The sequence below is a fragment of the Myxocyprinus asiaticus genome, chromosome 13 (assembly GCF_019703515.2).
Source record: "Myxocyprinus asiaticus isolate MX2 ecotype Aquarium Trade chromosome 13, UBuf_Myxa_2, whole genome shotgun sequence".
Taxonomy (NCBI): domain Eukaryota; kingdom Metazoa; phylum Chordata; class Actinopteri; order Cypriniformes; family Catostomidae; genus Myxocyprinus; species Myxocyprinus asiaticus.
Window position 1 is genome coordinate 36,241,785 of NC_059356.1, and position 284,871 is coordinate 36,526,655.

At 38.6% G+C, this 284,871-nt stretch overlaps 16 protein-coding genes across 44 annotated transcripts in view; 10 read left to right on the forward strand and 6 right to left on the reverse strand.

The window, feature by feature from the left end:
- Positions 1 to 12,974, reverse strand: part of znf652 (zinc finger protein 652) — a 36,544-nt gene extending 23,570 nt beyond the window's left edge. Inside the window, exons 1-2 of one of the 5 annotated variants that reach the window (XM_051715334.1) lie at positions 12,561 to 12,974; positions 6,411 to 6,507 (exon numbers count right to left, since the gene is read on the reverse strand). The gene's annotated coding sequence lies outside the window, so the exon portion shown is untranslated. The other 4 variants (XM_051715335.1, XM_051715333.1, XM_051715336.1 and 1 more) reach the window with 4 other exon arrangements.
- Positions 12,975 to 16,871: 3,897 nt separating this feature from the next.
- On the reverse strand, positions 16,872 to 22,182 carry LOC127450897 (prohibitin 1-like). Its single transcript, XM_051715356.1, has 7 exons — positions 22,044 to 22,182; positions 21,358 to 21,460; positions 20,903 to 21,064; positions 19,696 to 19,838; positions 19,415 to 19,531; positions 19,214 to 19,309; positions 16,872 to 17,679 (listed from the first exon to the last, which is right to left on the reverse strand). The coding sequence occupies exons 2-7, from the start codon at positions 21,440 to 21,442 to the stop codon at positions 17,467 to 17,469; spliced, it is 816 nt and encodes a 271-aa protein (XP_051571316.1). The 5' UTR covers positions 21,443 to 21,460; positions 22,044 to 22,182; the 3' UTR covers positions 16,872 to 17,466.
- Positions 22,183 to 24,828: 2,646 nt separating this feature from the next.
- Positions 24,829 to 52,315, forward strand: mvp (major vault protein). The gene is made up of 17 exons (XM_051715332.1): positions 24,829 to 24,986; positions 27,232 to 27,396; positions 28,108 to 28,303; positions 29,563 to 29,686; positions 30,189 to 30,320; positions 30,501 to 30,595; positions 31,006 to 31,242; positions 31,788 to 31,913; positions 33,804 to 33,998; positions 34,760 to 34,995; positions 39,302 to 39,499; positions 42,084 to 42,228; positions 45,246 to 45,457; positions 46,814 to 46,930; positions 50,262 to 50,388; positions 50,582 to 50,770; positions 51,740 to 52,315. The coding sequence occupies exons 2-17, from the start codon at positions 27,233 to 27,235 to the stop codon at positions 51,866 to 51,868; spliced, it is 2,622 nt and encodes an 873-aa protein (XP_051571292.1). The 5' UTR covers positions 24,829 to 24,986; position 27,232; the 3' UTR covers positions 51,869 to 52,315.
- Positions 52,316 to 58,457: 6,142 nt separating this feature from the next.
- Positions 58,458 to 69,793, forward strand: LOC127450898 (proline-rich transmembrane protein 2). Its single transcript, XM_051715357.1, has 5 exons — positions 58,458 to 58,663; positions 60,327 to 60,687; positions 64,360 to 64,655; positions 65,547 to 65,679; positions 66,500 to 69,793. Exons 2-5 carry the CDS (start codon positions 60,423 to 60,425, stop codon positions 66,514 to 66,516), a joined length of 711 nt encoding a protein of 236 aa, XP_051571317.1. The 5' UTR covers positions 58,458 to 58,663; positions 60,327 to 60,422; the 3' UTR covers positions 66,517 to 69,793.
- Positions 69,794 to 74,771: 4,978 nt separating this feature from the next.
- On the forward strand, positions 74,772 to 80,681 carry LOC127450893 (zinc finger protein 705F-like). Of its 3 annotated transcripts, none has more exons than XM_051715348.1 (3): positions 74,772 to 75,049; positions 76,291 to 76,413; positions 76,820 to 80,681. In XM_051715348.1, exons 1-3 carry the CDS (start codon positions 74,860 to 74,862, stop codon positions 77,587 to 77,589), a joined length of 1,083 nt encoding a protein of 360 aa, XP_051571308.1. In that variant the 5' UTR covers positions 74,772 to 74,859; the 3' UTR covers positions 77,590 to 80,681. The 3 variants fall into 3 exon arrangements, with proteins under 3 accessions (XP_051571308.1, XP_051571309.1, XP_051571311.1); XM_051715349.1 differs by having other exon boundaries at positions 76,381 to 76,413; XM_051715351.1 differs by lacking the exon at positions 76,291 to 76,413.
- Positions 80,682 to 80,794: 113 nt separating this feature from the next.
- On the forward strand, positions 80,795 to 85,056 carry LOC127450889 (uncharacterized). The gene is made up of 2 exons (XM_051715339.1): positions 80,795 to 81,893; positions 82,000 to 85,056. The coding sequence occupies exons 1-2, from the start codon at positions 81,443 to 81,445 to the stop codon at positions 83,352 to 83,354; spliced, it is 1,806 nt and encodes a 601-aa protein (XP_051571299.1). The 5' UTR covers positions 80,795 to 81,442; the 3' UTR covers positions 83,355 to 85,056.
- A 5,845-nt stretch (positions 85,057 to 90,901) lies between these two features.
- Positions 90,902 to 111,983, forward strand: LOC127450884 (uncharacterized). Of its 2 annotated transcripts, XM_051715328.1 has the most exons (15): positions 90,902 to 91,625; positions 95,986 to 96,497; positions 96,708 to 97,076; positions 100,745 to 100,825; positions 100,983 to 101,225; positions 102,086 to 102,571; positions 103,130 to 103,327; positions 103,784 to 103,969; positions 104,407 to 105,816; positions 106,379 to 107,707; positions 107,924 to 108,688; positions 110,044 to 110,179; positions 110,543 to 110,640; positions 110,724 to 110,811; positions 111,845 to 111,983. In XM_051715328.1, the coding sequence occupies exons 1-15, from the start codon at positions 91,436 to 91,438 to the stop codon at positions 111,904 to 111,906; spliced, it is 6,153 nt and encodes a 2,050-aa protein (XP_051571288.1). In that variant the 5' UTR covers positions 90,902 to 91,435; the 3' UTR covers positions 111,907 to 111,983. The 2 variants fall into 2 exon arrangements, with proteins under 2 accessions (XP_051571288.1, XP_051571289.1); XM_051715329.1 differs by lacking the exon at positions 106,379 to 107,707.
- A 613-nt stretch (positions 111,984 to 112,596) lies between these two features.
- On the forward strand, positions 112,597 to 118,074 carry LOC127450895 (uncharacterized). 2 transcript variants are annotated; one of them, XM_051715353.1, is made up of 3 exons: positions 112,597 to 112,732; positions 113,010 to 113,220; positions 117,262 to 118,074. In XM_051715353.1, the coding sequence occupies exons 2-3, from the start codon at positions 113,031 to 113,033 to the stop codon at positions 117,975 to 117,977; spliced, it is 906 nt and encodes a 301-aa protein (XP_051571313.1). In that variant the 5' UTR covers positions 112,597 to 112,732; positions 113,010 to 113,030; the 3' UTR covers positions 117,978 to 118,074. The 2 variants fall into 2 exon arrangements, with proteins under 2 accessions (XP_051571313.1, XP_051571314.1); XM_051715354.1 differs by lacking the exons at positions 112,597 to 112,732; positions 113,010 to 113,220 and adding an exon at positions 113,248 to 114,476.
- Positions 118,075 to 120,166: 2,092 nt separating this feature from the next.
- LOC127450890 (zinc finger protein 62 homolog) lies at positions 120,167 to 157,598 on the forward strand. Of its 8 annotated transcripts, none has more exons than XR_007899038.1 (4): positions 120,167 to 120,714; positions 124,560 to 124,669; positions 137,771 to 139,240; positions 157,314 to 157,598. XR_007899038.1 is itself a non-coding variant. In XM_051715342.1 (3 exons), the coding sequence occupies exons 1-3, from the start codon at positions 120,489 to 120,491 to the stop codon at positions 137,960 to 137,962; spliced, it is 528 nt and encodes a 175-aa protein (XP_051571302.1). In that variant the 5' UTR covers positions 120,167 to 120,488; the 3' UTR covers positions 137,963 to 139,680. The 8 variants fall into 8 exon arrangements, 6 of the variants coding, with proteins under 6 accessions (XP_051571302.1, XP_051571303.1, XP_051571304.1 ...); XR_007899037.1 differs by lacking the exon at positions 157,314 to 157,598 and adding an exon at positions 139,468 to 139,680 and having other exon boundaries at positions 137,771 to 139,304; XM_051715342.1 differs by lacking the exon at positions 157,314 to 157,598 and having other exon boundaries at positions 137,771 to 139,680.
- LOC127450892 (double C2-like domain-containing protein alpha) lies at positions 126,085 to 181,963 on the reverse strand. Of its 2 annotated transcripts, XM_051715346.1 has the most exons (12): positions 178,340 to 181,963; positions 176,266 to 176,969; positions 166,315 to 166,631; positions 162,803 to 162,882; positions 162,536 to 162,610; positions 161,722 to 161,831; positions 160,765 to 160,891; positions 158,294 to 158,353; positions 141,067 to 141,251; positions 133,066 to 133,147; positions 132,084 to 132,180; positions 126,085 to 129,629 (listed from the first exon to the last, which is right to left on the reverse strand). In XM_051715346.1, the coding sequence occupies exons 3-12, from the start codon at positions 166,625 to 166,627 to the stop codon at positions 129,493 to 129,495; spliced, it is 1,266 nt and encodes a 421-aa protein (XP_051571306.1). In that variant the 5' UTR covers positions 166,628 to 166,631; positions 176,266 to 176,969; positions 178,340 to 181,963; the 3' UTR covers positions 126,085 to 129,492. The 2 variants fall into 2 exon arrangements, with proteins under 2 accessions (XP_051571306.1, XP_051571307.1); XM_051715347.1 differs by lacking the exons at positions 176,266 to 176,969; positions 178,340 to 181,963 and adding an exon at positions 172,036 to 172,179.
- Positions 181,964 to 187,115: 5,152 nt separating this feature from the next.
- Positions 187,116 to 189,220, reverse strand: nupr1b (nuclear protein 1b). The gene is made up of 3 exons (XM_051715124.1): positions 188,932 to 189,220; positions 188,647 to 188,784; positions 187,116 to 187,771 (listed from the first exon to the last, which is right to left on the reverse strand). The coding sequence occupies exons 1-2, from the start codon at positions 189,029 to 189,031 to the stop codon at positions 188,657 to 188,659; spliced, it is 228 nt and encodes a 75-aa protein (XP_051571084.1). The 5' UTR covers positions 189,032 to 189,220; the 3' UTR covers positions 187,116 to 187,771; positions 188,647 to 188,656.
- Positions 189,221 to 193,358: 4,138 nt separating this feature from the next.
- LOC127450856 (SAGA-associated factor 29) lies at positions 193,359 to 203,341 on the forward strand. Of its 2 annotated transcripts, none has more exons than XM_051715274.1 (10): positions 193,359 to 193,502; positions 193,858 to 193,937; positions 194,048 to 194,123; positions 198,402 to 198,474; positions 198,819 to 198,883; positions 198,964 to 199,093; positions 199,233 to 199,379; positions 199,471 to 199,506; positions 199,619 to 199,781; positions 202,254 to 203,338. In XM_051715274.1, exons 2-10 carry the CDS (start codon positions 193,863 to 193,865, stop codon positions 202,368 to 202,370), a joined length of 882 nt encoding a protein of 293 aa, XP_051571234.1. In that variant the 5' UTR covers positions 193,359 to 193,502; positions 193,858 to 193,862; the 3' UTR covers positions 202,371 to 203,338. The 2 variants fall into 2 exon arrangements, with proteins under 2 accessions (XP_051571234.1, XP_051571236.1); XM_051715276.1 differs by lacking the exon at positions 193,359 to 193,502 and adding an exon at positions 194,625 to 194,851 and having other exon boundaries at positions 193,876 to 193,937; positions 202,254 to 203,341.
- Positions 203,342 to 209,011: 5,670 nt separating this feature from the next.
- Positions 209,012 to 223,204, forward strand: LOC127450770 (protein spinster homolog 1-like). Of its 4 annotated transcripts, none has more exons than XM_051715112.1 (13): positions 209,012 to 209,238; positions 212,267 to 212,540; positions 215,979 to 216,044; positions 216,177 to 216,313; positions 216,813 to 216,964; positions 217,648 to 217,714; positions 217,837 to 217,979; positions 218,419 to 218,571; positions 219,760 to 219,949; positions 220,160 to 220,225; positions 221,183 to 221,281; positions 221,387 to 221,555; positions 222,178 to 223,204. In XM_051715112.1, exons 2-13 carry the CDS (start codon positions 212,333 to 212,335, stop codon positions 222,246 to 222,248), a joined length of 1,521 nt encoding a protein of 506 aa, XP_051571072.1. In that variant the 5' UTR covers positions 209,012 to 209,238; positions 212,267 to 212,332; the 3' UTR covers positions 222,249 to 223,204. The 4 variants fall into 4 exon arrangements, with proteins under 4 accessions (XP_051571072.1, XP_051571071.1, XP_051571073.1 ...); XM_051715111.1 differs by having other exon boundaries at positions 212,328 to 212,540; XM_051715113.1 differs by having other exon boundaries at positions 212,331 to 212,540.
- Positions 223,205 to 223,264: 60 nt separating this feature from the next.
- Positions 223,265 to 240,272, forward strand: LOC127449764 (uncharacterized). 8 transcript variants are annotated; one of them, XM_051713294.1, is made up of 15 exons: positions 225,946 to 226,469; positions 226,693 to 226,742; positions 227,661 to 227,739; positions 229,064 to 229,168; positions 229,605 to 229,653; positions 230,351 to 230,385; positions 230,519 to 230,573; positions 230,647 to 230,705; positions 230,815 to 230,847; positions 231,058 to 231,109; positions 231,344 to 231,411; positions 234,633 to 234,680; positions 234,764 to 234,820; positions 239,263 to 239,332; positions 239,467 to 240,269. In XM_051713294.1, exons 4-14 carry the CDS (start codon positions 229,066 to 229,068, stop codon positions 239,325 to 239,327), a joined length of 624 nt encoding a protein of 207 aa, XP_051569254.1. In that variant the 5' UTR covers positions 225,946 to 226,469; positions 226,693 to 226,742; positions 227,661 to 227,739; positions 229,064 to 229,065; the 3' UTR covers positions 239,328 to 239,332; positions 239,467 to 240,269. The 8 variants fall into 8 exon arrangements, with proteins under 8 accessions (XP_051569258.1, XP_051569259.1, XP_051569257.1 ...); XM_051713292.1 differs by lacking the exon at positions 227,661 to 227,739 and having other exon boundaries at positions 225,944 to 226,469; positions 239,467 to 240,272; XM_051713297.1 differs by lacking the exons at positions 227,661 to 227,739; positions 234,633 to 234,680 and having other exon boundaries at positions 225,929 to 226,469; positions 239,467 to 240,192.
- Positions 240,273 to 240,297: 25 nt separating this feature from the next.
- LOC127449756 (ataxin-2-like protein) lies at positions 240,298 to 263,382 on the reverse strand. Of its 2 annotated transcripts, XM_051713281.1 has the most exons (24): positions 263,072 to 263,382; positions 262,761 to 262,858; positions 261,156 to 261,195; positions 260,904 to 260,960; positions 260,645 to 260,716; positions 259,839 to 260,016; positions 259,616 to 259,737; positions 259,401 to 259,492; positions 257,847 to 258,080; positions 257,321 to 257,676; positions 257,154 to 257,240; positions 256,643 to 256,774; positions 256,475 to 256,543; positions 256,310 to 256,365; positions 254,722 to 255,086; positions 253,788 to 253,857; positions 253,550 to 253,696; positions 252,000 to 252,063; positions 250,257 to 250,417; positions 246,898 to 247,027; positions 246,614 to 246,723; positions 246,202 to 246,366; positions 243,006 to 243,177; positions 240,298 to 240,751 (listed from the first exon to the last, which is right to left on the reverse strand). In XM_051713281.1, the coding sequence occupies exons 1-24, from the start codon at positions 263,090 to 263,092 to the stop codon at positions 240,696 to 240,698; spliced, it is 3,054 nt and encodes a 1,017-aa protein (XP_051569241.1). In that variant the 5' UTR covers positions 263,093 to 263,382; the 3' UTR covers positions 240,298 to 240,695. The 2 variants fall into 2 exon arrangements, with proteins under 2 accessions (XP_051569241.1, XP_051569242.1); XM_051713282.1 differs by lacking the exons at positions 262,761 to 262,858; positions 263,072 to 263,382 and adding an exon at positions 262,311 to 262,422.
- Positions 263,383 to 266,296: 2,914 nt separating this feature from the next.
- LOC127449760 (SH2B adapter protein 1-like) lies at positions 266,297 to 281,457 on the reverse strand. Its single transcript, XM_051713286.1, has 10 exons — positions 281,134 to 281,457; positions 278,044 to 280,126; positions 277,471 to 277,572; positions 277,277 to 277,368; positions 277,044 to 277,129; positions 271,560 to 271,712; positions 269,821 to 270,032; positions 269,457 to 269,631; positions 268,012 to 268,102; positions 266,297 to 266,467 (listed from the first exon to the last, which is right to left on the reverse strand). Exons 2-10 carry the CDS (start codon positions 279,706 to 279,708, stop codon positions 266,446 to 266,448), a joined length of 2,598 nt encoding a protein of 865 aa, XP_051569246.1. The 5' UTR covers positions 279,709 to 280,126; positions 281,134 to 281,457; the 3' UTR covers positions 266,297 to 266,445.
- Positions 281,458 to 284,871: the final 3,414 nt, after the last annotated feature.

The following is a 284,871-nucleotide window of genomic DNA, read 5'->3' on the forward strand; positions in this document are numbered from 1 at the left end:
GCCAGGACTGTGTACAAATACTAGATATTTTTTTCAGCCCACCCACAGAACGGACAGCTAGCAGACTGTGAGGAGGTATTTGCAGAATTTGACAAAAAGTGTACTGGATTAGAATTACTGAGGGCACCTTTAAGCTGCCCATTTTCTAGAGTCAATACGGCAGTTATTCTGACTCGCTGCACAGTGAGCACGAATAAAGAGACTGCAAATGGGCATAAAAACTAATTAAACAACAATTGAACATGCAAATACAAATCTGAGTACACGTGATGTATCATGAGTCGTGATAATCAGACGGTGTGTGGAGCGATAGAGACTGTTTGAGCGATCATGAGCACTATTAGCTTCTCCTCCTTTAACATGAGCGCTCTTGGTGTCAATCAAACAAGCACGCTCTCCAGGTGCTCTCAATATTATAAAGGTAAATTAGTGCCTAAATGATTTGCATGCGCAGGGTGAGATTTGTGAAAGTGTAAATCAAATTGCAAGCGAAATTTGTTTTGCATGCGCACAGAACCTTTTATAAAAGGTATAAATCAAGTTGCAAGCATAGGAAAAAAATGATTAGCAATACTTTTTTTTTTTAATCCCCTTGTTCCCCCAATTTGGAATGCCCAATTCCCACTACTTAGTAGGTCCTCATGGTGGCGAGGTTACTCGCCTCAATCCGGGTGGCGGAGGACAAGTCTCAGTTGCATACACTTCTGAGACAGTCAAAATGTGCATCTTATTACGTGGCTCGTTGTGCATGACACTGTGGAGACTCCGCACGTGGAGGCTCATGCTAATCTCTGCAATCCGCGCACAATTTACCACACGCCCCTTTGAGCGCGAGCACCACTCATCGCGACCTCGTGGAGGTTACCCCATGTGACTCTACCCTCCCTAGTATGTAAGCTCGTTGGTAAGGTCACGCGTCATGTGGAGGAGGAGGCAGGAAACACATAATTGTTTACATTGGATTTTTTTTTTATTATTATTTGGAAAAAATGTTTTATTTTATTTTATATTGTTTTGAAATTGTTTTGGTCTGTTTTGGTTTGTGAACGGCTCTTGGTCTGTGCTCTGTGCAAGCTTCTCTTGTAAACAATGACGCGCTTCCTGACTCCTCCTCCACATGACCTTACCAATGACCTTACGTCATCCCTCTCATGAGCGAGCATCACAGAGATGTACGGAAGCGAAAAATATACAAGTATTGATTTGTTTCCCAAAATAATCAATCGTTTGCGTTCAGGAGAACTTTATTTGTCGACTTGAGTCGTGTGGATTATTTTGATGCACCCTAAATATGCATTTTGGACTGTCAAAAAATGGAGGACATTCACTTGCATTGTTTGGAGGAGGAGGCCTGAACTGAAATCCTAAAATCTTAAATTCTGTTTTGATGAAGAAAGAAACTCTGATACATCTTGGATGGCCTGAGGGTGAGTAAATTATCAGCAAATTTTCATTTTTGGGTGAACTATTCCTTTAATGATTTGCATAAATTTAATTTGTTTGTTGCGAATCTGTAATTTCATATTAACACAAAGTAAAATTGGTCTGTATTTTTCTGACTTCCCCCTCACGCTTGCAAAACTCTTTTCAGAGAGAAATTCGTGCCAAAAGTGTGAGTGCAACAAAAGGGAAGAGTAAGGGAACAGTGTATATTGGATTATTTCAGGAAAATATTTAGGCCTATGCCACAAACACAAGTCATTAACACATTTTCAGTAGTTTTACACATACAGAATGATTCTATGCAGTCAATCCATTTTGCTGTTCATGACACCCTTTTTTTGCTTGCGTATCGCTGATTGCACATTTGCAATGTTTTTGACCATGTTTAGGCACAAAAACAATGCCAAAGATGTAAGTGTGAAAAAATGAAGTCAGAAGAATACAGACCACATTTACTTTGTTTTAATATGAAATTACAGATTCACAACACATTAATTACACTTATGCAAAGCATTAAAGTTTTGCTAATATTTTTTCTTACACTTGCACACAGAACATTTTGTAAAGGTGTAAATCAAGTTGCATGCAATTTATTTTTACGCTTGCAATTTAATTTATACTTTCATAAATTTAACTCTGCACAACTTATTTCATTTACGCTTTTACAAATCTCACCCTGAGCATGCAAATCATTTTGGCACTATTTTACCTTCATACAATATCTCATCAGTCACTCAACAGCACTATTCCCAATTTAATTGAGGATCCCAATTTAAATCAGACTGATGTTGGTCGCAGTGTCACTAATAACAGATATAACATTTAACCTTAAATAACGGCACGCGTCTTCACGCATTTGCTTAATAATTAGTGATTTGTATTGCAACAAATGCCAAAGGCAGTAAACAGATCATAAATACTAATGATTCCTCACTGGAGCAGTTTTGGAGCTAGTAATAGACAACTTTCTTATTTTTGAACATATCTCTGCTGTGTGTGATGCCCTCTTGGTTTTCACTGGTTGCCAGTATGTCACAATGATCTTTGATATTGACAACAGAACTATTCATAACTGTTAGCAATTAACAATGAATGTAATTTTACTGTGTGGGGCATAAACATAACTGCAGAATATAACTAGCAAAACTAGCAAAAGTGTGGCTAAGGGCCTTATATATATATATATATATATATATATATATATATATATATATATATATATATATATATATATATATATTTTTTTTTTTTTTTAAATTGGTATCGTACCATCTTAGTGTTAAAAAAAAAAAAATCAGTGATCGGTATTGGCCTAAAATTTCCTGATCAGTGCACCACTAATTAATTTAACGGTTGGAGTCGTATCAATGACGTTTATGCTGATGGAGAAATCTCCATTCGCTTGCATTTTAAGGAGCTTCTGAGCAAAGATATTTTTCTGTTTTTCTTCAAATATGTTCCAGTGAAGAATACACACCTGGGATATCATGAGGGTGAGTAAATGATGAGAGAATTTTCATTTTTGGGTGAGCTATCCCTTTAGGTTGTTGATATTAACGGTGACTGAAAAGTGAACTGTATACGTTAAAACGTTATATCCTTTCTCGTGACTTTGCATTTCTGTGTAACTGGTCTAACGGTTTCTTTTTTCCATTTACATCATTCAAACTCTGCTTTGAATCGATAGTAGTTCACCCAAACAAAATTAAAATTTTGTCTTCACTCACCTTCACGTTGTTCCAAACTACTTTGATTTTCTTTCGTCCACTGAACACAAAAATATATGTTAAGCAGAATGTTAGCCATTGTCGCCATAGACTTTCATTGAATCTTTCTTTTTTCCATACTATGAAAGTGAATGGTGACTGAGGCTAAAATTCTGCCCAACATCTCCTTTTTGTGTTCCACACAAGAGGCAAAGTGGTATTAGAACAACATGAGGGAAAGTAAATAGTGACAATTCAAATGTTTGGGTAAACTATCCCTAGGGGTGGGAACTTATGACAAGAAGTCCTGGCTGTCTTTTGTTTACAGAGACATAATGGTGAAAAACAAGGAATAATGTGTTGTAAAACGTCTTTGGGAATACCGTACAACGACGTTTAAACGCAGAGCTGCATTTAAAGCATGGAGCATTGTAACCTTGCATGTTAACTACGGAGTTTAATTGCACCACAATTCGCAATACGCAGCAACTTAAACATGTAGCACAGTAGCAGAGTGTTTGTCTGTATCAGGTAGTTCTTCTGTAGTGACAGTTACACGACTGAAACGGCCACACACGCCCATAAACCTACCCACACAAATAAACCAAACACACAAACACCTACACACGTAAACACATACCCACACAAAAACAGCCATGCACACACACCTCCACCTTTCTTCCTGTGCGCATTGGCACTTTCTGAGAATTGGAAAGTGCAGTGTACATGACCACATCATAGTGCATAACAGGTCACATCTCAGAGTGTGTGTGTGTGTGTGTGTGTGTGCGTGTGTCGGAGTTACAGAAAAGTAGCCGGGAAAGTAATCACACCTCATTTTATATTACATTGCTTGTGCATTTCAGACACTGTTCTGGCACAATATGCACAACGAGTGTCATGTAAATAAATATGGTTGCATTCTTCAGCTCTGACACCCAGGTTTGTACAAACCAATGTTCAGCAGAAACATACCATTGGTGGAACTCTGTGTGCACGATAAAATTGGGTCAAAAAATTACATTAAATGTGAAACTGACACTTCAAATACCAAATGATGCTGTACCTCCAAATTAGAAAAGTTAATACAGCTCTGATATGTCATAAATTGAGTGCACAATCTTTGCACCCATCGGAAGGATGCTTGATATGCAGTTACTCAAGCTGCTCAATGGGTGCTGCAACACAGCGTCTACCGACACATTTGAGGAGGAAATGAAGTAAATAGCTCTAGTTTATTTAGAGATGTACACATCAAGGTGCATATGTTTGCACCTTCAAATTGTCTGTGTGCAATGACTTGTTGGCCTAGAGCTTCAGTGCCCTTGTGCATTACGGAAGAATAAGAGCAGAGAGCATGATATTTCTCGACATGTGAAAGAGTGAAGACGATGTCAATGATTTAATTTTCCTCAGCTGAAGTTTCACAATGCCTCAGTCAGCACCTCTCATCAAGAGCGAGTAGGAGGATGATAACGCTGGTGACTAATCCTGGGTTTCCTCGCACTTAAAAAGTAAGCTGCTTTGATGTGGGTGACAATCACAGAATCAAAATATCTATGACCAAGGAAATTATTCACCTTTAATATAAACAATGCTATAAATCAGTACTGTTTCAAATTAGATAATTTGCCTATACCTTGCTCTGTGTGTGAAATAAAATGTCTCTTGTTTGGAATTACTTAGAATTGGGAGACAATGACAGCAGAGTTGCAATTTGTAAATTTTGCATGGCTAGGATTTCACAAAGAGGAAAAGTGCTATATGTAATATTTTTACTGTACTAAATCATAAAATGACCATAATATGTCATTAGAGAATTAGGAAACATGCTAAGTTGAAATACTGGCTTCTCTGATAACAATGCTACAGCCAGTATATTCGACTTTTAAGTTTCTATTCCGGGTGGGAATTTCTGTTTATGTTTTGGCCTGTGTGATCCCGCCCACTGCCCGCTCACCAATAGTATTTCCACACCACTGGGTTGCCAGATTTGAACAAGTTCGCAGGCAAACAACACTGCATGCCGCAGCCATGGAAGCCAGCAAACGAACTGGATCAGAGATAACAGATTCCATCCGACCTAAAAAGCCTCGCCATCTGTCTTAAAACCACCACGACCAGAGGCGTAGTAAAACAAGGATAAATACTGGAGATGCCTCTGGAAGATGGAGACAGCTTAAAGCCCAGAAATACTTTAAAACGGATGCTGAGTTGGCTAATTTTCTCCTTAACAGGTAAGCATTGAGCGTCACCTAAAATTAGCCATTTAATTTATTTCGGCTACTAGTAGGGATGGACATATTGAGTAAATTCAACATTTGAGTACTCGCAGTCATACTCTGGGTTTCATGTGCAGCCTGGTTTCAAGGAAGCGAGACACAGCCGGTGAAGTGATCCTGACTAATGCGGCAAAGCGGACAGACAATGGCTGTTTACTACCTTGGCAACAACCAGCGTGACAGAAAAATACGACAGAAACAACAAGCATGACTCAAAATTGACTCAATTTACAAATGCAATTACTCTATACGTTTAATGAATACTGACGTCCAATTCGAGTAACGTTACTCATGCCAATCCCTAGCTACTTGCTACAGTTTTTTCTATTTAATCTAATGTAAACCTTACAAACCTTACAAGAGTTTATTGTATTTTGTGACTGAATCAATGAATGTGGTGAAATGTCGCTAGCGTTAAGATTGCTAGGTAGATATTTTAGTTCAACGTTGTACAATTTTCTGTGTACATAGTTTGATTATGGCATATTCTTTTTAGCTATGAGGGTTCAAGCACCTCCACCCCTAGCAAGAGGGACTAGAAGAGGCATCACTTGATGGCCCTGGCACTGTCCAGTATTGGATGTCTATCAAGTGGAACACTTTCAGACCGGTCAGTATCTGAATCGATATTCATTTTCAACCCCCATTGTGAAGTGTATATCCTAATATGAATACACAAGTATGTAGCTGAAACTAAGGAAGTTGATGTAATGCAATTTAAATACAGTTTGTATTACTCGTGGCCTACATTTGCACAAATCCAATTTGATGTTGTTAAATAGTAAAATATTTTCAGTTTTGCTCGTTCCTGTTGCGTCCTCATTCTGGCAACCCGCATGAGCTCCGAGTCTGGGGCGGGGCAGACAACTCTCCAATATTTTGAATTTGGACTGCAGTACCCATTTCTAACGCTTGCTGTCAATCTTACATATAGCACCTTTAACTACTACACTATAACACAACTACTTTAAATACTCACCTTAAAGCTTGACGACACAAGGGAAATTAGTTTGTTAAAGCTAAACTGGAAGCTGCTTCAGCTAAAAATGGACGAACTTCCTCATTCAGAATAGGACCTAAGAACATAAAAAAAGACATTTTACCAATTTAATGCAAGTCTGATATGAGGCTCCTCACAATTAGGTTAATGTGGGTTAAGAATGTTAATGCAAGTTAATAATGTGAGTATTGATGCTGACTACCACCCCTGGAGTCGCGAGTTCGAATCCAGGGTGTGCTGAGTGACTCCAGCCAGGTCTCCTAAGCAACCAAATTGGCCCGATTACTAGGGAGGGTAGAGTCAAATGGGGTAACCTTCTTGTGGTCGCGATTAAATGGTTCTCGCTCTCAATGGGGTGCATGGTAAGTTGCGCATGGATCGCGAAGAGTAGCATGGGCCTCCACATGCAGCGAGTCTCCGTGGTGTCACGCACAGCGAGCCACGTGACAAAATGCGCGGACTGATCATCTCAGAAGCGGATGCAACTGAGACTTGTCCTCCGTCACCCGGATTGAGGTGAGTAATCGCACCACCACGAGGACCTAGTAAGTAGAGGGAATTGGGCATTCCAATTTGGGGAGAAAAGGGGATAAATCTTTTTTTTCAAAAAATCAATAAAAAGAAGCAGCATAATTAAGATACCTACAGTACCTTTTGGAACAGCCCTCGCGTCTGGAGCGCACCTATATTGTCTTAAAATGCTGCCTCTGGAGGACGCATACTAGGTTTTGGAACAGACCCTACACCTCCTTCAAAATAACTTTGTGTTCCGCAGAAGAAAGTCATACAAGTTTGAGACGTCATAAGGTTGAGTAAATCATGAAAGAATGATCATTTTTGGACAAACAATAAGACTTAGAATTTTCTACCAGGAGAGCACGAAAAAAAAAGATATACTTTAATAGAAGGAGCAACCTGATCATATTTAAGGACAAAATTATCATAGAATAGCATAAACTCTTTTAACATGGTCCAGAAAGCAATCCTCTATACAATCACCCAAAACATCCAAGCAACCACTCAGAACACTGTAGTAACCACATTGCAAATCTCTAACATTGTGGCTTAGAATTCTGCATGGACCACTGACATTTTCTTCATAAAATGTAAAAACCTATTTGAATATAAAATTTGCATCAGTTTTTACGATGTACTTGTTCTGCGATAGCAGAGAAACTCTGTTGTCTTGTGTTCTACCATTTTTTTTCTGCACCCTCTCACCATCATATTTAACTTCTATGTCTCTTTTAGGTATTGTGCTCTTCATCTCTTCCTGTCTCCATTTCTGAATTGTTAGCCTCGTGATGAACTCTAGACAACATCTCATTAATTAATCAATCAAGACAGGTCAACCATGACAGAGTTCTGAGAATCTACAATCTGACTTTCACTCAAAAAGTGAGCACTTCCTTGAAGGGCTTCCAAGTTCTTTGAGTGCTGTTATGCAACTGTTTTAACCACAAGCAAGCTGAGTGAGTCTATTCCCTTAAACTAACCCACCAACCCATAGCTTTTAAGATCAGGCTCATTGTACAGATGACATGAATGGCACAGCGAGAGCGTGGAAAGATTGTCAGGGTGGATGGCCAATGGGTGACACCTAGAAGGAACGGTTCACCAAAAATTTAAATTCTCTCATCATTTACTCACCCTCATGACATCCCAGATGTGGATGAGTTTCTTTTTTTCAGCAGAACACAAACAATGATGTTTAGAAGAATATCTCAGCTCTGAAGGTCCACAGAGCAAGTGAATGGTGACCAAAATTCTGAAGCTCCAAAAAGCACAAAAAGGCAGCATAAAAGCAATCCATAAATCTCCAGTGGTTTCATCCATGTTTTCTGAAGCGATCAAATTGGTTTTGGGTGAGAACAGACCAAAATATAACTAATATTTCTCTATAAATCTTAACATTAGCAATCTCCTTGGCGATCATGATTTCAAGCTCGATTACACTTCCTATAGGGCCATCTAGTGCTCTGCGCATGACAAGCACTAGGAAGTGTAATCAAGCTTAAAATCATCATTGTGCCTAGACAATGCAAGGAAAAGGTGTACAGTAAAAAAGGAGTTATATTTTGGTCTATTCTCACCCAAAAACATTTAGAAGACACAGATTAAACCACTGGAGTCATTTGGATTACTTTTATGCTGCCTTTTAGGGATGTAAATCGGATGTTTCATCACGATACTATCTTATATCGATTCTCTTGGCCTGCGATCTGATATTTGCCAATACTTCAAAGTCTGCCTCGATACGATTCTGATTTGATTCAATTCAGGGCCCTGCGATCAATATTATATGCCTATTTTACACAATCAATTAAAAAAAAATATGCCCTCAAACGCAACCAAAATATATTTTTAATATTTTAGAGCGCTCTGAAAAGTACAAATTTAGTATCCACATTGGGACATCCACAACAAAATAAGGTGCATTTTGATTATTTGATTTCACTAATATATGGCTTGAATATTTGATTCACACATATGGGTGCACCTGAAATGCCCCTTTTTTCTGATTGGTCAACCTGCACCGTCGTCTTCCTCAATGCTGTGAGACAGAATAAAAGTTCTCTGCTGTTTAATTGTTCAGATTAATTCGTCTCAGTTAATATTACATTTTTTTTTTTTTCTTTTTCTTTTTCTCCCAATTTGGAATGCCCAATTCCCAATGTGCTTATAAGTCCTCGTGGTTGTGTAGTGATTCGCCTCAGTCTGGGTGGCGGAGGACGAATCCCAGTTGCCTCTGCATCTGAGACCGTCAACCCGTGCATCTTATCACGTAGCTTGTTCAGCGCGCTGCCACGGAGACATAGCGCGTGTGGAGGCTTCACACCATCCACCACGGCAACCACGCTAAACTCACCACGTGCCCCACCGAGAACGAACCACATTATAGCGACCACGAGGAGGTTACCCCATGTGACTCTATCCTCCCTAGCAACCGGGCCAATTTGGTTGCTTAGGAGACCTGGCTGGAGTCACTCAGCACGCCCTGGGATTCGAACTAGCGAACTCCAGGGGTGGTAGCCAGCGTCTTTTACCACTGAGCTACCCAGGCCCCTAATATTACATTCTTAACCATTTGTTCTCCAAAACTCGCCACATTTATTGCAGCTGAGCTATCTCTCTCATCAAGTAGTAAGAAACAGTGCCTACACACAACCATAAAATGTTCACTGAATGCAGACAGGGTTTTGTCTTCATGTGATTCAACATTAGGACAATCATTACCACGTGAAACAATTGATAAGAACGACACACACACACATTATTTAGATGTATATCAAGATTAATCCATCGCTCTATATGCCAAATGTACTCTCACAGTTATCCTTCTTGTTTTATTCATTTATAAGAGGTACCATGCAGTGCAGCTGATCAATTGGGCACTGGTGGTCCAGACTACACTGGAAAATCTGCTGGCATTCGCAGTTAGGGTGACCCAGACGTCACTTTAAAACCGGGGACAGTCCCTATTTTACAAGTCATGTACTGCGTCACGGTGGACTTAGTCGGGACACCTTTTGTCCTAATACTGTAATTAGTCTAAAGGAAGCTATAGTTTGATTGCTTTAAATAAGCGTTTTAAATTGACATCAGTATTTCATGCATTTTTGAAATAAGAAATCAAAGAGTATTGAAAGAATCTGTTTATTTACATTTGTACATATTGCAGTGCAATGAACAAAGCAAGATGCGGTTCAAGGAATATACAGACTTAACGTAGGGTGCATCCAAGACAGATGAGCATTCATGCCAGTGAATTATAACAGCTACAACAGTAAATAACAAATGATAAACAACAACAACAATAATAACAAATAATAACAACAAATAAATTGGAAGATATAATTGCATTTAATATTTTATATAAGACAATATGTATTTACATGGCAGCGAAGAGTACTAATTTCAAACTCAGATCATTCCGACATCCATGTTTTTGAATGGGAATATGGGTGGCCTTTACCTACTGGTTCGCTCTCGGTGGGGCATGTGGCGAGTTGTGCGTGGATGCCGCGGAGAATAGCATGAAGCCTCCACATGCGCTATGTCTCCGCAGTAACGCGCTTAACAAGCCACGTGATAAAATGTACGGATTGACGGTCTCAGACGCGGAGGTAACTGAGATTCATCCTCCACCACCCGGATTGAGGCAAGTCACTATGCCACCACGAGGACTTAGAGAGCATTGGGAATCGAGCATTCCAAATTGGGGAGAGAAATAATCATATAAATAAATAAAATATTAACTGAGACTAATTCATCTGAACAATTAAACAGCAGAGAACTTTTATTCTGTCTCACAGCATTGAGGAAGACGACGGTGCAGGTTGACCAATCAGAAGAAAGGGGCGCTTCAGCTCCACCCATATGTGTGAATCAAATATTCAAAACGCACAGTGTCCCGTGGCTATTTTTCCAATTTCCTATTTTTAACTTGAGCATTAAATCAAAATGACGAAAAACAAGTAATTATTTGTTTTTTAATATTGGTTTTGTAAATGAATAAAGAAATAAGTCGTTTTTGTTTTTCCGCTTTCGAATTCCTAAATGAATATGAAATGAACAAATGATACATGGATTCCAGTGTTTTTGATCTCCAATAAAGCTCAATATATGTAAAGACACCCGTCCTGATGTAAAAACAAAATGCTCCAAGAAGAGGAGTGATCGAAGCCCAGTTTTAATGTAAAATCCTCAAAAAGACAATAACTTGGCGATGGTGCCATAATTGTATTAAGTATCTTTTTTCTGAATGATCAGTTTCTCAGAATGATTTGCACCACAGCAGCCTGATGATGAAGTCATTTTTCCTGATTCCAAATCATTTTCAAACTAGATGAACAATTCCAAAACTGATTGAATACTATGTGAACTTCACTTTTCCATAACACATTAATGCTTCTAATGCGATTCCAATGTGGTCTGGGGTGTCAACTCTATCGTGAATCGAGACCATAAGAAGAAAGTTACTGAGACTTCTGACCAGCTTGAGAACTGGATAAAAGGTAACTTTGCAAAACTGGGAACTGGGTAAAAGGAAAGCTGGAGAAATCTCACAAATAAATCCCTATTCAAAAATGCCTCCAAGGCATATGCCTCATGTGGTGGCCCACAAATGCGTCACGACTGTTCCAGTCGACGTTAACCAGACAAAAAGACCATAAACGTAAAACTAACTAACTGCAAAATGCCTTCATCCCATCTCAGAAAATCAGCGCTAGCAGCTCGAGCTAACCCCGCTTTAGCAACGCTGCAGTTTGAGAAGGGCCTAGCGCGCACATCCACAACACACCTCCAAACTCCATCACCTCCACTCCAAAAATAAGAAAAATACTGATATACAGCACAGTTGGACCACCCCATAACGTCTCAATTGTTAGGAGAGCAGCAAAGGGGGTGCAGCAACTCAATGGCAAAGAGTAACTTTTTTAGGAAAGCGACGCAAAGAAAGGGTTAAACAGACGAAAACATTGGTTGGTCGGGACGAAAGGCGTGCAGGCCGTTCTGCTAGCAGAGCTAATAGCCCGAGTGAATGCACATACGGTTGCGTGCCATGGACTCTAGCTGCTGCAGGACGGGCTTTTGCAAAATTGTTTAATGCAATTGAAAAAGACCCTTCGGATGACTTTTTTGTTGTGCTTTTGACACCCCCAAAATTAGGCGACAATACACTTCCTTAACCCCGTGGCTCATCGCAAGCTAACATCTTCATCGTGGACGACTTTCAAATTTTTTTTTCACCCCCAAAACCGCCCAGATTTATACTGCTACAGAGATTTCTCTGATTCGTATTTGCATGCCACTTTGCCTGCATGCATTCTGCGAACTGTTACTTGCAGTGGAGTCCTCACGCGTTTGTATGCAAAAGAGAATTAGGTAGGAAAGCAATAACACTTGGTCGATCCCTCGTTCCTAACAAAAACCTGGCATTGCATTTCGACCGGTGAATATAACTCGTGTGATGCACGGCTTGACTCGATGGCAACACCATACCTTCACAGATGTTCGACTGAGGATTTCTTTTGTTTCTTTGCATGCGGTGAACAACTGTCATCGTTGTAAATAAACTCAAAAGCAGATATTAACTTGCAGCGAGCTCTTCGTTGGAGTACTCACCCGAGACACGAGCGCCCTCTCCCTCATTCCGTGCACCTCCAGTTGTGTGGGAATCGGATAAAATACACGTCTACACAATTCTTGCTTGAGACAAAGTGCTCCTTGGCGGGTGCCGTGAGTGTTTGTGAACAGTTTCCTATCGCGTGCATGAGCAGACATTCGCTAGCTATCATTAATTCCTTCGATTTGCGACTAGACAGTCCGAGCCCGCCGTCTTTACCGTTTACAAGCCATTGCTACGTGGCTGGCCGAGGTCTCGCGCATCTACCCGCCTCCGAGTTCATCCGAGGCGCTCGAGCCGCCGCTGTCTGCACTGGTTGAAGCGCGCGTGGCGTTCTTCCCGTACTCAAAGAGCGAGACAAGACAGCGTTCAGTGCGCGCGCCCGTCTTCCTCCCTGCGTAAAACCACCTTGAAAAAAAGTGACTACTACACTTGATGGACCACTTGTCAAGTGAGATGCAGCTCAGCTGCCAGTTCAAGATTATGAGTGCATCAAACATTTGTTACTTTATCGGCAGATTATTCCAAGCCTATTGTGAACTGAAAGTAGTCAAGAGAGATAAATATGAAGAAGCAAAATGAAAGGTGTGAGTGAAAAGTAATTTTTGTTTTACTATAAATCTCCACTTTCACATTTTTCTTCTTTTGTTTTTGGCAGTTCACATTCTTCGTGCATATCGCCACCTACTGGGCAGGAGAATTTATAGTAAAAAAGGACTCATTCTGGTTTCAATGCAAGTTAAAGGAATAGTTCACCCAATTCTCTCATTATTCACTTACCCTGATGCCATCCCAGATGTGTATGACCGTCTTTCTTCAGCAGAACACAAATAAAGATTTTTAGAAAAAGATAGAGCTCTGTCAGTTCCTTATAATGCAAGTAAACAGTTGCCAGCATTTTGACGGTCCAAAAGTCACATTCAGGCAGCATAAAAGTAATCCACACAACTCCAGTCGATCAATGAATGTCTTCTGAAGCAAATCGATCAGTTTATCTAAGAAACAAGTCGATAATTAAAATGTTTTTAACTTTAAATCGGCACTTCCGTCCAGGGCTCTGACACTGTTTAAAATGGCCGAACTCTTGCGTGACGTTCGTTCTTCTGTTGTAAAGTAAATTAAGTGGTGCTTCCGAATTCTCACGTGAACTCGCGCTTATGTCATGCGACAGCTACATGATGCATCAACTGCTGGCAGGAAGCTCTTTTAAAAGTTAATGTTTTAATTATAATTTTTATTTATTTTTTTACACAAACATATCGATTTGCTTCAGAAGACATTCATTGATCGACTGGAGTTGTGTGGATTACTTTTATGCTGCCTAAATGTGACTTTTGGACCATCAAAATGCTGGCACCCGTGTACTTGCATTATAAGGACCTGACAGAGCTCTATCTTTTTCTAAAAAATCTTTATTTGTGTTCTGCTGAAGAAAGACAGTCATACACATCTGGGATGGCATCAAGATGAATAAATAATGAGAGAATTTTCCTTTTTGGGTGAACTATTCCTTTAAGTTCAATCGATAGCATTTGTGACAATGATGATTACCACAAAAAATCATTTTGAGTCACTTCTTTAAAAACAGCAAAAATGGAGGTTACAGTGAGGCACTTACAATGGAAGTGAATGGGAATTTTTTTTGGAGGGTTTAAATGCAGAAATGTGATGCTTATAATTTTATACATTAATTCTTAAGTATTGTATTGAAAATTATTTGATTGGTAAAGTTCGATTGGTTTAAATCAGTGTTTTAGGGTTACCGCATTATGTCATCATGGCAATGGAGTTACAAAATTTGACATAACTTTACAAAGAAAAGGTTAGTAAGTGATTTTGTAAAACTAAAATCATGTTAACACACAAATTGTTTACGTCTTGTGGTTATACTTTTAAAACATCAGTATTTTAATATTTATGTATTGGCTTCATTCACTTTCACTGTAAATGCCTCACTGTAACCCAGATTATTATTATTATTAAGAAAAGAAGGGACGAGTAGAAATATTTTTGTTGTTGTTGTTGTAATCAACATTATGCCACAAATGCTGTTGAGTTTAACTTGTATTTAATCTGAATATTCCATTAAATATTGATCTGTTTCTCATCCACACCTATCATATCATTTCAGAAGACATGGATTTAACTACTGGAGTTTTATAGATTAATTGTATGCTGTCTTTATGTGCTTTTTGGAGCTTTAACTTTTTGGTCACCATTAACTTGCATTGAATGGACCAAAAAAGCTGAGATATTTTTCTGAAAATCTTCATTTGTGTTCAGCAAAATAAAAAAAGTCATATGCATCGGAGAAGGCATGTGGGTGAGTAAATGATGAGAGAATTTTCATTTTTGGGTGAACTGTCCCTTTATGTTGGCAAGCTTATTTGCTGTGGTTATGTAGTTTGGCAGGGTGAGGACTGCACCTGCCCAGTGATGACATATGATGGCTCAGCTAAACACTTGAAATTATCTCCTTTCCTCATCTGCTTTCCTTCCATAGCGATGATTGTCAAACAGAGCAGCTGCTGGTATATTTTCTATCGCTAAGATGATATGGAGCTAAAGTACTGAGATAGTAGGTGTCCGCACAGTCATGCCATCATAGTATTGACATCAAATAGTTATGCCAAGACCTACAATGGGTTAAAATGGCACCCATCATCTAATATAGTGTCTTCTGGCTCATACTAAACTAAGTTTATAGCAGTTGAAATGTTTACAAAAAATGTGTGACGTTTAATTCCACTTAACAGTTATTCAAACACCAAGTCATTTGGCACATGTACTAGATACACTTTTTTTCTTATATTTCCTGAAAGGTGCCCACAAAAGAGTGATGTGTTTTGAGTGCTAGTGAAAAACAGGAAAGAGACATTGATGTCCTGTGTTTGAAGACTAAAACAGTAAATATATTATTTCCTACACTTGTTTATACTGCAGAAATATTTCAAGTCTAGATCCCAGATAGCAAAGAGTTTTTAGTTGTAGAGGTCAGTATCAGGCATCAAACGCTGAATCAAAAAATTCTTGAACAAAATAGTAATTCTTGTAAATATTATTTCAAAGAGGTTAAAATTGCAAAACATACAGTATATTTCCAAGAAAGTACCATGGGGAGATTACACTGATTCTTACTTTCCTGTTTGAAACCAAAAGCTTTTTTACACTTGCGCACAAGCATCTCCCTGAAAATGTTTCAGAATGTTAGTCCAGGAAAACAGGGAGCAAGAAATGGAAATAAAATGACAAAGACGAAGGGACAGGAAAATTTAAAATGTTTCAAAAATGTGCTCCATAAAACTCCATAAGGGAAACAGTTCTCACATAAGGGTGGTTCACTGTAAATGAGAGAACTGGAGTAGATGTGAAAGGCATCCAGCATGCAGATACCAAGAGTAAACATTTGATGGATTACACTGGATTTAGCCGAACAACAGATAAATGACCAACAATCGAAAAACAGTATTGAAAAGAAAACCATAATGACTATCCTCAAAACTCTGAAATACTGTTTCCTGACATGAATATTTCCATTTATTGATTTGAGATATGATCTAGTGTTCGAGTATGATTTCAGGAATATGCATTAATGCCCTCTAGTGGACACTAAAAGGTGCGATCCAGGCCTGACCAGTGAGGGGGAAATATGGGTCTACAGCATTAACCTAAGAATGACAGACACTTTTGCGTTTTATGTTCTTAACCCTGTTTTTTTTTTTTTTTTTCAAAATGAGAAACTGTTGAGAGATCCATATAAGACAAGTTCTAAAAAATAGATCTCTCACAACAGGGGAAAAAAAAATAAAATACAGGCTCTAGATTTTAAAGGTGCACTCTAATATTTTCCCTATTAAAAAAGTTTTACACCTAAAGAGATGAATTGTAATTTGAAACGTATGTATAAAATTATGATCACTCACATAAGATGGGGACTCTAGTCATATCAGTAACCTTATAAAAGCTGTTTCATTCTACATGGGGCAGGGGTGCCCTCATGGGGGCTGCCATTTTAGAATCACATGACCAGCCGAATACTACTCGCTTAATCTCAGTAACCATCTTGTTATTGGACACTTTCACTCTTGGATTAAATTAATCACAGCTGATTGTGAATAGTGAACTTCTACAATGGAATCTGTAACTGAAAACTATTGATTTTGAACGATGCTGCATCAACACCACTAGGTGTCACTAAGTCCAAGATGACACGAATAAAAAGTTACCGAGTGCACCTTTAATGCAGAATAAGAAAAATGACAATGTTGACAATTTCCATTTCCATTAAAAATAAGACACATACATCTGTATTGTGGTTTCATATAAATGCATAATTGTTTATTGATTATTTATCAATTTAGCCACTTGTGGAATGCAAGGGCGTTCCTTCTGCCACAAACAATAACAAAACACATTCAAACCAAAAAGCAACACAGCCGGTCCTGCAGAACCAGAGAGTGGGACTAATCTTTTAACCATCCAGCACCACAGCACACAGACAGATAGATGCAGACTGTGTGTGTCACTTATTACATTTTTTATTATTTTGGTTTAGATCAATTTCTGTGTAAAGAGAAATCGGCCTAAAATACTCCAATACGACAAAACGTTTCAAAACATCTCCAGATTTAAATATATGTCTTCAGAACATTTACATACACATACTCGTTCCCCTTCTCTACCCTTTCCAATTGCTGAAAACTCCTAGTGGCAGTCCATACTTTCAAGATGAGAGAAAGAGAACGCTTGGGCTAAAAGAGAGCAAAACACAAGATATTTTTGTCTCTTTAAAGTTTGCCTATAGCCTGATTACAAAGTTTCATGGGTTCTGTATAGACATAACCTCTTCCAAAGCAGCCAAACTAAGAACAGAAGTGAAGTGAGTGTGTGTGTCTAGTTTCCCTATCACTGTGGTAACTGCAGGAGTGTGCCCTGTCCAGACGGGAGGTAAGTGACGTTGCGAGAGCGGCTGAGCTGGAAGGCGATGTCCTCAGCTGCCTCCAACTTTCTCAGCTCCACCAGGCCATCACCAGCCACTGCCAGAGAATCAGCGATCAACAGAGCAGCCTGGGAGTCTCCTTCCGCTGAAATAATGGTTGCCTGCTTCTGTTGCTCGGCCTAAGAGAGAGAAAAACAGAAAATTGTGCATTGACTGTTGCTTATTAAAAACCCAGTTTAAACCCATAAAGATTGTAAAATACAATGTTAATACATTTTCTATACACATACACCAATCAGCCACAACATTAAAACCACCTGCCAAATATTGTGTAGGTCCCCCTCATGCCGCCAAAACAGCGCCAGCAGTTACAGAAACACTCAAACCAGCCCATCTGGCACCAACAATCATCCATGTGATTATCTAATCAGCCAATCGTGTGGCAGCAGTGCATAAAATCATGCAGATACAGGTCAGGAGCTTCAGTTAATGTTCACATCAACCATTAGAATGGGGAAAAAATGTGATTTCAGTGATTTTGACCGTGGCATGATTGTTGGTGCCAGAAGGGCTGGTTTGAGTATTTCTGTAACTGCTGATCCCCTGGGATTTTCATGCACAACATTCTCTAGAATTTACTCCGAATGGTGCCAAAAACAAAAAACATCCAGTGAGCGGCAGTTCTGCGGATGGAAATGCCTTGTTGATGAGAGAGGTCAACAGAGAATGGCCAGACTGGTTCAAACTGACAAAGTCTACAGTAACTCAGATAACCGCTCTGTAAAGTTGTGGTGAGAAGAATATAATCTCAGAATGCTATTCTGAGATGCGGGTTGGCGCTGTTTTGGCGGCACAAGGAGGACCTACACAATATTAGGCAGGTGGTTTTAATGTTGTGGCTGATCGGTGTATAGGCCTGATGTGCAACTATGTAGTTTGAGACAGACAGCTAATTCCCATTCAGTCAGTTAAGACCAGTCAACATGAACACACTACCACAGTGTAGTAAGCAAGCTGCATTTTCCAAGAACATGTCATGCAATTTTTTGTTGAATTACTCTTCAAAAGGAATCAGATCTACTCGAATACTCTTATATGCCCATTTGCTGTTGTTTTATATACTGCTTCACACATCTGCTCAAAGTAAGGTATGCCTATCATCATTCTTTTGTCTATTCTGTCCTTTACTATTATTTTATACACCAATCTTTGCAGTAGTATCAGTGACATCATAAATTACAATGACAGAGTGTAATCGGTGCATATTATGGCCATGTATTGCATCTTAATACAATAGCGCCATGAATTCAAAAGGTAAACAAAACAAATATATCTTCATATATTTTCCTTTAAAACATCAAGTTGTTAAAACAGCTGATTTTACTAATCTCGTGTGAATGAGGCATGAAGTCATTGATAGAAAATTTCAATGTCATATTAGTTGATGTTTTTCATGTAGTCTTGGGCATCCTCATATTTAAATGTACCTCTAAATGACTACCACAGCGGTGTGGCTGGTGTCTGAATGTTCTCAAAAAGTATGTCATTGCGCAGCGGTTTCGAACTTCTTTTTACCTCTGAACAAAGAAGCACTTCACTGTAAGTGTGCCCAGGCCTTTAAGGCTATTGGCTAACATAAATGCCCTTTAATATGTCCCGCCACAACTTCCGGTTAGTTAATGAAAAGCACTCATCATCCTGAGGCTCTCTTACCTTCTCTACGACAAATCTGGCTCTCTCAGCCTCCTGCTGTGCAACCTGCTTCATCTCAACAGCCTCTGTGAACTCCTTGCCAAATGTCAGATGTGTCTGAAGAGAAAAAGATGTAAGGGTAAGACACTGGAGTGGACAGAGGCCAAGAAAGAGAAATATATATATATATATATATATATATATAAAGAGAGAGATTTTTACCAGGGAGACGTCATCCAGAATAAGGCCAAAGGTGGACGCTCTTTCCACCAGATCCTCACTGACCTGCCTAGACACCAGCTCTCTTTGAGTAATGAGCTCGCCTGCATCAAAACGGGCCTGTGGAAATTCACACATGCACTTACATATTTTCTACTTTTTTTTTTTTTAAAAAACATCAATGTCTCCTTGACAACTGATGTTTCATTGTGTTGTGGATTTTTTTTTAAACCAAAAGCTTCCAGGTATGCAAGAATCTCATCTTAATGCAATGTGGTACTCACCACTACAGCTTTCAACACCTCAGTGGTGATGGAGGGCAGCACTCTCTCATCATAGTCCTCTCCAATGCTGGTGAAAATCCTTGGCAGCTGTGTAGCAACTGGCCGGAACAGGATTCTCAGGGTGATGTTCACATTCTGTAAATCTGAGAGAGACAAAAGACAGATCATTATAATTATTTTAAAAATCAAAGATAGTGGAAATAAATTTTTTTTTTTTTTTTTTTGTGGTGGGGGGGGGGGGGGGAATAGCAGGAAAAGCCCACTTTTGCACGTCTTGCGCAACATTTTAAGTAGGCCTGTCCCCGCACATTCCGTGTTCATAGAGCGAAATCCCCACATTTTTTCCGTGCAGCGTAGACTGTTTAACGCGCAGACTGTTTAACGCGCATGCGCTCTCGTAAAGGGACAGAGTGCTAGTTTTATTCCCACTGTAAAAAAAAAAATTCTCTCATTAATTCACCTTTAGAGATGAAGCGCCGAATGAGACGTAATAAACTTTGTTAAACCCTGATTATACACATGCCTGGAAATCACCAGCTGCTCAGTATCCAAAATGTAAGTATACATTTAATTAGGTAATGTTTCAAAACTTAAACATTAATTCGACATGATTATGCCGTTTGATATGAAAACAAGCAAAACCGCTATTAGGTTATTATTATCAGAGCTGTTCAGCTGCAGGTTGAAGATGAATATGTAAAACAGTCTACTTCATTTCATCCTCATAAAACACCCGCTACGTCTCATTTCTGGACCGTACATGTACTTTTGTTTTTGTGCTTTGTATATCAGTCAGTGTTGGTCTTGTTTGGGTTGTCTGATCTCATATTTATATCCACATTCTTAATTAATAGATTAGGCATATCTACCTACTGTATATTACACAGTCACAACAAATTTAGTAGAAAGTCTCCTCTCTCAGGGATTCATATATTTATTACATTCAGCCAATAATCAAATCTTTAACTCAGTGACTAAATCTTTGATCCTGTGTGTGAAAACACTATACATGGCCAAAAGTTGCATAACAGCATGACTAAACGGGTGACCAAAAACACAGTCTCCTCCACAGCTGGGGCCAGTGAAAATTTTGGCGGGGCCAGTAAAAATATGAAGCACTGGCCCAACTGGGCCAGTACAAAAAATCCTTAGCATTGAGCCCTGTGTATGTAAACTTTTGACTTCAACTGTATATGGCATGATGTACCTTTGCTACCAGTGATGACAGGCACGTTGCGTGGACGGGACCTGCAGTCAAAAATAAATGGTTTCTGCACCCAGGGAATAAGGAAGTGTGTGCCCTCGCCAACAACTACATCTTGGACACCTCGGAAGCGGTCGAAGATGACAGCCCTGTGACCTGCATCAACTGCAATGCACAAACCCAGAGTTCAGCAGTTACATCAGGAACATCAGCAGTCATCACATTCATTTTTAATTGAAACCTGACAAAGAACATTATGTAAATAATTTGAGGTCGACCGAAAAAACTATCGACATAGATTATTGCTGATAACCGATAATTCCAAAAAGCTACTATTGGCATCGATTAATCTGAAGAAAAAAAAAAGATACATTGATCTACATCTATAAATCACATTTACTTATAGGGAAAAGTTATTCAGTAGTAAGTAAATAAGTTGCATAAGGAGCATGACTTACCGTTAAATAGAGCAGAGTTAACTACACCTCCTCCAATGGCCAAGGCCAATCCCAATTTTCCAATTGACTCAAAGAGTTTCGCCATGGCAACAATGTGACCGTCCTGATGAGAAAGGCATATTCCTGTTAACTGCATTATCATGGAGCATCCCTTATGCATATAAATTCAGATGTGGGCATTGTGCGTAACAGGCCATTTACACTCCTCAATGTGTTTAGAACATCACTAGTTCTCAGATGTAGCACTGGCTGAGCATTTGCAATACCCTTTAACAATCCAAACATTCCGGCCCTGTTCTGACTTTATCCTTGACACTATTGCCATGACGAATGAGAACGAGGGTCTCTAGACCAGGCATGGTCACCAACAAAGCATTGGAAAGGAAAAATTACAATTATGAAATCACATCGCTTTCCTAATAAAATAGATACTATTAATGCAATGACTAATGTTAGAAACATAAACTAAGATAAGTAAATCTACTGTAGTGAAGTTTCATTACCTACCTTGCTACACGCTAATGTTGCAACTGACATGTAACCATGTTCTGTTGTTAACTTTGACAATTATCATACTTGTTCCCATTCTAATACGACAAATTGTGACTATTGGTGTTAAGTAAGTACAGTTAAAAACATTAAGTAAATACAAAATAGCGTAAATTTCTCACAACGTGATTACTCACCAACTGCGTTGATCAGTGACCTCCACCGGAGCCTGCGTAAGAAACACATGAACAGGAGGCATCTGAGCATGTGCAGAATATTGAACATAGACTTCTCTGATTGGACACAGTGACGCGGAAGAGAACGCCCCCAATGAGTATGGATCATTTTCATTGGTTTATTTCTGTCAACGCTTTAGAACGGGAGGGCGGGTTTAAGTTATCCCAAGACCATGTTCATGATATGCATTACAGATGAATTGATGTTTTTTTAAGACAGTGATAACTGAGGGATCACAGATCATGCGCATTCAGAAGTGGTCTTCGTCTTGCCTTTTATGCACCGAGATCTGACCAGATTCCTTGAATCTTTTAACTATATTGTGCACTGTAGAGGGTGAAATGCCCAAAATCCTTCCAATTTATCTTTGGGGAACATTGTTCTCAAAGTGCTGGATTATTTGCTGAAGCATCTAAAAAAAAAAAATCAAATCAAATCACTTTATTGTCACACAGCCATATACACAATCATATACACCATATACACATCTATTGGCAAACTGACAAGTCTCGAATGATCCTTGCTCTTGAAGGACTAGGCTGTTTTTGGAGGCTTCTTATATACTATGACACGACTGCATAACCTGTTTAACATCTCCTGTTTCACATTGTCTTGTTATTTTAACTCGTCAAATTGTTATTAGTCTTAAATTGCACATTTCAACTTTTTTGGAGCGTGTTGCAATCATCTGATTTGAAATGACTGTACATAAAAATAAAAATAAATAAATAAATAAATAAATTCACAAGGTAAAACATCATATAATGTGTAGTTGTAGTGCTTTCAATATAGCAAAGGGTGAATATAATTTAAAAATCACTCCTTTTTGTTTTTATTAGCATTTTTCATACTGTCCCAACTTTTTCGGGATTGGGGTTGTATTTTGATAGTAATATTGAACATGAAACATGGAATATTATAAATGTATCACTAATTTAGGGACATTTTTTATTCATAAATGTAAATAGTCATCACATAAACCAAATCTGAACACTCCAAAATAGAAATAGGTCATAATTTTAATATATTAACAGCAGTCAAAATAAATAATTATAAAAAATATTATTATATATCTTTATAATGATTATTTATATAATTAACAGCCTTCTATACCTATGTACAACTGGAACAGTTGATATACCCTTTTTGAAAGTTTTTTTTATTTTTATTTTTTATTGAAATTTTCAGCTTTTTTTCTAAATGAGACTGTTCTGCTGTCATGGTGTACTTATAACAGCAATAAATTAATTAATTTAAAAATAAAGAAAATAAGGTTTGGGGCAGGGTTTGAACTAAACTCTACAGAAGGGTGCAAGGTGGAGAGTAACTTTGAATTAAGTTATTTTGTATTTGTTTGTGGTTTTAAATACGACTGTTGCAAATCATACAATGTCAGATAATCTGTTGCACGTGAAAACATAAAAAAACACGCCATCCAGAGGGAAGTCCAAGTTACAGCGAATTGACCTAAATATCACATACCACAGAGACCTCAGACCCCGATCCGCTACTAGTTTACCATATCCTTCTTTAAAAACAGGAAACTGTTTTTTTGTTTGTTTGTTTGTTTTTTGTTTTGTTTTTAATCGAGAAAGCGGTAGACTGAAAAATCTTGCCACAAAACGTTTTTTCAAAACAAGAAGATTTTTTTTTAAACGGTCCTATTTAAATGGTAATCTAACTTTAAGTGATTGTAAAAGCTAAATGATTTTAATTAGTTGATTAAATAAATTAGGCACTATATATTATTGTTACAACACGATCTATGAAAAGCTAAATCACTACACCCAAGTACAGTAAACCACGCGATACTCCCACTCCGGGAAGTCAGAGATCTTCTATAATTGCAACAGCCTTTCCGTTTTAACCATAGGAAAGAGCGTAACGGTCAACTAGTGTGTTACGACAGTAAGTCACCGTTTGCGGATACCATACAAAAGAATGTGGAGAGCCGTAAACTAACACCGACCTGTCGTAAAATTGACTGTGACTTCTCTTATCACGTTTTCCTGAACGCAGAAGTGTACCACGATTCGCTTGTTTTAAATTTCCGGTTCCCAGTGTTTCCACTCGCATCAGCATATATTATTAGCGTGTCATGGGATGTTTAAAGTGTTACGTTTGTAAAAATTGTCAAAAAACAAAACATGTGGCTGTATAGTGCTGATACTTCACAGAGTCGGGGTGACCATTTTTTATTGAGAGTACCTCACTTGAGCATTTACATGTCAAGAAGTCCGATGTTAGTTATGTTAATATCATTAACTACTTTAAGTGGTTAGGATAGCCAAGAACTGCACAAGTTGACTTTGAAATTCATTTTTACTCCAAATAACATTTAAATGGTTGTTGTTCTCCGTCTGAATTGTTCGTTTTGGTAGTTTTTACATTGCATCTCGAGACCGGAAACAGAAAACAGGCTATTAGAATCCTCATGGTGCCGCTCAGCGGTTGCTCAGGAAAACTGTGAATAAAACAGCAATTTTATTGTAGTAAACTCCACACACATAGTTCATTCCAATAAAGGATTGTTTAGTGTAAAACATGTTGAAGATTAGCGGATAGGCAGACAATTCATTAACTGACAAGCTGTTTCCTCATAAAAGCGGGTTATTCAGCACACTGAAGCATCTCCTTCACAGACACCCATAAAATAAACAAAAACGGCCTCTTGTCTCCTCGCCAGTGAATGTCTATGGGACCACCGCGTTATGCACTTTGTTGCTAACATTGTAGGTTCATTTGTAGAAGGGCTCTGCGGAAGGTCCCACTTTTACCCAGAAGGACACACCTACCAACTGAAGTTATCGTAAAGCAGCGTAGAGCATTTATACATCGGTCTTAAACTCCTTCTTCGGGTCCGTCTTCTGATAGGCAGCAGTAAAACTTATTCCACCAAAAATGTAAGTCAGGCTCTCATTTGTTTTGCTGAACTGTATTTTGAAGAACAGACGTCATAACTTCATGTATTAATTTTATGCACTTTTGGACAGATTAAGTTGTATATCATGGAAGGTGCCGTGGTCTTTCTGGTTTCGATTGAACTCAAATAGTCAGTTTAACGAGCATATGATCTTATTTATGATCGTCACAAAATCAGATAAATACAGAAAAAAAAACAAAAAAAAAAAAACAATAGTGCGACTTAATTGATCACACGATGATACTGTTATATCGTGGTACTAACGATTCAGTCGTCATGCAATATTTTCGTTTTTATCACCTTTGAAATACATCTTAATTTTAATGCAATTCTTTTATTTCCGTATTAATATACAAGCTATACGATTGGTCCATCTTGAACGGACCCCGCCCCTTAAACTGACGTCACAGAATGCGGAATATCTGATCGATTTGTTTGAACTTTATGACAAATCGTACAGTCGCGCGATTTATCGCAAACACAAAATCACCAAATTCACCGTCTAAAGCTTCTGCAGCACCACAAGCTTTAGACGGTGAATTTGGTGATTTTGTGTTTGCGATAAATCTCCTTTTTATGAAATATTTATTGTATAGTTTTAAAGAGCGCACGACTTGGCACAATCTGATACCATTTACACTTCACCAACTTTTATTTTGGCTGACCTACTAATGGCCATGCTTTACTGAGAACTGTTTAATGTTACAGTGGGATATGTAGAGATTGTGAATAATGTGAAACATGCATGTCGTCCTTAAGGGTGTGTGTGTGTGTGTGTATACAGATTTTACTATACAGTATTTGTGAGTGCCACGTTTTTGAAAATGTGCTCACTAATATAGACAAACTTATTGAAAACCCACTACTAAGGGCATTTTAGGTGTTCCTCACTAGTAAAAAAAGTTCATAAATCAGCCAAATTATGTTTAGCATTAAATCTACTGATGTGCACAGGTCTCTGTGAGGGTTAGGGAATAGAAAATATCATTAGCTTGCTATTAAATCAATGGAAGTCTATGAAATGTCCTCACTTATGTAGTGAAACAAACCTGTGTGTGTGAAGAGTTTTGATTGACATGGATTTTTCTTGTTTTAAATTCCAAGCACTCATTTAGACATGATGAATTCAAGGATTTATCTGCCAATTTTATCCACAATCTGATAAAAAAAAAAAAAAAAAGAACTTTGCATGTCACCTGGCTCCTAGTTACATTATCATGCATTTGCCCTAAGAGATAATGTTAACAAGCTGAGGTGTGTATGCTCATAAAACCTAACCTTGCTGATCTTTGTCATCCTAGACCTCCCTTAAAAGCTACTTTTATATTGTTGTCCATTCATTCATTAATAGAAACTGATATAGGCAGCTAAAGCTTTAAGTAATATTCTGGGTTCAATACAAGTTAAGCTTTTATGGCATAACGTTGATTTCCTTGTCCTTCCTTCTAAAAAAAAAAACATCTGTGTTACAGTGATGCAATTACAATGTAAGTGAATGGGGCCAATCCGTAAACATTACAATACGCTCTGTTTCAAAATTATAGCCACAGGACACAAACAACATGCATGTTAACATGATTTTAGTGTGATAAAATTGCTTACTAGCCTTTTCTGTATGAAGTTATAGCTTTCCAATTTCACAACTTCGTTGCCATGACGACCTAACGCCATAAACCCTAAAACCTCAGTAAAAACGACAATTTAAACAACTTAATAGCTCAAATAATACACAGAAGAATTCATGTAAGTGCTTTAATAAAATTAAAGCATTACATTTATGCGTTTAAACACTCCAAAATTTGTCCCCATTCACTTCCATTTTAATTCCATTTTTTTAAAGAAAAGGAGGGATGAGTCAATTATTTTTTTTATGGTAAATCAACATTATGCCACACATGGTTTAAACTCTGAATATTCCTTTAAAATTTATAACATCACAGTGAATGGAAGCTGTCATAAACATTATCACACAGGTATATCACTATATTTTTGCATGCGATTCTCCCATAGCATTAGGAATCAAAGCTGATTATCTTGGCAACCAACATGTTTGCCGATAGCGTATCTAGAGTATATGTGAGTAAGCAAGGGTGTTCATGTAAAGACAATCCTAGAACATGCTTTATTATGCAAAGTGTTTGACTTTGTTTTTAGTGTGTTAGTTGTAAGACTGTTTGCGCTAACTTTTGCTTGATCACTAACTTGTACATATTTCCAAATTCAAGTATGTTAAGGAACCCCACATTAAGGAATATGAATGCTGATGAACTGCTCAGTGGATCAATCATTAGGATCCCACCCCACCACTACATCCATGTCTTGGATCAGAACACCAACATCGCACGTGTGGAGATCGGCCCCCTAACCTACATCCGCCAGGACAATGAGAGGTAACTTGGAAAGCTGCAGAATGGCTATTGTACAGTAGTTCTTGAAGTGCAGATCCCATTAGTATTAGTTTCTTTGGTACTGTCAACCTAATTCCATAAACAGCAGGTGCTGATTTTATCTCTTTATTTTACTTTCTGAACTTTCTGAAGTTGAAAGAAGTAGTGGAATTACTGGATAATTATATTTAGGTCTTTTATATATTTGACTCATTACTAGCATGTCCAATTTTAAACTGGGAGGGTGCTGCAGAGATAAGTTGTGTGTAATCAAGTCTAACACAGCCCACTTGGCCTAGAATCCAAACAACAGCTGAACATATGATCACATTTATTAATAGTGTCCAGCTCAATATTTTAGTTTCTAAGATTTTTTTTAGATCTGTTTTTTTTAGTTTGCTATTTAATTAACACATCTCGATTCTTGTATTACATTAGGAACTACTAACAATGATCAAACTTTCATGTGTGACCACAGGAGTGTTTGTTGAGGGTGGGATTGGGAGGGGAGGGGTGGTAGTGGGGGTTATATATTGATTCTGTGTATATATGTTTTGCTTTTCTTTGTTTGATGTGTGAATCAATATATAAATAAAAAAATGTTAATCATAACAATGATCAAACTTTGTCAGCTCAAAGTATGTGCACTGATATTATGTGATTGTTAAATATGCTTATATCCCTTAATTGTTCCCCCCTCTTTTTCTCTACCAGGGTTCTCTTTGCCCCAGTGCGCATGATCATGGTGCCACCCCGGCACTACTGTGTTGTGCTCAACCCTGTTGCTCGTGACAATGAAGGCCAGGTACAGTTTGATGCATCTGGTCAAGCCAAGCTACGACATGCTGACCTGGAGATCCGTCTGACTCAGGATCCATTCCCTCTCTACCCTGGAGAAGAGATTCAAAAAGTATGAAGTTCCTCATGTTGCCTCTTTTAAAGGGATAGTTCACCCAAAAATGAAAATTCTGTCATGATTTACTCACCCTCATGGCATCCCAGATGTGTATGACTTTCTTTCTTCTGCAGAACACAAATGAAGATTTTTAGAAGAATATCTCAGCTCTGTAGGTCCTCACAATGCAAGTGAATGGTGACCAAAATTTTGAAGCTCCAAAATCCACATAAATGGAGCATAAAAGTAATCCATATTGGTTTAATCCATATAGATTATGATAGGTGTGGGTGAGAAACAGATCAGTATTTAAGTAATTTTTTGTCATAAATTCTCCACCCTGCCCAGTAGGGGGCAATATGCATGATGAATGTGAATCACCAAAAACAGAAGGAAAAACTGAAAGTGAAGGAAAAAGGTTTTAAATATTGACCTTTTTCTCACCCACACCTATCATATTGCTTCTGAAGATATGGATTTAACCACCAGAGTCACCTGGAGTACTTTTATGTTGCCCTTATGTGGATTTTGGAGCTTCAAAATTTTGGCACCCATTCACTTGCATTGTATGGACCTACAGAGATGAGATGTTCTTCTAAAAAATCATAATTTGAGTTCAGCACATGAGAGAAAGTCAGTTTTGTGTGAACTAACCCTTTGTGAAATATGTTGCTTTTCAGTTTGTGGCTAAAGGACTCAGACTTGTGGGGAGTGTCAACACATTGTGCTTTCTTTAAGGCATCTCACACCTGTGTACCGTACCTTTGATTCTTTTTCCATCAGCTCACATAGCACTTACATAACGTTAAGCACCATTAATATTCATTATAATATTAGAGATGGGTCACAATGGTCAGTCGACTACTTTATCTAGATTTGTTTCATTCCTGTTTTTTAGTTTGGGCCAAGAAACATGTCTTCGTCTGTTGCGTCGCATCTCATGTTGTTGCATTTTATCATGAGTGTGCCGCCACTTTATGACGATGTAAATTTATAAATAGTTTTAACTTTTAAAAAAATGCATCTCAAGACCCCTGCATTTTGTTTAAATCCATCTAGCCGTTTTTTTTTACGTAAAAACGTGTCCCATCGGGGTCTGGGGAAACCATTCTAGTTATACTTGTCTTGTTTAAGACTGATTTGTCGACTAGTCATTTAGGCAACCCGCTGACTAATCAATTTTGGAAATATGTAGGTTTGCACATCCTAATAATGATTATCAACTACTATGTTCTTTTTATTACGCATTAAGTCTCTCTCTCTTTCTCTCACAGGACGTGACACCACTGCAGATTGTGTACCCCGATACAGCCCTGCGTCTGCAGGCCCTGCTGGACTTTGAAGAGAAAGGAGGAGAAAAGAGAGTTGCAGGAGACGAGTGGCTGTTTGAGGGTCCAGGTACCACTCCAAAACAACCACAATCCATTTCCCCTGCTTAAAGCAAATGGCAGTATAAAATGATGATAACTATGAAAGGGAAATTATAGATTTCCCATGGGTAAACTGTGAAGAGAAGAATGATCTTTGTTGTTTTTTCAGTTTCAGTTTCACACATAGGATGTGTGAAGGCCAAACAAATAATAAAAAGAGAAGTCACCCCTTCACATGTTTCGCATAGTATTATTGCTATGAAGTTGTTAACCAGTTATGAAAGTGGAAGTTGTTATTCGGCATAGTTCTTGGTTATTATGACATAACTAAATTATGCAAGAGGCATTCTTATGGGTTACAGATTAAAATTAAGATGGGAAAAATGTAAATAAAAGAGACTGTCCATCTAAAAGCATAATGCATTGCATCCAGCATACTGCATCATCTGTATGTTCATTATGACATGCCATCTTATGTTATGCCAACATGTGTTAGACCTCTAACCTGGTGAGCTTCATACATCTGGCAGGAACGTACATTCCCAAGAAGGAGGTGGCAGTGCTTGAAGTCATTAAGGCTACAGTGATCAGAGAGAACCAGGCCATTCGCCTCAGAGCCCGTAAAGAGGGTCTGGACCGAAGTGGCGTCCGCAGAGTTACTGGTGCGATAGACACAGACACACACTTACTCATGCACATACACACTAACAACACACACACTTAAACACTGACATACACGCAAATTCTATGTCTGTTATTAACACACAAATGTGAATACTTGGTGTTTTGAATGCACACTCTGAAACACATGGCAGAAAATTGTGGGTATGTGTGTGTATCAGGTGAGGAATGGCAGGTGAGTAAGGTGGGAGCTTACCTGCCTGGAGCTCATGAAGAGGTCGTGGACATTGTCAACGCTTTCATCCTCACGGACAAGGTACCCTCCCTCCATCTCCGTACCTGTCGCTTTCTCTTTCTGTATCCTGCTCCATTTTTCTCTGTAGTTCCCAGCCATATATCCTGTCCCAGATAATCTCAACTTGTTATTTCCTAAAGGGATAGCTCACCCTAAAATGAAAATTCTTTTGCCATTTTGTCATGTTCCACGAAAGAAAGAAAGCAGGTCATACAGGTTTGGAATAACAAGAGGGTAATGATAATGTACTTTACATTTTTTTGGTGAACTATCCCTTTAAGTGGACAAGCAACATGGGATCAGGGGTAATTGGTTCAGTGGAAAGGTTAATATGTTAATTATGGATGCAAGTTCTTGATGAATGGCGTCATCGCTTAAGGGAACACTTTGAATGCAAGCTTAATCATGAAAGGCTTTTTGTGATTTCTTAGAAAGCCTTGCATGTGCGAGCTATTCGGCCATTCCGTGATGCTGGGGGCCGGGACCGCCACACTGGGGAAGAGTGGCTGGTGACCGTGGCAGACAGAGAAGCCCATATACCCTCTGTTTCAGAGGAGGTTGTCGGGGTGGTCGATGTGACGACTCTAAACAGCAGGCAGTACTGTGTGATTCTGGACCCTGTTGGGGTTGATGGAAAACCTCAGCTTGGACAGAAGAGAGTGGTGAAGGTGAATGAATGAATCCTTTTCTGACTTAAAATACTGGACAATTACAGAGTTTAATCCATAATTTTGAGCATGAGGGTGCTGAAATCCCTTTTTTAGACTGAATGCTACTAAAATAGATGCAGATTAAACCTCCAGTTTTCATTAAAACTTTATTCTGTTTAGCAAATTTTAGGTTAATAGTTGGCCTCTTGTGTATGCTGTGCAGTAAAATACAGTGAGTATGCGTTTCATGTCATAGCTGTTACTGTTAGGTGTATTTTAGCATATACTGTATGGAATGCTGTTTTATTAAACAATCAGCATCCAGGACGGAAACAATTTTTTTTATAATTCTCGCTGAAACAACTGTATTTTTAGAGCACCTTGTACATACGTTTAGGTTCCTAACTAAAGAACCAATGCAATTCATGAATTTTTCTGAAGTAAAAAATTTGAAAAATGTATACTTAAAATTTAAATGTTGAAATTCAAATTGGACCTGCATTGACCATGGCAAACTCTTTACCCTAATGATTTCTCTCTCTCTCTCTTTCCTCCTCTTACAGGGTGAGCGTTCGTTTTTCCTCAGGCCAGGTGAGCATTTGGAGAAAGGCATTCAGGATGTGTACGTGCTGTCTGAAGAGGAGGGGCTTGTGTTGCGTGCCGTGGAGGCCTTCATTGACACTGAGGGGGTACCTGACATGCATTATATATTTCTTCTTCTTTTAATTACCTAAATTAATTAATAATTAAATAGTAAATTAACTGAATGAGCAGGTGTATGTTTGTGGCATATGCAGGTTCATTGTGCTGCACATTATGCTCTTCTCATGCATTAGGAACGAGTAGAGAGCTCTGATTCATTCATATAGTATGCAAACAAAATGCAAAGTGTGGAGGAGAGAAAGAAAGAGGTTGAGAATGAGTGCAGACCAAAAAAAATGTAAGGTAAAGTGGAAGGGTGGAGACTAATTCCATGAACAAAGATTGTGAAACAAAAGAAGACAAACAGAGAGTGGGTGGACTGTATTTACCTAGGTCTACACAGAGATGACCTGTTCTGCAGGATGCTGGCTTTGGCTGTTTGCACCCATGGCCTATTATGACCCATCCCCAGAAACAAACCCACATACAGCATGACAGAAATGTTTGCATTTATCTTATGGTTTAGATAATAATAAAGGAATCGACGAGATCATCCACTCATCCTTACTGTGTTGGGCTTGTATTTAGGTGCTTTCAAAGCAGTTGGAACTGAAATTTATACATATAGTGGGGATCAAAAGTCTGAGACCGCACTGAAAATCTGGGATTTAAAATCTAATTTAAACTTGGAAATAAAGTTAAAATGTTAGGTGTTTGAAAGAAATGTTATGCCATAAAGTAATATGTAATATTTAAGATTCTGCACTATTTCATGGTCAGTACTAAAATAAGCAAATTTGTGACATTGACCAAGTAAACACCTTTGTTCAAAAGGTCAGATTTCCTTGTTTCCGTTGAAGCACAAGACACTTTTTTGGAACATTCTCAAATCATGATGTGATAACATGGATCATTAGTTTTGCATAAACTTGGAGCAAGCATGGAGTGCATGCTGTCATTAAAGGAAAAGGGGGCCATACCAAATATTAAGAAATTCATATTAAAGGTGCATGCAGTACTTTTTTCCCTATTAAAAAAGTTTTACACCTAAAGAGATTAATTGTAACTTGAAACATATGTATAAAATTCTGATCACTCACATGAGGACTCTAGTCATATCAGTGACTTTATAAAAGCTGTTTTATTCTACATGGGGCAGGGGCGCCCTCATGGGGGCTGCCATTTTAGAATCACATGACTAGCTGAATACTACTCGCTTAATCTCATTAACCGTCTTGTTATTGGACACTTTCACTCTTGGATTAAATTAATCATGACTGACTGTGCACAGTGAACTTCTACAATGGAATCTGTAACTGAAAAATATTGATTTTGAATGATGCTGCATCAACACCACTAGGTGTCACTAAGTCCAAGATGACACGAGCAAAAAGTTACTGAGTGCACCTTTAATTGTTCACATCAACTTTTCACTCAATTTGTTATGCTAATAATATAATTTGTAATGTACAATTGAAAATGAAAATAAATAATAAAAAAAAAAAAAAAAAAGAAAAGAATTGAACAATGCAAAATAGAAGCATTTTCACATGTGGTTTCAGACTTTTGTACCCCATTGAATATAATGTGTGTAAACCGCAAGCTGAATGTGCAGGGAATATAGTCTTGCACAATTTAAATGAGATTGTCTGAAGGTTGCATCACTCCCTTCATTGACTCATTCCCTTATTCCCATTCCTGTTATAAATACTTTATTTCCCATCTCCATTGTTTTATAATGTTTTTTTAATAAATGTGATTTTAATACTTTGCACACCCTTGCTTTTGTCTTGTCATTGAACATTGCCTCACACCCACACACACAGTCTCAAAGTATGCCTTGTGTGCTGCCATGTCCGTCCCACCCTACGCTAATGTTTGTCATTGTTACTCCTCCCTGCTTTCTTTCTCCCCACCTCTTCCCGTCACCGCTTCAGCAAGAAGAGGAAGATGAGGAAGAAGAAAGCCGCACCAAAAAGCGAGGGACCCAGCGTCGTCCAGGTGATCGCTGGATGCTGCGTGGGCCGATCGAATACGTGCCACCTGTCACTGTGGAGGTGTTGCTTAGACAACAGGCTATCCCGCTGGATGAGAATGAAGGAATTTACGTCCGTGACATCAAAACTGGAAAGGCAAGATCTTCAAGATTGCTCAAGCAAATTCATTCTTTACATTTATAAAGATTTTCTGGGTCTCAATTGAGTTTTTAAACCCTTTCAAGAATAGTTATATGGGGAAATTGTTTATTGACGAATACGCCTGAGACCATGGAGTTCAGTTACAGTTTATTCTTATATTTCTGTTTAGTACATTCAACAAAGGTTTATAACCCAGCAAGCTGAGCCAAAAATAACCCAGCATGTATTCTGTCCTATAGGTTATTTGGGACTGGGTTCACAAATAACCCAGCAATGGTCATTTTTAACCCAGCATTTTTAGAGTGTATGCAACAGATAAGGCAATCTCAGTTTCTTACCTAATAATTTTGCATATAGAATATTGCCCCTTAATGAAAAAGTTAATTTCTGCACATGGAATATTTGGCCATTTTGAGATTATCGGCTAATGCTAATGCCAACTTGCCCTGTTAAAAGTAGTGGTAGTTTCCCTTGTGACCGTTCCAACAGCCTTGTCAATGTTTTTTAGTAAATTTAGTTTAATATTAAAATATAAATTGAAAAAAAAAAAAAAAAAAGTACTTTATGTGCATCTCATTTGCTAACATTAGGCCACCCTGTGCTCTGGTTATCATAATGATATCTAAAACCCATACTGATACCCATATCGGTTTACCACTACTCTTGTAATTTATCTTTAGGCCTTATCCTAAACAACATTAAAATTAGACTGTTAAATCTTTAAAAAAAAAAATTGTGTCATGTGTGATTCTTAGGTGCGTGCTGTGATTGGCCAGACCTACATGTTAACGCAGGATGAGGAGTTGTGGGAAAAGGAGCTTCCAACCAATGTGGAGTCTCTTCTAAGTCAAGCCCGTGACCCACTGGCTGACCGCTCCAACCGATCAATGAGCTTTGGGCAAGCTGAGCGAGATAAAACCAGAGTGGTGTCCTTTCGTGTCCCACACAATGCGACCGTGCAGGTGTACGACTACAGAGAGAAAAAGGCCAGGTAATGATTGATGCTTGCTTGGGTTACTGTCATATATAGTAAGTCTTAACCAATGGTACTTAAAGACCCCATGAAATGGCTTTATCAGTCTTCTTTCCTGTGTTGATAAATTTCCTATTGAATCAGGAAGGGACATATTGAAGGACTTGTTCTTTTTTTTTAATTTATTTTTTTAAAGCCAATAGCCTTTAGTTTGATTGAATTAATTACATAATACGCTGATTAGTTAATCAAATTATTTGCATATATATTTGCTGAAAAAGGCTCCAAAATACAAAGATTCAATATAAAATGATTAAATATTTATATTTAAATAATTCTAAATATAACATATATTATGAATATAATAACTCAGACAATTAAAATGAATTATATTGTTGTGGCAGACGAGTAAAGCATTGATAAGACAATACAAAAAGTGGCTTTAGAAGGAAATATATTGTTTATTTCCATATTATTGAACATAAGCCTATCATTGGCCCACAGTCCACAGCAATCTATTTTGCAATTGAATTCATCAATCTGTCTGAGATAGACTTAGTATGAGGGCTTTTTTTTTTTTTAAATGTGCACATTTCAGACGGACGCTTTTAGAGCGCTTTGGTTGCGTTAACACAGCGTTTTTAGGTCGTTGTGCCAAGTTAAACATAGTTTGAAACTTAGAAACATGCGTCTCGAGACCCCTTCTTTCTGAATTGTGCTCCGTCCAGCTGTGTTTGAACGCACTCTCATCTTGTGCAATTGCTAGTGTAGGTGTTACTATACGCTGTTACGTCAGTGAGGGCCCTTACTCCAAGGTACAGGGTTGAGGTTTTTCCCTCAGAGCCAAATTACCATCCAGGCTTGAATAAGATCCATAGATTGGGGATCTCATCTGTGGAAGTCACTTTCTGTGATAAAAAAATGTTCATGTTCATTTTGCTGTTCAATTTCCTTTTATATTGTTCAATGTTCTGTTGTTATTTTATAATACGGGGGAAATGCAAGTACAGTTTTGTTAATGTATACATAAGTGTTAAAAGGTATTGCATAGTACATAAGAGAACTAGAATTTTGTCAAAATTAAGAAAAGATAAGGTTCAGGTAGCATTTCTACAGGAGATCCATCTAGATCAGACGGAACACTCTAAATTGGCCCAAAAGGGTTTTAAATATGTATTTTCATCATCACATGTTTCTGGTAGGAGAAGTGGAATGGCTATTTTAATATCAAATAAGGTTAGGTATGACCACCAGACTGAAATGAAAGATAAAGAAGGGCGTTACATTTTAATCAAAGTATAAATTGAAGGGGCTCCAGTTACATATCTCAATGTATACATTTTTTATAAGAAATTATACACAGAAAATGCATCCAGACTAGAAATAGATATCAAGGCATTCCTAGTTTCTTTAAACTTACCTAAAGTAACAGAGGAACAAAATGAAAGTTTATTAAAGGATATAACCTCACAAGAACTGCTGACAGAGAGAGCCAGATTAAAATCAAACAAATCACCAGGCACAGACGGGTTTACGGCGGAGTAGTATAAGAAATTCAAGGAACAGCTTGTTCCTATCCTTCTTCCTGCCTGTAACACTGCACTTCATGGAAAGGATTCCTATTTCTTGGAATGTGGTGATTATCTCCCCTATTCCAAAGGAAGTAAAAGACAAGCTAGAATGTGGTTCTTATAGGCCTATTTCGGTCCTGAATGTTGATTATAATTTATATACAGTAATACTTACTATGAGAATAGAGAAAATACTTCTAGAATTCGTTTATAATGATCAGACAGTGTTCATTTGGCAAGGACAGATGCAGGACAATGTCAGACGCACACTACATGTAATGAAACACATTCAAGGGAGTAACATACCAGCAATGATTGTGAGTCTGGACGCCGAAAAAGCCTTTGATTCTGTCAGGTGGTCATACCTATATAGAGTCTTAGAACAATTTGGTTTCCATAAAAACACTCTTAAAGCCATACAGTTATTATATTCACGTCCACAAGCAAGAATCAAAGTGAATGGTAGTCTGTCTAATTTTTTTTAACTTGGAAAGAGGCACGAGACAGGGGTGCCCTCTTTCTCCCCTTCTTTTTGCACTTTACAGTATATTGAACCCCTGGGTCAATGGATACGCCAAAGTCACGATATTAGGGGGATAGAGATGGGTGAGGAAGAACATAAAGTAGCATTATTCGCAGATAATGATTTGATATATCTTAGAGACTCTGCAATATAATTTATAAACCTTATGTCAACACTAGATACATTTGGTACTTTATCAGGATACAGACTAAATGTGCAAAAAACACAAGTTATAAAGCTACAGTTTTATCCCCCCAGAAGAAAAAAGTGCAAAAGATAAGATTAATTATAGTAAAACGTTAATAAAATATTTGGGAATATACCTGCCAAAAGATACTAGTACGTTGTTTGATGTAAATTATAGACCCCTAAATAGCAAACTATGAGCAGATATTTGGAGGTGGAGTGTTATCCCTTTTTTAAATTTAGGGAAGAGAGTAGACATTATTAAAATAAATATGCTCCCTAGGCTCTTATACTTATTCCAGTCACTCCCAGTAAAAATCTCAGAAGAACAATTTAGAGACTGGGACAAATGGATTATAAGATTTATCTGGCAAGGCAAAAAACCGAGAGTTTGGTACAGAACACTTCAGATACCTAAAGAAAAGGGGGGTTTGGCCCTCCCAGCTCTTAAAGATTATTATATAGTTGCCCAGTTAAGATCCATAGTTTGCTGGTATAATCCAGGGTATAAAGCTAGATGGAAACAGATTGAATGTTCGCTTTTTTGCTGAAGTACCGACTCAAGCAGTAACTGCAGATTAAAATTGATTAAGAATTTATCTTTAGAAACATAGGCAACAGTAATTAAAATGTGTAAATTAAAAGATGCTCTAAAAATATTGAGGTGGTGTGCATATGATACGGATTTTACTCCAAATATGTTGGACGAAGCCTTTAAGAATTGGATTAAGAAAGGAGTTACATCATATTATTCTATTACGAACAATAATATTCTCTTAACTTTCCAGGAATTTAAGAATCAATTTGGGTTGGGTAATCACGACTTGTTCAGATATTTTCAAATAAGACATTACTTTAACTCAGCTGTAAATAAGGAGAGGAGTTAGGCACAAAATGATCTAGTGAAGATATTCTTGTCTGCTTATAAGGCTTCTACAATTAGTAAAGTAATTTCTAAATTTTATCATTGTCTTCAAAATAATAGTTCAGAATCTACCTCCTATGTCAAAACAAAATGGGAGAAGGAAGGAAATACAATTAAAACAGAAGAGGTTTGGATAAATACGTGAAAACTTCCCACCAGTGGAAATTATTTGCCTGGAAAAACGTAATTCTATTTTTTTTGTTACTCCAGTGCAACAGAGGTACAGTGAAAAAGGATCTCAGTGTTGGAGACAATGTAACTCCGAAGTAGCAGATCATCATCATATATTCTGTGCATGTCCAGTTATTCACCTATTTTGGAAAGACATCTATTGGACATTAGAGGCTATATTAAAGATTAACATTCCATTCCAATTTAATGTGTTATATTTTGGAAACTTGGATTTCCATGAGACTAATGCTACATTCCTATGGAAAATACTCCTGGTAGCAAAAAAGCTATTACTTGTAATGGCTTCAACATACTTCACCCACTATAGATGACTGGAAGGCAATTGTAACTGAGATATATAGGATGGGAATCCTTACCTTTTCTTTAAAAGTTAAAAAACAAAAGGGGCTATTTTTGTGGAGAAGATGGAGGGAATTTGTGGACTCAGAGAATTAGTAATTATATAACAGATGTCATCACAAATTGTTGTTGTAAAGTAAACATTGTAACTGTGCAAATGTGCTATTACACTGTACTGTACCCTGTTGTAAAATGATTTTTTGTTGTAATTATTTTATTTATTTTTTTAGTTGGGTTCAATAGGTATTACACAGTTTTTGTGAAATTTATAGGAAGACATCTTGACTTGAATGTATCCAAACTTTGCACTGCATTTTTGACTCCTATATATATATATATAAAAAAAAAAAACGTCAGCCCTAGTTTTTTCATATCTGACTTTATTTATTTATTTTTTTATTATTCTGCTTATGTAAAGTAGGCAATGATTACAGTTATGAGTTTAAAAACTTGTTTATATAAAATTATACTTCAAATGGAATTTCCTGATTTGCAAATTGTAAATCACCCTTTACTTAAATTTCCTCCCTATTCTCTCTCTCTCTCTCTCTCTCTCTCTCTCTCTCTTTCTTTCTGTTTCTCTCACAGGGTGGTGTTTGGACCTGAAATGGTGATGCTGGGTCCTGATGAGCAGTTTACAGTTCTGTCTCTTTCTGGAGACAAACCCAAACGTCCTAATGTCATCAAAACCATTTGTCTCCTGCTTGGCCCAGACTTTTGCACTGACATCATCACCATAGAGACAGCCGACCATGCCCGATTGCAGCTTCAGCTCTCTTACAACTGGTATGATATGTGTGTGTTTGTGTGTGTATAAGCCCTATTTAGAAGTGTCTATTGTGTAAAAATAAAGTGGAACGGTATCAGAAAGTAATGCCTCTGTGCTGGACAGTGTAGTAGAGATTAAAGGAATGTTCCGGGTTCAAAACAAGTTAAGGTCAATCGACAGCATTTGTGGCATAATGTTGATTACCACAAAATTAATTTTGACTCGTCCCTCCTTTCCTTTAAAAAAAGCAAAAACCTGAGTTACAGTGAGGCACTTACAATGGAAGAGAATAGAGGCCAATTTTTGAATGTTAAAATACACACTGTTTCAATGTATAGCTACAGGACATAAAGGATATGTGTGTAAACTCAAATAATACATGAGTTTTAACAGAAGAATTAATGCAAGCACTTTTATAAAATTATAAGCTTCACATTTCTGTGTTTAAACCCTCCCAAAATTATCACCATTCACTTCCATTGTAAGTGCCTCACTGTAAGTGTAGTATTGTCCCAAATGGAACAATTTTTTTACTATACGGAAGCATTCGCCGTTTAACAGCTGACGGAAGTGACGTTTCAAACCCAAGCGTTGTGTTGCCGCTAGCTTTAGCGCTATCCACCCTCAATTCAACACTTATATATCAATAATTTACATATTCACACAGCATGGTATGATGGTAAAGCATTTAACTCACTTTTGTAAGGTGCTGTCTTCACAGAAGTTTCACTAGTTGTCATATACTCCATTATTTACAATTGTTTTGCCAAATCACCATCGCAGCCTGTAACTCCGCCCCTTCCACGATGTACGGCAAGCTGCATGCGCTGAGTGCACAAAGTGTCCAACATTCCACACTCAGTTTTGTTGGTTGAAAAAGTGCATCATCTGGGTACTCGTAATACACTTCTTTTTGTTGCATTTTCACTGTAAACATACTACTTGCACTACTTACACTTCAAAATGACATAAAATGCACCTTAGAATACAAAATATTCTTAAAGGAATATTCCGGGTTCAATAAAAGTTAAGCTCAATTGACAGCATTTGTGGCATATTGTTGATTACCACAAAAATTTATTTAAACTCATCCCTCCTTTTCTTGAACAAAAAAGCAGAAATCGAGGTTCCAGTGAGACACTTACAATGGAAGTGAATGTGGACAATTTTTGAACGTTAAAATACTCACTTTTTCAAAAGTATAGCTATAAGACATAAAGGATATACTCCGATCAGCCACAACATTAAAACCACCTGCCTAATATTGTGTAGGTCCCCCTCGTGCCACCAAAACAGCGCCAACCCGCATCTCAGAATAGCATTCTAAGATGATTTTCTTCTCATCACAGTTGTGCAGAGCGGTTATCTGAGTTAATGTAGACTTTATCAGTTCGAACCAGTCTGGCCATTCTCTGTTGACCTCTCTCATCAACAACTATTTAAATCTGCAGAACTGCCGCTCACTGGATGTTTTTTGTTTTTGGCATCATTCTGAGTAAATTCTAGAGACTGTTGTGTGTGAAAATCCCAGGAGATCAGCAGTTACAGAAATACACAAACCAGCCCGTCTGCCACCAGCAATCATGCCATGGTCAAAATCACTGAGATCACATTTTTTCCACATTCTAATGGTTGATGTGAACATTAACTGAAGCTCCTGACCCATATATGCATGATTTTATGCACTGCACTGCTGCCACACGATTGGCGATTGGATGATTGTTGGTGCCAGATGGGCTGGTTTGAGTATTTCTGTAACTGCTGATCTCCTGGGATTTTCACACACAACAGTCTCTAGAATTTACTCCGAATGGTGCCAAAAACAAAAAAACATCCAGTGAGCGGCAGTTCTATGGACGGAAACACCTTGTTGATGAGAGAGGTCAACAGAGAATGGCCAGACTGGTTCGAACTGACAAAGTCTACAGTAACTCAGATAACCGCTCTGTACATTTGTGATGAGAAGAAAATCATCTCAGAATGCTATTCTGAGATGCAGGTTGGCGCTGTTTTAGCGGCACGAGATGGACCTACACAATATTAGGCAGGTGGTTTTAATGTTGTGTCTGATTATACATGTAAACATGATTTTATTGTGATAGCATTGCTTACTAACCTTTTTTGTATAAAGTTATAGCCAGTTTTACAACTTCGTTACCATGACGATGTAATGTCAACAAACCCTAAAATGACATGTAAAAAATTATGATTTAAACAACGCTACAGCTCAAATAATACACAAGTTTTAACAGAAGAATTCATGTTAATGCTTTTATAAAATTATAAGCTTTACATTTCTGCCTTTAAACCCTCCAAAAATTGTCCCCATTCACTTCCATTGTAAGTGTCTCACTGTAACCTTGATTTTTGCTTTATTTTTTTTTTTTAAAGAAAAGGAGGGACGAGTTGAAATTAATTGTGGTAATCAACATTATGCCACAAATGCTGTCGATTGAGCTTAATTTGTATTGAACCCGGAACACTTCTTTAACTTTTTTCTTAAGTTAGAAAATAAGAAAGTGGTATTTAGGAAGAATTTACTTTTTTAAGAACGTTCCTTGAATCCGGCCCCTGGACTAGACTTCACTTTCTCTGTTTCAGGCACTTTGACATCAAACGGCCTGCTGAAGAGGCCAATGCTGCTGCTCTGTTCTCAGTGCCAGACTTTGTGGGTGATGCATGCAAGGCCATCGCTTCCAAAATCAGAGGAGCTGTTGCCTCAGTGCAGTTTGATGACTTCCACAAGGTACATGACACCACTTTTTTTTTTTTTTTACTTTAATGTTCTGATACTTATTTCTTACAGGTTTATTGTGATGAACTTTGACCATGATTACAAGTGTGGCAATGAGTCAATCAGTCACAGTTAAACCTTATCAAGTTGCTCAAGATTGCTTTTCCATATGCCTGTTTATCAATATTTGTTGCACAAAGCTTAACCCTGTAAGTTGCTGTGAAAAGTGAAATATAATATATCAAGAGACCAAATATACCAAAACATCAAGACCTTTCAGCTGGCACAATTGATTACTTTTTGGAAACATAATAACATAAAACACTGTTACAATACAGTGGTAATGATCACATGTGTTAATACCATAACAGCAGGATTTTGTGGTTTTTAATTCATTGCTAGGTAGTAGGTACATTTTATGGCCTTTGTTGCCCTCATTCAGATTTTTGTCAATAATGATGGCACCAGTATTCTCATATGCCTTCCAAGCCTCAGGGTTGATCAGAAGAAACATGGCTTTGATCTGTGATCCACATCCTTCTTTCAAGTGCCACAAATCTTTATTAAGATCAACGTCAACCTTTATGAACAATTTAGCATGAAGGTTAGACTAGATCCCGGGGGTTAGTGGAAACATCCAGAGCAGTGAGAGCTCTGCTCATATCAGTTGAGCACCGATACCAGAGGAAAACATAGTTTCCACCAGCAGCACGGTTGATGTCTTCATGCATATGAGTGTAGCCCAGCTCAAATAGGTACTTGTCAGTGGAGAAGTCAAGATTTGCTGCGATCTCACAGATGTAGCTTGGCTGCACTCTCTTCACCCAAGGTAAATGTATTTACCTCGTGCCCTGCAGTTCAGATCACAGCCCAGCCTCTCCCAGCCATCTGTGAGAAGAGAAGGTTCCTGTTTTGCATCAGTAGTTTCCTCTAGATTCACAATGGGAATGTCATATTCAGTGCTGCCATGGAAGTACCACAGAAAGATGTAATCTCCACCAACTCCTTTATTGAGATCTCTGTCAACCTGTTCATTCCCAGATGCAGCCAGGCCTGTTTTCATGTCGTTGTTGAAGGAAAACTGGATCCTGGTCACAGGTTTCATGCCAGCCTCTTTCTTGTACCAAAGAAGAATGCGTTATTACTGGCAACTTCATTGATATTTGAATTTATGAGCTGATAGCCTTAAGCTCGACGCATGTCCTCCTCGTCTGTGTTGATGGATACACTGAGCTTTGTTATTGGCTGTCCAGATGTCATAGTGGTTTGTTCAAATGTGATTGGCACTGAGAAAATGCTTTTAAAATTCTGCAAAACAAAACGACATGAAAGATTATTATTTAAAAAAATTAAGGTTCATATTGCAGCAGTCTCACAAAAAAATCAATGTAAATCAATAATGATATTGACGAAATCGCATATGAACACAAAGTGTTCCAAACTGTTGCAAATGGTGACTAGATTTTAAATATCGTCACAATTATTTATTTATTTTTTGTCGCATTTGTGACCATTTTAGTCGCAGTCTGGAGTAGAGGTTGACCGATCGTGGATTTTGCTGATACCGATAACCAAGGTTGTTGAATGGGCCGATAACCGATTAATTGGCTGATAGTTTTAAAAACTGATTTATAGAATTAGAAAAAAAAAAATCTAAGTCTTTCCTTACTATGATGGGCACAGACACAGAGGCTACAAGACTCCAAAATGAATAAAATCCCAGCAGTTTATTGTGCAACCAAAATCCCAATAATAACCAGAACAATGAAGATAGGACTTTTAACTATAAACAAGCCTGGAATACACTTGTTTTGAAATGACGGAGACGTGGCTCTGTTACAATCCTCTATATTTAAGTATTCACCAAATTAAGCTTGTTATAGCCTAAATTCACTAGATTAAAACTACTGGCAACTATCGGCATAGAGTTTTGCAGATGACGGATAGATTCAAAAAGCAACTTTCTGCACCGATTAATCGGTAAAACCGATATATCGGTTTACCTCCAGTCTGGAGCACTGAGATAATAATTCCTGTACTGTAAATAGGAAAAATGAAATAATTTCCCCATAGACTTTCACCAGAAGAGTACACAACCTACCTGAAAATGCGGGACCGGCAGTACTATGTTGCAAAAGACACTGCTGTTTGGCGGCTTTGCCGTTAATGCTGCTTTATAGTGGTTCCATAAAAAGCATGGAAAGGTTGCAGACTCTACTTCTGTGTTACGGTGCTGTGGCAGTTAGAATGTGAAACCAAAAGTGAAACCATATGGTTTTACATTTGAAAGTAACGCACATCCTTTCTTAATGGCACACATGGCAGAATGTGATGATATACCATATGTTTCTCTTAGACAACATGAAGCTCTCAAGATTGTTTTAAACACAACAAGTACACGGTTTCTTTAAGTCTTATGCAAGTATGTAAACGTGACTAGAAAAACATGACAAATATGCAATGTAAGTGTGGCCTTTAATATATACTAAGTAAACTGGTGATGGCAATGATGATGCCAGGTTTAGTGGATGATCAGACAGGTTTATTGTAGAAGATCAGGAGCATCAGTCACACGTCAGAACGTGCTGTCTTGCACTGCAGTCATCAAGTCTAAACTAAAGGAGGCATACATTGTATTTTATAGGCATTCAGTGAGCAGTCCTTATCCATACTGGCCTTACATACAGGGGTAAAACAAAGGTGAGAAAATGTACCCCGGACTGTAAGCTCAAATAAACCTAATCTAGATAAATAGTATCTCCAAAGGGCTTGATGCCCACCTGGTCCCGAAAACTAGAGACAGGTCAGCATTCACGCACAGTTTGATTCTTATCAAGAATGAACTAAGAAACAGGCATCATTTATCTGTGCTCATCCTGAATGCTAGATTGTATATCACTGTAGTTTTTTTTTTCATGTGATGTAATGTGAAAAACAGCAGACAACCTGATCTTATAGCGACACTTAAATTTGCAATCCCACACTGCCTTTAATATGCCCCTAAACATGTGTGCCTATTTCTCTAAAAGAACTCCAACAGGATCATCTGTTCAGCTGTCTTTGGTTTTGATGAGAAGATGGCAATGAGGTCCAGCCTGCGTTTCGCTCAGAACGGGTTAATTATCAGCAGCGTGGACATTCAGTCTGTGGAGCCGGTGGACCAGCGGACCCGTGACGCCCTGCAAAAGAGCGTGCAACTAGCCATTGAAATCACTACCAATTCACAGGAGGCTACGGCACGGTAGGAACTAGGGATGCACCGATTGATCGGCCACCCATCGCAATCGGCCGATCTTTGTCTTAAAGGGTCATGAAACACAACAACTTGTTTTTCTAGATGTGAACAGATTTGAATGTTGCATATTTTGTAAGACAATGATATTAATAATTAATTTTAATTTAAAGGGGAAAGTGGTTAATTTTGGGATTTTTTTGGGGCCATTTTCTTCTTCCTGGTTTGAAATCACCATTGAGAAAATGTCACATGGATGTGACGTGCATGTGTTAGATTTAATCTAGATGTGTACATCATTGGTTTCTCTCAATTTTATACATGAGATGAGCGCTTTCTCAGATCGTCAGAGGAGTTGGTCATGAAAATGACATTGCATGATCTGTAGCGGCTTCATTTAAAAAAAAAAAACATAAACCGCCGAGGGGCTAAGCAAGGAGATAGAGTTTGATGACTCATCAGTAAACGGTTCAAAAGTACTTGCGTTTTGAGTTTTACTAAAGAAGATTCCAAGAGCAAACATTGATGAAATTGTAGACACAAGTATGAGTATGTGTTTGTATGATGTAAACATTATCAAATAATTAATGACATTTAGACTCTCAACAAAAAATACGTGCTCCAAACTCACCCCCTCCCTCCAGTGTGCACATACCCGCATAGGTGTTTTAATCCCAACGCGTTGCCCCTTCCGGTCACATGACACTTGACATTTAAAGAGACATGAAACAATTAGCTTTAACATGGTTCCCACATGATCCAATATAGGGATGTACACTTTGTGATCGACCGATCTTCATCTTAAATCCTTGAACGTGCCTAAAATCAGTTAATTGGTTCAGTATCGGCTGATCACCGTGTTAAAATAATGGTGATCGGGTTCGGATTCAGATTTCCTGATCAGTGCACCACTAGTAGGAAGCCAACATTTCATCTGTTTTTCTGATGTAAATGTTTAACCTTTAAAGAAATAGTTCATCCAAAAATGAATATTCTGTCATTTACTCACCCTCATTTCGTTCCAAACCCATAAAGAGAAATTACACACAAAAGGAGAAATTTTGACAAATCTTTATGCTTTTTTCCCCATACATCATAGCGACCATGTCTGTCAAGACCAAAAAAAAAAAACCACCATAAAAAGTAGTCCATACGACTCAAGTCTCCTAAAGCCATACTATGTATAAGGAACATACAGACATTTTATGCTGTTATTCACTTAATTTTACCAAACACTGAACCCTGAAATCTCACTTGTGATCGTGTTCAGATTAAAAAATGATGGATTGACTAAGCAAAACTCCTTTCTTTTTTCACCATGTATTTGTCCCTCGTACCCTTTAACACTCATACTCTTTCTCTCAGACACGAGGCAGAGCGTCTTGAGCAGGAGGCTCGGGGCCATCTGGAGAGGCAGAAGATCACAGATCAAGCTGAGGCAGAGAAGGCGAGAAAGGAGCTGCTGGAGCTGGAGGCCCAGAGGTGAGTTCACTGCAAAGGCTAATGCCAAAGCACAGTGCAAAGCAAGCATCAAACCTCAGGTCTGCAAAATCTTAAGTCCCGTTCACACCGCCAGTGACATTGTTGCTTGATATCGCTAGTCCCTGTACTGTATGTCACTAGTAGACGTTCCTAATGCTTTCATGCTAATGCAGGGGTGCTCACACTTCTATGGAATGAGATTTACTTTTTCAGAATGTTATTATAGTAAAATCTACCTTGCAAAATGTAAATAAAGGCTTCATTGTAAGCAGCGTTGTCACGATACTAAAATTTCAGTAGTTGGTACCAATACCAGTGAAATTGTATGATTCTCGATACCAATTTCGGTACTACAACAAAAACTAATACTAAGTTCTAGGGCTGTCGATTTAACACGTTCATTAAAAGTACAGATTTTCCTACCATACAAGCAATTCAAGCTTGACGTACATCTGTTTTTACGAGCTGTGTCAAAAGGTGGCAGCGCTCCTCAACAAACATTACAATCTGTGCAGCCACAGAATGAGAACCGTTTACTTACACAGCATCCTAAAAATGCGGCGTTTATGACGCTGAATACCAGTGAGACGCTCCAAATGCATCTGTCTGAAGCACACATGCACATAGAGCAACAATAAAAATAGCCTAAACGAAAAGCAAGAAATCCACTTTAACTTCTCCTCCATCTTGTCTGCAGTCAACTACAGTATCTCACAGGAGAGTGAGCTTCACTGACATCACTCTCATTGGTTGTCACTCCTGAATGTCACTCGTCATTTGCATAAAGTTTTTTTTTTCTCCTCAATTTTGTAGGGCTTTACTGGTTGTTTAGATCAGTGTTACTATCAGAAATAATTAATAATTATTTCTGTAGTTATTAATTAATATTTAAAATAATCAATTGAATCTAACTCTTTAAATCCTCATATGGGGCTCCAGTAAATGTAGTGTGTTACGTTTAGGAGCAAGTTTGGTTATTAGCAATAATTAATAATTATCAAAGATAATTATTAATTATTAAAATCAATAGAACATTGATGAGAATCAATGTTAGCTTTTTTAATCCTTTAAAATCAACAATTATCAAAGATAATCGTTAATTGTTAACATCGATGAAACATTAATTAAAATTAACACTAGCTTATTGATCATTCAAATTCAACAACCATCAAAGATAATTATCAGTTATCAAAAATCAATAGAATATTAATAAGGATTAACATTGACGGGGCACCACCCTGGAATCAGGGACTAATAAACAGATAGTAAAACAGTCTTAATATTAGATTGTTTTCTTAGGAAAATCGACATCCGAAGAATATCGATTTTCGGGGAAAAAACAATGAATGAAGGTTTGAATCCGAGCACTGTCATCCCGTCAGCATGACACAGGTGTATGCAAAACAAACCAAAACATTTCTCTTTGTAATATAACAAAGTTTATTTATGCAGTAATATCAATTAATAATTAATACAATGCAGTCAATAAACTTCCGACTTACAACTACAAACTAAACAGTGATATGATTAGATATGGAAATCAAAATAATTCTATAACACATAAGGTGTGTGTGTGTGGGTATGGGTGTGTGGTTAGTACGAGAGAGAGAGAGATGACGGCCCTACAGCCGATTTTGCGATCGTGGGAGAGAAAACAGCTGTTAGTTCATCGCTCAGAGACGTGGTGGACGGCTCGTAAACAGTCCCGCGTTATTTGACTCTTTAATGGATGAACTCAGTTGCTGTCTCACCTGCGATGGCAAAATTGCACAACAGTCCAATTTGGTTGGACCACAATACAGCAAAACAAATTCGTGATAATTAATACCCTGAGTATTAATAATGAGCGGACATGGCTGTCCGTAAAATGTACAAGCAAAAAAACACAAGAAACACAAGAATAACATACTATAATATTCTATCTCTGCCCAGACGTAAACCTCTTACTTGAATCGCATGAGGACACAGGTAGAATGTGTGTTCATCCGTCCTTTAACTCTGACCCGGTTCCTTGAGGCTCGGGTGATGACGCGAGGCCGTTTCTGCGCGCTGTCGGCGGGCGGTACGGCTGTTGATTCTCGGCGGGCTGGCGGAGAACTCAGAAATGTTGACTTGATTGAAGATGGAAGAGAAATCTTTAATCTCTTCACTTCTGTAGGCAAACGGATGAAGATGCGAATTGCTCGGCGGTCTCCTTCGGATCCGTTAGAGTGTTCAGTTGAACACAGAGTAATCTCAACTCGTCCAGCGAGATGGAGATTGTATGGCCACAGTTTCAAGTCGGACATTACTTCCTTGTGCCACGAGTTTGCACCTGAGAGCAGCGATAAACTACGTCTATATTCGGTGAACAAAGTCGCTAGAAGCAAATCCTGAAAGCATTTCAGAGGTATTTCTACTCCTGATGATGTCATGTTTGAGGGACGTTCTGTTGTGTGCCTCATCCAATAGGAGTTGAGAGTTCAATCCTTTAGTGAGCAAGGCTTCATGGGATTTACAGTCTGTTTTGGACTCCCTTTGTTTGATTTTGGTGCGATTTTTATCAGTAAGATTTACGACTTGGAATGTGGGGGCTTGAGTTAGGTTTTTACGACTGTGTTAGGCCTGCCTTTGTCCTCTATCTGAATACATGAGGCCCAACAATTTGGAATGCCCAATTCCCAATTTGTTCTAGGTCCTCGTGGTGGCGCAGTGACTTGCCTTAATCCGGGTGGCGGAGGACGAATCTCAGTTGCTTCCGCGTCTGAGACAGTCAATCCGCACATCTTATCACGTGGCTTGTTGAGCGCGTTACCGCGGAGACCTAGCACATGTGGAGGCTTCACACTATTCTCCGCGGTATCCACGCACCCCACCGAGAGCGAGAACCACATTATAGCGACCACGAGGTGGTTAACCCAACGTGACTCTACCCACCTTAGCAACCGGGCCAATTGGTTGCTTAGGAAGCCTGACTAGAGTCACTCAGCACGCCCTGGATTCGAACTTGCGACTCCAGGTGTGGTAGTCTGCGTCTTTACTTGCTGAGCTACCCAGGCCCCAATTTGCATAAAGTTAAACTTTATTCAATCTTGTCTTGTCTCTCATCACATCCAAATCTTGTCACCAGACATTGTTGTCACTCGTGTCACCGGAATTCGCTTTACTCGCTTTGGAAATAAATGAGATCATGTCTCTTTGTCGCTGGTGGTGTGAACGGGGCTTTATACCTTTGATAAACCTGACAACGTGGGAGTCCAGCGTAACCCTGGTTTTGCACTATATTAAACATCTTCTGCACATTTAATATTTTAGGGTCAATTATCCAATAATCAATAATTGTGTGTCTCAGTGCTGCAGTGGAGAGCACAGGAGCAGCAAAGGCTGAGGCACAATCCAGAGCTGAAGCAGCTCGAATACAGGGAGAGGCGGCTGTCGAAGAGGCCAAACTCAAAGCAGAGGCTCAGAAAATAGAGGCTGTATGTCATCTGTTCCACTTTGATATGCTAGTTGTCATCTTTACCCACTTCTTCCATGTTTTTTAACATTGTGCTTTTTAGCTGTAGTCAGTCCTAAGACCAGTCTTTAGGCCTATTCACACCAAATGTGAAACATAAATGTGAAACAAATCAACAATTGACTCACTTATTATCCTTCCACTTTGTGTGTCAGGATGCTGAGCTGGCCCGCCTGGCTAAGGCACGTGAGCAGGAGCTGGCCTTTAAGAAGAATATGGACCGATTGGAGGTGGAGAAACAGCAGAAGCTGGTAGAGATTGAAAGCTTGCGCTTTAGTAAGCTGGTGGAGAGTCTGGGCACTGAAACCCTGAAGGAAATGGCTCGAGCTGGGCCTGAGCTACAGGTAAATTTGGTCCTCATGTCAGTCCATGAAAACTATTTGGATATCAATGGGGATTCAAGTCAGATCCTCTTTAAACCTGGAATTATCATTAACATTTTTGTTAAATATGTAAAAAATTTGTCCCGGGCCAACTCCAAATGTAGTTTTGGTCATCTTGGGTGAATTTACACCTGGCTTTTGATCAAATGCGATTGTGATGTAATCATGAAAAATGAATCTGAATGCAAAATGTAAAGGGGGCCTAAGTTAACTCACAAGAGCATTAGGATAGCAAATTGTAATTTTTCTTTGGAAACTTCAGATCAAAGAAGAATTGTTATACTTCTGATGTGCAAACAGATTCTGTCATTGCTATACACCGATCAGCCACAATATTAAAGCCACCTGTCTAATACTGTGTAGGTCCCCCTCGTGCCACCAAAACAGCCCCAACACACATCTCAGAATAGCATTCTGATATGATATTCTTCTTACCACAATTGTACAGAGTGTTTATGTCAGTTCGAACCAGTCTGGCCATTCTCTGTTGACCTCTCTCATCAACAAGGCTTTTCCTTCCACAGAACTGCCTCCCACTGGATGTTTTTGTTTTGTTTTTTGGCACCATTCTGAGTAAATTCTAGAGACTGTTGTGTGTGAAAATCCCAGGAGATCAGCAGTTACAGAAATACTCAAACAAGCCCATCTGGCACCAACAATCATGCCACGGTCAAAATCACTGAGATCACATTTTTTCCCCATTCTGATGGTTGATGTGAACATTAACTGAAGCTCCTGGTCCGTATTTGCATGATTTTATGCACTGCACTGCTGCCACACGATTGACTGATTAGATAATAGCATGGATGATTGTTGGTGCCAGACGGGCTAGTTTGAGTATTTCTGTGACTGCTGATCTCCTTTTATCAGTAGGATAAAAATAACAAATAACAATTTATCTCACATACTGTATCCCGTTCCTTCATTTAGGTGAAGCTCTTGCAGTCTTTGGGTCTGAAGTCTACTCTTATCACAGATGGATCCTCCCCAATTAATCTCTTTGCTACTGCCAATGGCTTTCTGGGGGCTCTACAGGGCAAACAAGACCAAAATGAATAAAGAATTTTAAAAAAGAGGAGAGCGGTTGAGAGGCCTTATACTACATGATATGCATAAATGAAACTGTGACGTTATACTCCACGTTATCATTCCCATTAGCTATTGCAATAAAGCCATGAAAATGCAGCATAGCAGAACCCCACTGGCTTGTGTGGGTCATATGAGTCAACCCTTGCAACATTGTAATTGGTTACTTTTTTAGTTACTAACATGTGTGCTTTCTCAAAAAACTTTGTGTTAAAGTGAATGGGTCAAATATATTGAGATTGAAGGGATAAATGTGCCTAGAGTGCATTTGTTTTTTTTGAGTGCCTAGATTTTAGTTGAACCCAAATAGCTTTCCTGAATATGTTTTTCTTTATTACGCCATTTTCAACAATTAAATGATTTAAGTGTCTATAAATACCTGCTCAAATATCAAATAAAACCATGTTCCCAACTTTATAACTGTTTATCCTGTTGATTTGTGTCTGAGCAGCAGTAGCTATTGGGGTGAAAGGTGGTAATGATTCTAGGGGCCCAAAGGTCCAGAGGGGCCCGCAACAAATTCGAAACTGTATTTTTTGAATAGGCAAGTGGCCCAAAGTAATATACAGTCAGGGGTCCCAGAATTCCTTAATACGGCTGTGCTGAGCAGTTAAACGAATAACCATTTTCCTTTAAATATGAATTTTGGCGTGATGTGCGTGTGTAACCCATTGATAATCTCTCAGCATTTGTTAAAGGAATATTCCAAGTTTAATACAAGTTAAGCTCAAACAACAGCATTTGTGGCATAATGTTGATTACCACAAAAATTAATTTCAACTTGTCTCTCCTTTAAAAAATATCAAGGAGCTCTAAAATACACTGCCTGGCCAAAAAAAAAAGAAAAAAAAGTAGCTGCTTGGATTTAAATAAGCAGATACTTGAGAGCCTATGATTGGATCATTATTGCATTGATTAATATGTTTCAGCCGGCAACAATTCTTTTAACCCTAACTGATGCAGTGTGTAGCTTCTCATCTCTTAAACAACAATGTCAGATGACATATCCAATGGTCGTGGAAAAGATGTTACTGTGTTTCATAATGGGCAAATTACTGGCCTGCATCAAGCAAAGAAAACAACTAAGGAGATTGCTGAAATCACTGGAATTGGGTTAAGAACTGTCCAACACATTATTAAAACCTGGAAGGATAGTGGTGAACCATCAGCTCCACGGAAGAAATGTGGTCGGAAAAAAATCTTGAATGATCATGATTGTGATCACTAAAACGCTTGGTGAAGTCACATCGTAAAAACACCACACAATGCGACGAGAACTTACAGGATTGGGACTAAACAGCTGTGTGGCCACAAGAAAGCCACTTGTTAGTGATACTAATTGGAAAAAAACAACTTCAGTTTGCTAGGGAGCATAAAGATTGGACTGTGGAGCAATGGAAAAAGGTCATGTGGTCTGATGAGTCCAGATTTACCCTATTCCATAGCAATGGGTGCATCAGGGTAAGAAGGGAAGTGCATGAAGCGATGCACCTGTCATGCATAGTGCCCACTGTACAAGCCTCTGGAGACAGTGTTATGATCTGGGGTTGCTTCAATTGGTCAGGTCTTGGCTCAGCAGCGTTATGCGGCAATACAATGAAGTCAGCTGACTACCTGAATGACCAGGTTATCCCATCAATGCATTTTTCCTTCCGTGACGGCACTGCAAATTCCAGTATGACAATGCCAAGATTCATCGGGCTCAAATTGTGAAAGAGTGATTCAGGGAGCACAAGGAATCATTTTCACACATGAATTGGCCACCACAGAGTCCTGACCTTAACCCCATTGAAATTCTTTGGGATGTGCTGGAGAAGACTTTACTGAGTGGTTCGACTCTCCCGTCATCAATACAAGATCTCGGCCAAAAATTTATGCAACTCTGGATGGAAATAAATATTGTGACATTGCATAAGGTTGTCGAAACAATGCCATGGCGAATACGCACCATAATCAAAGCAAAAGTTGGTTCAACAAAATATTAGAATATGCAACTTTTTGGCCAGTGTAGAATCATCATGGCACCACCCAGTGGTTGCTCAGGAAAACTGTTTATACCTACTTGAAATGGGGCGACACAAGCATGTGATTTCAGTGTTTGGCGCTGCCACCTGAAGGCAGACGCATTGATATGGGTTTAATCCAGGTGATATGGGAAATGGGTCAAAAGCTAAAAGTAGTTTTCGTTTTACTGATTCTTTTTCACTTATTAATTATGGTTTGCTAATAAGTAATAATGTACTTGGTAAAAATATTTATATCTCGTACAATGAGAAGTTTAAAGGTGCTGTAAGTGATTTTTTTCATGGAAAAGTTTGCAAAAATGTTTTCCTACTCCCTTAAAGATATGAATCAAATAAAAGTCCTGAGATATTTCACCGGTCTCTGTGACAGGTGTAGACTTTGTAAGCAGAAAACAAAAATGTATCCGCAGACCACAGACATTGACACTTTTCACTTGTCAATCATTTTGCTTGTTCTCATTTGAAGCGTATCATTGAGACTTTGATTCATAATGTTTGTCAGTTGAGGGCGCTATTGTGCCACTGTTGAATTTGACAGCCAAAGGAGCAAACAATGTTGCTCTTTTGCTCGGTTTTGATCTCAAAATTATCTTTGATGAGCTGGGTTTTGGAATGAGGGGGCGTGGCTAATTCAACAGCCCAGTCACTTGAAAGCTTCAGAACACTAAAATCACTAACAGCACCTTTAATTGTGATTTGGCTAATGGCGTTCTGAAATAGGCCTACTACGTAAATAAAATAATGCAAAATTTGTGTTTTTTGCAGTAGGCCGTTAGAATAATTTGTGGGTGAAGATGACTGCAGAACTGGATCTCATCATAAGGAGCCAGCCGATTGAAAAAAGTTTTAACAAAGGTGCCGCCTCACTTCTCACTCATCATGTAAAATTTGTGTCCTGTCAAACCCTTCTGAGCTCCAGAGCTTTCTCTCCACAAGCAACCCACACACAAGAGAGAGAGAGAGAGAGAGAGAAATATGTGTCTGAATTCCTTAGTGCAATTAGCTCCAAAGAAATGTCCAAACTAATCAATATATTTCAAATAACACAGTTTATGGCTAACAAGACTGATGTAAATTCCGCAGTACAACAAATAAATGATATTTATCAAAGGTGCTTATTCAAAGCAAACCTACTCCGTACAAACAAGAAAATTAAGCTAAAAACTGGGGATTGAAATTTGGTCTGATAAAGAATTTAAAATTAAAAGAAAACTACTCAGACAGCTCTCCAACCAAAAACACAGAGAGCCACACAAAGCTGAAACCAGACAAAATGATTGTGAAGCACTCAGGGATTATAAAAATACAGTACGCCACAAAAAGCAACAACACCTAAACCACACTCTTAATGAAATTGAAGACTCAATTAATGATAATCAGTTCTGGGAAAAATGGAACAGTCTGAATAAACAACACAGCCGGGTCATAGCCATACAAAACGGAGAATTACGGAAAGGCTATTTTAAAAACTTATTCAAAGACTTTTCTCCAGAAAATCTCACACCTGACCAGAAAAACATGCAAAATAAGCTGAGTCAATTGGAATCTACAATAAAAAAAATAACCAAAACCCTTTAGACTCTCAGATTAGCAGAGAAGAATTGACAGATGCACTTAAGAAACTAAAACCCGGAAAGGCATGTGGTTTAGATAACATTAGAACAGAAATGTTGAAGCACAGCCCTGCAGTAATGCAGGAGGCCTTTTTAAAACTGTTCAATCTGGTTCTGCAAACTAGCTATTTTCCTGATACCTGGAGTATGGGCTTAATACACCCATTATGTAAGAGTGAAGACAAATTTGACCCCAATAACTACCGAGGCATTTGTGTAAATAGTAATCTGGGGAAGACTTTCTATTGTATCCTGAACACCCAGATACTTCCTTACCAAGCACAATGTCTTGAGTAAGAGTCAGATTGGATTCCTACCAAACCACCGCACCACAGACCACATTCACATGCTACACACTATAGTCAACCAGAACGTTCATCAAGTCAAGTCATTTTTATTTGTATAGTGCCTTTCACAACACACATCGTTTCAAAGCAGCTTTACAGAAAATCATGCATTAACAGAAAATGAAACTGTAATATCTATAATGTCTTAGAGTCATCATTGTGTAGTTTGATAAACTACGATTGTGAACTGTGTTTAAAAATAAGTAATTAAAAAATAATTTTATTTATAACCCCAGTGAGCAAGCAGAAGGCGACTGTGGCAAGGAACACAAAACTCCATAAGATGTTGGTTAATGGAGAAAGATAACCTTGGGACAAACTAGGCTCACTGTGGGGGCCAGTTCCCCTCTGGCTAACATCATGAATATAATGCCAATATTACTTATGTATAGTGCAAGTCATGGTTTAAAATTATTAAACTAAGTAAGTGTTAAGGGTCAGTGTTTAAACAAAGATGAAGGGTTTTGTTGGCAATTAATTGATAGTCTATGCATTCCATTATAAGAGTGTAGTCCATCATTAGACCGAGGTGATGCAGGCAGAGATCAGTTAGGTGCATCGCAGTTCAACCAGCTGGTAATTTCAGTGAGGTCTATCCTAAGTCCAAGATTCAGGCAATGGCATATGAAGCATCCCATGTCTGATGGTTGGAGTTCATCAAAAAAGCAAAGGCAAAATTTATGCATGTTTTTTTTATTTAAAAAAAGCATTTGATTCCATTTGGCGTGATGGTCTATATTACAAAATTCTACAATCCAGCACTGGGGTTTAAATGTACGACACTATCAAATCTATGTATTTGGACAACAGGTGCAGAGTTAAAATTGGCAATGAAAGAACAGAAATCTTCACTCAAGGGCATGGAGTGAGACAGGGCTGCAGATTGAGTCCAACTCTGTGCTACTGGAACAGTCTGCAATACCCGGTCTTACTCTAAATAATCTAGAAGTTAAATTTCTTCTCTATGCAGATGATCTGGTGCTGCTGTGAGCTACTGCACAAGGGCAACAGTGGCACCTGGACCTGCTGAAGAACTACTGTCAGAACTGGGCCCTGACAGTCAATTTGAAAAAAAAAAAAAAAACTAAAGTATGATCTTCCAGAAAAAAGCTAGATTACAAGAAACCAGATACACATTCACTCTGGGAAACACCGCAATAGAACACACCCTACACCACGACTACTTCAGTCCAAAAATCAGTGCTTCAGTGGGTTTTGGTCTGGCAGTGAATGCACTAAAAGAGAAAACTAGAAGAGCATTCTATGCTATTAAGGGCAAATTTACCCAAATAGACATTCCTGTTACAATTTGGTATAAAATCTTTGATAGTATTAATATGCCTATTGCTCTGTACAGATGTGAGGTTTGGGGTCCACACTGTCTGGCAGATTACTCTAGATGGGACAAACACCCCACTGAATTCCTGCATGCAGAATTCTGTAGAAACATTCTAAGAGTTCAGAGAAGAACACCTACTAATGCATGCCAGGCCGAGCTAGGCAGATACCCCCTAATTATACATATTGAAAAATGATCCTTCAAATTTTGGGCACACCTAATTCAAGTTCCCCTAACACACTGCAACATGAAGCCCTTAAAACCCAAGAGCTGAAACCTAAAACCAGTCCCATTTGTCAGCTGGCTCTGAAACTCACAAACCCACTAACAACAAACAAACACCAGTTTCAGACCAGCACTGCTGAACAAAACCAAATCAGAATAAACCAAATCATAAAAGAAAGCAGAAATTCATATTTGGACCATTGGGAAAATGAAAGTAAAAACCAAAGCAAATTGGAGTGTTATCGGGCCCTGAACAGAACGTATAATCTGGCAGAATATCTCCACACTGTAAGAGATCCAAAACAGAGACGGATCCTCACCAAATACAGGCTCAGTGATCACAGTCTGGCCATAGAAAATGGCAGACACAGACAAACATGGCTTCCAAAGGAAGAAAGATTCTGTGCTCACTGGTGAGGTCGAGACAGAGACACACTTTCTCCTTCACTGTGAGAAATGTTCAGAGGTGAGAGAGAAATACTTTGACAAACTCTCCAACCTCATGCCACAGTTTTCCAGTTCAGCAGAAACAGATCAAATGCAGGTGTTACTGGGGGAGGACAATCATGCATCAGTTGCAGCTAAATTCATTTTTGAGCTGCACACCCTCAGAAACCAATCACTGCCTTAATGTACTTCAGTCAGTATTTTATTATTATTATTATTATTTTATGTTCATAATGTCTTGTTAAATGCTTATTTTATTTTATATTGTATAGTGTATATTGTTATTATAGTTTTCATTGTATTTTATTCATTACCTGGCACCTTATTTTAATTCTGTTTTTATTGTTATTTGTTGCTGTTTTATTATTATTATTATTATTTGTCTTGTCATTATCTGTTTTGTGTATTAATGCTTTGGCAAAATTGTATGTAAACACAATCATGCAAATAAAGTACTTTAAATTGAACTGAGAGAGAGAGAGAGAGAGAGAGAGAGAGAGAGAGAGAGAGAGAGAGAGAGAGAGAGAGAGAGTCGGGAGCGCGCGCACAGGTTCTCACGCAGTGAAGCAGAACAGACTCAGAAACGAGAAACGCAGTGGAACATCTGCTAACAGATCACTGCACGTTTATGTGCTGATATAGGTTAGCGGTGTATGGTAGGGTAAAGCAAGACTTTTTACATCTTAATTGTGTAGCATCCTATGCGGAATGTCCACCGTTTATTTGAATTCAAAATGAAAAAGATATTTGCTGTCATCTTCCAGTAGATTAAGGTGGGTTCACTTGCAATCTTGCGTGTTGCTGTAGATTATTAGGAACATTTTGGTCCTCGCGCATCAGCCGAACCATCGTGTGTCGGGTGCTGTGGGTGTGTCACTTCTATTGCTGCTGTATTCTGTGTGTGTGTGTGTGTGCATCTCAGTGTGCACCGTATAACCATTATTCTCATTAAATTATTGCCATTTGGCACTCATACAGAGGAAGCGTGGGTGCGTGTCCCGTGTGACTCTGTTATATGCTTATATCTTGGTTGGTACCTCTGTCAATCTCAAAAGGGTGAGACGGATGAAATGGAAAAGTCATTTATTTGAGACTGATTGATAATGCTATTGATTTGAGACTGATTGGTAATGCTATTGATCTGAGACTGATTGGTAATGCTATTGATTTGAGACTGATTGATAATGCTATTGATTTGAGCCTTATGTTAAACGTTGTATGGTGCACGAGACTATTGAAGTGTTCATTAAGCATGTTAAAATGTATCTGTCATAAATCACACACTCAAAATAAGCAGAGGTGTTTTAGTTACAGATATGGGTGTGCCATTTGATGCTCTTTGTTTTTTCACAGATTGATTTTACTACTGATACTGAGATATCTGATGTCCATGTGCATTTTCAAATGAAGCATATTGTCATGGACTTGACGCACCCCCCCCCCCCCCCCCCCCACACACACACACACACACACAAAATCCCCCCTCCTGAAGGAGTCTTTAAACATGTTAACCAATTGGTTTATATTAAAAGGGTGTTTATAATAATACCCCTAGTTTTCATACAGTGCGTCAAAATGATTTTCATGGATTTTCAAGAAGTTTCCATGATATCGATATATGTAATAGTATAATAATGTAAAAGCAATGTAAAAGATAATGTTAATGTTCATTGTGATTTATATTTCCTAAGAAAGCTTGTTTTTATTCAATGTGATTTACAGTATACTAATTACAGTGGCAGTCCTGGAGCAACATGATGTAAAACACACACAAAGCGAAATTAGGATTAAAATGTAGTTCCATTTACAAAACAAGTAGTATCATAAAGAATATCTATATATCAATATCTAGGAGGATGAGGACAGCAGGAGCCAAACAATGGTTATGGTGGCTATATCCTGTCCTGTGTTTATTTCTGTCCCTGCAATGTCTCAGGACCAATTCCTAGATAAAATTCAGCCAGGTGGACAGGAGCAGATTGAGATGACAATGTTGCAAAGTCCAAAAACCTGCCACAGGTTACAGCTCACTTTGAAAGGAAGCCCTTTTTAGGTAAAGAAGGGAGTGAATGAATAGATGGAGTTCAGTGAGCTAGTGTTAATGTTTACATCATTCTCTCCGAATGCTTTCATACCATATCAGCTTACAAGAAAGTGTTCTTAAGCAGGTAGACAAGAATTCAAGTTGAGTTTTAAGATAAAACTGAAGTACCAATAAAAATGGCTACAGTCCAATACACCAGCAGTACTAGGTACTTGTCAAGTGTTTAGGCAACTCTAATATTTGAAAGAGTGTAACCATTTAGTAAGATTTCCAGAATGTAGTTTTAACATAACATAATTTGCAAATGACATTTGCTCAGTGATGTATGTGTGCCAAGGCATTATAAAATGTAGATTATGTCTTAAATGTTTTTGTTTATTTTTACTCAACAGTTCTCAGTGATTTAGAAACCCAACGTTTTTAAGGACACAAAAGTGTGATTTTGAGCACACATAAGTTGTGTATCCCTGGAATTCAGCGTCTTGGGCATGGCTTTGAACACTGATGCCAGCGTTCCCACTGCTGCCACTGGTGCAGAAGAAGAAGAACAGCAACAGCAACAACCAGAGCCAGGGACCAATCAACAACCAGGCATAGAGTCTGACCACACCCTAAACTCCTCTCAGCCAGTTAAGAATGAGCAACAAGATCCACCCCCCACCACAACACCCACTCCTGCCTTAGACCCTGTCCCACCACAGGAAGCCCCACCTAGAGATCACCTGACAGTCATTGATGAGAAGATGGAAACAAGTAAAAAAAACTATTTAAAAGTGATTTTTTTTTGTACCTTTCATATACTGCCTCATATTTAGGTCCACACAGAATCTGCACCTAAAGAAAGTTCTGCAGATTTCTTCAGAATTTGAAAGGCCATGAATTAAAATTTATCACGAAGTTCTACACATCCCTCGCCCCTTTCATGTTGTTAATTAAATACTTTGGTTAGTTTCAGCAACCAATAAGAGTGTAGTACTTTGAGCTCTGTTTAACGTATTTTACGATGTTTAAATTCTGTAGGTTTCACCCCAAAATCAGCATAAAGAGCAGATTTTGTCTTGGCCTGCTCATATTTAAAAAGACCCCATGAAATCAAAATGGGAGAACTTTAGTCAATGTCTGTTAGCTTTAAGCATATATATATATATATATATATATATATATATATATATATATATATATATATATATATATATGTATGCCAGTGCTCTTTTAAAAGTTGACTAAATTAATTACATACATACATTTAAAACTTACAGGGGCAAATTCGTTGAACGGTTGCGCCACATTTGCATGTGGCATTTTTCAGTACAAAAACCTGCAACTTCCACCAACCATTCACCCACAATCTAGTTTAAGCAGGCGCAATCAGCGCTAAAATTGTGCTCTGTCTTGATTATTTAAATTAAGTCACTGTCATTCCTTTTTGCTCAGACACACCCCCTTTCTAGATAAATTAGGCTTATAGATTGCGCTTCATCAGAGACTATTTTGCAGAGATGGGCCACTTCTATTAAAATGAATGGGAGAAATTGGAACGCCCGCTGGTCAACGGATGTAGAAGGGAATTCCCGCCCTACAGGTAAAAGAGCCAATCAACTTTTAGACACAGTCATCGGCTGTCAATCAACTTGAGAACGCGCATGCTCATTAGCTATATAAGCTGGGAAAATTCAGGTTTTTAAGCGTAATCTGAGGTAAAGAAGCACAATTTATGATACCAATGTTGTCATATTTTACTGCTGATTTGAAATATGTTCTTTAATCGTAATCTTGACCAACCGTTCTAGAGATTTTGGAATGAAGAATGTAGAAGAGTGTTATAACCTGCCATATATCCATATGCCAGGTGTAATCAAGAACACTTTTGGCATGTTAAAGAGATGATTCAGGTGTCTGGATCACATTAGTCAGTGATTCTGTTCAGTCCTGACAAAGTGTGTCAAATAACAGTGGTCTGCTGCATCCTTTGCTATATAGCACTTAGAATTGTCCTGAAAGAGCGGAATTGCACCTGCAAATTGCGTTCAGCAGGGATTTTGTGGGCCGTTGCCTGATCGGCATAATTCCTTGTATCTAAACCATTGGCTGTTTAACAAAATGGGAGGAGCCTTTCCTTTTGTCCCACCCCAAATTCCTGTCAATAGGAAATACATCAGCACAGGAAAGAAAGTTGCTCTCTTTTGTGATTAACATTTTTTTATTGATTCATACAGTAAACAAAGAAAAGCAAAACATATATATACACAGAATCAACATTTAACCCCCATTATTACCCCTCTCCCTCCCAATCACACATGAGCATACAAACACACACACACACACACACACACACACACATATATATATATAATAATCATACACATTTATAACTACACCTCTCTCTCCACTGACCCTCCCCGAGAGCCCCTCCAGAATGCCAAATAGTTGCCCCATTTCCCAACAAACGAATCCAAGTTCCCCAGTCTTTTAGATGACACTTCCTCGAAATCCACCACCCTCCCCATCTCCGTACACCACTCCTGAGATGGGGGTGCTCCAGCCGACTTCCATCCCCTTAAAACAATTTGTCTGGTGATCATAACATTGGTCAGGACCCAAATTTCCATGTGTTTATTCCCTATATTGATGACCGCCCCATCACCTAAAATACAGACCCTGTGGCAAAATTACATTTGAGTGCCCAATATGTCACACACAAAACTCAGAAACTTCAACCAAAATTCTTGGATCTTAACACACCACCAAAAAACATGGGTTGTGTCTCCATCTTCTGATTGACATCACCAGCAGGTGGGTGTGTCTTTAAGACCAAGCCTATACAATCTAGAGGGGGTCCAATAGTGTCGATATAAAATCTTAAATTTCAAAAGGCACACCCTTGCATCTCTAGATGCAGACTTGACGTTTTTTAGAATACTAGCCCACACTTCCTCCTCCAATACCAGTTTTAAATCTTTCTCCCATAATCTCTTGAGAGAAGTTGAAGCTCCGTCCCCCAGACTCTGAAATAGCAGTGAGTAATACACTGATGCCTCATGACCTTTTCCAAAAGCAGTAATCACCTCTCCCAGAGTACCTGCTGCTTTAGGGGGGTGTATGCTACTCCCAAAAATAGTACAGAGCAGGTGGTGCAGCTGTAAATACCTAAAGAATTGAGACCCCAAAATGGGGATCCCAAAATGTTGAACCATATTTTCAAAGGATCTCAACACTCCACTCTCATATAGGTCACCGAGTGTATTAACCCCCCTCACAATCCACTCTGACCAGCAGAAAGGGGACTTATTAAAACATAATTTCGGGTTCAGCCATATGCTCGAGGCAACATTTAAATAAATGTCCGAATTAAACACTCTGGACACTTTTGTCCATACCGAGTGCAAAAGCGAGATAACGGGGTGTAACTTAACTTCTACGATTAGTTTGTTAAAGGCTTTGCAATGGCGAAATAGGGGCAAAAAACTCCTGTTCAGTACAAAACCAGGGAGGGGCTCTCTCAGGTGGAAGCGACCAATGAGCCAAATATCTGAGACCGAATGCATAATAATAAAACAAAATCTTGGGTAAGCCTAGCCCACCTTTGTCAATCAGCCTATGCAACTTACTGAAATGTAATCTGGGTTGTTTACCATTCCAAATGAAGGACTTCGCTATGCTATCAGATTGCTTGAAATAAGAGAGGGGGACATCTATAGGGAGAGACTGTAGCGGGTAGTTGAATTTTGGAATACAGAAAATTGCTCTCTTTAAGGCATTTCATGGGGTCTTCATTTATAACTTCAGTCACACTGTGATGTACAAACCATCCCTTCTGTCCTTGAGTGAAAAATTAGCGCTCAGCGCCTTTTTTCTCAATTGCCCTGACTGTTAATCTTAGACCAGGTGTCAGACTGACATACAATATGATTTAGAGCCTCACTCTACTTTCCCTACATTATCATCCCAGCTTTCATCCCCTCCCCCACTCTCTGTTTTTCTCAACAAGTAGATGAGTCGGATGCTGTTAACCCCCTACCAATAAAAACTGAATCTGAGATTTAGGTACTGCTACGAACATGGAAGAACAGAGGCCATAGACACAGACAGAAATAAAAGGGATAATCAGAAGCATCATGCCCATTGCCACCTCAGAGTTTGAGCCCAGTGGATTTTGAATGCAACTTCCACAAAAGTATTTGTACCTTTTATAATTAAATTAAGTTAAAAAGTTGAGTTAATTATGTTAAAACAGATAAAAAAAATAGATGCATGATGTCACTGGATGTAATGAATGTTTGTTGTAACTGATGTAGTCCTATGAATTACTGTATTAACCAGTCAACAATGTCTCACTTTCTAACATCTCAGTTACCCTGTCTCTTTCTCTCTCTCTCTCTCTCTCTCTCTCTCTCTCTCTCTCTCTCTCTCTCGCCATCAAATCAGGTAATGGTGTTTGCTCTGCTCCTGTCGACAGTTCTCCGCTAGCTTCCTCTCCTCCTCGCCAGCAGCATGCCAAGCCTAACCACGGGCATGCTAATGGACGTGCTAGGCTGAACAGTCGCTCTGGGTCAGTGAGTCAAGTGGGGTCACCTCGACCATCGCTCACCAGAAAGCCCAGCGCAGCCACTGATGAAGGAGGAGATGGCTCCAAACCCAACGATTATCTAATATGGGCTATTCTGGCCTGCCTCTGCCCTGTCTGGCCAATCAACATTGTCGGCTTGACCTTCTCAGTGATGGTGTGTGTGCTTGTGTGTGTTGGGGTGGGCATCGGGATACAATTTCTGTTGAGTAAGGAGGGATTGTGATTTCACTTGTATTTGTCTTGCTGATGTATCCTTTGTGTATGCAAGGTATAGTGCCAATGTTTTTGAACATTATTACAATTTAAAGCAATCCTAAATAGCTACCGAGTGTTCACACATACAGCGATTTTATCATTGAAGGTCGCAGAGTTCCTACCTAACGGGCTGCACAACTGGCCACAGTATTTGAAAATCTTGTCACAAATGGGATGTATTAAAAACGAACATGTAATTCCGTTTTGATAACGAATCAGTTTTCTTGCTGCAAAATTTTTTTTTTTTGTGGAAATTGTTTGTATATTAACTGCACTTATGATAAACCATATCTTGAACAAGATTAACAAATATTAACGCATGAATCAAACTTAGAATTTAGAATGCCAACAATGCCAAGAGTAACATTTTACTTAAATTTGTTGCATCACTGGCATGCCTATGTCACATTGCCAATGATACATTTCCATCATGGTATTGCGAAATCAGGATTAGAATGGAATGACTGAGCAAGTGACTATTATTAAGTCACCACCTCACTACAGGCGTTCCGCTAGCACGGTTCTCGGTCCTGAGTACGGTTAGCTAACCGTGCTGTGAAAGGCAGCCCGGGAACGGTTTGTAATCATACTATCTCATTCTGTGCTCAAGTGGAAATGTTACTGGAACTGTTACTGTCTGTGCTCAGAACTGTTCGCCCTGTTCAGTCACTGCAAATCACTGTTTCTGTGAACGCCCCTTTACGCTTTCATTTTACTCTTTTCCTTCCCTATCAGTGTTTATCTCCATATCTTGTTCTCTATTTCATTTAACCTCTCCTTTCCCTCTCAGTCTCGTAACAGTCTACAGCAGGGGAATGTGGATGGTGCCCGCCGTCTTGGGCGGAATGCAAAGATCCTGTCAATCGTGTCATTGGTGGGTGGGATTATCATCATTATTGTTACCATTGTCATCAACTGGGGTGGTGAGTATCCTTCCCTTGAGTCCAGAGCATGTGAAATTGAATGCAAGGTTAAAGCTGACTTTGCGATTTTTGGTCAGTGTCAGACTGAAGGTTAGGTTTAGTGTGCGGATTTGAATTAGATCTGATTACAAGTGAATATGGTGAGATAATCAAAAGCAAGAGATTTCAGTATGTACTCAAACATTTTTCATCAAATTCTTCCATTTTATCTGAGCTATGTTATACATACTGTATTAATTATATAGCTCTATTCTCTTAATCTATGTAAACAGTTGTCTCATTTGTTTCTATATTTATGTCTCTATATTTATTTAAATATGTTTTTTATTTTTTAAGAATTTTAGGAGAAACATCTGAGACAACATTGATATTTGTTGAGAAACATTAATGACAACTCTATTAAAACTCCTGAGGTTAAAGTGCAACCTCTTAGTGTAACATTTTCCTCTGGGAAGTGTAGTCTGGGAAATTATATAAGTGAGGTTGAGATTCTGAATCCTGTTTCAACACTAGCTAGATAATAGAGGTAACCTGCTTTAAACAAAATTTTTAAAGTATTGCATGTTGAAAGTCTGTTTTGAGATCTAATTTCTTGTCAGTTCTGGATTTAAAATAAATGTGAAAATGTTGGTAGACCTCCAGTAGAGTGTTTTGTTTTATTTTGTCGTTATTTGTTGTAGGCTTTAGCGTTTAGTCTTGAGAGACTGCGTGAATGTGTGCCTTTTAGCATTTGAATTGTTGTATTCCAACATGTTCTTTGAAGCAAGTGCTTTGTTTCAAACAAGTTCACTATACTTCAACACCTCTCCTTCTCTTTCAGTAATTCTTAAGACCTGACGGTCGTCATGATCAAGGAGAATTCACAACTTACCTTCACAATTATCAACCAATCCATGATGACCATTTTGTTCCTCCATGTGTCATATGTTACTATACATCGCCTGAGCTCCTGAATGCTTTTTCATTTGTTTTATACTCAGTCTCAAGACTCTGAAGCTGGACATTACCTTTATCTTCTATCATGCCAGAACTATCAGAAACAAGATGGACTATTTGAATGCCTGGGATCACGACTGAAGTGGCAAGGCGTGCATGTGTGTGTGTGGTTTTTTTTCACACAAAGGACTCATCATTGTAGATGATGTGAGTGAGGAGACAACAAGAATGATCTAATTTCATTAGTCACGTACCCTTTGAGGATGAGGAGGAAAAGAATAAAAGCGAATGAAGGAGATGGACAGGGTAAAATTTTTTGAAAACTTCATTGATGATTTCCTTCTTAGCCAAGAATGTACAAGATCAGATTAATACCCCTGTGTTCTTAAAGGTGTAAATCCATAAAGAAGTGCAGGTTAACACACCAATAAGCAAAAATGCTGTGTATCGGAGACTCCTACAGAGAGAGGGAGGGAGAGATGAAAACAAAGTGGGAGGGGCCGAAGCTAAGCCGCAGTCTTTTGTTTTACACAACTCGAGGGATAGAGAGAGAGAGTTAGGGCAGGAGGGGGGCTGGCTTCTGATGAAAAGATACCCCAGAGATGGGGAGATGGAGGGAATGCAGTAGTTTTGAGAGGCATCTGAGCTGGTTCTGATTGGCTGATTGGCTGTATGAGGAGGCCAATATTGTATTGCTTTCCAGCATGGGCTCCCTTTTTCTTCACAGCTACAGTTTCCTTAGCAAGTTCATTTAAGACTACTTATTTAAAATGATGTTTTAGCAGTATGTGACCACATTTGAGTGCAAAATTTTGATTAGACTGTTTTGACTGTCAGTCATGTTTTATACCGTAATGTTTACAACAAATCAGAAGTAGTGATCTACACATTCAGCGAAAACAACAGGACATTTTGACGATGATGAATCGTTTTACACAGCCAAAATTGTTTGTTTGCTTAGCAGAACGATTGCATGAATCATTCCTAATCAGGCTGCACTGACTGTGCCAAAATTCAGACTCTGCCAAGAGTCCATAGGAAAGCTCTTTTCCAGCTTAGGTGGGTATGTGTGTGACAGAGACAGTAAATGAGAATACGAATGTGTGTATTTTTGTTAGACTGATCTCATGGAATTATTATTATTATTATTATTTTTGCTAAATTATTTTACGTGGTCCCTTACAGGTATTGCGGCAGATTAAGGGTGAAATGTCTGTGTTAAATTTCCTACCAAACAGACTAATTTTTTAAGGGTAACGCTCTGAATTTTAAATCAACAAAACCGACCTCCCTATCCTAAACCTTAACCTAACTGATAGTGTCATTAAAAGCAAATGTGACATGAAAAACAGATGAGGCTTTTAAGGTCAATGCTCTATAGAGTTTTAAAACAACAAAACTGACCTCCCTACCCGAAACCTTCAACCTAAACCATACAGAGAGTGCCATAAATAGCAAATGTGAGACTAAAAACAATAGCTGAAAAAAACATGTCATTTTGTGGTGCTTTAATGACACTTTCGGCTTACATGTGGACTTGCTTTCTCTTCAGGAATCGTACCCCAGTCCTTTGCATCAGTTGAGCTACTGTGCGATTTGTGGATGAACAAGCTTATAAATGTAGTTTGTAATGTAATGCAAACATTAAAATGTATCGCCTTACAAGTCATGCACTATAGTTAAAGTGTTTAAATGTCATAAGAGAGCACTGTGTGAGGAACAGAGCAAAAAGTAAGTGTTTATGAACTCGTTTTACTCACGATTTGTGGGAAAAGAAATAAAAGTTGTTGTTTTAGCGCCTCTGTTGTTAATTTCCCCAGGAAACTGCTGAGGTACTGTGCATATAACGAGCCACATAAAAATTATTTTACAAAAATGCAGGTGTAGTAACATTGTTCTATGAGAGCAGGTTGCTTTTTGTGGAAGGCACATTTGGCATTGTTTTTTTTGTTTTTGTTTACAGATAACATCTCAAATTCCCTATTTCTCTAATTTTCATGCCTTCGTGTTGCTTGCATATGTGAGGTTTCTCAGTTTTAGTGATGTTTTACTGATGTGCAGCTTTTTTACCTTTTAAACTCATCGATTTAGGCATTCTGCAACTATCTGAAGTCAAGTATTCTTTTTTTTTTTTTTTTTGAAAGGTAAAACCTTTGGTCTGTAGCACTTTGTAAATGTTCAGTATCTAAAGCAACTAATTCAGTATATTGTTAAGCACGCTAACTCAGGTTGGGCAGTAAGGCGCCCCCATTTTTGGGCTTGTAGTGGGTTTGGCTTGTGTGAAAGGAAGGGTTAAAATTGTCTTTTTGATACATTTCAGTTCTGCTCACTCCACGACCCCAACATTCAAACATGAATGACTGTAGCATGCACATTTTATCAGCTTTGATACAAACTGTATGCAGTCAATGAATGCCAGCTTGACTTTTCATTCTATTGAATTGTTCTGCTCAGCTATTTACATTTAACCTGCTTACACTGCTGAAATGGATGATTGTTTATACGTATATATATGTATATATATGTGTATGTACAAATTTGTACTGCTTCCTACTGCATCTGCTAATCTCTTCGATGGACATGAACAGTGTTCGAAATGCAAATCTTGACTGTTTACACTACAGTGCTTTCACACATTTTATCACATTTAAGTCTTTTTATTGGTATGTATTTTTAAACATTGTTTTGTATATTCCATTTGTGTTTTGCTAGTTTGTTTCTTAAGACTTTGACCTTAGTCGCATGTTTACATACTGATTATAGAATTCCAATTCTGCACAATATAATGCTATAAAATAATATTTCAAAGACTCCAGCCGAATCCAGTTCTCTGGGTTAAAAGTTCTATATACCTTTTTGTGTTTATAAAATATACCCTCAAATCCAATACCATTTTGGTGAAAGCACCTGTGCTAGTCAAGACTTTTCCTCTGTGAACTCAATTGTCTTCTTGAGATTTGATATAAGAAGCATTATGATAACTCTTCTTGCTAATGTAATCCTGATTTTGTGCAGATCTGCCTGTGCATGCCTCAATTAATTGTTTGGAGCAACAATATGTGATGTACACTCTATCTGAAGCGAGGCGTTTGATAGATCTCACAGTATTGATCCTTATTCTGCTCTGTACTGATACTGATTATGCATTACTGTGACCAATGAATAAATGGTCTCACATTATGCCACTCCTGTGTGTTTGTACTCTGTGAATATAAACACTGATTTGTGGATGCATCTCTTATCGTTACACATCTCATCTCACTTACTCAGTGAGATCCTCCCTTATTGGAAATTCTTTCCCACTCTCTGCTGTTTCCTTGTTCCCTCTACCGCATATGTCTCCAGGACGTTACAGTTTCCAGGGCAACGGTTGTTAGGCGAGGAGGACAGTGAGGGACTGGGGGGTGCAGCAGGAAATGGAGAAAGAGAATGTGTGCTCAGACTTCACTGGTGTATTTAAAAAATCTATCTCATTTGAATTTTATAGTGGCATGAATTATTAAAAGGTTCTGGTGGAGTGGAGACAGTGAAAAAAAAGTGTGAGTCAGGTTAATGGGAGCTGAGGTTTTGAAATGGAGAGAGAAAAGGGATTTTTTTTGACAGAGGAGGGAGATGAGGGGAAGGGGTGGGCTGATCAAATATATGCTCTCTGAAAAAAAAAAAAAGAATGGCTATGGATGAGCAACACAGACAATAATAACGTATAAGGACAAGTTGGTTTAGCATGAGTACTTGTCATATGATCATATAATAATGTCTTGATAGTGACCATAGTCAGAGGCATAGCTTTAGGTTGGGATAGTAGGGACATATCCCTACCCACTTTCAGAAAATTGGAAATGTTGTGACCAACATTTGGGCAATTGTACCACATGGAAAATACTTTAAAGGGATAGTTCACCCCAAAATGAAAATTCTCTCATTATATACTCACCCTCATGATATCCCAGGCGTGTAAGATTTTCTTTCTTCTGCAGAACACATTTGAAGAAAAATATCTTAGCTCAGTAGGTCCTTAAAATGCAAGTGGATGGTGATTTAAATTTTGTAGCTCCAAAAATCAAAGGCAGTATGTATAAATGTCATTCATACGGCTCCAGCGGTTAAATTAATGTCTTCAATGCATACCACTGCTGACCGAAACATGATTTAGAGTTTAAAAAAGTACTTAAATATTTATATATATATAACTTTCAAACCAAACCTACGCCCTTGACCATAATAAGAAGATCAGGTTATCCTACACATGAAACCTGGATCATGATCCAGTTAGACAGGTAGGGAGGTTGGGACATGGGCAGCAGCTTTAAAAACAAAGGCAATAAAGATAGCTCTGAAGTCAGATTGACACAAAGTATAAAAAAGAAAGATATTTCTGCAACAAAAACTTAATTGTTTTGGAAGACGGATCTTGTTCAGCTATCAGTCATAACACAGCTGCTGTTCAGGATACATTAGTTTGGCCAAATCTGAAAACCTCCCTTTAAGGACATACTCAGATAAATAAATAAAGTAGTTTTGCAGCAGGTGCACGTTATGTTTTTATTTTAATGTTTGAATGAGGCACCAAACTGAAGAAACAAATTATTTAATTGTATGTGGTGTGATTAACTGTAAAAAGCTGGAATCAGAAGGCAGTTCAGTGGAGTCTGATCAGTGTTGGGTGTAATCTGATTACAAAGTAAATGAAACTATATTCTAAAGCCAATTTTTTATTGTCTTATGCTTTACTCATCTGCCACAATAGTGTAATGCATTTCATTATTTGAATTATATTTATAATATATATTGAAATATAATAATTTAACCATTATATATTAATTCATTGTTATTTGGGGGGGGGGGGGGGGGTCCCTGCAAATAATTACATATGCGATTAATTATGATTAATTATGATTAATTAATTAATAATGATAAATTAATCAGCATGTCATGTAATAAATTCACTTAAAAATTATTAGAATACATTTAAAACATAAATTACATTAATATGTACATCTGTTTGCATTTATGTTATAGCTGAAGGGCATGTGACCCCTAACAATTCAATGAACAAGGAGAATATATAGTACAGACTTTACTTTGAATTTGTTGTGTGGAACAGAAAGTAGAAAGTTACTTAAAAGTAATTAGTAATGTGATTACTTTTCGAATTAAGGTATCAGTAAAGTAATCAGACTAGAATTTTAAATAAGTAATTAAGTGAGTCTGATGTACTGGAATGACAGCTGTCATTTTCTGTTTAGTCAAAACTACAATCTGAAGTTGTGAAGGATGCAGTGAGAAAGTTGGATGGGTGTGATGGCAATGATGGTGACATTTTATTATGATGCATCTTCCATAAATACCTTTACAACTTCTTATTCTATTCTATTCATATGTTGTATAATCTGTCATAAATGGCATGGAATAGATGTGAAAAAAACTCAACATATCCGTTTTACCCTAAACCTACACATTTTGGCAAAATTGATGCCTACTGTTAACAGATGATTAACTGAGCAATAATGCTTTAAATTAACCCTTTTAATTAGATAAATGCCTCATTCATATTATCTAGTTCCTGCTACACCTCTACCACGTGGATGGATAGAAAAGAGTGAGAACAATGAAGGTGAAATGTCACAAAGAAAACAACAGAGACCAGAAGTAGTGGAGACAGTGAGACAGAGAGCACACTTCACCTTGTAGGATTTAATTAGCCTATACATTCTAATCAAATCACATGATTGCTAAAGTGGAAGAGTTGTATCTCTGTCTGACTGGCAAGCTTTAGACCTCTTGATTGACTGTGATGTTAGTAGAAGCTGAGAACTTGGCCCTACTGAACTCTGTTTTACAGTTAGTGTCTACTGCAACTAAAGGTTTTGCTAAATTGTTGTTGGCACTCGAACAACCAGAGTGTGTCAGATTCCATGACTTTCAAACCTGAAAAAGACTGCAGTGTTGTCAGATGTCATTGTGAAATTCTTGACCTCTGGAATAAAGACAGAAATGGCAGAGACCTCAGATGTCTTCTCTTGTATGCCAGTATGGACAACACTCAGATATGAACAAATTTGATAAGGGCCACTGTACTAAAGAGCTTAACTAATATCTGGGAGGAAAAGGTGTAACTGCATGCAGTGAATAAACTAAGCCATTAAATGGATGGAATCCTCAGTTCGTCTGAGACAAATGAAGGCTGCATGTAATAGGTCTTAAACTAATGTGATGCTCGAAGCCTTCACTCAGTGTTTCAAGAGCTATACTGTTCTTGGAAATGTTTGTTTTGTGATTTATTTTTTGCTGTCATCATGCATTGCAGATATTGATGTATACAAGCCAAATGGAATAATTTGTCACTGTCACTCTGGGTAATCCGTATGTCAGTCTGCGCAAGCTGGGGGTGGTAAGAGGTATTTTATGCTGAAGTTACTTATTATGTTTTTAATATTTATCGTATTACACATGAAACATGAAAAATTACATTTTTTATGTGATTTTGGAGAAGGGATTTTGATCCAGCACGGTATGTGCTGTACTGCCTTAGTGCCTTACATACAGTACATGCATACAACATTGCCTCCCAACGATCCTCAGAACATGCATTTTTATTACTCCTAAATGGCATCATTCACTTTTCTCTTGAAGTCAATTCACATAGAAGAGTTTATACATTAATTTAAGCATTCTTTTGATTGGTGTTAATGTTAATTGAGGGGTATACTGTGTCTGGAAACTTGAGTTTGATTGTCAGGGGAAAAAATAGACTTGACTTCCAAATTAAAGACTCATGAACAAAGTCAGGTTTACAGGAAGAAATACTTTCTGTTAAAGGAATAATTCACCACCAAACAGAGATGTTTAGAAGAATATCTCAGCTCTGTAGGTCCTCACAGTACAAGTGAATGGTGACCAAAACTTTGAAGCTCCAAAAAGCTGATAAAGGCAGCATAAATATAATCCATATGACTCCAGTGGTTTAATCAATGTCTTCTGAAGTGATCAAATCAGTTTTGGGTGAGAACAGACCAAAATATAACTCCTTTTTCACTATAAATCCTGACATCAGCAGTCTCCTTGGTGATCAAGATTTCAAGCTCGATTACACTTCCTAGCACCATCTAGCACTCTGTGCATTCATCAGGCATCAAGTCATGATTGTTCCTAGAGACTGCAATGACAAGATGTTCAGTGAAAAATGAGTTACATTTTGGTCTGTTCTTCTCACACAAAACTGATTGTATCACTTCTGAAGATATGGATTAAATCACTTGGGTCTTATAGATTACTTTTAAACTGCCTTTATCTACTTTTTGGAGCTTCAAAGTTCTGGCCACAATTCACTTGCATTGTAAGGACCAACAGAGCTGAGATATTCTTCTAAAAATCTTCATTTGTATTCAGCAGTAGAAAGAAAGTCATACACATCTAGTATGGCATGAGGGTGAGTAAATGATGAGATAACTTTTATTTTTGGGTGAACTATCCCTTTAACACTAAATTTGCCCAGGAAAGGGTGCAACGAGTTTCTTGTGCTCTCTGCCTCGCTATATTTACCGTATACATTTACATGTTTAAATAAGGATCACAGAACTAGTCAAATGAGAAAGACTGTGGCATGAACATGAAAGATTCTGGCTTAATGGTATCTAGCTTTATCAGACATTTGAAGTATCAAGCCAAGTAGTCCAGTCAGGTAATCTTGCTATGAAAACAGATGGTTAGCAAACCTTTTAGTGAGACCCACCAAACTCATAACAGTCCCCTAACGTTAGTGTATGGTTGCTGGGGAATGTTTTAATGTTGTTGCTTGATTTGTAAAGGTGTTACAGCAGTGTAACAATCCATGAATGCTTGGCTTGCAAAACTTTGCACACTAATCTGACTGAAATTGTGGTATAACAGTCAGTTGCTGATCCTACATATATCTCAAAACACAAACTGATTGAATAATGACAATAATCGTCCCTCAGAGATATTCTGTAAAACTAACATGAATTAGATTAGCCTGCTATTGGAAAACTATTACCAAAGCGATTGGAGACTTGACCTACTTGGGCCTGTAGACTAGAGACCTCACTAACTGTAGGTCTCAAGTCAAGAGATTGTCTACTTGTCCATCAGTACAGGAGGTGGCGCTAGTGCGCTGGTTCAGTGTGCGATCCCTCATAGAACAAGAACATTAACCAGTGTAGTGTGTTGTTTGCACTCGTGCGTTTTATCGAAACGGATTTGTTTTCCTTGCAAACTTTGGTAAAAATGTCAAAACTGGATATTTTACATTCTAAATTGGCGAAGCGTATGTCAGTTGTCATTCGGGATATTTTAGAGGAGGTGGGAGCGACGGTGAAGGATTATCAGGAGGAAACTGCCCGCGTGCGAACAGAAAACGCAAAGCTCAAACAACAGCTAAAAAATGTGTTGAGCAGGACAGAGACACATCTCAACGGTAAATTCCTACTTAAACACCTATACTGTTTACTGTACTGTCTATTGGTGTTTTAGGCGATATTTGAGTTTATTTTCCCAACCAGAGAAGAACTGAGACAGAAGTGCACAGTTACTTTGAAATTTAGGCTTCCTGTTTCACTGCACTGGTCTATCCAACAATTAAAAGCATTCAACAATATCTTAATTCTGACATAGGAAGAAAGAGTACAGTTGCATCAGTGAGAGATGGAGAGAGGCCCATTAAAAGAGTAAAATAGGGAAATTGCCCACTTAATCAGTTTTCAACCATTTTATTTAATAGCTTTACCGAAAATAATATTAAGACGTGTTAGTTATTAAGCTATGTTTTCAATTATGTACATTTACGAAATTAAACAATTAGTTGCCTGCCATTATTTATACGTAGATTTTTTTATTTTAGCAGGGCATGGGAAATATTTTAACATTTATAAGGACATTTTGCGTTTGATTATATGCTTTTTTTTTATATATATATATATATGTTTTTATTGTATTTTTTGCTAGATGATAATAAAATTAAACAAATGAGGTTATAAAACTGTATTTAGACATATCCCTAAATTTTGATAACGGTTACAAGAAAAAAAAAAAGCCTATAACTCGAACAGACCTCTTAAAGTGGACAAACAACATTTTCTGAAGGCAGGATAAGCATTAGCACTTCTTTCCACTAACTTACGTATTTTTTGGTGAAAAATAACAAAAGATTTTACCTCCCTTTTGAGATTTTTAAGGTTCAGTTTCTATGGAAATTGCCAGATATTGCCCAGATATTTAGTCCAAAGTTAATCAAAGCTGGGAATAAAGGGTTTGTTCGTCCAAAAATGCCAATTCTCTCATCATTTACTCACCCTCATGCCATCCCAGATGTGTATGACTTTCTTTCTTCAGCTGAACACAAACAAAGATTTAAAAAAAAAAATAAAAAAAAATCTCAGCTCTGTAGGTCCTCACAATGCAAGTGAATGGTGGCCAGAACTTTGAATATTTCAAAGTAAATATGAATTCCTCTACCTGCCTTTTATGTGGCGATTTGCACAAAGAATGTGAATCACCAAAGACAAAATAGAAGAATATGAATTGAAAGTGGAGATTTATAGTAAAAAAGGGCTTAAATGTTGATCTGTTTCTCACCCACACCTGTTATATTCCTTCTGAAGACATGGATTCAACCACTGGAGTCATATGAATTTTATGCTGCCTTTATGTGCTTTTCAGAGCTTCAAAGTTCTGGTCACCATTCACTTGCATTGAACGGACAGACAGAGCTGAGATATTCTTCTAAAAATCTTCATTTGTGTTCTGCAGAAGAAAGTCATACACGTCTGGGATGGCACGAGGGTGAGTAAATGATGACAGTTCACTAAAAAATTAAAAATCTATCCCTTTAAAATGTTCTGTTATTAATTTTCCATTTCACATTTACTGTATGACATCAAGCACTGTACCAAAAAGGTACTTTTGAATGGGATAAATTTAAAGGAATAGTGTGTTCTTCTATTCCTTTAAGCCATTGCAAATATTTTGATGAGCACCATCCTAGTTCGAGAGTAGACTAACAAGATTATTAAGAGATTACATACTTGTACAGAATGCAAAATGCATACATTTTAATTAGACAGGAATACACACTGAGTACAACCACTCACAACTTCTTTTAACACCACAAATACTAGAAATTATACTAATTATTATTTGTAGTTACATCAAAGTCTGTAATTCATAATATCTTATTTTCTTCATCCAGTACAAGTCCACCATGTCTCTCAGGATAGTCCTGATGAAGTCTCACCTACAGAGTTCCCAGCATGTGGGTTTGGGTCCCAAATGGAATCAGAAGACCAAGAGGCTCAGCAAACAGAGACCTATAGCCAGAGTCAAGATTCATCTAGCGAAGAGAAGCCATGCTTGCAAGATCTGATTGCAGTCTGCAAGACAGAGGCAGAGGAAATGGAGTTAATGACCCTACCCACTGTGGGAACAGAAAAAATTAAGATGGAGCCAGAAGACACTATCGTCACAATAACATCAGTAACTACTAAGTGCAACGACTCCGAAACCAATCACCAGCTAAGGACAGCCTATAATGCTTCAACCACGTCGAGGAAAACACGAGGAAGGCAGTTGTATTATGCACGACACCCCAAACCTAAGAAGGTTGCAGCAAAAAGGGCAAAAGATGATGGGTATTATACATGTAGCATATGTGGAAGGCATTTAAAGGACTTGGAAAAGCTGCAGTTGCACATGAAAATGCATGAAAAATCCTACAGCTGTCATTTGTGTGGCAGGGACTTTTTAAAGTTTGACTATCTTCGGATGCACATGCGCACACACACAGGAGAGCGGCCTTACCGTTGCAAGTGGTGCTCAAAGACCTTCAGCCAGAGTGGCAACACAAGAAGACATGAGCGCACATGCCAGAGATCCACTAAAGTAAAAACAGTGCAAACAATAGAAGAGGCTTCCCTGTTCCAGATAATAGACAAGGTTGACACTGGTTCCAACACTCTTTGACTGAAGAGTTTTTAATACTTTTTCATGACTTTTCCAGTCATTTGTGATTACTGGATAAGGATTCTCACTAATCATGTCTGGGGAGGATTTCCAATTATGTTAGGTACTGATCCATGGGATTATTAGCTTTAAATGAGTATACACATTAGTGTACAAATGTATCCAGTAAGCCAAAAAAATAGTAAATAGAATCGCATGTAGCTCAGTGGACCATTCTGCTTTTCCCATTGCCCTTACTACAGGGCCATCCGATAGTGATCGCGGGCCCAGTTGCACTGCCCTAATGACAACCCTGCCTAACCATTTGAAGACCATTTTGTGGTAATAATGCATATTTACTACAGACATTTTTCAACTTGAGTGTACAATTTACAGCTAAATGGCTTAAGGTAAAATGTGCTGATTTAACCCTGAGAGACCCAAGCATTGATGTTCTTGACATATTACTTTTTTTCACCCTTAAACATGTTTTTAGGAAGCCAATGATTATAAAAAACAAGGTTTATGCATGTTTTGCATTGGGGAGTAATATGGAAAAACATAGCAAAATTGCATCACTGGGCATTTAGGGTTGCTAGATTTCACAACTGTTTTTTTAATACAGAAAGTTAAACTTTTCAGTTCACAACACAATTCAACACACAAATGTATATGACATTTTTTTTATTACAACTTGTAAAGGTAAACTCATAAACAGTTAATAACTTTAAATATTTAAAATCTTTAAAACAGTATTCTTTGCAAAAGGTAATCTGAATATTCTTAAAACTTGAAGAGTTTAAATTTTCCTGTTTTTTTCTTCACCTTTTCAATTAAAAATGACTTGTGTGACCATTTACACATGAAAATTAAGAAAACTGTTTTTGTGGTCATTGAAGCACAAGCGGACATCACAGTTCATGCAGGCAGATGTTGTAAATCCATCCTTGCAGTACCTACATCTGGCTCTTTTTTCTGTCTTCAACGGCAAATGCCCCACATTATCTTGTCGAATGCTTGGGGGTGGGATGTTGCAGCGCATCTTTTTCTCTTTGGGAGCTGATGACCTCTCTTCAGCTGTGGATGGTCTGCCTCTCTTTGCAGTATTGATCTGAATGAGGGAGGCAGCCAGCTGTGCCTGGAAGTGCCTCCTTTTCAGGGTGTCTTTTTCTGGGATTTGCAAGGCTTTACAATCACGCCTGTACAGCAACCAAGCATTAACTATTCCAAGTATGATTTTTGCCAGAAGATATACAAGTACCAACATCTGGACCTGATGTTCAGCTTGTACTAGGCTATGAAGGAATCAAGCAAATCAATGCCACCCATGCACTGGTTGTACGCCCTCACAACAGAAGGTCTGTTGACTTCAAGATAAGATTTGTGCATTTGTCCCAATGCTTAATCTTATCTACTGGTTGTGGTACCAGTGAAACCTGGCAGATTTCTTCTTGCTACGTGCTGAATCGCCCCTTTCTTCAGAGGAACTATTCTCACTTTCCTCTTTTTCCTCACTTTGACTTTCTTCCTGTCCTTCCTCACTTTCATTAGTAAGATTTCCTTACATCATGTTCTGTACTTTCTTTATCACTGTCCTCTGATTCAATTTCAGAATCACTTGTATCTCTGTTAACAATTGCCTCCAACACATCTGAACTGAAAAACATCTTTTGTCAATGGCATTCTGAAAAGACCTAGAATATGCCCTTCTCTTACCAACTGTATGCAATGTAACAAATGTAGTACAATTTAAATAAAACAAATTAATTCATGAGACAATAATGAGAAAACGGCACAGAAAAGAGCTAAAAATAATTTGGAATAGTTAATATATTATTTACTGTATAGGTTCCATTGTGTGACCACTAATGCCTAGCGTAGCATTTATGCTACACTTAAAATTTGTGGTTTCAGATTTAAGGAGGTTGATCATTTCAGGGCATGTAAGCTTTTTTCAATCACTAAACATGTTAGGAATTAAGAAAAAAAATATTTGATGTCAAATACTTTAAAAAATATTATTATTTTAATTTGTTCCAGAAGTGTTAAACTTTGTGTCAGCAAGCTGGAACCCTTTTATTTTGACTTAAGCAAGCTGTGGCAGTTAATATGCAAATTTTCCCTGCCAAAACTGATGTAGTGAGAAAGCTCTGAGTGTCAGCTACTGTTAAGTGTAGTTTTTACCAGTATTTAATGAAAATGAGGTATTATTTGATTGTTTCGTAGAAACTTTGCAATTCTGCTACACTGGGTCTCTGAGGGTTAAAGGTGCACACAGTAATTTTGGTGTTTATGTCATCTTGGACTTATACTGACAGCTAGAGGTGTGGATAAAAAAAAAAAAATCATTCAAATGCAATAGTTTTCAATTACCGATGCCATTGTAGAAAAACATTCAGTCAGCCATAATTACTTAAATCCATGAATGATGCAGTTTCTTAATTTCCATAACTTGCTATGTTTTCCAAGGCAGTTGGAATCCTGTTGAAAAGGAGAGATTTACTCAAATATTTATAAGTTTTTTACAGATCAATATGGTAGACTGCACACAAAAAATTTACTTAAAAAAATAAATTACATAGCAGGGCTCCATACTGTGACTAAAATGGTAGCAAATGCGAGCAAAAATAAATGATTGCGACAATATAAAATCTAGTCGCCATGTGCTTTCATATGCGGTTTCGTCAGATATCATCTTGCGAGTTATTGAATACATCTTTAGAGTGCCAGTGTGTCTCGTGGTGCTTTTCACCCTTTCTGTTGATGATATGAGCTTGCTGGCTGCACGCAACAAAAAACAGCATGAGCCGTGATGTCCGATTTGTGAACAAATGACTCTTTTGAACCGGGTCTTTATAATGAATCACCCGACAAGAACTCATTTGAACTCAGGAGCTCAGGTTAGCAGTTTGAACTCGGACACTTTCTCAGCGAATCAGCCGTCAGTGAGTTCACAACTGGGAGCACAGACATTTCAAAATAGTAGTCCAATGTGTATTTCAGGCTTGTTTATGTCCCATGTTATGTACCAAATCTTTTTTTTTTCTGGTTTTCCTGGTTATTATTGATTGGGATTGGAGTAGCACAATAAACTGCATCTGGGATTTCATTCAGTTTGCACTTTTGTAGTCTTTGTGTCTGGGCCATCTAGTCACAGACTAAGATATAAAAAACAAAAAAACAATTATATATATATTATTGTGGCAGTGGGGGAATGGTCAAGCATCCGTCCGGAGAGAAAGTGGTAGGGCGCTTGCACCTGAGCTAGATTACGTTTAACACCTGTCTCTAATTCCAGTGAGCATGGGGAGAGCGGCATATAACCAGCCACGCCACCAGCAGCAGGGTGAGAGAGTCTGGCACAAGAAAGGCCACTGTGTACCCAAAGCTGAAGCGGTTTAATCTGTTATGTGTGTGAAGCTGATGTGTTGAGGTTATTACGTTCCTGTGAAGCCGATGTGTTTGTTTGACTACCTGCTGTGAATCTGACGAGTTTGTGAACTTGAAAAACCTTGAAGTGGCCGATTAAATATCTTACCTGTGCCAGAAGAAACCCCGCTTCCCTGTGTCTACTTCCTTCCTGCTGTTGAGTTGTTCCACACTGGTGCCGAAACCCGGGATCCTGAAGTATGCCCCATGGAGTCCTTGCAGTTGGCCGAGATCCTCAAGTCCCTCGCCGGCCTACACCAGTCACACCAACAGTCTCTGCTTGAGCTACATCAAGACCAGGATCGTCGGTTCTTTGAGATCCTCAGAGCTCAGGCAGACGACCGGCATGCGATTCGGAGCCTCCTCAGCCAGGATAGAACCCTGGCCGCGTCCCCGGACAGCCACAGCCCCCTGCCCCCACCCACACTCTTGAAGATGGGGGTGGATGATGACCCGGAAGCCTTCCTCGATTTATTCGAGTGCACCACTGAGATCTGGAGCTGGCCGTGTGATCAGTGGGTGGCCAGGCTCCTCCCATTGCTGTCCGGGGAAGCCCAGCTTGCTGCCCAACAGCTGCCAGCGGCTAAGCTCCTGGCCTATGAAGACCTCAAAAGTCCATCTTGCAGCGGGTTGGCCGCAGTCCAGAGCAGTACTGCCAGCTCTTCCGAACCATGAAGCTGGAGAAGAGCGGGCGCCCGTTTGCCTTCACCCAGCGGATCCGAGACGCCTGCCAGAAATGGCTGCTGGCGGGGGATCGCGACGTCGCGGGAGTTGTCGACCAGGTGGTGCTGGAGCAGCTAATCCATCGACTGCCAAGAGGAACAGCAGAGTGGGTTCAGTGCCACCACCCGGCTTCGCTGGAGGAAGCTGTCTGACTGGCAGAGGACCATATGACGGTGTACCCGAGGGTGGAAGAGCCCTCCCACTCTCTCTCCCCTCCCCCTGTGTTTTCCCCACTCTCTTCCCCCTCCCCTCTTAACTCTCACTCTGCTCTCTCCCCAGAGCCCATTCTTGCCCCATGGAGGCGAGGAGCCCCACCACTGAAGCCTGTTCTCCGCACACGGGGTTTTGCATCACCCTCAGCCTCGACAGTGCCCTGCCGCTCTCCCCCTCAGGTAGAAGTGTCCGCCGGTGCGGGCATGGCGCCTGGGCCGGTCTGCTGGAGTTGCAGGGATCCGGGACACTTCCGGGATCAATGCCCTGTGATGGAGCTTGGAAAGGTGGTCCGAATCACCGACATTCCACAGGCTGCCCCCGATTGGGCCGGAGTGTACCGGATACCGGTAAGTGTCAAGGGGGGTACTCGCCAAGCATTGGTGGACACGGGTTGTAATCAAACCTCTATCCACCAACGCTTGGTTCAACACGAGGCTTTGGGCACAGCTAAAACGGTAAGGGTAAAGTGTGTGCATGGGGATATTCACAACTACCCTGTGGTGACCCTTATGATTAAATTCCGGGGAACAAAACATAGAGTGGAGGCTACGGTTAGTTCCCGCCTCACCCATACGCTGATTTTGGGGACTGATTGGCCTGAATTTAGAAATATATTAATGGGAATATGCGCGGATGGGGCCTGCACAAAAGCGGTGAGATGTGAAATGTGTGATGTGCTGGCAGGGGAGGCAGAGCCAGGGCCGTCTTTGTCTGCTCCACGTCAGAGGCTACAGCCTCTCCCATCCTCAGGGGATTTCCCTTTGGAGCAGTCACGAGACGAAACGCTCAAGCACGCCTTTGACCAAGTGAGAGTGATCGATGGTCAACAACTCCAGCCGAATGTCGCCCTTTCATATCCGTATTTTGCAATTATAAACGAGTGGTTATATAGAGTGACGCAGGACGCTCAAACAGAGGAAGATACAACCCAGCTCTTAATACCGTGGAGCCGTCGGGAAATGGTGTTCCAGGCGGCTCGTTATAATCCCATGGCGGGTCATCTAGGGGAAAGAAAAACACTGATCCTCCTAATAGCCCGTTTCTATTGGCCAGGCATTGGTGGCGATGTCCGCAGGTGGTGTGCGGCATGCCGCGAATGTCAGCTGGTGAATGCACCGGCCACCCCAAAAGCGCCATTGCGCCCCCTTCCGCTAATCGAGGTCCCCTTCGAGAGAATTGGAATGGACCTCGTCGGGCCATTAGAGCGGTCAGCACGTGGACACCACTTTGTACTGGTCCTAGTGGACTATGAAACGCGATATCCGGAAGCGGTGCCTCTACACAACATCTCAGCACGCAGTGTGGCGGAGGCACTCTTCAAACTAATCTCCCGAGTGGGGATTCCTAAAGAAATCCTCACTGATCAGGGCACAACCTTTGTTACGGACACTACGCGAGCTTTACGAATTATTGGGTATTAAATCAATCCGCACCAACGTTTACCATCCAAAAACAGATTTAATAAAACCCTTAAAAATATGATTCGTAAGTTTGTGCACGAGGATAATAGAAATTGGGACAAATGGCTCAATCCCTGTTATTTGCAGTACGAGAGGTCCCGCAAGCCTCCACGGTGTTTTTACCAATCGAGCTGCTGTATGGGCGGCGCCCGCGCGGTGTGCTTGATGTCATACGTGAAGCTTGGGAGGAGGGACCTTCAACAAGTAAAAACGAAATTCAATAAGTTCTTGATCTTAGAGCAAAACTCCACACTTTGGGGCAACTAACACAGGAGAATTTGCTCCAAGCTCAAGAATGACAGAGCCGACTGTACAACAGGGGAACCCGGCTGCGGGAATTTGCGCCGGGAGATAAGGTACTTGTATTACTCCCCACATCGAGCTCTAAATTACTCGCCAAGTGGCAAGGACCCTTTGAGGTCACACGACGAGTGGGGGATCTCGATTATGGGATAAAGCGAACAAATAGAGGGGGCACACCTCAATGTCCTGAAATTGTGGAGGGAGGCGGTCCCTGTGACGTTGGCTACAGTAGTTCCAGAGAGGGCGGAGCTCGGGCCGGAGGTGAATACAAAACAAAATAATTTTACCCCAATCATTTGAGGAGACCACCTCTCACCGTGTCAGTTTGCAGAGGTTGCCAAGTTGCAACAGGAGTTTGCAGACGTGTTTTCCCCTCTGCCGGGTCGTACGAACCTTATCCAGCACCACATCGAGACCGAGCCGGGGGTGGTGGTACGGAGCCATCCCTACCGTTTGCCCGAGCACAAAAAGAAAATTGTCCACGAAGAATTGGATGCAATGCTCTATGGGTTAATAGAGGAATCCCACAGTGATTGGTCCAGCCCGGTTGCTCTAGTTCCTAAGAGCAACGGGTCTGTATGGTTCTGTGTGGATTACAGAAAAGTCAACGCGGTCTAAATTGTGGGCGGTCCTCACTCTCCGGTACTACCTGTTGGGGCGGGCCTTCACCCTCTGCTCGGATCACGCCCCACTCCAATGGCTCCACTGCATGAAAGATACCAACGCGTGGATCACCTGTTGGTATCTGGCTCTTCAGCCATTTAAGTTCAAGGTGGTCCACAGACCGAGAGCACAGATGGCTGTCACCAAATTCCTCTCCAGAAATGGGGGGGAGTGGTAGGCAGGCCGGATGCCTCCCCGGCCTGAGTCGGGCGGTGGGGATATGTGGCAGTGGGGGCGTGGTCAAGCGTCCGTCCGGAGAGAGAGAAAGCGGTAAGGGCGCTTGAACCTGAACTAGATTGTTTAACACCTGTCTCTAATTCCAGTGAGCATGGGGAGAGCGGCATATAATCAGCCACGCCACCAGCAGCAGGGTGAGAGAGTCTGGCACAAGAAAGGCCACGGTGTACCCGAAGGTGAAGTGGTTTAATCTGTTATGTGTGTGAAGCTGATGTGTTGAGGTTATTACGTTCCTGTGAAGCTGATGTGTTTGTTTGACTACCTGCTGTGAATCTGATGAGTTTGTGAACTTGAAAAACCTTGAAGTGGCCGATTAAAAAAATCTTACCTGTGCCAGAAGAAACCCCACTTCCCTGTGTCTACTTCCGTCCTGCTGTTGAGTTGTCCCACAATTATCTAAAATCAATTTAATATATGCACTCCCATATACATATACAGTTTATACTGTTGAAGTCAGAAGTTTACATACACTTTGGTTGAAGTCATTAAAACTCATTTTTTAACCACTCCACAGATTTCATATTAGCAAGCTTTAGTTTAGTTTTGGCACGTCGTTTAGGACATCTACTTTTTGCATGACATGACTAATTTTTCCAAAAATTGTTTACAGAGAGATTGATTCACTTTTAATTGACTATATCACAATTCAAAAGTGTACATACACTAAGTTGGAAAACTTAGCTTGGAAAATCCAGAAAATGATGTCAAGCCTTTAGGCAGTTAGCCAATTCGCTTCTGATAGACTAATTGGAGTCATTTGGAGGTACTTGTGGATGTATTTTAAGGCCTACCTTCAAACTCAGTGCCTCTTTGCTTGACATCATGGGAAAATCAAAAGAAATCAGCCAAGACCTCAGAAAAAAAATTATGGACCTCGAGAAGTCTGGTTCATCCTTGGGAGCAATTTCCAAACACCTGAAGGTACCACATTCATCTGTACAAACAATAGTTTGCAAGTATAAACACCATGGTACCACACAGCCATCATACCACTCAGGAAGGAGATGCATTCTGTCTCCTAGAGATGAACGTAATTTGGTGCCAAAAGTGCAAATCAATTCTAGAACAACAGCAAAGGACCTTGTGAAGCTGCTGGAGGAAACAGGTAGACAAGTATCTATATCCACAGTAAAACAAGTCCAATATCGATATAACCCGAAAGGCTGCTCAACAAGGAAGAAGCCACTGATCCAAAACCACCATAAAAATGCCAGACTACAGTTTGCAAGTGCACATGGGGACAAAGATCTTACTTTTTGGAGGAATGTCCTCTGGTCTAATGAAACAAAAATTGAACTGTTTGGCCATAATGACCATCATTATGTTTGGAGGAAAAATGGTGAGGCTTGCAAGCCGAAGAACACCATCCCAACCGTGAAGCATGGGGGTGGCAGCATCATGCTGTGGAGGTGCTTTGCTGCAGAAGGGACTGATGCACTTCACAAAATAGATGGCATCATTAGGAAGGAAAATTATGTGGATATATTGAAGCAACATCTCAAGACATCAGCCAGGAAGTTAAAGCTCGGTTGCAAATGGGTCTTCCAAATAGACAATGAGCCCAAGCATAGATGTGGCAAATTGGCTTAAGGACAACAAAGTCAAGGTATTGGAGTGGCCATCACAAAGCCCTGACCTCAATCCGATAGAACATTTCTGGGCAGAACTGAAAAAGCATGTGCGAGCAAGGATGCCTACAAACCTGACTCAGTTACACCAGTTCTGTATGGAGGAATGGGCCAAAATTCCAGCATATTATTGTGAGAAACTTGTGGAAGGCTACCCAAAATATTTGACCCAAGTTTAATAATTTAAAGGCAATGCTACAAAATACTAACAAAGTGTATGTAAACTTCTGACCCATTAATTTACGATTAAATGTCAGGAATTGTGAAAAACTGAGTTTAAATGTATTTAAATAAGGCCAAATATGTAAACTTTGTAAACTTCTGACTTCAACTGTGTGTGTGTGTGTGTGTGTGTGTGTGTGTGTATATATACATATACATATACATATACACACACACTGATCAGCCTCAACATTTGGCACCAACAATCATGCCACGGTCCAAATCACTGAGATCACATTTTTTTCCCCATTTTGATGGTTGATGTGAACATTAACTGAAGCTCCTGACCTGTATCTGCATGAAAATATGCACTGCTGCCACACAACTGGCTGATTAGATAATCGCATGGTTGATTGTTGGTGCCAGATGGGCTGGTTTGAGTATGTCTGTAACTGCTGATCTCCTGGGATTTTCACGCACAACAGTCTCTAGAATTTACTCAGAATGGTGCCAAAAACAAAAAACATCCAGTGAGCGGCAGTTCTGCGGACTGAAATGCCTTGTTGATGAGAGAGGTCAACAGAGAATGGCCAGACTGGTTTGAACTGACAAAGTCTACGGTAACTCAGATAACCACTCTGTATTTCAATTGTGGTGAGAAAAATATAATCTCAGAAGGGTTGGTGCTGTTTTGGCGGCACGAGGGGGACCTACACAATATTAGGCAGGTTTTTTTTTTTTTTTTTTTTTACCCAATTTGGAATGCCCAATTCCCTATGCGCTTTTAAGTCCTCGTGGTCGCGTAGTGATTTGCCTCAGTCCGGGTGGCGGAGGATGAATCCCAGCTGCCTCCGCATCTGAGACTGCCAACACGTGCATCTTATCATGTGGCTTGTTGAGCGCATTGCCACGGAGACATAGCATGTGTGGAGGCTTCACGCCATCCACCACGGCATCCACGCTCAACTCACCACGCGCCCCACCGAGAACGAACCACATTATAGCGACCACGAGGAGGTTACCCCATGTGACTCTACCCTCCCTAGCAACCGGCCAATTTGGTTGCTTAGGAGACCTGGCAATAGTGACTCAGCATGCCCTGGGATTCGAACTAGCAAACTCCAGGGGTGGTAGCCAGCATCTTTTACCACTCAGCTGCCCAGGCAGGTGGTTTTAATGTTGTGGCTGATCGGTGGATATACAGTACTGTGCAAAAGTTTTAGGCACGTGTGAAAAATGTTGCATAGTGAGGATGTCTTCAAAAATAATTACATAAATAGTTTTCATTTATCAATTAACGTCATACAGTGCATTCGGAAAGTATTCACAGCGCTTCACTTTTTCCACATTTTGTTATGTTACAGCCTTATTCCAAAATGGATTAAATGCATTATTTTCCTCAATTCTACAAACAATACCCCATAATGACAACGTGAAAGAAGTTTGTTTGAAATCTTTGCAAATGTATTAAAAATAAAAAACGAAATAAAATGACATGTAAATAAGTATTCACAGCCTTTGCCATGACACACAAAATTGAGCTCAGGTGCATCCTGTTTCCTGTTTCCAACATCCTTGAGATGTTTCTACAACTTGATTGGAGTCCACCTGTGGTAAATTCAGTTGATTGGACATGATTTGGAAAGGCACACACCTGTCTATATAAGGTCCCACAGTAAACAGTGCATGTCAGAGCACAAACCAAGCCATGAAGTCCATGGAATTGTTTGTAGACCTCCGAGACAGGATTGTATCGAGGCACAGATCTGGGGAAGGGTACAGAAAAATTTCTGCAGCATTGAAGGTCCCAATGAGCACAGTGGCCTCCATCCGTAAATGGAAGAAGTTTGGAACCACCAGGACTCTTCCTAGAGCTGGCCGCCTGGCCAAACTAAGCGATCGGGGGAGAAGGGCCTTAGTCAGGGAGGTGATCAAGAACCCGATGGTCACTCTGACAGAGCTCCAGCATTTCTCTGTGGAGAGAGGAGAATCTTCCAGAAGAACAACCATCTCTGCAGCACTCCACCAATCAGGCCTGTATGGTAGAGTGGCCAGATGGAAGCCACTCCTCAGTAAAAGGCACATGACAGCCCGCCTGGAGTTTGCCAAAAGGCACCTGAAGGACTCTCAGACCATAAGAAACAAAATTCTGTGGTCTGATGAAACAAAGATTGAACTCTGGCCTGAATGGCAAGCGTCATGTCTGGAGGAAACCAGGCACCACTCGTCAGCTGGCCAATACCATCCCTACATGGTGGTGGCAGCATCATGCTGTGGGGATGTTTTTCAGCGGCAGGAACTGGGAGACTAGTCAGGATCGAGGGAAAGATGAATGCAGCAATGTGCAGAGACATCCTTGATGAAAACCTGCTCCAGAGCGCTCTGGACCTCAGACTGGGGCGAAGGTTCATCTTCCAACAGGACAACGACCCTAAGTACAAAGCCAAGATAACAAAGGAGTTGCTCCGGGACAACTCTGTGAATGTCTTTGAGTGGCCCAGCCAGAGCCCAGACTTGAACCCAATTGAACATCTCTGGAGAGATCTGAAAATGGCTGTGCACCGACGCTCCCCATCCAACCTGATGGCGCTTGAGAGGTCCTGCAAAGAAGAATGGGAGAAACTGCCCAAAAATAGGTGTGCCAAGCTTGTAGCATCATACTCAAAAAGACTTGAGGCTGTAATTGGTGCCAAAGGTGCTTCAACAAAGTATTGAGCAAAGGCTGTGAATACTTATGTACATGTGATTTTTTTTGTTTTGTTTTTTTTTTTGTTTTTTTTTTGTTTTTTTATAAATTTGCAAAGATTTCAAACAAACTTCTTTCATGTTGTCATTATGGGGTATTGTTTGTAGAATTTTGAGGAAAATAATGAATTTAATCCATTTTGGAATAAGGCTGTAACATATCAAAATGTGGTATCTTGTAATTGCCTGTATAATGTATGGCATTGTTTTGTTCACGTTTTACATAGTTTATTGTATCTTTCTATTTGTATAATACTTAATTTCTACTCTTATCTGTTTTTTTGTTTAATCAGTTGATCTTGGACTCGTCTTTCTGGCCATGCTTCAAATTTCCATTAGGGGAAAGAAGTTCTCATTTTACCTTATTTGTTGACCTTGTACCTGAAATGTTGACAATGTAGATAACAAGGAATTCAGGTTAAGCACTCCCTAACAAAAATGTACTATGATAACCATAGTTTTCACCAAAATACCATTGTTACTACTACAGTTATCATTTTCCATTACTACTGATAAACCATAAAAATGTTCCTGAAACAGTGAAAGAAGCTTGGTTGGTGGTGGGCAGTCAGTGCTGGGTAGTAATGGATTACATGTAATCTGGAGTATGTAATAAGATTACAAAAGTCAAGTACTTGATATTAGATTAAATTACATTTAAAAATAATTGTAATCATATTACAGTTACATCTTAATGGATTACATATTAATTTACTGATCCCTCTTAATTATTTTTATATTTTTAATTAAAATCAGCCTACAGCTGATATATGTTCGGTAAGTCTTGGAGTGTTTTTGAATGGGTGGGTGGTTGTAACTACCGACCTGATACTAGCCAGCAGCCCTATTTACACTGAAGATGGAGCGGTAATCCACACATAAATGCAGAACTGATTGCATTAGTGTGGTAAAAACATTTTCGTTCGCAAAAGCTTTGTACTCATCTTAAGAAATGATTCTTTTGTTACAAATTTTGAGAGTTTCCTTTTTTCTGTGACGTTGATTCACAAATATAACTGGTCTGATCTGTTACCACACACGGATGGTGCTTTTAAAGGAATATTCCAGATTCAATACAAGTTAAGATCAATCAACAGTATTTGTGGCATAATAATGATTACCACAAAAAAAAAATTTCGGCTCTTTGCTCCTTTAAAAAAAGCAGAAATCTGGGTTCCAGTGAGGCACTTACAATGGAAGTGAAGGGGGTATTTTTTGAACGCTAAAATACTCATTGTTTCAAAAGTATAGACACAAGACACAAACATGTTAACATGATTTTTGTGTGATAAATTACTTTTTAACCTTTTCTGTGTAAAGTTTTAGCCAATTATACAACTTCATTGCCATGACGATGTAGTCAACAAACCCTAAAATGACTAAAATTATGATTTAAACAACTTTACAGCTCAAATAATACATGAGTTTTAACAGAATAATGAAAGTGCTTTTAAAAATGATAAACTTCACATTTTTACCTTTAAACCCTCTAAAAATTGGTTTCATTAACTTCTATTGTAGTGCCATACTGTAACCTCAATTGTTGCTTTTTTTTTTTTTAAAGAAAAGGAGGGATTTTCATCGAAAGAGGCAAAATGAATTTTTGTGGTAATCAACATCACGCCACAAGTGCTGTCAATTGAGCTTAACTTGTATTGAATCCAGAATTTTACTTTAATGCCAAAATTGCTGGAGTAGGAACATTTTAATTGTCTTTTTTATTTCACTTTACAAATGGCGAGGAAACCCCCCCCCCCCCAATTTTTTTTTAAAGAAATTCTCATATTTTGTACGTTTTCAAGGCATTTAAGCAACTTTGTCAAAGTTACATTTACCCTATTCAAATGCATGTGACATCAAATAATCTAAAAGGAATCAGATTATATTACCTTTAAAATGTAATCCAAGAGATTACGTTACTTACTACAGTTTTAGTCATGTAATTTGTAATCAGTACCAGATTACAGTTCGTTAGTAATCTACCCAGCACTGTGGGCAGTTTTATCGCAGTCAGCAACAATTGTAGTAACCAAGGTATTTTGGTGGAATCTTTCTACCACGGTACATCTTCAGAAAACCTAGCTACTCCAATTCAATGACATATGTCGACGAGAAACAAGACTGCAAATAATTCATGCATTATCTCCAAATGTTAATTTGCTGTAGCAGCTCTCCAGTGCGGTAGGTGGCAGTCAGCTGTTTCCAGAAGCAGGGGAGTTAAAAACTTGCTAATGCAGCGGGGCAAACTAGTTTGCTTTCAGTGGTGTCTGGTTGCTGCTGAAGTTCAAAAATAATACATCAAAAATGACCAAGCTTCAGCTTCTGCACCGCGCGCTGAATGAGCGTCTGATGGCGGCGGTGGAGCAGATCATGGAGATGGTCGGCTGTACGGTGCTGGAGTACGAAGAGGAGACGGTTCGGGTGCGGAAAGAAAACGAGGTTCTGAGACGGAGGCTCCGATGGATGGAGGGCGCAAATCCAGCGGATTGGCAAGGTAGCATGACAACAGGCCGGGATTAAAGCAGCTTTCCATGCAAAATACTGTGCAATACTGATAGCACAAGGATGATGGTGGTTTAAGGGAGAAACGTGAGCAGTTTTTGAAAGATGCATTTAGTTGCTGCATAGTTTTGTATTGTGCAGCTGATGCACGGCCGTGCACTGTTTTGGTTGAATTTGGTGTACAGTAGCAGCTGCTATTGCATAGTAATGCTAATTATACAAGAAGTTAAACATTTTATTAATAGTAGCAGCTTAAAATTATACTGTTTATTGTCAGAGGCGTAAAAAAGCATGCGGTTGCATTACAGACGGAAGCAAACATGGACCCGTTTGTTGTGTATCCATCCAGCGTTTTTCGCTCCAAAAACGTGAGAGGGCACGCGCAGAAAAGTGACGAGCCACAAAAACTCACAAAAGAACGTTAACTTGCATTTCCTTACAACTCAGAGCTCGAACTGAGGTTTAAAGGTGCACTCAGTAATTTTTTCCTCATTAAAAACGTTATACTGAAAAATAAATCAATAGTCATTTTGAAACATATGTATAAAAGCATGTGCCCTCACTTGAGATGAAGATTCCAGTAATTTCAGTAACCTTATAAAAGCTGTTTTATTCTACATGGAGAGGGTCCCCTCATAGGGGCTGCCATGTTGGATCACATGACCAGCCGAAAACGACTTGCTAATGCTGCTTTCAAGTGGACCTGGGAAGCTCGTACCTCCGAATTGGGCATTCCTTACAATGAAATGTCATACATTCAAGTGGAAAACAAAATACTGTAGATGCCAGACTTAAACAAATACACAAAGAATGAATGCAAAAGCTAATTTTCTGATGCACCGGTAGGGGCGATATGGCTTCAGAATTTACATCTCGATATTTCTCAGCAAATTGACAATATTTGATATCTCTAATTATGTTTTTGCTCTGAAATAGCATATTATTATTTTTTTTATCAGACGAACCATCATTTCATCTAAACAGCCATTTTAGCCATGTAGAATTAATATTTCAAATGTATTAAATAAAAGTCTATTTAAAAATGATGAAGGCATGTTTCGCACAGTTTTAAAATGTAATCATTTTCACGTTTATACTTATATTTAACATACAATCATATATGGAAGATTAATAAAAAAACAAGGTGGGCAAAAACTACTTCACTTATTTTTTGGAAACCAGATGAATATTGCATAGTACTAAATGATTACTGTGGAACTCAGTCAAGTTTATTATTATAATATAATACTGGACTATTATTTTTTTAGGATAAGATTTGTTAAAGATAAATTAATATATTTCTGCCCTATTTACTTCACCCTAACCTGGGGTTTTTATTTTGACACTGCAAGTGCAGTCGTGTTTGTCACCTTTATTATGGACATTTATTATGAAACGGGAAGTGAAATGTTTGTTTGACAGTTATGAGTTTTGCATCTTGTGAACCGCTGTCAAACTCTCCTTAACTGTTCCGCGTTTATAGATTTGTATATTAACTTTATAGCGGTTACTAATGTTTGGAATTGCGCGAACGCTTGAACCTGCAGTATTACACAATGCAGGTGAACTGCACTAAAAACACAAGCCCATGAGCCCCTCCTCCCCTGCACGTGCACATAGATCAGCGCATCGCCGGTTCATTCTGAAGCGGACACAGACCATGTTTATCCGTCTTTAATCGCAGCCTTTGGCAGTTAAATAAACTAGGGATGGGCACTCATCAATAATTTGGTATTCAAATAAAAAGGAATACTCAAATATTCTATTATTTCAATGAAGGTAATTAATGAGAGAGACATTATATAATAATTTTTTTAGTCAAAGTTTGCATCACCATTTAAAAAAAAAAAAACAAGCTTCTAATTACATCCAAAACAAGCTTATATTATGTCCTGTTTTTTTGTTGAAAACGTTTAAACAAGCAATGCGTGAAAACAAAAAAGTACAGTATCTCATGTCATGTTTTTGTTGAGAAAACAAGCATATCTACATGCTCAGTAAACTATACTCATTTATACACACATGTCCCTCCGCTAGCAAAGTCTTTCTCGGATGCCATGTTTGTTGGTTACAGAAGCGATGCGGGGATTAGGTTGCCACGGGGACGCTGCTTTCTGATGAGTGCGCATATACGGGAGTAAAGAGTACACCGCTTATCCAGTACATTTAAACAGGAACCCAACTTTCTCGCAGTAAGCCACATCGCAGTAACCCACTTTTTGGTGTCCATCTAAACATACTGACAGAGCTGTTTGCTCATCAAATGTGATCAACTTGTGTCCACACTCAGTAGTGCCACCCAGTGTATTCTGTTATAACTGCCAGTTTTAGTTTGTGTGTTCAGGATTTAATATGCATCTCACTGTATGTATGGCCAGCAAAGCAAAACTTTGCAAAATTTGAATAGTATTTTTACTATTTTTACTTATTGCAAAACGAATACTTGATTATTCGACTACTCGTGCACATCCCTAAAATAAACACATATGATCATATCTTCATTTTGATGTTATTTAGAATAATTATACAGCCCTGAATGATCGTTAAATTAGTCTACTGATGCACTCTATGAAACTTAATGGCCAACTAAAAGGCTCATTAAAATCATTGTGATATTGGTGAGTTTTACATCATCAGCAAAATCATCACGATTATATTGTGGGTATTCGATGTATCGCCCAGCCCTATGCACCGGTGAATAAATATGTGAATAAACCTGCATCACTTATAGATGACATATTTATTAATGCATGGTATTTAACAGTTAATTTGCTTAAAACAAACCAGGAAGGGTGAGTCAATAGTTGACTCCATAAATACCAAAATAATATTTTTGAAGAACAGATGTTGAAATAATTTAGTAAAATCAGTGGTTTCCATCATCATTCATGTATACATGCCCCTTCCAACATCCCAACTCTGAAACTCAGGCGTCATCTAGGATTTCGACTTTCCCACTCATAAATACAACTTCACTAGGTCGTTCATGTGCGTGGAACTCGGAATTACGCAATTTCTGACTCCACTTGAGGGGCACATTAATCTCAGTAACCACCCTGTTATTGGACACTTTCACTCATGGATTAAAGTAATCGTGGCTGATTGTGAATAATGTTTTCCTGCAGTGGCATCAGTAATTGGAAACTATTGCGTTTGAATGATGTTTTATCCACATCCCTAGTTGTCAGCATAAGTCCAAGATGACACAAACACCAAAATTACTGAGTGCACCTTTTAAGTCGGTACATTTCATATTGAGCTATTTTGTTGTTCGTTGTATGCACAAGTTGAAAATTTAAATCAGTTTAACTAGATAGGTAAAGTTTGTCAAGACAGACTTTGAAGTTGGCTTGACAAAGCTTTGTCTGAAAGTTTTAAATGGTTTTTAAAGTTTAAGGGTTGAAGGTTATACAGGCCTTACATTTAGAGAGAGAGGCAGAGAGTAGGGCTGCATGATATGGAGAAAAATGCAATATACAATTAGGGCTGGGAGATATATCGAATATTAATGATATAATCGAGATAATTTAGCTGAAGATGTAAAATTGACCAATATCGTGACTGTCGCGATGATTTTAATGTGCTTTGATTTGGCTATTCATAAAGAGCGCATCAGTAAACTAATTTCACGATCCTTCAGGGCTGCATAGTTAAACAAAATAACATCAAAATGGCGAGTTGGTCAAATGTGATTATTAATCCACAATGTTGTGATTTCTGTGTGTGATTCAGAACAAATCGGTGACGCACTGATCTGTGGGCATGCGCACGGCGGCGCTCTCAGATCAGTTCACATGCATTATGAAATCAAAGGCTGAGTTCGGAATGGCATACTACCATACTACTACTATTTCTGCCATAGAGACTTATGGCAAAATTAGTAAGAATAGTATGGGTAGTATGCCATTCGGAACTCAGCAAAAGTGATTAAGCTTATTGGGGGGATACCAGAGATCACAAACATAGTTGTCTTTTGTTCCAGAATGCATATAGACTGCGTAAAATATTTACAGATTCACCATTTGCTACATATCCACAAATTTGACACGTATTTGGAGAAACACGATTTTAGCCTTCGCTTTCAAATTATTTTGGCAATGCAAGTCTTTGTGATTTTCGATTGTTCACTATGGGAAAACTGTAAGTTGGATTAGTTACAAAAGACTAAGTACATGAAGTCAGAACAGTCTATGTGGTATGTGCCGAGTTAGGTTGATGTAGCTTTAAAGCTCTTACAGTTGATTGTTTTGATCTTGGTTTAGGGATTTTGGAAGTGGTACAAACAAACACTTGATCTCATCAAATGGTCACTTTTGTGACCACAGTGTTTTTTGGTTTGTTGAAATTCTCAGGCCCATCAGAACCTGTTATGCTTACCACCCTGGATAAGTCCAATCCATCCCAGCAAGAGGAGAGTACTGTCAGCTTTAGATTTGAACTGGAATCAGAAGAACTTGTGATCAAAACAGAGACCATTGATCACCCATTGAATGCAAGACCTGACAGCAGCCATGCCACATTACCTCAAAGCACTGATCAGGGATCTGCCATAGCTGGGACGAGTGCTGGTATTAACTATAGCCTGACAGATGGCATGACCTGGGACTCCAACCAAAGTTACATGGCCCCTTTGGACTTTGATCCAACTTCAAACAGCAGAGTCAGCAGCTGGAGAGAGGGTTCCAGAAGGCAGAGGATGTCATTTGCCTGTCCAGATTGTGGTAAAGTCTTTGGAAGTAAACAGAGGCTGATGTTTCATATGCGCATCCATTCCACAGAGAGGCCGTATGCGTACCGCAGGCGCAAAGCATGTTTCTACGGCGACAAAAATAAAAGAAAGAATAAACTGCATGGTCTCTCACAGGTGAGCTTCAGAACTAAAGTGTTAATTTTACATGAATTAAATTATAATGGTGAAATGGTATTTTCCACTGTTTATTCTTTACATTTTTTATCTTGCTTTTGCAAACACTGAATGCTTGTAAAGGATGATTAACGTAGCAGTGACCTAAAATCATCTAAATCAGCAGGGTGCGTTAAATTGCTGCGTTTAACAGTTGTCTCTCACACACAGCTGTCAAGGAAAATTGGGGATGATCTGTCAGATGGGTCTGAGCAGACGAACGGGAGTAGTGCATTAGCCGAACGTCTGGCTATTACTGGGCCAGAACAAGACCAAGACAGCCCAACTACTGAAAGTGACACTAGTAGTGATAAAGATCCAGAGAACAGTACTGCCAACCCTGTGCATCTTGTACACCAGCAAAAAGCAAAAAAGCGAATGCCTTGTTGCCCTCATTGCAGTCGGGTGTTTATACGGCCCGGTCGGTTAGCAGCGCACATAAAGAGACATTTGATGGAAGCAAGGAGACATTCTGTGAACCTCCCAAATACATATTCTGCAAGGAATGAGATGGTGGATGAGAAGAGGAAACTACCCAAGGTACCACATTTCATGTTCTTTAGTTTAATAGTGTGTGTAGATGTACGTACAGTGGGGTCCAAAATCTGAGATCACTGGAAATAAAAGCAAAATACAAGCATTTTCTCTAATGTAATACAGTATATATTAGCTAGCCTATATTATAGTATATTTTCAGCATAACAATTTGAGTGAAAAGTTGAATTGAAAACTGAACATTAATTTCAGAATTCTGTAGTATTTGTTATTTCCCCTTTTTGCTTTTATGACAGCATGCACTCGAGCTGGCATGGACTCCACAAGGTTGTGCAAAACCTTATTCATGTCATTTCATGTTATTTGTGACCTTTTGTACAAAGGAATTAACATGGTCATTGTCAAATGACCACAAATTTGCCTAAATTTGATTAGTGAGTGCACGAAAGAATAAGTGCACAAATACTTTTCATAAATTTGTTTAATTGTATTTTTTTCATGATAAAATAGAGAAGAAGAAAAAAAAATCCCAGATTTTCAATGTGGTCTTAGACTTTTGGCCCCGCTGTACATAAACATTCTTCTTTTCCCACATAGGCGTTATATACTTTGTGCATGTCAACTTTGATGATGAGTTTATCTTTTTATTTTTCTGAAAGACCACTGAAATGTAAAACAACAGTATACTCAGAATATATAATTTTATTTGATACAAGCAAAATGCTTTTGTGAGGCAGTCACAGCCAAATATCACACACTGCTATTATAAAGTGTTTAATTTGTTGATGTTATATTCGAAAATTGGCACCCAGAAAGGATTTTAAAAACAAACAAATCAAAATTTGCATAGTCAATCAGTGAATCCTAAAATAGCAAGCGCGTATATTTGGATGAACTGAACATACTCCCACAGCTACAGCCAATCTACGAAGAGAACAAGAAAGTGACTACTGAAGCGGATGCAGTTTAAACGGTGAGTTTGGAGGCGAAAACGTTAGTTACAAAAACGAGCAGAAATGTGGTTCAAAACGCATGTATTTCATCCAAACTTTGTGTGAATTTCCTCAGATTGCTTGTAACTGTAGAGATTACTTCTGCAACTGTGAAAAAACAACAACCATGTTTTAAAGTGCAAAAGGTATTATTTAAATTGGGGTAGTGCCACCAGTCTAAAATGGAATAAACTAGATGATATATGTTCCGTTTTTGTCAGTTAACTTGTTGCATGTTACTAGTTAGATGAGTAACTAATTAATTGTTTCCATGTAGTGTTGTAGTACTTGGATTCATAATTAGTCTGAGCTTCTTGATTTGGAAGATTATGTAGATTAAGACAATCATCAATGTTCATATTGTAGGTCTATTTATACCCTGCATTACTATGCAAAAATACCTCCAACTAATTGAATGCATTCCATACGTAGTTTCACAGTCAGACCTGCATGCTATTGTATAATATCTTTAATGCAAATAAGTAACATAACCTAAGATGGAACACAGATCTCATGTTCGTATTTTTTCTCATTGTTTCACAGGGGGCGCCTTTACCACAGCGCTGTTTTAGCAAAGTTTGGGACTACTTCTCAAAAGATGAATTTGGTGAAGTGTTCTGCAATACATGTTTAAACAGAATTAGTCAGGGCTCCAGCAACGCTGCTCTGAAGAACACCTCTAATTTGTGGTCTCATCTTAGATCAAAACATAAAAGTAAATATTTAGAGGCAAAAGGGTTCAGCAGCCAAGTAAATGTGCTGATGAACGCTTTGGACACAACTGTGGTCAAACTAGAGCATTCTGAGCAAGAAGAAAGCATTGTAGAAGGAGAAAGTGAGATAAGGAAGGTGTTAATACCTGAAGAACCATGCAGTGTAAATGTGTAAAAACATGTTAAAAATGGAAATCACAACTTTTTTCATTTCATTTATCATTTTGATTTTTACAGTTTGAATGAAACCTGTACTGTATATATGTGTATATACTGTGTGTGTGTGTGTGTGTATATATATAAATATATATATATATATATATATACATACACTGGTGGCCAAAAGTTTGGATTAATGTACAGATTTTGCTGTTTCGGAAGGAAATTGGTACTTTAATTCACCAAAGTGGCATTCAACTGATCACAAAGTATAGTCAGGACATTACTGATGTTAAAAACAGCACCATCACTATTTGAAAAAAGTCATTTTTGATCAAATCTAGACAGGCCCCATTTCCAGCAGCCATCACTCCAACACCTTATCCTTGAGTAATCATGCTAAATTGGTACTAGAAAATCACTTGCCATTATATCAAACACAGTTGAAAGCTATTTGGTTCATTTAATGAAGCTTAACATTGTTTTTGTGTTTATTTTTGAGTTGCCACAGTATGCAGTTGTTTTGAGGAGTGAAGGCTATACAATGCTTGAAATTGCCAAGAAAAACTGAAGGTGTACACTACAGTCTTCAAAGACAAAGGACAACTGGCTCTAACAAGGACAGAAAGAGATGTGGAAGGCCCAGATGTACAACTAAACAAGTGGATAAGTACATCAGAGTCTCTAGTTTGAGAAATAGATGCCTCACATGTCCTCAGCTGACAGCTTCATTGAATTCTACCCACTCAACACCAGTTTCATGTACAACAGTAAAGAGAAGACTCAGGGGTGCGGAAACATTTCAAAGAAAAAGCCACTTTTGAAACAGAAAAACAAAAAGAAAAGGTTAGAGTGGGAAAAGAATCACAGACATTGGACAACAGATAATTGGAAAAGAGTGTTATAGATCTTAACCCCACTGAGTTTTGTGGGATCAGATAGACTGTAAGGTGCATGAGAAATGCCCGACAAGACAGCCACATCTATGGCAAGTGCTACAGGAAGCGTGGGGTGAAATGTCACCTGAGTATCTGGACAAACTGACAGCTAGAATGTCAAGGATCTGCAAAGCTGTCATTGCTGCATGTGGAGGACTTTTTGATGAGAACTCTTTTAAGTAGTTTAAGAAGTTCTGAACATTTTTTTTCAAATTGTAATTATTAATGTCCTGACTATACATTGTGATCAGTTGAATGCCACTGAATAAAAGTACCAATTTCTTTCCATAAGAGCAAAATCTGTACAGTATTCCAAACTTTTGGCCACCAGTGTATGTACATGTATTTGTGTGTGTGTGTGTGTGTGTATATATATGTATATGCTTTAATAAAATCTTTTGTTTGAAAATAAGTGTTTTTGAGTCATTTTGGGTGGTTTGGAACAATACACTCAGGGACAGTTGTTTTTACCAATACCTGTTTTAGGTGACAAAGTCAGTGTATACTATTTAAATGACTTTTGTTTTTGATTCTGTCAGTGTTAACTACATCAAATTACATGTATGCAAAGTATGTGTGTTTTTGTAAATGCACCTATAATGCTATGGCATTATACACAAAAACTTGAATGTAAAAAATGTACTCCAGAAATGAAAATTCATAATATTGGGATATCGGTGCCCTGAATTTGCCACTTTCAAATTTTCTGTATGAGTCTCTTAAAAAAAAAAAAAAAAATTAATTAAAAAAGAAAGAAAAAAAGCTCTCTTCCTTAAATCACTTCTAGTATTCTTTTCCTAACCAGACTGGTTTTTAACACTTTGTTCTTCATTCATGTAAAATCCAGTGAATATTACATTGCATACGTGTATTTCCTTGCTCCTCTCATTGTCAAATGGACTTTTTTACAGAAGCAAAGGATCGTAAATAATGATGCGGTGGTGAAGGACAGAGCAAAAAGGCTTAAGAAGAACATGCCAGTCCAGAATAAGGTACCCGCTCTCAAAATGTCAATGAAGAATGTTTTGTTTTATACGGAGATCTGGATGTGATACCATTTCTATTTGTCTATAGCTGTTCAACTTTTTACCATTGCTGGGTATATGGTGTATCATCAAAATAATTTTGGATATTTGTATTCCTCCATAGCTGTCTAAGGGAAAAACAAAGGAGGCAGACCCTAAAAACAGTGGAAGTACAAAAGTACATAGTACGAAAAGAGTGAAAGTGCAAATGAAAATATTTCCCTGCCCACATTGCGATAAAGTGTTTGCTCGTGAAGGATGGCTGGGGCCACACATTCAGATGCGTCACTTTAAAGAGAATAGTATTAGTTACTTTGACAGCTTGCCTGGCAGTGGCCTGAGGAGGTCACGACGACCCTTCACCAAGGTTGGTTGTTTGGTTTACAGATTTGTAATTTAATATGTTTTTGCTACCTGGTCCCATGGGAAAATCTTGTACTTGCGGCTACAGATTGCTGCAGTTTCTAGATGAGATGTCTATTGAGTGGCACTAAATGAGACAAATCAAGATTAGAGAGGAAGGTTACAGTATTAGTAAATACATTTCAGTCTGTTCCTTACTCAAAGCTAGTGTATGACTTCAGAAGACTTGGAATAAAGTGCACAAGTTGTATGGGATGGTTTTAAACTTCTGTGAAGGATCCCAATACATATATTTTGTTGTACAAGCAATTGAAAGTTTTCCTGCAGCTCTTCTGTTTGAGCATGGCATTAGCAATGCCAAGATCATGGTTTCGACTCCCAGCGAACACACAAACTAACTGTACCTTCAATGTACTTTGAATGCAATGTATGGAGCTGAAATGCATCTGAAAATGCAGTGGTTTCTTCTAAGGTTATTTTGAAATTAAAATACATTTTAAGCTCCAGGTAGGGGTAGATTCAGGGATAGGCTTGGTAAAAAAAATGCATTAATGTTGTTTGGGTTTGGTTTTTAAAATAAGGCAGATCTATATGTTTGGAGATATTTTTGGCTTTTCAACCTTATTAAAGTCTTATCAGTATTGGACATAATAAAACTTGCTTTTTGGTGTCACTCAGTGGATATTTCACCAGAAAATTGCTGCAATTCATCCCAGCAGGTAATGCAAAATGAATTCATAGTAAAAATTTTCTCATGAGATCAGGTTGTGTTTTTGTCATTTTAATATATATCCTGTTTATGTTACTTATTTTGTAACATTTTATTTTTGTATAACTAACCAAACTTCACGTATGATTGATAAGGTATTTTATAAGGGCACACCTGATGCAGAGGGAATATCTAAGGAGTCAAAACAAGAAAATAAAGCCAACCTGATCGTTATTGTGCCCAAAGTAAATATAAATGAGGCAGTACAGAGTGCAGATGGCCATAAAATAGTAACGGAGTCAAAGAGAGCTCCCGAGGAGCCAGAGGAATCAAAAAAAGATGCCTCAGACTTTGACAGAGAAACATCAGGCACTGAAAGTCTGATGAACACGTTTCCTTGTGAATTATGTGACAAAACATTTATGATGAAATGGAGGCTGAAGAAGCACAAGAGGACGCACATAGCACAAAATCTACTACTGCACAAAAGAAGAAAACGGATGTTGATGGATGAGGAAAGTCTAATGGAAACAAAGCTTAAGCAACAAAAACAAGAAAGCAGAGAAGCAAAGAAACCGAGTGAGGAGGAGGAAAAGCTTAATGACAAGGGGTCAACAAGTAATACACAGCCAAAGAAATCGGTATGCTGCCTTTTAGTAAAACCTGTGGAATGATCAAAATGAAAATTGAGTAGTTGACATGAAATACTTTTTTGAAAGTCGACATGGCCTGTGGTGTGACATGCTATATACGCCATCTCACACTATTTTAAAAAGCATTTAGCTAATCATATAATTATGCATGCAGTTTTAATTACCTCATATTAATTGAGAGTCTATGTGCAATATTTGTCATTTTAAAAAGCATTTGTCACACAGCACCATTTAAAAATGATTAGTGAATTTTAATAATTATTTATTATTAATTGTAAAAAACTATAAAGAAATGGTTTCTGGTCTTAGCACCTAAATATAGACTTTGCCTTATATATTCATCAAACTTTTTACCTAAACTCTTGCTGCTTATCAACTACACAAATGCATGAACGCAATTCTAAAAGATTCTCTTGCATATGAGATGTTTATTATATGTAAACAGAATTTCAAAATGTCAATGTATTCACACATTTGATAGTTTTACAGGACAAAGCTTATCAAATAAACCTGGTTTGTTCCAATCAAAAATCTTTATATTTTTAGCAATCAATGGAAGATGCTGAAATGATGGTAAAGAACAAACCTGGCTGTTGTGTCTGTAAATACTGTGGCAAAATCTATACCCGTATAAACTGGTTGAAGAAGCACATGCTTGGACATCGAAAAGAAAAGCTTGTTGCCAGAAATGAACAGTCTGAAACTGATAAGATGCAGAGCAATGAAGGAAACACCAATAAACCGGTATGTTATTTTAAATAATAACAAAAATGCACAAAACTGAAACTCTGGGTCATTCTGCATAGTTGGTATATTTTGTCTTTCATTAATGTGTGAAATATTACTAACAATCAATAACTGATGCCAACTTTTACTATTTAATTTTTCCTAAACACAAATCTCAACTTCTTTCCCCCAAATGTGTTTATTATTTAAAAGTGGATATTTGTAGATAGTCTTTCTAAGCATGTTGAATTGTCATGGCCTTGAGATTAAGGCTAGTAATGTTGGACTGTAAAACTGTCAACCCTATTACTTTTCTGAAGGTTGTATTATTTGGCAACACAATTTAGTTTAACACCTAATTTCTGAGAGAGTGTTTAATATCTTACAGAAAATTTGGTTTAAACGGCCCCCATTTCAAAAAATGACCCATGCATAAATGTATATTTATAAGGATCCCCAAACATTTCATTTCAGAGCAGCAAAACCAGAGGTCAAGGATCATTTCCCTGCCCATTTTGTGACAAAGTTTTCACCAGGGAAATGCGGTTGTTGATGCATATGCAGATTCATTCTGGTGAGAAACCGTATTCCTATCGGCAGCGCAAGGCACAGTTTTATGGTGACATACGTTGCAGACTCCCGAGAAACCATAATCATGAGGTAGGAGACTATATAATAATCATTATGACTGCTGGTTTCTTCCCTATTTATTTGTTCGGAGACTACTTTAAAAATAAGACAAATTATTACAACGATGAAGGATGCTTTGAAGATTATCCTTGAATTCTAGATCATGTTGACTAGGAGTGAGAATCAGCCGGGACCTGGCGATAAAATATTATGTCATTATCTGTGATAAACTGTGATGTATTGTGATCTCTTACTCACTTGTTTCTCATTCATCTTCACTGGACTTTGGTGCTTAGTTTTTGCAACAAGTGCTGAACTTCCTGCTTTACGTAAATGTAGATCATAGGCACGTCAGTGTCACAATGCTTTGTCTTTTTTTTTTTTTTGTGTTTAAGTGTAAGCATTTTAAACAATGCTTAATTTTTATTGGACTGAGTGAACATTTTTTTATTTTATTTTTAATACAGGTTTCCACAATTCCGCCATTAAGGGGAAACAGGGATGTGTCTGAAGAATCTGCGGGTGAAGAAACAATAAATGAGGACAAATCTGCACATCTGAGCATCAGTGCAACTGATCCAGTATCTCAAGATCTCTGTCAACCACAGTCTGCACTGCAGGCCTGTACTGGCAGCCTCAACATTCTACCTCAGACAGTTACTGGGCAGCCTAATCAAAGAACTGAATCAGAGTTGGTCAGTGATGTCATAAGCCACATCAATTTGCAGCCCAGGATTGTTCTAGAACCCATTATGACTGAATGCAAGTACTTGAGCACAGTTTCTGGGGTAGGTGATGTCAAAACAGACAGTTCTGAAAGAAGTGGCTTTGATCTTGAACAAACCTCATGTCCAGCATTGATTGATGATGAAATGGGTGATGTTATGAATGATCACATTGTGGGTTACAAGCCTGGTGTTGGCTACAGTGGTATTTCTGAGACAGACATTGTCTGTGTGGAGGTTGGATCCCTACAGCAGGTATCTCAAACAGAAGTAGAGCTTAACAACACAGTAGTCCCACAGGCCACTGAATTCTCTGTGGGAAATAACACAAAGGGACAACAAAAAGTGGTTTCAGAGAACCAGATACCAGTGATAGTAATAGATGATGAACCAGAACAGTCAGCAACCCAAACAAGCACTTTTGCAAGCAGCTTGGAATCAGCAAGTTCAGAGCCAATAACTGCTGCTAAAAATGCCCCGACTGGATGTGGAAAGACTAATTGGGATCGTGAAGAGATCTCTGCTATGAAGTTAACTGTTATGGAACCGACTCCATTTTTAGAGTCTGTGTTCAAAGAAACCACTTCTGGTGCCATGCAGAAAAACATTGACTCAGAACTTTTTGTTGTCCTCTCAGACAGTGAAGATGATGTGGATGATGATATGTTGGGTCCCTCTAAAGGTTTAGATAAAAAGAAAATAGCCTCAGTGGCTAGCATATCAAAAGAACAATTGGATGCTAGCAGAACTGTCATTCCTGAATCAGTGATTAAGGCTCCAAATAATGACTCCCAAATTCCAGCTCCAGATGCAATGGAATCCATAACGGAAGATCCCACAACTATAGACAGTGCCTCACAACAAACTGATTCTGATGCTGACACTGATGTTGAGTTTGTACCCAATGAAAGAAATGATCAGAGTATCTCTAATGACCTACTCATCAAAGACCAAATGGCCTCTGCTGGCATCAAACAAACAGAGGACAGCTCCATGACTCAGAAGAAGGAGATGAAAATATCTGGTTTGATATTTGCTGGTCAAGAATCTCTATCGCAGCATTTACAAGGTCATACTGATAAGAAACTTCTAGACATGAAGATTGTCTTTGGTGATGAAAGAAAAAATAAGAAACACGGTGTAAACCAACAGGTATGACAAACTAGCAGATTCAAAAGTAGAATACAGGTTCAGAAGTAAATATGTTGTAAATAAATCAGTCAAAATGTAAAGAGAGTTGAAAATATATGAACAGAGCAATTTAAGTAAGGTTATTAATTTAGATTTAATTATGTAGTTTAAAATATTTCTTTCCTCAATGAAGATGACAGAATATGGTGGAGTTGATCCATCAAACAACTCAGGGAAAAGTGATCCCTCAGTAAAAAATATGATTACTAATGAGTTGTCTTTGAACAAGGCTGAGTCATTTGTAAAAATTTCTGAGAAATTTGGAGTCTTCACAACTAGTTATGATGGCAGTGGAGAATGAAAAGCATATTGCTGGTTTTGTGGGGAGTCATGTAGAAAGATGTAACTGAACCTAAAGTATGAACACCCAAGGGAGCCAAAAGTGGTAAAAGCTTTAAGCCTTGACAAAAACTGTGAGGAAAGAAATTGAGTAGTTTTGCCATTAAGAAAAACTTCAAACATCAGAGATTATAGAATGGACAATGATGAAGATACTGTTTTCTGCCATCTTCATTTTTGCCAGGGGTCTTATCGAAATAACCCATTTCAACAACATTGTCTGACTTGTGAACAAAAGAACAGCAAAGGTGCATCCTGCTCAACCCAGGAAATTGTTGATGAAGAATTAAGAAATCCAACTCCAGACACTATCGGCAGTTCCAGACTACAGCCAATTGTAGAGTCAGCTAATACTCCCTTATCTAATCCTAATGTTAGCACACTGCAGAAAACCTCAGATTCAAGGGATCATCCAATTCTAAACCATAGGGCACATGAAGCACAGCAGAACGATACTCAAGAATCAGACACTCTGGTGCATACTACTAATTGTGATCTAGAACACATAAGCCCTCCTACTGTTGACCCTTGGTACACTGCTGCACAGAAAACATGTTACCAAGAACCAGAGAGGCCTCCTGTCTCGGACGATCTTAATGCAGTATCATCAAATCCATCTTGTCTAGATCCTTGCCAGTCTGCTGCCATTAATCTTCCCCATCTGGAATCAGAGTTTCCTCCCTTAGTAAAAACTGGCAGTAGTACAACAAAGAACTCTGATGTGGAGATGCTAGAAGAACCACTCCACAGAACTCCTAGTCCAGAAACTACAGTTTCAGCCCCTTCCATTTTAAACATCTGTTGTAACATTCTTCAGCAGTCTTCTGTAGAACAGACAGATCATCCTCAGCCTTGTGCTGGACTGGGTGCATTGAACAAAACTCTTTTTCCCGAACAAGATAAGTCTTTTGTATCCAAAACTGGCTGCTCTGACACACAACAAACCATTGTTCAAGAATGTGATGGTTGTTTGCCTCATGATACTGGGTGCAGTGAAGACCTTAAACTTTCTTCAAAACCAAAGGAACTGTTAACTTCAGGTTTGGACTTCTCTGACTCTTCCTCAACACACAATATGGAATCAAACAGCATTTCCAATTTAGCTGTGATTGGTAGTACAAATTCATGCAGTGATGATATACAGCATATCCATGATTTGAATGTAGATAGGAGCCTCTTTCTGGGCTCAGGAAGTTGTGATGAAATTGAAAGTCCAGACCCTGGCAGTTGTGGTTATCAGCCAACAGTAGATCCAGAATCAAACTCAAATCCTCCTTTTCAAGACATCAAACCCAAAGCAGTAGAGCAGATGTCTTGCCTTAAATCCCATGGTTGTAATCTCCAAGAAGAACCTCACAAGATTATTGATGTGGATGACAATAGCATTGCTGTTGAAGCTGAACATGACTCAAGCATATCAGTGACCAGCAAGCACAAGAGGAAAAAAAACAACCAGAACAGCAGTTTGAAAGAGGATGAGTCTATGAAAAGTTGTCCAAGTGTTCTTTCTCAGGTTGTTTCCTATTTTAATAAGCAATATTTTTTGCAATGCAAGCTCTTGGCTAGTGGTGCTCTTTTGTAAAAAATTATTCTATTGTTTACAGTAATACTGAAAGTGCTGATCTTTGGTAGCTACTCACAGTTTTGCTAAAATTGACCATAGAAAGCATTTGAGAGATTAGAGGTGAAATAATATAAAATGTAATGTATTATTGTTCCTTTTATGCAGTCATTCACAGACAATGATGCATTATCAACAAGCTCATTTGAAAAAGCTCCAGAGGGCCCTGAATGCCAAACCAATTCCAGTGATGAAAAGTCCAGATTGTTCAAGACACATTACTGCATTTACTGCAAGAAACCACGTTATAGAATGATTGCACATCTCCAGTCTGCTCATCCTAGTGAACCAGAGGTTGCAAAAGCTCTTAGCTTTGACAAGAGCTCAAAAGAAAGGAGACAGCTCTTGAGTCTTCTCCAAACCAAGGGAAATGTTCTACACAATACAGATGTGGTTAAAAATAGTACGCGAGATGTAAAACCATTTGCGAGGTTTGCAGTATCTAGCTCATTTGATGACCGTGTTAATTGCATCTACTGTTTAGGGTTATTTAGCAAGAAGTCTTTTGATACACATTTAGAGCAGTGCCAGGGCAAATGTCCTCAAAATGCTGAGACTAGCGGTAATGAAATGCCACACACTACTGAAATAAAGGCTGAACACGAATCAACAAACTGCTCAAATGAAGAAGTAAGTCTCTCACAGTGTAATGTTGATCAAGAGCGATCAATAACTCCAACATCAGAGATCAGCTCCATCACAGCTTACCCAAACCGTGACTGCATCCCCAGAAGTCCTGGTAATGATTTCAGCCCACCTCAAAATGCCCAAACTGTGTCTGATGACCTAAGTAAGAGCAGTGTAAAAGCACAAACACATGAAACGTGGAGGAGAGGGAGGAAGAGAAAGAGGAGGTCCTGTCATCAAAATCAGGTAAATGACTTATTGTTTCTCATTCAGTAACTTTATCAGGGCTCATAACAATGGATCCTTACATTGTTCTCAGATCGTAGGGTTAGGGTGTTTTTTGTGCCATTTTATCTTCCGCATGGTTGAGCACTGTAGCCTTTTAAAAATATAGTCTATTGACCGTGAGCCTGGACGGGCGTGTTCGACGTATACGCACTACGACTGCTTTGTGATGCTCTTTAGCATAGTCAATGGCAGGTGCATGTGCGGACAGTACGCTCATACTTTGCTGATGATGAAATTGGTGTCACGTGTTGAAAAACAAAGTGCACTTGTGGTCTTTACTGTATGTTTTCGAAGAGATCTTAAAGGGATAGTTCACCCAAAAATTCTCTCATTATTTACTCACCCTCATGATATCCCAGGTGTGTATGACTTTCTCTCTTCACCAGAACACATTTGAAAAAAAAAAAATAGAAAAATATCTTAGCTCAGTAAGTCCTTAAAATGCAACTGAATTGAGATTTCTCTTTTGAAGCTCCAAAAAACACAGAAATCAGCATAAACTTCATATGACACCAGCTGTTAAATTCATGTCTTCTAAAGTGACACGATTGTTTTGGTGTGGAATAGATAAATATTTAAGTACTTTTTTAACTCTAAATCATGCTTCTGGTCAGGAGCGGTACGCGCATGTGACGTGTGCATCACAGCCAGAAGAGCAGCAGCTGTTTACAAGTGAGGAGGAACGCTGTACAGTAGCTTGGTTGATTTTGGTTTAGATCTATATTTATCTGTTTCTTTACTCACAATGGTGCATTTGTTTGCTTATCCTGGATGTCTCAACCGAGTGGAGAACGTGAGATTACATCTGTATCATGGCAACGCTTGTACATCACAAGAGAGACCGCTTGGACTCCACCCTCTCTTGAACCTTACCCTCACCATTGATTACAGTTAAAAAGTATTTAAATATTGATATTTTACACACCAAAAGTGATCGTATCGCTTTAGAAGACATTAACCGCTGGAGTCGTATCAATGACATTTATGCTGACTGTCTGTGATTTTTGGAGCTTCAAAAGAGAAATCTCCATTCACTTGCATTTTAAGGACCTACTGAGCTAAGATATTTTTCTATTTTTCTTCAAATATATTCTGGTGAAGAAAGTCATACACACCTGGGATATCATGAGGGTGAGTAAATAATGAGAGAATTTTAATTTTTAGGTGAGCTGTCCCTTTAAGAGGCCAGCAGATAGGCTATTTTGTATAGTCACTGAGTATTTATTTAAGACCATAAGGTTTGACCCCCTGCACGTTTTACTTTTACTTTTTAGAATTCCTACCTTTCAATGATTTTTCCCCCTCTTGTGTAGACATTGTTCATGGAGGATGATTTATTGGGTGAAGGGGAGAGTTCTACACCCAACTCAAAAGTATATGCATGTCAGCACTGCGGTGCAACCTTCTGCAGTCCCTACAAGCTGCGTAGACATGAATACACTCACACAGGTCAGTGAGAATACAATACCTCTCAAGTATTCACAACATACATGTTCATACCACTCTAACTCCTATCGACGCAAGCTAGTCATAGCGACAAAGGTAGCATAGTTACTCATCAACATCTTTAAAAATACCTAAATCAATCTGGAAAAAGCCAGAATAATTTATGCTCATTCTCGACTGCAATTCTGTGTTTTACACTTCATTAGATGAGAAGCCATTCTGGTGCAATCAATGTAATATGGGCTTTATCCAGGAGTATTGCCTTTTACAGCACAAAACAACATGCACTTAATTTGTTATTTTTGAATTTCAATAAGTCTAATTCTAAAAATTGTAGTATGATACTAGTGTTTGTATTGTCCTCAGGTTGCACTCCATCTTGCACAGACCAAGTAAAATTGAAAAGGTCAAAGAGAGGAGTCCATAGTGAAGAGACGTCAGTAAAGGATGAAGCTAGAAAAGAGGTAAAGAGCCTAATTTTTGCTATATGCTTTAATAGATCATAGGATAAAAGAGCTAAACAGAAAGAACATTCTTGTTTTATTAGTTAACACAGCCACACAAAGAGAGTCCCGAAGACTTGCTAAACACTGTTAATGAGAGCACTGGTGAAGAAGCTGCATCCACATATCAAGGTAAAGATACTGCTTGTTATGCAACTTCTGAAAAGCATCACAACACCCAACAATAAGTCCCAAACCGTGAAGGTTGGCCCTTTTAATAAGACTTCAAAAAAACTTTCTGACATCCAAAATGTTCAGTGCTGGGACACTTTAGGACCAGAATTGAGAACCTTCTATGATGTTAGAATAATTTGTTGATGACCAGACTTGGGCTGTGTTTACACTGTCACACAAAATAAGATTATTTTGCTCACATCTGGCACAGATCGGTTGTTGAACGTGTAAAAAGAAAAATCTGCACGAGATCGGATTTTTTCGCATCTAATCTGAGCCACTTCCAAATGTGGTTTTAAATCAGATACATATCCAGTATCTGGACATCTGAACTACATCTAAACACATATATCCGATTCCCCTTGGCAATGTCATCACTGTTAGCGTTTGCGCACAGGGATTGCTTTTCTTAACGCCGTGTCCTTATGAAGCAGACGTGCCTGTAGGCGCTCGCACAAAAACTCAAAGCTTCTCTTTTTGAGGAAATTACGTGTACACTCCCTGTCGTCAAACATGTGGACTTGGTCCCACCACTCCTGACCTTTAAGGTCTTAGCCACGCTTCTCATCTGACTGATGTTGAAATCATTAAAGCCGTGGTTACCATGGCAGCAGTAAAAAGTCGCTTTTGCCTTTTTTGCCTAATTAATTGCAATCGCGTGCAATTCTGCCTACTTTTGAAAACCTGAAATGGCACAAGTCCATTCAAAACCCGAGGGTGAACCGTGGCGCTCATAAGTGAAAGTGACAAGCAATGGAATCATTCTAGTTTGGCAGGGAGATTAATGTAAACACTGATATCAGTTACGAGTCATGTCTTCAGTGAATCTAAATAGGCGGGACAAAAAATCAGATTCGGTCAAAAGATGGGATCTGTGCATTAAGCCTTGCAGTGTAAACACAGCCTTGGTTGATGAGGGACAGGCATTCCTACTGTGCGCTGTAGTTGCTGGTGTGCTCTTTTACTTCACAGAAGGCTTCTTTTGTTTCAGACACAGAGGAAAGTGAGTTCCACTGGGAAGAAGCAGGTCACAGCAGACAAGACACATGCTAAGGCTTGACAGCCTGAAGACTCACTGATCGATAGAAAGTTTGAATTATATTTTAGTGTCATGTTTTAAAAAAGCAACATGTTTTGTTTTTGTAAATATGTTTTTTTTTACAGTGGATTTAATAGCCGTCTCAATCTGATATGTTATATACTTTTATGGAATGGTTCATTTCAGCCTACTGTATTGTGTAAATCACACATAGCATATTTTTAAATGGTTCACATCATGTCCTATTAATGGCATAGAAAAAAAGCCCCCATTTGATATTCTGATGTAAAATAGTTCTTAACAAAAGTAAAAAACTTTTAGAATAAAAACATTTGGGAAACGTTGCCATATGGCAACTCTGTAGGACAATGGAAAGTGGTCCAAAAACAGGTTTTTCATAAATAAAATAATTTCTCATTGAATTAAATGAATATTTCTTACGTTATACACTTGGAGCTCCTACAAACTAAAACTTATCACACTTCATAACTAGACTAGTTCTAGACGATATATCAGCCAGGCCAATTAATCAGCTAATATTTGGCCATTTTACTATTGGCAGATTGCTGTGCCAGTGTGTCTGCTTGGACTACAGTTGTCCTCAGAAGCAACTACAATGCCATCACATTGTTGGCCTGGCTGATATATCGGTCCGTAACTAATAATGCACTGTGATTACATTCAGTCCTCAACTGTTACTGGATTGATTGCAGAATTTTTCTCAGGGGTAATGGTTTTCTTATTTCAGTTTTTATTTATTTTGAGGACCAAGAGATGTTTGGACTTGATTTGTTGCACTGTGAACCCAGAGCCAGCATGACAACTGTGATAAGCAGAAAGGTGTTTATGAGATCCTCATTTCATATTTGATTCGTTTTTTAAATGGTTGAAGCTATATTTTTATTATAATAAAATAATATATTGTATAGTTAGAAAAAAAGAGCTTACATTAAAAACTTCTGTCCCATCCTGTCCTGTTGATGGGGCTAGAGAACATTTAGTTCCTTCTACTGTATTCAATCGTTGGCTTGCTGAAAGAGGAAACTTTCACAGTTTCGTCTGGGTGTTTATTACCGGTTCCTGTAATTATTCTGTTTACTTTGTCGTTTAAATACAGTGATCTTTATAAAGTAGCAAAATGACTAAACTGGACCGTCTGAACACTTTCATGGCCGAGCGCTTGATGGCAGCGGTGAAGGAGATCATGTTCACAGTCGGCAAGACAGTTCGGGAGTACGAGGAGGAAACGGGACGAATCAGAAGCGAAAATGAACGGCTGAAAGAAATGTTACGAGACTCAGGATGCTTCCCTGATCACACAAACACTGGTATGACGGTTTATATCTCGTGCTGAAACAAAACTGTTACGTTCCATGCGGTATCTCCCACAAAGAGGTGCATCTTTTTGTTGTACACTGTTTAAAATAGGTGACCACATTTTTCATCGGATCTGAAATGCTGAACCACGAGATTCATGATCTGGAATCTGGGATTCGAAGATGCCTGGAGTACCATCCACCTTGAAAATAATAGTGCAAAAACACTATGGGATAAAGACCCAATGAAATATAACTTGGAGCTTTGTGGCTTTTAGCCTATGTCTGTTAGCATTAAAGTGATAGTTCACCCAAAAATTTAAATTCTCTCATCATTTACTCACCCGCATGTCATCCCAGACATGTATGACTTTCTTTCTTGTGCAGAACGCATTTTCAGAAGAATATTTAAGCTCTGTAGGTCCATACAATGCAAGTGAATGGTGACCAGAATTCAGAATCCAAAAAGGACATAAAGGCAGCATAAAAATAATCCATATGCCTCTTGTAGTTAAATCAGTGTCTTCAGATGCAATATGATAGGTGAGTGTGAGAAACAGATCAGTGTTTAATTTTATTTATTTATTTTTTAACTATAAATGTCCACCTTTGACCAGCCCCTACTAGTAGGAGGCTGAATGTGAAAGTGTAGATTTAATGTTTAGATGTAAATATTGTCCTGTTTCTCACCCACACTTGTCAGATCACTTATAAAGATATTGATTTAACCAGTGGAGTTTTATGGATTACTTTTATGCAGCCTTTCTGCCCTTTTTGCACCTTCTGATTTCTGGTCACCATTCACTTGCATTATGAGGACCTACAGAGCATATATCGTAAAATGCACGTGGAGGACTCCAAATAATATGTGCATGTAGCCTATTGTTTTAATTTAATTTAAATTAGGTGCATGGATTTCCCTGTCCCCTTTGGCATATCGCGGCGCTGTTTCACGGCCGGCCCACCAGGAAAAGTACCGGTTCTCCCTATGGCCAGTACGCCCCTGATTCCAGTGATATCAGTAACCCAATAAAAGCTGTTTAATTTTACATGGAGCAGATCGCCCCCTCATGGGCACTGCCATGTTGACAGCACATGACAACCTGTGTCAAGCAATTGAGTTACTACCATTAATAATGGCAATATAAGCAAACCAAACAATAAAAAAAAAAACCCCACAATATACATACTACAAACAACAATGGAGCCCAAGTCAACAGTACAGTCCAGAGACCTGTTGCAGAAAGCCCATTTCCATGGCTACCCAGGTAAGTTTGAGTTTAATTTAAGCAAACTCAGATTTTTTGGTCTCTTGTTTTTTTTTTTATCGGTGTACATTGCCATAGTAACTTACACTACACGGCTTACCTGCTCCGAGTCCAGAGTAGGTTTTATTCTGCGTTACAGATTGCAAACAGATTGGAATCAATCTGCTGTGAGTAAAGTGACAAGTCTGATGCAATGAAGTCGCTCATAGAGGATCTCTTGCTCCAGATTAAACTGCTTCAAATGGAAATTTGTATATTAAATTAATTTTGATGTATACATTACGATAATATATTTTAGACATATAGATATTAAGATATTGTAAAATGTTTTTTTTTCTAGAGTTCGGGGAACCTTTTATCTTTTGAGCAGCCATTAAAATTGTATTATTGAGTTTCTTTGCATTTAAAAAAAAATACTGTACCTGTATGCAGTGCATGATGCTGAGAACCTTGGAGAAAATACTGTTTGCAGAAGTGTTCATAAGGTGATTCGCACAGTTTGGATATGCATTTATTGTGTGATGAGTCTTTTCACCTGAACAATTCTACTGGTTAAAATTATATTGTAGACTATTGCACAAAGTGACATGGCTTGCAGTTAAATTATTTTAGGTTTTTAACTTGAATGAAAATAAAAGCTTTTACATTCTAAATAAATATATAGATTTTTATGCTTTAAAATGAATAAGCTTCTTATTGTGAACCTTTTAAATTCAATTACACATTATATTCAGTTATTTTTTTCTTTTGGCTGTTGATGGCAAACGTCACTCATTTATGTGCTCGAGCTTCAGGGTTAACCACGAAGACAAACTCTTTAAAAAAAAAAAAAAAAAAAAAAAAAGGTTCCAAAAAGGGTGCTTCACAAGAATGCCATAGAAGAATCATTTTTGGTTCCCCAAAGAACCATTTGAAGAACCTTTTTCCACTACAAAGAACCTTTTGTGCAACAGGAAGGTTCCATGGATGATAAAGGTTCTTCATGGAACCAAACATGCTGAAAAAGAACCTTTATTTGACAGATATAACATTTGTACCGAGCGTCTTGAGATCACTGAACCCATTCTAAACCGGTTTGGTTCTCTCTGGTTTTGTCAACCTAAAACTTTGAAACTTTTGAGTTCTAAACCATGAACAAAACAAACCAGCTCTAAGGTGAATTACAACATTACAAACTTTGATTTGAAGCAAATAAGTATTGATAAAATCATTCATAAAATAATAATAAAAAAAAGAATTGGATTTTTACTTCCGGAACCAGACTGTTGTGTCTTTTGGAAATATGTCAACACAGGAAAGGGAACTATGCTCGTCATCAAGGTCTGCTTAATAAGTAAATATACACTGACGGCCAAAAGTTTGGAATAATGTACAGATTTTGCTGTTTTGGAAGGAAATTGGCACTTAAATTCACCAAAGTGGCATTCAACTGATCACAAAGTATAGTCAGGACATTACTGATGTAAAAACCAGCACCATCACTATTTGAAAAAAGTTATTTTTTATCAAATTTAGACAGGCCCCATTTTCAGCAGCCATCACTCCAACACCTTATCCTTGAGTAATCATGCTAAATTGCTAATTTGGTACTAGAAAATCACTTGCCATTATATCAAACACAGTTGAAAGCTATTTGGTTCATTAAATGAAGTTTAACATTGTCTTTGTTTTTGAGTTGTCCACAGTATGCAATAGACTGGCATGTCTTAAGGTAAAAAAATGGCAAAAAAGAAACAGCTTTTTCTAGAAACTCATCAGTCAATCATTGTTTTGAGGAATGAAGGCTATACAATGCTTGAAATTGCCAAAAAAAAAAAAAAACTGAAGATTTCATACAAAGGTGTACACTACAGTCTTCAAAGACAAAGGACAGCTGGCTCTAACATGGACAGAAAGAGATGTGGAAGGCCCAGATGTACAGCTAAACAAGAGGATAAGTACATCATAGTCTCTAGTTTGAGAAATAGACGCCTCACATGTCCTCAGCTGACAGCTTCATTGAATTCTACCTGCTCAACACCAGTTTCTTGTACAACAGTAAAGAGAAGACTCGGGTGCAGGCCTTATGGGAATAATTGCAAAAAAAAAAAAGCCACTTTTGAAACAAAAACAAAAAGAAAAGGTTAGAGTGGGCAAAGAAATACAGACAATGGACAACAGATAATTGGAAAAGAGTGTTATGGATCTTAACCCCACTGAGCTTTTGTGGGATCAGCTAGACTGTAAGGTGCATGAGAAATGCCCGACAAGACAGTCACATCTATGGCAAGTGCTACAGGAAGCGTAGGGTGAAATGTCACCTGAGTATCTGGATAAACTGACAGCTAGAATACCAAGGATCTGCAAAGCTGTCATTGCTGCATATGGAGGACTTCTTGACGAGAACTCTTTGAAGTAGTTTAATTCAAATTGTAATTATTAATGTGCTGACTATACATTATGATCAGTTGAATGCCACTTTGGTGAGTAAAAGTACCAAATTCTTTCCATAAGAGCAAAATCTGTATATTATTCCAAACTTTTGGCCACCAGTGTATATAGGTTGTTGGAGCTGTAGTTGCAGTCAATTACAACAGCGATGGTTAAAAGACGTTTACACTCGACACGAGGGCTGTATACTGGTAATATATGTAAATAATGTGCGTGTGGGTTTATTTAAAAAGGCGCAAGCGAGTTCTTCCTGTTTTCTTTCATTGCAGATCCACTGGTAGCTTCAGTTCTGCAATATATTTGTAGTTTTCTATCTGCATGTAGTAAATTTAATTATGTTGCTCCCTTTTTCCAGCCCCTGTGCAGTCTTATCAGCCTGTCTCCCCTGGGCAGCCCAGATGGATACTCAGCCAGAATGAGGAACCAGAATCCCTTGAAGAGATCCAGCAGGACCAGAGCCAATGTGAACAACATCCGCACATAAAACCAGAACTTGAGTACTCTGCCAACAATTACCAAGAATCTGCAGCTAATGACAATGAGGACTCGCAGTGTGCCGATCACACTGAAACAAGTCCTGTTGATAATGAGATGATAAACTGTAATTTCTCAACCAAAGTCAAAGCTGAATTCATAAACTCTGGCTTGTGTTCACGCGATTCTGAAAGGAGCACTGAAGATCCATATCAGAGTTGGTCATCACATAGTCCAGGCCTGCCTTTAGGTACAGCGGACCTCTACAGAGTACATAACTCGAATCAGCCAACAATCAATACCAATGAAGCTCCGCCCACAGGATCCCAGCATAGTGGTTTATCTCAAGATCCTCATTACTTTTCATATCACAACATATTATGTACCAACAGTTCCTACTGTAACAGTAAATGCTGTGAAATGCAAAAGAGGACAATAGCCAAATCAAGCCCTGTATGGAGGTATTTCTCTCTGAAAGAGGGAGATTGTAGCAAAGCAGTGTGTCTTATGTGTAAAGCCATCATATCCCGTGGTCGGAAAGAGTACACAACATCTGCTCTTTTAAAGCACCTTCGCATGAAACATGGTAAATGTTGACATTGGAATTTGCCCTCTGATGTATTTTATGTGCTCTATTAAATTCAGCTGCAGCTCAGTCTGTTCAACTACCTTTATAAAGGTTACATTCATCTTCCATTGTGTTATTCCTGCAGGAAATAAACTAATCTTTCAAAGTGATAAGAGTAACAGCAGTACGGACACTGTCCGTTGTGCGTCACTGCTAACCGTTGATCCTCAGCAAGATGCATTGGGTGGTATACATTATATTGTATCACATAACATATTTTATGTAGAGGCTGTTTAACCTTCAGTTTTATGATGGTTTACTATACCAGTTGTTTAAGAACCAACCCCAAATGGACTGGGCTGAGAAAAGCAGTCAGAGACCTTGCAGCTCTTGTGCACAGATCACCCTTTGCCCATTGGTTACAGTTACAAACATGGCCTAAAATACATCTTCTACAGCTTGGCACGCCTTTGTAAGGTTTTCTTAATATTTGAGTTCACTAGTAAGATTTGATGCATGGTTTTTGTATTCTCTCAAAATGAGAATGAGAGAAACATGTCTTACAAGGTAGGAAATGATTAATGTTAGGAAAAAATGTGATCTCAGTAATTTCGACCGTGGCATGATTGTTGGTGCCAGACGGGCTGGTTCGAGTATTTCTGTAACTGCTGATCTCCTGGGATTGTTACGCACAGCTGATCTCCTGGGATTGTTACGCACAGCAGTCTCTAGAATTTACTCGGAATGGTGTGAAAAACTAAAAACATTCAGTGAGTGGCAGTTCTGCGGACGGAAAAGCCTTGTTGATGAGAGAGGTCAACAGAGAATGGTAAGACTTGTTCAAACTGACAGAAAGGCTACCATAACTTGGATAACCCCTCTGTACAATTGTAGTGAGCAGAATAGCATCTCAGAATGCCCAACACATAGAACCTTGAGGTGGATGGCATGTTGGGCACTTTTTTAGGACCATAGTGTTCCTAAGAATGTGCTTGTTGAGTGTATATTCGGTTACTTTCTTAGTTATTTTACATTATTATAAAGGATTTCACCTTTAAACAGTTGAACTGACATTACAAAAACTACTATGGTACACTGCAAAATAATAATAATAATAATAATAATTTTCTCAATTGGTAATTTGTCTTGTTTTCCAGTAAAAAATTATCTAAACATTCTTAAAACAAGATAAATTTACTTGACAAGCAAAATGGCATAAGATATCTTGTCTTGTTTTCAAAGAAATCTAACCTAATTTAGTGAACTATTTGCCAAAGGGCTTAGAAAAATAAACTATTTCAAAGGTAAAACAAGTTAATTTTTCTTACCCCATTTGCAGATGTTTAAGCATAACAAATAAGAAATTTAGTCAGATTTCTCTGAAAACAATACTTAATATCTTATGCCATTTGCTTGTCAAGTAAATACCTTGTTTTAAGAATATTAGATGGAAAACAACACAAAATAGTGCAGTGCAACCATAGTTTCAACCAAAATATTATAGTTACTAGAATAAAACGTGCTAATTTGGTGTTAGCAACTACTATTATCAAAGTAAATGATCAAAATGACAGATTCTGAAGTTTACACTGTTTAAAGGATTACTCTTGGTTCAATACAAGTTAAGCTCAATCGACAGCATTTGTGGCATTAATGTTGATTAACACAAAAAATTATTTTGACTTGCAAAAATCTGGATTACAGTGAGGCACTTACAATAGAAGTGAATGGGGCCAATTTTTGAACGTTAAAATACTCACTGCTTCAAAAGTATAGACACAAGACATAAATAATATGTATGTAAACAGGATTTTAGTGTGATAAAATCACTAACAAACCTTTTCTGTGTAAAGTTATAGCCAAAATTTACAAGCCAAACCCTAAGACGACTGTAAAAATTACAATTTAAACAACTTTACAGCTCAAATAATACACAAGTTTTAACAGAATAATTCATGTAAGTGCTTTTATAAAATTATAAACTTAAAATTTCTGCCTTTACACCCTCCAAAAGTTGGCCTCATTCACTTCCATTGTAAGTGCCTCACTGTAATCCAGATTTTTGCGTTTTTTTAAAGAAAAGGAGGGATGAGTTGAAATAATTTTTGTGGTAATCGACATTATGCCACAAATGCTGTCGATTGAGCTTAACTTGTACTGAACCCGGAATATTCCTTTAAAGAAGATTATGGTGATTGTATAATAGTCAGAAATATAGGGAATTTTGGATATGGTTACAATGACAAAAAGCGAGGAATTGTTACAGTAAAGCCGCATAAAACATATTAACACATTACAACATATGTGTTAATACCACAATTACCCAATAACAGGTTGGTTGCGGAGGGCAGCGGAAACAGCGCTTCCCGTACTTACTACTCCTCTCCGTTGGTCGGCGCTGAATTACCGCAGTTAGTGGCCAGTTCATTTCTGTTTACACACGCACCCGGTCATATGACCACAAGGAAGAGTGTTTACGTTTTCCTACTCCTATCAGGCCGAAAATAATATAACTGTGTTTTCTGCTAACGAACAGCAAAATGACAAAGCTTCAGATCATAAACACGTTTCTGACGGAGCGCCTGATGGCGGCGCTCAATGAAATCATGGACATGGTCGGCGGAACAGTCCTGCAGTATGAGAAAGAGCTGGACAGCGTACAGAAAGACAACGAGTACCTGAGACGAAGACTGAAGGAGACCGAGAATCTCATCGAGTCGAGCGGTATAATGTCCCTGCCTAGAAAATGTGCTGTCGGAGGCAGCGGTTTGTTTACTTACCTTACAAATAATTGCACTGTGGGAAATTGGCATTAGCCACCACTGTCATCAAAAAAGTTAAACAGGGTGATAGAAAGATTCTTACTTCCCGTTAGGGGTGTAACGGTTCGAATTTCTCACGGTTCGGTTTGTATCACGGTTTCGCTACGGTTCAGTATTTGCTTAGTTAAATATATATATATATATATATATATATATATATATATATATATATATATACATATATGCACATACACACACAGTACTGTGCAAAAGTTTTAGGCACTTAAGATGTTTCACAAAAACATTTGTCTTAAGATGGTTATTTATATCTTCAGCTTTAGTGTGTCAATAGGAAAAATACATTTTAGACTCCCAAACATTTCTTTTGCAAATAGAAAAGAACAGAAGAACAGGGAGCCCTGCAACAGATGTCATGGCCCCCACAGAGCCCCCCACTGAACATCGTGTCAGTCTGAGATTACATAAAGAGACAGAAGCAACTGAAACAGCCGAAATAGAAGCTTGATACATCCTATCTGCCAGCAACCAAGAAAAACTGTGTCCAGGTGTACCTAGGAGAATTGGGGCTGTTTTAAAGGCAAAGGTGGTCACACCAAATATTGATTTAGATTTTTTTTATGTTTACTGGACTTTGTATGATGTTAATTGATAAATGAAAACAGTTTATGTCATTATTTTTGAAGACATCCTCACAATGCAACATTTTTCCCAAGTGCCTAAAACCTTTGCACAGTACTGTGTGTGTGTGTGTGTGTGTGTGTGTGTGTGTGTATATATATATATATATATATATATATATATATATATATATATATATTACTGCCAAATACAAAGAATAATCTATTTGTCAAACACTTCAACAGGTTTGCCCGTAAATAACAATCATTGTTTTACAACAGTAGCCATAGTTTAACCATGGCATTTGTAGGAAAATCATAGTAACCACAATATAAACATGGTTACTGTCATGGTTACAATATATAGTAAAATCATGGTTACTATATAGAGAAACTACAGTATTACTGTTATGATTGTTAATTGTATCAAAACCATGATTTCTGTTCAGAAAACCATGGTGACAGCAGTCATGGTCACTACAATATTACTATAGTAAAACCATGGTTAATTTTTGTCAGGGTCCTTAACTAAAAAAAACAAAAAAAATTCTCTAATTACTAAATCAACATTTTAACTTAATACCTGCACTAATATGCTACATGCATCAACATAAAGTGCACTTCAAACTCATCTCAACATATTCAATATTCGGAAGCTGTACATCATATAAAGGAATAAACTTGCTATTAGAATGCACACGAGAAGGGATGTTGTGATAATGCTGCTTGAGTATTTTAATCGTACATGGAAATCCCACATGAACACCCCAAGCACTTTAGTTATTGTTTCATGTCTGTCCGAATTCGCACTGAGTGCCTGATTAAAAATGGAAGGGAGTGTGTACAGTTTCAGCTCACCTGCGGCTCTTTCCCTGGGTGATGTCGGCATAAATGATTAATCATGTATCAATGTATTACTATAACGGCATCTTAATGCCATTAAGCAAAGTGCATTATTGAAGCTCGTGATAGATTACAGCGGCTCAAGAAAACAGGAATAAACCCTCATGCGTTTTCAACAAACCCTCATGCACATTATTGACATATATTACCAGTATACAGCCCTCGTGTCGAGTGGTGTCTGCAAACAGTGCCTGTTTTTTAAACGTCTTTTAACCATCGCTGTTGTAATGGACTGCAAAAAGAAAATGTTCCCAGAAAGGAGAAATGCAGGGGACTTCTCTATCAGCATTTCGTTTTCTCCACTTGCCATTTTCAACTACACACAACTCTTGCAGAACAGTGATTTCATCCAGTTGACCCGCGTGAAACACAAGTGGAGCGTATCCATTTACAGATCCATTCAGGTGCATTAGCGGAGGTTGTAACTGTGCCTGTTTGACGCTTTGTTTTCTTGACCAAAACTTGTGCTCCAGATGCGTCATTAAACGTGAGGTGAACCGACCATGGTGCCAATGCTTCTCGAACCATGGGTGGCGAACCGTATGGTTCGGTTTTATATAGAGAACCGTTACACCCCTACTCCCCATATTGATTTATTATGATTTTATAGTTTGAATGAATGAATGAAAGGAATATTCCGGGTTCAATACAAGTAAATCGTCAGCATGTGTGGTATAATGTAGATTTACACACACAAAAATATGCATACTCGTCCCTCCTGTTCTTTAAAAAAAGCAAAGATCGAGGTAACATTGAGGCACGTACAGTGGAAGTGAATAGGAAAAAAATTTAGAGGGTTTAAAGTCAGAATTTAGCTTCTTTTTCTTTTCTTCTTTTTTTTAAAGATAAGGAGGGACAAGTTGAAATTATAATCAGAATTGTGGCACAAATTCTGTCCATTGAGCTTAACTTGTATTGAACCGAGAATATTCCTTTAACTGGTCATTTTGCAGATCAGTGGTTGCCATGGAAACAATTTTGTCTGGGCATTTATTTGGTTACTTATGTTTGGTGCGAGGGCAGATATTTGTTTACTTAATTAACAAATAACTCATTAAGCACCTCAATCAATTTGACACCTTCAGTTTACAGCACCAGTCAGATGTTTGGATACACCTACTTATTCTTTATTTGCCTTAATAGTATAATCATCAGAACTATGAAATGACACAAATGACAGTATGGGAATTATGCTATGACAGACAAAAAAAAAAAAAAAAAAAACATCAAATTTTAGATTATTGAAAGTAGTTTCCTTTGCCTTAAATGGATAGTTCACCCCAAAATGAAAGTGAAAATTTTTAAAAAGAAAAATGAAACAGAACACAAACAAAGATTTTTTTGAAAAATATCTCAGCTCTGTAAGTCCATACAATGCAAGTGAATGGTGATCAGACATTTGTAGCTCTAAAAATCACATAAAGGAAACATAAAAGTAATCCATATGACTCCAGTGGTTGAATCCATATCTCAGAAGCGACATAATAGGTGCATGTGAGAAACAGATCAATATTTAATCCTTTTTTACTCTAAATCTTCACTTTAAATTTCAGATGTCAAAGTGAAACAAAACAGGTACCACATGTGACATTCAGATGTAAAATTGAATGTGAAAGTGGATATTTAGAATAAAAAAAGGAATTAAATATTGATCTGTTTCTCACCCACACCACTATTATATAACTTCTGAAGATATGGATTAAACCACTGGAGTATTATGGATTAGTTTTACGTTTTCTTTATGTGATTTTTCGAGCTACAAAGGTCTTGACAACATTCACTTGCATTGTAAGGACCTACAGAGCTGAAATATTCTTCTAAAAATCTTAATTTGTGTTCAGCAGAAGAAAGAAAGTCATACACATCTGGGACGGCATGAGAGTGAGTAAATGATGAGAGAATTTTATGGTTGAACTATTCCTTTAACAGCCAGTTTGCCATGTGTGCTGGGCACTTGTTGGTTGCTTGTCCTTCACTCTCAGGTCCAACTCACCAGTTTAAAAAATAAATGAATTCTAAATTAGTTTTGTGAAGAAATTCATACTTTGAATTTTTGATGATTTTGAATTTATATTTGTTTACAAAACTAAATTCTCACATGTAAGCACAAGCCATTAGATAAAAAGGGCTGTAAGCTCATGAAAAACATTCATAGTGTCCACACATTTGATTGTTACTGTATAGGACTATATTAGCTTTCTGTTTTCGTAACTGCTAGATTCGAATATCAGTCTGTATGAGCTATTTTAGGATCATGGAGAATATTTTTGCACCTGATCTTTTCAGACCCCACCTGCTTCTTTTACAGGTCCAGATGTCTCAAACCCTGCACCAGAATCAACTTCACAGCAGCTGAAGTGGACTTCTAGCTTTGAAACAGAAACAATGCCTACAGAGATCTATCAGAACCAGAACCAGGTACCCAATGACCAGTTCACCAGCACAAAGGTGGAAGAGTTCTCCAGCCATGCAGATCTGGTGACTGAATCAGACATCAGTTTGTCTTGTGCCCCAGACATCAGTTTACCTTGTCCCCCAGACATCAGTTTACCTTGTCCCCCAATAAGAAACAGACTGTCTGAAACAGATAGTGACTTTGAAACACTCACTTTAAAAGACTATCCTTGTGATGTTAAAACAGAGCCCACTGAAAGTCTCGAATCACAGTTGACCAATGCTAACACAGCTTACAGTCCGATACCTCATTGCACTGCTCAGTTGTCAGCTACTAATGATATTAGTCACAGGTCTGATCCTAATGTTTTCATACTATCAAATTCCAGAACTGATTTAGAATCACCTAACCAAATCAACAATTGCTCTAAGTCAAAACCTAGAACTTTTCAAATGTCCGTCAGTAAGATCAGCCCCAATGAGTTAAAAATGACTTGTCCAGAATCAGGCATAGCTCACATAAACTACAGCACCCCACATCAAAACACTGTCTCCGGATCAGCTAAGAGCAGTGCTCATGATGCTGTCAGTACCAATGGCCCACTCAATGTTTTAGTCAACCCCATATGTCATGCACCTTTCAGTAGGGAAATCAGGCTGGGAAGGGGAAGAGGCAGAGGAAGAGGGAAAGGTCCAGGAAGACACATATGCACCCAGTGTGGAAAACTGTTCCCTCATTATTCACGACTAAAGGTGCACATGCGCATTCATACAGGGGAGAAGCCGTATGCCTGTGCCCAGTGTGGAAAACGCTTCAACAATGACGGTACTCTGAGGAACCACAGCCGGGTGCATCTGCAGTTGCGTCTATACGACTGTCCAGTGTGTTCACGTAGTTTTAAGGATGCATACACCTGTCGAAATCACATGCGGGTACATACTAAGTCAGGCCATGCTGCTTCGGCCTCAGCGGGCAAATTAAACAGGACTTAAGTTACAAAAGAAAGACTCATGGGAAGGTTTTCACGTTGACCATGACATGCAGCATAGTGCTGTTTTCTCTTTTAAATCAAGACTCCTGATCTGGAGAAGCACTGTCGTGTAGAGTTAAAGGGATAGTTCACCCAAAAATGAAAATTCTTTAATCATTTAATAACCCTCATGTAATCCAAATGACTCCAGTGGTTAAATCCATGTCTTCTGAAGTGAACCAATCGGTTCTGGGTTATAACAGTCCAAAATGTAACTCCTTTTTCACTATACATTTTGACATCGACAGTCTCTTTGGCGATCATGATTTTAAGCTCGATTACACTTCCTAGCACCACCTAGCACTCTGTGCATGTGTCAAGCACTAGTAGGAAGTATAATCAAGCCTGAAATCATGATCGCCAAGGAGACTGCTGTCAAGATTTATAGTGAATAAGGAGTTACATTTTGGTCTGTTATCACCTAAAACCAATTGGATCACTTTAGAAGACAATGATTTAACCACTGGAGTCATATGAATTACTTTTATGCTGCCTTTATATACTTTTTGGAGCACAAGTTTTGGTCACTATTCACTTGCATTGTATGGACCTACAGAGCTGAGATATTTTTCTAAAAATCTTCATTTGTTTTCTGCAGAAGAAAGAAATTTATACACAACTGGGATGGCATGAGGGTGAGTAAATGATGAGATAACTTTCATTTTGGGTGAACTATTCCTTCAATTAAAATAAAAGTTTCTCTCAATCTTGCTCCTGGGGGCTCTCCAGCACTGAACATTAGGTATCACTCTAATTTCACACACAATTCAGGTCATGGAGTACTGAACTGAGCTACGTTAAATCAGGTGTATTAGACATGCAAAATGTGCTGTGCTGCGAGGCCCCCAGCGGCAGGATTGAGAGACAAGTAAATATAGGACTTCATATGATGATATCTTCATGTGCTTAGAAGAAAAAGTGTCTACCGGTATGTCCTAAAGGGTATTTGATGGTGTTTTTTTAAATGAATTTTATGTTCCTGTTGTGTCCAGTAGAATACCATTAACAAGTGCCAGCATTACCAGATATAAGCAGTGCTGTTTTTTTGTCATTGCTTCTTTTAATCTGCAAAATTAAATTGTTTGATTAGAAATATTCTCGAGTGTTTACTCTTTTTATCTTTTTATCTTTATATGTAATTATCATCATAAGAATTTTTAACTGTATGTGGAATTAAAGTTAAAGAACACTATTTTAATTAAGGTCCTAACCTTATACATTACCAAACATATGTTGTACATTCACAAACCCACTATCCTTTTTATCAAGAGATTACTTCATGTTCTAACAGGGAGATCTTGGAAGTCTGACCAGAAGTGACCTGCTAGGGGTACTAGCTAGGGATCTGATATTCCAGATATTTCAGACAATGTGTTTGAACTAAAATCTGCATAAAAATTGATGAGAGAAAGTTCCCACTAGGTGGCAATGCTGAGCATTGTTTTGACATTTTGGACAAAGTAACCTCCAATGCAACAGTATGTTCAGAATAACATACAACCATACTACTATTATTTCTGTAGAACATAGAAACAAGTTCTATGAGTAGATAAGAGTAGTGATATTATGCTAATACAAACCGAAGTATGGTGGATGAGCTTGCTACACTAACAAAGTTATAAACTATACTGTGTCTACGCACCATCTGATAACAAAGTTGAAATGAGTTCGGAGCAGATGTTCATGCTGAAAGGCATTTTATTTGTACTTAAACCTCTAGACATAATGCAGAAGATAAACACGTTTAAAAACACTTGGCTGTACAGAACTTTTTTCTAATGAGTTTTATCTGGATTAGGATTTCATTAGTGCAATTAAAAAAGCTTTAAGGAGTGGTTTCACTTTTTTTTTTTTTTTTTTTTTTAGAAGCATTTACATTAAAATGAGATTTGCAGTGACAAAGTGACTGGAAGTCATTCATTTTCAATGAGTTGGCGAATGTGACAAAAGTTGAGCAGAGTTCAACTTTATGCAAATAGAAAGCCAATGTGATGAGTTGACTACAAATGAGAGTGCAGACTGAATAACGAAATTATACAGATGGTACTACTGTTGGGTAGGAACACCTACAGCAATAAAAAGCACAGACACTTTGTGACCTCTAGCAATTTAATTGCTGTCTGTGTGAACGCCCCTTTAGCCTCATTACGAACATAAAGGAAAAGTGTGTAATTTTTACTGCACCAAATGGAATTGCAGTCTGTTTGTTTGAACAGCCCAATTAGGCCCGACATAACAACATTTGCTCAACCATACACATTAGTTTGGAATGGGATTGCCAAAAATGGAAGACAACAGTGGTGTTTCAGCAGTCATTATTTGTATCATTTCCTTTGATGACGCTATTGGTGCAGAAATTACACTCTTCAATAAATGTAAAAAGATGCTCCTCTCTTTTAAAACTATTTGACTTAAAAAATAATTTGTCTGATAAAGTAGCCCTAGTTTTAAGGCTTCTCAATTTATAATACTTGCTCTAACTTTCAGGTACATTACATGATAATGCCACTTAACCAGGCCAGATACAGAAAGCCTTATACATTTAGCTCTGTGTGTTCAGTGTTAATTGGCTCTCTAATTACCATTTACTCACAAGCGCTTAGCAAGAGGCATGTTGAAGAACTAGAGAGGCAGTGCTGCTGTGGTCCTTTGCAAGAAGAGAGACTGATATTATTGTCCAGGTCTGGAATCCCTATTAGAAAATGTCTTTTTGCAGTAAAGATGCACAAATTCACAGGCGCTAAAACAATGGCACAATCAAACTTTGTGAGTGAGATCATTTTGTTGAAGTAGGCTTATATTTTGTTGGTGTATCATGATAGATTCTTTTTGCCGGAGCAATTGCAGATTGTAGGTTTCCAAGCTTACTCCAAGAGGATGCAGGCAAATGACACACATTGCATTTCAAATGTATTTCCAAATTGTACATGAGCACTTCATATAAATATGAATCACAAACCCTCAATAATACAACACTTTTTTTTTGTTGGTACAAAACATCCAGACAATACACGCATACGCATGCAGACACACTCCGCATAGTCCTATATAGCACATATAAAGATTAGATTCCAAAAATATATCAATTAACATATGTGATATCAAATTGTAGCACATCCATGAAACCCCCTTATAAACAAAAGTAACAACTGGAAATTGAAAACTGCCAAATTTGAGACTGGAAAACACATTTGCAAAGTAAAAAATGTAAACATTGCATCATGCTACAAAATGGATCATATATTATTAGTAGTACACATAAAACTGCTGCTCATGTAATTGTATTCAGTTCAGTTGTGACTGACACCACTGAGAGTATTGGTCCTTAAGGACCTTCCAGTGTTGTCATGGTGATACAATGTGTGTTTATCATTTTTATGAGTTTACGGCAGGCAGTTTACATGCATCCCCATGTTTTGTTCAAGATGCATCTTAGCATTGTCTGCAAGCATTATGAAAGCACTTAACAATAAATATACACTGTAATCAGTCAGTCAAAAAAGAGAGATGTGTTACACAAGATTTCATAAGAGTAAAATTCACTTTGACGTTACAAAATGTGTAAAAAATGTGCAGCAATGAGCAAGAGAGGAAAGTGGGTGAAAGGGGCGGAGAGTCACTTTGAGAGACACCAAGTTAAAAGATTACTGGTGGCCCATCCTCCACCCTCCCCTGAAAAAGCACAAAGAGTGTAATTTACTTCCAACATCTTGGCCTCTAGTTATACCTCTTAGCTTGTATAATCATACCCATGTCCACCCCACAACATTCACATTGATAACTGACTGATTTCCTCATTCCTGGTAGGCCACTTCCTCAATCATGGCAGGTGGTTTGAGGCAGCTCATTGGTCAGAATGTGCCATCGCTCCACCCTCTGACCTTTGTTCCTCAGGCAATCCATCCAATGGCGAAGAGCATCTCCTTGAACATGACAGCTCAGGCACACACCACCTGCCAATTAAAAATACTTTGTGTTTTATATGTGCATGTCTTGATATCAAGAATGGATGGCTATGTTCGGTTAGGCTGGGTATTGATACAGATTTCCCGATTCAATTCAGATTCACAAGCTCTCAATTCAATTTGATTCCAATTCATCTGGGTTTATTTAATTTATAATGTCCATTTTGCTTACATGTGAAGGAAATTCTTAGCCAATGCTGTTAATTATACAGGGAACCTTCTAATTTGGTACATGACTAAAATATACATTTTACTAATTAATAATACGGTCTCTTTAAGAATAGCGGCAGTTAGGAGAGTGTCTCGCAGAAGAAAATTTGAGTACTTGAGTGTGAGCGAAGTTGCACGGTTCTATCTCATCTGTACGGTAAAGTGTGATTAGAATGAAATGTTTCTATTTTCGTTGAACTGACTGTAAAGGACAGAAAGGACATTGATCCCTTAAACTAATCGGCGGGTCCACAGGGGGGCGCTACATTGCGAAATACATAAGTCAGGCATATGTGGTCTCATCTGAAAGCTTACAATCTGAACACCATCATATTTCATAGAACACCATCACATTTAATAGAACACCATAACTTTACGGTACATAAAATAACAAAATAAGGCCTGAAAATATCAGTCGCAAATAAGTGCCACCTAGAGGTAATGTCGTAAAAATATTAATATGAATATAAAAGTCTTTCACATAGCACTTAAATAGACTAGAAAATAATCACAAAGTGAAATACGATTTCTGTAAGACATCAAATACAAATGTCTCTTTTATGTGTCGATTACTGCTGCTGTAAGCCCCAGGTAGACACAAACTTTATATCTGCTCTTACCTTAAGCAGTTTTCTACAAAATGAGCCATTTTCACATTCTGTGAGCTTGGTCATGTGAATAATCTAATGTTATTTCTTGGATGTCCAGAACAAAATATGCAGTCCAGCAAGAAAAGCATGCTAAATAAATCATCAAATAAATATGTTATCGACTAATTATTATAAAGTCAACAGTGCGATGTGATATATCATCGCAAATAGGATCTCAGCTTTCTAATAACATCTAGATTGAGCTTCTAGTCCACTCAGAGGTCGAGATATTTGATGAACTATTGGGGATGGTGCATGAACTGAAAATTAGACTAATTGTCTATGGACGAGCACATCTAAGATGCGTTGGAGTGCTATCTACCATTCAAATCTGCATATTGAGATGTAAAGAGGAAAAATTATTTTTCCAAGTACTTCCTGCCATCTAATGGAATGAAATTTTGCAGTTTGATAGAGCAAACTTCATCATAATATTGTAAACATCTTTTTATTTGGGGGGTTTTCTGAAAAATGAGAATGCAATTTTTTTGCAATTAGTCCACAGTATCTGTAAATGGTAAGTTAAGTTTTAGTGTGAAAAATTGCAGGCAGCATCCCAAAAATGCACCAGAGTTTAGATATTAAAAGAGTCATTATTCAGTGGATTACAAACACATTTCGTGTGTAACGGTAGCTAGCTGGTACGTGATAGCTGTGGAGTGTGTAAACCTCACTATCCTGGCCTTAAGAGACGCACTAGCGACTGAGGCTAGAGGCCATGGATTTTGTAGCCTCTTTGCTAGAGTGTCCGACTCCCATGCTGAGGATTGCCGGTTTGAATCCCACTTGGTGTGGTGAAGTAGGACCAGTAACGTGTGGATCTCATCTTTGGACACATAATACACAAATAAATCAAACCAAACTTTTACTCTCAAGATGCAGTAAATGGATCTCTGTGCTGAATTTCTTCACTACTGCACCACTCAGTCACTGGCGAGTGAAATCTGAAAATTGGACAGTGGCTAATCACAGACATGTTTAGTCGCATAGCACGAAATTCAGTGGCATACGCAAATGATTTACTTGCATTTTTTAGGGTTGCGCATACAGTAAAATATCGATCTTGGGATTTTAACTATATTTTTAAATGAAAACTTATTCAATGATAAGCGTTTCTAGCAGAAGTATTCTATATTATCACATGACCTCATCGCATTGCATTTGTAAATTGGAAAATACCGTCTAGTTATCATCTTGAAAATTTGATCCAATTTTGTATAAACACGTCTCTTGGCAGTCTGACCAATGGTGTCTGATGACCATTTAGCAAGTTTAATGGCAAATTTAGCAAATGGTCATCTGGGTGTTCTATGCATACATAATAGTGCATTGTGTATTACAGTAAGCTTATTGTTAATAGTACAGAATTAGTAGGAGTAGTACGGTAGTATGCTATTCTAAACATAGGCTAGTATTCTGTCTAACATTTCTTTTTGTGTTCCATGGAGGAATTAATAAGTAATGTGTTTAGGACAACATGAGGGTGAATAAATAATGAAAGAATTTTCATGTTTGTATGGTTGTGAACTAACCCTTGAAAATTAGGTGAACTCTTTAATAGATCATCATTGTACGCTCTCACCTATGAAATCGTTAGATCGCCCCAGATCATAGTCCCATACTGTCACCTCCAGCGTCTTATGAACCAGTTCAGATAGAGCGATCTCATAGAAAAACTCCTGTTGAGGCACACAAATTAGGTCAAATATGACATGCTGATTATACTACTGGTGATTAATGACACAATCAATAGTTTCATTACAATCAGAAGAATAGTTTGAAGGACGATGCCACCAGCTCTCGTATTGATCAACTCTGCGGCTCATCAACAAAATGTCATTTATTCATTGTTACATTTCCTTTCATTAATTTCAAACTGCATTGTTAAACACTGAAAAGGCTCAGATGCAGCACAGAACAGCTCAGAAGCCTGGGGAATGATCAAAGTCGTAAACCCCATGAAATGTTGCTTCAAAAACACATTTTGAGAAACAAATTTTCACCTCCCTCATGAACAGTTTCGATATGATATCATATCATCATTTTGCCCAGTGTGGCTCCCGAAGAGCCGAGGGCAGACCTGCTTTTAAGCAGATAGTGGTGTGTCAGATTGGAGTTGCAAAATTTAATGAGCAGCCTTCGGTCTGTGCCAAGGAGTAATTATACGGCCAATCTGGGTGTGTATTACTTCTGAGTGAATGGAAACAAAACACTTAGCCTTTCTAGCGATGGCTTGCCACCCACATGACAGAGAAAGTGTGAGACAGACGGGAAGGAGGAAAGAGAGAGAGAGGATGGAGTGTCCGAGTAAAACAGAGACCTGACGGAAATGAGAAATGTACGAAATAGCAATGAAAGTCAAAGTGGATCGAGCGTTCAGAAAGAGGTCTTGTGGGAATGTGAAATGAGCAAAGAAGCAGAGCAAAGAAAATGGAAAGATTGGACCAGACATCTCATTAACACTCACAGTGACTTTCAAAATGTTTGAGGTGTGTGTACATGTACACACACGTAATGAAATGAGTGTGTTGTACTCCCTGCCAGTTCATCAAATAGATCCATACCTCATTGAATTCCGGGTTAAGGGTCTTTTTAATCACTGCGGTTTTGTGTTTGGATTTCTTCTTCACATCTGGCTTCAGATATCTAGCAGAGAAAGGTAGACAGAGGAAACAAGTGAGGGATATCCAAAGTGGGTGTAGGAAGAAAAAGACAGTAGGAGGGATAGGAGGAACAGAGATTAAAACAAGCTGAGAAAAAGAGGCTTCACTGCCACTACTGTCATACACACACACACACACAGCTATTTGCTTTTCAGCTTTTACGGTGACATCACACAGGCTTCCATAAAAATGTTATTTGCTTTTTGTACTGCTGTTAACTCATACCTACCCTCCCCCAAAACTCGAACACACAACACATACACACAAATACACTAAAGGCACAGTTAGAATATGGCTTTGATCCTGGGAAAAAGGGAGAATGCATATGTGTGTGTGTATCTGTGAAAGGAGTGGAGGGATAAAGTGACTGGAAGGGACGTGAGCATGGGCGGGGGTCCTGACTGTTCGTATGCCATTTTTCCTGAGGAGGAAGAACTGTTTGGGAGCGTTTATTTTAATACATGATGTGAGAAAAATAATGAGAGATTAGAGGGGAGCATAAATGAGAGAGAGAGAAGCAGAGACACATCAGAGGAAAGAGTTTGTTTTTAGATGTATTACAGTATCTATCCATTTAACATCTCTTTCCCTCTCTCTCCACTTCTTATTCTAAAGAGAACTAGTATTAAGGCACCGTCACTTCCAAACCTGCATTCTATTGCCCTTTTGTTGTTTTCTTTTTCCTTTAAGTTTCTCCGGAGGCTTCAAGATTCAAACAAAAAATCTTTCTCAGCATGTCTCTCTGGACTCTGTGCTTCAAGGAATATTCCAGTTTGAATGCAACTTAAAGTGTTTAATTTTTTGACAGTAGAATATGTTCTCCTATCTCGGCTTAATATGCGGAGAGAACTATAAGCCTAAATATATAGTAGGTGGATTTCCATGAAAAGTGTAAATGCTGTGGCTCTGTGGTGCTATCAAAACATTGTTCTGTTTATTTGAGAATCCTGATCAGCACAACACATCACCATTAGTCATGTTTCCATCCAAGCTACGAATTTAATTTATTTAAAAAATCTGAATATCACAAAAATAATTAGTGATTAAGCAGCGTTTCCATCCCATATGTTTAAGAGAACAAAATCAATGCTTGGCACAAAACAGAAATGAAAGTGTAAGTTGAAGCCACTGTGGCTCTTTTATTAAAGTGATAGTTTACCCAAAAAGGAAAATTCTCACATCTTTTACTCACCCTCATGCCATCCCAGATGTGTATGACTTTCTTCTGCATGAAGATTTTTGGAAGAATATCTCAACTCTGTTGGTCCATACAATGCAAGTGAACGGTGACCAGAACTTTGAAGGTTCAAAAAGGACATAAAAGGCAGCATAAAAGTAATCCATAAGACTCAAGTGGTTTAATTAATGTCTTCTAAAGTGATAAGATCGCTTATGTGAGAAACAGATCAATATTTAATATCACTATAATTGTTTACTTTATAATGTAATAATGTAATTTATAATGTAATTGTTTAATTTATAATTGGCCGCTCTCCAATGCGCATTCATGAGAGGACCTAGTTCATGCAGCCTCTTGCGAAACGTAAGTGTGTTGGCATGTTCACATAAGAACTGACGCAATAAAACTGGAAATGCAGCTCGGTTTGTTTACAACAGATTAATCGGTTTTGCTTTCATTTGAACATGCCAACACGCTAACTCTGTGCTCTCGTGAACGCAGAGTGGAGAGTGACATGATGTAAACAATTATACTGAAAAGGACTTAAATATTGATCCATTTCTCACTTAAAGTGATTGTATCGCTTTAGAAGACATTCATTAAACCACTGGAGTCATATGGATTACTTTTACTATGAATGTCTATGCTTTTTGGAGCTTTAAAGTGCTGGTCACCATTCACTTGCATTGTATGGACCTATAGAGCTGAGATATTCTAAAAACATTTGTTTGTGTTCTGCAGAAGAAAGAAAGTCATACACCTCTGGGATGGCATGAGGGTGAGTAAATTATGAGAGAATTTTTATTTTTGGGTGATCTATCCCTTTAAATGTAATAAATTACTTGCGGTTTAGAGCATGCAAACAAAGTGCTCTGACCAACTTCCTGTTTGCTAGCATTCAGAAGCAGATTTCTTAAAGGGGTAATGTCATACTCTTTTTATATATATATATATATATATATATATATATATGTATAAATAATTGTATTATCTTCCATGAGGTCCACTGATAATGATAGTTGTTTTTTGTTTTTTTGCACCAATACAGTCATAATTTTGTCATTTATGATCATTTTTCACCCTGTCTCTGACCCTCCCTGGTCTGAAATGCTCGGTTTTGGTCTAAGCGCCTACATTAAACTTCTCCATAAATGGCCACTGTTATGATTGGCTAACATCGTTCAGCCCCTCAAATACAGCCATATTTGAAACTCAATTTGGAGAGAATTCCAAAAAGTTTGGAATAATGTACAGATTTTGCTCTTATGGAAAGGAATTGGTACTTTTATTCACCAAAGTGGCATTCAACTGATCACAAAGTATAGTCAGGACATTAATAACGTAAACTATTAATATTACAATTTGAAAACATTTTTCAGAACATCTTAAACTTAAACTTCATGTGCAGCAATGACAGCTTTGCAGATCCTTGGCATTCTAGCTGTCAGTTTGTCCAGATACTCAGGTGACATTTCACCCCACACTTCCTGTAGCACTTGCCATAGATGTGGCTGTCTTGTTGGGCACTTCTCACGCACCTTACAGTCTAGCTGATCCCACAAAATTTCAATGGGGTTAAGATCCATAACACTCTTTTCCAATTATCTGTAATTATGTGTTTCTTTGCCCACTCTAACCTTTTCTTTTTGTTTTTCTGTTTCAAAAGTGGCTTTTCTTTGCAATTCTCCCCATAAGAGTCTTCTCTTTACTGTTGTACATGAAACTGGTATTGAGCGGGTAGACTTCAATGAAGCTTGTCAGCTGAGGACATGTGAGGCATCTATTTCTCAAACTAGAGACTCTGATGTACTTATCCCCTTTGTTTTTGAAGACTGTATCTGAAATCTTCAGTTCTTTTGACAATTTCAAACACTGTATAGCCTTCATTCCTCAAAACAATGATTGATTGACAAGTTTCTAGAGAAAGCTGTTTCTTTTTTGCCATTTTTGACCTAATATTGAACTTAAGACAAGCCAGTCTACTGCATACTGTGGCAACTCAAAAACAATTACAAAGACAATGTTAAGCTTCATTTAACTAACCAAATAGCTTTCAGCAGTGTTTGATATAATGGCAAGTGATTTTCTAGTACCAAATTAGCAATTTAGCATGATTACTCAAGGATAAGATGTTGGAGTGATGGCTGCTGGAAATGGGGCCTGTCTAGATTTGATCAAAAATTACTTTTTTCAGGGGGGCCTGGGTAGCTCAGCGAGTAAAGACGCGGACTACCACCCCTGGAGTTCACAAGTTCAAATCCCAGGGTGTGCTGAGTGACTCCAGCCAGGTCTCCCAAGCAACTTTTGGTCACCAGTGTATATAAAACATAATTTTAGGGTTTACACAATGCACATCCAACACATTGCATCTGAATATATTAAGCATTAAATCAAACAGTCATGACATTTGAAATTCATAAATGAAACTGTTTACTCAGTGTTGTGATCGGGTCATAACAGTTCCTTTGCAAAGCTTGAATTGTATCATGACTGGTTCACAAGCAATCCAAGCTGATATGAGCCAAAAAAAACATACAATCCACACTGAAAAACGCTGAAGACACATCCACATGACGCACATACATAGTCCAAAGCATGGTGACACACACACAAACAGTCTCGCCTGCACTGAGATGCACATTGCTGGAAACGCATCAAAACAGTCAAAGATGTCCATCTAGTGCATGTTTACAGACACCAGCAATTAAAAATAGTGCAGATGGGTGCAAGAACCAGAAGTTTGTGTTAAAAACAGCAAGAGGCACAGCAGCTGAATGAAAGAGAGGGTCTCCTTTTCTGAGTTGTAACTTGACACTGCATATTTTAAAAGCAGCGCGAGATATATGACTACAGTCAAAGATGTCTGTCTAGTGCATATTTACTGTATATACAAAAATAAGTAAAAAAAAGTCCAGATGGGTCCCCTTTGGTATTCAGGAATAGTTAGTAGGCTGCACTAGGCCTGTTTGTCCTGCTCTCTCTCTGCTTACAAACTGAGCACCAGTGGGTGGGGCCAAGGGTGTGATAATGTAAAGCAGGCATTGATGTTGTTGCTGTAGAGGCGGTCATGAATTAATGGGCCCCCTAGTGACATAGTGAAGTCTCTGAAGTGCTTTTGGAGTTTTGGGTACTGCAATTTACAGTATGTTTTTATAGCAGAATGACCTCTTATGTCAAAATATCAAGGAAAATGTATTTCCTCATGGCATGACCCCTTTAAAGTATATCTAGGTGTAAAAGCATGCCAGACAGTTCTGGGAGAAAATGGTAGCCAATCATTTTGATGGGAGGGCTTTGGTATTTTAGAATAACCAGAGCAACATTTGGGATGCTATGCAATGATATTGATGACATTGTCTGAGCGAATTACATATTCACATGGCTTGAGGCAAATTCACATGACTTTTTTTATCTATATTCCTCCAGCTGTTCAGAGTGGATCACGTTGTGGAATCATCGGGGAAAACAAGAGGCAGTGGAACATGCTTTTACATTAACAAAAGTTGGTGTACAGATGTAACAGTGTTGAAGAAGATGCGCTGTCCTAATTTAGAAGCACTCTTCATCAACTGTAAGCCTTCTACTTGCCACGGGAGTTTTCCTCATTTATTCTGGTGAATGTGTACATCCCGCCACAAGCATGCATGAATGCAGTGCTGCAACAGCTGGCTGATCACAGATACAGAGCAACAACACCCAGACTCTCTTATCATTATTCTGGGAGATTTTAGGAGGATGTGTGCCGGGACTTCCGGAAACAAAAGACTAGGAAAGCTTCAGGCCCAGACAAGTCTGTGCTAACCAGCTAGCCCCCATCTTCACACAGATTTTCAATAGATCACTGGAGAAGTTTGAAGTTCCCTCTTTCCCTCAAAAAACCCCAAATCACAGGACTTAATGACTACAGACCTGTCGCTCTCACGTCTGTGGTCATGAAGTCATTTGAAACACTGGTTTTGGCCTACCTGAAGGACATCACTGGAGCCCTGCTAGACCCCCTTCAGTTTGCTTACTGAGCAAACAGGTCTGTGGATGATGCTGTCAACATGGGACTGCATTATATCCTGCATTACATCCTGCAACACCTCGACAGACCTGGACTTATGCAAGGATCCTATTTGTGGATTTCAGTTCAGCCTTCAATACCAACATGACTGATCTTCTCTCAACCAAACTGACCCAGCTCTCTGTACCCACCCCAATCTGTCAGTGGATAACCAGCTTTCTGACAGATAGGCAGCAGCTAGTGAGACTGGGTAAAATCACATCCGGGACCTTTACTATAAGCACTGATGCGCCTCACGGATGCATTCTCTCTCCACTGCTCTTCTCCCTGTACGTGAATGACTGCACTGCAAAGGAACCCTCTGTAAAGCTCCTGAAGTTTGCAGATGACACCACGGTCACTGGCCTCATCTGCGATGGTGACGAGTCTGCATACAGATGGGAGGTTGAACAGCTGGCTGTCTGGTGCAGTCACAACAACCTTGAGCTGAACATATTCAAAACAGTGGAGATGATAGTGGACTTCAGGAGAAATCCCCCCCGCCCAACAATCGTGAACAGCACTGTGGCAGCAGTGGAGTCATTCAGGTTCCTGGGATCTACCATCTCTCAGGACCTGAAGTGGGACACCCACATAGACTCCATTGTGAAGAAGGCTTAGCAGAGGTTGTAATTCCTTCGCCAGCTGAGGAAGTTCAACCTGCCACTGGAGCTGCTGACTCAGCCGTCATTGAGTCTGTCCTGTGAACATCTATAACTGTCTGGTTTGGTTCAGCCACCAAATCAGACAGAAGGAAACTACAACGGCAGTCAGGACTGCCGAGAGGATTATTGGTGCCCCACTGCCCACCCTCCAAGACCTGTACATTTCCAGAGTGAGGAAACGTGCAGGTAGAATCACTCTGGACCCCACACACCCTACCCACTCCCAGGGTCGGGGAGTAACGAAATACATGTAATGGGAATAGTATTTAAAATACAAAATATAAGTAACTGTATTCCCCTACAGTTACAATTTAAATCATTGGTATTTAGAATACAGTTACATTCAAAAAGTATTTTGATTACTGAAGAGATTACTTTGCATTTTATTGTCATTTGTTTCATTTAATATTTAGTCCTTTCAGATGGAAAACATTTATACATATAAATGATGCGATCCAAAGTGCATTTGAACAGCGGTGAAACACTTTCTTATGATGTGTTACATTCATACGAGCAGACAGAGAAGTAAGTTTGAGGTAAGTTTGGAGCAGAAGAAATAGAAATAAACCTTGTGTAAATTGTCAGCTACCAGGCACGATCATATTTTTTATCAAGAAAATTCACGTTGGATCATAATTTCTTTTTTTCTAGTAAGACCTTTGATATTAGGGCAAAAATCGTATTCTTGATGATAATTTTTGTATTGTTTTCCTGTAAAAATATCTACAAATCCTTAAAACAACATAAATTTGATTGATCTTGTTTTCAAAACAACTCTGCATAAGATATTTAGGTTTTTCAGAGAATGTATTTTTAACGTGTATTTTGTCTTACTGTACTGGCAGAGTTTTTATAGTCAAAACAAGTGAAAAAATCAACCAGTGCTGAAGAAGTAATCCAAAGTGTTTAGAATACGTTACTGAATTTGAGTAATCTAACGGAATATGTTACAAATTACATTTTTCAGCATGTATTCTGTAATCTGTAGTGGAATACATTTAAAAGTAACCCTCCCAACCCTACCCACTCCTTTTTTGAACTGTTGCCCTCTGGTCGGTGCTACAGAGAACTAAGCACCAGGACAACCAGGCACAAGAACAGTTTTTACCACATGAACAATTAAAATGCCTTCAGGACTCCCATGCAATAATGTATAAATATGTCATGTACATATGTAAATTCACTCATATTTAATTCAATAACTGTACATACCCCTATCTTGCACATATATTACCACTTGCACATGTACATACACCATTCTGTGTTATATGTCCTATTTTTTTTGTGTCTATTTACACTCTTACCTTGTTTTATATTCTGTGTCTCACTGTAATGCTCTGTGTGCACTTGCTTGTTTGTAAAAAACAAAGACAAAACATAAATGTGTACATTAAAGCACCTTCAATGGAAAAGTCTATTGAGGAGGGAGAGTGTACAGCACCGAGAATACATATTTAAAACTTTAAACTGTCACACTGTTCCAAAAGTATAACCAAAACTTGTAAACATTACATATGTAAACATGAGACTGGTGTGACTGAATCGCTTACCAGCCCTGACTACGGAAAGCCAGTAACTTTTGCATGATGGAGCAAAGCTTCACCAACAGGAATTATGTTATTGTATAATACATGTAACTCAAGTAAGTTTGTTTATCCAACTAGAAAAGTAGTCCCACAAAAAGGACAATTTAGACACTTTACAGATCAAATAAATATTTTTCTAGGATAATTAATGTAAATGCTTTACAAAAATATGAGCTTCACAGTTGCATTTAAACCCTCTGATGTGATAGCCTATTAGACCTCCATTGTAAATGCATTATTGTACATACGTTTTACCTTTCTTTTTACAAACTGAGAGACGAGTCAGATTTTTTTTTTCTGAATTAATTGAAGTAATCCTAACACTAACCTATGTCACACATGCTGTCAGTAGAGTTTAAATTGTGTTTAACTCTGAATATTCCCTGAACAACTCTCACTTTCTCAGAATTGTGGTAGAAATCTCACATTTTGACATAGGGATCTGAGAAACCATTCACATCCATGGCGGCCAGATGGGCACAGCGTTGCACTCCGACACACAAGCCCCCTCGCCGGCCCTCTCCTTCTCCATCTGCAGGCGGGGGCAGTAACTGCAGTGAAAGCAACAGGCGGCCTCTTTCTTCCAAACTGGTCAGCTGTTCATTCTCCCACTGCAGAACAAATGAAATACTGAACTGTAAGGGAGAAGATTCAAAGACTATTAAAAGAAGAAATGATAGAGAATGGAGATGTTGATTTACCCTGACATGAAAAGGAAAAGGGTGAATGGAGAGTAAGATATTTCAGATGTCATGAGAGAATAAGTGTGAAAGAATAATATACTTTAATCATTTTTAATCAAATTAATCATCTGTATTACAAGTGACAGACTAGGAGACTCAGCACACTGCATACAACTGAACCAACTATATGAACTTCCTCAGGATAATTATAAACAGCTGGTCTTGGCATGTTACGGTTTTACTGTGATTTGACACTACATACTAGGCTAATTTTGTATTTGAACGGTTGACATCTAATTTTGCAATCCTCAAATAATTTGGCAAATATTTTGTTTCTCATATTTTCATTAATTGCTGGTATGACAAAGCATACAGGTCTTGTCCATATACATAATGTTATTTATTTAAATTGTGTTTTAAATTTTTAAGTATTTCTTCTTTAAACAGCAATGTATTCTAATTGTATTTTAATGTTATAATCATGCTTTTTTAACAGTCTCATATTAAAGGAATATTCAGTACAAGTTAAGCTCAATTAACAGCATTTGTGGCATAATGTTGATTTCTACTAAAAACATTTTCGACTTCATGGTTACAGTAAAGCACTTACAATGAAAGTAAATAGAGCCAGTCCATAAACATTAAAATACACTTTGCTATAAAAGTATAGCCACAGGACGTAAATATTATACATTTTAACATGCTTTTAGTGTGCTAAAATTGCTTACTAACCATATCGGTGTAAATTTACACTCATGGGAAAAAGAAAGTACACCCTCCTTGAATTCTATGGTTTTACGTATCAGGACATAATAAAAATCATCTGGTCCTTAGCAGGTCTTAAAATTAGGTAAATACAACCACAGATGAACAACAACACATGACATATTACACCGTGTCATGATTTATTTAACAAAAATAAAGCCAAAATGGAGAAGCCATGTGTGAAAAACTAAGTACATCTTATGTTTCAATAGCTTGTAGATCCATCTTTAGCAGCAATAACTTAAAGTAATCAGTTCCTGTATGACTTTATCAGTCTCTCACATCGTTGTGGAGGAATTTTGGCCCACTCTTCTTTACAATGTTGCTTCAGTTCATTGAGGTTTGCGGGCATTTGTTTATGCACAGCTCTCTCAAGGTCCCACCACAGCATTTCAATCGGGTTGAGGTATGGACTTTGACTGGGCTATTGCAACACCTTGATTCTTTTCTTTTTCAGCCAGTGCTTGGGATCATTGTCCTGTTGCATGACCCAATTTCGGCCAAGCTTTAGGTGTTGGACAGATGGCCTCACATTTGACTCTAGAATACTTTGGTATACAGAGGAGTTCATGGTCAACTCAGTGTGCCGAGGTCCTGTGGCTGAAAAACAAGCCCAAATCATCACCCCTCCACCACCGTGCTTGACAGTTGGTATGAGGGGTTTGTGCTGATATGCTGTGTTTGGTTTTCACCAAACGTGGCACTGTGCATTATGGCCAAACATCTCCACTTTGGTCTCGTCTTTCCAAAGGACATTGTTCCAGAAGTCTTGTGGTTTGTTCAGATGCAACTTTGCAAACCTAAGCCGTGCTGCCCTGTTCTTTTTTGAGAGAAGAGGCTTTCTCCTGGCAACCCTTCCAAACAAACCATACTTGTTCAGTCTTTTTCTAATTTTACTGTCATGAACTTTAACATATAATATGCTAACTGAGGCCTGTAGCGTCTGAGATGTAACTCTTGGGTTTTTTGCAATTTCTCTGAGCATTGCACGGTCAGACCTTGGGGTGAATTTGCTGGGACATCCACTCCTGGGAAGATTGGCAGCTGTCTTGAATGTTTTCCACTTGTGAATAATCTTTCTCACTGTAGAATTATAACCCTTCCCAGATTGATGGGCAGCAACAATTGCTTCTCTAAGATCATTGCTGATGTCTTTCCTCCTTGGCATTGTGTTAGCACACACCTGAATGCTCCAGACCAAAAAACTACTAAAACTTCAGCTTTTATAGACGTGGTTACACTTGCTAATGATCAATTAATCAAGGGCATTTGATTAGCAGCACCTGGCTACTACTTAGCCTCTTAATTCCTATTTAGTTTTTCACACATGGCCTCTCCATTTTGGCTTTATTTTTGTTAAATAAATCATGACACGGTGTAATATGTCATGTGTTGTTGTTCATCTGAGGTTGTACTGACCTAATTTTAAGACCTGCTAAGGACCAGATGATTTTTATTATGTCCTGATACATAAAACCATAGAATTCAAGGAGGGTGTACTTTCTTTTTCCCATGACTGTATATCCAATTCCAGGATTACAGGGTTTCGTTGCCATGACAGCAAAGATGTAATATTGGATAAACTTTACACAGACAAGGTTATTATGTGATTTTATCACACTAGCATCATGTTAACATGTAGAATGTTTACATCTTATGTCTATACTTTTGAAACAATGTGTGTTTTAGCATTTATGGACTGGCTCTATTGTAAGTGCCTTATTGTAACCACTTTTTTTTTGTTTTGTTTTGTTTTTTATAAACGAGGGGTGAGTCAAAATAATTTTTTGTGTTAATAAACACTACACAAATACTGTTTATTGAGCTTGATTTGTATTGAGACCTGAATATTCCTTCAATTGAGAGATTTCCTAAATGTATTTATTTATTTGTTTTTAAAGTAAATTCGTCACACCACAGTACAATTTAAATGAACTAGTGAAAAAGTTGATTAAGAGTGGTAAAAAACTTCAAATAAATTGAGACCACTTACAGAATATTAAAACACACTTTCCATTACTCAAATATAGGCCTGTACATTTTAACCTCAAATCCTGATGTTGAAAAAGTTAATTAATCATTGTTCATTTTTCAATTACTTATTCATTGCAATTGTTCCTGTAAAGTTCCTGTCTCCTGCACAAAATTTCCTTAAAATGCAAACAACGATTCTAATACAATTTGAGGTTTCTTCGAAATTGAATTTCTTATCGAAACCGCATAATGTGCATTTGTACACAATCTTTGTCCTCTCACAGTCCTCTGCAGTTGCTCTCTGAAGAATTGTATGTTCAGATTCATCCACTACCGCACACAGACAGTCATTTATCATTCTCTCTTCCTGGTCCATTTGAGCTCAGCTCAGCTTCAGTGGCTTTCAATGGGGCAAACGGCAAGATCTTACCATAGCTTCTTCAGGGTTGTGTGAAATATGTAGACCTAATGAGACATAATTAACTGATTTGGTGAAATGCTCATACTCACACTCACACACACGTTATTAAGGCTTGAAAGAAGCTTATTTGGATGCACATTAATAATGCATGCACAGAAAGCTCAAGTGTGTCTCTGAATATATAACACTTACACTGAAAGAGCAACATTATTTACATTAAATATTGGATGATCCATCTGTACACATTAAAAACGTTTGTTTTGATTACACTTAGCTGGGTCGGATAGACAAGAATGTAATTGGGAGGGGAAAAAAGTGTTAGATCGATGCAGAAACAGAGGAAACAAAAATACAAACATCTGTATATATTTTGGATTTCACGTTTAAAGGGCTAATTCACCCCAAAATGAATATTCTGTCATAATTTAATCACCCTCATGTAGTTCCAAACCTGTATGACTTTCTTTCTTCTGTGGAACACAAAAGGATTTATGTTATAGGCAGTATAACACCCTCAGTCACCATTCACTTTCATTGTTTTTTAAAAAAAACAAAATTATATGGTGACTGAGGCTAACATCCTGGCTATAACATAAATCCTTCTGTGTTCTACAGAAGAAAGAAAGTCATACAGGTTTGGAATGGCATAAGGAATGACCCAGTGATCTTACATGTTCACATTTTGCTTTGATATAATAATGTTGGAAATGATTTACTATACGTTTTGAAGAAACTGTGATAGCTTTTCAAATGAAAACTCACAAAGTGAGCAATAATCCTTAGATATGGAGGTGTTTGATTTTATACCTGTCTCTCTTCCCCTAATGCTGCCTTCCTTTGTGTTTAGCTGTCTGTCTCTCTCTCTCCCTTTCCTTGTCGCACCCTCTCAGTATTTGAGCAAAAAGACCAGATCAATAGGGTAGTCATCACAGTGTCTCTCTCCCCCTGTTTGTTTTTCTAAAAAGGGTCTTGTTATTTCTAGTTCTTTACCTTGCGCTCTGAAATTCCCCTTACAGCCCTATCTGCCACGCTGTGTGTGCGTCTGTGTATGTGTTTGTGTGGGGGGTGTGGGTGTGTATGCCCATTAGAGAGAAGCATGCCAAGCCAAACCTGTTTGTTGGCAAGTGTGATGTTTCAATAATGTAATTGTGTGTGGACAGATACAGATAGTGTGTGTGAGGGAAGAGAGAGAGAGGGAGAGTTCTACTGAGTGAAAGTAGTGTTGCCAGACGTTCATTAATTTAACAGTGAAGAGACACATACAGATAGTGGGTAGACAGAGGGGTGACCTCTGCTTCATAAACAGACAACTCATAACACAAACAGCGAGGAGAGCAGCCCTTGTGTCTAATGCTTGAGAGACAGACAAAATAGCTGCACATATACAGTAATTCACTGCCGTATAAAGTCAACTATGCTAAAAAAATCACCACTCAGATATTGCGGTCAGTTGCAATTGTTGCGGTGTCTCACTTAAAAGTTTTAGTGGCATTTTCAGATATATGCTGTTCGCAGGAGGGCAGGCAGATAAATATGCAATGTTAAGGTGAAAATGCATACTTACCACAAGAAGAAAGAATATCATGTTCATTATTTGTATGAGATGTGATAAGCAAATATCAGATAGAAAATGGAAACTGGATTCAAAATTTGCATAAAAGCTGAAGTGTCTTGTTTTATGTTAAAATTATTTCTGCAATCCTAGTTTAAAGGGATAATTCACCCAAAACTGAAAATTCTCTCATCATTTACTCACCCTCATGCTATTCCAGATGTGTATGACTAACTTTCTTCTGCAGAACACAAATTAAGATTTTTAGAAGAATATTTCAGCACTGTAGGTCTGTTCAATGCAAGTGAATGGTGATCAAAACTTTGAAGCTCCAAAAATCACATAAAGGCAGCATAAAAGTAATCCATACGACTCCAGTGGTTAAATCCATATATTCTGAAGCGATATGATAGGTGTGGGTGAGAAACAGAAAAATATTTAAGTTTTTTTTTTTTTTTTTTTACTATAAATCTACACTTTCACATACTTTTTCTTTTGTTTTTGGCAATTCACATTACTTGTGCATATTGCCACCTATTGGGCAGGGAGAAGAATTTATAGTGAAAAAGGACTTGAATATTGATTAATTTTATGCTGCCTCTATGTGCTTTTTGGAGCTTCAAAGTTCTGGCCGCCATTCACTTGCATTGTATGGACCAATACAGATTAGATATTCTTCTAAAAATCTTTGTTTGAGTTCAGCAGAAGAAAGAAAGTCATACACATCTGGGATGGCATGAGGGTGAGTAAATGATGAGAGAATTTTCATTTTCAGGTAAACAATCCCTTTAATATACAAAGACATCTGCAGCAGGCGGCAGAGATTAAGTAATCCATTTGTAGGTTGATTTTTGTACAAGACATGTAAACACTGGTTCTGTGGTGCTATAAAAACATTGTTCTGTTTGTTTGAGCATCCAGACCAGCCTGAGACAGCAACGTTGACTCATCCATTGACATGAGTTTGGGGCAGGAATATCTATTTGCTGATGAATGTGTTCTGGAAACCTCTTTGAAAACAATCATTATTTTTGCAACTTTTTTTGGTGACACTAGAGATGCAGATTTTAGCAACAATATTTATTTATTTATTTATTTATTCATTTTGCTAAATGATTTTTACACGCCTCATTGTACAAACTTCACATAAAAAGTAGACATTTTTGCAAGAAAATCCTGCAATGTTTTAGTCATTTAAGGGCTTTGGACAAATTAGCTACAATGTAGCAGATGGCAGAGCAGCAGTGGATTTCCTTACAGCAGCGCAACTTTCTTCGACTACTTAAATTGCCAATACCATTTCTGAATGGGATAAATTAATTTAGCGTGGGTTTAAATGTTTTAGCTTGAATTGCCTTGGCTTTTGGCTGCTGTGTTCTATTGAAGTTTCAAACTAATGACCCTCATCATGCAGTCTCACTAATGACAATGAGGGGGAGTTACCAGCAGGTAAACAGGTGCACAATGAAACCAGGACTGCATACACACATACACACACACAGCCGCACAGCCGCACAGCTTTCAGATTCAGATTTGCCTGATTAGCTGGCAGATGGCGTGGCAGCAGTCATCAGCCTCCACCATAATCTGTATGTGTGTCAGTCATGACACCAAATCAAGAGCTTGAAATAAACACTGTGACTGTTGCACCATAAACCTTGTCTGTGGCTGTAAGATTTTTTTTTTGTCCCTTGGGTATGCACTCTGTAGTGGTCCACCAAAATGAAACCCATTTTGGTGGACCACTACAGAGTGCATACCCCAGGGACAAAAAAAATATCTTAAAGGGATAGTTCACAAAAAAATGAAAATTCTCTCATTTACTCACCTTCATGCCATCTCAGATGTGTATGATTTACTTTCTTCAGCTGAACACAAATAAAGATTTTTAGAAGAATATCTCAGCTCTGTTGGTCCATACAATGCAAGTGGATTGTGGCCTGAACTTTGAATCTCCAAAAAGCACATAAAATCAGCATAAAAGTAATCCATAAGACTCCAGTGGTTAAATAGGTGTGGGTAAGAAACAGATCAATATTTAAGTCCTTTTTTACTACAAATTCTTCTCCCTGCCCAGTAGGTGGCAATACTGTATGCACGAAGAATGCGAATCACCAAAAACAAAAGAAGAATGTGAAAGTGGAAATTTATAGTAAAAGGATTTAAAAATGCATCTGTTTCTCACTCACACTTATATTGCTTCTGAAGATCTAGATTTAATCACTGGAGTCTTATGGATTACTTTTATGCTGTCTTTATGTGCTTTTTGGACCTTCAAAGTTCTGGTCATCATTCACTTGTATTGTATGGACCAACAGAGCTGAGATAGTCTTCTAAAAACTTTAGTATATTATATTATATTATAGCCTATTCTATTCTATTCTATTCTATTATATATAAATGTAATAATGATAGCAAATGAGATGTCGCTGTGGTGGCGAGAGGTGTGGTCGAGCATTAGTGTGTGAATGGAGAGCGAGATCAGGGATGAGAATGGTAAGGATTGCCACCTGTTTATAATGACTCAAACACAGTCCCGGTTCTACGGGGGTGCTTGAGGGTGCTAAGCACCTTCAAACGAAACTTAGAGCACCCTCAATTGCAGACCAGGGCAAACTACTGCCTGCGGGTCGATTTATCATGAACGTTTTTTATTAGAGCTTTCATTTATCTGGCTTTTGGACCTATCGCGCATCCACAAGCTTTTAATATGCTCAGGGTTGCCAGATAATATATGCAACACCCCAGTCAGAGATTTATACTTGCAAAAATTGGAAATATTTCGCCTTATGTCACACTTAATTTATACAATCTGGCAACCATACATGTGAGTGCACGCGCTTTCTCTCATAAAAAACAAACAAACAACAACTTAGCGCTCAGTAGTGCACAGAGGGGACACGCGAGTAAAACCAAGTGAGAGAGGAATATATTTATTCTTTGTGTTATTTGTAAAATGTTGAAGTCCCTCACACCTGTATGTGAATGTTACTCTGGCAGTAATCATTTATCAGTGTCATGCAGCCTGTTTTATTCAGTGGTGTGCTGAATGGGTTGCCAAACACTGACAAGACCCACATCATGACCCATGAGCGTGTAAACAGGTTGATAATGTTCTGAGAATAAAACAAGTAAACGGGTCCATTTTGCGGCCAACATTAAAATAAGCTTTTAGAATCTCTTTCCTGAATGTATTATTTTACTTTTAAACCAGACTCCTGATATAGAGTGTTGAATTGAATACTAAATTACCACTGCATTGAAGTATGGTAAAATAATCAATTAATAATTTTATTCAGCCTTTATTCAGATTTACTAACACATGATAGAAAGTATAGCAGCAAAACTTCAAGCAATCGCAGAATGGTCCCATCAGTCTGTATACATTTCTGAAAATTGTGTGCATGAGTGTATGAGTGTACTGCTACTTCTGGGCTTAAAAGATAAAACTATGCAGAACTTTTTATCTTCTCTGTTCCATGTTCTAATTAACGGCTGATGTGGCCCCAGTACCAAAATAATTGCACACCCCTGCTCAATTGAATATGTAAGACTAATACTGTAAATTGGCAAGCAGATTTTCTTGAATTCCAGCAAACACACAAAAATCCTTTCAATATGTGAATGCACAAAATTCTGCATCAAAACTTATAAACGTGTATGATTTTGCAAATCAGTATGTCCTAATCTGCAGGCGCAGAATTTTGCTGTCATTTTCAGCATCAGATCATGGGGGAAAAAAAAACCCAGAAGCAATAAATGTTTTGTACATTAAAAAAACTAACTTTTCTTTACGTTGTTTAAGTAGCATTTAAACATGATTTAATCTATTAAAAAATGTGTAATTATGATACATCTCCACTTTATACAGAGCACCCCCACTATTTTCAGAAGCACCCTCAGTGATTTTGATCTGGAACCGGGCCTGGTCTAACCCCTGTTTCTTGTTCTAGTGAGGGTGCGAGAGTTTAAAAGGAAGCCAGATGCCGGAGAAGGGAGAGAGACTGACACACCAGTCCTTTGTGCGTGGCGGTGCATCTGAGTGTTACGCTGAAGTTGAGTTAGAGTGTGTGTGGTGGAAAGCCCGATTTAAGTTGCCACTGAAAGGTGTTTTTTTTTTTGTTTGAGAGTGTAAAAAAACACGATATGTGGACTGATCACCCGGCTCTTGCATTCTTCTTTTATGAACGTTGTTACAGTTGCCTTTACAAAATTCAATGAACACTTTTTACAATATTTACTAAAATTCACTAAAAAGTTTAAATGTAAAAATAATGAAATTAGAGAAAATGTGCATCGTCCATTGACAAAGCTGTGGACAGGTTTTCGAACTGTTAGGGGCCATATACACAAGATTGTTCTACTTGTGTCCGCCTTCATTGTTTTTTTGTTTTTTGTTTTTTTTTTTGCAATTAACATTTTTATTGATTCATATACACATGACAGTGGAAAAAACTCAACACATATATAAAGAATCAACATTTAACATTTAAAACCTACTAATACAATCCCACCCTGACCCCTAATGAACACCCCTGTGGTCCCACATAACACACACGCAATCCAAAAAAAAAAAAAAAAAAAAAATATATATATATATATATATATATATATATATATATATATATACACACACACACAAATAAATAAAATAATAATAAACATACATGATTAAACTAAACTACACTCTCCACATCCCCTCCCCGAGAGTCCCCTAAAAAAACTAAATATTTGCCCCATTTTTTAGCAAATATGTCCCTAAACTGCCTCTTCAAATGTAGCTACCCTCCCCATTTCCACACACCACTCCGAAAAAGAGGGTGCTCCATTTGACTTCCAACCCCTTAAAATTACTTGCCTGCTGATCATGAGACTGGTCAGAACCCAATTTTTTTATGTGATTGTCCCCTAAATGCATAACCGCCCCATCACCCAAAATACGGAGTCTGGGACAAAGCGTTCAGTGTTCAAAACATCACACAAATACCTCTGAACCCTCAACCAAAACTCCTGGATCCTAACACACCCCCAAAAGACATGGGTAGTGTCTCCAACTTCTGATTGGCATCGCCAGCAAGTGGGTGTGTCTTTAAGACCAAGCCTATATAATCTAGAGGGGGTCCAATAAAATCTATGGAAAATCTTAAATTGCATAAGGTGAACCCTTGCATCTCTAGATACAGACTTGACATTTTTAAGAATCTTAGTCCACACTCCATCCTCCAATACCAAATTCAAATCTTTTTCCCATACTCTCTTGAGAGAAGTCAAGGCTCCATCCCCCAGACTCTGAATTAGTAGGGAGTAATACACTGATGCTTCATGGCCTTTTCCAAAAGCAGCAATCACCTCTCCCAAAGCACCTGCCGCTTTAGGGGGGTGCGTGCCACTCCCAAAAATAGTGCAGAGTAGGTGGCGAAGCTGTAAATACTTATAAAACTGAGATCTGGGAATGCCAAAATGTTGAACCAAATTTTCAAAAGGTCTCAATACTCCACCCTCATATAGGTCACCAAGTGCATTAACCCCCCTCACAATCCAATCTGACCAACAAAAAGGGGACTTATTAATACATAGTTTAGGGTTCAGCCATATGCTCGAGGCAACATTTAAATAAATGTCAGAATTAAACACTCTGGACACTTTTGCAAATGCAAAATAACGGGGTGCGACTTAACCTCTCCAGCTAGTTTAATCGAAAGGCTTTGCAGTGGCGAGATAGGGGCAAGAACTTCCTTTTCAATACAAAACCAGGGAGGGGCTCTCTCAGGTGGAAGCGACCAATGAGCCAAGTGTCTAAGACCGAATGCATAATAATAAAACAAAATCTTGGGTAGGCCTAACCCACCATTGTCAGTTGGCCTATGTAACTTATTGAAATTTAACCTGGGACATTTACCATTCCAAATAAAGGACTTCGCTATGCTATTAAATTGCTTGAAATAAGAGAGGGGGACATCTACAGGGAGAGACTGAAGCAGGTAGTTGAATTTTGGAATACAATTCATTTTAATAACATTAACCTTCCCAATCATCGATAAATGTAATGAAGCCCACCTGCCCACATCGCTTGAAAACCTTTCGCTTCATTGTTTTAACAATTGTATTTTAAATTTTTTTGTAACACTTACAAAATAAGGTTCTATTTGTTAACATTAGCAGATGCATTAGGTATCATAAACTAACAATGATCTATTTTTTACAGCATTTATTAATCTTGGTTAATGTTAATTAAAAAATATACAATTGTTCATAGTTACTTAAAATAAGTTGATAATACCCTAAATAATGTCAACATACACAACGTTTAACATTAAAACTGTATTAGCATTTGTTGAAATTAGCATTAATTGTTAGTTCATGTTAACAAATGTAGTTAACTAATGTTAACAAATGCAAAAAAAGATGTGCTAAACAGCATCTTTAACCGTTACGGCATCTAGCTATTTTTCTGCATTTCACGCCATGACAAGTTAAAAAGAAGTTAAACTTTTAAAAAAACTCATCTTAACATATCTGTATGCTATTAACTTTCCACAGCACACCATCTTGCTGTTTTTAATGAAATGAACACGTCCTGTATAAACATGTAAATTACCACTGCTGTTAATATGCCAAGTGTGCATATTGGCCAATAATCTCGCAATTTCCAAATATTGACCATGATATCAGTCTCTCCCTAATTCTCTCTGTTCTTCTTCCATGTTTGACTTTTATTTCATATTTCCCTGTAGTATTTAGTGCTGCTTTCCTTCTGCATGCTTTATTTTATCAACCCAGCCCCTGAACAATAACTCTCTCTGTCTTTGTGATCCCTCAAAGCAGTTCAGCAGTTTTCCCCTGTCAGTTCTAGTTCTCTTCCTCCAGAGGTCTACGAATGTGTTGTCACATTCACTCATCCGGCACCCTCTGTCCATTCATAACCCTGTAACCTCTCCCTCCCTTTCTCTTCATCTTTTCTGTAAGTGCCTGTGTCTGTGCCTTGTTTCACATAATCCTCCCTCATCTCTCCACTTCCTTTGAAACTGTTTTTATTCTGGTCCCTAAAATTTCTGGTGCTTTCAAGTGTTGTGCTTCCTCTGTCCTCACAAATTTATCTTCGATCACTTTATTAATGAAAGAGCTGAGAAACAGAGAGAGATGGAGGGATAGAGAAGATGAATATAAAATAAAGAATGTATTAAAGGAACATTCGCATAAAAATGAAAGTTCTGCCATCACCCTCGTGTCGTTCCATACTTGTATGGAAGTTTAGCAGAATGTTGATGGCACTTGTTTCCATAAAATAAAAGTGAATCGTGACCAGGGGCTGTAAAGCGTGGTGAATCAGACTCATGCATTTTACAGTATTTCCAGTCTTCTGAAGCCATGCAATGGCCATTGATAATCTTGTCAACATAATTACTGACTTTTTTTTTATCAACGATAACGAGGGTGAGATGAAAATATACATCATATCCTAAACTGCTTAAACATGAGGAATTCCTTACAGAGTACCTTCAAAAAAGTAACTAAAATTTTAATATATTCATTACATACTGAAGTATTTGTTTATACATTTTTAAAATATTTTAATATTTAGTTAAAGTTTGGTCTGTTATAATTTGAAACATGTTTTGAAGTGTGTTAGTTTTGTTGACTAAATTGCTATGCCATTTTAGTCAGAGTAAAATTGACTAAAATTAATTAATTTGACACAATGAAATTGTGGTGGTGTGGGTGTGGGTGTGGCCGAGTGACGTCTGTGGAGAGCCAGGCCGGGAGAGGAAGAATGGTAAGGATTGACACCTGTGGGAAATCACCTCTAACAGCTGTTTTGTGTTGCAGTGAGAGCTGGAGGGGGACAAAAGGGCAGTCCAAACTGCCGGAGGGGGAGAGAGAGACACACACAAATCTGACTGTGTACATTTACGTTGTGCTGAAAAGCAAACTGTTTTGTGTTAAGCTGAAAAGTGGGAAAATAAAGATTTACGTGGACTGTTCACCTGGCCCCCACTTCCTCCTTCAAAATAGCAAGAGACCTGTCACAGTGGTGCCGAAACTCAGGATTAGGAGGAAGAAAGGCCGTCACGGAGTCCTCGCCATTTGCCGAAGCCATCAAGACTCTTGCCGACATCCACCAGACCCAACATCAAGCCGTCCTGGACTTACGTGCGGAGCAGGAGCAGTATTTCCAGGTCCCTGGCCGCAGCCATAGCCCAACCCCCAATCACGCTTGCTAAGATGGGGCCACAAGATGATCCAGAGGCCTTCATGGAGTACTTTGAGCGGGCGGCTGAAGCATGGGGCTGGCCCAACACCCAGTAGGCAGCCTGATTCCTGCCCTTGCTGTCCTGTGAAGCCCAGCTCGTGGCCCAACAATTTCTGGTCGTGAACGTTATGGAGTACGTGGGTCTAAAGTGGGCCATCTTGCAACGGGTTGGCTGTAACCCTGAACAACACTGGCAGCACTTCCGTACGGTCGCCCGTTGCAAAATGCGGTTGCCCATTTGCCTTCGCTCAACAGCTCCATGATGCCTGCTGGAGGTGGCTGCTGGCAAAGGATCGCTATGCCGAAGCTGTCATCGACCGCATGGTACTGGAGCAGTTCGTCAGTTGGTTACCAAAAAGAACGGCTGAGTGGGTCTAGTGCCACTGCCCGGCATCGCTGATGGAGACAATCCAGCTGGCTGAGGACTATTTGGTGGCGTATTCGGGGGCCGGCGAGCCCTCTTCTTCTTTCTCTCTCTCTCCCTCTCTCTCTCTTCCCTCCCCCTCTCCTTCCCCTCATCCTGTTCCTATTCCCCATAAATGTGGAATTCTGACCCCAAAACCGGTTCCCTGTTCCCGTGGGCCGTTCAACCAGCCGGTTTTCCCTAAACCTCTCCATTCTCCCCCACAGGCTGGTGAATCCACTACTGCGGGTGTGGGCGTGAAGTCTGGGCCAGTCTGCTGGAGCTGCGGGGAACCTGGGAATTTCCAGGACCGATGCCCCACGATGGAGGTGGAGACATTGGTCCGGATCCCCGATGTGCCACAGGTTGTCCCCGATCAAGCAGGAGCGTACTGTGAGAATTAAGGGGGGTACATACCAAGCCTTGGTGGATTCAGGTTGTAATCAAATCTCCATTCACCAAAGCTTGGTTCAGTCTGAGGCTTTGGATATGAGCCAGCGGGTGAAGGTATGGTGTGTGCACGGGGATATTCAAAATGACCCTTTAGTGATGGTCATTATTCAATTTCAGGGACAAAAGTATAGTGTCAAGTCTGCAGTTAGTCCCCGCCTCTCCCATCGAATTTATAACTTTATTGAGGGGAATTTGTGTGGATGTGTCCTGTAACAAAGTGTAGTGGTGTGTGGTGTGTGATTTGCTGGCTGGGGAGGTGGTGCCGGGGCCATCTATGTCAGCTCCACGTCAGGATGACGCAAGGGAGGGGGAAGTCATGGCTCCGTATCCGTATTTTTCAATTATTAAGGATCGGTTGTATCGAGTGACACAGGACACTCAGACAAAGGAGGATACAACACAACTGTTAATACCGAAGAGTCGTCAGGAAATGCTATTCCAGACGGCTCACCATAATCCGATGGTGGGTCATTTAAGGCAGGAAAAAACACTAAACCGTCTGATGGCCCAATTCTATTGGCCAGGCATTAGTGGGGATGTTCGCAGGTGGTGTGCGGTATGCCGTTAATGTCAGCTGGTAAATCTGCGGCCACCCCAAAAGCGCCATTGCGCCCCCTTCCATTGACCGAGGTCCCCTTCCAAAGAATTGGCATGGACCTCGTCGGGCCACTAGAGGGGACGGCATGCGGGCATCATTTTGTGTTGGTTCTGGGGGAATACGCAACACAATATCCGGAAGCAGTGCCTCTGCGCAACATCTCACCATGAAGTGTTGCAGAGGCACTCTTCAGAATAATCTCCCGAGTGGGAATTCCGAAAGAAATCCTCACTGATCAAGGCACTACATTTATGTCATATACACTACAAGAACTGTATGAATTATTGGGGATTAAATCGATTCGGACCAGTGTTTACCAACCCCAAATGGACGGCTTGATTGAACAATTTAATCAGACACTAAAGAATATGATTCATAAGTTTATGCACGAGGACGCTCAAGATTGGGACAAGTGGCCCGAGCCCCTATTATTTGCAGTACAAGAGGTCCCGCAAGCCTCCACGGAGTTCTCCCCATTTGAATTACTGTACGGGCATCGACCATGTGCCGTGCTCGATGTCCTACGGGAAAATTGGGAAGAGGGACCTTCAAACAGCAAAAACAAAATTCAATACGTTCTTGACCTGAGAGCAAAACTCCACACACTGGGGCAATTAACACAGGAGAATTTGCTCCAGGCTCAAGAACATCAAAGCCTGCTGTATAATAGGGGTACTCGGCCACAAGAATTTACACCGGGAGATAAAGTTCTTGTATTGCTCCCCACATTGAGCTCTAAATTACTCGCCAAGTGGCAAGGACCATTTGAGGTCACATGGCGAGTCGGGGAAATCGATTATGAGGTTAAACAAACGGATAGAGGTGGAGCACGTCAGATTTACCACATCAGTCTCCTAAAACCGTGGAGAGAGGTGGTCCCCGTGACTTTGGCAATGGTGGTTCCAGAGAGGGAGGAGCACGGACCGGAGGTGAACTTAATTCACAGGCCAGACTGAGTCGGACGATGGAGGTATGTGGTGATGTGGGCGTGGCGTCTATGAAGAGTGAGGCCGGGAGAAACACACGAAGCTGACTGTGTACATTTACGTTGTGCTGAAAAGCAAACTGTTTTGTGTTAAGCTGAAAATTGGAAAAATAAAGATTTATGTGGACTGTTCACCTGGCCCCTGCTTCCTCCTTCAAAGTAGCAAGAGACCTGTCACAGAAATATTGAATACATTTAAAGGACATTTTTGTCAAAAGGCAAAGAATTATGTCTAAAATAAAAAAAACATGTAAAAATTCACACTGACAATAACTTTGTGTAAGAAAATGACTGAAATTGAAGCTGTTATTCACTGATAAGCTTCCCCTCCCCCATATCTCTCCAGTCTCATTCACGTTCAGAAGATCTGGAATATACTTTAGCTCATGAGTAATACAGACTACTGTTATGGTACTTTTGTTGTGCTTTTTTTTGTCATTTTTGGCTTGACAGCTCCTGGTCACCATTCAATTTCATTGTTTTATGTGGCAGTGAGGGCGTGGTCAAGCGTCCGTCCAGAGAGAGAGAAAGCGGTAAGGACAATTGCACCTGAGCTAAATCATGTTTAACACCTGTTTCTAATTACAGTGAGCATGGGGAGAGCGGCATATAAGCAGCCACGCCATCAGCAGAGTGAGAGAGTCTGGCACAAGAAGGCCACGGAGCTCCTGAAGCTAAAGCCGTTACATTTAATCTGTTATGTTTGTGAAGCTGATGTGTTTGTGAAGTATTGAAGTGGCCTATTAAATGTCCTACCTGAGCCTGCTTCCCTGTGTTCTCCTTCCCTTCTGCTGTGAAGCTGTACTACATATTACATGCTGCCTAAAATACTTTGTTGTCGAAGGAAGAAAGAAAGTCAAACAGGTTTTGAACCAGATGAGTAAATGGATTTTCAATTTTGAGGGAACTATCCCTTTAAACAAAAGAGAAGGATCTGAATTTTCTCTTTCTTCCTTTCCTGTCTACCCATTTTCCATTCATGTCTCACGTGTGTGAAATTGTCAACATTGGCCACTGCCAACATAAGTGCTGGACAACACAAAGTTAAATAGAACAAATTGTATCTCATCTCTCTGGGGCCCGCAGTGCAGTTTGGCTAATCTTATACGTTTATTTATGGAGGTCACATTTATTCTCGGTGACAGACAGAGCAGGTTATTTGCTTTAACACGAAATGCGCAGATCGCATCTCCAAATGCCTACCCTTTCCTTAGTCAACCCCATCCTCCTCTCATAATCCTCTACGTGTCATCTTTACTTTCCGCTATTTCACATCGTGGGGTGTCTAACATGTTGAGAACAATTTTGGATGGTAATGAAAATGCTAATCGATTTCTTCCGTCCCACTTATTACAATGTGTCCAATGTTCTTATTGAAATGCAAATGAGTTTAGATCCCAATGTGAAAACAGTTGAGAGTGTGAGAGCATTAATCAGCAGGCAATTATCAGTTTGAAATATTTAAAACCTCATCACAAACTCGCATGCGGAAATGTCAGTGCTTTATCAATTGTTTTTCATTAAGAGACAGAGAGAGAGAGAGAACAGGTAATTTTGGTGTAGAGTACCTCTCTTAGGTAACAGGAAATCCCTCGCAGGGCTGCTCCCATGGCTGTCGGGGAAGGAAGCTTGCAGACAGAGAGAGAGAGAGAGAGAGAGAGAGAGAGAGACAGAAATGAGAGATAAAGTTAGCCTCTGCAATTTGAGTCTCTGTAAGTATTTGTTACTTACTTGAACCAAGTATTTGTTTCTTACGGGACTAGACTCAAATTAGTCTCAGCCTCAGACGGCACACCCATGGACTGCCCACAGCCCATTCACGTGACCATCTGATGTATTTTGCACATAAACCTGGGAGTGCTTTCTCAATCTGACAAACTCTAATCTGATTAGCTGACTTTACGCAACTTCTAGGAGTAAGGGCGCAATGGGTTTTTAATCAGTTGTGCTTACAAGTTTTCAGGTTGATACAACATGTGCTTTTGAGGATGAAATAATCACTAGATTTGACTAAATTTGGCAGGTTAAGGGCACCAAATAATTTGAAAGATGTTCAGAGTTTTGTTTAATTCTGAAAAAGTTGGGACAGCATGCAAAATGGCAATAAAAACAAAACTTAGTGATTTGTAAATTCTGTTCACCCTGTGCTATATTGAAAGCACTACAACAACTCATTATTTGATGTTTTACCTTGTGAATTTCATAGTCTTTTTATTAAATATACACTAATTTCAAATCAGATGATTGCAACACGCTCCAAAAAGGTTGAGACAGTCGAGTGTTTACCACTGTTTAACATCAAAATTTCTTCTAATAACACTTATTAAGAGTTTGGGCATTGAAGACACAAGTTTGTTGGGTTTAGCAAGCAGAATTTCCCCCCATTCATCCATTATGTAGGTCTTCAGTTGCGCAGTTGTACAGGGCCTTTGTTGCCATGTTTTTCGCTTCATAATCTGCCACATATTCTCAATTGAAGTCAGGTCAGGACTGCAGGCAAGCCAATCTAGCACCCGCACTCTGCTTACACAGACATGAACTTGTAATCCGGGCAGTCTGCTAGAAAATGCAGGGACATCCCTGGAAAAGACAGCGTCTGGATGGCAGTATATGTTGCACCAAAATGTGTACATATCTTTCTGCATTAAAGGTGCCCTCACAGATGTGCAAGTAACCTATGCCATGGGCAATGACACACCCCCACACCATTACAGACACTGGCTTTTGGACCTGATGTTGGTAACAGCTTGAATAGTCATTTTCCTCTTCGGCCCGGAGAACACGACGGCTGTGTTTTTCAAAAACTATTTGAAAGTATTCCCGAGCCCATGTCAAGATATCCATTACAGAAGAATGATGTTTTTAAGACAACAACGTCTGAGGGATCGGAGATCATGCGCATTCAGAAGTGCTTGCAGGACAACGCCAAACCACGTACTGCCCAGATTACAAGTGCATGGCTGTGTAAGCAGAGAGAGCAGGTGCTAGACTGACCTGCCTACATTCCTGACCTGTCACCATCTGAAGATGTGTGGTGCATTATAAAGCGCAATATACAGCAACGGAGGCCCTGTACAACTACGCAGCTGAAGACCAGCATAATAGATGAATGGAGGAAAATTCTGCTTGCAAAACCAACAAACTTGTGTCTTCAGTGATATTAGAAGAAATGGTGATGTTACACAGTGGTAAACACTTGACTGTCTCAAAAACTTTTTGGAGCGTGTTGCAATAATCTGATTTGAAATGAGCGTTTATTTAAAAAAAAAAATTTAATTCACAAGGTAAAATATCAAATAATGTCTTATTGTAGTGCTTTCAATAATTACAGTGTGAATAGAATTTATAAATATCTCCTTTTTGTTTTTATTAGCATTTTCCATTCTATCCCAACTTTTTTGGAATCGGGGTTGTGTGTGTGTGTGTATGTGTGTCTAATATATATATATCTATATATATATAGATATATATATATACACTGTATAAAGTGTACTGTGTATATATATGTATATATAGAGTTTATACACGTTTCTGCATTTTTTCCCCCCATTTTTTTCTCTAGTCATTTCATACCATTTATTTTTTTCAAATGATTTATTATTGTGGCATAATCGATTTCAGATAAACCTGCCCCTAAATGGCACATTTTAAAAAATGAACTGTAATTTGGTCACTTTACATGTCAATCAAACATTCTCTTCCTCTCTATGTGGCTGGTTCTTGGCCAGAATACATTGCAATGTGGACCAGACCTTTTGCCGTTTATTCAAAGGTTTGCCTACATGAAACTAGACTCAGGCCACATCCACACTAATCCGTTTTCGACTGAAAACTCTTTTTACCATTTCCGAACATCAACGTTTTCCAAAGTTCTAGAGAGCATTCTCAAAAGTCTCAAAGTTCAAAAGTTTTGGTGTAGGAAAATGTTGTTTCAGTGTGGATGAGAGGTGTAAAAGTAGCAAAATTGATACATTTTCAACCTAAAACGTATTAGTGTGGACGTGGTCTCAAACTGACTGTGTGTGTATGTGTGTCTTACAGGTGGTGGATGTTCTAAACAAGTGTAGAAACGTTTCGTCTGATCTGGTTTCACACGTCTTAGGGCCACACGAGACTCCCCGATAAACTCATTATGAGTCAGTTTATCCTCATCGCACACTGACAACCTGAGAAAAACAACAACATACAGGAAACAAAGAAAGTGAGTGTGTTATTCAATTAAATTGGAAGAACAACAAAGGTAATCATAAAAGTTGTAAAGGTAGTATGGGCGAACGTGATAAAAAAAAGGCATGAAAAACGCTATCCCCAGAGCAGCTAAAGCTGGAAATGGCTCAGAGGGAAATGTATATTTATGAATGGGATTAGGGTGATATTTCTGGCTCTGTCAGCTTGGTCTGAAGTAAGCGCCAGCCCTTTTTCTTTTTTCAAAGGTTTGCTTGCGTGTTTGCAGAACTGATACCCTCCTCTGCAACTGTACTCTCCCTAGGAGATAAACAACAAAATGACTTTTCTCTGACTCCTGTCACCCCGTCATTGAAAAAAAAGGGCAAGTTTGAGAAACACAGCAGTCCCAGCGCCAGTTTGCCAGTTGATACTGTTCATTTTTAATGTGAGCGCACAGGTAATTTTCTGGAGATAATCGCAGGATAAACCGGAGTGCTACAGCAGTCACACCTCCTCTTGCGAGGAACCTTGGAGATGATGGGGCTGAAGAGGACCATTCAGTGCTGCAAAATATTAAGGCTAAATCTATGCTGACAATGGTAGATGCTCCCAGAAACTAGATCATTCCTGAAGGTCTATAAAGAGGAAGATCTGCTTACTCTGCTATCACACACCTACACACCTACTGTCAGGGGAAGATATGCAGGCTACTGTCAAATCACTGCTTCCCCGAGAGCAGATTTTTAAAGACATATCCAGCATATATTTACTGCTTGGAGTCACCCATTAAGTAAGATCGACTCGCAGGAGTTGGTATTTGTTTACCGACCTCAGGGTTTTTCTGTGCATATCCTCTTCTGTGATGCCAATATATGTCAGAGTCTCATTCCAAACTGGATTTAGTGAATTGCGTACTATTTTGGTTTTGAGTTTATTAGCCTGACAGATAAAAAGAGAGAGGCAAAAGAGAAAGACAGCCAGGTTGGTATAAAACAGACATTTTTAACTGTTGCATATTATTTATGCAATAATTAAAACATTGGAGAGTAACAAAAAGAGTGGGGATTCGTTAATCCCCCCTCTTAATCCTTTGATGCATGAATTTTAAATTACAATGACAAAAAATATTATATCTTTCTTTAATGTGTCTTTCTTTAATGTGAAATGCCAAACATTGTATAACCAACTACATTTCCAAACTTATGTCATTTATGTATTATCATGTCATAACAAGCACACATTAACGTTTAAAAGGGTTACTCATTCCTGCTCCTGGGAAGCCACTTTCCTGCAGAGTTTAGTTCCAACTCACACTCAAAGTTTAATTAGTTCCAAGTTAAACACACCCAAACCGACTAATCAATATCGTTGGGTTTACTTAAAAAATTAAAGGAAGGTCTGTTGGAGTAGGGTTGGAATGAAGCCGCAGGAAGGTGGCTTTCCAGGAGAAAGAATGAGTAACCCTGATGTATAAAAAAAACAGTCATATAGAATTATGAGTCAAAGATGACCACCTATGGTGGTTAACCATTCACACTCTGATTTTTATTTTTAGTTTAAATGGCGTTTAAAGATATGTCCACTGATGTCATGTACCAAAGGGTTTGTAGTTCCAAATTAAACAGGATCTAAAATTTGCCCACCTTGCATGCTCCTGGGAGAAGGTGAAGTTTAACATAAGGATCTGCCAGACCATTAAAATCCATAGGTTTCAGACCCTTTACCAAAAATAAAAAGGGACATTTTATTAGACAGGACTGCTGAATAAAATATTTATAGAAACACTGGAATGGAGCCCTGTTGAAGTAGAATAAACTGCTAAAGGTTTAATCAGCTGCTGGTTTTTGGAGTGTGAGTCATGGATAGGTGTGTGTGTGAAGTGAATTACACAGGTGTGAAACGAACGTTACCTTGGCTCTGATGATGGTACAGTGAAGTGAACTTGTCGCTCTCTCATACCTCAGTTCAAATTCTAATGTCCCCAGTGCCGCTAAAAAAAATTAAAAAAAAATGATAGCATAGATGTCAACAACAATGCCAAATCCACAATGCCAGAATGACAAAAAGCAGATAAACGATACAATGATTCATTATGTAGGAGACATTAGGAGACATGTACATCTGACAGATGGCAAGATGGATAGCAACATCGCAAATGGGGAAAAGCACCATAATGCTGCTAGAGGAATTCTTGGATGAAAAATATACATCATTTGCATAGTACAGGTTTAATGTTGCATCACTCAGAATGCTTAGAATTCAAGAAAACACCAATGAAAATGGGGACACCATTTTATTACCTTATATGGACTAATAATGTATTTATAACAATAAAATATGAAACTACACTTGATTCTGTACACATATAGGGGAAGAAAGGGATAGCTGTCATATGGGGAAGTTGTCACAAGGGCTGTATCTCAGCAACTGTAAGGTTCTGAGTCAAAAGTCCAATTATAGAAATGCTTGTGTTCTCTAGCAGTGGTTGTATGTTGGTTTCAAACACCTATAATTCAAATGCAAAAACACCTAGTTCAAAACTGTATATTAGAATAATTTTGTAAATTTTGTCCTCCAAACTAAAATTCCAATATCATCATATTTTTATAATAGCTGTTTGGTAAACAAGTGAACACAATAAAACCACATTGGCATCCATTCAGGCAAGGGTGAATTATATTATGAAGGCTGATTTTAACCAAAACTGTTTTCAGGGCAAGGGTATTTTTCATGAATGTTAGGCTGGTCCAAGTTACCATGTCACCATACGTCGTACCAATGCAAGTAACACCGCTATACAACACTTTTTAATTTACACAACACAACACAATTTAATTATTTAATTTTTATACACAATTTACAATCATATTTAATCAAACTACACAATGATCACTCTAAGACTTTATAAATATTACAGTGTCATTTTTTTTTTGTTAATGCATTTCCTGTAAAACTACTTTGAAACTATGTGTGTTGTGAAAAGTGCTATACAAATAAAAATGACTTGACTTTAACGATTATTCGCATTCTGTCTGTGAGTTCTTCTACTTTGGAATTGAACAAGTGAGTGTTTATGGCTGGGGATGTGACATTGATAGATGTCATTAAGTTAAGTTATAGTTAAGTTAAGTTGCCTTAAGTTACATTATATCCTGGTTGTTATCCAGGAGATAGAGTATTGCATGTTTTATGATGTACAAAATGATGTAACTTTTTTGCATATTTGATAGGATATACTGTCTATAATGTTTTGGACTGTTTATGTAATCTGCTCATTTAGGACCTCAAATAGAAGAGCACACCTTTTGTCAAGTTTTAAGTTATTTTGAAGCATCCATTTATTTTACAGTATATGTGGCTTTATACTATAATATGCTGTTCAATGGCAGGTTCCACTGTGACAGATTGAGACTGATCTCATGGAAAAAAACATGATTGTGGCAACATTTTAGCAAAATTATTGCATGGCTCCTTACACGTATAACGGCAGTTACAAGGTGAAATACACCTTGAGTGGCACTACAAGGGAGTTACATTTTCTCCCAAACAGACAAGGTTTTTAAAGAAATAGTTCACCCAAAAATAAAAATTCTCTCATCATTTACTCACCCTCAAGCTATCCCAGATGTGTATGACTTTCTTTATTTTGCAAAACACAAAGGAAAATATTTAGAAGAATATTTCAGCTCTTTAGGTCCTCACAATGCAAGCCAAAATTTTGAAACTCCAAAATCCACATAAAGGCAGCATAAAAGTAATCCATATGACTCCAGTGGTTAAATCCATGTGTTCAGACATGATATGATAGGTGTGTGTGTGTGAGAAACAGATCAATATTTAAGTAAGTTTTCATAATAAATTCTCCTCCCTGCCCATTAGGGGGTGATATGCAAGAAGGATGTGAATCACCAAAAACAGAAGAAGGAGAATGAGAAAGTGAAAGTGGAAACTGACATAGCAGGGAGGAGAATATATAGTAAAAAAGGACTTAAATATTGATCTGTTTCTCACCCATACCTATCATATCGCTTCAGAAAATATGGATTTACCCACTGGAGTTGTCTGAGTACTTTTATTTTGCCCTTATGTGGATTTTGGAGCTTCAAGATTTTGGCATTCACTTGCATTGTATGGACCTAAAGAGCTGATAACTTCTAAAAATCTTCGATTGTATTCAGCAGAAGAAAGAAAGTCATACACATCTGGGTTGGCATGAGGGTGAATAAATGATGTAAGAATTTTATTTTTGGGTTAACTATTCCTTTAAACCAGGGGGCCTGGGTAGCTCAGCGAGTAAAGACGCTGACAACCACCCCTGGAGTCGCAAGTTCAAATCCAGGGCGTGCTGAGTGACTCCAGTCAGGTCTCTTAAGCAACCAATTTGGCCTGGTTGCTAGGGAGGGTAGAGTCACATGGGATAACCTCCTTGTGGCCACTATAATGTGTGGTTCTTGCTCTCAGTGGGGCACATGGTGAGATGTGCGTGGATGCTGAGAAGAATAGCATGAAGCCTCCACACGCAATGTCTCCACAGTAACACACTCAACAAGCCACATGATAAGATGTGCAGATTGATGGTCTCAGATATGGAGGCAACTGAGATTCACCATCCGCCACCTGGATTGAGGCAAGTCACTATGCCACCACGAGGACTTAGAGCGCATTGGGAATTGGGCATTCCAAATTGGTGAGAAAAAAATTTATAAAATAAAAAAATATTCCTTTAAACCTTAACTAAACACTTAACGATAGCATCATAAAAAGCAAATGTGAGATGAAAAACACAACTGCTGAAGCAACCATGTCATTTTGGGGTACTTCTATGACACTTCCGGTTCACGTGCGTGCTCTTCAGGACTTTTACCCCGGTCCTTTAAATTGAAAGTTCAACAGCCTACCAGTTGAGCTACTGTGCAATTTGATCATACCCGAACAAGCTTCTAAATGTAGTTTGTAAATGCAAACATTAAAATGTATCACCTTACAAGTCATGCACTATAGTAAAAGTGTGTAGATGTCATAAAATAGTGTGGGAGGAACAGGGTGAAAATTAAGAGATAATTAATTGTTAATCTGCTATTTTACTCATGATTTGTATGAAAGGGAACAAAAGTCATTGTTTTTGTAGCATATCTAGTGTTCATTTCACCAGGAAACTGCTGTGATTTGTACAACGAGGCATGTAAAAATCCTTTTGCCAATATGTAGCTAGTAATGAGATTCTATAAGACCATGTTGGTGACAACATGCCACGCCATTCGGGACATGTTGTCAGAAAAGGTCAACTTGCGTTAATGAATTGATGTGTGGCTTTGTGAATAATGTGTTTCCCTTGGGTGGAGTGTGTGAAGTGATTTATAAACAGATTGTACAAGGTGGTGTCACTATTCGTCATTATTAAATACACAATGTCAAGACTTACTGCAATCATCGCTGTCTGAACTGCAGATGTCCACTGATGTCTCAATGCTGCTAGCTGCTGACAGAGTCCCACCCCCTCCTCTTGCCCCTGCCTGCAGAGGGGACAAGAGACCTCCACTCGTTCCCCCCAAGGCCCCACCTCCCGGGCTGAGAGCCAATGGAGAGGCAGCAGGGTTAGGAGAGACAGCGGTTGGGGAGAGTCGAGGGAAATAGGCAGAGATCTGTCTAATTGGTCGGATGGGGCCGGGACAGACGTCTATGGCCATGTGTTCCTGGATGGAGATGGTGAGCTTTTTTCCCTTACGCACCGTCATAGAGCTAAAACCAAGAGAGAAAGTTATTTTGTCACTTATTAGCCAGCAGATGTTTTTCATGCAGAGCGATCTAAAGTATAAATTACAACCACAATTCCCTACTGGAGCCACCTGTTATTAAGACAATGGTGATAGATTTTGGGAGCAACCAGCAAAAAGTCCATAACCGTCAGACTACCACAACAATCAACATAAAATATTTCTGTTAAAACCAATCCACTCTTTATTGAGTTTTATGGGTTAAACAGAAATAAACATAACAGTCAGAACTTTGCTAAGTGGAGCAGCAAACTTCAGTACTTGTGCAAAAGTCTAGAGGTTGTGAACATGAGTAGGTGAGTCAGGAAAGCGGAAGGATAGAGGTTCAAAGTCAACCTCCCATGCTGGAGATGCCAGTTCAAATCCCGCTCAGAGTGGGTCAAGCAGGACCAGTGATATGTGACCCAGATGAGAGTGAGGTTTAGTGGGGTGAGTGTAATGGGAGCCAGCTGGTTGAGCAGGACTGGTTATACATATGGGAAACGAAGCCAAGATGTAAGTAAGAGAAGTTTCATTCAAATAGATTTCCATGCAATGAACTGCCCCAGCAGAAATTCACTGCACATACTATAACTTAAAGTCACTTGCTTTCAATGAAATACTTTGAGACTTACATTCTGCACTGAACACTGACAAAGCACAGGAGGGCTTCTGTATTTGACCCAAAGACTTTTTGATCTGCAGTCAAATGGGGTCACATAAAAGTGTGGACAGTTGGAAGCAAGGATCTAGAGACCATGGGCAAAACTATTTCTATTAAAACCAGTCAACTCTTTATTGAATTTTATGTGTTAAACAGAAATAAACATAAGAGTCAGAACTTTGCTAAGTGGAGCAGCAAACTACAGTACTGGTGCAATAGGCTAGAGGTTGTGAACATGAGTAGGTGAGTCAGGAAAGCGGGAGGATAGAGGTTCAAAGTCGGAAGGTATAAAGTGGGTGTTTAGATGCTGCGGCTTAAAAAGTTTGCGCTGAGCTCAAGCTTTAAGCACATGCATCTAAGCTCTGTTCTGATTTATTTAGAAGTCGTGAGCAAAAATCTATGCTTGAAGCCAGAAGCAGTGCTTGGACCACTGTGCCGATTTCCTCTCCCCCACAGAGCTGTAGTCTAAACCACCCTGAGGCTCTGAGATAGGCTTTCTCCTTCAATACAGTTTCAATCCACTGTTAAGCCTTTGTCTTAACAGTGGAAAAAAAATTGTTTTTTATTCATTTAAAGTCCTTGTTCCAGATTCTTGTCCTCTAAACCGCTACCTTGTTTGTTTTTGTTTGTTTCGATGGACCTGTCATATAAGTATTTGATCTGTAACACCTCCAGAGACTGACATTTGCCTAAATTGAATTGACCTGCCTTGTCAAAACTGTTTTGAGTAGCTGGACCTGCGTACTACAACGAATGTTTAATTTCAAAACCTTCAACCTGCTATTCTCGCCCCCAAAGTGAGCTAGAAACTGAGTTGGATGAATCTAAATAGATACTAATTATGGTTTGACATCTCCAGCTAGCGCTTTGCTTAAAGCACTTTTGGGACCACAAAATGGAGCTACTTCACTTCAGTATAGTTGGCAAAATATTAGTTTTAAGATTTAGTGAGCTGGAATGGCGAAAGAATGGGAAATGTTTTAAGAGGCTGTAAGAGAGAGAATGAGTGTGTAATTCGATGAGAGAAAACACACTTTTGACTTTATCCTCGCCTCTTCCCCAAACGTCTTATTTGCATGGGCACACTTGAAATGCATATAAAGTCCCCTTGAGGATGTTTTAGGGCATTTGACGTCTAATCCCAGGAAAAATAATGAAAAATTATTTCATTCAGTGAGCATAATTACAAAGACCACATGTTCCTAACAGTTCCTGTGTTTTCAGAAGTTTCAGAAAAGAGGGTTGGAGAGAAAAAAAAAAAAGAGTGAAAACTGAAGATGGAGGTAATTCTTACAAAAAAGTTCTGGGTCAGTACCATGGTACTGTGATGGTATAAGATGGTAATACAATGGTACTTAGATACCATGGTAGCACTTTATTTTACAGTACTGTTCTACGTTTATTTACTATATAATTACAACAACTACAGTAATTACTAAGTACTAACCCTAAACCTAACCCCAACCTTAACCCATAATAAGTACATGTAGTTACCTAATATTTTTCAGTACTTTCTTGGCTAAGTACACTGTAAGTATTCTGAAAGTACATATACTGTCAAATAAAGTGCAACCGATACCATAGTTCTCAATGGTTACCATATTCATACCATGTTATTTACGCAATACTCCCTCAAGGTACTTTCAATAATACTATGGTATATATATATATATATATATATATATATATATATATAAACCTTTGCATTGAGGACAGAGGGGGTGAGAGGAGTAGAGAGACGTGAGGGTGCTCGGCCGGCGCTGAATCAGATGATCAAGATACAGGGGGGCCGGAGACGCCAGTTCAAGAGAGAGAGAGAAGCACGCGGCTGCATTGTGTGTGTCTGTGTTCATGTTTGTTTTATGTTGTTTTAAGTTTGAGTTTCTCATAAAATTTTATGTTTTTATGTTTACAGAAACATCTAAAACTAGCCCGAGATGGTTTTCTGGTTTTAGCTGGTTTAAGCTGGTCGAGCTGGTCTCCCAGCCTGACCAGCTGACAAGTGCTCAAAACCTATTTAAAACCAGACCAGGTTGGAAAACCAGCGCAGAGTAGTTTAGACAAGCTGCTCTAAACTGGTCTAGACCAGTTTAGGCTAGCTGGTCTAGCTGCTCTTTAAATGGCCTAGCTGGTCTTCCAACCTGACCAGCTGACAATTGCTCAAACTCTCTCTAAAACCAGCCAACCAGACCAGCCTGACCAGGCTGGGAATTAGCTAAGACCAGTATAGCTGGTTTAAGCAGTTCTAGCTGGTCTCCCAGCCTGGCCAACCTGTCTTCTAAAGATCAAGCTAGTCTTCTATCCTTATCAGATGACATGCTCTCGAAACACCTCTAAAACCAGCTAATCAGACTATGCTGGTCTAGACCAGATTAGACCAGGTGGTTTAAGATGGCCTAGTTGGTCTCCCAGTCTGGCCAAACTGGTCTTCGGCTGGTTTAGCTGGTCTCCCATCTGACATATGCTCACAAATAAAACCTCTTAAACCGGCCAAGTAGAACAGTCTGACCAGGCTGGGACACCAGCTAAAACCAGATGAGGCTGGTTTAAGCAGTTTTTTTTTTCTTTCAGCAGGTTAGTAGCCATAGTGTCAAGAGAAGGAAAGAGGAAAGCAGGAATAGGACATAAACTCACACTCATTGCTAACCTTTAAAGTAATTCTACCCCATTTGTTCAAAAGCACACTGTACTGTACAAGCAATGGCAGTTATTTCTCCTTGTCCATCTTTGCTTGTCAATATATCAGTCTGTCCAGTTTTTGACAGGCATCATGGCTGTCTTCATGGTGGTGGCAGGTAAGTTGTCATAATGGCATTGGAGCAGCACTGCTAATGAGATCATGACAAACAGCAGCTAACAAGATTAGCGATTAGCACACTGCCTCATGCCAAGCAGAATCTTTTTTATTTTTTTCAGCCTTCAAATCAAATCTCCTCCCACCACCCTCTGTACATGATAATATGTTCTCATGATGGTTTATGAAACTGGTTTGTTTCATTATTTATTTGAAAATTTCAATAAATTGCAAGCAATTCACGGACCTGAGATCTAAGGATTGTTTACATCCTCAGTCTGAGGGGAACAGCAATATGCATAAAAAATCTTTATTTGACTAAATGAGAGTCGTGAAAGAAATTATACTTGCACATTAGAGTAGTAATATAATCTTATCAACTGCAACGTAGTTGTATCCTATGTTTTTGTTAATATTCTTCAGCTATTACGTGAATTAAGTTGCTTTGAATAAAAACTGTATGGATTCATTTCAAAACTGATTATATTTCTCTCAGAAACTATTCAAGTTAGCAGTTAATTAGAATGTAGCTTAGCTTAATTTGTTTAGACTTAATGTGTGCTTCTCTTTAACCATAACCATAGACTTCGTTCCTAATGCAATCCTTTAGGATCATGTTCCTTTTGAGTTTTAAAGCAATTGTTTACAAGCCATCCGGCTAGTTCAGCGCTAGTAAAGTCAAGCCCACATTAGTCTCCATGTTAGATGGTTAACCCAGCACTGTTGCAATAACTTGCAGCTTCTGCAGTGTGTTGTGGCAGTGTGCAGGGCCCCTTCTTGCCTGCTGTTTGGATTCTGAACAGTGCGCATTGCGCACTAGCCTGCTAACTCTGTGAGTGGAGTCACGAAATGAATGAATGTCAGTGCTTGAGAGTGGATCACAGCAAGACATGAAGAGGCTGTTGAGAAGAGGACTCCGAGTGGGGTGATGAATGGGGGGTAGAGGTGGGAGTGAGAGGAAGTAATGAAGAGATATATTCCTATACTGTAAATTACTGACATTTTTGACAGTGGGTTGTAACATTACATTATGACACTGTTGGCACTTGAATCATAACTCACATTATGAAACAGAACGCCTTGATGAAATTTGGACTGTTGTCAACGTTTTCACTAGCTGATGAAATAAACTGTTGGGTCCAACTAGGTTCTTGAGGTCAACACCCCCCACCCCCCCACCCCAACACACACACACACATGTCTATCTCTCTCTCTCTCTATCACTTGTGTCAGTGGGATCATGTTTTCTTTTATTCACAAGATCAGTGGTCCTGATGAGAAGTGCATCACCGTTTCACAGTCAGTCACTGTGTCACTCAGACACTGATAGATTAGCAGAGAAAGAGAGAGCAGTCCACTCCACATCACACATTTTTTTCTGCAAGAGCTTTAAAGCAGAAATGCAGAAATACATGCACAGTATCTCATATCACAGTATCACCAAGTGTCAGATTGCTCACATATCTTCCTTTAGAATGCAGAATATTCTCTCCATCAAAAGTTGGAGAAAACAACAAATGAGAGAGTGAGTGAGGAGGGTGTGGGGTGTGGGGGGGAGGGCGACAGAGAAACAGGAAGAGAGCGAAAAGGTTAACGGCATGCATACATGAATACATTAATACTTAATACTGAATGAGAACGGGGCGGGGCAAACATATGGAAAAAAAGAAAGGATGGGGGGACAAGTGGTAAACTTTATGTGAAATTTATTTCCAAAAATATACAAGCAAACAATGCATAGCAGCAACAAAGGGTTAACATTTAAAAGACTAATTAACAGAGAGAGAGAGAGAGAGGAGGGAGGGAGGGAGGGGTTAAGAATGAGATGAACAAACAAATAAAGGCATATAGAAGGAAATAACAGGAGATTAAATTACACCATAGATCCTAAAGTTGGAGGAAAGGATAAATAAGCAGAATACTTTTTCTTACCTCCGATTGTGTGAGTGTGAAAGACTCCCTCATAAACAAGTGAATTCCAAAGCACAGGGGTCTGCACTAACAGGTGGTGCAAGAGAAAGAGATAGAGAAAGGGAGAGAGGAAGAGAAGGGAGGAGGGGGAGGCAAAGAGAGAGAGGAGGAGAGGCAGAGATGGAGAGGATTGAGTATTTAGCATAGCATCAAAGAATCTGTAGGATTACATGTGCAGAAGTATGAAGATAAGGAGGATTGGAAGAGAGGGAGAAAAGGATGGGAGGAGAAATGTTTTAGATTGCGCAATGGCAGGAGACATGGTGGGATAGAAGGAGTGTGTGAGAGAAAGTGTGTGTTTAGAGTAATCCTGAACTATAATGTGCTATAATTTCACTTTTTCCATGATCAATAATTCCATTTCTTTTGGGCTCTTTTTTCTGGTTGTAATATGTTATCTCTCCTTTCCTTTCCTTTGCTCTCTCTCTCTGTCTGTCTATCATTCTTCGCAGTTTGTTTGCAATATTATTTTGGTCTACATGCATTAATCTTTATTGTCAACATTAATAAGCGGGCTTCTTTATCAGTGTGTGTGTGCGTGTGTGTGTGTGTGTGGGGGGGGGGGGGGTTGGTGGTCAGGTTTCGCTTACAATGTCAAGAGTGGCCAATAGTGTCCATGAAGAAAACAGCTTAATAAGCTTTCTAGATAATGTCTTGAAGAAAATTTAAAAATGCAAACAGGTTTTTGTGAGGATTAGGCTTAGATGTATAACAGTCTGGTTCCAGAAGTAAAAATCTAATAAATTTTCTCCATTGGGGAACTGACTTTTAATGATAACTTATAAACCTTTAAAGGGGTCATGACATGAGGAATACAATTTCCCTTGACCTTTTAACCTACAGTGAAAGAGTTCATTGTACTATAAAAACATACTGTAAGTTTCAGAACTCAAAAATTCCTCGTCACTGTAAAAAGAGCATTTGTTGAAACCAAGCTGCCAAAAAGGCTCGTTCTCTACTTCTTCTAGATTGTGATGTCACACTGTGGTAGACATTTGCATCTGACCGCCTCCACAACAACACAACACTTACCTTATTACTTCTGTAACCCACTCAGTAGCGGAGAGCATTGAGGTGGCAATTAGAGAGCGGGTCAGTCAAGAGCAGAGAGCCAATAAAAACAGTGGCCGTTTACTGTCAAGCAGCACTAAAACCGAACGTTTCTGACAGAGGGTCAGAATGAGCGTGGAAAACGATAATGTTTTACAAATATCTGACAATAAAATAATAAAAAAAGGCATGTCATGACAGACCTACTGAGAGCTCCGAGGTTGTTAATGAATGATATAAGCTTTTGCTGAAACCATGAGTCTCCGTTATTTCATCTTCATTTGAAAACAAAATTGTGTTTAATAGCTGAATTTCTTGTGAAGAACTACATTACCTATGATCGTAAAGGAAAACTATCCACCAATCAGAGAATCGTGGCAAACAAAGCGCACCAAAAGAGCCCTGCAGTGACCGCCCACTCTCAGACACTTCTTTCATATATTATTCACCCTCGTGTTGTTCCAGTCCCGTCTGGCTTTTGTTACTTATTCGGTGGAACACAAAATGAGATGTGATGAGAATGAGAATGAGAATGACAGCATTAGCACCATTTAATTTCACTACATGCTTTTTTTCCATACAATGAATATGAATGGTGACTGAGGCTCGTTTTCCATAATATCTCCTTTTCTGTTCCACAGAAGAAAGAAAATCTTACGGATTTGGAATAACATGAAGGTGACTAAAAGATGACAGAATTTTCATTTGTTGGGTGAAAAGTTTCTGTCTTTTTATTGCACGGTATGTTCCAGTGGTGTAAGGGCTTTCTTTAATAGCACTACAGACACATGTGCCAAGGGCAGCATCTGTCTCTCTCCCTCCATATAATTTTCTCTAATGATGCCTAATGATACATCCATGAGAACACACTCTCCTACACACACACACACACACACACACACACATACTTGCACAATACAATATCAGATCGCACTGAACACACACAATAACACTCGCACACCAGAATATTATAATACTCACACACACACAGACACACACACACACACACACACACACACACACACACACACACACACACACACACACACACACACACACACACACATGTTGGTCCGGCTATCCTTATGAGAACTCTCCATAGACATAACTGATTTTTATACTGTACAAACTATAGATTCTATCCCCTAACCCTAACCCTACCCCTGAACCTAACCCTCACAAAAAAATGTCTGCATTTTTACATTTTCAAAAAAACATTGTTTAGTACGTTCTTTTAAGTGATTTGAATTATGGGGACACTAGAAATGTCCTCATAAACCACATTTATAGCATAATACCCTTTTCACCTAAACCTAACCAAAATAAATGCCCTCGTAAACCACCCAAACCCCACCCCACCCCACCCCACACCACACACACACACACACACACACACCACCACCACTGACAACAACAACATCAGTATCAATATCAGAATACATTTGAATACACATGCACTCACAAATGCCACAACATTAGGACACACACTAAGACACTTGCACACACAATTAACACACATGCACTCACACACAGACCACAATATCAGATCACACTAACACACATGTACACAAAATATTTTTTTGAACTGATCTTCTTACTCCATAACCCTCTCTCTTTCTAACTCTCTCTCTCTTCTCTCACTGTTCTCTGTGTAGGATTAAAGAAGGTCTCCTTAATTCTTTGTTTTTCCTCATTATTTTCCTCATTCAAGTCTCTCCTGGCTTGATCCTTCCTTTTTCTATGCATTCCACATCCTTCTTCCCACACCCCAACTCTTCTCTCTCTCTCTCCCTATTCATTCCAGCTTTGCCCAGAGGATTTACTGTATCTCTTTGGCACATGTAGATACATGGATGTGTGTAAGAGAGAGGGATAGAGAGAAAGAGAATATTTTGTGTTTTATTCCATCTCTTTTTATCATTCTACATGTTTTATCTCATCACATTGCCTGCTCCGCCTCTTTCACATGACTGTAATGTATTATATTGGATCCCCCTCTTGATACGACTCTTTTAAACCCGCTATCACACTGATCAGAAGGCTCGGTGGCCCAGATGTAATGAAAGCGAAGCGACGAGCCTGGCAGATTGCAGCAGCGATTGCACATTGTGAAGAAAGCCTCCCCCTGCCACACGCACTGGCCCGCTGTACCAATTAACCAGTCTTAAGGTACTGATCAGCCCCACAGCCTCGGTACGTGAGCCTTTGTCGGAGAATGCACTGCAGTTCACATACTTGGATCGCTGTCTAATTGAAACGCTCTAATTAGGTTCTTTTTATTTGATGGAGGCTGTTATGGTCAAGTGGCAGCATTCCTGTGGCACTTAAAAAAGGCCTGGGTTAGTTTGTGATTAATGAAGATTGGAATTTCTATTAGGAAGAATCAAATAGGTTATGAATTCAAAAGACAGGGACGTTGGCTGGCTGGGACAGTAGGACTGGTTCTTGTTGTGGTTATGATTCATATTTCATAACGTGATATGGATATTGCTTGATTGTTACCACAGGATAGCATCACATGATTTTCTGAATGACCATATCTGTCAATGTTAACATTAAATAACAGAACAAAACACTACAATATGTTACTGCTTGTTTTAGAGCTGTTATAAAGAGGGTGAAAGCTGGCTGGGGTATGTCTCTTAAAGCTTTTTTTACATGTCTCTCATGTATATTTTTACTGTACAATGAGCACATAGGCTCTGGACCTTGTGCACGTTTTAGAGTAACCAGAGACTGTTTAGGTCGAGATGGACCACTTATAAATAAATTAGAGAAATTAGAACCCACAATATGGTGGATATAGAAAAGGAAGTCCTGCCTTACAGGTAAAAACACCAGTCACCTTTTAGATACAGACAGACATCGCCTGTCAGACTCAGCAGGAAGTGGGTGTCGTTGAGTTCCAACACAAAAAGGTACTTTATTTTTCACAACTCAAAAACCACGATTTTCAGCGTAAAACTCAAATCCATGCTTTTCAACGGAAATATAATGTTCCTTGTCAACCGCACAGTCTCTGGGTTTGTGTAATTCTCTCTTCCCTCTCTGTCATCTGGCTCGCCTTTTAGTCCATCTCCAACTCTCACTGCAATGACAGACAGCTGTTAGAGACAATCATTGACAGGTGATGATCCTTACCGTTCTCATCTCCCAATCTCCCTCTCCATTCACAAGCCGGCGCTCAACCATGCCCCCACTTCCACATACCCCCATCGCCCGACTCAGGCCGGGAACCACCCGGCCTGCCCAGTACTCCAGCCATTTGCACCCCCGGCCTGTGGACCACATCGAACTTAAAAGGCTGAAGAGCCAGATACCAACAGGTGATCCGCGCACTGGTATTCTTCATGCAATGGAGCCACTGGAGCGGGGCATGGTCTGAACAGAGGGTTAAAGCCCGTCCCAGGAGGTAGTAGCGAAGGGTGAGGATCACCCACTTGATGGCCAGACACTCCTTCTCAATGGTGCTGTACCTTGCCTCTCTCGACAAAAGCTTCCGACTGATGTACAGCACTGGGCGCTCCTCCCCCTCAACCAGCTGGGACAACACGGCTCCCAACCCTCTGTCCGACGTGTCGGTCTGTAACACAAAAGGGAGAGAAAAATCAGCAGAAATTAACAACTGCCCACCCACAAAGCACAGCTTTCACTTGCATAAAAGCCTGTTGGCACGGTTTCGTCCACTGGACCAGGTCTGGGGCTCCCTTTCTAGTGAGATCAGTCAGCGGGCTGGTGACGTCCGAATAATTAGGCACAAATATTCTATAGTAGACAGCCAGCCCCAGGAGTCTCTCTTCCATCTCTGTCATCTGGCTTGCCTTTTAATCCATCTCCAGCTCTCACTGCAATGACAGACAGCTGTTAGAGACAATCATTGACAAGTGATGATCCTTAGCATTCTCATCTCCCGATCTCGCTCTCCATTCACAAGCCAGTGCTGAATAACGCCTCCTACTTCCACAGATGCCTATTATCAGCATTGCAACAAGTAACGTACAATAAAATTTGTCTGACGCAGTGGTTTAGTCGGGGTCATACGCACGTATACACCGTATGCTTTTTTCCCAGGGCTGTTTGCATATAACAACTAAGGATCAGTATTTGCATATACCCTCGGTATACCCACTTGTTTTGCTGCTTCAGAAGTCCATATTCTACTGTTGTGTTAGTTTCTCTTTAACTTTATTGGATGCTGTTTTGTGAAACTGGAGATTCTTTGTTGTAATTGGTGCATTATCACTTGAATTCTACCATTCCCCACCCCTGGCAACCGTTGTCGCCGCCATCATCAACTGAGGGAATTTATGACAGTGAGTGGAGAGAGAGAGAGTCACCCTCATGCTGAAACAGTATCAGGTAAAATTAATTAATGAAATATGCCAAATGTCCTGTAAAGGAATCGTCACATAATTAAGGGAAAAAATTAAGTTCCATATGAAATCCATACGGGATGCCGTTTGTCCCATATTTTAACGTCACACACCCAAACTGCTGAGAATGGTTCACAAATCGAGAGAAATGGACCTGAAACACACACACCTTTCGCGTGAGTTGTTTGAGATATCGGATGTTGCTTTACACAGACGTTATACTTGACAGAAACGGTCAAGGTTTCTGTCATGTTTTCTGTCAGAAGCAAGAACATTTTGTCAAAATCATATAGCATTCGAGTGCATGTTAATTGTTTCCCAACATTGGGATTTTAAAATACCAGTAAACGCACCTATTCATGACATGCCATTACATTTTATTGCACGTCAGAGCTCGTTCTGGAAGAGAGAGAGAGAGAGAGAGAGAGAGAAAGGCAAGAAAAACTGCATTACTGCATTAATTCAAAATAAAAGTTCAGTAGTACAGGTTTAGTTAAAACACTTAACATATGATTTTCTTACATTTCCCTTAAGATAAACACTATTTACTGCCAAAACAACGACACTAATCCAATGAGAAATACACTATTTTCATGTTAAGCCTTTTCTCTCCCTTTCTCTCTTCTTCCTGGTCGTTGTATTAAAGCATTTTTCATTTGAAGTTTAGTAGGGGACGTTCACACTGAACGCGTTTTTGTATATTTTTGTTGACTATATCGAGACATAATCAAATTTGCTACGTATCAGGGACATTTAAACTAATATGACGGATGAAATAGACCATGATGGAAATTGCACAACTCAGTCCGTTACATATTTGTAGTGCAACCTCTGTGTATTACCTGTAAAGCTGGCACTTGCGTTTCAATGGCAAAAAGTTAGAAAATACAATGAAGAACACAAGTGAGGGGAGAAGTCTCTATTCACCTATTATCCATAATAAATATAATGTGAAAAGAATGAAACGTCAGCCCAAGATGAGTTTGTCAAAAATTTTATCTTTACTTTAGGGAAGTAGGTAACACCTAGACACAGCTGGAGGACTGAAAGTTGTGAAATGTGGTACTGTAGTATATATAAAAAAAAATGTTTTAATGGTATTTGATCTCTTCTGTTTTTATTTTATGTTGTTGTATTAAATTTTATGGGCATTATTAAATGTTTTAATATTACCATTTATTAAATGTATAAAACACATTAAAAGTTTTTAATTAATTACATTAAATGTATTTCACCCATAATTTTAGATAAAACTAAACTAATTTGAATTGAATAGAAATAAAAACTAAATGAAAATTTGAAATAATAATAACTCTGGTTGTAATGACTAACACAGCTTTCACTTTCTTTGGTGTATGTTTGAGTGGAGGGGGAAAGCAACAAATAACTGAAATGTCAACAGAACGCAATAAGAAGTGTGTTGAAGGACAGTTTTGTCTTCATACACCTAAAGCATATGCTTTCATTCTGAAACCACAGAAATTTGTTCAGCAGGATACTAATCATTTCTTTTTTTTTTTTTTGCATTTATATTGACAAATTGTTTTTCTTAGTTGTGAAGGTTAAAATAAGCTTAAAATATTGATGTTGAGTTTACAGTTACAATTTTAATCCAGATTCTTCAACAGATTCATTCGGACTCGACTCGGACTCTGCCTGTTATGGACTCGGTCTTGAATCCGACTCTACCCCTTTTGAACACGGACTTGACTCGGACTCGATTGTTTAAAGACTCTGACTTGACTCGGACTCGACTAAGGTGGACTTGAACCCAACACTATTCCAAACATTATTATGATGTTGCTAAAAAAATGGCCAAATGTTTTGCTGGGTCCCATGTAGTAAAAATGTCTAAGCCAATCTTCAATTACATTTTTTAAAATCCCGACTGACTGCTCTATATCCTCAAACCTGCCAATGTAAAGTTGTGATTCTTTCCTCTTGTAATGCAATGTTTCCGTTAGGGAGACAAATGAACTGGAAATATGTGCTGCATAAAGAACTACTGTAATAACTGAACAGCTCATCCTTTCAAATTTTAATAAGTTTGCTGTACCAGCTTTCAAATGAAACTGATTCCAAAAACTGAGACCAAGTTGTCTCTGCACAGAGAAAAAAAAAAGATTTTCTCATACACTCAGTAGATTAGGCTTTTTATTTGATTGAAATGAAGAGATGATTCAAGGTAAGTTTCAATGCTGTACAAAATAAAAATAAAGATCAGAAGAGAGCGATGCAATGGAGGAGAGTTTTTCTGAGTGACAGTGACATTGATACTAACAGACATCAAAGCGACGATGTCACGTCCCCTAAATGTCACCATGATAATGAGTTGCACAATATTACCAGTTGTTTTTGAAGTTCACTAGAATGCATGTCATTCTCCTCACTTTCTCACTTATCTCTGTTAGTCAAAAGGAACTACTAACATTGAGATTTAATTGAACTCTGAGCATTTGAATTCTTGTCTTGTCAAGTAGAAGAGGAAGAAAGAAAATGAAAAAAAAAAGCATCTTCTAATCTTCAGATGTTTAAATTGGGAAAGGGTGGGGTGGGTGGATGTTGATGTTGGGAGAAAAAAAGGGCAAGGAGAAGCCAAAAGGGTCTAAGGGCAGTGCACAGTAATGTCTGTGAAATTAAAACTGGATTGTAATCGTCTCAATTAATTAATGGCCATTAGAGACTGATAGGGCTGAGTCTTATTATTCCAGCCTAACAGTGTTAACCATCAGATTGCTGTGTGAGCAGAAAGAAAACAAGTTACAGGTGGTGACAGAGAAAGAGAAATTGATGAATAATTTGTTTGGTACAAATATCATGCAAGGAAGAGCACAAATGTAAGATATGGGAAGAACGGAGCCAGAAGGTTAACAAAAGACAGGAAGCAGAATAGAATGACTAAGTGGCATTAAAGTACAAATAATAAGCAAATAATACTTGTGCATGTTTTTCTAAATCTGCATTGACTTCTGTGAATTCGTGAGCAATGTAATGGCATGTATATGAACAGTGTTGGGTGTAAACTGACTACAAACTCATCAATAACTGTAGTCTAATTACTTTTAAGTTAAAAGTAGTGTGACGCATCACATTTAAAATTCTTGTAATCAGAATAGAGTTACTGACCACCAATTAAATTACTTACATTTAAGTACATTACTAGGGTTAAACATTTCTCAAAATCTTACATTTAAAAGGTAAATTTGTATATGTACATCTGTTTGCATTTCTGTGACAGCTGTAAGTCTTGCACCCCATGACAAGAATATTAAAAACATTATTTTCAAATATAAATTCATTCCTGACTTTGACAGGAGTGCAGAGGCAGGACCCAAATGCAGATTTAAAAAACAAAAATAAAGGATTTATTAATATAACCAAAAGGGGAAAAGCCAAACCAAAACTCCCACAAGGGGGAAAAAAAATCAAACATATAATATATATACAATAACATAATCCAAGCTGGAGAAAAACTTGACCCAGGACCAACTGAACCAGGCAGGGATGGGGGAATGAACAAGGAACAGGACTGACTTGAGACAAGACCAAACACATACAAGACTGACTTGATGACACCGACCAACTGGAACAAATAAGCACACAGACTAGAAACAAGATGAACTGGTACTGGACAGCAAACATGAGGAGACTAAAATAGGGAGAGAAATCAACAGGTTAACAAGACAGGGCAGGTGTGACTAATAAACTAATTATGGCAAACAAGGAGGCGGGGTATGATGTAAGACAGAGAGACACTCGGCGATTCAGAAACAAAACAAAGCCACTTGCTCTCACAAGACAACAAAACACCTGAATGGCATGAGCCTACATCGCCAAGACAATAAGGCAATATACGCCCATGCCAACTGACAAACAAGACGCAAGAATACGTAGCAACGCCAAGCAAAGCGATGCCACGTATTCTCACTCTAAACTAAACCTGAGCGCATACAACAGGCAACAAAAACAAGACAGGACACCTGTGCAAGAGTTCGGCCACACACTAACCCGAAATCTCAGACCAAAATGACCTAACCTCAGCACAACGTGAAAACAGCTCGCAACCCGGGCACGCAGAGCAACACGAGTGCAATGCAAGGCGCACCCGTGTTCACAAGAGACAGACATAAACTATTGACGCATGTGCATGCTGCCAAGATGACATAAGCGTGATGCACCCACATCAATAACAGACAGACATGGAGCATAAGTTTCCAGATCTCAACACAGACTGAAACCGAACCAGACAGGAAGTCAGTCCCAGACACCATACTGCAGACATGAAACAAGACAGACCGAAGAGCACACGGCAGGGAATACAAACGAAACCATGCGCTCACACAAAGACAGACAACGAAACACAAGACAGACATGGGACGATGATGCCATGGTCCTGTCAGACAAAAACCCAGACTGACAGAGTGACAGGACCGTGACACTTTTCTGTGAACTTTTGTTTTTTAGAAAATAACATAAAAGTAATGTAATTAGCAATGCAAATACTTTTACGATGAACTAATCAGCTAAATAATTTGATTACAATTTTAGAGAGGTAATTAGTCATTTGTAGTGGATTACTTTTTGGAGTAACTTTCCCAAAACTGCAAATGAATGCCATCTGAAATTATTTTAAAGACCACTTGAAATCAAAATGAGACTTTTGTGGATTTAAGTCCATGTTTATTTTATAAAATCAAAAAAAGCTGACAAAGTTCATTTTTAGCAGATTTAAGCATTTAAAATTTACACAAAATACCAAAAATATCACCATCTTGCACTCAGGGGTGTATACAAAGTTTTGTCCAATAGACCTTATTCATAGTAATGCCATCTTTGATTTTTAATAGGAATGACAAAGAGGCTGTGAGGGAGAGACTTTCCGTCTCTTCAGTGGCACAAACGGTATAAAACTGTAAAAAGCTCCTGGATAACATCTGATTTTCCAGAACTCATGTTGGTTGGAGTTTTTTTATTTTTTATTTTATTTATTTTTTGGTCTACTGAATGTTCTTAGAAATATATTTTTTGAAAGTTTGGTCCCCCTAATGATCCAAAAACACTTTAAACTGCAGTACAGTCCATTTAAGAGACTGTATGTCTATCTCTCACAGCCTCGTTGTCATTCCTATTAAAAATCAAAGATGGCGCTGCTGTGAATAAGGTCTATAAAATGCTCTCTAGAATGAGCATATCCCCTCCGCTAAATTAAATTCCACCTGCCTCTGACCAGAAATAGCAGGTAGCAAATCATATGACTGTGATGTGAACTAAAGCCAATTAGTTCATTTAAAAAAGGGACGAGCCCTTCAATATATTCAGTTCATACTTCTACATACATTTAATAGGGTTTATAAATTCCTTTTTTTTTTTTTTTTTTTGTAATCCACTTTATTCTAGGTGTGTAGTTAGTTAGTTCACATCAAAAGAGTGTTGTTGAAAGAGTGCGGCGCCTTTTGCTCTCACAGATCTGTGGCAAGACAATGTACTATAGAGGCTAATACAAAGACCACGCATGCTGAGGCCCCCCGGGGAATGGACAGACACATATACAGTTGTGCTCAAAAGTTTGCATACCCTGGCAGAAATTGTGACATTTTGGCATTGATTTTGAAAATAGGACTGATCATGCAAAAAAACTGTCTTTTATTTAAGGATAGTGATCATATGAAGCCATTTATTATCACATAGTAAATCATAATGATAACAGAAATCACCCAAATTGCCCTGATCAAAAGTTTACATACCCTTGAATGTTTGGCCTTGTTACAGACACACAAGGTGACACACACAGGTTTAAATGGAAATTAAAGGTTAATTACCCACACCTGTGGCTTTTAAAATTGCAATTAGTGTCTGTGTATAAATAGTCAATGAGTTTGTTAGCTCTCACGTGGATGCACTGAGCAGGCTAGATACTGAGCCATGGGGAGCAGAAAAGAACTGTCAAAAGACCTGCGTAACAAGGTAATGGAACTATATAAAGATGGAAAAGGATATAAAAAGATATCCAAAGCCTTGATAATGCCAGTCAGTACTGTTCAATCACTTTGTTCAACAGTGGAAAATTCGGGGATCTCTTGATACCAAGCCAAGGTCAGGTAGACCAAGAAAGATTTCAGCCACAACTGCCAGAAGAATTGTTCGGGATACAAAGAAAAACCCACAGGTAACCTCAGGAGAAAAACAGGCTGCTCTGGAAAAAGATGGTGCGGTTGTTCCAAGGAGCACAATATGACGATACTTGAACAAAAATGAGCTGCATGGTCGAGTTGCCAGAAAGAAGCCTTTACTGCGCCAATACCACAAAAAAGCCCGGTTACAATATGCCCGACAACACCTTGACACACCTCACAGCTTCTGGCACACTGTAATTTGGAGTGACGAGACCAAAATAGAGCTTTATGGTCACAACCATAAGCGCTATGTTTGGAGAGGGGTCAACAAGGCCTATAGTGAAAAGAATACCATCCCCACTGTGAAGCATGGTGGTGGCTCACTGAAGTTTTGGGGGGGTGTGAGCTCTAAAGGCACGGGGAATCTCGTGAAAATTGATGGCAAGATGAATGTAGCATGTTATCAGAAAATACTGGCAGACAATTTGCATTCTTCTGCACGAAAGCTGTGCATGGGACGCTCTTGGACTTTACAGCACGACAATGACCCTAAGCACAAGCCAAGTTGACCCTCCAGTGGTTACAGCAGAAAAAGGTGAAGGTTCTGGAGTGACCATCACAGTCTCCTGAACTTAATATCATCGTGCCACTCTGGGGAGATCTCAAACGTGCGGTTCATGCAAGACGACCAAAGACTTTGCATGACCTGGAGGCATTTTGCCAAGACGAATGGGCAGCTATACCACCTGCAAGAATTTGGGGCCTCATAGACAACTATTACAAAAGACTGCACGCTGTCATTGAGGCTAAAGGGGGCAATACACAGTATTAAGAACTAAAGGTATGCAGACTTTTGAACAGGGGTCATTTCATTTTTTTCTTTGTTGCCGTGTTTTGTTTTATGATTGTGCCATTCTGTTATAACCTACAGTTGAATATGAATACCATAAGAAAGAAAAGAAATGTGTTTTGCCTGCTCACTCATGTTTTCTTTAAAAAATGGTACATATATTACCAATTCTCCAAGGGTATGCAAACTTTTGAGCACAACTGTATGTAAGCTAACAGGCATGACCATATAATGAAAAACATAGAGACAGGCACATTAATACATGTGTGCAGTAAGGCAGGGATCATGTCAAAGTGTGCTATGAATGTCCAAACGGCCCCCACATACACCAACTCACCAACACATTTTTACTGCAACAGCAGGGGCCCGCCAGATGTTCTGACTGATGAGACACACTCATGCAAATGCACTCACACACACACACACACACTTGTCAGAACAAGCAGAATTTCTGACTCCATATATACTCTTTGCACCCATCCATCCTCATCTACACACACACATATACACAAACACACACATGCACCATGAGGAGAGGTGGTCTGTGGTTTCTGTGGTCCCTTTTGGAATTTCCAACGGCTAGTTGCTAGGCAACAAGAGGAGTTTCACCAGTAGTGATACAATGGAGAGAAATGGATAGGGAGATGTAGGAAATGTAATTTTTAAAAGTGCTCCATACAGTTCCTGATGAACACCCCGATTCTTTTTCATACCGTTCGTCTAGTTGTCATTCTGGAAAGGAGGTCCTGTGCAAAATTAAAAAAAGCAAAACTATCATTTCAAAAGTTTAACTTACGAGCAAATAACTCAAATGGAATTAATTTAACTCTAGACTTTTGAAAACATTTTCCATCAGAAATTGCTAATACTCTTAAAGGGACAGTTTACACAAAAATGAAAATTCTGTCATCATATACTCAGCCTTATGTCATTCCAAACCCATATGTAACACAAAAGCCTCAGTCACCATTCACTTTAATTGCATCTTTTTTTCCAAACAATGAAAGTGAATTGTGACTGAGGCTAACATTCTAACATCTCCTTTTGTGAACCATGGAAAAACAAAGTCATGCATGCTTGAAAAAGGTAAGTAAATGATGACAGAATATTCATGTTTGGATGAACCTTTAAGAAATGGGCTGTTTTTAATTTGTACATTTAGAGAACAAGTCTATATTTGTATATGCATTTGGCATGAAAAAGTGTAACCATGTGTAAATGTTTGTTCTGGTGTACATGGGAAATTAAGAAAAGCAGGATTGCGGAGCAGCAGTGTGGGAGAGTAACAAATGGATTATCTTGTGTTATGGTACAAGCAAAATAAGATGGAGGAGTTGTGAAGATAATGTACAGTTTCTGTTTTTCTAGAGTGTGTGTACCTGTATGCATATACTGTATACGCTATATACAGTATGTGTGTTGAGCTAGATGAAAATGAAGTTGTATAACTGCTCTTTTCTGTAATGAGTATAACTTTCACCCCTCTTATCATGAGTACAATTCAGACAGTGTTTTTTTTCTTTCTTTATCTGAGTGGTTATAATTTAATGAGTGCAGCAACAAAGTTTCTTTTTGCTATGAGACACAGGATATTCTAACATTTCAAGCATGTTGCATAATAATCTTTCAGTTTTTTTCAGCATTTGAATTACAATTCATTCTTTTTTTGTCATTAGCTGTTTATCTAATAGACTACTTGTAAACTAAAAGCTTTTTTGCTGTCTTCCCAGACACATTACAGTGAAGTGTTTGCTGTAAACAAAGTGGCTTGGTTCTGTTGGTAAGTCTTTAGACTGCAGATGACAGTATACTTCACTCTTGACCTTCACATGTTAATCACATTCAATACACGTATGGAAAGAGAAAAAGGACAGAGAGTTTAAAACCAGTCCACCTAAAGTTAATCCCTTGGCCTACAGACTGATTAAGTTTTAATCTCTTGCTTTGGTTCTGTGTGCATATCTCCACGTGCTGAATTAGCCCAATATAGATAATTAAACATTTATGAAGTCCATTTAAAAGAGCCTACATTGCTCACCGTAGGCAAAAACTATTTTCTCTTACATATCCCTTGGTTTTTATATTCACTACTCGTTTATAGGACAGATATGCTTCAGAAACGGCCTGCAGTTTTAATGTTATGCAGCCATAATTGTGCATTCCATGAAAATGTGAGATCATATACTTGAATATTAATTGGATAATTAATATGATGAATATATGATTTATATTATTTGACATGTATATATATGAAGAGCTCAAAGTCTCTGCATTAGAAATTAAAGGTGTATTGGATTTGTTAAGTTTATTTCACTTCACCCTCTTGTTGAAAATGCTATTCATAAGAAAAATCACATTTGCTTTGAACTGCTCCCTATGCTGTGCATGCTTTTCAGAATGCTCTTAAATGAGATACAGGCACATCTGGATAATCCTCTGTGCAAAATTAATTTCCACATCTCATATTCAGCTCCATGTCTCTTTACTGCTTCACTTCTGCCCCACTTCTGTCTTGAGAAAAGATATATTGTAGCTCAGCAAGGATTTTATGTTGCTGTGACAGATGTTTTCACCTAGATTGTGTCTTATGTGTCAGACACATGACAGACTGGCAGACTATATAGATCAAGGCATACTAGGTCAGCTGGATGGGACTTGATAGTACTTTGGCACATTGCCTTTATTGCACTTAATTACCACAAATTGGGAGGTATATAATCCATCACAAATTTCCACCCAAATTACTTTACACAAATTATACAATTATGATATGCATTACAGTGGATAGATAGCAGTTATTAGTCCAATTTGTTATATAACAGTCTTTGGATGATCTGGGAGTAGGGTTGCACTTATATTCTTGTGAGTAATTCATGCAAACAGGCTTTTTTTTTTTTTTTTTACATAATGCAGTTTCATTTTCAAGCAGTGCATTAATGTGCAATGTGAAGGGCAAGGAAAAATCTCAGGTCATAAGCTTGATGGAAAAGTTAACTTTATTTAAAAAGCACTTTTAAAAATATAGTACCCTTAAAATCACCAAAAATGGTCACGAAGTTGGCCTACACCACCATCGCAAGCAAGCATATCGGTTCCTCTGAACAGGTGTGCGTCCCGCAGGGCCCACCTCACCAAGGGTGTTGCGCCTGACAAAACCCTCCACTTCACAAGTCACTGGACGCCGAGCCTCTTCCACACATTTCATTCCAACCCTGAGACTGAGGTTCCCGAGTCATTCCTGCTGTAGTCCAGTGCCCATTTCTCGTAGAGACACCTGTGGTCGGTTGCCAGTTATAGCCGTCCGAATGAATCTAGAAAGACAGACATGCCAATTTAATTAACATTTCCAGCTAATATTGTTAATATGGAAGACGTTGATTCGTCAACTTATGGGCCATCCACACAGAACGTGTTTTTGTGTCCGTCTGCGCAGTTTTGCCAGAGCCCTTTTACCAATGTAGCCTACAACGTTAGCAAAGCAATGCAAAACGCAGCGGTCCCATAGACATTCTATTGGCTTTTTTTTTATTTATTTATTTTATTTTTTTTATGGCTGTCCATGGATGAGATGCTTCAGTGTACCTTCATTTGTGAGGAAACAGCTCGTCGCTTTATGATTTGACTGCCCGTGCGCTAATCTTCAACATGTTTTACAGTACACTAAACACTCCTTTTGGAGTTAACTGTGTGTGGAGTGAACTGTGTGTGGAGTTTACAATAAAAAAATAAATAAAATAAAAAAATAATTTAAAAAAAAAGTTGCTGTTTTACAAGAAAATAACTGACAATTTCACGACAGGTAGGTGTCGGTTTACGGCTCTCCCCATTCATCTGTATGGTATCCGCAAACGGCGATTTACTGTCGTAACACGCTAGTTGACCGTTACGCTCTCTCCTTTGGTTAAAAAAAAGAAAAGAAAAAAAAAAGAAAAGAAAAACATTTGGAGGCTGTTATCACGATACAGAAGATCTCTGGTTTTTAAATTGTTTTTCTGTGTAAACATGCGCTAGAGGGACGTTTACTCAAGCTTTCGCACAGGAGTGCCGCGTTTTTTAGACGACGTGTCAGGTTTGAAAAAAGTCAACTTTTAAAAGCGCGTCTCGAGACACCTTCGTATATGCGCATAAAGCGCAATAATGCGTTTGGTCTGAACGGCCCCAAAACATTAGTTGTCCTCTTACGCACCTTTTCAGTGTCACTCTTTGGACTTCTTTTCAGCGTTCTGGAGTTTTTCGGTTATTTTGCGCTCGTGTCCCGCGGGGTTTTGTCTGTTCGTGTTGCAGCTCGCCTCCTTCTTCGTCCTGCCCTTACGGCTAGTGCACTCTGCAGTTCACACAACGAAAACATGTTACCAAATAAGGCACAGCTCTGAGAGAGAAAAAATAAAGACTTTATTTTTGGGGCAAATACGTATTTTTTCCCCCTTATTTTTTTTCCTTTTTAATAAAATGAAGCTCTATGAAAACTTACCGGTATAACGGTCTGATAAATTGTAGTATTCGTATTCATCGTAGTAGCGGTCCTCAAAGGTGGTCGGTTCAATGTTTTTCACGTCAACGTGGCTACTCATTTTTGACAGTGAAGATATTCTGCTCGTCTCTCGAACTGCTGGAGTAACAAAGGGTGAACACAAAGTTAAGCTGTTACCAACAGCAGTTTAACTTTGAAAAGCCAACAAAAATAGGCGATGCTCAGCTGAACTCTTGCTGCCAAATTTCTCCTCGGCTCAGCTCTGTTTACATCGCTACTTTTTATAGAAGTCGCTCCGCCTTCGTTTCCTTCACCTCCCCGCCTGTGCACTGGCCCAGAAGGAAATGTTGCATCAGAAAAGTTAATATTTGAACAGCAGACCTCACCCACTAGCACACAGGAAATGCCATTTATATCAGATGTCCTTGTTATTGTTATGACTTAAACTTTTAAGGGGGGTTACTCTCTCCCTCAATCTCATTTTTTGTACTGTATGTTTGTTTATCTGATGAAGATTAGATTAATTCAGTTAATGTTTGTCTCTTGCTCTCTCTGTGTTATTTACACCTGAAGTTGTGGTCTGATTTCTCACATCCCTCTGTGGACTGTGACCCACTAACCTGCTCCTCTAAACAACATGTTTTATACATTTGTCTCTATATGTTTAAATTGTTTTTGGAGACTTACGCCAGACCATTAGGATTGTCAAAACAGATTACTGTATTGTGTATTTTTTTTATTTTTTATTTAACCTTTATTTAACCAGGTTAGTCCCATTGAGATTTGAATCTCTTTTATAATAGAGACCTGGCCAAGAAAGGCAGCAACCAGATCTAGACAGTATACCACACAAATACATAAATCAACATCATATGAAACAACATATAAAAACACAATCATTAACAACAGTTACAATCAAAAGATTGTAATTTCTGGACTTAACAATCATTTTAAATTCACTAAGAGTTATAAGATCATATTTTGACTGATGCAAGTGTTTGAGGTATATTAAGGTAATGGTTCTCAACTCATGGGTTGCAACCCAAAAGTGGGTGTCCCATCTGGGTGCAGACATTAGGGAAAAAACAATGACATATGCAAATAATAAAATGCAACTAAGCATATAACATGTGCATAGTTCTGAGGATAGCAAATATCAACTTTTAAAGGGAGGAGATGTTTTCCATATCTTTTGTTGCATCCATTCAAACTCCAGCATGTTTTGGTGCAAGTTCACCTGGCACTTGGTAATTGGCTAATACTTTAGCCAAGAGTTTGTTCCATGTGGCTGGTAAATCACACTTCTGCTGTTGTTTATGTATTTACAAAATGCTAAATTTTCCTTTTCAGCTTGTCATGTTAATTTTGTATATTGTTGGGCCTATAGGCCTTTCATGGTCATTGTAATGCATTTTTAATGTTTGATTTTAAGGATATTTTGTGTACTTTTGTATGACAGAACATTTTGAGACTACAGTATATTGGGTCATTACTTGATGTCCAGTGTAAAAGCTGGGTTTTACACTGGGTTACAATGACTTTGTTAAATGATACAAAGGCATCAAACATTTGTGTTTGATTGTAGCAGTGTTTAATCTGCATTGAGTTGTTGTCACATGAAATAACTTAAAACTCAGAAATAGTTGTCTTGTGTCTTCATTTAATGCCTGGTCAAACACATGAACAACATTTCTTGAGTGCCTCTGCAGCACTTACATCGCTGTCTCTCTGTGAGAGCTCACGCAAACATTTACAATCCTGACAAAACCTTCTGATGCATATTTTGAATCAGTCTAATGACTGCCTTAAACACCCTCCCACATCTGGTTCTGACATTCAACAATCCATTCTGAGTAGAGTTTGCTCTACCTTGTGGTAACTGTTCAGTAGTCAAAGAGTTTGCTGCACCAAAATCAGTACACACATCTGTGTCAGCAACATTCACGTTAGCACCACTAGCAATATGATATACACCACTCAAGGAATCGCATTCAATTTCAGCAAAATCTTGCTCCTTGACACTCATTGTGGTAAGTGATGCAGTCACAGTAGAATGTTGGTCATCTACAGTCTCCTGAACAGAATCAGCTTCAGCCACACTTATTTCTTCAGATACTGTAAGTTCAGAAACCCATGTCACAGTTCTGTCATCTGGAGTTGTCACAAGCAAAACCGGCTCAACCCCATCACTCACCAAAGCAGAACAGAAATGCACTGCCTTCTTTGTTATATCAGCACAAAGGATCATAGAATGCAATCTGCCATCAATTAGCAAAATCCACATCATCCACTGGAAATCAAAGCCAAATCCATCATTCAAGATCCTTTGTACATCAAGCCCGGCCACAAGCTGTTTTGTCCTTTGCCTAGGGGCATTATCGCACCATCAGAGTCAAGACTAACAGTCTGAAGAATAGCTTATACTGCAGTGAACAGACTCAATAGCATTGGCAATATCTGGTTGCCATGCCTTCTCTACTTTTTCTACCACACATTCTATAGTACATTAATAGGCGTATTTACAGTTTGTAAACTTCTTTACTGTTCATTGTCTATTATTATGCTGCCTGTTGCTGTGAACTGTGTATTTATTGTCTCTGCTGCCAACTATGAATGTGTGAAAGGTCATACTGATTAAGAATATCATTGTACATGTATATATACTCTGTGCTCTACTTATTTTAAGTAAAGTGGAATCTGTATGATGTCTGACTTCAGTGGATATTTTTGAACATTGCAGTTTACAGTAAGTCTTCTGTGGGTTTGTGTTAAACACCAGTTGTTGCAATTACAGTGTAAGAGTGCATGAGATTCCTTTTTTTTCCCCCTAGGGTGCTCAAATATTCCACACTGTCGTCCTTGCGATCTCAGTGCATGAGCTACGTGAGAAATGAGGAAGGCTTCTCCTTGGCAAGAGATGACAAAGTTTACACAGTCTATGTCTTCCTCCAAATCCATAAACAACAGTGAAGTAGAGAAGAGAAGAACACACTATTCTGACTACAGAAGTGTTTTTCTCCCTTCTTCTCTCTGAGTGCAACTGTAGTTCTCTTCGAACTATATAGCTCTTTCACAAAGCCCTAGATCTTAATCCCTATCTATTAAAAGCTTTTCTCTCCCTAATCTGCCATTTTTGCTTTGAGCACACAGTCTTCTCTTTCCCTTCCCTGTTTTTTTCCACTTGCACTGTTTTTCTTGGCTCTCAAATTATGATCATGTGAGAGTGCCGTGTTCTGTACAGTAAATATTTGCAAAGTCAGCTGAGCCAAACATATGCTCTCAGCTATAACAACATAACTAATCTCTCTCTTTCTCTTTCATACCCGCCTAGACCAGGATTCCTGTGTTCTCGAAGTCTCTCTGTTTTAAATTAACTACACATTATCTCTTCTTTCACAGCCTTTGGACACAGTAAATAAAGTTCAAGTCAGAAAAATTAGGTCTTATTGCTATCTGAATGATCTATTGCCTCTTTCGGTTCATTATCTTTAACAGTTGGTTTTTTTTTCCCATATGGCCTCTTATGTACCATGTGTCTAAACATGCGCCCTTTCCCCTCCTCACTCTCTCATGATAGTATTGCCTCAAAGTGGGTTTGCTATACAGGATATAGACACCATCACTAAGAGAACAAAAGTTTTTTGTCAATCCATACCATAATTTGCACATTCTTCGATTAAACCTTGTTATATGCAAGGAAATCACACTCAAAAACATATTTTAGCCTATTTTTAAGATTTTCAATTTCATGACATCAAATTTAATTGAGTAATGTTTTACAAAATTAAAATAATAAATACTATATTTAATATAAAAAAAAGATTTTATTTTATTAGAGATTGCTCAGTTCAGTTTGATGGCATTTTGTTATAAAATTGAAATATGTAAATCTTAAAAATAGGCTCAAATATATTTTGAGTACATAGAAGATTGGGCAACTATTACTAAATAAAAAATGAAAACACAGATAGCATAAAAATAAATCACAAATGATATGATGATGATGATGATGATGATGATAGTATTATAATGATAATCTAATAAAAGGCCAAATTGGTTATATGATGATAATCTATTAAAAGATTACTATTTACAAAAACACACTTGCATAACAAAACCTGATCAGATACACTGAACAGCATATTTCTGCACCCTAAAACCTAAGTAGCTGCATATGTAATGTGGTAAATTACACATCTGTTTAAGTGATTTTGATCTATCAATGTTTTGAGGATTTGCTTATTTATGTAGGCTATGTCATATAAGATTCATGTGTTTATCTGGTTAAATGTGTAGTAATGACTGGTATCACGTTTATTTTTTGTTATCTCTGAAAAACGGTTGAAATCACTGTCCCCACTAGTTCTGCCTCAAAGCGTTTTCAAAACACTCTATTAGGTTTGTCCCTTCAATGTGTCCGTACGAGGCCCAGCTTGAAAGCTACCAAATAAACACAAGGCGAAAACAAGCCCTGTTATGTGTTTAGGAAAGTGGAACTTTACTAAATAAACGTTTTTGGCATAGTCTGTGTATTAATGCACGAGGGGCACCGCAGAACTGTGTGGTTAAAGGTGAGAACACGCTTCTCTCAGTTAGAACTGAGCTTCATTCAGTGCATGTGTGTTGATTTGAACTAATGAAATAACACGCGACGCTGAATGCATTTTTATTGGAATGGTTGCATTATCAATTATAGGAATATATATGTTTTTTATGATATAAGAGCTGTATTGTGTGTGTATATATATATATATATATATATATATATATATATATATATATATATATATATATTGTAAAATTGAACATACCTAATACACATATAGTTCAAGCAGTCTGGTTGGCTAGAACTAGATGACACCATAACATTTTTCAAATTCTGGTTGAATCTAAATCAAAGTTTTTTCGTTTTTGTTTTTCTTACAGCAACAATGGCTTTAGTATCAGCAGACACCAAAATCGCAGAGTTACTCAATGAGCTGCATCAGCTCATAAAGCAAACTCAGGTGAGCTCTACTCATTCTTTGTGTTATGGGAAACAACCCTTTTTTAAATACATTTTGTCTCTACTGCTGTGCACCCTGTGTTTATACTCTCATCTCTCTTAAATACGCAGGAGGAGCGATCACGAAGTGAACACAACCTTCTGAACATCCAGAAAACACATGAGAGGATGCAGACAGAAAATAAGAGTAAGATATAAGAAAATTTTGTCAAATTATAATTGGACAATGGCATACATTTTATAAAGTATGTTATTAGCTGATGTGTTCCTTATTCAAGTGCCACTAAAACAGGGGCGTAGCAGTCATTTTAAAAGTTGGGGGTTGGGGGGGGTTAGCTGTCAGTAGGTGGCTGGCTGGCACAGACCCAACACTTAGGGTGTGTTCACACTTGGCATGTTTGGTCTGATTGAAACGAACTCTGGTGCGATTGCTCTGTTAGTGCGGTTCATTTGAACAAGTGTGAACGCTGCCACCCGAACCTTGGTGCGCACCAAACAAGCAGACCGAGTGCACCAAACAAGCAGACCGAGACCGCCTGAATAGTGGGTCTCGGTCCGCTTCCAAACGAAATCAGCAGTTCGATTGTTATATGAACACAACATGGACCAAAGACGTCTAAACGGACCAAAAACAGGAAGTAATTTGCCTAATACTGACCTCAAGCATACCTGGTTCTTCTCATCATAGGAGCTATGCATTACAGTTCGGTACAGGCGTCAGAACCGCCGTCAGCCGTCCTTGCAGCATATCTTCATTTGTGTGTGCAACGGAGGAGAGCGAGAACCACATTATAGCGACCATGAGGAGGTTAACCCAACGTGACTCTACCCACCCTAGCAGCTGGGCCAATTGGTTGCTTAGGAAGCCTGACTTGAATCACTCAGCATGCCCTGGATTTGAACTTGTGACTGCAGGTGTGGTAGTCAGCATCTTTACTTGCTGAGCTACCTAGGCCCCTACAGTGCAGTATTTATTTATATATATATATATATATATATATATATATATATATATATATATATATATATATATATATACATATATATATACACACACACACACACACACACACACACACACACACACACACACACTGGTGGCCAAAAGTTTGGAATAATGTACAGATTTTTCTGTTTCGGAAGGAAATTGGTACTTTAATTCACCAAAGTGGCATTCAACTGATTACAAAGTATAGTCCGAACATTACTGATGGAAAAAATAGCACCATCATTATTTGAAAAAAGTAATTTTTGATCAAATCTAGACAGCCTCATTTCCAGCAGCCATCACTCCAACACCTTATTTGGTATTAGAAAATCACTTGCCATTATATCAAATACATTTGAAAGCTATTTGGTTCGTTAAATGAAGCTTAACATTTTCTTTGTTTGTGTTTGAGTTGCCACAGTATGCAATAAACTGGCATGTCTTAAGGTTAATATTAGGTCAAAAATGGCAAAAAAGAAACGGCTTTCTCTAGAAAATTAATCAGTTACAATAAAGACAATTGTGTATGTGCACAACTTTATTTTTTACTCTGTGCTTGTGCATTGTGGGATTTAAATGTATCCAAGTGGCTCGAGTGTTTTTGACTACGTTCACCAAAATTCATTCAGATCCATTTAAAGGTTCGTTCAGTGACCATTTCTGGTGATGCCAGAAGGTGCTGACAAATGAGTGTCTTGTGTGAAATTAGTTAGCCACTGAATCAACGATCAAAAGAAAATTTTGATCCTTTAAAATTTGTATGTCTACAGACTTACAAACAGACTTTAATAGAGGTTTTAAGCATTATCAAGCACATTATTAAGCATTTTTAAGCATATATCTATTCACTTCAGTAAAATGCCTAAGTGTTCTAAGTACACAGCAGATCTATCTTTTCTCCTACAGTTTGTCGACTGCACACCAACACAGAGGTAAAAAACAGGAGCTGATATTAAAAATAGCTTTACATATTTAACACAGATCTAGTAATCTGCTTAAACTGGCAAAAAGAACTGCTCAAACTATTACCTCATAAACATAATGTAAAAAGTATAACTTAATGAAGACACAGGCGCTGATATAAACTCCACTTACAGTGTGTGCTTAAAAGAAAGATTGTCATTTGTTTGTTTTTTTCTGCAGTGCATTTCACGTAATGCTGCCAATCAAGAACAATATGCCGATAAATAACTCTCGTTTGTGTGTTCTCCATCTCTAGATTAAGTTAGATCAACATCAATGCCGATAAAAGAACATGGATAAATGAGCATTGTTGAAAGCAACTTTGTAGAAATGAACGGAGCCGTGTTGATTAGACTGTCTGACTGACGACCTATTACGTAAGGGTTGTTTTGGCTCAAGAAACTCTCCTGTGATTGGCTTGATGGTTGCTCAGTCAGCCCAAAGTAACAAAACGCAAAGAATACTGTATACAAATCCACCATTTGGACTTAGTATGGGTTTAGCTTGAAAAAGTGCAGGGGAAAAAATCACCTTTTTAAAGAGTGTGGGGGACGTATTCCCCTCACGGCTGCTACGCCCTTGCAGTAAAACAGGATCGCTCTCATATTCCTGTCTCTGAACTTCATATCTAAAATGTTTCCCTGTTCTACATTAAAGGACAATGTGGAACAAAGTGGTAAATGAACAATCATCATTTACTCACCCTCATGCCATCTCAGATGTGTGTGACTTAATTTCTTTCTTCTGCAGAACACAAACAAAGATTTTTAGAAGAATATTTCAGCTCTGTAGGTCCATTCAATGCAAGTGAATGGTGGTGAGAACTTTGAGGCAGCATAAATGTAATCCATACAACAGTGGTTAAATCCATGTGTTCAGAAGCAATATGATAGTTGTGGGTGAGAAACCGATCAATGTTTAAGTCAGTGGTTCTCAACTTTTTTTTTGATGAATGCCCTCCTACTTCATTCCCTTACCACAGCTCCCCCCCATTTATTTATGTAACATAATTTGAAAGTGGAGCGGAAAAAACATAAAACACAAAACTTAATATTTGTGTTATTTGCTTAATTTGCTCAATGCAACTTCAATTCACTGCATCATTTTTAAGTTTTGTTAATAAATTCAGCAGGCTTACATGTCATGAATGTGAGCCAAACCTTGCGTTTCTTGAATTCAAGCAGATGGAGGGCTATATCTGGGGCCTATAAAATGAAAATGCGAAGACAGAAACTAATAATAAAAGTGATATTGTTAATATATTTTACATTTATCTTTTTTGAAAATTTTAATTTATTCATTGTTTATTTATTTTTAGTTTTAATGGTGGTATTTGTAACAAGACCATAGTAAACACATGGAAGCATGGATCTTCTTTACTACCATGGTTAGATGTAACATGATTTCTATAAAACAAACTATTGCATTTTTGTGATTATAAACAGTAGACCTACTCTAAACACATGTAAAAACAATAAATACAAAATATAAATATTTATAAGTTGTAACAGAAATGTATTATATTCCCTCACTCCCCTAATGTAGCCTATGACAAATTTTATAGAGCTGAATTAGTGATATGATAATATTTATTATCAATCTATTTCTGCCTAAAGTAGAGTTAATGTTACTATAGTAATTCAAGGGTGGTGATGTAGAATTCTGTGCTGAATTCAAGTGGTTTCTGCTTCTCACTGATTCTCGCAAAGCTACGAGTTTAAGAGCTCAAACTTCAAGAGCTTTGTGCTCGCGCTGCTCTGTCCATTGAGCCGCATCCATATACAGAGCCATGCAGGTGCATTAGCTGAGATTGTGCCTCTGCCTGTGTATTTGACGCTGCTAAACCAGATACTTCAGATGCGTCTCTAGACTTCAAAATCAGATGAACCACAGTACAAAGGCATACCAACCCATATAATTAAGAGCCAACTGATATACTCCAAGTCTAGATAAACGATTAATGCAAAAAAATAAATGCCCCCCATTTGTAACCTAATGCCCGCCTCTCTACTAATTTGCTGTCAGTGCTCCCTGGCATCCTTTGAATGCCCCCCTGGGGGGCGGCACCACCCCTGTTGAGAACCCCTAATTTAAGTCCTTTGTAACTATAAATCTCCACTTTCACATTCTTCTTTTGTTTTTTGGTGATTCACATTCTTCCTGCATATCGCTACCTACTGGTCGGGGCTGGTCAAAGGTGGAGATTTATGGAAAAGTCTGTTTCTCATCCATACCTATCATATCACTTCAGAAGACATTGTTTTACAACTGTAGTCTTATGGATTACTTTTATGCTGCCTTTATGTGCTTTTTAAAGATTCAAAGTTCTGGTCACCATTCTCTTGCATTGAATGGGCCAACAGAGCTGAGAAATTCTTCTAAAAATCTTAATTTGTGTTCTGCAGAAGAAAGAAAGTCATACACATCTGGGGTGGCATGAGGGTGAGTAAATGATGAGAGAATTTTCATTTTTGGGTGAACTATCTCTAAGTTTACTTTCTTCATCCTCTCCAGCATCTCCATATTATCGGACAAAACTGAGGGGTCTTTACACTACAGCTAAAGCAGATGCTGAGGCTGAATGTGGGTGAGTAATGTGAATGTTGCAACGTTTGGTTTCCATTGATGCACCATTCTCACTCTGACTATAAAGGATGCATTTTATACTTTAAGAAATACTTTTTTTACACACAACTGTTCTGTATACACTGTTTCATCTTAATTGTTTCCAGTGTTGACAGTATTTCTAAGCTTCTTTTTTATTAAAACAGCTTAAGAATATTGTGGTTATATAGCCCCATCTTGTGGTAAATTTGCCTCGGGCTCTCACAGCTCAAAATTCCCTTGGGTATTGAACAGACAGACTGTAGTTCTTACTTGTTGAAGGATGAACATAATGAATGATGCAGTTTAGCTGTTTCCCTCCCACAGTATTCTTAGACGGGCCCTTGACAAGATTGCAGAAATTAAATCCCTTTTGGAGGAGAGACGAATTGGTAAGTCCTGGATGCAAGTGTAAAATTGTGTGTCTGTTCAAGCCATTTTGAATGTTAATTGAACCCTCTCCCTTCTGCAGCTGCCAGGATGGCAGGAGTGTATAGTGACACCGACCCACCCAGAAAGACCATGCGCAGAGGCGTTCTCATGACCCTGTTGCAACAGTCAGCTATGACTCTCCCTCTCTGGATTGGAAAACCTGGGGAGAGGTACTGTTGCCCTCCACAGTCTCCTACATAATTTATTACACTCTGTGTCCATTTATTGTTCATTTGTGACAAATATCCACCTCACACATCTTCACAAATTAATTCAATTCACTAATTTATATTTGCCTTTCTCCTTTAGTCCACCACCACTGTGTGGCGCTATACCAGCCAGCAGTGACTATGTGGCTAAACAGGGGGACAAGGTGGCGGCACGTGTGAAGGCCGTGGATGGTGATGAGCAGTGGATTCTTGCAGAAGTGGTCAGCTACAACCACTCCACCAACAAGTAATCCTCTACCAAATAATCTCAGCATATCCTAATCATTGCTAATGGCTTTTACATCAGATTGTTTGATATTTTTATTTAATATTCATAGGTATGAAGTTGATGACATTGATGAAGAAGGTAAAGAGTAAGTAAAATATATATTTTTTGTTGTGATATTCACCTACTTAAAGATAAATTAAAAACTACTATAACTTGTTTATTGCTCATCAATTGTCTCTCACTTGTCTTGTATCCAGGAGACACACATTGAGTCGGAGGAGAATCATCCCTCTCCCACAGTGGAAAGCAAACCCAGAGACGGACCCAGAGGCTTTGTTCAGCAAAGACCAGCTGGTGCTGGCACTCTATCCACAGACCACTTGCTTTTATAGAGCCTTGATCCACACGCCACCACACCGGGTGAGAGAAACAAAGCAGGAATGAATTGAGAAGTTGATTGAAGTGATACTATATATATACACTACCGGTCAAAATTTTGAAACACACACATCCTTTATTATAATTTTTTTCTTCACATTTTAGAATAATATTAAAGTCATCAAAACTATGGAATAACATAAATGGAACTATGGGAATTATGTTGTGACTAAACAAAATCCAAAATAAATCAAAACTGTGTTATATTTTAGCAACTTCAAAGTAGTCACCCTTTGCCTAGAATTTGCAGACATGTACTCTTGACATTTTCTCAACCAACTTCTTGAGGTATCACCCTGGGATGCTTTTTGAACAGTACTGAAGGAGTTCCCATCTATATGTTGGGCACTTATTGGCTGCTTTTCTTTATTATTTGGTCCAAGTCATCAATTTCAAAAAATATTTTTTATTACATTTTAGTTTTATAATGAAATAAATTAATATGTTGGCACAATTATATTTTTGTCTACAAAACTAATTTAAAACATTTAAGCTTACGCCTTCAGATCAAAAGATTATTATAATTATTTTTATTTATTTTTTATTTTTTCCCCTTTTTCACCCAATTTGGAATGCCCGATTTCCAGTGCGCTTTTAAGTCCTCGTGGTCGCGTAGTGATTCGCCTCAATCTGGGTGGCGGAGGACGAATCCCAGTTGCCTCCGCATCTGAGACCATCAACCCGCGCATCTTATCACGTGGCTTGTTGAGCGCGTTACCACGGAGACCTAGCGCGTGTGAAGGCTTCACGCCATCCACCGCGGCATCTGCGCTCAACTCACCACGTGCCCCATCGAGAACGGACCACATTATAGCGACCACGAGGAGGTTACCTCATGTGACTCTACCCTCCCTAGCAACCGGACCAATTTGGTTGCTTAGGAGACCTGGCTGGAGTCACTCAGCACACCCTGGGATTCGAACTAGCGAACTCCAGAGGTGGTAGCCAGCGTCTTTTACTTCACTGAGCTACCCAGGCCCCCAGATCAAAAGATTTTTAAGATCATGAGAAACATTTCAGTCAAGTGTTTCAAAATTTTTGACCGGTATGTGTGTGTGTATTAGGGGTGTAACGGTACATGTATTCGTCCCGAACCGTCACGGTACTGACTTCACGGTTCGGTGCATGCGATCAGACGAAGAATACATCTGAGTCAGTCACAGGCGATCCACTCCAAACCAGAAGGGGGTGCGCACGGTAATACAACGCTGTTTGCTAACCACCACAACAGGAAAAAGAGCAGAGGAAGAAGAACAATAATGGCTTCTCCTAATGCACAAGTTTTATTTTTCATTATTCTATTTATTTTGTACTTTTATAACACAAGAGATGCTTTTCAGTTTTGTAGCTGATTGTGACCAAATACCTTTTGTTTTTTATCAACCCTACAAAAAAATATGGCCTATGCAAGAGTGCATTCTGTTTACTGCTTAGTGCTTAATACACTAAAGGAGACTGTACTGTACCAACTGCCTCAGGGGGGACTAAATGCCGCTAGGTGGAACAAACTGTAATTTGCACTACTGTCTGTTCAAAATAAATGAAAAGAAACCTAGCATTTGGGATTTGTTGCTTTTTCCTGTTGTAAAGAACTCGTATCGAACCGTGACCCCAAAACCGAGGTACGTACCGAACCGTGACTTCTGTGTACCGTTACACCCCTATATATATATATATATATATATATATATATATGATATATCTCCCTATATTTATATATACTGACCAGCCACAACATTAAAACCACCTGCCTAATATTGTGTAGGTCCCTCTCACGCCGCCAAAACAGCGCCAACCCGCATCTCAGAATAGCATTCTGAGATTATATTCTTCTCACCACAATTGTACAGAGCGGTTATCGGAGTTACCATAGACTCTGTCAGTTCGAACCAGTCTGGCCATTCTCTGTTGATCTCTCTCATCAACAAGGCGTGAAAATCCCAGCAGATCAGCAGTTACAGAAATACACAAACCAGCTCATCTGGCACCAACAATCATGCCATGCTCCAAATCACCGAGATCAAATTTTTTCTCCATTCTGATGGTTGATGTGAACATTAACTGAAGCTCCTGACCCGTATCTGCATGAATGTATGCACTGCACTGCTGCCACGAGTGGCTGATTAGATAATCGCATGGATGATTGTTGGTGCCAGACAGGGTGGTTTGAGTACTTCTGTAACTGCTGATCTCCTGAGATTTTCACGCACAACAGTCTCCAGAATTTACTCAGAATGGTGCCAGAAACAAAAAAACTTCCAGTGAGTGGCAGTACAATTGTGGTGAGAAGAATATCATGTCAGAATGCCATTCTGAGATGCGGGTTGGCGCTGTTTTGGCGGCACGATATTAGGCAGCACAATATTAGGCTGGTGGTTTTAATGTTGTGGCTGATTGAAGTATGAGTGGAAGAACAATTTCCCTATAATTTGACAAATTTCAATTCCTTTTCAGCCCCAGGATGACTACTCTGTGCTATTTGAAGATACATCTTACGCTGATGGCTATTCTCCACCTCTCAACGTCGCCCAGCGATATGTAGTAGCCTGCAAGGAGAACAAGAAGAAGTGATGGAAAGATAAAAAAGAAGCATTTAAAACCTGACAAAGAATATAATGTGGGGCATTATTTGTGAAGAGACCCTGGGTTTATCATGATAAGGAGTGAAATCAGGATATCCCCTGAATCATGAATATTTGGTTACATCCTTGACCTTGAGAATTCATATAGATCTTGATGGTGAACATTAGACTATTCATTTGAAAGTATTAAATAGCTTTGTATTAATTCCAAGTAGTCACTAAAATACACAATTTAGCTGAACATGGTTAGATTTCAATTCTATTTCCTACTTAGAAAAGTCTTGCAGAAACATTTCACCTTGGCAGATCCCTAAATATTCGCTTTATCAATGAAGGAATCAAGCGCTCAAATTTGTGATACCATTAAAATAGTTAGCTTTTTTAATATTTTTATTGAGCTACAAAGTATGAAGTATACAATATTACATAAAGAATCAAATAAAATAAAAATACATGCTTGTACAATTTGAATAGCTTTACGCTTCTCAGAAGGCAAAATTGATTCAATGTAATGCATCATTTCCTTTCAGAAAACTACAAAACATGGTGTCTTTTCTGAGAATTTGCATGTGTGAATAAGAATTTGGCCATTAAAAGAACAAAATTAATCAAATATGTGTGAGTTTGCCAGTCTTTCTGATTTGCAGTGATACCCAACAAAACATGTTTCCTCTGTAAAATAAAAATGTCATCAATATTTTCAATAATTAAAATAAAACAAAAAATAAAACAAATGGGCAGTGCCAAAACAAACGAATAGCAGTCTTTAGACACTGATTTGCAAAAGCTACAGTTTACATATACTATATATTCTATATAGATATTTTTGGTCACACATTTTTTAAATCAAAAGTTACTACTTGTTAAAATTAGTTAATGCACTATGAACTAACAATGAACAATTGTATTTGTATTAACATTAACAAAGATTAATAAATGCTGTACAAAATATATTGTTTATTGTTTGTTCATGATACCTAATGCATTAAATAATGTTAAAGAATGGAACCTTATGTTAACTTACCTGTTAACCTCTTCCTTGTATATCTTTTTTATTTTTTTGCACAGTACATAATTAGCAGCAAGCAAATACAGGGAAAACAAAAAGTTTCAAAAATATAACATTTATATATTTTAAAAGAAATAAAAAAAAAAAAATGAAATATATATATATATAAAAATAAAAACATGAAAATAAAATACAATTACTTTTTCTTTTAAAACAAAATAGATATATAAGTGGATTACTAGTCATGGTAATCACTGACTTGTAAAACATTTTTAAATCTATACAAAACATCTCAAAGGTGCACTCAGTAATTTTTTTTAATATGTCATCTTGGACTGACTTACACTTACGCCTAGGGGCATGTATGCAGCATCATTCAAATGCAATAGTTTTCAGTCACCAATGCCAGTAGAAATTCACCATTCGCTGTCAGCCATGATTACTTTAAACCATAACTGAAAGTGTCCAATAACAGGGCGGTTACTGAGATTAAATCAAAAATCAAATCAAAATCAAAATCACTTTTATTGTCACACAACCATATACACAAGTGCAATGGTGTGTGAAAGTAGATGAGACATATACCAATTTACAATAAACATCAGATTAACACAACACAATTTAAAGTCTAAATACACATAATTACAACACAATATACAAATAATAACATACATTGTACAGTATACAATACACACAATATAGATACACATTATTCAATGGAAAAAAAAAGTATATATAGTATATATAGAATGTACAGTAGGTTGTGTTGTACTGTATTGACATTCAGGCTGTCGGTTGATAGTCAGTTGTTAAGAGAGAATATAATATAATAATAATATAATTTATGACAGTCCGGTGTGAGATATAGAGTAAGAGTAATAAAGTGCAGTGCTGATGTATTTTGATCGAAGTGAGATCAAGAGTTCAAAAGTCTGATTGCTTGGGGGAAGTAATTCCCTTAAGTAATTAATGGAGTAGTATTGGGCTGGTCATGTGATCCTAACATGGCAGCCCACATGAGGCGCCCCTGCTCCATGTAGAATAAAAGAGCTTTTACATTTATGCATTTGGCAGACGCTTTTATCCAAAGCAACTTACGGTGCACTGATTACAGGGACAAGCACTCTGGAGCAACCTGGAGTTAATTTCCTTGCTCAAGGACACAATGGTGGTGGCTGTGGGGATTGAACCTGATTACTGATTACCAGTTATGTGCTTTAGCCCACTACGCCACCACCACTTTTATAAGGTTACTGAAATGACTGGAGTCTTCATCTCATGTGAGTGCTCATGATATTATAGATGTGTTTTAAAATTACAGTTAATTTCTTTAAAAAAAAAAAAAAATAGTAAAATATTAATGAGTACACCTTTAAAATGTGATAATATGATTTAAATTTTTTTTTGAGAAGCAATTATGCAATATAATGTTCAATAATACAAACAAAAGAACACAGCATGAACAATGTAATAATACAATCACTAAGTCACAAAAGATGAGAAGGCTAATTAAATGTTTTTTTTAAAAAATCTAATAAATAAAGAAAAAGACAAATAAATTCCACAGGGGCGCGCGGAAATGGATCATGGCACAAACGGTGAGACATCAATTATTGTCTGTTTTTTTTCCTCTACTTCGAAGTATTTAAAGTGTTTTTTTCAACTTTGTTTCCTTAAATTTTACATGGACACAGTGTTCAAATGGTTATAGCCGGAAAACAACTCTGAATATCTGATTTCAGTGCTGTTCTTTTGTACAGTAGCAAGCAGGCTAATCATTTATCCTTGATAAACAATCTGCATGATTGGAAAAGTGAAACACTTTCAGTGGTTTCGTTTCAGTTATCAATAATCTCTTCCTGGTCCATTGTACATTTTAGTATTCCGTTAACTTAAGAGTATTGGTATCTGTTGACATAATACCAACGAGTTTAATTTTCTATTTATGTCATTCTCAACCTAATGCATTTTTACGCCATAACACATTTTCAGTAGTGAATTATTTCCGTAGTTCTCTTTATTCCAGGTAAAAATCCTGAATCAGACCCTCCGAAACCACCCCCTAAACGCCGGCGCATCATTGACCCCTCATCCATCACAACTGTACTTGTATACTCTAACAAGATGGGTTAAATCCCGCTGACCAGTGTCCTTAATGAATGCAAACCATTGCCTCTGGAAGGCTTTTCAACCTGCTGTCACTTACTATGGCATGCACTGTTACCTAGAACCATGTTCAGGATTTGTTGCACTATATATAGTGGTATATGAAGTATTTGAAGAATGCCTGTAATTTAGATGCACTGGTACTAATGTCTTCCAAAGTGCATACATAGCTAAATTGTGATTCATAAAATGTTATTTTCTTTTAGGTGAGCCGCTCCGTAAATCTGAAGCCAGTAGCCTTCAAACAAACCAGTCTCACAGGTATTCGCCCTTACAGACCACTGGCCATAGTGGCAATGTATTTGAGTACATTACATTTCTTTAAACTAAATTTATATTAACACACCACTTTGCTTCTTTTGAATGGAGGTTTTCAGACTCTTTTCTTTCATTTCTTTGCATGTAAGTTTAATCCAGCGTCATTCTCACTGTCTTTTCTGTACCAGACAAGGAAAAGGAGGTCACCTCTGGTCTCCTTCCCCACCCTGGACAGAGAAACAGCCAATCAGCATTGATCTGAGTGGCTCAGAGGAGGAGCCAGAACACAGTGAACCTCAATAAGTAAACAGACTGACTTTGGTGTGGAAGTATTTATGCAGAAGACATGTTTCACCCCAAAGCTGGGTTGTTATTTGTTTCAGGTTTTTGTATTTGGTTTTGTGGTAACCTCTTCAAAATCGCTTCTTGACTTCATATTGACATCAAAATTAGAAATACGTTGATATATTTGCAAGGTCAGTATTTGATATCGACGTAGGGCATTGAAAATCCCATATCAGTTGACCATTCGGCCTAATCAAAATGTACTGAAAAAGATGGATGGAGTCTACACTGGATGACCTATTTACTCCTCAGTCAATAAGCTGGGTCTTGTCAAAGCTGACATCATAAGTAATAGAAACCAAGCTCTGTGATTGAATGATTTAAGCGAAATTCATATGCATATGTCACGGTGCGTTTATTTCTTTCTAATTATCATTGAACCTTCTTGATAAAGAAGATGTGTGCCTTGAGTAAAACAAGTTGAAATGCTTTCTTGAAAAATTCCACTTATAACATAGATGCTACAGATTTATATTTAGAGTACTCTCTCCTCATTTTGTTTCTGCTGCCCTTGCAGAAGGTATGCACATCTTTTTGGATTCATGTTGTCCTTCCCATGCTTGTGTGCACTCAGTTAGATGGAATACAGGCAAAGTTATTGTTCTTGGTATAGTTCACCCCAAAATGAAAATTCTGTCATCATTTCCTCATGTAGTTTCAAACCCATATGAATTTCTTCCATGAAACACAAAAGGAGATATTAGACAAAATGTTGAAGGGATAGTTCACCCAAAAGTGAAAATTATTTGATCATTTACTCACTCTCGTGCCATCCCAGATGTGTATGACTTTCTTTCTTCTGCAGAACACAAACGAAGGTTTTTAGAAGAATATTTCAGCTCTGTGGGTCCATTTAATGCAAGTGAATGGTGAATGGTTTTAAAGCTCCAAAAAGCACAAAAGCATGGCATAAAAGCAATCCATAAAACTGTAATAAGTTGTTTAATCAATATATTCTGAATAGATTCTAATCTATTTTTAAGCGAACAGACCAAGGAACGAATCTAATCGATTTTGGATCAGAATGGACCAAAATATAATTCCTTTTTCACTTTAAATCTTGCCATTGCAGTCTCTATGCACAATCATGTTTTCAAGCTCAATTACACAAAATAATGCTTGACTCGTGCACAGAGCGCTAGATGGCGCTAAGAAGTTTATCGATTTATAGTGAAAAAGTATATATATATTAGTCTGTTCTCACCCAAAACCGATTAGATCACTTCAGAAAACTTGGATTTAACCACTGGAATCGTATGGATTACTTTTATGCTGTCTTTATGTGCTTTTTGGGATTAAAAGTTCTGGTCACCATTCACTTGTATTGTATGGACCCACAGAGCTGAGATATTCTTCTGAAAATCTTCACTTGTGTTCTGCAGAAGAAAGAAATTCATACACATCTGGAATTGCGTGAGGGTGAGTAAATGATGAGAGAATTTAAATTTTTACAGCCTCAGTCACCATTCACTTTTATCATATAGAAAAGAAGATGCAATGGAAGTGAATGGAGACTGAGACTGATAATTCTGCCTAACATTTTTTGTGTTTCATGAAAGAACAAAAGTCATACTGGTTTGGAGCAACTTGAGCTTGAGAAAATGACAATCTTTTTTGAGTGAACTCTTCCAGTGAAAAAAAAAAGCACCTTATTGCCATTTGTTAATATTTTTTATTTTATTTTATTATTATTATTCTGAAGAATGCTCCTCTATGGTCTATCCTGTCCCAGTTCATCTCTGGTCTGACTGCCAGTGCTAAGCAGAAGGCTAAATTCCTCTTTGAAGGGTCAAAGGTCACACATGATCACACTCCAGCTGAGCTAGACACAGAGGGTGGGGATGTCATTGACGTCTGGGCCTAAATGCTGGAACTGTTTATGTTTGGTGTTTTGCACTTCTTTAACACCTTGTTTTCTATGTTATGTAAATGTGTATAAGAATGATTCTGTGGTACATTTGGATTTTGCTGGAGGTCCTTTTTTGTTTGTCGACCTTCTTAACAGCTGATAAACACCATAGGATTCATGTATTTTTTATTTTAGGTTTCATATAAATGTCTTCTGTTAGAAGTAGTAATATAAGCCATTTTTACATTGTGTACATACACCAGATTTATTTAAGAATTTATGGAATGTGCCTGTTTTTAATATGAAACATTAACTTTGAAAGGAATAAAATAAAATTACAAACATGGAAGGCATATTTATTGCTGTTTTTTTATTTTATTTATTTATTTATTTATTTATTCATTCATTCATTTATTTATTTATTTTTATGTACATTTACCTAAATGTAGCTGTGATTCAGAATTCCCCTTTAAATACACTAATGTTTGCTTGACACCTACCTATTTGAACTCGTTATCTCGGGTCATTGATCAGCTCGACCAGTTAATCACTGCCCTACAATTAGATTGTGTTGACAAAGCACTAATGATACTTCAGTACAAATAGAGACTAATGAAAGGTTCAGATTCACTATTGATTTTGTTGGCAACTTTTGTCATTGTTTGTCGAAGTATTTATTTGTATAAAGCGCCAAATACCGTCAAAATTAATTTACAGAATTACAATCTATTCAGACAGGCACACATTTACAAATATAAATAATAATAGCAAATAATGCATATTCCAATAAACATTTGCGAAAAGAGCAAAAACTCAAATAAATGTGTCATTGAATTTTTTTTTTTTTTTTTTTTTTGTTTTGTTTTTATTTATTTATTTTTTTACATATGGTTTTAAATGATATTATTTCGAAATAGTGCAATGATTTAGGGTTGGCGAACTGTGTTGACTGGTGTGTGTGAGGAGGGGAGGGGAGTCACATGACTTTAGAGCGGAAGTTCTGCGTCACACCAATATGGCGTCGTGCTGAGACTGTAGATCAGCAACAAAACAGTAAAGGCGGTCAGCTGCACGGTACGGTTCCAGGCTCTCCGCTGTAATTTGAAGATGTTCACACAGGAGGTAAGGTAAAGATAACACCTTGAAACGTCTAGACCAGTCAGGGAGACCCCAACACCGCCCTGAGAAACAACTTTGAGGACGCGCCTGTCTACGCTTTGCATTTTCCAGGTAAACAACAACAACAACAACAACAACATGTGTTTTGCTTCCCAGTGTTGTGAAAGCCCTAAGTGTGTTTTAAAGTAATATCCCAATGTCCTCTTCCCGTAATGACCACATGTAAAAGGATTAATCCAGAGAGGCACACCTTTTGCGTGTGTTTTTGTGGAATCTGTTAACCTATTTACATGTCTGTAGACATAGACTAGTGTTAGTCAACACCAGTCATCAGATGTCAGCAGAAACCGGTTCAGCTGACATGCTTATCTGTGTCAAAGATACAGATTGCTTTGACAGGATAATAATTTATTAGCCATAAATACAAAAACTTTTGTTAGCATTAGGTACTGTGTTCATTCGTTGGTTGATGTAAATAGATTTGATCTGCTGTTTAATCAAACCTCAACATCTGAACACATTCGTTGAGTTTTAATAATAGCATACACTGCTTTCCAAGCGTGTCATGTAATTTCTCACACTGTCAGTCTTTCAGCGTCTCTTCCTCTTCAATGTTTTCACACGACATTGTGGCGAGATTAATTTGCATCACGAGCCTGTGGCCCATGTCTACTTCCCTCTCACTATTGTCTGTCTTATATGCTAGTAGGACACACTTCTGATGAATTGGATTACAAGTATACTTTATGCATTGTGTCCCATTGGAGTCTGTTTTAGAAAATGCAGCAAACAAAATAACATAAAATGGCTCGTCTCACTCCCATAAAAGATACTTTATTATATTTTAATGTGATCAGCAGTATTTGTATGCTACAATAGCTGCTTGTATTTAATCAGTAAAGCCCAAAAGATATGGGATTTTTTAGACCGATACCGATTTTAGAGGGGGAAAATTCACTGATTACTGATATAGCTCATTTTTGAGCTGGAATGAAAACAGACCTTTTCTATGTGGATTGTGCACTGATTTTGCACCAAAATGATTATGCAAAGGTACTCAGAAGGCTGCTTTCTTAAACAAATATTTTTATCAAAGAAAATTCTAGAAATGAACACTGAGAAAATAAAGAATATATAAAAATACAATAAATAGCATAATAAACATCAGTACTGTTAGTATAAGTAAATTGCTGACCATTTAAATAAATAAAAATACAATAAATAGCTAAATAAAAATCAGTACTGTATGTTGTATGTCAATTGCCCACAATAAATAAAAATAAAATAAATAGCTTAATAAACATCAGCACTGTTTAGTATCAGTCAATTGCTGACCATTTAAATAAAGAATAAATAAAAATAAAATAGCTAAATAAACATCAGGGGCTGGTTGCACCAGCTATACGTACATTACAACTTAGCCAAGTTGTGGCATAAATGGGCACTAAGTCACAATTTACGCTCTACTAAATATGTGAGCATTGCACCATTAAATTTAGGTAGAACATAACCCTACATATAAACTAACTATATATACGGCAGCCACTGACCAGGAGTAACGGATGGAATAAAAAAGCAGACTCATTTAATGACATCAGTGAGCTTATGTTTTGGTTGACAGGCATCAGTTCTTTCGACATATATGATGATGTTGGCATTTACACTCGTTTACATTTACGAGAGAGAGAAAAAAAAAACCCGTACTTTTAAGCGGCTCTTCAGCATGAATCCGATCTAACGGTGCCGTTTTTTGGGTTCGTCGCCCGGTGTCAAGTTTCAACACATTCAAAATATATATATAGGATATTAAAATGAATAAATGTCTATTTTTCCTGCCTGTTGTATTAGTATGTATCACCCCTCATTTATTTTAGATACAGTTCCTATATATTATTATTTACACAGGGCAAATATACTATTTATTAAATCTACTTTTATTACATATCCTATTTTAATTTCTGGAAAACCAGACTTTTAAATATTACATTTTATAAATGCAACGACTGGAATTGTTCGGTTGAAGGGGGTACCAAACTGTGAATCCTGAACAAAACAGTTTGGAACATGTTTACACGCTGACAAGGTATGAAATTAGCTACGTGGTTATCTAGTTAGCTGTAAGCTCGTTCCTATAGAGAGTAAAAGATGGACTTTATTTACTTTCCAGCATTGTGTCTACCCAACTACCCATCAGACACAATCCACCACTGCACCGTTGTCTGCTGAGCTGCAAAAAGATGCTCTGATGTTTACCTTTCAATCTGTTACATTACTGACTGCACTGACAAACTATAGCGGCTAACAGCAAACAGACATGAGTGACATGGTTGTCAGGGACAGGGTTAACGTTATATTAGTTATATAAAATGATGGGGTCATTTTTTATTAACTTTCCAGTATGTATTTCACAAACTAGTTAGCAATTTAACGAGAAGAGACCGCTCAAATCCACACCGTTTAACTCTGCCCTGTCTGCAGAGCCACCGTCAGCTCAGAGTCAGCTCTGTAAACAATGAAGTCGGAGCGCGCTCTGTTGGACAAACTACGTAACGACACCAATTCTAAAGCATTGTTTTCTGCATTATATGTTCCAAAAAAAGTTTTAATATCGGTAAAATATACACCGATACGGATATATCAGTGAAAGGCTTATATTGGCCGATACTATTGATACTATTAATCAGTAAATAGACTCTGACAGTGGCGGACTTTGCACTTTTTTTTTTTTTCTGGCCCTTAGCGTTAAACACAGTACTGTCCAAAACTGCGTCTGTCAACCTTTGTTTTTGATTCTGTGTGGCAGAGAATTTTCACTTTTAAGGCATTTATCAGATGCTCTTTATCCAGAGTGAGAAGTACTGATACATTGCATATGAAATCGCTGTGATCAACAGATGGCAAGAATGCAATTTGAAACACTATCTAACAGGAAAGAAGTGCCTCCTGTACAAATACAAACAAGTGTTCATTGTACAATAAATCTAATTTAGATACAATAAACCTAATGCAAATAATCAAGCCTACGCAGGATTTTATTCCTTAATCTATGTATAAGTTTTGAGTGTATTATGTGCATCTGTATATTTGCAATCTAAATCAGTAACCCTTTGCTGAAATCTTTTGCTACCGTTGGTTATAGATTTGTACTCTGCATTGGCATTTTCCTTCTCCTCCTCCTCATCATCATGTTCCTCCTATAGCAGTGATGTCACGAACAGATGCTTCTGCAGACACCACACCCTTCTTCTCAGATGATAATGAGGGGGAGGAGCCTGTTGACATCAAGGTGGGGCCATCTCATCCTGAGGAGGACGAATCTGCTAGTGGAGTGTCTAATAGAAGAGCTATGTTGACAGTGGTTGTCCTCTGCTACATCAACCTGCTAAACTATATGGACAGATTCACTGTGGCAGGTAACTAGTTCTAATAGATTTCAGTGCTAGTAGACAATGCAGGTTCCCTTTCCCTCCAGATCACTGCTGCGAGTTGCAAGAGGTTGCAGTGATATTTTGTTTAATGAATAGGAAAGGATACCTGTGGCATGTTACAAAAGGCACAAGGCAAAGACACACCTGTTCTGTCAATGTATGTCCTAATAAGAGTGCTCTATAAACATGATATCAATTATAGTAGTCTGATTTGATTCTTTTTGTTGTTCTTGTTTACAGAGTTAAGTCACATAGTAAATTCTTAGAATAAATGAATTGTAACTGAATAACAGGTTAAACATGCTGTTCAGCTTTTGATATGCTGTTGTTTGATGAGGTTTGTTAACGTACAGTGCCCTCCATAAGTATTTGGACAGTGAGACACTTTTCATAATTTTGGCTCTGTACAGCACCATGATGGATTTGAAATGAATTGATCAATATGCAATTGAAGTGCAGACTGCCAGCTTTAATTTGTACAGCATTTTCTTTATACACAAACCCCCATTTTCAGGGGCTCAAAAGTGCAGTACATTCATAAATTATTCAGACCCCCTCATTTTTTTTTTCACATTTTGTTATGTTGTAGCCTTATGATAAAATGCTTTAAATTATTATTTTTTCTCTCACATAAATCCACACCATACCCCATAATGACAAAGCAAAAACCAGATTTTTGATAATTTTGCAAATGTATTAAAAAGAAAAACTGCAATAACACATTGACATAAGTATTTAGACCCTTTGCTATGACACTTGAAATTTAGCTCAGGTGCATCCCATTTCTTTGGATCATCTTTGAGATGTTTCTACACTTTGGAGTCCACCTGTGGCAAATTCAGTTGATTGGACATGATTTGGAAAGGCACACACACCTGTCTATATAAGGTCTTGGAGCTGAAAATGCATATCAGAGCAAAAACCAAGCCATGAAGACAAAGAAACTGCCTGCAGAGCCCAGAGACAGGATTGTGTCGAGGCACAGATATGGGGAAGGCTACAAAGATTTTCTGGCTGCATTGAGGTTTCCCAAGAGCACAGTGGCCTCCATAATTCTTAAATGGAAGAAGTTTGGAACAATCAGGACTCTTCCTAGAGCTGGCCACCTGGCCAAACTGAGCAATTGGGGGAGAAGGGCCTTAGTAAGAGAGGTGACCAAGAACCTGATGGTCACGCTGGTTGAGCTCTAGAGATCATGTGTGGAGATAGGAGAAACTTGCAGAAGGACAGCCATCACTGCAACACTGCATCGACCTGGAATTTATTGCAGAGTGGCCGGAAGCCTCTCCTCAGTGCAAGACACAAGAAAGCCTGCTTGGAATTTGCAAAAAAAGCACCTAAAGGACTCAGACTGTGAGAAACAAGATTCTCTGGTCTGATGAAACAAAGATTGAACTGTTTGGCCTCAATTCAAAGGGTCATGTTTGGAGGAAACCAGGCAGTGCTCATCACCTGCGCAATACCGTCCCAATGTTGAAGCATGGTGGTGGTAGCATCATGCTGTTGGGGTGTTTTTCAGTGGCAGGGACTGGGGGACTGGTCAGGGTTGAAGGAAAGCTGAATGCAGCAAATACAGAGATATCCTTAATGAAAACCTGGTTCAGAGAGCTCAGGACCACAGACTGGGCCAAAGGTTCACCTTCCAACAGGACAGTGACCCTAAGAATACAGCCAAGACAACGTAAGTGTGGCTTAGGGACAACTCTGTGAATGTTCTTGAATAGCCCAGCCAGAGCCCGGACTTGAACCCAATCGAACATCTCTGGAGAGACCTGAAAATGGCTGTCCACTGATGGCCCCCATCCAACCTGACAGCTTGAGAGGATCTGCTGAGAAGAATGCCAGAAAATCCCCAAATCCAGGTGTGAAAAGCTTGCCGGATCATACTCAAAAGACTTGAGGCTGTAATTGCTGCCAAAGCTGCTTCAACTAAGTACTGAGTTAAGGGTCTGAATACTTATGTCAATGTGATATTTTAGTTTTTTCTTTTTAATAAATTTGCAAAGTTATTAAAAATCTGGAAAAAAATGAAGGGGTCTGAATGCACTATAATTGGACAATCGACTGAGAAGCTATTTCATGGCCATGTGTGGGCTATTCCCAGGTTATTTCAGTAAAAAATAAGCAGTTAAAAGTTCTGGAGATGATTCCAAATGTGCAATTTGCATTTGGAAGCTGTTGCTGTACATGCTCATTATGATGTTCAAAGGACTGTCAATGCAAGTAAAGCTGACTATCATTAGGCTGAAAAAAACAAAACAAAATAAATCCATCAAAGAGAAAGGCCTGGATGACCACAGAAGACAACTGTGGTGGAAGATCACAGAGTTCTTTCCTTGATGAAGAAACACCCCTTCAAAACCTCAATCCGAGTCAAGAATGCTCTCCAGGAGGTAAGCTTGTCATTGTTAAAGTCTACAATCAAGATAACACAGAAAGTACAGTGTTTACCACAAGGTGCAAACCACTAGTGAGCCTCAAGTATAGGAAGTCCACATTAGACTGCCATAAAATATGTATAAAAAAAACAAGCCTGCCAAATTCTGGAACACTTGTTTGGACAGTTGAAACTGAGATGAACCTGTACCAGAGTCATGGGAAGAGTATGGATGATGATCGAAGCATTCCATATCACCTGTAAGCATGGTGGAGGCAGTGTTATGACATGGGCATGTATAGCTGCCAATGGAAATGGGTCACTTGTATTTGTTGATTATATGACTGCTGACAGAAGCAGCAGGATTCATTCTGAAGTGAAAGCTATACTTTCTGCTCAGATTTAGCCAAACACTGCAAAATTGAGAGGACGGCACTTCACAGTACTGATGGACAGTGACCAAAACATACTGTAAATGCAACCTAAGAAGGGCAAAGAAGTGGAATGTTCTTCAATGGCTGAGTCAGTCACCTGATCTCAACCCAACTGAACATGCATTTCACTTCATGAAGACAAAACTGAAAGCAGAAAGACCCATAAACAAGCAGCAATTTAAGACAGCTACAGTAAAAGGCCCTGCAAAGCATCACTAGGGAGGGAACCCAGAATTTGGTCATGTCCATAGGTTCCAGACTTCAGACAGTCATTAACTGCAAAGGATTTTCAACGAAGTATTAAGATGATCAATTTATATATGATTATGTTAGTTTGTCCAATTACTTTTGAGCCCCAAACCGTTCACCCAGTTTGTATGTAAATCCATTCAAATTAAATCTGACAGTTTGCACTTCAATTACATTTTGATTGATGGTGGATTACAGTGTCTCACTGTCCAAATACTTATGGAGGGCACTGTAGTTCTTGTATTGGCAATAGAGTGCTTTGTTGGAAAGGAAAACCCTTATTCCTTGTTCCTAATGAGTGTTTGACTTATGAGTAGAAGTTGCTAGACTTCATTGTAATAATAAACATATCCTCTTTTATAGGTGTACTCCCAGACATTGAGCATTTCTTCAACATTAGTGATGGCAAATCAGGGCTACTTCAGACAGGCAAGTGGATCATTTATGCAATATGTGATTTATACTCATGTGAAATCTGACATATTTTAGACTTTTTTGTATTTTAGATTTTGAGGTTTTGCATCGTTCCTTTTACATTCTCTTTCAATCCTATCTATTCAGTCTTCATCTGCAGTTACATGTTTCTGGCTCCTCTGTTCGGTTACATGGGCGACCGGTATAACAGGAAGGTGATCATGTCTGTGGGTATTTCCTTCTGGTGTATAGTGACACTGGCCAGCTCCTACGTTGGTAAAGATGTAAGTCCTACATGACAACCTTCATGTGAATTTCTGTATTTGTATTGAATGGAATTTTTTCAATGTTAAAATACTTAACAAAAATACTTGTTCAAATACTCCTATCCTAGATTACACAGTGGCCACTGTGCACAAATATAAATGAGCTGTTTGTAGGTTGTTTTCCTAAAAAAGTTAAAAATCTGTGGCTCATTGAATCAACCAATGGCACGAGTTTGGAGCGGGACATCCATGTTTCTCTGATCAGTGGCAGGGAGTGTTCAGGATTTTGTTTTTTAAAAAACAGTCATTATTTTTGGAATTCCATTTTGACACCTATAAATCCTTTACCTATAAAGCTTTATATTTAAAAACCATTTCACTCCAAGACTTTGTTTATTTATAAAAGCAACAGCTTTCAATTTTTGACTCAGTATTGTTTCCTCTTTGGAGTGTGTGAGTGTACTTAAAGTGTGATTTGGAGAGTAAACTAATAGAATAAATTCTGTCATCCTCTCAGTATTTTTGGGCGTTGTTGTTGACGCGGGGGCTGGTGGGTGTCGGGGAGGCGAGTTACTCCACAATTGCTCCCACCATCATCGCTGATCTGTTCATCAAGGAGAAGAGGACCAACATGCTGTCTATCTTTTACTTTGCCATTCCAGTGGGCAGGTGGGTCCACACACACACAGACACACACAAACTTTTTTTTTTTTTTTAAATTCCAATAAATCCAGCTGCCCATTTACAAGTGAAAACTTTTCTGTAATGGTAGAGAATGTCATAACTAGACTCCGATAGGATGTAAAGACATTTTTTGCATTTCTACCTTGAATAATTACCTTGTATTGTATACCTATTGCTAGAAAATGAACAATTAACTAAAATGTAAAATTAAGCTATGAATGAAGAATTAGCAGTGACATCACTTGGGTCGTTGCTATAGAAGAGTGACTTAAGCTAATGAGTTGTAAATTTCACCACTTTGAATCTCTGAGGATTGTACTTTTTTGTTTGTTTTTTTTGTTTTTTTGCTCTCAATAAACCAAGCAAAATTGCATCTATACATTAGTAAATACATATTAGTAGCAGGGGAGCATTTAATTTTGTAATTTGACTTACTTGGCTTACTTTCATAGGCAGATAGACCACTTATCCTATTTATATTAGACAGACAGATAGCAGCCAAAGTGAGACAGAAGCATTTATTTTTGGAATGATTAGGTAAATGAGACTTACACATGAAAATTTCTGGTTAGTGGACAGTTTGCTTTATAATATGGTTGATTTAGATTATTTACATCTTTGACAATCTCACTGTATTCTCTTTGAAATCTGCTGGTTTCCGTCCTCAGTGGTCTGGGTTATATAGTGGGCTCAAAGGTGGATGATGTGGCTGGGGACTGGCACTGGGCTCTGCGGGTATGTCTGTAGTTTTAGATCTTTCTCTGATTATATTACATAATACATGCTGCTTGCTTTCACCACCAAATCTGGTGAAATATGATGATAACAGTACTCTGTAATTCCATTCTCTTTCTTAGGTGACCCCTGGTCTGGGGCTTCTGGCAGTAGTCCTCTTGGTGTTTGTGGTTCAGGAGCCAAAGCGTGGTGCAATCGAAGCTCATCCAGAGCACACGCTGCAAAGAACCAGCTGGCTGGTGGACATGAAAGCACTCTGCAGGAAGTGAGTCACCGAGAGCTCATGTTGCCTTTAAAGCAGCATTTACAAGTTGCACCCTTTGCCTTAGATTTCATGCAGGGAATTTTTCAATATCTGATATTAGACTGAGAGTTTCATTCCACATCATTTCCTCACTGTTATTGCCGACATGACTGGCAAAGAAATTATAAAATGGCTAATCGTCCACCATTAGAGGCTGGTGATTTTTATCAGATATTCAATATCAAGATATTGAAACACTGAGTGAAATAGGATTTGACACCCTCTATCCTCCTACATATCTTGTTAATTGACCATAATTCTGTGTAGAATGTAAGAAGGGCATCTCTTTCTTCTACGAGCAATTTGTCTTGTGATTAATTGCAGTGACTGGATGTTGTTTACTTTTCTTGCCTGAACTAAATGTTCTTTCTCTCTCTATCTCATACTGCATTTGTTTTAGTCCTAGTTTTGTTCTGTCCACATTTGGCTTCACGGCTGTGGCCTTTGTGACAGGATCTTTAGCCCTATGGGCCCCCGCCTTTTTATTTAGAGCAGGCGTCTTCATCGGAGAAAAACAGCCATGCTTAAAGAACCCATGTGACACCTCTGACAGGTAATGCACACACACACATACAAACTCCCTCTTTAAAGATACACACCTGTTCATCAAGACATTCGCACATACTTTTGAAATCTTTGTTTTTAAATGGTTGTAATGTTTTGATGCTGCAATACTACAGAGTATTGCGCTTTCTTATCTCTTATAACTTATCTCATTTTAGCTTTGCTGATTATATTGTAATTATTTTTCTGTTAAAGGGATAGTTCACCCAAAATTGAAAATTCTCTCATCATTTACTCATCCTCATGCCATCCTAGATGTGTATGACTTTCTTTCACAGAACACAAATTAAGATTTTAAGAAGAATATTTCAGCTCTGTTTCAATGCAAGTGAATGGTGGCCAGAATTTTGAAGCTCCAAAAAGCACATAAAGGCAACATAAAAGTAATCCACAAGACTCCAGTGTTTTAATATTGTCTTCTGGAGTGATCTAACTGATTTTGGGTGAGAACAGACAAAAATGTACATCTTGCCATTGCAGTTTTTAGGCACGATCATGATTTCAAGCTCGATTACACTTCCTAGTGCTAGACACATGCACAAAGAGCTAGATGGAGCTAGGAAGTGTAATTGAGCTTGAAATAATGATCACCAAGGAGACTGCTGAAGTCAGGATTTAAAGTGAAAAGGAGTTACATTTTGGTCTGTTCTCTTAAAAATAGATTGGATCGCTTCAGAAGACATGGATTAAACCACCAAAGTCTTATGGATTTCTTTTATGCTGCCTTTATGTGCTTTTTTGGAACTTCAAAATTTTGGCTACCACTTACTTGCATTGTATGGACCTTCAGAGCTGATATATTATTCTAAAATCTTAATTTGTGTTCAGCAGAAGAAAGAAAGTCATATACATCTGTGATGGCATGAGGGTGAATAAATTATTAGAGATTTTTCATTTTTGGGTGAAATATTCCTTTAAGAACATCTAAGAGGCCTTCCAGACAGAACGTGTTTAGGCAGCTCGGTGACTAGAACAGAATGCAGGTGTCTCAAGATGTGTTTCTTTTAACTTTGGCGTCTTAAAAATGTGGCTTGAGATGCTGAAAAAAAACTGCGAGAAGTAATGCAACAAAGACATCCGTTTATTGCATGTTTACAGAAATAAACAATTAAAAAACGATTTAACAGAACACCTCAGATGCACTAATAATGTTCCTCTATTCTCCTCTCTCTTGCAGTCTGATTTTTGGTGGCATCACAGTTGTAACTGGTATCCTGGGTGTAGCAGGTGGAGTGCAGGCCAGCAAGTTGCTGAGGACGAGAACCCCACGAGCTGATCCTCTGGTCTGTGCTGCAGGACTCCTCCTCGCTGCTCCCTTTCTCTATCTGTCCATCATGTTTGCTCAGGCTAGCACTGCGGCCACATACGTAAGTCACTCCCTTTATCTCTGTCTATTGAGTTGACCTATCCTGTACCCCAACTGTATCTCTCTTTTAAGCCATTTTTTTTTCCCCCAGGAAGTGTTTGCACTTTTATACAGACCACAGTCTTGTTGCAGTGGTTGAATGTAGGGCAGTTTTATGCTAACCAAAAAGGTGGTTTTTGCTCAGATGATGATTGTGTTCTGTTCTCACCAGGTCTTTATCTTCTTGGGTGAAACATTCTTGTCCATGAATTGGGCGATTGTAGCAGACATCCTGCTAGTGAGTGTCCCTATCTCATATTTATTCCATTTCCACATACAGGCAAAACACAAAGCATACTTATTTTTTCCACAAACATGGCACTTTTCATGAATATGCAGTACTTTGGTGTCCCATGACTTTTTTTTAAAGCACTAGAGGAACAAGTCTCATGTTTTTTGTAGTAAGAACTATTATATATTTTAGATATAGTATTATCTAACTTAAATGTATCCTAGCATGAAAAGGGTGAATTGCAAACTGCATTTTTGCACCCTTGAAGGGCACTGCAGGAAAGGGGACACCACTCAAAGGGTCGCCCCTAACGAAAATAAGGAAATTAATCTTTTAATACCGAGAGGTACTTTCACACAGTAATGCCATGCTCCTTTCAGAGTACCCACTTCAAGTGCTCTGCCTTTGTATGTGAGTAGGGCATAGGGTAATTACTTTCAATAGGAATTCGCTCCAAATGTCTGTATCCCCCTTAGAATCGAGATTTTGGCCTGTCCCACCTCTGAGGGCTTAAACTTCTCAATTGTGTTCAACATTTAAAATTACACAACATATACAAATTTGGTGAATCGGTATTCAGTTTATTGCAGTAAAAACGATTTTTAATTATGAACTTATTTTAATGACCAAAAACATATTTCGCTGTGTCCAGCGTTTGCACATCTTGCAATTGGTCAAGCTCAGCCATTCAACCTTGTTATTATACAGTATGTAAAAATGGATGTAGTTGTTATTATTATTATATATACATTTTGTTTATTTAATTTGGATGTTTATTTAATTTCTATGGCTAGAAAATACCAAAAACACACAAATCAGAGTTTAAACTGTATTTAGACATAACAAGGTTGAAAAACTCTTTTTCAACCTCATTTTTTTTTTTTTAACCTTATTTGTTGAACATGCATTTTGTCTGCATTTCTCTTCCTTGGTTCCCTTATTTCTTTCCCTGTCTTCTCTCAGTATGTTGTGATCCCCACACGGCGCTCCACAGCAGAGGCCTTTCAGATTGTGCTCTCACACCTGATGGGCGATGCCATTAGCCCCTATCTCATTGGAGTGGTATGTCTCTCTCATACATAAATAGAAAAAGATTTTTAAAATGTATTTAATAAAAGACAATAAAAATGGCTTGTCCTCTATTTCTTCCCTCTCTCCTGTGTTCAGGTTTCCGACTCGCTAAAGAAGTCAGACTCATATATGTGGGAATTTCGCTCTCTTCAGATGTCACTCCTGCTGTGCTCCTTTGTGGCCGTGGGTGGTGGAGCTTTCTTCCTGGCTACAGCCCTCTTCATCGAGCAAGACCGAAATCTGGCTGAAAACTATGTGCCCTCTGGTGAGTGATCTCATTGTCATTGACAGCAATATTCTTTTAGATCACTGGCTTTTCCTGTTTCAGTCCATTTTAGCTTTTTTCAGGAGATATGCAATTCGCTTTCAGATTTCAGCTGAAATTTTGTGTATATTCTAAGGAGTCAATTAAAGTGACATATTTTTCTTCATAAAAGATCTTGCTGTTTTAAAGGAATATTCCAGGTAAAATACAACTTAATATTTGCGGAGAGCATTTTATGGCATGCTGTCGATTATTATAGCAAATAGTTTCGACTCATTCCTTGGTTTGTAAAAAAAAAATATATATATATATATATATATATATATATATATATATATATATTTATTATGTAAACACTTTTACAGCAGTGGAACAATAACAGTGGAAACCTATCAGGAAAGAGGGTGTAAAAGCAGAAATGTGAGCACATGAAAAAAAAAAAGTGTAGATGTAAAGTTGTCTAAATCTTTTTTTTTTTTTTTTTAAATGCCGCAATACATAAAAAAAAAATTAAAAAAAAGAATTATTTTAACTTTGAATAATCCTTATGTAGATCTTAGGCTGCATTCAGAATTATTGTAATTATAGACTCATGGCAATCTTAATTTATTTATTTTTTCAGATGATGCACCAATCGTTGTTCCAAAGAGGGGCAGATCCACTAAAGTATCAGTGTCAAGCGTTTTAATTTGAGACAACGAAAGGATTTGGCTGGTTCTCAGGACAGGGCACAACGGTCTGATTGGCTTAGGCAGACAGCACTAGAGCCGCCGACAGCCAATCCTGGAGCGGTGTTAGATAATAATCACTGCTTGGACTATCTCCATAATAAGGAGTTTTATAGTAATTTATTATGAATATTTTTTTGTTTTTGTTCGTTTATATCCTTAACACCAATATTGATTTGGGAGCATGTCAAAATAACAGAAATTCAAGAAATATCTTTCCTGGAAGTTCTGTGGCCATTAATTACTCTCCCTTTCCCTGGAGGAGACCAATGGGAGGAGAGCAAGGCACACTGAAAACGTATGTTGGTGAAATGAGAAATAGAAAAGGTTATGTGTTGGAGCCAGAATTCTTTACATTAATTTGAGATGCATACAGCTGATTTCAAGCCATATAACATAGATTGTAGACCTTATTTGGAGAGGGTCTGAATGGATTTTTCAGATTGCTGTCTATTGGTTCAAAGGTCAGTGAGACAGGTCAAACTCAGTGGCTGTCGGTCAGATGTCTTTATAGAAACTGATAAAGATTTTTTTTAGTCAGACTGAAACCCAATGCACTGTCAAATTGCTTTTGCATTTAAATCAGCCCCAAAACTGTACTGTGAAGAAAAAACGGATTCAGACTATACTGAGCAATGCACTGAAGTCCGTCTATGATCTGTCTCAACAGCAACCTTAGTTTTTCATCCTGTTTTATATCTTTTCTTCCATATTACATTTGAGCTTCTTTTAAGGTCTTTTAGGAAGTATATAAAAAAACAAACACTAATGCTGCCATGATTCAAATATTAGCTTAATTTGATAAAGATAATTGTTGTAATTATCGGTTTCATTATATATACTATATATATGTGTGTGTGTGTGTGTGTGTGTGTGTGTATATATATATATATATATACACACACACACACACACACACACACACACTGATCAGTCACAACATTAAAACCACCTGCCTAATATTGTGTAGGTCCCCCTCGTGCCACCAAAACAGCGCCAACCAGCCAGAATAGCATTCTGATATGATATTCTTCTCGCCACAATTGTACAGTGTGGTTATGAGTTATCGTAGACTTTGTCAGAATGTTATTCTGAGATGCGGGTTGGAGCTGTTTTGGCGGCACGAGGGGGACCTACACAATATTAGGCAGGTGGTTTTAATGTTGTGGCTGATTGGTGTGTGTGTGTGTGTGTGTGTGTGTGTGTGTGTGTGTGTGTGTGTATATATATATACACACACGCATGCTCCTTGAAACAACCACACCGTTTTTTTTCCAGAGCAGCCTGTATTTCTCCTGAGGTTACCTGTGGGTTTTTCTTTTTATCCCGAACAATTCTTCTGGCAGTTGTGGCTGAAATCTTTCTTGGTCTACCTGACCTTGGCTTGGTATCAAGAGATCCCCGAATGTTCCACTTCTTAATAAGTGATTGAACAGTACTGACTGGCATTTTCAAGGCTTTGGATATCTTTTTATATCCTTTTCCATCTTTATAAAGTTCCATTACCTTGTTACGCAGGTCTTTTGACAGTTCTTTTCTGCTCCCCATTGCTCAGTATCTAGCCTGTCAGTGCATCCACGTGAGAGCTAACAAACTCATTGACTATTTATACACAGACACTAATTGCAATTTAAAAAGCCACAGGTGTGGGAAATTAACCTTTAATTATCATTTAAACCTGTGTGTGTCACCTTGTGTGTCTGTAACAAGGCCAAACATTCAAGGGTATGTAAACTTTTGATCAGGGCCATTTGGGTGATTTCTGTTATCATTATGAATTACTATGTGATAATAAATGGCTTCATATGATCACTATCCTTAAATAAAATACCTTTTTTTTTTTTTTTTTTGGCATGATCAGTCATATTTTCAAAATCAATGCCAAAATTTCACAATTTCTGCCAGGGTATGCTAACTTTTGAGCACAACTCACAAGCAATGGCTTGTCTCCTGACATGTTTTAAGAATGTGCCCTTTTAACTGGCTAAAAAAACATGTAATTATAATTATTTTAAATGGAGGCAGTTTCTTGTGCATTCCCTGTCCTTTTTTTTTATTTTATTATTATTTTTTTAAAGGCAATACTTTGAGATAATTTGCAAAACATTACTTGCTAATCTTGTTTTGTAACTTTTTTTTTTTTTTAATATTAAATGACAGATTTGATCTAGTTTGTGTCTGCGCATTTTTTACTGTGAAAACATGCTTTAACTCTATCATTATTTATTTCTCCTTGCATGACCTTCATATACAGTGTATCCTAATAATAGTAAGTCTTTTTGCTTAAACTACTTTACCTTATATCTCGCTCTCTCTCTTGCATGGTTTGTTCTATCTATCTCTGTCTCTGCAGTGGCAAGAACAATGATCATATGGTTTTCAGTTGCTGTGGTTTCCTGTTTGTAGGTGGGATATAGAGATGCTAATTTGCTTGGTAAATTGCAGAGAAAATTAGTCTCGTGAAAGGATTTTGAAAACATAAGCGCCTAAATCGAAACGAGCATTCTTCATACAGTGGAACATTTGGTGAATGTCGTTGTGCTTATGTGAGAATACACTTGTACCTATACCATTCCTGTAATTTGTGCTTGTGTGTGTTTGTGTGGGCTACAAGAACACCATAAAATGCCACAAGAGTGGGTGGCAAGATTAAGAAATTATGACTCACTGTCCGCCATCATAAATGTCAGGAGTTAACACTTGCATTTTAAAACAAACAACATTTTAAAAAATGTGAATTCAAAATGTTATTGAACTCCCATTTCTAATTCATTTCTCTTGAAACTGCCTGGGAAACAACTGTGTTGTTTGAAACTTAATCTAGTATTGGTCATTATTGAGGTAAATCATAATTAAAGTTTTAATTATGCCTCTTTTGTTCATTATTGTTTTAAAATAGCCAATTATTGTTTGACATAGAATCTTGGACATAACTGAGCACAACAAAAGTATAAACTTGTTCTAATGTGGTCATATTCTAAGCCTAATGTACACTACCGTACACTCAAAAGTTTTGAAACACATGACTGAAATGTTTCTAATGATATTAAAAATCTTTTGATCTGAAGGCGTAAGCTTAAATGTTTGAAATTAGTTTTGTAGACAAAAATATAATTGTGCCACCATATTAATTTATTTCATTATAAAAGTACAATTTAATTTAAAAAAAAGTTTTTGAAATTGATGACTTGGACCAAATAATAAAGAAAAGAAGCCAATAAGTGCCCAACATAGATGGGAACTCCTTCAATACTGTTTAAAAAGCATCCCAGGGTGATACCTCAAGAAGTTGGTTGAGAAAATGTCAAGAGTACATTTCTGCAAATTCTAGGCAAAGTGTGACTACTTTGAAGATGCTAAAATATCAGTTTTGATTTATTTTGGATTTTGTTTAATCACAACATAATTCCCATAGTTCCATTTATGTTATTCCATAGTTTTGATGACTTTACTATTATTCTAAAATGTGAAGAAAATAAAATTATAATAAAGAATGAGTGTTTCAAAACTTTTGACCAGTAGTGTAGGTCAGTCGTGTGAATGCATAGGACTGTGTGCTTAGTGGCTTATGGCCTGTGGATGACAAATAATAAAAAATTAAAAAAAAAACAAAAAAACAAGAGAAACTGAATAAAACATGCATGGTGACTGGAATGAGCAAAAAAAAAAAAAAAAAAAAAGATGAAAGAGCAGATAAGAAGGGAGGTGAAATGGAGAGAGCAGACACTTAGATTGAGGGAGAAAAATATGCTGAGTGGAGGAGGCAATGGAACGGCACTTTCAATGAACCAATGAGAAGAGAGAGTAAGCACATCAAGGAGAGAGACCTAAAAGAAAAGTTATCTGTGCTGAAGACCTAGTAGATCAGTACACATCTCAACGGCTCATATAAAATAAGCTTCAGAATTAAGTTTAAATTATTTCAGCAGATATGAGTGTAATTTGCTGATATTTGGGTTGGGAAAGAGCAACGGGGAGAGAGTATAGGGACTGGGCCTGAGGAATAAGAAAGGGGCAAGCTGTGTGGGTGGCAAAATCAAAAATGGTGGTAACTTCAGTGTGAGCTACGAGTGAGGTGTGAATTTTACAATCTGCATTAAGTGTGTTAACTGGTCGGCAGTGTGGTTACAAATTTCTGCTGAGCAGAACGTGTGGTGTCTTGACTGACTTTGCTGCTACTTATCAGGTAAGTCTTTAACCATTTTTTTTTTTTAAATCTATTTTCACCCAGTAAAACTGAAATAGCTTTGTATGCTATGTTGAATATGTATTTAGAGTTTTCCGTTACATGATCCAGAGAGAATGTGAGAGTTAAAGTTTTAGCTTAAGAGAACTGTGCAATAATGCTCATTGATATCTCCTTGACCTTTACAAACTAACTGCCCTTTTAATTTTCATAAACTGTAAAGCGATCTTATGCAGTCTATCCATCTCATTCATCAGCAAGCAATCAGTGCCGGTGAGTCCACAATCTTCTGTCCACATGTTTTTTGAGTCATGTCAGTTATTTGTATAGCGCTTTTCACAATACATATTGTTTCAAAGCAAATTTACAGAAAAGAGTGCCTCAACACCCAAAGTGAGCAAGCTAAATGTGACTGGCAAGGAAAAACACTCCAGAAGAACTCCATATTCTGTAGTTTCCTCTTTGCTCAGTTCATCAATGATAACCCCTATTTGAGGGTTATCTTAAATATAAAAGGTCTGCAAAACAATTAAATATCAGTTTGATATTTGAAAAAGCTTTGAAAATTGTCAAACTATCTTGTTGATTGTTAACATAAAGCCTTCGGCTTGCTCACTAGGGCTCTAAATAAAATTAATATTTAATTATTTATTTTTATACACAATATTTAATCAAACTACACAATGATGACTAAGACTTTATAGATATTACAGTTTCATTTTCTGTAAAGTTGCTTTGAAATGATGTGTGTTGTGCAAAGCTCTATACAAATACAAATTTGTATACTGACTCTCAGCACTGACCTCATATTAAGACAGTTGATGTTACAAAACACATGAACAACTGTCTGCGAGTCGGTAAGCACTATGTTTGCCAAAAAGATTTATTTTGATGTTTTATTTACAGGCAAAATCTCTTTAAAGGTTCGTAATACTACTGTTGTTTGATTTAGATCAGAGGGTCAAAAGGTCTTAAACTGCAAATGAAACCTAATTATGACACTTTGTCAAGCCAATTACATTAACATTTATGCTCTTAACAGTTCATGAACTTTTCTCACCAAAGTGACTTAAAGCGCTCATCTCACATAATTACATATAATTAAAGATAATGTAAATTGTTGCATACATATAAACAAGGTAGTAATGTGTTGTTTCTGATAAGTTGATTTTTTTTTGTTCTTTTTTTCAGAATGTCTCTCATAACGTACTATGTTAGGTGCTCAAGGCAACTTTGCATGTACTTGTAGTGTGAGAGACAGAACATGTAGGTAAGGTGCCTTGCTTTTGAGACTCTGGACATGATTCACTACAGCTCTGGGGAATAAGACAGGCTCATACCTCATAATGTGTCGTTTTTTTTTTAATCTAACTGCAAAATACAGGAAATCCGTTTCCTGGAACTAAATGCAACCACAGAGAGTCACACACTTAGATACAGAAGTGTGTAAAAACTTGCAAGGCAGGTGATGCTGATTGAAATTTCGCAGATTGAGAATCTGCTAAATTAAAAGTGGCATAAGTTTTCATCTAAAGAAAAAAAAAAAGAATAGATGCCACATTTTAATAAAATGTTACAGAGAAAAGGTGCTTTTATGCATTGCCACAACAAGGAGTGGCAATTTACATCTAAATTTGCTCTAAGCAGACTGCTGTTAGCCAAAGCAAATTACAAGTGAGGACTAGAACACAGCAAACATGGTTGTTAGAAAATAGAAATTAAATAGTACATTTAGCAATGTTTTTGTTTAAAACAAGTAATAAAAAATCTGTATAAAATAAGGCAAATGTTCATATTTTTAAATTAGATTCTTTGACAATTACTGTATACCTATCAGGAAAATATATCTTGTATAAAGAATTAAGATATTTATATTGGGAAACTTAGGGGGGCATTGTCCCTCTTGATTTTCCTTGTGTCCCCCAAGTCATACGGTGAAACAACCAAGGGGGTTGTTTGATGAAGTCAAACCCCCTGGTCAGATGAAGAGAGAGCCTTTTGCCCACCCAAAACTTCAAAATGTTCCCCCAAATATCACATACTAGTTCCGGCCCTGGAAAAAAGACAACTATACCGATTAAGAAAATAATTTTATTGCAGTGTGCGGCACAACTGATTAGTCATGTGAGTCGTCGACACCGTTAGAAGCTCTGCAAGACAAAGGTAAAAGCTAGTTTAGGGATCCAAGTCTGCAATGATGGAACCACATATTCAGGATCGGCCTAAATGTTTATGAATCAGTTAATTAAAAAAAAAAAAAGCTTTATTTGTTGAGCCCTATTCTCAGTGTCTACGATGGTTGCGGCCCTGCAAGTACACATAGTGAGAGTACAGCAGTTCTTCATTGTTAGGAAGAGGAATGAAAATGCTTCACATTGATGCATTTGGTAGACACTTTTATCCAAAGCGACTTACAGTGTCATTCAAGGTGTACATTTTTATCAGTTTGTGTATTCCCTGGGAATCAAACCCATGATCTTGATGTTGCTAACACCATGCTCTACCGGTTAAGCTACAGGAACCAGACAGTATAGATGATCTTTAGTTTAGCCTAATTCATCCATTAATTTAATGTCCTTGCATTCACTTTTCAGTTATGGACTCCTCTGCACTGCTGTCTGTTGTAGGCGGAGGTCTCCTCCTGTCAATCATCTTTGTAACCAGTCTTTGTGCAGACTGCTGGGGCCGCAAACAACCAAGTAAGGCAAATGGTCATGTCCAAAATGCATCTAAAACAAGTCAGTTGCATGCTAAAATGGGAATCCAAATAAACAAATTTCCACTCACTGAGTACCAAAATCGAAAGTTCATGGCAAATTTGCCACTGATCATTTTCACATTCCAATGAGCTTGTGATTTGCCGCAAATGTTTGCCAGGTAGTGCTGAACCTGCAGCAAACCTTTGGCAACAACCGACAATTTGCCACAAGTTTGCTGCAAAGCTCATTTGCACGTGGCAAATTTGCCATTAACATTAGATTTTTGTAAGGGTGGTATGCAGCTATGCAAAACTTAGCTATGCAAATCTTAAGAAAGAGTTATACCACAATGTTTGCAATGTGTGTTACAATAATTTGTGAGTGCATCATGACAACATTTAGTAAGTTTAGTCCTTCCAAACTATTTCCTTTGTAGCATCCATCCATCAGATATCCAGTGACTCTAGTCCAGAACACAACTCAATGTAAGAAATAATATCTCTCACTCACCAAATAAAGGATGTGCCTCTTGTCAGAGTGTAATTTTCATGCATATCTAAAGTATATACAGTGGGGTCCAAAAGTCTGAGACTGTTCGTGAAAATGCTTCTATTTTGTATTTTTCATTTCAAACTATATTATGAGCATAACAATTTGAGTGAAAAAAAAAAAAAAAAAAGAATCACGAAATGCAGAGTTTCTAATATTTGATAAGGCCCATTTTGCTTTAAAGACAACATGCACTTGAGCTAGCACGGACTCCACAAGTTTGTATAAAACCTGAAGACTCATGTTATCACAGCATGATTTGAACATGTTCTAAAGAGCATCTTGTGTGCTTCAGTGGAAGCAAGGAAATCTGGCCTTTTGTAAAAAGGAATTAACATGGTCCTTATCATACATTTCTTACATTTGAAATTGTGAAACACCATTTTACGTTATAACATTTCTTTGTTTTGAATTTCACAGCATCCTTCTCAACTGTTTATATCCAGGTTTAAATTAGATTTTCAATGTGCTCTTAGACTCTTGAACCCCACTGTCTATAAATTGCCGTAGTAAATATTTTTGACTCGTGTTGAGATTGCATGTGTGTGTTGGTTCAATATTCTCTCTCTCTCTCTCTCTCTCTCTCTCTCTCTCTCTCTCTCTCTCTCTCTCTCTCTCTCTCTCTCCATACAGATCAGGTTTTGGGGTTAGGCTTCCCCAGTCTACATGTAAAAAGATTGTCCTCTTCTCATAAGTTATTATAATGAGCACTGTTTGGTTTGTGCTCAGATAAATGCATTTAAAGATGTTTGTTTTAATCCAGACAAGGATGACAATGGTTGTCTACCTCTTATTATTCAGATGCACACCATTTAGATCATCAGAGATTTCCCACCATGCCTTACCCACTATCTAAGTGAGTATTTACACAAATATACACATACAGACTGTGATGTGCTTCTGTGTGTTAATATCCAGTCTTCTCTCAGTTCCCTAAGTTCTCCATCATTTACTCCATTTAAGATGCCCTCCTGTCCTCCTTCAGAAAGTGAGTTCCATACAGTCATTTTGGTCTTTGAGACAACATAATTAATTAAATAAAAAATCTTATTTAATGAATTGTCACACATTTATATATTTTTTTTTTATCTCTGAAGATGGAAGTCAAGCCAGTTATGTGAACCAAAATGGTGAGGAGGGAATCAACATTCATGTGGATGATCATGGTCATAAATCCAATTTGCAAATTTGTATGTGATCTGGAGTTTACTGTTTTTTTAAGTGGCCTACACATGCATTTGCCTAAAGAAGAGAAAAATGAAAGGCCTTTGTGTGTGAGTGAGTATGAGATAGAGACAGAATGATTGGTAAATAACCCTGAATATGTGACTGTTCTCTAGACAGTGAAGATGAGCCGTATGTTGAACCCGAAGATGAAGGAGCTCATTACATGTAAGAGCATATCTACCTGATCCAAAATCTTCAGAAGCTGTTCCATACAATATAAATAAATAAATTAAATGAATGTTGAATCACATAGACATTATTTGATTTTATGCTTATTGGTTGCCCATCAAAATGTATTTAATACTAATATTTTAACACAAATATAAAATTTTCACATTTATTTCAGACTCTTTGAAATGTTTGGAAAGTATCAGAAATGGTCTTTATTATTTTCTTTAGAACTGTGATTCCAGGTTCTCCAACCCAACAGCCTGAGAGACCCAGCAGAGCATCATCTCAGAGCTCAGGTTCGAAAAGATTCTGAGATGTTCAGCTATCACTTGGTCTAACCCAAGTTGTAGGCTATAACTACAGAGAATAAAAATACTTGGCAAATGCAATAGTGAACCATTCTCTCATCATTACTCACATTCATGCCATCCCAGATGTGAATTACTTTCTTCTGCAGAACACAAATGAAGATTTATAGAAGAATATTTCAGCTCTCTTGGTCCATTCAATGCAAGTGAATGGTGGCCAGAGCTTTGAAGGTCCTAAAAGCACATTAAGGCAGCATAAAAGTAAACCATAAACCAATGGTTAAATCCATGTGTTCAGAAGCAATATGATAGGTGTGAGAAACATATAAATATTTAAGTCCTTTTTTGCTATAAATCTCCCCTTTCACTTTCATATTCTTTTTGGCGACTTGCATACTTTGTGCATATTGCCACCTATTGGGCAGGGTAATATCATAAAAAAGCATTTAAATATTGATCTGTTCCTCACCCCACCATATCGATGACATGGATTTAACCACTGGAGTGTTCTGTATTATTTTTATGCTGCCTTTATGTGCTTTTGGCGCTTCAAATTTCTGGCCACCATTCACTTGCACTGAAACGGAGCTGAAATATTCTAAAACTTTTAATTTGTGTTCTGCAGAAGAAAGAAAGTCATATACTTCTGGGATTACATGAGGGTGAGTAAATGATAAGAACATTTTTATTTTTGGGTGAACTATCTCCAAGTTTCAATGCTAGAAATTTTAACAATTATTTCAAGTAGTCACAGCAATAAGAACTCTTTCAACAATGTACCAGAAAAACCAGATTCCACAAAAAAACTTTACACTCTTACCAACACATGTTTTAGCCCATTTTTGAGATTTATGCATTTTAATTTCACAACAAAATAAAAACTAAATTGAATTTCATGGAATTTTGTTATGAAATTGAAATGCCTAAGTCTTAAAAATAGACTAAAATATTTGAGTTACCACATTTAGTTTTTTAATACAATAAAATGTGATGAATAGCCACCATTTAATAAAATAAATAAATTAAATAAAATAAGAATTATTATTATTTTAACATTAAACAAAATGACAAAGATTTAAATGTGTCTTAGGGCCATTCATGCCAAATCCATTTTGGGTTGTTTTTCTATGTAAACATCTTACTGTAAGGACTGTAAAACCTTTAAATCCCAAGCTTTTAAAACTTTTATAATCTTTTAGGCCTTTTTCAAGTCAACATCAAAGTTAGTCTACAAACTTCATTAATCTAGCTGATATCTGAAATCCCAAATGTAACCTGTTGAAACATATTTTCAGATATAAAAAATTTAGCATTTTCACTAGTTGTAATTCCATTGCTGATATCGCCAAAATTGGCATTTTAAGTAGTAAAAATCGAATTGTAGATATCTATAATTCATGATTAAATGTCAAAATAGATGGCATATTATGTTAAAAAGAACTTCAACCTTTAAAAACACATCTCGAGACACCTGTGTTCTGATCTGCAGTGGATATAAAAAGTCTACACACCCCTGTTAAAACAGCAGGTTTTTGTGATGTAAAAAATTGAACAAAGATAAATCATTTCAGAATTTTTGCACCTTTAATGTAAAAACTACAACCTATGCAATGCCACTGAAAACCAAAGAAAAAAAAAACTTAACTGCATAAGTATGCACATCCCTGAACTAATACTTAGTTGAAGCACCCTTTGATTTTATTACAGCACTCAGTCTGATTGGATAAGAGTCTATTAACTTGGCACATCTTGACTAGGGAATATTTTCCCACTCTTCTTTGCAAAAACGTTCCAGATCTGTCAAATTGCGAGGGCATCTCCTGTGTACGGCCCTCTTCAGGTCCCCCCACAGATTTTCTACAGGATTCAGGTCTAGGCTCTTGCTGGGCCATTCCAAAACATTAATCTTTTTTTTGCTGAAGCCATTCTTTTGTTGATTTGGATGTGTGCTTTGGATCATTGTCATGCTGAAAGGTGAAAGATAGAGTGGTGGTGGCGGCGTAGTGGACTAAAGCACTGAACTGGTAAGCAAAAGTTGTTGGTTCAATTTCCAAAGCCACCACTATTGTGTCCTTGAGCAAGGCACTTAACTCCAGGTTGCTCCAGGGGGATTGTCCCTGTAATAAGGCACTGTAAGGTGCTTTGGATAAAAGCGTCTACCAAATGCATAAATGTAAATGAAAGATCTCTTCATTTTCAGCTTTCTAGCAGGTGCCAGAAGGTTCTGTGCCAAAATTGACTGGTACTTGGAGCTATTCATGATTCCCTCCACCTTCACTAAAGCCCCAGTTCCAGCTGAAGAAAAGCAGCCCCAAAGCATGATGCTGCCACCACCATGCTTCACCGTGGGTATGGTATTCTTTTGCTGGTGTGCTGTGTTGTTTTAGCGGCAAAAACATACCTTTTACAATTTTGGGCAAAAAGTTCAATCTTGGTTTCATCAGACCATAACACATTTTTCCACATGGTTTTGGTTTTTGCTGGGCTTGGATGTTTTGTTTTTTTCATCAGAAAAGGCTTGGTCTTGCCGCCCTACCCCATAGCCCAGACAGATGAAGAATATGGGAGATAGTTGTCACATGTAGGGAGCAACCAGTACTTGTTAGAAAGAGCTGCAGCTCCTTTAATGTTGCTGTAGGCCTCTTGACAGCCTCCCTGACCAGTCTTCTCATCAGTTTTGGAGGGACGTCCTGTTCTTGATAATGTCACTGTTGTGCCATATTTTCTCCGCTTGTTGATGACTGTCTTCACTGTGTTCCATGGTATATCTAATGCCTTGGAAAAAAGTTTTTAGCCCTCAACTGAGGGATACCTTTCAACAATGAGATCCCATAGATACTTTGTAAGCCCATGGCTCTTGTAGTAGCATGCAACCCAGATGATGTCAGAAAAATCCTACAAGAACAGCTGAGATTTATTTGGAGTTAATCAGAGTCACTTCAGGTGAAGACAGGTGTGTACTATTTCCTGTTTTATTTTTATTTTATTTTATCTGAGATGTGTCACTTTGGTTTTCAGTGGCATTTACATCACAAAAACCTGCTGTTTTAACAGGGGTGTGTAGACTTTTTTATATCCACTGCATTTGTCGCCCTGTATCTAGTTTTACATGCCAGAATGGTGTGTAAGGTCTGAATGGCCCCTTAAAAGAACTCTGATAATGCATCCTCTGATATGTTGATGTTTATGTTATTGTGTTAACTTTGTAGGAACTATTTATATAAACATTGAAAAAGAAGATGGGAACTCTGACTCAGGTATTAAATGCTGAAAATAAATTAAAGACCAGAATTCACTTCTAGAATAACTTTATCCTGTTAATGCTGGGGTATGTTTACAGACAGTGCCGTTTATGAAAATACCGGAACCAGTCCAGCCCTTGGAAACCAAACCCCTGGTAATTGTGAACATGCTTGAATTGTATGCATGTAGCATATAGTGGAGACAAGGCCAGTTGTCACACTTTTTACTCCAGTGAATATTTGTGATGACTATTTGACTATTAATATTTGTGTGACAGCTAGCCTGGGTCTCTACTTTATATGTATTTATATACAGGTATTTACTTCTATTAATTACTATGTGCTTGACTGAGATTGGTTGTGCATGGACAATCTCTGTTGACCAGTTTTATTGCTATTTCACCCCCCACAAAGAAACATAATTTATATAATTTTATAAATAAAATAATTAGGACAATTTGAAATCATTTGAAAATTCCAGTGGAATGTTAGAGACTAATAAACTGTCTAATATTTTTTGAACAAGCAAGAAAGCCAACATACTGATATTCTACAGACATGGTTTAGTTCTTTTTTTTTTTTTCTTTCAAAAATGTTCTGACTTAAACTCATCCTAGAGCTTTTAAGCTACATCCACCAAACTCAGCACAGACCTTCAGCCTGTACTGACTCAGCTTGCTCTGACTTTTCTAACAGATCAGAATACTGTTTTTTGTACAGAAGGCAATCAAATGTCCTCCAAATCCCATAGACTCACATTAATGGAGTGTTCAAACAGGCCTAGACTATTCAAATGGCAACTGTCAAAAAATTTAAACAATTCAAATCTAAACAAAGCTTACATTTGCTTTAACCCTTTCTTTCTTTCTCTATCTGTAACCTTCAAACTTTTTTAAATTCCTGTTAAACTTTCAGACAAGGCTATGTCAAGTCAACATCAAATTTTGTCTTGACAAACTTTATCTGTTTAGCTCAGAGGTACCCAAACTTTCTCCTATAAAGGGCCAAAGTTGATTGAGGGCAGTGGGCCAAAAGTAAAATTGCATATATTAAACTATATTGTTTTAAAATTAAATATTAAAACTGCAAAACACACAGAACTCTAAAATTGCACAATGCACATTATTGATTTCAATATAATTTTTATGTGTGTTGTGTCTCTTTCTCATTTGTGAGTCACTTTGGATAAAATGTCTGCGTCTCTAAATTACGACTAAATGTAAGCGTCTCTTAAAACATGGTTACTGTCTCTTTAAGAACAGTGCGTCTTCTCACATTGAACACGCAGTAGTTCTGTATGGGATCAAAATCCCGTCAAAAGCAATGTGGTCACAGATCCAAAAATAATAAGCATGACTCAAAATAATAAGCGTGAATCAAAAAATAATAAGCGCAGATAAAAAATAATAAGTGCAATAATAAATAAAAAGTGCAGATCAAAATAATAAGCGCAGATCAAAATAATTAGCGCAGATAATAATATAACAATATAAGATATAACAAAATAACAAGCATGAATCAAAAATGTATAAACACATTTAAAATATGCTGCAAAAAAAAAAAAAAGAGAAAAATTAAAGCAAAGTCATCAGAATTGCTAACAAATTCATGTTTTCCTTGGTTATATTACTGTTTTTTGTACTCTCTGACAATTCACTTGGTTTTCCAAAATGTGTGAGTAGAGTTTCATGTAAATCAGGGGCCGTTTTGCGTCCCTATTGGTCCACTAGTTCTTGATCGACAGCTCTTCCTCTAGCCAATCATTCGAAGAGGGGAGATGACGTCACTCCAGTGCATCTCCGATGGCTGCTGCTCAATATTATATTATTTGTGGTTGATAGATACGATGTGTCTGTTTTGAGTATTTTCTGCCAGCTCTAGGAAACAATGTGTTGTTTGAGTAGGCCAATATCATAGTCCATTAACACATGTATTGAGTCAGCTGAATTTAATTAGCAGAGCTTTAGTATAGGCATTATTTAAGACTTCCTTGTTTGTAGGTTATTGGCCGCATTTCTAAAAAAAACAAGGCTGGGTTGGTGTGGATGTTTGATGCATATTTTTACTAGCTGTACCAATGTAGTTGCGAGTTCAGATCCCACTTGATGAAAAAAATGAAAATATGAGCAAAATTGTCAGAGAGCACAAAAAAAAAAAAAAACAGTAAAATAACTAAGGAAAACATGATTTTGTTTGCAATTCTGAAGATTTGCTTTAATTTTTTTTTTTTTTAGCATATTTGCAATGTGTTTAAATATTTTTGATTCATGCTTGTTATTTTTTTATTTGTGCTTATTTTGATTCACGCTTATTATTTTTGGATCCGTGACCGCAATATTTTTGACGGGATTTTGATCCCATAGTACTGTGAAGTTTTGCCAGTTTTGAAGAGATGAAGATACAATGGCATGACGTAATACTATCAAGTAGGATATTGTTTTGTTTTGTGACAAATAAGATATTAAAAATATTTCTTATCATAGACCTAGGCTACACATTGTTCTTTATTGAGACTGCCAAATCTAATAGGATTATTTAATCTATTGAATGCCCTCCTCTGACTTTAGAGCTGGTCGGTCATAGTGAAGATTTTGGGGTGGCACCTGGGATGGCCAATGGTACGAACTTTCAGACAGCACTTATTTAAAGGTCACTGAAGTACGCATATACATTTAATGTATGTAAATCACTTATGCTCTCTACTTTTCAAATAAGCTATATTTTTTGTAATGCAAAAATAAAACAAACAAACAAACAAAAAATGTTAAAACAAAGATTAATTAAAAACGAAGAGCTGCATCAGTGCCATATATATACAGGTGCATCTCAATAAATTAGAATGCCGTGGAAAAGTTCATTTATTTCAGTAATTCAACTCAAATTGTGAAACTCGTGTATTAAATAAATTCAGTGCACACAGACTGAAGTAGTTTAAGTCTTTGGTTCTTTTAATTGTGATGATTTTGGCTCACATTTAACAAAAACCCACCAATTCACCATCTCAAGAAATTAGAATATGGTGACATGCCAATCAGCTAATCAACTCAAAACACCTGCAAAGGTTTCCTGAGCCTTCAAAATGGTCTCTCAGTTTGGTTCACTAGGCTACACAATCATGGGGAAGACTGCTGATCTGACAGTTGTCCAGAAGATAATCATTGACACCCTTCACAAGGAGGGTAAGCCACAAACATTCATTGCCAAAGAAGCTGGCTGTTCACAGAGTGCTGTATCCAAGCATGTTAACAGAAAGTTGAGTGGAAGGAAAAAGTGTGGAAGAAAAAGATGCACAACCAACCGAGAGAACCGCAGCCTTATGATTGTCAAGCAAAATCGATTCAAGAATTTGGGTGAACTTCACAAGGAATGGACTGAGGCTGGGGTCAAGGCATCAAAAGCCACCACACACAGACGTGTCAAGGAATTTGGCTACAGTTGTCATATTCCTCTTGTTAAGCCACTCCTGAACCACAGACAACGTCAGAGGCATCTTACCTGGGCTAAGGAGAAGAAGAACTGGACTGCTGCCCAGTGGTCCAAAGTCCTCTTTTCAGATGAGAGCAAGTTTTGTATTTCATTTGGAAACCAAGGTCCTAGAGTCTGGAGGAAGGGTGGAGAAGCTCATAGCCCAAGTTGCTTGAAGTCCAGTGTTAAGTTTCCACAGTTTGTGATGATTTGGGTTGCAATGTCATCTGCTGGTGTTGGTCCATTGTGTTTTTTGAAAACCAAAGTCACTGCACCCGTTTACCAAGAAATTTTGAAGCACTTCATGCTTCCTTCTGCTGACCAGCTTTTTAAAGATGCTGATTTCATTTTCCAGCAGGATTTGGCACCTGCCCACACTGCCAAAAGCACCAAAAGTTGGTTAAATGACCATGGTGTTGGTGTGCTTGACTGGCCAGCAAACTCACCAGACCTGAACCCCATAGAGAATTTATGGGGTATTGTCAAGAGGAAAATGAGAAACAAGAGACCAAAAAATGCAGATGAGCTGAAGGCCACTGTCAAAGAAACCTGGGCTTCCATACAACCTCGGCAGTGCCACAAACAGATCACCTCCATGCCATGCCGAATTGAGGCAGTAATTAAAGCAAAAGGAGCCCCTACCAAGTATTGAGTACATATACAGTAAATGAACATACTTTCCAGAAGGCCAACAATTCACTAAAAATGTTTTTTTTATTGGTCTTATGATGTATTCTAATTTCTTGAGATGGTGAATTGGTGGGTTTTTGTTAAATGTGAGCCAAAATCATCACAATTAAAAGAACCAAAGACTTAAACTACTTCAGTCTGTGTGCACTGAATTTATTTAATACACGAGTTTCACAATTTGAGTTGAATTACTGAAATAAATGAACTTTTCCACGGCATTCTAATTTATTGAGATGCACCTGTATATATACACACAACCCCCCCATCCCTTCACCTCCCTTGTCATCTATGGCAAGGCAGGTCAAATCAAAGGTCATCACAGTCCACCTTTGGCCCACGGGCCCTAGTTTGGGCACCTCTGGTTTAGCTTATATTTAAAGATGGTGATAAATATAATTAATTAATCTGATGACAACAACATGTTTCTTCTGCTTCTCAACAGCTCGGTCCCTTGGAAGTATTGACAGTACCTCTGATTATGTCAACACAGACCCAAATCAACAATAATCAAGGTACTACACAGTTCTACTCCCCATATGCTCTTTAGTACTTGATTTGTGTGCCTCAAAAGATTTATAAATAAATGGCATGGATAAACTTTTCTTAATCCATTTTCTTTTCTCTCCACGACTGATTTCTTGGATAGATTTACTCACTTTTTACACAAGGAAGTCTAGATGAATCATCCTGCCTGTCAGAAGGGTTTCCAGATATTCCCAATGCTCTGGAATTTTAAGTGCAATGAGGCATCAACAAGAATGCACTGAATCATTTTGTCACCTTCAGTCCTTATGAATTATCTGTTATATATATACACACACACCCTTCCCCCCCCCCATTTTTGCTGTTTACAGACTTCTACATCCTGGCTTTTACTTACAAGAATATGGGCACACCACATTTTCTTTGACTGCATGTAATATTCAGCTTTCTATGTTTATTAAACTGCTATTTTTGTAAATGAGGAAATAAATCAAGCATCACTAACTTTATAAAATATATATATAATAATTATTGGAAGAAAGTTTTACATGGGAATGTAACAAATGCAGATTAAAGACCACCTGCAATGAATTAATGGGGTTTACCAGAAACTTGAATGACAGCACAAAGTAATGCAAAATTAGGGCTAATCTAAAAACTACTGCAACTTTGAATCACATGATCTCTGGAGACAAGGATTAGGATTAAAATCATTTTATAGAGATTGCTAAATGACTAGAGGAAAAATTACAACAGCTGAAGATATAAATAACCATCTTAAGACAAATGCTTTTGTGAAACATCTTATGTGCTTAAGACTTTTGCACAGCACTGTATATTATATATATATAAAATTTGTTTTTGTACTTAATGACTTTAAGATTTTACTTATTTCAATGACCTTTCCATGACTTGAAATCACAAATTTTTGGTTTCCAATGACCATCAAAATCCAGTATATAAGAAATAAATCACTTGAAACCAAACACATGGGGAGAGTTTAAAAATTTATTTATTTTTGTACACTTTTTTTTTGTATTTTTTTGTTCTTTTTTTTAACCATTTGTTTATTTATTTAATAAGGGGGTTGAGGACAAAGGGAGAGGTCATAGTATTTTTTATAAAATGTCCCTCTTTTATTCCCTTTTTATTTGAGTTTTGGCTCTCTCACACACTCACTCATGCCCTCTTTCTGCTTTAGACACTATGTGTCCACTCAAATAAAAAATGAAAGAGTAAAACAAGCACATTCAGTCTTGCCAGAGGTATGAATAAAAACAAAATATTTTTTTCATTCTTAGAGCAGGTGGGGAGTATGTACATATGAGAGTGTGATCACACACTCTACAGAGAGTCTCTCTGTCTAGCTCCATTTCAGTCATCAAGTCACTGTCAGTTTCCAGGAGGGTGGAAAGGAATCTGCTGAGGAGGGTGAGCCTGCACAGAGACTGAAAAAATAAAATAAAAATCATTTTACAAATATTTCAGACACTTAGATCTAAAAATAAAGTAAAAAGGAGGTAAATATGCCTGCAAGGACTGGACAATAGTCTCTAGATTACTTCTAAACAGCACTGCCATAACATGACTTAACCAGGCCCATACAGAATCTGCATGCAAAGCACTCCACAGATTTGGATCACCCACCATTTGCAAAGTTATATACTGTATATATTCCTACAAATAAGAGTGTAGTAATCTCAGTTCTGTTAATTATTTTACCATATTTAATTAAACTTTTTTTTTTAAAGTGCTTAATTTCACACAAAACTAACAAAAATATAATCTAAAAAAAAATAAAATAAATTATATTATATATATATATATATATACATACACACACACACACACACACACACACACACACACACACACAGTTGTGCTCAAAAGTTTGCATACCCTGGCAGAAATTGTGAAATTTTGGCATTGATTTTGAAAAAAATAAAATAAAAAAAACTGTCTTTAAGGATAGTGATCATATGAAGCCATTTATTATCACATAGTAAATCATAATGATAACAGAAATCACCCAAATGGCCCTGATCAAAAGTTTACATACCCTTGAATGTTTGGCCTTGTTACAGACACACAAGGTGACACACAGGTTTAAATGGAAATTAAAGGTTAATTTCCCACACCTGTGGCTTTTTAAATTGCAATTAGTGTCTGTGTATAAATAGTCAATGAGTTTGTTAGCTCTCACGTGGATGCACTGAGCAGGCTAGATACTGAGTCATGGGGAGCAGAAAAGAACTGTCAAAAGACCTGCGTAACAAGGTAATGGGACTATATAAAGATGGAAAAGGATATAAAAAGATATCCAAAGCCTTGAAAATGGCAGTCAGTACTGTTCAAACACTTATTAAGAAGTGGAACATTCGGGGAAGAAAGATTTCAGCCACAACTGCCAGAAGAATTGTTTGGGATACAAAAAAACCCACAGGTAACCTCAGGAGAAATATATATATATATATATATATATATATATATAAAGATTGTGCGTTTTATATGGTAGACAGCAGTCTCTCCTATTTTGTTTAGTCTTCCCATTTTAGTCATTTGATTGGACATAAAGAAACTTAACATATTAGGAAGAAGGAAATAACAACAGTGCACATAGTAGTGCAGCAACCACTAATGGCATGTATGCATTAGCATTTTCTCACAAAAGACAGAATCAAACTAATTTGACATAAAGTGCACGGTGAATATGACATTTACTCATTCCGAACATGAAGCACTTTTACTTTCAAGTATCTCTCACACATTAGTGCGGATCCAGCTAGCAACAAACTCCTGACAGTTTTGTTTACAGGGCCCGGATCACCTGCTTGGAGTGTCACAGACTGACCATCATGCAACAATTGTGAGCCAGAGGAATAGAGTTATGATCCAGGCTGATAGAATACACTCTTCAGAGGAAGACATATGAGCACTCACACAGGAAGAAATGCTGGATTTGCACAAGAATTGTGAGGTTTGTAAGTTACATCCTTTTAAATGAGATCTCAGCATATTTCCAGATGGTATATGAAAGAAGTTGTATTAATACTTGCCTTTATATCATTAGACAGGACAGTTAAAAGTAAAAAGGTATTGTTGTGGAGAAAGAGAGAGGGAAAGTGAAACGTGTGAGCACTTCAAACATCATGAGCTCATGCAAGTCTATCACGGCTCTGATACGCAGGACAGTTTAAAAGAGATGCTGCTGCACGTCGGTCTATTATTGTAGTAACACGATGGCACGCAACAACAAAACGTACCGCGATTGGTCATTTACATGTCTCAGATGGCTTGTGGCTTGAGAAACTAATTGGCAGATCCTGTTAATTTAAAAATACCAAATATAGGCCTCCGCGATCTATCGGTCAACCACTGATCGATTCCGCAGATTCTACCCCTAAATAAGTACAAAAAAATGCAAGAGAAGTCTGTAGATTCAGTCTGGTTCTGCTAATAAAATTCATTTATCAACTTGGAGCTATTTGAAATAAGTGATAAAACCTCTCATTTCTATTTATAAATATCAAATATGTTAGGTTGTGGTTTGGCTACATCATGCAGCACTTCACTTTCATTGAGGACAGAAAATACTTGATATAAAACTTACAGAATGAACAATATGAAAGTTACAACTTCCACTTACAGGTCATTTGTGGTTTCTTAAGTTGAGCTTAATGTTCTCTAGTGCAGGAAACTCACCCTGAGGTGGTCCAATGTAGGTGAAGTGCTGGTGGGGTCCCTGTTGGGGTGGGGGAGGACCGTGCTGGGGGCCAGAACCCTGTTGGGGAGGCGGTGCATGGAGCAACATCACTGGCGGTGGGCCGTGACCTCCAGAGTGGTGAGGACCCGAGAGAGCACCTGCAACATGAGCCTGAGAGAAAGAGAGATGTTAGTCAGCAAAATTGGATTACCATTTACTAAAATGATAGACAGAAAACATAATACTCTCTCAGAAACTATTTAAACCTAATTCTTAAGTCAAAACTACTACTACTAATAATCACTTTTACTTCAAGACCTCTTTTTATTTACATATTATGAATATTAATCTTTAAAGGGGTGGGGTCACGTCATGAGGAATCAAATTTTCCTTGATATTTTTACAAAGAGGTCTTTCTATTATAAAAATATACTGTGAATTTCAGTACTCAAAACTTAGTCCCCAATACAATAAAAGCTTTTATTAAATCAAAGCTGCCAAAATGCCTCGTTCTCTACTTCCATAAAATTGCGATGTCACAAAGGGTACTCATTAATTCATGACTGCCTCTATAGCAACATCAACGCCTACTTTACATCACTGTACCTTTGGACCCGCCCACTGGGACTCAGTTCATACTCCGAGAGAGTAGGACAAACAGGCCTAGTGTGGCCTAACCCGACCATCTGTGCTATTTTTAATTGTTGGTGTATGTAAACACACACCATATGTATGTCTTTGACAGTTGATGCGTTTACAGCGACGTATTTCAGTGCAGGATGATACTGGATGTATGCGTCTTCATTGTGCATTGGACTGTGTGCGCGTCATGTGGATGTGTCTTCAGTGTGGATTGCATGTTATGTCGACTCATAACAGTGTGATTGCTTGTGAACCAGTCATAAAACGATTCAAGCTTTGCTAAGGAATTGTTATTGAAGGATGGAGAAGTTAAAACACTTCGACTGGATCAAAAACATAAGTAAACAGTTCCATTCATGAATATTTCAAATGTCATGACTGTTTGATACTTTTTGGTGCTGACACACTGTTTACACTGGGCACTTCGACAAACTTTCTAAACCGTAGTAGCGCCAGCACGTGCATTGCAAAATGGGACATACGGTCACCCACCACGATGTACCGCAACGGACGCTTCCATGGTAGACAGCATCATTGATTATAATGGTTCTATTGCTTTTGACACGACTCTCACGTCAGGTGTAGACAGGGTGTGAGTGTTAACAGTTGTGCTTGAGATGAACAGTTATATATTCGGATGCAATCTGTTGGATGCACGTCATCTGTAAATAGAGGTCGACCGATATATCTGTTTTGCCGATAACAGATTTCAGGAACTATTGGTTAACGGCAGAAATCCACACCGGTAGTTTTTCCCCATTGTGTCTGGTGCTGGAGCAGCTGGGAAGGGTCCACTGTCATTATAAAGTATGAGAGCGGCCTCTAGAGGCGAAATAAAAACTATCACTTCACTGGTGCCTTGTGGTGTTTGTTTTGACACGAGACTACACTCTGCATGGAGTGGAACACTTCAGATGCGGATTTAAAAAAACAACAACAACGAAAAGGTATGCATACAGTACACGCTGTCATATCATTATAAACACATTCATTTGTTGACTAGATGCTGCATTAGTAGAGAACAGCAGTATGTTTGCCGACAAGGCTGAGAGGACGCTAACATTAAAGCTAACCTCAAGCGGTTAGAACAATGTGACAAAAATAGACAAGTTCTCCCCAAATGTTTAAATGTCACGATTGTTACCATCTACAGCATTAGTTTATATCCATGAGGTCACGTTTATGCATTCGTTAGCCAGCTAAGTTGGATATTTAAAGCTAGTGATGTGAGAAAGCAAATTAATATCTTCATGCAGCTGAGAGAAACATATAAACAAATCAGAAATGCTTCCGATTTCAATAAAAATGTATCCTCACTGTAGTATCACTTCAGATCAAAATCACATTCTTGTGCAAAAAAAGGCTAGACACAGCGCAACAAATACAGTTTAACAGAAAGCAGGTGTCTCAATATGCTTTTAAAGCGCTTTTTAATTAGACATCTAAAAAAAACAGCACTCCTGCACGAGACACTGAATAAACAAAAACAAAGGGAAACAAAGACATTTGTCTAGCGCATGTTTACATAGAAAAAAAATGGATGGTTGCAAAAGCGTTCGGTGTGAACAGCCCCTTACAGTAGGAAGTCTTTGGCCACTGCGTCTTGCTCTCTTATAAGCGTTTCTCAGATTAAGTAATGAGTTGTTTAAATGCTTTGTCAGGAAAGATGTTGAACTTGGAAATGTGTCTCGAGATCCTCGTGTTCGGTTCCAGTTTGTTGTTCCATCTGTTTGAACAGCCCCTGGCCTGGGCTCATAGTCTGAGCCGCTTCACCACTGAGTTCAGCCGAATACCACTGCTATCTGTGAATATTGCTACTCTACATACAACTGTACTGAATAAAAAACAATGTGGTATTTCGCAGTTATTATGAAGCTTGAGTCTGGAGTAGTAGGAATCAGTGCAAGTGTAACACCATGTGAATGGTCTATTGAAGCGTTTTCCCCCCTCATTTTACTTTTGACTTAACATTTGAGAATATGGACCGACTAAAACTTTTTATTTATTTATTTTATGCACAATAGTTGAAAATGAAATGCTCTTTTTTTTTTTTTTAACAGCCTGGATAGGAATGCTCTATGCAATAATATATGCAATAATGGAATGTGCTTATTCAATTGGATAGCAATCCGTTCAGTAAAAACGCATGAAGTGACCAAGTGTAAACAGGCCCTTAGTTTTATAAATGTTGTGGTCTTGTGGAGTCTGTTCATTCTCTTCTGATTGAGTTTCAAATATGGATGAATTTGAGGGGCTGCACAATGTTATCCAATTAGAACAGTGGGCGTTTACGTTTAAAGCCAAGGACAAAACAGAGCGTTCAGACAGAGGGCCTGAGACAGGGTGGAAAATGATCATATATTACTAAATTAAGACTGATTTAATGCAAAAAAAAAATAAAAATAAACCTTTACTAACATTATCATTGGATCTCAGGGAAGATAATACACTATAAATAAAAAAAAAGGAGCATTTCATGACCCCTTTAACAAGAAACCCAATTACAACATCCATCTGGAATACAGGTGTTTATTGTGCAATACTGGACATTACCTGTGTAAGCTGTCCTAGGGAGGAGTAAGGGTGAGGCAGGGGTTGGTGTCCAGGCAGGCTGTAGCCCTGAAGGGAAAAGGAAGCCTGCGGGGAGCTGTGTCCAGGGGGCGTGGGGGCTGACAGTGGCCCAGAGTGGTACAGAGACTGAGGCCCAGACTGACCGGACTATAAAAGAAAGACAGTTAACATACTGTAGATCTAGTCTGGAATTATACTAACCCACAGTCACTTTTGAGGATCTCTCATGGAAGACTAATTCAACATTTTAAATCATACTGACTTGGAATATTTAGAGTATAGTTTACATCATATATAACACAAAAGAAAGCTCATTAATGTTGCATAAGAACAAATCAACCATTCAATATGCTCCCACTCAAAAGTAAATTAGGTTATTGCAAAGTGGATTTACCTGTCCTGGACTGGGGGTGGGGTGCTGAGGGGGAGGCTGGCTGCCAGTGGGGGTGCTGGAAGGCTGAGGGGGGTGCATGGAACCAGAGTGATGAGAGAACGACTGTGGAGCTGAAGCAGAGAGGAAAGAAGAAACGCAATCATTCATATGTTGATGATATCATCGTAGAAGAACAATGAATACAAATTAACCGAATCCATAAAATCCATAAAAATGATTTGGCACTGAATTCTACGCCTACAGTGTCTCTGACTTCCATGGCCTTTGTGTTTTTCTTAACTTACCATACATGCCCTGCTGAGGTGCTGGTGGTCCCTCAGTCTGGCCAGGATACTGGGGGCCAGGGTGACCCAGTGCCTGTGGGTGCCCTACTGATCCCAGCATCCGTGGTCCACCCTGGAGCATGGAGTACATCTGAAAGCATGAAGAGAAAGACATGAAATAGCGACACAAAATATCCTGAAGTTCAAAGCGTGTTTGTTTAATTGTATACTACATGTTTTGAAAGGAATCATTAATTAATGCTGTAAATTTAACACGATATTTAAGTGCGATTTAATAAAAAAATAAAACTATGCATTAAAAATAGGCACTTAATCATGGCCCCTGACAATATTGTATAAGGAGCTTTCCTACCAACGGAGCAGTTCAAGCTTGAAGTGCCACCTCTATGTTTTTGCGAGTCTCAGTCAGCAGGGGGCAGTTAGCAAAACTCCAGCTGTACAGATAAACCAACAGCTGTTCGAAGTAGCATGCAGGGGTCTCGAGACGTTTCAAACTACATTTAACTTGACACAGCGTCCTAAAAACACAAGGTTTATGGCTAGAGACGCTGAAAACCACTGAAACGCAGAGCAAACAGTGAAACGCTCAAAGCGCAAGAACGCGCATGAACTGTGTATGGTAGGCCAGTTAATGTTGTGTATGACAGAATAAAGCAAACAAGGTTACACTTTACAGTAAGGTTCTATTTGTTAATATTAGTTAACATGAACTAACAATGAACAATACTTAATAATTTATTAATTTTAGTTCATGTAAATTTTTTTTATTCTTCTCTCCCTAATTTGGAATGCCCAATTCCCAATGTGCTTTTAAGTCCTCGTGGTCAGGTAGTGATTTGCCTCAATCCAGGTGGCGGAGGACGAATCCCAGTTGCCTCTGCGTCTGAGACCGCCAACACGCGCATCTTATCACGTGGCTTGAGCGCATTGCCACGGAGACACAGCGCGTGTGGAGGCATCCACGCTCAACTCACCACTCGCCCCACCGAGAACGAACCACATTATAACGACCACAAGGTTACCCCATGTGACTCTACCCTCCCTAGCAACCGGGCCAATTTGGTTGCTTAGGAGACCTGGCTGGAGTCACTCAGCACGCCCTGGGATTTGAAGTAGCGAACTCCAGGGGTGGTAGCCTGCGTCTTTTACCACTGAGCTACCCAGGCCCCAGTTCATGTTAATTTCAACATACCAATACATTTTTAAAATCAAAATTTGTGTTAGTTAACATTAATGCACTATGAACTAACAATGAACAACTGCATTTTTATTGACTTACATTAACGAAGATTAATAAATGCTGTAACAAATATATTGTTAATTGTTTATTCATGACAACGAATGCATTTACTAATGTTAACAAATGGAACCTTATTGTAAAGTGTTACCGCAAACAATAGATTGACTAGAGACGTGCCAAGGTGGTCAACTAATAGACTAGTCGTCCAACAACTGACTAGTTGAGGTGAGGTCGACTACTAACACTGACATTTTTAGATATGTTTTTCTTTTTATCCCTTTTTCTCCCCAATTTGGAATGCCCAATGCGCTCTAAGTCCTCATAGTGGCATAGTGACTCCCCTCAATCCGGATGGCGGAGGATGAATCTCAGTCGCCTTTGCGTCTGAGACCGTCAATCCGTGAATCTTATTATGTGGCTTGTTGAGCGTGTTACCACGGAGATGTAGCACGGAGGCCCACACACAACTCACCAAGCACCCCACCGAGAGCCAGAACCACATTATAGAGACCACAAGGAGGTTACCCAATGTGACTCTACCCTCCCTAGCAACCGGGCCAATTTGGTTGCTTAGGAGACCTGGCTGGAGTCACTCAGCACACCCTGTATTCGAACTCGTGACTCCAGGGGTGGTAGACAGCGTCTTTACTCGCTGAGCTACCCAGGCCACCAGAAGTGGTGGTTTTAATGGGAGATGCAATTCTCAAATTCATTTAGAGACCCAACCTCTTGGAGGGCATTTCTGCATCGCTGTGCTTAAAAGTGAATAACAGTCAGCAAACCCTCTGACAGAAGTTTCAGACTAGATTTAGTCTATTTATGCACTGTTTCAGCAAAGCTCTGCATCAACAATACAGACAATCAATGTTGGATGTCAAATCCAGATTCAAATTTCAGAAAAAAAAAAAAAAAAAAAAAGTTTAAACTGCAGGATTTCGTGAACTAGATGTTGAGTAACCGCAATTTTCACAGTTATACGCTTCTTAGACTATTTATTTGTTGAATATTCGTTAGTTACCATGTTGAAATGCTGCACTTGGCATCCGTTTATATTTCTGAAACACATCTTGGGTCACATGAACATAATGGTGCCTAATTATACATTATCCTTAACACAGACTAGTCATTCAAACAACCGATCGGCTTGTCGATTATGAAAATGTATAGTTTAGCACATCACTAATATGGACTTGAAACCTTTTGTAATGTCTAAATCAGGGGTCTGCAACATATGGCACGCAGAGAGGTAATCACTGGTACACCAGCAACGGTGAGAGAGAAGTAGTCTATTTTATTTATATGAATTCTGCACCTGCATTCCAATCTACATCTTGATGTAATCCTTCCTCATGATCTGAATGGGAGGCTAAACAAAAAGTATACAAAAAAATGTGACTGCACACAAGTTAATCACGCAAGTAAACGCGCCTGCTTTGCTACGGTCAAGCTACGTGGATAACAGCCTATATTCAGTGTTTCATTTGTTTATTTTTGCTTTCAGAACAACACGTGATTAAGGAAAACACCACTATTAATCCTTGACATTTCCAACCCAGCATACAGGTACACCCACCCATGGTCACACTCAAAATTACATTAAACAATTAAAAGAGAAAACATAAACCTACATCGTGGTGTTCAAAAATCTGAGTCTATTCAAAATATACATCAAACCTGGAAATAACCTTTTAGGATTTTGCAGATGCAATTCACCAAAAAGGGCTAAATAGTTGATCGGCTTGTGATGCGTGAATGGCTTGCATGCGCAGTGCAAGTCTCGTCACACTTTAATGCATTTAGCCTCCCATTCAGCTAATGAAAACACACTGTGTCGGCACAGCCATTGACCAGGAAAAATAAATAAATAAAAATGGCACTCCATGTCAAAAAGGTTGCAGACCCCTGGTCTAAAACAATGCTATTAATGAATGTCTAAATTATTTCAATTATAAATATTTCTATTACTATATAGAATTGTGTGTATTTGGGGGCCTTTTCAGATGCACATGCAAACAGTTTAATTTGAAACAAAATCTGCATCAAGTGTAATTAATTTAGTGATTGACAGCCTTGGTTTTAACAGAAATAATTTCTGAGAATGTGTGATGTAATCAGGTACCTGTCCAGGGTAGTGCGGCATGGCTTGTATGACCTGGTTATACTGTAGATATGAGGGAGGGTATGGAGAGGCCACCAGAGGAGGTCCTGCTGCTGATGCAGCTGCCTGCATCATAGGGGGCGCTGAAGAGCTGTGGTCTGGACGAGGGTTCACCCCTGAACCTGAGAGACAAATGGTGAACGCAACACATGAGCATGCATGTTTGTGTATGTAAATGACTGCTCAGTAAAAATCATTTAAGAAACTTGAATGCATGTAAACTCAGCAAAAAAAGAAACATCCTCTCACTTTCAGCTGCTTTTATTTTCAGCAAACTTAACATGTGTAAATATTTGTAGGAACAAAGATTCAACAACAAAGACATAAACTGAAAAAGTTTCACAGACACGTGACTATCAGAAATGGATATGGGGGTGGGGGGGGTCAAAATCAAAAGTAACAGTCAGTATCTGGTGTGGCCACCAGCTGCATTAAGTACTGCAGTGCACCTCCTCCTCATGGTCTGCACCAGATTTGCCACTTTTTGCTGCGAGATGTTACCTCACTCTTCCACCAAGGCACTTGCAATTTCCTGGATATTTCTGGGGGGAATGGCCCTAGCCCTCTCCCTCCAATCCAACAGGTCCCAGACGTGCTCAATGAGATTGAGATCTGGGCTCTTTGCTGGCCATGGCAGAACACTGACATTCCTGTCTTGTAGGAAATCATGCACAGAACGAGCAGTATGGCTGGTGGCATTGTCATGCTGGAGGGTCATGTCAGGATGAGCCTGCAGGAAGGGTACCACATGAGGGAGGAGGATGTCTTCCCTGTAACGCACAGCGTTGAGATTGCCTGCAATGACAACAAGTTCAGTCCGATGATGCTGACACACACCGCCCCAGACCATGATGGACCCTCCAAATCGATCCCACTCCAGAGTACAGGCCTCGGTGTAACGCTCATTCCTTCAATAAACGCGAGTCCGACCATCACCCCTGGTGAGGCAAAACCAGGACTCGTCAGTGAAGAGCACTTTTTGCCAGTCCTGTCTGGTCCAGCGGAGGTGGGTTTATGCCCATAGGCGACGTTGTTGCCGGTGATGTCTGGTAAGGACCTGCCTTACAACAGGCCTACAAGCCCTCAATCCTGCCTCTCTCAGCCTATTGTGGACAGTCTGAGCACTGATGGAGGGATTGTGCGATCCTGGTGTAACTCGGGCTGTTGTTGTTGCCATCCTGTACCTGTCCCGCAGGTGTGATTCAGATGTACCGATCCTGTGCAGGTGTTGTTACACGTGGTCTGCCACAGCGAGGACGATCAGCTGTCCTTCCTGTCTCCCTGTAGTGCTGTCTTAGGCGTCTCACAGTACGGAACATTGCAATTTATTGCCCTGACCACATCTGCAGTCCTCATGCCTCCATGCAGCATGCCTAAGGCACGTTCATGCAGATGAGCAGGGACCCTGGGCATCTTTCTTTTGGTGTTTTTCAGAGTCAGTAGAAAGGTCACTTTAGTGTCCTAAGTTTTTTATAAATGTGACCTTAATTACCTACCGTCTGTAAGCTGTTAGTGTCTTAACGACCGTTCCACAGGTGCATGTTCATTAATTGTTTATGGTTCATTGAACAAGCATGGAAAACATTGTTTAAACCCTTTACAAAAAAGATCTGTAAAGTTATTTAGATTTGTACAAAATTCTTTAAAATACAGTGTCCTGAAAAAGGGACGTTTCTTTTTTTGCTGAGTTTGTGTGAGCATTACCTTTAGTTCTTGGGTACTTCCCTTGACTGACAGTTGTCATGGCATATGGGTACATCTGAGGTGCCTACACAAGAAAACAACTCTTATAATGCAAAGTACTCTACAAATATCTTAGAAAATGTTTTAACTAGAGGTCGACCAATAGTGGATTTTGCTGATACCGATAACTAAGGTGGTGGGAAAGGCTGATAACCAATTTATTGGTCAATAGTTTTTAAAATGGATTTATTGAATGTCAAAAATATCTTAGTTTTCCTTACTATGACGGGCACGGACAAAAGGGCCTTTCCCACTGGCGGCACTAAAGCCTGTTTTAGGTAATTTTCCACGGGACTAGTGCTTTTCATCGCTTTCGCACCAAATTAACTATAGTTCCTTCAAAGCCGTTTTAGGGGACATTTTTAGCTCCTACTCCAGGGTAGATATTTTGGGACATATAGGGACTGTGGGAGGTGCTGCAGCCTGTGATTGGACAAAAACCTGTATTGAGAAAGGAGAGGAGCACCACAGCTGCCATAGTAAACAAACTAGTTGCTAGCCTGCTACTGAGAGGACTGCGCTAATTTTACAATTCCCTTAACAGAAATAAAGTATCCAAAGAGAATCACCCATTTCACATGTGTATGTGTGTGTGACTTCATCGGGAGACACGCTTTTGAGTTTATCGCATCTGTACTGTGTGAGTCATAAAAGCTTACATTGTAAAACACTTTGTTAATAAATAGGTTTACAGTGCATTTTCAACATGCTGTCTGCCGAGTTCAGCATGTGCAGAGTGGTTAGAGCGCTTTTCGCTGCTTCCTCATCTCTCACTCCGGCTGCAGCACGGAGCACCGCACGTGTGGCTCACGAGCGCAGTTTAAACTGTAACCTGAAGACACTGGCTGCGTTCAAAAACTGGAAAATGCTGCCTTCTGAGGCTGTATAAGGATGGATGAAATAAGATGCCTTTTAAACTGTTCAGAGAGTTCCATTCATCCAACATAAAACATAAGTGTAGCTCCGATCCCGGCATTCTCCTGTGCTGTTGATTTTGTTGTTATTGCCGTTGACAAGCACATGCAAATAACGTCAGAATAAAGGTGGTTGATACTAGATAACGTTACTACGATGGTACTTTATGAATGTGAATGCCATAGGGGAAAAATCTCCTCGGGTGCTCCGTTTCTCAGAGTTCTCATCTAGAAAGTTACTAAGGGAAAAAGGACTGTAGGTGTGAAAGGGCCTAAAGAGTCCTAAATGAATAAAATCCCAGATGGAGTTTATTGTTCAACCAAAGTACCAAAAAATAACCAGAAAAATTCAGATTTGGTACATAACGCAGGACTTAAGTATAAACGCATCTGAAACACACCGGGGACTCTTTTGAAATGACGAAATGAAAAAACTATCGATAAATATTGCCACAGATTTTTGCCGATAACGGTATTTCCAAAAAGCAACTATCGGCACTGATTAATAGCTAAAACAGATATATCGGTCTACCTCTAACTTTTACAGAAAAATTGACAGTTTCAGTGTATAGATTGAGACCACAAAAAATAAAGCACCTGTACAGAGTGACCCTGTATCTGGATAGGCGAGACGTAGCTCAGATACTGGGTGTAAATGGCTCCCTGGCCTGGTGGAGGCTGTAGCACCACTGTGGGGCTGGGCGGGGTTGGCCGTGGTGGGGTGGGAGTGGCTGAGGGCTTCACCTGCACAAGTAGACATGACACATGAGGGGCAAACCTACAGACTTCAACAGCCGTTTAGTGGATGCTAAATAGCAAGAATAAGTGCTCTCACCATACTGAGAGGGGCCTTGGTGGGGTTGAACTCTTTGGCGTTGGGGTTGAGTGTAGATTTCTTCAATTGACTGCAGAGGAAAACACAATATTAAATTCTAGTAGCCAACAACAGACTTAAAGGGATAGTTCACCCAAAAATGAAAAATCTCGCATCATTTACTCACCCTCATGCCATCCCAGATGTGAATTACTTTCTTTCTTCTGCTGAACACAGACGAAGATTTTTAGAAGAATATCTCAGCTCTGTATGTCCATACAATGCATGTGAATGGGTGCCAAAATTTTGAAGCTCCACAATCCATATAAGGGCAACATAAGTACTCCAGATGACTCTGGTGGTTAAATCCATATCTTCAGAAGCGATATGATAGGTGTGGGTGAGATACAGATCAATATTTAAGTCCTTTTTCCTTCACTTTCTCCTCCTGTTTTTGGTGATTCATATTCTTCGTGCATATCACACCCTACTGGGCAGGGAGGATAAAATTTTTTTAAAATATTGATCTGTTTCTCACTCACACCTATCATATCATGTCTGAACACATGAATTTAACCACTAGAGTCATATGGTTTACTTTTATGCTCCCTTTCTGTGGATTTTGGAGCATCAGAATTTTGGCCACCATTCACTGGCATTGTTTGGACCTACAGAGATGAAATATTCTTCTAAAAATCTTAATTTGTGTTCAGCAGAAGTCATACACATCTGGGATGCTAGGAGGGTTAGTAAATCATGAGAATTTTCATTTTTGGGTGATCTATCCCTTTAATGCAGAAAATGAAACACAAATCAATCACACAAATATTAAAGGGATAGTTCGCCCACAAACAAATTCTGTCAGTGAATCATGAATCAAATGATAATTTTTGGATAAACTATCCTTTTAACCCAAAAAGGACATGAAATACAGCTCTCCAAATGTTCTACTCACTCAGTCATGCCCTCCGATCTCTCGGCTGTCTCTGGCATGCCCTCCTCACTGCCTGGGGTCCTCGCAGGCTGGGGTGTCCCTGCCGATTGCACTTCTGCAATTTGATTTTGCATTGCAGGGCCAGATAGGGCAGAGGTTGCAGAGATGGATGTGGCTGCTGGAGGGGGGGTGGTTGCCGCCCCCTCGGTACTTGTCTCTCTACTTCTCTCCTCTGCTGGAAGCTCTGCTGAGGTTGGGGTCGAGGCAGATTTAGATTCTGTAGTAGGGGCGGGGTCTGTTTGTGTGTTGTGGGCAGGGATTGGTTGGGCAGAGTCAGTGGGAGTAGTTGAAGTGTTGGGGCTGGAAGGGGTGGAGCTAGATGGAAGCTGAAACCAGAAAAAAATCTCTTAATGTAAAAATATGTAAATTTACTTGAGAAAATGTGAGTGCTGATTGTCTGTGCAAAACCAGCTGCCACAATACTACAACCAAAAACAGGATTTTTGCAACTTGTTCAGTTTACTTAATTAACTAAAGCCTTCTATCCATTTAAATTTGTAAAACTGAAGTTCACTTAATCCGTTTGAGCTGGGAGTACATTAATAGTTTTTGTGGTGTTAATGTAGCATTGATAAAACTGGGCATGGGATTTCCATTTCCCAGCATGCTTTGCATAGGACTGGATAGGGGGAACAGGTGTTGAAATTAAGTGTTGTTTTCTGCATTTTTGAGTAAGATGAGAATAGGAGATATGTTAATGTGTAATATTCTGTTATATTGGTATTTAAAAAGAGTCTGTTAGGCTGGAGTTTTGGGGGATACTATTGTGGTGAAGAATGGTGCTTGTGCTTAGGTTGAGGATGGACTTTCACTTTCAAGTGATGTTTGATTTGAGTGCTGCTTAGCTCAATAAACTGGTGCAATTAAATTGACAGAGCAACATTTTCACTGTACTTACACTCGCTCACCTGGCATATAGCAATGATTACGCAAATAAATTAAGCTGGACCAACATAAGAAATCTAACTTTAAATAAACCTTCATAAATTGAGTTTGGCGAGCCTAATAAATCTAGTTAAAACTTCAATAGTACACTGATTTGACCTATTCCAACTAAATGTTGGCTCAATGAAACTGACTTAATCTGACTGAAAAACAATAAATGCTTGTAAAAACTCAATCAATCAAGTAAGGGTAATGTCTTTTTTTATTTTATTTTTTTTTATTGTATGGCATTCTGGGTGGTTGTTAAGGTGTCCTGAGTGGTTGTTAGGGCTTTACCAAGCAGATGCTTACTATCCAGAGTCAAAATACCCCCAACCCCCAAGTCTCTGATATTTTGGTCCCTAGATACAGCTTGGGTCCACCCTTCAATGCAAGTCTAAGTGGTTTCTTTGGCCGTTCTTTTATCATCCACATGGCGAAAGTAGAGTCTGATTACAAGTAATAGCACACCACCCCTCAACAAGACACACAAATTGAGGGTAACATTCATGTCTGTAGCACAAACAGTGTTGGAAGAGTTACATGCCACAGGGTTGGGCGGAAAGACGATCAAATTAATGGTGATACTTTTTTAAGTGCTTAAAGTGCACACACAAACACTCACCCTAAAATCATTATAAAACCTACGGAGCTCCTCAAGGTGTTGTGATCTCTGCTGGACTGAAGACACAATGCAAAAAAGAGAGAGAGCATAAGAACATTCACTAGTCCAACTTTTAAGCACATGTAGTGAAATAACTAAGATTAAACAACTTGACATCTGAATTACCCTTAATGTTCTTGCCATCCTGAGGACTAGCTGGACTCTTCGTCCTTTCCTTAGACAGGATTTCATTCACTAAAATGTGTCAGGGAAAGAGTGAAACAGTTGAGCACATGCACAATCCCAAACAGTGTGTAACCACTGCGGAATTACTTATTTACAATAAGCTCTCACCATCTACAGGGAACAAAGGGATGGGGCCAGTGGGTTTGGGGGTCACCATGGTAACTGAAGAGGTATCCAGGTAGGCAGAGGTGGCCAGAGGAGGGTCCTGGGAAGGACCATCTGGTTTAGGGGAACGAGAGACTGGAGAAAGAGAGAAAGGTTGACATGTTAATTGTTGTGCGAACAGCACTTTCCAATGTTAATGTGTCGGGCTAGTCAGAATCCTCAAACAAACAGAGCATGTTTTGATAGCACCACAGTGTTAACATTCAACCTACAAATAGATACCATCTAGATGTCCTTGCATATTAAGCTGGGATAGGATTGTATTATTAAATTGTATGGGTTTGGAACAACATGAGGGTGAGTAAATGAGAGAATATAAATTTTTTGATGAAGTATCCCTTTAACATGCAAAACAATAAATAAATAATACCTAATATCTTAAAAGAGAAAAGCCCATAAGGCTCAGCTGGACAGGACAAGAGCGTGTGAGCCTGTGTGCATGTTTTATAGTAACCTGTAGGGGAGGAGTGCGAGTTTGAGGTACGCAGGTTTCTGTTGCTCTGTCCAGGTCTTGGAGACTTGGGCGACATTCGCGAGGACACTATAAGAGGCCGATAACATGTACATTAGTAACACACAAACATCAACTCATTCATAAGCACATGTGCACACACCGCTTACCTCCATTGACAGGCCGGGCCGAATCAGAGAGTGACTGTGGGTGTGAGAGCGAATGCGGGAGTGTGTGTGGGAAAGGGGGGCTGGAGTGACCAGACTCTGAGGGGCTTGGCTGTATAGGTGGGCTGCTCTGGGAATGATGTGTAGAGTATCCTCTGACAGACAGAGGGCTACTCCTATCAGTGGGAGGATTGGGCTGACTGCTGCCTGAGGCGAGGGGTCTGGGGGAGGAGCTTGAGGAGCCAGGTCTATTTGTTCGATTGGGAAGGGTGGATACAGCTCCACCTCTCTCACCTCTTCCAGAAACTCCCATCTCTCTTTCCCTTGCCCGCTGGGGCAGAGGAATGTATTTGCCATCCCTAAGATGTAGAAACAGACAGCAATAATTGTTATAATATTAAAATAACACTTAAATGTTAGAATGCTAATTGATAATTAGATATCTTACAGTAAATCTTTAGAAGATTAACAATCCCTTTAAATTACAGAAAGACAGGAAAAATAGAAAGATGCACAGGTATTGTCGAACCTGCTCCCAGCGCTGGAGAATCCAGGGCTATCTCTTCCCCTCTCTCTTTCTCCTCCATCCCGGTCCCTGTCCCGCACCACAGCACTGTATCTTTCCTCCTCAGTTCTTCCCTCATCATTCTCCAGTGACACCCTGTGCCGGTACTGTGAACTAGCCTCAATCTCAGTGGCCAACCGAGCAGCTCGAGCCTCTCGCTGCCTGAAGCCCTCGGAGCTGCCCCGCTCTAAAGGAACCCTAAAGGGAAAAAAGCATCATTTAATATTTTCTCTTGTGTTATCATCAATGTTAAAGGTCATGGATTGTTTTCCTGACACAGAAAAATCCATCATATTCCGCCAAACACGAAACAGTTAACATGAAACAGCCTTCACAGGACTTCATCTGGGGATGTCCCAATACCATTTTTTTTTTTTTTTAACGAATACAAGTACTGATACTTCCTTTTTGGTGCGCGTCGATACTGGTCCCTTTTTTATTCCATATCAACAGTTTATTTCAACTTTGTCATCAATGTCATCTAAATAAATGAATTCATTAAAACATGAAATCAAAATAGAACAATTTTCAACATTATTTTTATTAAATGAAGAGCTTTTATATAGAACTGCAAAGCACAATCCAAAATACAACACTGGAGTTTTTTTGGTCAAATAAAGTGCTGCATAACACAGCAATAGAGATGCGAGAGATTGCTTAACATAATACAATAACTATTGATTTATTTTCCATGTGTATGCCAAGGAGCCCTAAAAAGGTTTGAGCAGCTGGCGTCAGCACAACACTGGTTCCACACATTCACAAGTGCTCACATTTGAAGCGTGCAGCACTTGCAAACTATATTTCATTTAATCGCAGCCTTTGTGGTTTAATAATCACACAAGGACATAACATGCTTTTTATTTGTGTGCTGAATATTAACACAATGACATTCAACGTCAGATGGTAAAGTTTTTTTGGTATCGGAGAATTTTTACAAGCACAAGTACATGAGCGCTGTATCATACCCATCTCCAATACTAGTATCGGTTTTGGCACATCCCTAATTTTATTAGTCTATACTTGAAGACTGTGGAAAGTGGCTGTTCTGTACTACAATGGAGCCAAACCTGAATGTGAACTTGTAGTCAGTCTTGAGGACCACTACATACCTCAATGGTAATGTGTCTTTTTCAAATCTATAATTATTTGCCAATGTTGTCATGCCTACAGTATGATGTTAACAAGAAAACAATCTTTGGCAAGATTTCAGAAAGGCGGCATTACCTACAAAAGTAGCCTAAAACAATGGCTAAAACTCTACTTGGCTGTTGGTTAACATTGTGCGGCTTTGGCGACGTCAGCGTAAAAAAAAAAAAAAAAAAAAAAAAAAAACAATTGTTTGAGAAGAATATTTTTACCAGTTTTTTTTTTATGAAAGACTAGCCTTCGAGCATAATCATAACAGAAAAATGTATTAAAAGAAAACGAGTTAATTTTGATTTCATGTTGACCTTAACATAAAACCAGAGCTTTCAAAGGCCAACTATGTCTAAAACTGACAGAACATAAACTTACGTGTACATGGAGAGACTGGAGTCATAGGTGGATTTCACCCCATAGGTCTCCTCATTGAAGCGGAACATCTCGCTGGCATCCCAACCATTAGCCTGATGGAGAAAAGAGAGCACACATTTAGATTAAATTCCCCCGTCCCCCCCCTCAAGACATTCACTCCAAAAGTGCACTAATTTGCAAACGCACAAGTGTCCGTGAGCAAGTGTAGAACTTACTGCATCTGCCTCGAGATCATAATTTTCTCCGTTGCTGTCACCTCCATCCCACCTCTGAAGGACCTTCTCTCTGTGGTCACCATTTACTCGGGATGAGCCAATCGCAGAGTCTGTGAATGTGTCTAAAAACACAAAGCATTCAAAATATTTCCACTTTCTTACAATGCCAGACTCAAACTCGCACTGGGTTCAAGTGCATGTAAACTTCACTGCAAACACACACCTCGCGTGGCGTAGTTGAGGTCCACATCTCTACAGGTCATGGTGACCAAGTCACTAGGGCTAAAGATCATGGTGTCTGTGATCTCTTCTCTCCTGGGATGGACAGGTGTTCCACCACCACCACCCCCATCCCCCTCCTCATTTTTCAACTTGTGCACTGCATCCACTACCAGTTCACACTAAACACGCAAGTAATGCAAGTGAGGAGTTAATGAAGACATAATGAATGAAAATCATATAAGATAGATTTTAGGTTGTCATTTATTATTGTAGAAATCAATAACTACATCTTTAGTGTAAGACTCAGAAAATGGGGGGCCTGGGTAGCTCAGCGCGTACTGACTCTGTCTACCACCCCTGGAGTCACAAGTTAGAATCCAAAGTGTGCTGAGTGACTCCACCCAGGTCTCCTAAGCAACCAAATTGGCCTGGTTGCTAGGGAGGGTTGAGTCACATGGGGTTACCTCCTCGTGGTCGCGATTAGTGGTTCTCGCTCTCAATGGGGCACGTGGTAAGTTGTGTGTGGATCGCGGAGAATAGCATGAGCCTCCACATGCTGTGAATCTCCATGGTGTCATGCACAGCGAGCCACGCGATAAGATACGCGGATTGACTGTCTCAGAAGTGTATGCAACTGAGACTTGTCCTCTGCCACCCGGATTGAGGTGAGTAACCGCGCTACCACGAGGACCTACTAAGTAGTGGGAATTGGGCATTCCAAATTGGAGAGAAAAGGGGATCAAAAAATAAAATAAAGAGAGACTCTGAAAATGGATTCAATGTAGCTGTGTTTGTCAATAGACTTACACGCGAGCTTAAAGTCTTGAAGATTCCCTCATAAACATTGCCAGTCTTCACCATAACGTCACATCTGGAGCCCTGAAAGAAAAAAAGCATGTAGTAGGAGAGGGTTATAAGCCACATCTGTCTTACAGGAGCTTATATTTCTGATTGGAGGGCAGTTCATTTAGTTTTATTATTCTTTTATTGCCATATCCTCATGGCAAAAACAAAGTGCAGTCACTGTTTATTACTATGCATTAATTACCTTCATTCAAAAACTTACCACTACAGCTGTGAGAAAATGGAGCATCCGGGAGTTGTTGTACACACCCTCAAAAGCCTAAACATGATGCAATACAGTTAGATGCACCCAAAGATCTAAAGCACCTAGCATCTGAATTTCTCAATATTATTGTGTGGTGGTCAAATGATGATGGATATTATTCAGAGGATGTCGTAATTGTTTTTTTTTTTTTATCTTAAAATGGGATGCTACAAGAAAAATCTCATAAAATAAAATAATTTATTTACGTACAGATGGTGATGGTGAAGGAGTCTTCACCGAATTTCTGCTTCTAAAGAAAAGACAATAGTTAGCATACATTGAAAACAGAATGCACCACAAACAAAATCAAATTACTGTTTAAGAGTTTATTTACATCATGCAAATCATAAAACAGACTCATAAAAAAACAAGTTTTCTTGATGTGAAGCATTAATTTATACTCATGGGCTGTGTCTTAAAGGAATAAGTCACCCAAAAATGAAAATTCTCACCATTTACTCACCCTCATGCCATCTCAGATGCGTATGACTTTTTCTTCTGCTGAACAAATATTTTCAGAAGAATATCTCAGCTCTGTTGGTCAATTCATTGCAAGTGAATACTGACGAGAACTTTGAAGCTCCAAAAAGCACACAAAGGCAGCATAAGAGTATACATTTATAGTAAACAGGATTTAAATATTGATCTATTTCTCACTCACACCTATCATATCGCTTCTGGAAACATGGATTAAACCACTGGAGTTTTATGGATTACTGTTAAGCTGCCTTTACATGCTTTTTGGACCTTAAAAGTTCTGGTCACCATTCACTTGCATTGAATGGACCTACAGAGCTGAGATATTCTTCCAAAAATCCTCGTTTGTGTTCAGCAGAAGAAAAAAATCATACACATCTGGGGTGGCATGAAGGTGAGTAAATGAGGACAGATTTTTGAATTTTTTGGTGAACTATCCCTTTAAAACATTCGGGGCGTAAAAAAACACTCGAAACGCGCATGTGGTTCCCATAAATTGCTGTATATGCAGACAGCACACTAGATTTTGAGACAACGCCGGTGTTGCAATCTTCTGTTACATGTGTGTGCCGAGCAGAGATTAAAAATAACGCCAGGTAAAACAAAAGGACACTCGTACACACGAAACAAAATAACAATATTCTGACTCAATTCGATAAATCGTCATTACAAACGATCATTTAACAATCTGAAAGAGTAAACAACGGCAAACAAGAGCGTGTTTTAGTTACGTCAGAAGGCAAAGCGGGTTAGCGGTGCTGCTAACAACACAAGCAAATGCCGTATCGAAGACAAGACAAACAGCTTGACATTAACGTGCGCAAATGTACACATTCCGGGCTTATCGTTACGAGCAATCAAATATATTATTAAAGACATAGTTTGTACTTTTTTGTCATATGCATCCCGGCTCTTGGTTGAAGGAGTCTTTCTAAAGCAGCTCAAGTTGAAAGTCGAACACGGCACACAATACTGAATCATATGGGCTCGAAAAACAACAACAAAACTGCTGATCCCGTCCCATGACCCGCCTCCAAAAGCAGTCATGGGCTAGAAAAGATAGCAATCAGATAGGAACTGAATTCTATTGGTTCACTGGGCGGGTGTGTCATGCTTACGAAATCTTATTAATAATTGGCCCAGAATCGCATCAATCACATAGTCTACTACGATTGGCTAACGGTCTGGCTTATTTAGTAATGTTCTGTGCTATTGGCCTTCTTCAAAGGAATCAATTATATATATGCGTTCTAACCACGCCCACTTTAACCGGTAGGCCTCAAGTTAACATGACAATCCGCGGACTATCTGAGAGAAGTAGCCCGACGTGCACTTTACCTTCCCGGGGTGGGTCTGTTAGCGTTGCTCCCTGAAACTGACGAAGCCACGGACCCTGAAGTTCCATTGGATGTTTTGCGGCCGCCGGGTCCAGGTTGCTGTTACAAAGCATATCAATTCTTAAGTGCTGACACAAATCATCTGATCAAGTATTAAACACATTTTTTTTTTTTTTTTTTACGTATATTAACAGATCTAGCCGAGCATCGGGGGAGGGTGGCATACGTTGGTCCTTATTCATTTTAATACTTTTATATGAATAATGTGTGTAATTTATAAAACTGATAACACTATTTAGAGGTGATACTCACATTCTGTCGGCGAAAAGACATAACTAGCCGCTAAATGGGTAGCCCGCTAAATTTCCCCTAGTTGCCTATGACAAGCTAGTGCCTCGACTAGCCTGCCTGCTAGTCCTGTATTATTTGCTTTTCTGCAGTATTCTCAAATCCGTTCGATCGTGTTCTCCGTTGCAGCCCAAAGACCAGTTCTGCGCGATATTCTGTCATGAACTGAAAACAAAGAAATAACGAGCCTTATTTTCTATTAAATATTACCGGCACCACGTCTCGCGGATTAGCCAGCGATAAACGCGAGGTCTGTTTTTCTTTTTTTTTTCTTCTTCTTCAGAATTCCTCGATTGTCATTGGACAATGTCGTGGAACGTAGCATGATGACGCAATGGCGTACACGAGCAGCATCACGTCGGCGGCCACACGGTAGCACGCTTCGAAAAACAAGCGCCTGTGTACATGCGCCAAGAAGGCTTTACAAATTCAAAAACATTAAATTGTACTAATCATTCCTATATGAGAGAGCTCACCCTACGCATTATTAGACAAGAACAATGAAGCCTTTATATTTGTCTGCTCTTTATATGTGGGTGGGCAATCAAATCACAAGATATGCTCCTATATATTAACACAAACACGACTCAAGACATTGTTTCAGTATAATAATATTATATCATATTATTATCATCATCATTAAACTCACTGAAGTACCTGACACTAATTACAGAGTGTGGGCAACAGTGTCCACCATAACACACGGTCCCAACACAGACAGAGAGAAAAGAGAGAAGGCACAACCAGAGGTTTGAGGAGCACAGGGCCAATGGAGTGAATGATGTGTAGAATTAAAGGAATATTCCGGGTTCAGTTCAAGTTAACCTGTTGATGCTTATACGACACCACACATGGGTTTGACTTTACTTTGCTTAAATTACTTCACATTTACCATATAGTATGCTGTTCAAAATTGTTCATAATGTTGACAAATTACACATCTTTATAATATGTCAACATTATTAACTTTTTTTTTTGACTAGACTATATAGTATATATGAACTAATTTAAGCAGTGACATCAGTTCTGGGGAGGGGTCATGCACATCAACAGGTTAAGCTTAATTGAAAGCATTTGTGGCATAATGTTGATTACCACAAACATTTATTTTGTCTTTTTTTTTTTTTTTTTTTAAAGAAGGGACAAAACCAAAAAACAAATTTGGGTTACATTGAAGCACTTACAATGGAAGTGAATGGGGCCAATCCAATCCCTTTCAAAAGTATAGCCATAAGATTTACACAATATGCACATTAACCTGATTTTTGTGTGATAATATTGCTTACTAATCTCTTCTGTGTAAAGTTATATCTAATTTTACAACTTGTAACGCCATAATCCCTAAAACATACAGTTTTAACAGAAGAATTAATGTAAGAGCTTTCATAAAATTATCAACTTCACATGCCTTTAAATCCACAAAAAATAGGCCCCATTCACATCAATTGTAAGTGTCTCACTGTAACCTTGATTTTTTTCTTTTTCTTTTTTAAGAAAAGGAGGGATGAGTCAAAATATTATTTTTGGTAAATCAACATTAAGCCACAAATGCTGTCGATTGAGCTTAACTTGTATTGAACCCGGAACATTCCTTCAAGAGAACAACCGAGACATCAGAGACAGGAAAAGATGAATAAAATGAAAGGGAAGAGGGGGACAGATGCAGGCACTGAACCGGATGGCAGACACAGCAAAAGACTGAGGCCAAGAATGACTGCCACAAAACAAGTGGGAATGACAATTAACAACACGAAAAGGCACGAGAAGGGACTTTTTTTTTTCTTCTTTTTTTCCCCTGAAATTTGTGGAAACCGAAGCAAAGTTGAAGAGAGCAGTGAAGGACTGAGTGAGATTAGAAGAGAGATAAAAAGGCACAAAAATGAGAAAACAGATTTTGGAGAACAATTATTACATGTCCACATAGTAAACAACATAAAATAAAGGCATTTAAAAAAAATAAAATAATAATAATACTATTATTTGGACAATTATTAAATTCATTATTATCATCAGATATTATTGTCATTTACGTACTCTAACAATTTCTCTTTTAAATGAAGGACATTCTCTCTTCCTCCTCTGGACTATACCTTTGAAATAAATGCACCAAAACAAAAGATTGTAAAGCTAAAAGGAAGGGTAGTATATGAAGAAAGAGAGGGAGAGAGCAGAGGTTGTTGTCACAGCACTGAATCCTGTGCTCTCATCAGAGAGGAGGAGCTGGATGACAGATCAGGACTCTGAGGTAATAACATCTAAGGAGATGTTTAATATCATAATTAACCTTAATAAGCGATACTACTAGATTTTAGCACTTGGCTTTTTGGCATTGTAAAGCCCTAGGCAATGCCTGGAATATAGTACAACTGAAATGAACAGAGAGCAACAAAAAAAGTTAAGATATTACTTTTTGACATTCGTAGTTTGTCAGTGGCATAACACAAATAAAACAAAACAATTCAAATGCTAAGAGTATAATATAATAAGAGTGCTGGTGGGTAACAATCAATCTCTAAACAAGTAAAAAATATCCGCTCGCCTGCGGACCAAAAAAAAAAAAAAAAAAACTTTACATAAGTGCGAAGGGCCAGGCAATACTAGATAACTGAACGAATAAGGGAGTCTGACACACTGTAACAACTTGAAATTGTGATGATGTGAAGGACTCGCTTGTTCCATCATTCATTCATGAAACAAGTGTCTAAAAACACGACACCAACTCAGTGGTGTGGTACCATTCAGCGGGACTGCACAGTCTCTAGTTGTCGTACCTTCCTATGCAGCAGCACCAGAGGAACCTTAGCATTGACAAACATTGGAGAACAAATTAGTAAAAGCTAATCAATATCGTCACAATCCACCTCTGATGTAGTGTCGTACCGTTACTTAGTGTTTTAATGATGTACCGTCAGTATCATATGTATGCTTATGTATGGGTGTCTCTCTCTCTTTCTCTCCATCTCTCTCTTGCTCGCTCGCTCTGAGAAAGCTCATGTTTAACAGTGTTAATAACCCAGTTCTGTGACCCCCTCAGTCAGTTCCTCTGATGAAGAAAAAAAAATACTGATTGTGAAGGGCTCTCCTCTTCCTCCTCGATCCCACTTCAGAAGAAGGAGTACTGGTTGTCGATGGCTCTTGCCCTCCCTCCTTCCCGCTCTTCGCCCTCCACCCCTTCCAGCTGGAGGAGAGGTGGATCCCTCTCTCGTTCCTCGCACTCCTCCGCTCCGCTGCTCGCTCCCCCTCCTCCCGCAGCCTCCGTGTCATTCCCTCGGTCCTGCGGTGGAGTCGGGGGCGGAGGGCGTCCGGGAGGCAGAGGCGGAGGAGGTGGCTGAGGAGGACTATGGGGTCTGATGGTCAAGTCTGGGAGGAGAGGAAAGCAGAAAACAGGGATAGGACAGATGAAGAGTACAGGAGGAGTAATGCATGAGAATAAAATTTTCAAAGAGGAGAGAAAGTAGAAAAGAAAAAGGAATAAAGACTTCAAACGCAGTGGCTCAACTATGACACATGCTAGTAACAGAATCGGTCAACACATTGCACACAGACTATTTACACCCTGCCTCCACTAAACAGCTGTAGAGAGTCATCAATAGAGAAATCTCAGCTCATTCGTTATACAGTATATGGACTGAACAAAAAACATCCTGAATTATGTTTACATGGAGACAGAGCTTAATGTCTATAAAATGTGTGACATTTAAAAGACTTCCATTATGATTAACACGGGCTATAGAGAGCAAATGTTCAATGAATGTGTAACCCTGTGACACACATTTTTAGGATGGATGTGTGCAACTGAAACCCAGCTGTGAATGAGGAAGTTAAGCAGACAGATGTGCGCTGAAGTGAACGGATGACCCGTCTCTCCACTCCCTACTTTTTCTGTTAAATTCTAACAAGCTTCCTCTTCCTCTTATCCCTAATCTGTTTCACAGTAATTTAGTTCTAATTCCTAATTTATCTAATTCCCAGCTCCCCATGTGAATACTTTCTCTGGCCCTTAGAATTAAACAGGTTGCTTTGCTCCTGTACCTTTTAAGACTTCTATTTGCAAATGACCTCTGTTATGATTGATAAGTCTCCAAATACCGACATAGTTAGAAATGTTGTTCATTAAGACAGGCCAAGTTGCTGAATGCTGAATATTGATGTGTAAACGTGGTCAGTCAAATGTTATTGTGTTCATGGTTATGATGTAATGACCATGAAAATTTCTGAACGACTAACTTTTGTTTCTTAAAGGGATAGTACACCCAAAAATGAAAATTCTCTCATGATTTAATCATCCTCCTGGCATCCCAGATGTGTTTGACTGTCTTTATTCTGCAGAACACAAATGACGATTTTTTGAAGAATATCTCAGCTTTGTAGGTCCTCACAATGCAATTGACTGCTTGCCAAAATTGTGAAGCTCCAAAATCCACTGCCCCATAGGGGGAGATATGCACAAAGAATGCAAAAACAGAAGAAGGAGAATGTGAAAGTGAAGGAAAAAGGACTTAAATATTGATCTGTTACTCACCCACACCTATCATATCGCTTCAGAAGATATGGATTTAACCACCACAGATGTCCAGAGAACTTTTATATTGCCCTTAAGTGGATTTTGGAGCTTAAAAATTTTGGCACCCATTCACTTGCATTGTATGGACCTACAGAGCTGAAATATTCTTCTGCAGATTCTCCTATATTTTCTGCAGAAGAAAGTCATACACATCTGGGATGGCATGAGGGTGAGTAAATGATGACAGTATTTTCATTTTTGGGTGAACTACCACTTTAAAAATAACTTCAGTTGATGCTTTTTACCTTCATAATATGCATGTTTTATTCACTAATTGCTTTCAATCTCTCTCAGACCCTGCCTCTTTCTATCTCTCTCTGATGAATCTGGTCTCACTTACACACAGTCAGAGATGGGGGTTGATGGAGAGTCAGGGTGGCGCGTGGTGATGACATCACAGACTGTGGGGCGGCTGCCTGCCCTTTCCCGGCCTGCGAAGATGACCCAACAACAAACAACAACAGAAACAGCCAATCAGAGCTCTGGTATGCAATATGGGGAAGGCCAGACGCTGAAGCGGGGTGGAAGGAGGAAGGAGTGGTACGGTATGAATTAGTGTGTGATTAGAAATAGAAATGAAGGAAGGCAATGGTGATGAGAGTAAAAGAGTGATAACCAAATTATGTCAGAAAGTAGTAGATGAAGTATGCCTAGGTGGTATACAGTACACTGAATATTCACAATATAACTGTGATGATTTTGCTGGCAAAATAAATTAAGCAGCAATGTCTGAATGATATTTAATGTGCTTTTTATTTGCCCATAAATGTCCACGTCAAGTTTTGCAAGCAAGGGGGTAGGGGTTAAATCATGTTTTAATAGCATCTCTGATTTAAATATCAGTAGTATATATGCAATTAGCTCAAAGGAGATCCAGGGAGGAGAACATGGTGAGGAGAGACGAAAGATGGGAGGGATGACAGGAAATGAGGAGTGAGGTGAGCTTAGGAATGTTTTGAAAGTTTAGAGAGGAGTTGGGAGGGGTAATACATCAGGAAGCACTAAGGTCATGCACACAGAGAAATCAAACCAACAGCAACAACTATTGTCAGAAACAATGCCATGCGCAGGCAGCCAAAAGCAGACTCTAGCAGCAGCGATGGATCTGTGTGTGTGTGCAGTCAGGGTAGTCAGAGCAGATGCTTGCACAGAGTGTCCTTTTAAAAGCATGCCATGTTAGGAAGTGATCTCACACATGTGGTGATCCCAGATTTAGTCATATCTCTGACAGGTGCAATAAACTCATGCAGTGGCCATGTTGTTTATGAAAACACACACATACACAAATGCACATATGTTTCTCTCCAGATTCATCCCACTCACATGATACACACACACACAAACAAACTCAACTCACTGTGTGTCCCTGAAATCTACGCAGGACTCAAACTGACAAAAAAACTAAACGCCTTCCAAGAAGGCTTGTTTTGTTATTGTATGTTCTTCTTGGGTGGGCCCACCAGGATTTCCACCAAAACAGCTGTTTAGCTAAAGCTTAACTGTAAACATTTACATCTCCATTTAATCCAGGAGATGGGTATAAATTACAGTGTAAATACTCTAAAGTTATACTTCTTATTTACTTTGTTTGAAAAAAGTCAAAATCTTTAAATCTGACATTCTGCATATCAGCTGTTCAGAGGGAGATGCAAGTGGCACCTGTAGTCTCTTACCCACTTCAATATTTTGAATGAACTGCAGTCTAAAGCTTTGGACTTTCCCTGTTATCTCTGCTCTTCTCTGCCATAACCTCTCACCCCTTAGAGCAGACCCAGCACTCCATACCTGGCTGCCGGACATTCGTGGCCCCCACAAAGCTGATGAGGGTGACATCAGAGGCGCCCCCAGATTCCAGAGGAATAGGGTGCACACGGAAATGCTCCAGCATATCAAAAATCGACTGGAACCACAGATGCTGCACTCGACACTGTCCATCCTCGTTCAGGGAGAGACGCAAGTGCTGGGAGAAGGTTGACAGAATAAGAAGAGGTTCAGATGTGAACAAATGAACTCAAGGTTTAAAAATGAAAATTAGCAATTTAGTGCATACTGTACTGACATACTGAAAGTGGTTCACCTGAACCGGTCTTAAATATGCATGTTAAATATCAAATGAAAATAAGCACCCCCCCCCCACACACACATTTACCTTTGCCTTGCCCTGGAAATTAAAGGTGAGGACATATTCCCCACGTCGGGTCTCGCTCTGCCGAACAAGGAAGACTCCGTGGCTGGCCATGCCACCCGACAGCACCAGCTGGGCTGCCTTAAGACGGGAGAGCGTGCCGTGGAACCACTGACACTCACTCAAAGGATGTTCTACTGTCTCCGACACGGAAACTTCCGAGAATAGGAACGACCCTGTGGAACAAAGGAACAAATTGAATACCTCTGATCTTTGTTTGAGTCTTTGTGACTTGAAGTCAACATGAAATGGCATTTCTAATCCATTTTACTTCCATAATGTGATCTATTTCTGAGTGAAACAGAATATTCAAAAAGAAAAAACAATGTAGGGCGGGACTTGATTTTATCCAATCGGGAATTGATCAGACCATGAAAAGTAGCCATTCCATACCAGAATTGACCAGTGCAGCTAGCTGGCCTGGTCTCTATATGATAGGTGTTTGGAGGAGAAAGGTTGATTTAAAAAAAAAAAAAAAAAAAAAAAAGAGGGCTTCAAGATTTCAGACATAAAGGAAAGTTGTTTCAGTAATGGAGCAAGCAATTACATTTTGATGAAAGATTACGAAGTAAATATTTTTCTATTTTGGAATAACTGTACAAGATTAAAGCTCAAAGTATACTTTAAGACGTGAATGCTAGGTGTCTGTGTACAGGACACGTGGCACAAATTTCACCCGAGTCCTCGAGCACTGAACACATGCAACCCGATTTTTCTAACTGCTGTACTCTGAACGCGCAGAATGCATATGCGGCTGAAATTAATTGCACTAATTAGTGGGTCCACAAGGTGGCAACACTCACATTTGAGCTGTTGCTTTCACAAAGAAGTGCAAGATGTAATCCCCAGTAAACAGTAGGAGACGAAGGTGGAAGCAACAACAGTGGATGTGCACGTCAAGAACGCAAGTGTGTGGATGTCAGGACACGTGCATTTGTTTAACTCGAGTCGGAAGGACCATAAAAACCATCTAAATGGGTCTAAACACCTGAAGAGAAATAGTCCAGTACCTCATAGCAGTCGTCGCGCACTTGCCAACTGGGTGTCTATGCACGCACAGTCAAAAATTGAGTATTCTGGGGGCCTGGGTAGCTCAGTGGTAAAAGACGCAGGCTACCACCCCTGGAGTTCGCTAGTTCAAATCCCAGGGCGTGCTGAGTGACTCCAGCCAGGTCTCCTAAGCAACCAAATTGGCCCGGTTGCTAGGGAGGGTAGAGTCACATGGGGTAACCTCCTCATGGTCGCTATATTGTGGTTTGCTCTCAGTGGGGCGCGTGGTGAGTTGTGCGTGGATGCCACGGAGAATAGCGTGAAGCCTCCACACGCGCTAGGTCTCTGCAGTAATGCGCTCAAGCCATGAGACGAGATGCGCGGATTGACGGTCTCAGACACGGAGGCAACTGAGATTGGTCCTCCGCCACCCAGAGTCACTACGCCACCATGAGGACTTAGAGAGCATTGGGAATTGGGCATTCCAAATTGGGGATAAAAAAATGGCGTATTCTTTGAAATGTGAGCGTTCGTCTGTGTGCACATTTGAAGCATTCACATCAAAACTGAAGTATACTTTGGCCTTAATTTTGTAGAATAACACCAAAAATGTATATTAAGAAAGTAAACGGGTCCATTTTGATTTCATGCTCACTTTATTAAAAAAAATCACCAGTAACTTCTCTACAACATATGTTTAGTTTGTATGCTACCTGTTGCATCAGGTGTTTCAGCAAAAGGTGTGCCAAGACTAGTTCCTCCCCCACCAAGTAATCGACTGTCCGATTCATCGAGAGGGGCCCGGGGTGGTAACTCAGGAGGTAGAGGCTCCAATTGGGGAGAACCACCAACTCCACCGTAGCACACTGCATGAAAAATAAATACATAAAATACCTGATACATAACCATCTGAATTTACTGCTAAATATGATTTCTTTTCAAAATCAGATGCCTTACATTTTGTACTTCTGTTAATCACAATGTAATTATTTTATATTCTTGCTCCCCTCACAGCTACAGCATTTTTAAACCAGTTAGAGTAATCTGGGTTCATTCAAATCATGGCAAACATATAGAGATGGAGAGCCATGTCAGGAGCGGACATGTGAACGGCGAGATCTGCGCACGTTGCTAGTTTTAATACTATTTGTGTCATAAACAAGTGAGATTCGATACACCTTGATTCTTAACTGTTCTAGGAAGACAGTAAGTCAAAGAATTCAAAATCCTCGGGCTTTGGAGTCATTAAAAGACACTTACGTGCTCAAGCTGATTCCCCTCAGCAGTTCCCCAAAGCCACAGTCTCTATTCGGACGGTGAACTGAAAGAAATCCGGCTTGAATTGATGAATGTTTCGGCAATGCTGATGAAGGTCGTTGCAGATTTGGAGGATCTTGCTGTGATATGTCGATCGATTACTTCCATGGAGACAAAATTCTCTGAGTTGGTTACAAGAGTGGGGGATGTCGAGAAAAGGATCGATTATCTGGAGTCATCGGAGAGGGATTTAGCTGCTAACACGCTAGCGACCAATGGAGGTTTGCAACGCATTTGGGAAAAACTGGAGGATTTGGCGAATCGTAATCAACGAAACAATGTCCGAATTGTTGGAATTCCTGAATATGAGAATCTCGGCCTAATTCCTAGACTGGCTCTTTCCGAGTCTGCTTGACATAACAGGCCATAAGCTGGAAATCGAGTGAGCTCACAGAGTCCCGGCTTGGAGATCTGTGGAGGGAGACAGGCCCCGATCAATTCTGGCCAAATTTCTGAGATCATCCGATAAAGATCTTGTGTTACGTGAGGCGAGGAGTAAAGGAAAGCTTTCTTGAAAGAACAGCATTTTCTTGTCCCAGACTTTGCAAATTCGACAAGAGAGAAACATGATCGATTCAAGAAATGCAAGAAACTCTTACATCAACGGAAGGTCACTTTTGCTCTGATGTTTCTAGCCAAACTGAGAATAGATACTAAAGATGGTCGTAGAGAATTTACATGCCCACAGCAATTATAGTCCTACATAAAGACAATGGAGTGAGTAAGCCATTTGGTGATTTTCATGTTGCCACCTAGTGGACCTGACTCACTGAACATTCTCTTGACTGTTCGAGGAAACTGGGCACCTTTTTTGTTTTGCGCTGTTTCCGCCCAGCGGCTGGAATTTGTTTTGTGTAGTATAATTTCTTTGGGACAGCTTATGGATGAAACTGCTCATTTTGGGTACTTATGCCTCCTGTTTGCTGGAGTTGGTTTTGAGCAATATTTCTTGCATGACATTGGAGTGAGTTTGACTGCCCGAAGAACTGAACGGCCTGTGCGTTTTTTGTTGTTGTTGTGCAGGTTCCGCTAGTGGCTGGAGCTTGTTTTGTGGAGGCACACACCTTCGAGACAGTTAAGTGAAAGAATCTACAAGTTTTTTAGTGTTTATTCTGCTTATGGGCTGGAGTTTGTTTTATAGATTATCTTCTGTTGTGTAATTCTGTTTTACAAATTTTTGTTAGAAATACCGGACTTGAGCAATCTGACAGCAAAGTTGTTGCGGGGGCTCTCATAGGCGTACATGGACTGTTTGTGTTTAGAGAGATGGACACCGGTTGGTGCTGTCGTGTGCAGGGTTAATGCCCATGTTTATATTTTTTCTGTTTTTTTTGTTCTGGGGAAATTTCAGGGGTTTATTGTTGCACCAATGTGGAATGTGGTCTTTATAATTTTATTTTTGACACACAATATAATTTTTCTAATATGTCAAATGTTAATATGAGTGGATTGTCTCTCTCCACGTGGAATGTGAGAAGGAAGAAGGTTATTTATTTTCTTAAAAGTAAGAAATATGATTTTGGCTAATATTTACGAACCTAACGCTGATGATAAGGGCTTTTTTATAGATCTTGAAGGGATGTTGCAAGCCGCTGGCACCCCTCATGATATAATATTGGGAGGAGACTTTAATCTTTTGATGGACTCAGTCCATGATCATAGTGAAGCAAAAGTGTGTAAGCCCCCTAGAGCAACATTGATGTGTAAAAATCTTGAACCCATCTGGTAAGGACTATAAATGTTTTTCATCAGTCCATAAGATTTATTCTAGAACAGATTTTTATTTTATTTTATATCTAAGTCCCTCATTTCATCTGTTGTTGATTGCTCAATTGAAAACATTTTAGTCTCAGATCACACCCTGGTGAGTTTAGAAGTTTTGCCACATATGTAGAAAAAGAAATCATATAGTTGGCACTTTTTAATGTATCCTTTTTGCAAAATCCTGAATTCAAACAAATGTTAAAGGCTGAAATCAATGTTTATACGGAGACCAACTAATGCTCAGTATCCTCTATGGGCATGGCTTGGGAGGCACTTAAAGCAGTTCTTAGGGGTCGGATCATACATTATGCCTCATTCATCAATCATCATCAATTCAAAAAATCCAAAGCACGAGAACTTGTGGAGTTGGAAGGGAATATTAAAAGTGCAGAGGCAGAGCTGAAGCTCCGAATGTCATCTGATGACACGATTGAAATACAGATATAATACTATTTTGTCGCGGAAAGTGGAGTTTTGGCTATTCAGAGCAAGACAGTCATACTTAGTGTCAGGGGACAAAGCAGGGAAGCTTTTGGCTAGATACATAAAACAAAGAGAGTCTTTTTCTACCATTCCTTCAGTGAAATCTGCTGGTGGTGAAATATTTACCTCAGCCATTTCCCTGATCCAACTTGACGTAAAAATATTGTCATAAATTCTGGCTAACCGATAAAGTTATGACATCTCTTATACATACAGATCAGGGTGGGTATATTCGGGGCCACAGCTCTTCTGATAACATTAGGCGTTTCATCAATATCAAGTGGTCAGTGGCGAATGATCAGACTCCGGTCGCTGCCATCTCACTTGATGCCGAAAAGGCGTTTGATATGGTAGAATGGGATAATCTTTTTAAGATTTTGGAAATACACGGGTTCAGGAATATGGATTTCTGAATATTGGATGGATTAAGTTACTTTATAGACACCCGAAAGTGGTGGTACAAACAAATGGATTAATTTCAGATTATTTTACTCTGGATAGGGGCACCTGGCAGGGTTGCCCTCTTTCCCCATTATTGTTCAGTCTTGCCCTGGAACCATTAGCAGCCACGATAAGAAGGGAAGATGATTTTCCAGGGGTGATGGTGGGAGGTGTGGCGCATAAGCTACTGCTTTACGCAGATGATATTTTATTATTCGTCTCCGACCCCATTAGATCTATGCCCTGCCTCCACAGAATTATTAATTCCTTTTCTAAGTTCTCAGTATACAGAGTCAATTGGTCTAAATCCGAAGCTTTGGCTCTGACAGCGTACTGCCCAGTAACAGCTTTCCAGCCGGGCGCCTTCCAGTGGCCTAAACAGGACATTAAGTATTTGGGCATTTTATTCCCAACAAATTTGTCTGATTTATTTAGAGTTAATTTTGACCCCTTAATAAAAAGGTTTTCGAGCGATGTGGGCAGGTGGGCTTCATTACATTTATCTATGATTGGGAAGGTTAATGTTATTAAAATGAATTGTATTCCAAAATTTAACTACCTGTTACAATATCTCCCTGTAGATGTCCCCCTCTCTTATTTCAAGCCATTTGATAGCATAGCAAAGTCCTTCATTTGGAATTGTAAGCGTCCTAGATTACATTTTAATAAGTTACATAGACTGATTGACAAAGGCGGGCTAGGCCTACCCAAGATTTTGTTTTATTATTATGCATTTGGTCTCAGACATTTGGCTTACTGGTCGCTTCCATATGAGAGAGCCCCTCCCTAGTACTGTATTGAACAGGAATTTCTTGCCCCTATTTTGCCACTGCAAAGACTTTCTATCAAACTAATCGGAGAAGTTACACCCTGTTACCTCACATTTGCACTCAGTATGGACAAAAGTGTCCAGAGTGTTTAATTCAGACATTTATTTAAATGTTGCCTCAAGCAATATGGCTGAACCCTAAATTATGTATTAATAAGTCCCCTTTCTGCTGGTCAGAGTGGATTGTGAGGGGGGTTAATACACTCGGTGACCTATATGAGAGTGGAGTGTTAAGATCTTTTGAAAATTTGGTTCAACATTTTGGGATTCCTAGATCTCAATTCTATAGGTATTTACAGCTGCACCACCTGCTCTGTATTGTTTTTGGGAGTAGCACACACCCCCCTAAAGCGGCAGATACTCTGGGAAAGGTGATTACGGCTTTTGGAAAAGGTCATGAGGCATCAGTGTATTACTCCCTGCTAATTCAGAGTCTGGGGGATGGAGCTTTAACCTCTATCAAGAGATTATGGGAGAAAGATTTAAATTTGGTACTGGAGGAGGAAGTGTTGGCTAGGATTCTAAAAAATGTCAAGTCTGCATCTAGGGATGCAAGGGCGCTCCTTATGCAATTTAATATTTTACATAGATTTTATTGGACCCCCTCTAGATTGTAAAGGCTTGGTCTTACAGACACACCCACCTGCTGGCGATGCCAATCAGAAGATGGAGATACAACCCATGCTTTTTGGGGGTGTGTTAAGATCCAGGAATTTTGGTTGAAAGTTCAGAGTTTTTTGTGTGATGTTTTAGGCACTCGAATTTCACTCTACCCCAGACTCTGTATTTTGGGCGATGGGGTGGTCATACATTTTGGGGATAAACACATAAAAAAATTGGGTTCTGACCAGCATTATGGTTAGCAGGCTAATTATTTTAAGGGGATGGTAGTCGGATAGGGCACCCTCATTTCTGGAGTGGTGTGCGGAGATGGGTAGGGTGGCTGCCTTTGAAGAGATGTCAAGCAGAAGGCTGGGGGTTAAGAATTTGTTTGACAGGAAGTGGGGTAATTACTTGGTGTTTTTGGGGGACTCTCGGGGAGGGGCTGGGGAGAGAGATGTTTAGTTTTAATTATATATGATTATAATGTTTGTTTTTTCTTTTCTTGTTTTTGTCTTTTTTTGTGTGTGTGTATCTATTTGTGACCACAGAGGTGTTCGTTGGGGGTTAGAGTGGGTTTGGTGATTGGGGAGGGGTATTGGGGGGGGTTAAATTTTGATTCAGTATATATGTTGTGTTTTTTATTGTTATATGTTTATGAATCAATACAATTTTTAATTGAAAAAAACAAAAAACACAAAAACACACACTGTCCTGAATGAAGCTGACCACAGCATGATGACATCATCTCCACACCACTTACCTTGAGACAGGCGGTCACTGAATTCTGGCATGCCACTGAGGTCAGTGAGAGCACTGCCACAAACTCCTTCAACATCCTCTTGCTCACTAATGTGAAGAGTCAAAGAACACATTTCAGATCATGTGTAGTAAGAACTGTGCACTGCATCCATGAAAACTACGAATGATCTTATTATAAACTTTCCAAGTATCATTATGTGGTTGGCCTTTAAGACTTGAAACAAAAAGTACTACCTCAGGCAGATGGCGTTTCTGATGTCACTAAGCCAAGCCCTCATCTGAACCGCATCTCTTGTCTCGATCACGTACTGCACCTGACCTTCCAACTGAAAGAAACATGAAGAGACTGCATGTGTAGGTGAACAGCAGAAGTGTAACATAGAAAATGACTAACTACTAAAGACAAAAATAGAGGTGTGCTGATGTACCTGTAGAAGAAAGGTGTTTTCTTTGTCTGGCACCTCTATAGCTGTAGTGCTCCTCACATCAACAATAGAGCTGCATGGGATAGTCAGTCTGGGCTTGGAGGACTACAAGGAAAAAAAAGCTGAAAATATACTATAAACCTAAGATAATTTTGATAAATGTGGTACTGTGCTGTGTACCATAGCAAGTCACTACTAATTTGTAAAAAAAACAACAAAAAAAAACATATTAGACAATCTAATATTGCATTATGCAAGTTATATTGAGTCTAGCAGATAAACAATAAAAGTAATGTCATTTCACATAAAAAACGCATTGTGTTTAAATGCTTTTGTTACAATGTGCGAGATGTATTTTAGGCAAAGACAAGCACAGAACTATGATTATGCTGTGCGTCTAATTCAACAATTTCAGTTAGCTGAGCCATTTACTACTAAATATACTAGTAAGTTTACTAGCATGTTAAGTAATGATACCAGGCAGCATGAACATATACTTCATGCAACAAACAATTAAGATTAACTGATGTGAAATCAACACAATTCTTTAGGTAGGAGTCGGACACTCTCACTCACCTTCGGTGGGAGGTAAAACTCCAGGAAATATTCAAGCCCTCCATCCCCTCCATCCTTATCGCATTCTTTCAGTACTAGACGGCACTTGTGCCAGCGCATACCTCGTCCACCCACAGCTCCCCCAGTGGCTGGAGGATGCACTGATGCGGAGTTGCTGTTGTCTGTACCGTGGTGCAGCAGTCCAAAGGGAAAGCCCGAGAAACCATGAGTGCTGGCAAACTCATCCAAAGACGAGAACACAGTCACCCCTCCCTCCCGAACCAGCCTGCCCATCTTTCTGGGTGCACCAACACTGCTGGGGGGCAGCCCAGAGGGTGACATGGCTGAGGAAGCTGGAGTTGCAGTGGACAGAGTTGGTGGTGGTGACCGGGACAGTCGCAACTTCTCCAACCGGTGACTCCACTTCTCCTTCTCCCCATCTTCATTGCTCCTCCGCCAATCACGGGCCTCAGAGAGAGAGAGGGAGGTAGCACTGCTGGAGGAGGATGGGGGCAAAGAAGAGGAGGAAGAGTGAGGCAGGGTGAGGGGGAGGGAGAGAGAGACAGGGAGAGAAGCGGGAACTGCCTGGGAGCCAGAGTTCCTCTTGCTGTCTTGCAGGCCTGTAGTGTAGCTGTAACTGGAAGGAAGAGGGGCGGAGTTACACGAGCTGCAGTTCTGAAGTGAGTCACTGGAGGAACTACGCCAGTGTAAGATACCTCGCACACTCCCCCTGACACTGCGGCCCACACTGCGCAGAGAGAAGCGCTTTTTGAGTTTGTTTTTGGAGTGACCCCTCATGGGTGTTCCATTGCCTTTTGACCCAGAGTTTGCTGATGTGCCAGAGGGATTGGGGCATGTCAGAGTTTCTGAGGTAACCTTGCCCTCTGCCTCATTGTCCTTCCCTACTACGTCTGTCTCCACCTCCACTTCGGTCACAGGCCCCGCCCAGCTGTCATCCTCTTCCTCCAGATCTTTGTAGCCAGACGGATTGTAAGTACACTGTTTAACTATCTGCCCATTATTCACACCCATAGAGGAAGAGCATGATGAAGAAGAGGAAGGCAGGAGAATCTGTGTATGAGCATATGAGTCCTGAAATGCTGCAGCATTCTGGAATCTTTCCCCGCCACGACCCTCCTGTCCATGCTGGGTCGACAAGGGTTTGGGTACAGCCCGCATCTGAGAGGGCGGGCCGGGGGTGGTGGCCTCTGCTGGCACCAAGGGTGGAGACGTGCCATCCTCCTCCAGTGATGTAGCATCCGATTGGGCGACCCAGCTCCCTGTTCCCTCCCTACCGACGCCAGTCCCCTCAAGTTCGCTCTCGAAATGTCTAACAAATCTGTCTGTGAAGCGCTGACAAAAAGCAGCTGCAGAATCAGGGGAGTAATGTGGGTTCTCCAGCAAGAAGGCCCGAAAGTGACGGGCAAAGTCACCGGCGGCAACCCGTGCATGGAGCTCACAGAACTCGGTCCAGCTAAGGCAAGGAGATGGAGATGGTGTGGGCGTGTCAGATAACGATGACAAGGGCTGACCAGCAGGAGTTGGAGGAGGCAGAGGTGGGGGTCTTGTAGAGAGGGGCAACAGCGATGGGAATGGAGGAGAAGGAGAGGGAGACGGGGACGGTGGAAGAGGAGATGAATTTGCTGCAGCCCGTGGGGTGGGTGGAGTTAAGAGGGAGCCGTTCATGACTGACAAGAAGAGTGATCAATTTAAACCCAACTGATCATCAAAAACATCGGATCGAGGATCAAGTGATCGCTGCGATCAACGTGGGAATGGGGGGCATATGCTCCGTTCATCGGGCTACAATTTTAAATCAGACATGAATTCAGAAAACTTGACCTAAAAATGTGGCCTAAAATTCACTGATAATTGTCTTCCCCCATTTAAAAGAATGATCTGTCCCTTCAATGTCATTTCCGAGTTTGATGTTCTAAAACAGCTCACATTCTACACATAACAATATGTGTAAATGTATATACAGGGTCTGTCTGCCAAGTAACAGTAAAAGAAATTGGGTGCAGCAGGCTGAGCTGATGATAGTTATCAGGTTGTCTCTGGGGTTTCAAGTCTCTGCAAGGATCCTGCGGTAAAGATCTGTAACCTGAAAAACAAAAGATTTTAATACTTACTGTAAAAAAAATTAATAATTCTGTTTCTTTATGTTTAACGCAAAAAAGAAAAAAAATCATGTTCAAATACTATTGCAAAATCAGCAGGTGACATCCTAATTTACGTGCAATATTTTTTAATATATAAGTTATAAGTTATAAATATACCAGCTCCCAAAGCATAGAAGCTCTTTTAGGTATTTGTATTTCAATCTCAGGTATTTTTATGATCGAATTGTGGATACAATTTGTCAATCGTAGCATTTTAACGTGCAAGTTGACACAAAACAACTCTAAAATAACTCTAAACAGTAAAAGGCGCATCAAAAGAACTAGCAATTTTACCATTTCATTACACATATGAATAGGCATGACCATTTTAGTTATTAACACATCAATCTTAGCACAAGCTTTGCAACGACGATTCAAATATGGCATTGACACGTTTAAGTGTCTTGCACGTAGTCGTGGTGATGAAAGCGTTGTTTTGCTTTGCCTGAAATGCGTATGAGACTCAATCCTCCACCTGATATGGAAGAACGTGCTGAGCGAAAATTTCTCTTTTATTTCATTAGCTATACAGACCCAACAAAGCAGAGATTTTTAAGCATTTGAAAGTGCACTAATCGAAACCAAGCCGTTGATATGAAACCAGTTAAGACCATTTAAATTAGCAGTAGTGGCAGAAATGATGCTAAAAATCCCCGGGTTTAACGCACCATCTTCAGGCTAGTGTGTAACTCGAGGCCGATGCAGCTAAGCTGCAAATAAAAACACCAACCTTGAAGGCCTATCATTAAATGCAATATTGATAATCCTAAAAAGCCTTACAAATACAAATTTCGCCACATCTACCAGTCAGCATGTGTAGTTTAATTGTCATAACACGCTCTCACGCTGATGTCAACACAGAGCTAACTGAAGCTAGCTAGTTGAAATCGTTATGCATTTTGCTAACGCTCATATGCAATAATAGTAAGAAAATTTCCCATTAGCTCACCCTTTTGCACAAAAAGCTCACAATTGGCTGACTGGCGTGAACGAAAGCTGAACGTAAATTGCTTTAGCCAGTGTAGCTAACTATCAAACCCAGCACTGCTCATAAATTACCAAGTTTGAGCTGCTGGTCAGCTAGCTGGCTGTATTGCTAAGCAGGCAGTGTGTCTGCCAATATTAACACTAATATTCATTCTTCTCCGTCTAGCTGTCTCCTGTTGATGCTAAACGTATTGATTAATCATATTATATCTATTTATGCATGAGGGCTTTGCAACTGCTCTTGTTGCAGGCATATGAATATTTATCTGCCTGCTGTCCCAATCAGTCTCTCGCGATATAGTGGGAGAGGGTGTAGGTTGGGAGGACAGGGAGTGTGGGAGAAGGGGGATTTTCAATAGGAGGAAAATAAAAAATCTGAGTGACAGGGATGTGCACTTTTTAGACGAACCACATTGCTAGACAGTTGTGTGAAAAGTAACACAAGGATGGATGTTGCAGCGAGCTGATGATGGCTCAGTCACAAACATATCTGGAGGCTGCAATAAATTCTCCATCTCCACTGAGAGAACCCTATTCAACAATTTGTGTCATTCCAACAATTCAATGACATTTAAGTCCCCAGTACAAATTATTATATTTATATTGTTTAATTTCACCTGATTACAATTTTAATAGGCTTGGTAAAAAGAATAAAGACTATTAGTAATGTTACACACTACCAGGGGCGTAGATTTCAGGGGGAATGGGTGAGGAGGTAACCCTTCAATGTTCAAGCCAATTCTACACCCTTGCACAATACTGTGGGCCTAAAAGTCAAATTTTAAATATTTGAAATCATTTAAATTTGTTGTACTAATGTCATTTCTTCATGTCCTCAGAGCTGCACATCAAACATCTTTGACAAAAATAAGTGCTAAATCATTTGGGTAGGGTTGCACCAGCTGTGTGTAAGTTCTCACGTAAGTTGGGATGTAAAGTTCACACTAAGGGCTTATTAACAACTAGTTAGTTTGTAACTAAGTCAGTGCTAAATTTGGTTGCACCACCTGTTCTTAAGGCAAGACTTAACCAGTAGGTCGTAAGCTCTCCGTAAATGAATGCGTAGTCGCATAATATGACGTTTACCTTAATTGATCCAATAAGCAGCCTTCAAAAATTTGTAGTGTTAAAAAGCCATGCATTTCAGTTTTATCTCATTACGGTTGATGTTCAAACCTTGTTTGCTCATGTAACTGTCAGATGTAATAAATTATATCCCCATTAAAATACGATACGTAATAAAACAAGATTTCATTAATGGTATATGTAAATAAAAATATTTAATAATTGTATCTAAAATGACAAGGGGCAATAAATAAATAATTACTTACACAACAGGCTGGAAAAATAGACATGTATTCATTGTAATATCTATTTAATATGTTAAACTTTACACTGGATGGAGTACACAGGAAAGTGCACCGTTAGATCGGTTTCATGCTGAAGAAGTACGTTTTTACATAATGTTTTCTCCCGTAAATGTAAACAAGTGTAAATGCCAACATCATCATATATGTAGAAAGGATTGAAGCCTGTCAACCAAAACATGAGCTCATTTAAGTCTGCTTTTTTATTCCATCCGTTACTCCTGGTCAGAGGCTTCCGTAAATATTTAGTTTATATGTAGGGTTACGTCCTACCTAAATTTAATGGTGCAACGCTTAAATATTTAGTAGAGTGTAAATTGTGACTTAGTGCCCATTTACGTCACAACTTGGCTAAGTTGTAACATATGTATAGCTGGTGCAACCGGCCCCTGATGTCTATGATTTGTTCCATCCAGTTAAGTGGTTAGTATTACATTCTTTCACTAATATGTGTTCATTTGTGGTAAATGTGTCATTTTAACACTGATAGCGGAGGTTTATTGCATCCCCTGTTTTATTGTCCTCCCTGTTTTGTCATGATACTATGCCCTTTAATTGAAGATATATGTTATGAAATGCACTGGAGGTGGACACGAGCCATTCAGCAAAATGATTTTGAGTAGTTTTAAGTTTATAACTCTTTTATTTGATTTATCTTTTCCTTTATTTTGTGATGGTATTCATATGTGGTCAAGAATAACATGTCCACCCCATAATGGTAAGATATAGGGAAAATTAAAGTAATTTTAAATTACAATATATTTATGTTAAGAGAAATAAAATCATGAATATATAAGTTTACAATGTCTGCAAGATATCATTCACAGACCATGTAGTGGCTAATTTACCTATTAAATGTCCACCTTGTTATTTTCCACCCTAACCCTGCCCATTTAACCGGGTGGACATCTGAAGTTTAGAAGTCATTAGCATGACCCGTATGACTAATAAAATCTTTAACATGTCCATATAATCATGAAATATAAAGAGACTTATTAAAGTATGTTCAATTATTCAAAAGTTTCAAAGCCAAAATGACACAGAACTGTAGGAATGACCCATTTAGAGTCTAAGATTACTATTTGTGTGCAAATGAGAACCAACATGTACTAAGTAACAAAATGTGAAATCATGTTAAATAATAACATTCTAACATCCTAATATATTTTCATAATGATCCTAATTTGGAATAGTTTATAGGCCTCTCTTTGTAAAAACTGTCCATGTAAAGCACATTTAATTTCATATTTCTCCAAAAACACACATGAAGACTGAATTTCATTGATCGACTGATAAGGATTTTTTGCTGATATGCAAATAGCGGGGTGGTGGTGGGGGGTGCATGAAAATTATTAATTAAGAAATTAATACATTTTGAGGATTTAGAAATTAATTACACAAAATTGCTCAAATTAAATACACAAAAATAAATTAAAATAAACACATTTTACACAAAATGTCCTCAAAATTACAAAGTAAATCAGTTAATTTAATTGACAGAATCGTGGTTGATTTGGAACTAACTATCTTGGGGGTGGGGGGTCAGAAGTTTGGAAACTGTGTAAGCACTTCATCTTGGATTATATGTGCAAACTGATGCCATATTAGCACCTTTTGCTCATAATCACCACCAGAGATCCAGAAAGATCCAGATGGGTCCAGAATAGTCAAGTACAGAGCAATAGGAAGTACATGTTTGCAGCCACTGCCAAAAAAGTACAACAAAAGAGTACAGCTGTTATAAAGCATCTTGGGTAGAGCATTTCTATACTTGAATGTTAAATTTTTTTTTTGTTTTTTGTTTTTTTTCACAACTTGGGTATAAGCAGTATCTAATTTATAGTAGGCCCTACATATAATACAACCCCCTCAAATTAATGAAAACAATCAGATTTCATAAATTCTGTTGCAATTATTTAAATTATGTTGAGATCTTAGTAACTAGGGGTTTCTGCTACATACAGCAAGAGATGCCTCGTGAATGGTCATTTACAAGGTACTTGTCTAGGCAGTGCGGTGTACCATAACAAACCCCAGGATGAGTTCCATTACAAAGTTATCTGATGGTTTTGCATGCTTTTTTATACCTTTTTGAAATCGTCTAATGTTTCAAAAAACTTTTACAAGATTTACTAAGTAATTGTCTCCAAGTCTGGCTATTGATTTACTGTATAATAAGAAGTTGCATCTTTCTTACATATTTCGTACAAGCCACAGATTATATGCAAATAAACTATGAAGTCCTGTTTTCTAACAGAGAAATATCATACAGCATGCCATCATGCATTGCACTTTCAAATCAAATCCCTTCGTGAACGGACAGGTATTCTTTC

Coding starts and splice junctions, on each gene's coding strand:
- LOC127450895 (XM_051715353.1), top strand. CDS start 113,031: ATGACTAAACTGGACCGTCTGAACACTTTCATGGCCGAGCGCTTGATG. Junction 113,221..117,261: donor CCCTGATCACACAAACACTG/GTATGACGGTTT, acceptor CCCTTTTTCCAG/CCCCTGTGCAGTCTTATCAG.
- LOC127450889 (XM_051715339.1), top strand. CDS start 81,443: ATGATGACCCGGAAGCCTTCCTCGATTTATTCGAGTGCACCACTGAGA. Junction 81,894..81,999: donor TGGCAGAGGACCATATGACG/GTGTACCCGAGG, acceptor CTCTCTCCCCAG/AGCCCATTCTTGCCCCATGG.
- LOC127449760 (XM_051713286.1), bottom strand. CDS start 279,708: ATGAACGGCTCCCTCTTAACTCCACCCACCCCACGGGCTGCAGCAAAT. Junction 277,573..278,043: donor AGTTTTACCTCCCACCGAAG/GTGAGTGAGAGT, acceptor TTTTCCTTGTAG/TCCTCCAAGCCCAGACTGAC. Junction 268,103..269,456: donor CACGAATGTCCGGCAGCCAG/GTATGGAGTGCT, acceptor TCATCTTCGCAG/GCCGGGAAAGGGCAGGCAGC.
- LOC127450856 (XM_051715274.1), top strand. CDS start 193,863: ATGGCTTTAGTATCAGCAGACACCAAAATCGCAGAGTTACTCAATGAG. Junction 194,124..198,401: donor GATGCAGACAGAAAATAAGA/GTAAGATATAAG, acceptor CATCCTCTCCAG/CATCTCCATATTATCGGACA. Junction 199,507..199,618: donor ATTGATGAAGAAGGTAAAGA/GTAAGTAAAATA, acceptor TCTTGTATCCAG/GAGACACACATTGAGTCGGA.
- LOC127450892 (XM_051715346.1), bottom strand. CDS start 166,627: ATGACGGTGCGTAAGGGAAAAAAGCTCACCATCTCCATCCAGGAACAC. Junction 160,892..161,721: donor ATGCACAGAAAAACCCTGAG/GTCGGTAAACAA, acceptor TGTTTTTCTCAG/GTTGTCAGTGTGCGATGAGG. Junction 129,630..132,083: donor GCGATCTAACGATTTCATAG/GTGAGAGCGTAC, acceptor TTTAATTGGCAG/GTGGTGTGTGCCTGAGCTGT.
- LOC127450893 (XM_051715348.1), top strand. CDS start 74,860: ATGTCAAAACTGGATATTTTACATTCTAAATTGGCGAAGCGTATGTCA. Junction 75,050..76,290: donor GACAGAGACACATCTCAACG/GTAAATTCCTAC, acceptor TGTGCTTTTCAG/AGCTTCAAAGTTCTGGTCAC. Junction 76,414..76,819: donor ACGTCTGGGATGGCACGAGG/GTGAGTAAATGA, acceptor TTCTTCATCCAG/TACAAGTCCACCATGTCTCT.
- LOC127450897 (XM_051715356.1), bottom strand. CDS start 21,442: ATGGCGAAACTCTTTGAGTCAATTGGAAAATTGGGATTGGCCTTGGCC. Junction 19,310..19,414: donor TTCTGGATGACGTCTCCCTG/GTAAAAATCTCT, acceptor TTTTCTCTTCAG/ACACATCTGACATTTGGCAA. Junction 17,680..19,213: donor CCAGATTTGTCGTAGAGAAG/GTAAGAGAGCCT, acceptor TCTCTCTCTTAG/GCCGAGCAACAGAAGCAGGC.
- LOC127450884 (XM_051715328.1), top strand. CDS start 91,436: ATGACCAAGCTTCAGCTTCTGCACCGCGCGCTGAATGAGCGTCTGATG. Junction 107,708..107,923: donor GTCCAAGTGTTCTTTCTCAG/GTTGTTTCCTAT, acceptor CCTTTTATGCAG/TCATTCACAGACAATGATGC. Junction 110,812..111,844: donor AGCTGCATCCACATATCAAG/GTAAAGATACTG, acceptor CTTTTGTTTCAG/ACACAGAGGAAAGTGAGTTC.
- LOC127450890 (XM_051715340.1), top strand. CDS start 120,489: ATGACAAAGCTTCAGATCATAAACACGTTTCTGACGGAGCGCCTGATG. Junction 120,715..124,559: donor ATGTGCTGTCGGAGGCAGCG/GTTTGTTTACTT, acceptor CTTCTTTTACAG/GTCCAGATGTCTCAAACCCT.
- LOC127450770 (XM_051715112.1), top strand. CDS start 212,333: ATGTCACGAACAGATGCTTCTGCAGACACCACACCCTTCTTCTCAGAT. Junction 217,980..218,418: donor ATGAAAGCACTCTGCAGGAA/GTGAGTCACCGA, acceptor CATTTGTTTTAG/TCCTAGTTTTGTTCTGTCCA. Junction 218,572..219,759: donor CCATGTGACACCTCTGACAG/GTAATGCACACA, acceptor TCTCTCTTGCAG/TCTGATTTTTGGTGGCATCA.
- LOC127450898 (XM_051715357.1), top strand. CDS start 60,423: ATGGCTTTGAACACTGATGCCAGCGTTCCCACTGCTGCCACTGGTGCA. Junction 60,688..64,359: donor TGATGAGAAGATGGAAACAA/GTAAAAAAAACT, acceptor CCATCAAATCAG/GTAATGGTGTTTGCTCTGCT. Junction 64,656..65,546: donor GCTTGACCTTCTCAGTGATG/GTGTGTGTGCTT, acceptor TTTCCCTCTCAG/TCTCGTAACAGTCTACAGCA.
- mvp (XM_051715332.1), top strand. CDS start 27,233: ATGTTAAGGAACCCCACATTAAGGAATATGAATGCTGATGAACTGCTC. Junction 28,304..29,562: donor CTGGAGAAGAGATTCAAAAA/GTATGAAGTTCC, acceptor TTTCTCTCACAG/GACGTGACACCACTGCAGAT. Junction 46,931..50,261: donor CTGGAGCTGGAGGCCCAGAG/GTGAGTTCACTG, acceptor TGTGTGTCTCAG/TGCTGCAGTGGAGAGCACAG.
- LOC127449764 (XM_051713292.1), top strand. CDS start 226,700: ATGCAGTCTATCCATCTCATTCATCAGCAAGCAATCAGTGCCG. Junction 230,386..230,518: donor TAGGCTTCCCCAGTCTACAT/GTAAAAAGATTG, acceptor CTTATTATTCAG/ATGCACACCATTTAGATCAT. Junction 231,110..231,343: donor GATGAAGGAGCTCATTACAT/GTAAGAGCATAT, acceptor TATTTTCTTTAG/AACTGTGATTCCAGGTTCTC.
- LOC127449756 (XM_051713281.1), bottom strand. CDS start 263,092: ATGTCTTTTCGCCGACAGAAT. Junction 256,366..256,474: donor GGATGGCAAGAACATTAAGG/GTAATTCAGATG, acceptor TTGTGTCTTCAG/TCCAGCAGAGATCACAACAC. Junction 247,028..250,256: donor TGCCGCACTACCCTGGACAG/GTACCTGATTAC, acceptor TCATGCTTTCAG/ATGTACTCCATGCTCCAGGG.
- nupr1b (XM_051715124.1), bottom strand. CDS start 189,031: ATGAGTAGCCACGTTGACGTGAAAAACATTGAACCGACCACCTTTGAG. Junction 188,785..188,931: donor TTTATCAGACCGTTATACCG/GTAAGTTTTCAT, acceptor TGTGAACTGCAG/AGTGCACTAGCCGTAAGGGC.